The sequence below is a fragment of the Salmo salar genome, chromosome 09 (genome assembly GCF_965601325.2).
Source record: "Salmo salar chromosome 09, fSalSal1, whole genome shotgun sequence".
NCBI classification, from domain to species: domain Eukaryota; kingdom Metazoa; phylum Chordata; class Actinopteri; order Salmoniformes; family Salmonidae; genus Salmo; species Salmo salar.
This window is the reverse complement of record NC_138299.1, coordinates 16,552,962-16,787,232: the sequence shown is the minus strand read 5'-3', so window position 1 is coordinate 16,787,232 and position 234,271 is coordinate 16,552,962. Positions and strand designations below refer to the sequence as shown.

At 43.6% G+C, this 234,271-nt stretch overlaps 6 protein-coding genes across 14 annotated transcripts; 2 read left to right on the top strand and 4 right to left on the bottom strand.

The window, feature by feature from the left end:
* Window positions 1-4,126: 4,126 nt before the first annotated feature.
* On the top strand, window positions 4,127-105,637 carry LOC106610784 (palmitoyltransferase ZDHHC14). Of its 7 annotated transcripts, XM_014210347.3 has the most exons (11): window positions 4,127-4,600; window positions 4,717-4,764; window positions 8,438-8,747; window positions 50,692-50,852; window positions 72,427-72,582; window positions 81,784-81,921; window positions 83,127-83,175; window positions 84,525-84,627; window positions 88,987-89,096; window positions 93,906-94,008; window positions 104,308-105,637. In XM_014210347.3, exons 3-11 carry the CDS (start codon window positions 8,503-8,505, stop codon window positions 104,740-104,742), a joined length of 1,500 nt encoding a protein of 499 aa, XP_014065822.1. In that variant the 5' UTR covers window positions 4,127-4,600; window positions 4,717-4,764; window positions 8,438-8,502; the 3' UTR covers window positions 104,743-105,637. The 7 variants fall into 7 exon arrangements, with proteins under 7 accessions (XP_014065822.1, XP_014065825.1, XP_014065821.1 ...); XM_014210350.3 differs by lacking the exon at window positions 4,717-4,764 and having other exon boundaries at window positions 104,353-105,637; XM_014210346.3 differs by lacking the exon at window positions 4,717-4,764.
* A 558-nt stretch (window positions 105,638-106,195) lies between these two features.
* On the bottom strand, window positions 106,196-112,107 carry lgals8b (galectin 8b). The gene is made up of 8 exons (XM_014210345.3): window positions 110,672-112,107; window positions 110,198-110,286; window positions 108,843-109,053; window positions 108,465-108,584; window positions 108,312-108,347; window positions 108,112-108,200; window positions 107,782-107,947; window positions 106,196-107,623 (listed from the first exon to the last, which is right to left on the bottom strand). The coding sequence occupies exons 1-8, from the start codon at window positions 110,708-110,710 to the stop codon at window positions 107,474-107,476; spliced, it is 900 nt and encodes a 299-aa protein (XP_014065820.1). The 5' UTR covers window positions 110,711-112,107; the 3' UTR covers window positions 106,196-107,473.
* LOC106610782 (monocarboxylate transporter 10) lies at window positions 111,663-116,680 on the top strand. Its single transcript, XM_014210343.3, has 8 exons — window positions 111,663-111,900; window positions 112,260-112,475; window positions 113,104-113,316; window positions 113,553-113,704; window positions 115,302-115,464; window positions 115,654-115,857; window positions 116,107-116,312; window positions 116,543-116,680. Exons 1-8 carry the CDS (start codon window positions 111,663-111,665, stop codon window positions 116,678-116,680), a joined length of 1,530 nt encoding a protein of 509 aa, XP_014065818.3.
* A 301-nt stretch (window positions 116,681-116,981) lies between these two features.
* Window positions 116,982-125,182, bottom strand: LOC106610781 (kelch repeat and BTB domain-containing protein 11). The gene is made up of 2 exons (XM_014210342.3): window positions 122,326-125,182; window positions 116,982-121,367 (listed from the first exon to the last, which is right to left on the bottom strand). The coding sequence occupies exon 2, from the start codon at window positions 121,251-121,253 to the stop codon at window positions 119,100-119,102; it is 2,154 nt and encodes a 717-aa protein (XP_014065817.3). The 5' UTR covers window positions 121,254-121,367; window positions 122,326-125,182; the 3' UTR covers window positions 116,982-119,099.
* A 4,257-nt stretch (window positions 125,183-129,439) lies between these two features.
* Window positions 129,440-223,424, bottom strand: LOC106610779 (rho guanine nucleotide exchange factor 10). 2 transcript variants are annotated; one of them, XM_014210340.3, is made up of 29 exons: window positions 223,267-223,424; window positions 202,879-203,000; window positions 196,267-196,683; window positions 194,513-194,845; window positions 193,603-193,639; window positions 193,373-193,461; window positions 192,909-192,965; window positions 192,379-192,566; window positions 191,513-191,629; window positions 190,666-190,777; window positions 190,298-190,488; window positions 190,021-190,200; window positions 189,440-189,556; window positions 189,137-189,229; window positions 188,635-188,805; window positions 184,629-184,774; window positions 183,985-184,169; window positions 177,793-177,908; window positions 177,135-177,262; window positions 172,287-172,387; window positions 171,663-171,784; window positions 171,388-171,474; window positions 167,072-167,301; window positions 166,768-166,925; window positions 145,661-145,803; window positions 143,104-143,278; window positions 131,672-131,794; window positions 130,675-131,215; window positions 129,440-130,540 (listed from the first exon to the last, which is right to left on the bottom strand). In XM_014210340.3, exons 2-28 carry the CDS (start codon window positions 202,916-202,918, stop codon window positions 130,701-130,703), a joined length of 4,371 nt encoding a protein of 1,456 aa, XP_014065815.2. In that variant the 5' UTR covers window positions 202,919-203,000; window positions 223,267-223,424; the 3' UTR covers window positions 129,440-130,540; window positions 130,675-130,700. The 2 variants fall into 2 exon arrangements, with proteins under 2 accessions (XP_014065815.2, XP_045579377.1); XM_045723421.2 differs by lacking the exon at window positions 191,513-191,629.
* Window positions 223,425-224,213: 789 nt separating this feature from the next.
* On the bottom strand, window positions 224,214-229,839 carry LOC106610778 (protein CLN8). 2 transcript variants are annotated; one of them, XM_045723419.2, is made up of 3 exons: window positions 229,725-229,839; window positions 227,315-227,988; window positions 224,214-226,890 (listed from the first exon to the last, which is right to left on the bottom strand). In XM_045723419.2, exons 2-3 carry the CDS (start codon window positions 227,867-227,869, stop codon window positions 226,576-226,578), a joined length of 870 nt encoding a protein of 289 aa, XP_045579375.1. In that variant the 5' UTR covers window positions 227,870-227,988; window positions 229,725-229,839; the 3' UTR covers window positions 224,214-226,575. The 2 variants fall into 2 exon arrangements, with proteins under 2 accessions (XP_045579375.1, XP_045579376.1); XM_045723420.2 differs by lacking the exon at window positions 229,725-229,839 and adding an exon at window positions 228,432-229,682.
* Between the last annotated feature and the right edge of the window lie 4,432 nt (window positions 229,840-234,271).

Below are 234,271 nucleotides of genomic sequence, written 5' to 3'. Positions count from 1 at the left end.
ACTCAGACTTGCCTGTCTTGACTTGGGACTTGAGTGCTAAGACTTGAGACTTACTTGTGACTTGTAAAACAATGACTTGGTCCCACCTCTGGTCAATAGCGAGTGAAGATCCCAGGAAAATGACATCACCATGACCAAAGCAGGACCTCAGGATCTTGCGTCATCACGTGACGAGGCTAGCATTAGGGGACATGTCTCACCCTGGGTGCGTATCATAGACTTAAGATAGCTCAGTTGGTACAGCATTGCGCTTGTAACGCCAGGGCAGTGGATTCGATACCCAGGACCACCCATTTGTAAAATGCATGCATGGATAAAAGCATTTGCTAAATGGCATATACAGTGCCTTCAGAATGTATTCACACCCCTTGACTTTTTCCACATTTTCTTGTGTTACAACCTGAATTTAAAATGGATTAAATTTAGATGATGTGTCACTGGCCCACACACAATACCCCATAATGTGAAAGTGGAATTATGTTTTTGGAAATGTTTACAAATTAATAAAAAATGAAAAACTGAAATGTCTTGAGTCAATAAGTCAATAAATATCCAACCCCTTTTATGTAAAGCCTAAATAAGTTCAGGAGTACAAATTTGCTGAACAAGTCACATAATAAGTTGCATGGACTCTGTGTGCAGTAAGTCTTTAACATGATTTTTATTTTTATTATGATTACCTCATCTCTGCACCCCACACACACAATTATCTGTAAGGTTGAGCAGTGAGTTTCAAACACAGATTCAACCACAAAGACCAGTGATGTTTTTCAATGCCTTGCAAAGAAGTGCAACTATTGGTAGATAGGTAAATAAAATAAAAACAGACATTGAATATCCCTTTGAGCATGGTGAAGTTATTAATTACACTTTGGATGGTATCAATACACCCAGTCACTAAAAAAATACAGGCATCCTTCTGAACTCAGTTGTCGGAGAGGAAGGAAACCGCTCAGGGATTTCACCATGAGGCCACAGTTACAGAGTTTAATTGTTGTGATAGGAGAAACGTGAGGAAGAATCAACAACATGGTAGTTACTCCACAACACTAACCTAAATGACAAAGTGAAAAAAAGGAAGCCTGTACAGAATACAAATATTCCAAAACATGCATCCTGTTTGCAATAACGCACAAAAGTAAAAATAAATGAACTTTATGTCCTGAATACAAAGTGTTATGTTTGGGGCAAATCCAACACAACATATCACTGAGTACCACTCTCCATATTTTCAAACATGGTGGTGGCTTCATCAATAGCCTAAAACACAAGGCCAAATATACACTGGTGTTGCTTACCAAGATGACATTAAATGTTCCTGATTGGCCTAGTTACAGTTTTGACTTAAATCGTCTTGAAAATCTATGGCAAGACTTTAAAATGGCTGTCAAGCAATGATCAACACCAACTGGACAGAGCTTGAAGAATAAAAAAATAAAATAATTTGCAAATATTGTACAATCCAGATGTGCAACGCTCTTAGAGAATCACAGCTGTAATCGCTGCCAAAGGTGACTCAGGGGTGTGAATACTTCTGCATATTATATTTCTGTATTTCATTTTCAATAAATTCGTAAACATTTCTAAAAACATGTTTTTCCACTCGGTCATTATAGGGTATTGTGTGTACGTGGGCAAGATTTTTTTTAAATGTAGAATTCAGGCTTTAACACAAAAAAATGTTGAGTAAGTCAAGGGGTATCAATACTTTGAGGGCACTGTATACAGTGGGGGAAAAAAGTATTTGATCCCCTGCTGATTTTGTACGTTTGCCCACTGATAAAGAAAGGATCAGTCTATAATTTTAATGGTAGGTTTATTTGAACAGTGAGAGACAGAATAACAACAAAAAAATCCAGAAAAACGCATGGCAAAAATGTTATAAAATGATTTGCATTTTAATGAGGGAAATAAGTATTTGACCCCTCTGCAAAACATGACTTAGTACTTGGTGGCAAAACCCTTGTTGGCAATCACAGAGGTCAGACGTTTCTTGTAGTTGGCCACCAGGTTTGCACACATCTCAGGAGGGATCTTCTCCAAGTCATTGAGGTTTCGAGGCGGACTTTTGGCAACTCGAACCTTCAGCTCCCTCCACAGATTTTCTATGGGATTAAGGTCTGGAGACTGGCTAGGCCACTCCAGGACCTTAATGTGCTTCTTCTTGAGCCACTCCTTTGTTGCCTTGGCCGTGTGTTTTTGGTCATTGTCATGCTGGAATACCCATCCACGACCCATTTTCAATGCCCTGGCTGAGGGAAGGATGTTCTCACCCAAGATTTGGCGCCGTCCATCGTCCCTTTGATGCGGTGAAGTTGTCCTGTCCCCTTAGCAGAAAAACACCCCCAAAGCATAATGTTTCCACCTCCATGTTTGACGGTGGAGATGGTGTTCTTGGGGTCATAGGCTGCATTCCTCCTCCAAACACGGCGAGTTGAGTTGATGCCAAAGAGCTCCATTTTGGTCTCATCTGACCACAACACTTTCACCAGTTGTCCTCTGAATCATTCAGATGTTCATTGGCGAACTTCAGACAGGCATGTATATGTATTCTTGAGCAGGGGGACCTTGCGGGCGCTGCAGGATTTCAGTCCTTCACGGCGTAGTGTGTTACCAATTGTTTTCTTGGTGACTATGGTCCCAGCTGCCTTGAGATCATTGACAAGATCCTCCCGTGTAGTTCTGGGCTGATTCCTCACCGTTCTCATGATCAACCCCACGAGGTGAGATCTTGCATGGAGCCCCAGGCCGAGGGACATTGACAGTTCTTTTGTGTTTCTTCCATTTGCGAATAATCGCACCAAATGTCACCTTCTCACCAAGCTGCTTGGCGATGGTCTTGTAGCCCATTCCAGCCTTGTGTAGGTCTACAATCTTGTCCCTGACATCCTTGGAGATCTATTTGGTCTTGGCCATGGTGGAGAGTTTGGAAACTGATTGATTGATTGCTTCTGTGGACAGGTGTCTTTTTTACAGGTAACAAGCTGTGGTTAGGAGCACTCCCTTTAAGAATGTGCTCCTAACCTCAGCTCGTTACCTGTATAAAAGACACCTGGGAGCCAGAAATCTTGCTGATTGAGAGGGGGTCAAATACTTATTTCCCTTATTAAAATACAAATCAATTTATAACATTTTTGACATGCATTTTTCTGGATTTTTTTGTTGTTATTCTGTCTCTCACTGTTCAAATAAACCTACCATTAAAATTATAGACTGATCCTTTCTTTATCTGTGGGCAAACGTACAAAATCAGCAGGGGATCAAATACTTTTCCCCCCCACTGTATGTCCACATCGTATAATTTCATCTGTCCCATTATGGCGTCTGTGAGAGAACAGGCAGCGCCATTGAGACCCTCTCCATTTTGAAGTAGTCAATTTTCTTCTTCTACTCCTTCTATGAGTTGGCAAACAAACTGAAAGGTGCATACTGCCACCTGGAATGTGTTGTTTGAACAGGTATAAAGACAATGTTGGCGATTTACAGTTAGGGAGTGTTTGCTCACGAGTATAATTCATTGGCTGACCCCTCCTGGTGACCTGGATGGAATAATGTGATCCTTCCTTAACCAGAGGAAGAGGCGAAGCGAGAGGGAATCAGCTCCAGTCAAAATCTGTCCAAGGCGGAATACAGCAATAAGCAGACCAATAAATAGACAGCCTGCCTTCCCTCCTTTGGGAGAATGACTCCCATTGTTAGGGCGGAGACAAGAACATCTCGTCAGTATATACAGTATCTCTGCATTAACCCATAGGAAGTCCCACCCAATTGACTACTTCAAAATGGTGAAAGTCCTCAATTGCACTGCCCATGCTAAAACGGGCTTTTGGGCACTACAGTCCCCCATCTATCTATATGGTGCTATTATGTGACAAGTATTCATTCCCCTGCTGGTGCCAACATAGTAGTAGACTTGAATTCAGGATCTAAAAATGCCTAATTTTCATCATCTATTGATCATATTGTTCTATTATTGAAGACATTGTACATTTGTTTTCATTTTCTATCCCAATGTGCAATCAATTATATAATGGTTCACTAGCTACATCCCCATAATTCCTGTTGCACAGCTACCCACTGACCAAAAAAAGAGGAGGAGCTGTGGTACGTATGTGGTAACAACGTTTTCTTGTTGCAATGAGCAGCGCAACGTGAGGGTGGCAGCAGTGGGAATACTTTCCCAACAATATAGCAAACACAGTGTGTGATATCGATGTTTCAGCAGCCTGTCTGGGAATAGTGTATCGCGCAAGCGAAGGAGTACGTGGCAGAATTATCGGCATATCCTCAGATTTGGCATGTCTGTAGCTAGCTGAGCGATCTTTCGTACTACGCGCGACGACTAGACAGAGAGCCAGGATGGAGCATCTTTTCTAAACAGCCCTCGCGCTATCTGCTGCGGTTGAAGTGGTGTGGGACCGATGAACGTGTCTATACGCTGACTTTCTATGAATGAAGCGTTTGGTGTTTTCAGACCAGGCATAAACGTTTTGTAATTCAGAGAGAAAGGATGATATTGGTTTCGACTGCAGTTCGCAACAAACCCGGATACAAGAGCGGAAAAAAAGTGCCGTACCACAAGCAGTGTCGACTTACTTTGGTGAGCTGTCAGAGGGGTAGAAACACTAACGTTAGAGGGATTCGGTTTCTGTGATGGTATGCCGCAGGTGATGTGACCGTAATGTTTGCTGAATTAAAACGGGTATTGATTTACAGGAAACGACAGAACACTCAGAAGTCCCCCCTCCCCGAGTTTCATTACAAGTATGTTACAATGTCGTTAACTTAGCTAGCTGCATTTTCTTTTTTGTTGGTAGTTTGCTACTAGCTAACGTTAGCTGTCTATACCTAGACGTAAAGTACATTTGCCGAATTATTTTCACGTAACATTAGTTAACGTTTGATTATTTGGTAATGTTTGTTCCGTTAGCTAACTACACATTGTTACAGCGGTGATATGAACGCTTCCGTACATCCCGTTACATTAACTAACTAGTGTAAAATATAGCAGGCAAACTTTCAAATAACCTGTTCTTGGCGATACTTTAAGTTCTCAATTCGGGAGAAAAGTATATCTTATACATATCCGTGTCCAGTTGCAGGTGGTCCTCCCAAAACCAGATAATATTCAGAAAAGTATCAAATCCACGTTTTGTAGAGTTAGAAATGCCTCTTGCATGTGTGTAGATCTTTGTTTTGGTCGCACTGTGAAGCGCTGCCATTTAGTTCCGCACGTGGCCCCGACTAGTTCCTGAAAAGATGTTGGGAAATGCAAGAACTCTGGCAACTAAAATGTCATGGGAACTCCTCACTCGGCGCCAAACGTGGATTTAATATATTTCAGAATATTCTGTTTTTTGGAGAACCACCTGCAACTGGGCACGACATGTATAAGATACACTTTTTGCCGGAGTCGAGAGAATTAAAGTATTGCCAAGAAGAGGTTAGTTAAATGTGCCTACTATGCTTTACACTAGCTAATGTATAAAGGTCTAAAGGAAAGGTTCACCCATTTTGAATGTTATATTGTTTTTGTGCATCTCTGAGTGATGTTCTATTGATTCCCTGGATCATTTAATGTTTTCATGTGTTTCTGAGTTATTGGCGTTCAAGCAGGGATAAATCCAGCAGGTATGACGTAGCACTGTGATAAAACCGCTCTCACTGCACTGGAAGTTAATATGAATACGACTTTTAGATCGCAAAAACGTCTATCATACATGTCAGATTTCAATACTGTCTGATGTCATAACTCGGGAGAATGTCTTCTCTCAAATGAGCCATTGGTCATATTTTTTGCGATATTCCTACCTCGAGAAATTTGTCATTTAACGGAGGGCCTAGGGTGTATTGCATGGTGCTGTTGCCAGAGATATTATAGAAAGGAGATAAGAATCCAATGAATGAAGGAGCGTGTAACGCCCCACCCAGCAAGACTGCGGACCAATCGTGTTCACGTTGTCATGCTGCGTCACGCGTTTGCTAAGCTAATCCTTTTCAAATTTACTGTATATGTCAAGAAATGTGCCTATTAAGTATGTAATGTCACGATTCCAAAGCTATTCGATACTACAGATGGCAAGTTAATTATCTCCCATTTTGGAAAAGATTTGTAATGTTGAACTTCTGGTTTATGAATTTGGTGCTAATGTTAGGTTTTTGAGCGATTTCCCAATAGACTCCCATTCAGTCCTTGTCCCAGAATCGCACAGAATGCACCGTGCGGCCCATTTACGTTGCATGGGCAACTTTTCCCATCTCCTTAAAAGTATTTCCGCCATTGCGAATGTTAGACTCCACTCTGATGGACATCGATCAGCAGGTTGAACATGGTGAGATTGTAGACTCCTAAATTGATAGTGCAGTTTGTTTAGGCGATTTTTACAGCTAACTAGCTACGTTACATGCTGATATTGTCTTTGGTATTGTTGTGTTTAGCTACGTTTGCTAGCCAGCCAGCCCATTGCATTGCGGATTTTTGTAGTCGACTTGAGCTGCAACAGATTTCCACAAAGATTTTCAATGGTGCTACCAACCTTATTATGACGCCATATAACACAAAAATTAAACATTCGTTCACAAAAAATATTGTGCTCATTTAACACTGTAAATTAAAGGAATAAGTGGTTTTGGGTGGATTGTTAGCTGCTTTTAGCAACTCTAGTATTTACACTAGGGTTGCTGGGAATTAGCTTGCAATAAAAAGGAATAGTCCACCGAAAACTAGAAGTTAAATAAAATTACATTTCAACTTCCTGTGTCGATTGTCTGTAGCCTTGGTCCTTATGCGGGGAGGAATTTGATAAAAAAAACATGATGGGACATATAATTAAACAGAATGTCCACAGGTGGGTCTGTTGTAGACCCATGCAGTTCCACAGTAAGGTCAGTTCCTCTGCTTACTTACATCATGTTAAAAATATAAGTCCCCCACAAGTTCTTGCTTTTTGTGCAAGTGTGGTGCATATTTAGGACTTTTATTTTGATGTGAGGTAAGTGGACAAGAAGTGGGTCTACAAAAGACCCATGTTTGGAAAGCCTGTTTAATTTACGTTCTATTAGATGTTTTTCTCCATTTCCCCCCCTGCATAAGGACCAACCCTATGGACAATCAGCAGAGTAAGCTGAAATTGAATTGTATATAACTTTTGGCTTCCGGTGGACTATTCTGTTTTTTTTTTGTAAGATAATTCCGAGCAACGTTAGTTTCAAGTTTTAATGGCACATGCTTAAGTACAGTAAAATGCCTTTCTTGCAAGCTCTAACCCCAACAATGCACTAATCAATAACAATGTAATGCTACAAATAATAAGGTATAACAAAAACACACAAGATATAAGAAGAACACAGTAAAGTAAGTAAGCATACTATATACAGGGTCAGTTCCAGTACCATATTTACAATGTGCAGGAGTACTGGATCAATAGAGGTAGTTATGTATAGGGGTAAGGTGACTAGGCCTCAGGATATATGATAAACAGAGTAGCAGCAGCGTATGTGAGTGAGTGGGTGTGTGTAGTCAGTATAAATGTATGTGCATATTATGTGTGTGTGAGCAAATGATGGAGTGAGTGTTTGTGTGTGTTGGAGTATCAGTGTACGTAGTTTAGGGCTCTGAGTATGCATAGAGAAAGTGCAAAAATAATAAAATAGTCCGTGCTGCCATTTTGTTAGCTATTTAGCAGTATTATGGCAAAGGGATAGAAGCTGTTCGTGAGCCTGTTGGTGTCAGACTTGATGCACTGGTACCGCCTGACGTGTGGAAGCAGAGAGAACGGTCTATGGCTTCGGTTGTTGGAGTCTTTAACGATTTCCCGGGCCTTCCTTTCACACCGCCTGAGAGTGATCCTGGATGGCAGGGAGCTGTCCGCACCACTGGGCCGTCCACACCGCGCTGGTGTGTAAATACTAGCGTTGCTAAAAGCAGCTAGGGCATGGAAGCATTCACCTTTCACCGCCATAACAATGTGTGGCTAGGGCCAAGGAACGCTAGCTAGTGAAAAGTTTCAAGCATGTGAGAAGCTGTCACTTGTAGCTAGCTAGTTATCTTAGTGGTAAAATGGGTAGCCAAGTAGGTCTGGCTGTCATGCTAGAGAAATGTGTGTGCTTAGATTTAGCTACATAAACTCCCCATAGTCCATTATGAACTCATAAAACATTAGCTGTCTGATAAAACATGACTTCTTAAATGGTAGCTAGCTAACCTTCTAAATCCATACAACATCATCAGCAATAATACAACAAAAATTAAAAGTGATCCTAAAGTCAGACTGGTCCCAGATCTGTTTGTTTTTTTTGCCAACTGTTGTTCATTGTCTTTTTGGCATGACAGCAACCATAGGAGTTGGCTCGGCTGTATACACCACCCACAGAACTGGGACCAGGCTATAATCAGACCACTTTCTTTCCAGTAACATAATAGTTGCTTTCATTACAGCGGCGCTTGTACCCCCTGGCCCTGGACTGCTTCAACTGTTGGGGGATCTCACTGAGTGACCATTGATGCTGCATCTCAGGGTTGCTGAGCCTATGCGAGAGTGCGAGTACAGCCAGATCAGCACTCGCAGCTCGACCCCGATGGAGACTCCATACAAGAAGAGGACCCCAAAGAGGAGGAAGTGGCAAGCCTTCCCTGGGCGGAATAAATTTTACTGCAATGGGAGGATCATGATGGCCAGGCAGACAGGGGTCTTCTACCTTACCCTTGTCCTAATTCTCATCACAAGTGGACTCTTCTTCGCTTTTGAGTAAGTAGCTAAAGGTTTTGCCCTTTGATTTTGCCATCGTTTCTTTGGCCATGGCCACTTTGCCTATGAACTGGGCATTGGGGCTGTCTGGAGTTTTGGTGTGCTGTAGCTAACAAAGAGCCAGGGTTTATGGGCCAACCTGTCACTGTGTATTAGCCAGGGGTGGCCTGTATGTGGATGAGACTGTGGCTCTCTCACTCACTGTTCCTCAAGGTGCTCTTTCACCTTGAGCTGTCACATTGAGCAGCGTCTTGGAGTTGGCAGAGGGTTTAAAGCCTTTTCATTCCGTTAGCTCAGCTCTAATGTTTAATCTTAGACATTTTTCTGGAACTGTCATGGCAATTAATTAGAGGGTAGATACTGTAGCGTAGGTGGGCTACTTGTCTTAACTCTCATTCATCACTCTTACTGACAGCCAGGACAGCCTACTTGATGTCCATTTGCCTCTCGGGTTAGTAATCATGGTAACGCTTGTCTAGTTTCTTTTGAAAAGGTGTCTGCTCTTGTTTGTCTGTCATAGTCACTGGTTGAGTGACTGCACTATACGATACTTGTCCATGTATGTAGATTGGGGCGGCAGGTAGCCTAGTGGTTAGAGCGTTGGGCTAGTAACCGAAAGGTTGCTGGATCGAATCCCCGAGCTAACAAGGAAAAATCTGTCATTCTGCCCATGAGCAAGGTAGTTAACCCACTGTTCCCCGGGTGCCGATGACGTAGATGTTGATTTAAGGCAGCCACCCAAGGGGTGGCCAAGACACATTTCAGTTGTACAACTGACTAGGTATCCCACTTTCCCTAGACTCCATAAGCCTTAAATGGTCCTTTCCAAATAAATGAATTTCAGTTTCATTAGCATTTTTGTTCTAGACAACTCCTCCTCTCTCATTCTTCCTCTCTTGTGTGATTCAGGACCGGCAGCTTTTCTCTCTAGGGGTTCCTTATGCATGATCAAGACCTGGGTATATTCTTTATGTCATATCAATGTAAAAACCTTTTCCATGTTGTCATTTCTGCTAATCCTGACCTGCTGCCAGTTCCATTCCATTAGTAGTGCTCTGCATTATGTGAGAGATATTGACCTCCTGCCTTCCACCAACTTTATCAGCTAGACTTGTGTAAACTCACCTCAGTGCCGTCACTGTCATAACCCCAGTCGCCAAGAGCAATTCTGGTTGTGAGCATTCATCACTGTAAAAAAAAACTGCACCACCAACCAATAGGCTACAAGTTATATTTTGGCCAGTGGAGAGCTCTCTGTATATAGATGAAAATCGCCGAGACTGGTAACCATCCAATCCTCACACAAGGACCTCCATCCACCCACCTGGAGAATACCAGCTGCTTCCTAGTGAAACACCCCTTTGGGCTTAATTTCCTGCCTGCCTGACCTGCCCAGTTGAACCAGCACTCTCGCCCGGTGCTGCCTTTGGTTGTTATCACTACAGTGTTCTGTTCACAGGAACAGCAGAGGACAACGGAGAGCTCAGTACCGTAGGCTCAGTAATGTCGCATCTCCTCTCTCCAGACCTGCAGGCCATCCGAGTCCTCCTGACTATTCTCTCTGTCACCCCCCCGTTCAGCTGAGAGGAGCCAGCTATCTATCGGACAGGGTGCTAGTCAGGACAGTGAACCTGCTCGCTGTGGTTTGCTGTCCTCAACTTTAATGCGTCTAGATTTGCTGTGTATTTCCTACCTTTCACACGCCGGTACCAGCCCAGGGCATTGTCGTGAACGTCAAGCCTAATCCCTATTGGTGCCTGCCTGGCTGCCATAACGCAAAACCCTCATTCCTCTTTCTCCTTCAGTTGCATATCATGATAAGGTTGAAGGTGTGTTGTAACCAAACGGCAGAGGCTTGGTTGTCTGCCTGTCGCTAGCCTTAAACTCACATCAGAGGTCCAGTCTGGTGAGGTCATCCATTGTTCCTCTGCGTTCTCCAGACTTCCTTCCAGTTGGTGGAGAGAAAGCGGAGATGTATGAAGCAGTAAAGCTTGGGAGGCAGCAGGAAAAGCAGATATTGTCTTCATCCCTCTTATTGTCCCCAATCTCAGAAACAGATACTCGGCTATTTATGTATGGTAAGCCCTCTTGGTGAAAGCCAGACTCTGGTCTGTTTATTATTCTGTTCTGTTGCTCCCGCCTAGACGCCCATGTGCGCTGTTGCAACTTGCACATGTTCCCCCTTGTCTTGTAAAAGCTTTACCCAGACAAATGTTTTGAAGTAGTTATTTTGAGGCACTGTAGTTAATTCCTTTAGAAAGTACTGTAGGCCTTGTTCTACAGGACTTCCTGTTGTCCAAGGAGATGGTCTGAACTCTTATGTTTGTCTGTCTATGAAAAACTCTATTCTGGACTGAACATAGGCTTAGTTATTGAAAGCAGCTAGCTTGTGACACGGCACAAATGAGGTGTGTGTGTGTGTGTGTGTGTGACGTGTAGCAAATCATAATAGATGGCAGGCAAGATCCAGTGACCCGCTCTCACTCTCTCTCACAAGCTTGCTCTCGCTCGCACGCCCGCTCTCGCCCTCTCTCACTCGTGTCCTCTCTCCTCAAGTATGGTTGCTATTAGACCCGCTGCTTTGTCTCGCTCTGAAATTTGTGCAAGACCGAGAGACCCAGATCCCCCTTTGTTTGTTTGCCACGTTGTCTCAAGATTAAAATACACATCTACCACATGTGGCGTGCAAGTCTCTGTGTGTGTGTGTGCAGGGATGGAATTATTTCTTGAATTTAAGGGGCATTTCTGCACCCTTTGACTTGTATAATCGGGTGGGTAGGTGAGTGTACATTTGAGTGATTTCTATGTGTGGTTGCGTGGGTTTGTGTGTTATGGTTGCCCACTGTGTGTGACCTCATTCTGAATGTCATCTCTCTGTGTGACAGTCTGAATGTTTTACTTCAATAATAAGGAAGGCCAGTTCCTTCCTGCCACATAGCAGCAAAAACACGCAACGCAACAGTTAAACTACTGCCAGGGGTCGCATGATGATGTAGTGACCTAACGCTAATCTCAGTTAACACATGATGACTTGGCATTTGGCAAAATGTAAAGGTAATGGACATGTTTAACCAGGTGTGTTATGGTGAGTATGTTTTAGTGTGGTTTTTGAGTGGGTGTTGGCAAGCAGGATCTTGTTTTACATACACACACACACACACACACACACAAGGGATGTGACAAATGGAAAAATGTTCTTAACGTTTAAACTGACCTTAAAAAATCCATTAAAATAAATTAAAAGTCATAATTCTGTGTGAACAATGGAGAATATGGTCCTATTGTGTATGGTGTTCCTATTACATGACTGTTAAGGGTAATTACATTTCTTCCACCACAGTCAGGCTGAATATCAAACTCAACACTTGGCCCCTAAGCCCTTTTAACTCAACGCTTGGCCACTCGCTTTTGTGTTCGATAGTGATCACTCGAGTCTGCAAGTGTTTTGGCCAAAATGAGCATTGAGACGATGCACACTCAATGTCCCAACTGCCACTTATCAACATTCCAACATTCTGAATCATTCACAAGCATTGTCACCCACGACCTGTCTTGTGAGTGACTCGCTCACTATGAAACACGAGCACTTGGGCCGACGGACGCGCAATATTTCTTCCATGGCAAAAATGAAAACACAAAGCAGAACTCCTTGGCCCTTTAAAAAAAAATGCTGTATGTAAAATATTGTGTGCTATAGCTTAGAAATTAAATAAATGTTGCTCTGGATGACAAAATGTTTGTTTCTAACATTAGGGCTGTTTTTTTCTCAAGAATTTAAATCCGTTTTGTGTTTTGTTTCCTTGCTACGATACTAACGAGGGTCGCGGTACTGGTGTCGTCCCAGCTCTATATGGCAACCGGGGAGTATGTGCAAAGTAGTGTTTCAAAAGGAGTGGATGTATGGAAAGCTAACGATGAAATTTGACTGACTGGTGCACGGTATAGCAAACATATTTTTTTCTGTAGAACATAAACTGTTTGGTACTAGAATTTGACACTTTCGGTACTTTTGTCAAATGTGTCTTCCGTCGTAAACTGAGAGGATCAAGTCTGTCTCAGCGCAGCCGATGTCCCCACACGAGCACACTGTGCATGCCTCTTGCCTGCTCAGCGTACTTGTTGCTAGAGCTGCCACCGCACTGGGAATCTGGTCTGCATCATGTTCGCTTCCCACTCATGCTGCACAGAAGTTAACACACTTGAATAATTCAACATGCCATGTAGAAATGTTGAAACTGTAGTGTTAATTACTGTTCGCAAAACAATGTCCATAGAGGCTAGAACACTTTATAATGCAAGAAGATACCGGTAGCTTCCAGCTTTGTAGGCTAATTTCCTTGCTAGCTTACAGCTGAAGCTAACATCAATTCACATCCATGGTACTTTGTTTGTGATAATATGCAAACTATTTTCTTTGTAATTTACTGGAAAGCTAACAATGAAAGTCATGGGACCGATTTATTAGCATTTTTCACACCATGTCCAAATCATACAAAAGTATCTCAAATGTATTGTGAAGCTCAACAAAGTTACTTATAGATGATTTAAACATCATACAAGGAAAATGCTAATATCGGTCCCATGACTTAAATGGGATTTGTGCAACCAGGGCATGTGGAAACAGTGCCAGTGAAACCAAACCTTGATTTCCTGTCTTAACTTGTCCATTGACTGCTTACAGGGTAACGATTTGTATTTTTTTTTTTGTAATTTGAGTGAATTGTCCCTTAATGTCAATCCCTGTTCATCATAGCTTCCTCTTTCTTGACAAGCATATTTCAATGGCAGGCAGTGCCACTAGGAGTGTGGTTTAAGTTGCCATCAACTATTGAGAGAGCTTTATCTTCTTGTACCACATCTACAACTAACCATAACAGTCTGGAGCTCAGAGCTGTACAAAACAGGTGGGCCTAGATCCGTCCCCATCAAAGCAGGGCATTAGAAACTAGCACCAAGAATGTCTATATGATCACAATACCAGTGGAGCTGCTAATCCTAACGCTACTCTCCTTCCCTACATCAGGATTAATGCCAGTGTATGCTATTTTGTTTATGTTCTGTTTGCTCGTCAGGCTGAAGTGCTCTGTCATTATGCACATGATCCCGTAGACCATCGGCTGCAGCTATCCAACCCAGTGGTGAATCATACCCTCTCATTTTCAGGGCATGCCTGTGACTGAGCAGGCAGCAGCCAGGTAGCTCTGACGGGATGGCTTGGTTACACAGTGGAGTATGGCATAGGATTAACCTCAACTTTCATTTGTTATAGCCTGAGAATTATTGAGTTTGACAACGTTTGCTGCATTTCTGTAACATCTCTTTGTCCATCTCCTTTTCAGAGATGTCAGGATGCCTTTTGGTTACAGACAGTATATTCTGAGGATGTATGTTCCCAAGATGAGACTAGAGACTGAAATACAGCTAGGCCTGTATCTTATTGAACACCCCAGGCAAAGCATTAATAGCAAATTATTGTAACTGCGTCCATCAGAGAATACAGCAGGTAACAATTCCCTCAGCCAAGGATGTTGGGAATAGTTTAACATTTTTATTACAAAGGTACATCCTCTTTTATGTAGCTTAGTTCTGCCCAGTGTTCAGAGAGAAGGTAATATGTTTTGGAGGACTATGCAAAGGCAGAACTCCTGCAACTGGTAAGTCAATCCCTCCAGGGGCAGCCAAATGTGAAAGAGTTCAGTATGCTTCTGAGGGCAACTTTTTGGCACAGCCACACCCGCAACGCACACCGTTTCCTGAGAATAAAGCACACACTTTCCTGAGAGGGGGAGTTTGTTCTATGCCTACATAAAGTCTCTCAATGAGTCAGCAAGAAACCACTTACAAGTGTCACCTGCCCTTTTGAAAAACATCCTGATGGAACTTACACAATAGCCTGCCTTTCACTGCATCCCCGACCACAGACGAGTTCAAACTGCTTTTCAATAATCTACATTTCATAAACTCGATTTAATTGACACACTTACCATTTGAGTTGCGTAACTGGTCAGTGAACAATGAGGTAGAATACTAAACTATGCTAAAGGTCATCCAGCCTCATCTGTGTGTTTAGCAAACATTTCCCTGTTTGGACAAGTCGTTCCTAACAGGTCACTCCTTGTCATGTACTTTCCTGTTTCTGTCTCTTTCCTGCGAAGCCGAGAGAGGCTAATCATCTGGGTCAGATGGTTTAGACCCTTTAAGGTTGCTGCCCCGATCCTCGCCAAGCCTATCTCCAACCTTTTTAACCTGTGTCTCCTTTCCTTTCTGAGGAGGTTCCCATTGTTTGGAAGGCAGCCACGATTCGTCCTTTATTTAAACTGTTATAGGCCTATTTCTATTTTGCCCTGTTTATCAAAAGTGTTGGAAAAATAATCAACTGACTGGCTTTCTTGATGTCTGTAGTATTCTCTCTGGTATACAATCTGGTTTCCGCTCAGGTTGTGGATGTGTCACTGCAACCTTAAAGGTCCTCAATGATGTCACCATTGCCCTTGATTCTGAACAATATTGTGCTGCTATTTTGATACCGGTAGACCATTCCATTCTTGTTGGTCGACTAAGGAGTATTGGTGTCTCTGAGGGGTCTTTGGCCTGGTTTGCTAATTACCTCAGAGTGCAGTGTATAAAGTCAGAAAATCTGCTGTCTCAGCCACTGCCTGTCACCAAGGGTGTACCCCAAGGTGAGATCCTAGGCCCCACGCTCTTCTCAATTTACATCAACAACATACAGTTATAGTCAGAAGTTTACATACACCTTAGCCAAATACATTTAAACTCAGTTTTTCATAATTTCGGACATTTAATCCTAGTAAAAATTTGCTGTCTTGGGTCAGTTAGGATCACCACTTTATTTTAAGAATGTGAAATGTCAGAATAATATTAGAATGATTTATTTCAGCTTTTATTTCTTTCATCACATTCCCAGTGGGTCAGAAGTTTACATACACTCAATTAGTATTTGGTAGCATTGCCTTTAAATTGTTTAACTTGGGTCAAAAGATTCGGGTAGCCTTCCACAAGCTTCCCACAATAAGTTGGGTGAATTTTGGCCCATTCCTCCTGACAGAGCTGGTGTAACTGAGTCAGGTTTGTAGGCCTCCTTGCTCGCACACACTTTTTCATTTCTGCCCACACATTTTCTATGTGATTGAGGTCAGGGCTTAGTGATGGCCACTCCAATACCTTGACTTTGTTGTCCTTAAGCCATTTTGCCACAACTTTGGAAGTATGCTTGGGGTCATTGTCCATTTGGAAGACCCATTTGCGGTCAAGCTTTAACTTCCTGACTGATGTCTTGAGATGTTACTTCATAATTTTCCATCCTCTTGATGCCATCTATTTTGTGAAGTGCACCAGTCCCCCCTGCAGCAAAGCACCCCCACAACATGATGCTGCCACCACCATGCTTCACGGTTGGGATGGTGTTCTTTAGCTTGCAAGCCTCCCCCTTTTTCCTCCAAACATAACAATGGTCATTATGGCCAAACGGTTCCATTGTTGTTTCATCAGACCAGAGGACATTTCTCCAAAAAGTACGATCTTTGTCCCCATGTGCAGTTGCAAACCGAAGTCTGGCTGTTTTATGGCGGTTTTGGAGCAGTGGCTTCTTCCTTGCTGAGCGGCCTTTCAGGTTATATTGATATAGGACTTGTTTTACTGTGGATATAGATACTTTTGTAACTGTTTCCTCCAGCATCTTCACAAGGTCCTTTTGCTGTTGTTCTGGGATTGATTTGCACTTTTCCCACCAAAGTACGTTCATCTCTGGGAGACAGAACGCGTCTCCTTCCTGAGCGGTGTGACGGCTACGTGGTTCTGTGGTGTTAACACTTGCGTACAATTGTTTGTACAGATGAATGTGGTACCTTCAGGTGTTTGGAAATTGCTCCCAAGGATGAACCAGACTTGTGGCGGTCTACAATTTCTTTTCTGAGGTCTTTTCTGATTTCTTTTGATTTTCCCATGATGTCAAGCAAAGAAGCACTGAGTTTGAAGGTAGGCCTTGAAATACATCCACAGGTACACCTCCAATTGACTCAAATGATGTCAATTAGCCTATCAGAAGCTTTTAAATCCATGACATTATTTTCTGGAATTTTCCAAGCTGTTTAAAGGCACAGTCAACTTAGTGTATGTAAACTTCTGACCCACCGGAATTGTGATACAGTGAATTATAAGATAAATATTCTGTCTGTCAACAATTGTTGGAAAAATTACTTGTGTCATGCACAAAGTAGATGTCCTAACCGACTTGCCAAAACTATAGTTTGTTAACAAGAAATTTCTGTAGTGGTTGAAAAATGAGTTTTAATGACTCCAACCTAAGTGTATGTAAACCGACTTCAACTGTAGCTCAGGCTGTAGGAAGCTCTCTCATCCATGTATATGCAGATGATACAGTCATACTCACCTGGCCCCTCCCCGGATTTTGTGTTAAATGCTCTACAACAAAGTTTTTTTTTTAGTGTCCAACAAGCTTTCTCTACCCTTAACCCTGTTCTGAACACCTCCAAAACAAAGATCATGTGGTTTGGTAAGAAGAATGCCCCTCTTCCCACAGGTGTTATTACTACCTCTGAGGGTTTAGAGCTTGAGGTTGTCACCTCATACAAGTACTTGGGAGTATGGCTAGATGGTGCACTGTCCTTCTCTCAGCACATATCAAAGCTGCAGACTAAAGTTAAATCCAGGCTTGGTTTTCTCTATCGTAATCGCTCCTCTTTCACCCCAGCTGCCAAACTAACCCTGATTCAGATGACCGTTCTAGATCGGCAGGTAAGGGTACTCTCGAGCGGCTAGATGCTTTTTTTACCATTCGGCCACCAATGCTCCTTATAGGACACATCACTGCACTCTATACTCCTCTGTAAACTGGCCATCTCTGTATACCCGTCGCAAGACTCACTGGTTGATGCTTATTTATTCAACCGTCTTCGGCCTCACTCCCCCTATCAGAGAGATCTACTGCAGACCTCATCCTCCACATACAACACCCGTTCTGCCAGTCACATTCTGTTAAAGGTCCCCAAAGCGCACACGTCCCTGGGTCGCTCCTCTTTTCAGTTCGCTGCAGCTAGCGACTGGAACGAGCTGCAACAAACTCAAACTGGACAGTTTTATGTCAATCTCTTCCTTCAAAGACTCAATCATGGACAGTCTTATTGACAGTTGTGGCTGCTTTGTGTGATGTATTGTTGCCCTTTGCTGTTGTCTGTCCCCAATAATGTTTGTACCATTTTGTGTTGCTGCCTTGCTATGCTGTTGTCTTAGCTCTCTTATGTAGTGTTGTGATGTGTTTTTGTCCTCCTATCTATCGATCTATCTATGTTTTTTTATGCCAGGCTCTGTCCCCGGAGGAGGCCTTCTGGTAGGCTGTCATTGTAAATAAGAATTTTGCTCTTAACTGACTTGCCTAGTTAAATAAAGATTCAATAAAAAAAATCTGTCAGCCAGGCTCAGTCCAACCAGGCAGGAATCAAGTTGTGTTCACTCTCTCTCCGTCTGTTCTCCCCTCTCATCGCCGACCTTCTCATGCTACCCGTGTCTATTCACTTGGATGGGGGTAATTGAGTGTATTGCATGTGTCGGCGGATTATTACTACTAACACATTTTGAAGGATTTCACGCCCACATGCACAAATGCTCTGCAAGGCTTTGATTTTATTCCACTGGGAGCACATCTTGCCCAAATAATGTGAGAAACAACTTAAGAACATGACAACAAATACTTAAAAGCTTTCGCTGTGTTTAACAGACAAATTATATCAGTCAGGGTAAGTTCAAGCCTTGCCTTTTGTGCTATGCAATTAAGTGCAATGAGAATGCGGTCAAACATAATGTTGACAAAGCTCAGAATCCATAGGCTATAGATTAAAAAGTAATTAATATCTTCTGCTTAAGGTCACTAAGGCTGCTGCTTTAATGAGCTAAGCGCAGAGTAATTAATGGACCATTTTCAGTAATGTTTGATAATAACTTGCTTATTGGCTAACTAGCCTGCTTAATCATTTTCATTCTGTTCTGCAAATGCAGCGTTCAGTGCTTTCTTTTACATATCAGCTGGGCAATTCCATGGTAACGGAGACTCAAGATTTTTCACTTAAAATGTCTGCCAAACAAAAACCACGATTTCAAAGTTTAACAAACCATACAACTCTCTGCACAAGGACTACTTTTTAACAATTTACACTAACAATTTACATATACACATTTACTGGATGAACTATGCAGATGCAAGTTTAGTAACATAATTTCGGTAAAATTATTTGTCCACGTTTTCCAAAAACTCTTAAATATCTGCTCCAAATTAAGATTCAACGATATCTGCAGAAAGAATGGGGTGTCAGCTATGACATGTCATGTTTACTTTGAAAAACCTATTTTGGTTATTGAACTACAGTAAGTGAAGTGGATTTACACCTGGTAACGGAATTTTATCATGGGTCCCTGATCTGTAACTGCATAATTATGGATATGAATGTCATTCTTTTCTTGGTGGTGTATCCTGAATAGGTACACAAAGGTATAAATATTCAATATCCTCCTTTGCATATTTGGGTATTAATCTACACACTGGCTATTAGTTTAATGAGCTCTGCCTCCAAACAAGACAAAATTTGTTTGGACCCAGACCAAATCTGAAAGAATCAAAGTCTATGTTTAACAAGTTTGTACAGCGCAGTAGAGTACAATAGAGTACAGCACAAAGCAGTAGATTGTTGTGTACTCAACTCTGTGCTCTACTCTGTACTGAACTCTACTACTGTGATTAACTATACTCTTCTTTTCTTTACTTTTGTGCTGTACTGAACTATACTCTTCTTTACTGTACCCTACTATGCTCTACTGTGCTGTCCAAACTTGTGAACCCAACTGTGGTTTGTGACGACTATGATTTCCCATTGTAGTCAATTCAATTGCAGAAATTGCATTACAGATTTGGTAACGGAAATTTGAGTTTTAATCACTTGCTAATGAATTATCAGAAACACAAATGAATTGTTAGGTCTACCTTTTACTTGTTACTTCTAAGAACTTTCATTACTCTCCCTCTTAAAGATATTTGGGTTTTTGGTAATGTAATGTCAAGGCATGTTTCATAAACTGACAGAAGGCGGAAATGTATAAGAAAGCTACTGTAAATATGGGTTATTAGTTGGCTCTTCAACATCGATGTATTTCTTAATACCTTCAGACTTTTTTTCCCCTGATGGATGTTTTCTAAGAACCCTTTTCCATCTGTTTGAACAGGAATCAAAGCATTTGCTTATTCCTAATTTTTTAGTTTTTAAAGTGATGTATGTACAGTCGTGGCCAAAGTTTTGAGAATGACACAAATATTAATTTTCACAAAGTTTGCTGCCTCAGTTTGTATGATGGCAATTTGCAGATACTCCAGAATGTTATGAAGGGTGATCAGATGAATTGCAATTAATTGCAAAGTCCCTCTTTGCCATGCAAATGAACTGCTTATTGAAATTCTCAATTATCGTTTATTTATCGGCGGCGACAGTGTTTCCTAGCCTCAGTGCAGTGGGCAGCTGGGAGAAGGTGCACTTATTCTCCATGGACTTTACAGTGTCCCAGAACTATATTGAAGCAACATCTCAAGACATCAGTCAGGAAGTTAAAGCTTTGTCGAAAATGGTCTTCCAAATGGACAGTGACCCCAAGCATACTTCCAAAGTTGTGGCAAAATGGCTTAAGGACAACAAAGTCAAGGTATTGGAGTGGCCATAACAAAGCCCTGACCTCAATCCTATAGAAAACTGAAAAGCTTGTGCGAGCAAGGAGGCCTACAAACCTGACTCAGTTACACCAGCTCTGTCAGGAGGAATGGTCCAAAATTCACCCAACTTAATGTGGGAAGCTTGTGGAAAGCTACCCGATGTGTTTGACCCATGTTAAATAATTTAAAGGCCATACTACCAATACTAATATAGTGTATGTAAACTTCTGACCCACTGGGAATTTGATGAAAGGAATAAAAGCTGCAATAAAGTATTCTCTCGACTATTATTCTGACATTTCACAGTCTTAAAATAAAGTGGTGATCCTAACTGACCTAAAACAGGGGAATTTTTACTCGTTTTTAAATGTCAGGAATTGTGAAAAACTGAGTTTACATGTATTTGGCTAAGGTGTATGTAAACTTCCGACTTCAACTGTATGTACAGTGCCTTCGGAAAGTATTCATACCCCTTGTCTTTTTCCACATCGTGTTAGGTTACAGCCTTATTTTCTAAAATGTATTAAATCGTTTTTTCCCTCATCAACCTACACACAATACCCCGTAATGACAAAGCATAGACGGTTGTTTTTTTGGGCGAATTTATAAGACAAACTCTTATGACATTTACATAAGTATTCAGACCCTTTACTCAGTACTTTGTTGAAGCACTTTTGTCAGCAATTACAGCCTCGAGTCTTCTTAGGTATGACTCTACAAACTTGGCCCACATGTGTTTGGGGGTGTTTCTCCCATTCTCCTCTGCAGATCCTCTCAAGCTTTGTGAGGTTAGATAGGGAGCATTACTTCACAGCTATTTTCAGGTCTCTCCAGAGATGTTCGATTGGGTTCAGTTCCGGGCTCTGGCTGGGCCACTCAAGGACATTGAGACTTGTCCCAAAGCCACTCCTGCGTTGTCTTGGCAATTGGCTTAGGGTCGTTGTCCTGTTGGAAGGTGAACCTTGGCCCCAGTCTGAAGTCCTGAGAGCTATGGAGCAGGTTTTCTTCAAGGATCTCTCTATTCTTGGCTCCGTTCATCTTTCCCTTGATCCTGACTAGTCTCCCATTCTCTGCTCCTGAAAAACACCCCCACAGCACAATTCTGCCACCACCTTGCATCACTGTAGGGATGTTGCAAGATTTCCTCCAGATGTGATGCTTGGCATTCAGTCCAAAGAGTTCAATCTTGGTTTCATCAGACCAGAGAATCTTGTTAGGTGCCTTTTCGCAATCTCCAATCGGGCTTTCATGTGCCTTTTTTTTTTTTTTTTTTTACTGAGTTGCTTCCATCTGGCCACACCATAAAGGCCTGATTTTCTGGAGTGCTGCAGAGATGATTGTCCTTCTGGAAGGGTCTCCCGTCTCCACAGAGGAACTCTGGAGCTCTGTCAGTGACCATCACGTTCTTGGTCACCTCCTGACCAAAGCCCTTCTCCCCCGATTGCTCAGTTTGGCCTGGCAGCCAGCTCTAGGAATAGTCTTGGTGGTTCCAAACTTCTTCCATTTAATATTGATGGAGGCCATTGTGTTCTTGGGGACCTCAATGCTGCAGAATGTTTTTAGTACCCTTCCAATCAAATGAATTTACCGCAATTAAGTTGTAGAAACATCCTAAGGATGATCAATGGAAACAGGATGCACCTGAGCTTAATATCGGGATTCATAGCTAAGGGTCTGAATACTTATGTAAATACGTTTTTTCTCGTTTATAAAAAATAAAAATTAGTAAACATTTCTAAAAACTAGTTTTTGCTTTGTCATTATGGGCTATTGTGTGTAGATTACATTTACGTCATTTAGCAGACGCTCTTATCCAGAGCGACTTACAAATTGGTGCATTCACCTTATGATATCCAGTGGAACAACCACTTTACAATAGTACATCTAGCTTTTTTTTGGGGGGGGGGGGGGAGGGGTTAGAAGGATTACTCTATCCTATCCCAGAAAGAGGTGGGATTTCGGGTGTCTCCGGAAGGTGGTGATTGACTCCGCTGTCCTGGCGTCGTGAGGGAGCTTGTTCCACCATTGGGGTGCCAGAGCAGCGAACAGTTTTGACTGGGCTGAGCGGGAACTGTGCTTCCGCAGAGGTAGGGAGGCGAAGCAGGCCAGAGGTGGATGAACGCAGTGCCCTTCTTTGGGTGTAGGGACTGATCAGAGCCTGACGGTACGGAGGTGCCGTTCCCCTCACAGCTCCGTAGGCAAGCACCATGGTCTTGTAGCAGATGCGAGCTTCAACTGGAAGCCAGTGGAGTGTGCGGAGGAGCGGGGTGACGTGAGAGAACTTGGGAAGGTTGAACACCAGACGGGCTGCGGCGTTCTGGATGAGTTGTAGGGGTTTAATGGCACAGGCGGGGGAGCCCCGCCAGCAGCGAGTTGCAGTAATCCAGACGGGAGATGACAAGTGCCTGGATTAGGACCTGCGCCGCTTCCTGTGTAAGGCAGGGTCGTACTCTGCGAATGTTGTAGAGCATGAACCTACAGGATCGGGTCACCGCCTTGATGTTAGTGGAGAACGACAGGGTGTTGTCCAGGGTCACGCCAAGGCTCTTAGCACTCTGGGAGGAGGACACAATGGAGTTGTCAACCGTGATGGCGAGATCATGGAATGGGCAGTCCTTCCCCGGGAGGAAGAGCAGCTCCGTCTTGCCGAGGTTCAGCTTGAGGTGGTGATCCGTCATCCACACTGATATGTCTGCCAGACATGCAGAGATGCGATTCGCCACCTGGTTATCAGAAGGGGGAAAGGAGAAGAGTGTGTGTCGTCTGCGTAGCAATGATAGGAGAGACCATGTGAGGATATGCCAGAGCCAAGTGACTTGGTGTATAGCGAGAATAGGAGAGGGCCTAGAACTGAGCCCTGGGGGACACCAGTGGTGAGAGCACGTGGTGCGGAGACGGATTCTCACCACGCCACCTGGTAGGAGCGACCTGTCAGGTAGGACGCAATCCAAGAGTGAGCCGCGCCGGAGATGCCCAACTCGGAGAGGGTGGAGAGGAGGATCTGATGGTTCATAGTATCAAAGGCAGCAGATAGGTCTAGAAGGATGAGAGCAGAGGAGAGAGAGTTAGCTTTAGCAGTGCGGAGAGCCTCCGTGACACAGAGAAGAGCAGTCTCAGTTGAATGACCAGTCTTGAAACCTGACTGATTTGGATCAAGAAGGTAATTCTGAGAGAGAGAGCTGGCCAAGGACGGCACGCTCAAGAGTTTTGGAGAGAAAAGAAAGAAGGGATACTGGTCTGTAGTTGTTGACATCAGAGGGATCGAGTGTAGGTTTTTTGAGAAGGGGTGCAACTCTCGCTCTCTTGAAGACGGAAGGGACGTAGCCAGCGGTCAAGGATGAGTTGATGAGCGAGGTGAGGTAGGGGAGAAGGTCTCCGGAAATGGTCTGGAGAAGAGAGGAGGGGATAGGGTCAAGCGGGCAGGTTGTTGGGCGGCCGGCCATCACAAGTCGCAAGATTTCATCTGGAGAGAGAGGGGAGAAAGAGGTCAAAGCATAGGGTATGGCAACGTGAGCAGGACCGTGACTTAACAAACGAGGATCGAATGTCGTCAACCTTCTTTTCAAAATGGTTGACAAAGTCATCCGCAGAGAGCGGGGGGGGATTCAGGAGGGAGGAGAAGGTGGCAAAGAGCTTCCTAGGGTTAGAGGCAGATGCTTGGAATTTAGAGTGGTAGAAAGTGGCTTTAGCAGCAGAAGCAGAGGAAGAAAATGTAGAGAGGAGGGAGTGAAAAGATGCCAGGTCCGCAGGGAGGCTAGTTTTCCTCCATTTCCGCTCGGCTGCCCGGAGCCCTGTTCTGTGAGCTCGCAATGAGTCGTCAAGCCACGGAGCAGGAGGGGAGGACCGAGCCGGCCGGGAGGATAGGGGACATAGAGAGTCAAAGGATGCAGAAAGGGAGGCGAGGAGGGTTGAGGAAGCAGAATCAGGAGATTGGTTGGAGACGGATTGAGCAGAGGGAAGAGAGTAGCAGGAGAGAGAGAGAGAGCGAAGGTTGCGACGGCGCAATACCATCTGAGTAGGGGCAGAGTGAGTAGTGTTGGAGGCGAGCGAGAGGGAAAAGGATAAAAGGTAGTGGTCGGAGACTTGGAGGGGAGTTGCAGTGAGATTAGTAGAAGAACAGCATCTAGTAAAGATGAGGTCAAGCGTATTACCTTCCTTGTGAGTAGGGGGGGACGGTGAGAGGGTGAGGTCAAAAGAGGAGAGAAGTGGAAAGGAGGAGGCAGAGAGAAATGAGTCAAAGCTAGACGTAGGGAGGTTAAAGTCACCCAGAACAAGAACAAGTGTTTTCTGTGGTAATCCATGTTTCCGTCAGCGCCAAGAAGTCGAGGGACTGGAGGGTAGCATAGGCTGAGATGAACTCTGCCTTGTTGGCCGCAGACCGGCAGTTCCAGAGGCTACCGGAGACCTGGAACTCCACGTGGGTTGTGCGCGCTGGGAGCACCACGTTAGAGTGGCAGCGGCCACGCGGTGTGAGGCGTTTGTGTGGCCTGTGCAGAGAGGAGAGAACAGGGATAGACAGACACATAGTTGACAGGCTACAGGAGAGGCTACGCTAATGCAAAGGAGATTGGAATGAAAATTAACTAAACAACTGGGGAAGCGAGAGCGCATAGATGGATGAGGAAAATAAAATAGCCTTATTCTAGAATAGATTGTTTAATGTAACAAAGTGGAAAAAGGTAAGGGGTCTGAATACTTTCCCGAATGCACTGTACAACTCAAAGTTGACAGTGCCACTAATCATACTACCACTCGACACCGTCTGCTTGTGCAGTGTGTTCACGTGGGTGCAAAGGAGCGGGGGAGGGGTACAATTCCAAGATTAAAAAATAAGAAATTAGCTAGTTTCATTGGAATTCTTCACTATTAAAATAACAGGATCGAAAAAGTTACATAAGTATGTAATAGTCTGAAAGGGCAACTTGGACCCCAGTCTGTGCATGTGCCTGACTAGGGATCAAAAGATTGACAGGTCTCTAAATAACTTTCCACCATAGATTTTACCCTAGCTTTAAAATCATTTGTGACGATCTCCTGTAGTTTCAAGTCCTTTTGTAGCTCGTTCCATGTAGAGGGGCAGAGTACTGCAACGCTTTCTTTTTACCTAGCTCTGTATGGACCTAAGGCACCGTCACAGAGATGCAGTCCTGTGTGCATAGACTATAATTGTCATTTATTCTGCTGGACAATGAAGGTACACGGGTAAAAACGGAGCTTTCCATTTTGAGCGGTGAGAAAGTGGTAGATATTGGGAAGGGGGTGTGTGGGAAGGACCTGATGACCATAACCTGGGTTGTGTTATTAGTGCAATCTTTTAATAAAAAAAAATAATAATGATTCTCTCTGTGGGAGCTGAAAGGAGGGGTAAGATCTATTGAGGTAGAATATATTACGTGATATGCCCTGGCCTGCAGTGATAATGAACTTACTCTCCCGGCTCTATTGCTGTTGAACCTGGATCCACAGGAAATTTAGTCCATAGTTGTTCTGACACTCCTGACTCAAGTTCAGAGTATTTCCAAGAGACGGTGCTGTAACAGAACCCTGATAAACTGGTAATTGGCTTCCTCCTCTTCCTGTTTCAGAACAGTATCGCTTCCTACTGATAACCACATTGATGAATGTTTAATGTCCGTAGACTGTAGTGCAGGTTGGAAAAATAGAAGTGGACCTGGCTCAGATTTAAGCATCTTTGGTGTTTTGTTGGCCTTAGACCTCTTGGCTTAAACAGCCAAGCTCAAAGCACTGTGTTCAATTCGGCTGTTTTTAGTAATGAGAATAAAATGAATTCCTTTATTATGAGCGAGATATTAAATAGTGATCCATTCTGACTACTATATTTGTCGTCACACAGGACCACGTGCTGACGCAGACCAATCACGGGCCGGCATGCTACGAGGAGGCTCTTTCAGGCAGGATGAAAATGACTACATTGACTATGATCCTTTGCTAGTTACGGCCACTTTCATCATGATCCTTAGCAAATTTTCACATTTTAGGGGGCTCCCAAGTGGCGCAGTGGTCTAAGGCACTGCATCTCAGTGCTAGAAGCGTAACTACAGACCCTGGTTCGATTCCAAGCTGTATCACAACCGGCCATGATTGGGAGTCCCATCGGACGGCGCACAATTGGCCCAGCATCGTCCGGGTTAGGATTTGGCTAGATACATTTTTAAAAAATCATATGGAGTTTTCCATAAGAATACATGAATGACATCAGCGACATCGTTATCTACTGGTTTTAATGTCTATGGTCCCTATAGTATGATCTGTGTTATGTTGACAGTCAGTTTAAAACTGGAAGATTGAGTTGAGACTACCATTAGCCTAGACAAGGAGTGTTGAACTGTCTTCTAGGGCATAGGCTGGTCTAAAGCAGTGTCTGGGTTTTTGACTGATGGGCTGATGTCAGTGCTGATGAAGAGCTTCAACATGATGGCACCAGACATGGAGCTTTCTCTGTTTCCCACCTTTCACTAGTCTGCTCGCGGTAAACATACGATGGAGCCAAGATGTCAAACATGGAACTGTTTATGTCTGGGAGAAGCAATTCAAGCTCCGAAACCCAAATAAACTCTCTCCCCATATGGTACGCAGCAGTGGACAATACTGAATCACATCATCCTCCATCCCGTTCAAGCTTGTGAGCTCTGCTCAACCATGGAGCTGTAAGATTTAATGAGCAGTGGGCTAACTTGCATTAATTAGGCTATAGTGTAACATATGGTTTTGTACAGTTTACTTTAAGACTGCACATATTTATCTTTCTCACTAATGCATCAGTGTAATATTCTTAGGCTAATTGCCATCCTTATGGGCAGAGGTATCTAATTAATATACAGTATTTTGAGTTTCAGCTCATTAGTTTGGGGTAATTGATTACCCTGAAGTTCAATTATCTTTAATTAGGACTTTTTTGGGGACGATAAGAAAAAGATTTCATCAAGTCTGCCAGTGAAGTTCTATTACAGCTATTTTGAGCTAATGTAGTTGCATAGACTTTTTTGTTGTAATTTGTCATCTATCATGTTAGACAGTCACATGTCAAGCCTTTGAAAATGTGAAAAAAATGTGGTCCCTTCCTGTATTCCTACAGTGAAGAAGAAGCAGAACTGTCAGACTTGGAATTCCAAAGGTCACTCTCTGATTGGTTGGTTCTACTTGTTGACAACTACGCCAGTAGAAATGTACTGACAGCTACTTCTCACCACTTATGCCTTCGCTTCCCCTGAACAAAGGGTAAGGTGACTCAGTCAGAAGCTAGGCAATGCCCTGAAATGTCATGTCTTAGTTCTTCACCCCATTCTGTCTAGTGGTTAACATTCAATAGTCAGGCAGGTTCGTGAACTTCAAATCTTCTACTTCATGATTTTTTTTCCCTATTCTCTGTCTTTGCTATTCATAACCAGGGACTATGAACTGGCCAATTTCCTCTGTACAAAGGTAAGGTGAAATTGTGTGTTTTTTTTTTTTTTTTATATATATTTTTTTGGGGACCCCTCAGTTGCTTTGTGATACATATACAGATTTAAATGTTATTGTTTGTCATGGATTACAAATTCCTCAAAAGCCAGTGTATTACCACACTAATCTTAGCCTGTTAAAACCTACTGCTTTTTACTAATTTGACAGCCTACAGCTATAAGTCAAGCCACATTCTCAGAGAACAAATCCTCTGCACTAACTAGTTTATTCTGGTTAGCTTCTTTGGTTGTCTATCTCAGAATTATGTGGATTAACCCCACAGTAGTGGGCTTTCCGGCATTTAAAAGAGAAAGGAAAAACCTCCATAACAATTTGGCTAAACCTCCAGATTGAGCATTGGTTCGCCTCACTAATTACCAGCCCTTTCAGTGGGCTCTGAGAAAGAGCTGGAGAATGTGCAAGCTGAGAGGGCTCTGTGGGTGTACCTTTTTCTTTCTGGCACGCTGTTCATTTGAGACCAACAAAAAAACATTTTTACGGATGGAATATTTCCCTCCCTATAAAGTAGGTCAGTGCAATAATACCCAGGTGTGTGTGTGTGTGTGTGTGAGAGAGAGAAAGCAGCTTGACCCTAAAACCAAGAGCAGTGGAAACCAGTAATAAAACAATGAAAAAAGAGCTTCCAATACATAGTTGAGGCTTGGTGCCTCATGCTTGGCGGGAGATGTGGAATATCATACCCTGGAACTGTAGTCCAGTTAATAACTCGTTCAAAGACTGTCAGGAAGCACCATGTCTGACCCTGACAGTTTGCCATCAGATCTCATGACACCAGATTTAATGATGCCTGAAATCAATGTTTTATTTGCTTTTGTGAGGTCTCTCTTAAGCACTTGAAAGGGTTGGCAAAGGATTCAGTGACACTGCCTTGAGCTACTCTGGGCAATGTGATTTCTGGTTTGGACTGGACTCTTTTGTGTTATTTTGGGTGATGGGGTGGCCTAGCTACAGTATGTGGAAATTCCTTGAATCTGGTTTTTACAACTGCAGTGCTGGACTGGGTCCTCGGCATGTTCATAGGAAATGTGAAGATGGACTAATCTTCTGAGTCACCATAGTTGCAGACGCAATGCTATTGTACCATAGATGTGTTCTAGTTGGAGACATGCTGGTGAGGGGGTGGACAGCACTACACAATGCAGTAACAAGACTGAGACTGAAATGTCAAGACAGTCATTGTGTCCGCAAATGCCAGTGGGGCCATCGTCTCTTTATGACCTCAGCATGTTTATGACCAGCTTATTTGTCTGACCCCACACCCTCACCCCCGTGCTGATCACTACTTTCTGTAATAAGGGACTGTTACCTCAACAACGGTGCCATTCTCCAATTGACTAAAGTTCCATAGTCCATAATGCTCCATTTATTCAGTGATATTGTGTCCTGAGGTCATGACTGTCAATTCGTCAATAATTGTGCTGTAAAACAGTCATTAAAGTTTGAATAATATGTCAGAAGTGTGTACACAAACATGTCAAAGGGGACTGTTATCCCACATGCACAATTGCATGTAGGCGACTACATACTGTACACGACTAGTGAGTGTCCTTCTTGACCCGGTGTCTCAGCTGGAATGAGCTCTTTCCCTGCCAATGTCTACCCTGCCATTTTTCATCCCAGTTGGACAGCTATTGTGTCACCCACCCCTGTCTTACCCTATAGTAGGCTCCTATTGACGATTTCACACTGCTGGGATGTGATGTGAACACCCGAGCCCTGCAAGAGGAACGGGTTTTGTTGCTCTGGTCAAAATGGACCAAACTGCTTCAGTAAGTCTTTGCTATCACTGACCTCTGCACACACTGATCACGTAGGCCAAGAAACAGGTTAACCCTTTCCTGCACAGAATTTGATATGTGACCCAGTTTATTTTTGTATTCTCTGTTTCGATTTGTCAGTCATAACTTCATGCAGGGCAGAACATTGTCCCACGGTTGGAAATGTTTTATTTCCGTTCCCAGAGCGCTCATGTAAAGAAATACAGGAACTTTGGGCTAATTGGACATTCTTTTCTGGTTTCTTGGTATGGGAAACCAAATTCGGTAGGCCTAATCTGCATGAGACAGTGGACCTTTATGGGGATCATTGTTGTTCTTGGGTTTGAAATATCCTACACCACTGCAGACCCAGAACCAATATTAGAAGCAACTCAATAAGAGTTGTAGAGCCATGTTTAGAAGGGAAAGGGGGATACCTAGTCAATTGTACAACTGATTGCATTCAACTGAAATGTGTCTTCCGCATTTAACCCCTCAGAATCAGAGAGGTGCGGTTGGGGGGGCGGCCATAAATCGACATGCACGTTTTCGTTGCCCGGGGAACAGTAGGTTTTAACTGCCTTGCTCACGTACGGAACGACTGATTTTTACCTTATCAGCTCGGGGATTCGATCCAGCAACCTTTGGGTTACTGACCCATCGCTCTAACCACTAGGCTACCTGCCGCCCCCATAGCGTATCACTGTAAGGAACGTAAGCTGGTTGGGGTGCTGGCATATCACCCTTAGGCTACATCATATAGTAAGTAAAGCACAAAACAACTGTCGGTCGTCAGACTGCAGTGATGTTTACCAGATTTCTGTGTACTGGGTAATAACGTGACAGGGAAACAGTAACTCAATTCCCTTCGTGTTAACCCACATAAAAAAGCATGTTTTGGATATTTTTAAACTGAAAAGGGTAAAGATGTATGCCAAGATATAATAGAATTAATAAAAAGACATCCCCCACTCAAGCTGCAAGCCAAATTCTCTCCTTACACTGTAATGACTTCATATTGTTTGCTGCCACAATTTCAGTATAAAAGCTAAACCTGAATTCAAGGACTCTGCCCCTTCAACAGGATGGTTTGTTGGAATGAAAAGGATTTGTACAATCTCCATCGTAAGGCTTTTCACCCATCCCTTTCTTTGACGTTGCTGTCAGTTCACTTCAATCGTGTGGTTGTTTCCACGGTAACCACTTTTCCACTGGATATTGTCAGTCTCCATGGCAACAATATGCTAAACCTAAGTTCTGGTTTAATAGAGAGAAACAGTAATGGCGTCTTTTTGTAGGCACTAACTCCGCCATGGTTCTTTGGACATAGCCTATGGGGAAATTAGTGGGGGGTTTTGTATAAATGCAGAAAATAAGGTCTATGGTAAACACAGGCTTAGGAGATCTTATATGTTTTGCTCTATGGGATAATCTTCACTTTTTGTGATGTTAAGTATGTAATGTTAACTTACTGATACAGTATTCTCATAGAAAAAAATATATAAGATCTCCTAAGCCTGTTTTAACGTCAAACCTTATTCCAAAACCCTATTCTTTCCCCATAGGGATGGCTGAACGAACCAGAGGTAACTCATTTCCGGGTTTTAGTACTACATGCTCTATTCAGAGTTTGGCACTGAACTGATAGGTGAGGAATGGTGCAGAAATGTCCCATTACAAAAAATAGCCCATTATAAAGGTCATGGGCTTCATCAGTCACCCCTGTATCATTTAGATTAGCCAATTCTCCAGGCTTGTAGATGAGGCAGTTTGGATTGGAAAGGTAGAATAGCTTTAGCAGAGGGGGCTTCGATGCTACAGCCAGAGAAACAAAGACTGTCTGCCAAAACAGGCACGGCGTGCTTCATCAGTGCACCACATCTGCTTCTCCGGTGGTCAGTTCCTCCATAGGACCCACTCCTCCGTAGGTACTGGTCCTCCATTGCCCAACATGTAGCACCCACCTGGGGGATGACATGGCTGCTGAAAAGCGCACAAAATTCACCACATCTAGGCAGTGGTTAAAAACAGTCCCTGAGCCTCTAATGCCGTCTCTAGACACAGCATGCAGTGCTTCTTGTCATTCTTACCGACAGATTAAACAATAAAGCCGGGGATGCATTACTTGAATCCAAACAGCTAGCTAGCTAGCTGTAAGCCAAAGACATGCCTTTTCATCCCAATTCTGCAACTCTGAGAGTCAAGACCACTCATTCAAGGGTTTTTCTGTATTTATTCTTTCTACTTTGTAGAATAATAGTGAAGGCATCAAAACTATGAAATGGCACATAAGGAATCATGTAGTAAACAAACAATTTGAGATTCTTCAAAGTAGCCACCTTTTGCCTTGATGACAGCTTTGCACACTCTTGGCATTCTCTCAACCAGCTTCACCTGGAATGATTTTGAAGGAGTTTCCACATATACTGAGCACTTGTTGGTTGCTCATCCCAAACCATCTCAATCGGGTTGAAGTAGGGTGATTGTGGAGGCCAGGTCATCTGATGCAGCACTTCATCACTCTCCATCTTGGTCAAATAGTCCTTAGACAGCCTGGAGGTGTATTGGGTCATTGTCCAGTTGAAAACCAAATGAACCACACATGCGGATATCATCCGTTCACCTACTCTGCGTCTCACAAAGACATGGCGGTTTGGGGGGAAAAAGGACAGATTTCCACCCGTCTAATGTCCATTGCTCGTGTTTCTTGGCCAAAGCGAGTCTCTTCTTCTTATTGGTGTCCTTTTAGTAGTGGTTTCTTTGCAGCAATTCGATCATGAAGGCCTGATTCACGCTGTCTTTTCTGAACAGTTGATGTTGAGATGTCGTCTGTTACTTGCAAAATAAAAATTGATTTGATTTGAACTCTGAAGCATTAATTTGGGCTGCAATTTCTGAGGCTGGTAACTCTAATGAACTTATCCTCTGCAGCAGAGGTAACTCGGTCTTCTTTTCCTGTGGTGGTCCTCCATGAGCCAGTTTCATCATTGCGCTTGATGGTTTTTGTGACTGCACTTTTTAAGAAGCTTTAAAAGTTCTTGACATTTTCCACATTGACTGACCTTCATGTCTTAAAGTAATGATGGACTGTCGTATCTCTTTGCTTATTTGAGCTGTTCTTGCCATAATATGGACTTGGTCTTTTACCAAATAGGGCTATCTTCTGTATACCACCCCTACCTTGTCACAACTGATTGGCTCAAACGCATTAAGAAGGAAAGAAATTCCACAAATTAACTTAACAAGGCACACGGGTTAATTTAAATGCATTCCAGGTGACTACCTCATGAAGCTGGTTGAGAGAATGCCAAGAGTGCAAAGCGTGTCATCAAGGCAAAGAATCTCAAATATATATTTTGATTTAACACTTTTTGGTTACTACATGATTCCATGTGTGTTATTTCATCGTTTCGATGTTTTCACTATTATTCTACAATGTAGAAAATAGTTAAAATAAAGAAAAAACCTGGAATGTGTAGGTGTGTCCAAACCTTTGACTGGTACTGTAAGTGATCAACCCCCACAGCAGTCAAACCCCACATTTGTATGAAAATTCAACAAAAATAACAGTCCCCCCTGCAATATTTACAGGGCTCTCTGCCTTGGTGACCTCACGGAGAAGATGACCCCCTCAGTATGTCCGAGGCTGACGCAGGCTACAATTAAACATTTATGTCTTATGACTCTTAAGAGTGATTTCACACTTGGTCCCTTTTCAGCCAGTTTTTTGTGAACTCAGTGCGGTTCGCTCAACCCCATCAAACACCTTTGGGATGAATTGGAACACCGATTGCGAGCCAGGCCTAATCACCCAACATCAGTGCCCGACCTCACTAATGCTCTTGTGGCTGAATGGAAGCAAATCCCCGCAGCAATTGGAGGCTGTTATAGCAGAAAAGGGGGGGACCAACTCCATATTAATGCTTATGATTTTGGAATGAGATGTTTGTCATGCAGGTGTTCACATACCTTTGGTCATATAGTGTTCTGATTACAATTTTTTACAAACTAAATGCTATCAATTAACTTCCAAAATGTAAGTAGGTATATCTAGCTGTCTGATAACACATTCTGATTAAATGGCTTGTCCTGACCTTTGTAAAAACCCAGAGTGCATGTTGGAGAAAGATCTTGGTTTCTTTCTAAACATAGCAATGTGAAAGCAAAGAGGACTCGGTCCACAAAATAGGCGAACTGGCTAAAGGGTTGAGTCCTCATTCAAAGGCAAGGGCAATGTGAATACAAAGACAACTTTTTTTTCTTCTCTTTTTTTTTTACCCCAGAGTTCACTTTAAAGAGGACTATACGTGAAAACACCCTAAATTGGTGTTAACAGACCTGCAGTAGCCTAAACGAAGTTCCATGTCTGTGGGGAAATTGAAGGCCTGATGTAGAATGTTCTTCCCTCCTTAATGGCCTCAGTTTGGAACCTCTGTCCGTCTCCATGACCTCGTCAACTCTCAACACACCTGACTGACCATTTATATTTGGCTTGTCACCCAGCGCCAGAGTATATTAGATGCGTTAGGGGTGCACATTGCTTCACTGGCTGTCAGTAAACTCTGCATTTAAGGAGAAAACGCATTGCACTGAATTACGTTCTGCCGTTCGTTCGCAGTTCATTCGCTTGCTGACAGCGCAGTGTGTTTAAAGCCCCACCATGCAGTCTTTAATTGTATTTTGAAATCATCACTGAATGTCTAATAAATCGCTGTGTGAAAAGAATGCCTCCTTTTGGGCATTTTAAAGGTTCTGCATGGTCAATCTGTCATCTGCAGTGGCTGTACAGCGTTTACTGGGATACGGCCTCTGTAAAATATCAGGGCATTCATACAACTTGCGCTTCGCGGTGCAGAGCTGTTGTGAAGGAAGTTGTCAAGGAAGTGAGCTTGTGTTTATACAGGACCTCCCACCCCCACCTACCGTTAACCAACCATGTCAATGTGGAGCTATACGGAGCCCTCCGCATTGTTACAACATTTTGGAGGCGCTCAGTGATGCGGTACAGAGCTCGATTTGGCCTCCGGAGGCGCTGCAATTGCATCACACACTCTGTACAGAGTCTCCAGATCCCAATCCGGAGAAAGCATAAATTGGCTTTTTGGAAGCAAATTTGAAGATATTTACATACACAGATCTGATTGGCTGATAGGATGTTCTAGAGCCAAACCCCTTACCCAGACGAACAGTCATTGGTCTATCATAATCAGATCCCATTGTGATGTGGGCAAAAAGTTCCATCCCACCTGAACGGACTGAAATTCCAGGATTTCTTTTTCAAACCACTCTTACACAAAAAGGGCATTATCATAATTTTCAAAATGTTATTTGGAACTCATTGTGGAAATATACTTTTTTTTTTAAGCAGGAGACTCACATTTTAAACTGCACTGCCCCTTTAAAGGACTAGAATCGGTTTACACTTGGTTTGCAAATGACTGCTGGCTAAGTACTCTCGGCTGGCAAACTACCGGTGTGTCCATGCTTTTAATCTAAACAGTCAGGAGAGAGTTCATGGTTTGAGATGGTGTGTTTTTTTGTTGTTGCAACTAATCTTGCATACATATTGAATTACGCAGTCTCCTAGATTAGGAAAAGTCGATATTTTGATTGTATCTAGGCCTAAGTGGATCCTGAAATTACTTTGATCCAACATTGACTTTTATGAATCTACCCACAAATGATTAAAACACCTAACCAGCGTATAGGCTAGGTTAAAGAAGAGACATTTCTTGTCAAGCATTTGGCATCAATTCTCACCTCGACATGCTAAGCACTCGAGCCGAGGCCTTAACCATGCTTTCATATTAATTATATTTCGCGATACTTGGCCTTAAGTGGTTGAAATTCAATACAAGTCAAAGAAAGAACAAACTGTCCAAGGTTGGTTGTTTGTGGTGGTTTGGCCAACACAGCCTACAGTCTGTAAAAGCTTGACTAATACCCTGTCCTTTTGGTCAGAAAACTATGAACACTTTTGACATGAAAAGCAGAGTAGAAATGCTTTCAAATTCCCAAGAAAGTCTTAGGATGAGACATGGACTACTTGAAAGCTACGCCCACCTTGCTTGCAGCAATGGGCCGTGGGAGATATTTCCTCACATGAGCCTTGTAAAGCGCTTCACATCTCTAGCGATTTGTCATTAGCTCTGGTAATTGCTGGATTCATCAATGTGGTATGTATGACCAATCAGACTGAATGGAAGCCAGATTGAATGGGTAGATAGAAAGAGTTCCAGTAATGACATTGGACATTGATTTTTGTTTTCCTAGAGATTTGTACTTTGTCTGCTTATTCTGGTTAAATGGACTCGCAGGGCTTGAGTGACTGGCCTTAAATCCTTCCCACATTTGGATGGGGGAGGGGGGGTCTGTGTCAAAACACTTTGGTCTATGTAGAGCTTTTAAATAAATGAGGCCTACCTGGTTTTACTCCTCGCCGTGATTCCCTTAACTCATGTCTTACATTTCCAGGCACCTGTCTCTTTCTAAGGCGTTGAACCGTTAAACCTTGTCCATTCCCTACAGATGAGACCAGTTCACCCTGAATGGATTTCATGTCAGGGAGATGTCCTGAGGGTTCCCTTCACATTAGCTGGAGCGGAACAGGCAGGGATTAGTCTTGTCCAGCTTGCTGCTCAAACTACCAAGGGGTGGGTGGGTGTGTGTGTGTGTGTGTTGAAGCAACCAAGCCTTGCACCTGGCCTGCATTGTCAGGGCTAAACACACAGGTGCTTAGGGCTCATAATGCTTAATGACTCTCCATTAGTGTGTGAGCGGTAGGAACCAGAGATTCAGGTCATCTGTGAGCTGTATTAATTGCCCCACCTCTTCTTACTCACTGGTGTACTACTGGTGATGGTAGCCTATCCCAAACAATAACAGCATAAGCTTAGCAGCCTCTCCGGTTTTCTTTTAAGTTTTTTTTCTTTCTGCTCTGAGAACTAAAGTTTTTCGTTTGTATCGACTTAGTTTGTTTGATGCACTTATCTGTTCAGCTATGTGAAAAGCGGAGTGCCTTGCTATAGTTGTCAAAATGATTGGAGTCTTTAAGTGTTTTGTATGGGCTGTCTGTTGGCCACTGAATAAGTGGGCTGAATCGGTTTGATCTCTTGTTGCTTGCCCTCCGGCATTAAAGCCAAACAAGCCGCTTATAAACAATACATTGTTTCTTTTTTTGGAGCTCCACCATGACAAAACAACAGGAACTTGCCCTTTGTTTCCTTCCCAGAGCCTCGCAGGGTGGATCATTTGGGCTGTGGACCTTAGCTCTCTGAAACAGTATAGATCTCTGCACTAACAAGCCCTGGATGCATCCAGAGCAGAAAGGAACAATCACTCTGCTCATCCTAGCCTGGGTTAACCCTCCCACAGAGGGAGCACAGGTACTGTACCGTCCATATAACAGCAAAGAGACATTCATTCATTCATTCATTCATTCATTCATTCATTCATTCATTCATTCCAACTTGCTTAGTGATTTGCATCATTAAAAGCAGGCGACACTGGATTGATGGAAACACTATCGATGGACTACTATGGTCAGAGTGAATGACCCTTAGTTCCACTCTGGCCTGCTATACTGCAGGGTCGGGATCATGGTGGTGATGGTTTATAGATGTAAAGTCCCAGCATGACTCGGCGGGGGGGGGGGAATTTGGCCTGGTAATGGATTAGACCGTCAGGCAGGAGCAAGCCTCTGGAATACATCTCCCTTCCTGTAATCTCTCCCCACAGGGACAGCTGTGTTCAAAACGACATGATCTCTCTTCAGACATACAGTGGTGGAGCGGGATCCGCTGGGTCTGTATTAATTCATTGGGACGAGAGATTCATTATGTAATGGGTTGTCTGCATTCGTTAACCTAGTGTAGCAGGCGTAAAAGAAACACTTTAGTGGCGTTTCTGGTCATGATGAGAAACAAACTACTGTCAGTGGAGGATCTCTTCCGCCCTCTTCAACCAATCCTGTAAATGTGGAGGAGGAGTTAAGATGGAGTGTCTCCTTGTTAACGTCCAAAAGCGGAAGTCTTGTCACAGGCTCTTTCCATTTCCCCTGGAAACCAGATGCATCTGGTTGATGCCGAACCACTGAGGGTGGCATTCATAGTCAGTGGGAGAATCTCAATTGCGTACTCCTCAAGCCCTCTCTCCTCGCCTCCTCCTCAAAACCCATTGGAGGAGAAGGTCAGAGGGGAGGGTTTTGAGAAGGATGCAAAGAGAGAGGTCGCGAGGTGTATGCAATTGAGATTCTCCCATTGTCTCTCTTACTCCATTGCTGCACCATTTCAAGTGCACTTAATCGTGTGTGTGTGTGTGTGTGTGTGTGAGAGAGACCCTGGTTGTGTCAGAGATGTGAGTGAGTTGGTATGCTTACCCTTGGTTGGAAGGGTCAGACTATGACCTGATACTGGTCTGTAACCTTGCTCTACCTTCTGATCTACCCTGCTCTTCCAACACGTGGCTGAGGAAGAGAGAGTGCTCAGACACAGAGGTTTTCCAGGCACACAGCAGAGCACATTCAATGTAGTCCATCTCTGGTGGAACGTGAACTGCAGGATATTAGACCAACCAGCCCTGCTATTATCCCATCAGTATGTGTCTAGAGTAGACCCCTGCTGTCAGAGGTCGGACCAAGTCACTATTATTCGAGTCACAAGCAGGGCTGTGGCGGTCATGAAATTTTGTCAGCCGGTGATTGTCAACCAAATAACTGCCGGTCTCAATGTAATTGACCGTTAATTAGCATAAACATGTTTAGCATCTCCTGGTTTCCACACATAGGCTACAAGCCACTGATGTAGACCTTTAGAACATCTACATTTTAAAAATAAATCCATTATTTATTTTAGACAGGTCTAAAGAAACATAAAATAGGATATTTTCTCAAAGATTTCAAAGGAAGTGTGCACATGCGGCTATTCTGTGTTGAGCGGTTAACAAAGAAACTGGTCCTCTGTGCTTCATTTAGAGTTACTTATGCAACTTGAGTTGTGATACAAACGTTGGGCCATATGTTTTGATTTTTAATACATTCTAAGGCTGCATGATGGGACTAATGATGATCTGAAAAAAGTCACAAGCTGCACACACTTCATCATTCTCTCATTCACAATTTGACAAGCACTTGATAATATTCTCATCAGGCCTCGAATTTCCCGGCGGCATCCCCCTTGTGTGGCCGAAAGCCCCCTAAAAAATCCATGCCTTTTGTGGCCAAAGGTGCCGTTGTGCCCTTGGGCTGAATATAATATGCTAATTATAATTCCTTTCTCCCGGCTGCTGTGCTCCAAAACACTTCTCATTCACATGGCTCTCTCAGATATGCCCGTCACATGATCAGGTCCTTCTCCCATGCATTTCAGCTAAGAAGTAGGCTACAAGTGAATGAAGACAGACACATTGGGGACGCAACTGTGAGCGTTCCTCTTATCGAATTCCGAGGCGCATATTGAAGATGTTAGAACTGTCCATGTTTACTTTTCTTCAGCCAATAAGATGAGTAGGCCTAACGAACAGCAAAAGCACTAGCCTATGTCAATATACTGCCCCCCATAGTAGAAAAGTTGACCTATTCGAGATAAATAAATATTCCAAAGTTGTGGGATGTGATAGATCCCAAATTAATACAACCACACGCATTAAAAAACTTTAAAAAGCAATGAAGCTGATCGTTTAGCTTAAAATGTTGATAAACTATTTGGGTATTTTTTTTCTCACATTATAAGCGCAGCCTATGTATGCCAGTGAGGCTCTACACCGGTTATAAAGCAGATTCATTTGCTTAATTTTAAGAAGTTATTTGGCCACTTTAGTTGTGATACAAACCTTATCAAAACATGTTGGCCTATGGGCTAGGATTCATGAGGTGTGTGACTTTGAAAAAGTGCTGTTTCTTGCCTTAATGCACAATCTTGCCTTAATGCACAAGCTGGGCATCATTCACAAGTGATTAATACATAATTCACAAGTGATAGGCTAATATTGTCACCCATCAGACTATTCTTAATTTAATGTTGTCTTTACATATACAAAATAATACATGTGTGAAATTAGTTTTGATTTAGAATTGACCGTTATCTCGGAACAGGGGCTTGGGGAAGAAAATATATGTAATCTATGCACTTAATTAGCGAATGGAGGACGCTTTTCCCGTGGTTAATTTTCATGCCAGCCAGGTAGGCTATACTCCTGTTGTAAAGTGAAGCAATGTGCTTAATATTAGGAAAGTTGATGGTAAATAAATATAGTAGGCCTATCCTTTAGAAAGCTGATGGGATCTTCCTCTTTTTAATATAGCCATCAAAACTGTGATTTCTCACGCAATTGCATAGCCTATAGAAATGTTGCGCAAATCATGGGCCCTCGTTAAGTGTTTTGATTTGATTTTCGAATACATTTGCGTTGTCAGAGTGATTTAGGGGGACAATAGAGTGCTGAGTACCAGGCAGTTAGTACGTTTGGTAGGCTACTAATGACCAGCAGCATCAGAGATTGGAGAAGCCTAATTACCATGACTAAACAGTCACATGGAATTTGACTGCCTTCATGACTCGTGACCGCCGGCATGGCGGTAATACGGTCACTTTAACAGCCTTAGTCTCAACTCACAAGGTCCAAGTCTCAAGTCAAGTCCCCAGTAGAATGGGTCGAGACTCGAGTCAAGTCCAAAGTCCAACTAAGAGCAAGTCAATCATTTTTTTCAAGTTTAAGTCTGAAGTAAAATAAAAATCTATTCAGGCAATGGCTTTTTCAGCTACACATTTTTGCATATTTATTGAGGCTACCAGACAGCCCTTTTCATTATTTTGTCAACAACAAATCCCAAAATATAAGATTCATAAGTAAATTATAAATTTCAAGCAATTTTGACATACCAAAAGACCAGTAGGCCTATGCTTGTAATTGTTGCTTGATGCCTCTTTGCTGGTGAGCTTGCAAGGTAAACTGTTCATATTCTTGATCACATATTATTTTTGGTGCATGTTCATTTATGGCAATCCTCTCTCGATTGACCTGCACCCGATCCTATAGCTGTTCAACAAATCACCAATCTGTTCGCTAGCTTGGTGGTTTTCAAACCTTTTTGACCTGCGACCCCCAAAAAGGAGTGGTTCAAAGCACGCGACCCCGGCACACGCGCACAGGATGAACACGCGCACAAGATGCAAGAGCCAGAAATAAACATGCATTTTGAGCTGAAAATCATTCATGTTAGTAGTTAATATAAACTAGGGATATCATGTCCCATTGTCACTTCTCTGGAGTCCAGACCAAGAAGGATCATACCGTCTACCTGTATGCAGCGGTGGCTGCAGGATCGGATGGAAAGCATGATCTGTCTGTGGACTTTTTCCTCAGAAATATTGTAACATATTCTGGCAAATAAATTACATCTTCATCCCATAAGTATTGAAGGTAGTGCGATGATACAGCTATCTTTAGACATATAGCCAATACCACCACTGAGGAATATAATTATAACCCACCTATCGGAAATATGGAAAATGATCAATGAAATCATCAGGTAGCCAGACTATTGTTTAGGCAAAGATGCATCTGTAGCCAATTGCTAAATGGTATTTCATATGGATAATGTTAATTTACAGTAGGTATGTATAGGCTTTTCTGTTTTAATTACTTTTTTTTTTAACAAGCACTTTCTGGTCACTAATCTGAGTGCGTTTTTTTTTGCGCACCAATGCTGATGACTGGTCAACAGTCAAGACGAGCAACTTTTTGCTTCTGAAGCACAGATTAGATGTTTTTTTTTATACAAGAATTTGGTGCAATGCCATAGGCCTATGTTAGTGACCAGATTGAATAAGCAAAGGTAGAAATATAAAATACAAATGGTTGTAAATATTTATGCAAATAATATATTTTCTTGATTTCAGTTTCACACTTGCAACCTCCCAGAACCTTCTTACTGCTCTAGCTTACCCGACCTGTGTTGATTGCTAGTTTGCTAGTCCAGTCAGAGGGTTGAGTGTGCATTTCACTAGCCAATCTGGGTTTTTTTGCGTTTTTTTTTTGCAAGTGCGATACTCTCTCTGGCTGCGTGGAGAGTAATCCACAGACACTGTGCCACAAAATGAGTGACAAAACATTACAAAACCTGGCCAGATCATTTCAAGTCATCAGTCAAGTCTTAGTTATTTTATTTTCTATCAGTTGAGTTGCAAGTCATCAAAAAACACTACCACACTGTTTCATCCACACACCTCTACTATTCACCTCATTCTCTGTGCGAGCTAACTTTTCTCTGCAGCTCTGGGAACTTAGTGAAGCGGGAGCTACTCTCACCTTGTCTCTATTACTTAGTCACTTTCTATAGAAGGTCCAGGTTTGGCATGTTAGCCAGCTGCAGGCAGCAACTGCTGCCCGGTTGTGGTATTAATAAAGCCTTCATGATGTAGTGTCCCCTGGACCCTGGCAGCAGCCCCACTGAGGGATGGGAGCGTTTGGAATGGGATTGGCAAGGACCAGGGTGTACCCTAGGGGCAGGCCAGCAGTCCAGGCACGCAGACACCTGATACACAGAACCGGAAAAGACAGTGGCTCGGAAGACTGTCACACCCGCAGTCTGGCCGTCAATACACTCCTCTCACCTCCTGGCCAAGGTTCCTTTAGTTATGGCTGCGTTCAGTTTGGCTAGTCGACGAAACACAATCTGAAACCTGAGATGGTTACATTTTTACCAGCCATTGTGAGAACATTGATGGATCCTTAGCTCTACTGAGCTTCAGCTTTGGACTCCCATCCTCCACTTAAGCACCAAAGCCCAGAATGACATACTTATTAATAGTGTGGCCAGGTTGGTGGGAGTGCTGGCTCCAGTCCTGGCTCTGGCTCTGCACAGTGGGTATGGCCAGGCTTCCAAGGTGTTGCCATCTGGAGGGAGGTGATGGTGATACATTCAGGATGACTTATATCCGCTTGGAAGTTACAGGCCTCTGCCATAACTCTGCTGGATAGTCAAGCACCACAGCTCCCTGCTTCACAGTATCTTTGCCTAGTATGCTATGCTTCCTGGTTCTCACACAGTGCCGTAACTAACAGATGGCAAACATGACTAAAGATAGCCTGCTCTGTCCTCCTCTTTTCACATCTCTAAATCCACATGCGTGAAAGGATGTATGTCACCTCTCTACCACTTGTCACTCTCATCAACCTATCACTGCCTTTTCAAGGCCCTAGCCAGGCCTTTATGATCAAGTGTGTTTTTGCTTGGAATTGATTTTCACACAACAATCAATGAATGAAAGTAGCTTCAGTGCTCTGAACGGCAGTAATGCTTGTCCTCTCGTCGCAGGCATTTTCCCCTCCTGCTGTTGAGTATCATACTAATGGAATAATGGAGCCCTCTCGCCTCACTGGACCCTATCGCATGTCATCTAGCCTCCTCACAACCTGCTCTCTGAGAGACAATAATGCATGTTTAGGATCACTTCTTCTGTGTGGTGAATGGAACAATTTGGGCACAGTTCAATGTTAAGTGATATGTTATTTGTGAAGGACATTTGTTGACGTGTGTGTGTGTGTGACTTACTAACCGTTTTAACAAGTCTGATCAGGTGAAGTCCTTCCTCCTTATATCTTTCAGTGATCATAGCAATATCATAGCACTATCTCTGCTACATCCCTGGTTATAAATGATGTGGTTAACTTTATGGATAAAAGGTAACATTGTGCTGCCCGCTTCATTGATCCGTCAAAGGCTTTCAATACTGTTGATCACTCACTGCTGATTCAGAAGCTTTCCTCAATTGACCTAGACCTGGCCGCATTCAACAGTTTTCAAAATTACATGACAGAACTCAATGTTTATATACTGATGGTGTTAAATCAGGATTTCTGGACATAACAAAAAGTGTCCCGCACTTGTCTATTTGTGGAAAAATCCCCCTGATTTAATTATTTTGTCTTATCACTTATTCACTTATGGCCCTACCTACTAAAAAATGACTTTTTAACAATATTATATGAGCAAATATTATTTATTTGGAACGGCAAGCCAGACAAAATGAAATAGGCCTATTTCTATAATGAATATGAATTCTGAGGGCAGAAATGATTAAATATTAAAGCATTGGACCTCTCGCTAAAGGCTTTATTCATACAAAAACTACATTTACATTTACATTTAAGTCATTTAGCAGACGCTCTTATCCAGAGCGACTTACAAATTGGTGCATTCACCTTATGATATCCAGTGGAACAACCACTTTACAATAGTGCATCTGAATCTTTTAAGGGGGGGGGGATTAGAAGGATTACTTTATCCTATCCCAGGTATTCCTTAAAGAGGTGGGGTTTCAGGTGTCTCCGGAAGGTGGTGATTGACTCCGCTGTCCTGGCGTCGTGAGGGAGCTTGTTCCACCATTGGGTGCCAGAGCGGCGAACAGTTTTGACTGGGCTGAGCGGGAACTGTGCTTCCTCAGAGGTAGGGAGGCGAGCAGGCCAGAGATGGATGAACGCAGTGCCCTTGTTTGGGTGTAGGGCCTGATCAGAGCCTGAAGGTACGGAGGTGCCGTTCCCCTCACAGCTCCGTAGGCAAGCACCATGGTCTTGTAGCGGATGCGAGCTTCGACTGGAAGCCAGTGGAGAGAGCGGAGGAGCGGGGTGACGTGAGAGAACTTGGGAAGGTTGAACACCAGACGGGCTGCGGCGTTCTGGATGAGTTGTAGGGGTTTAATGGCACAGGCAGGGAGCCCAGCCAACAACGAGTTGCAGTAATCCAGACGGGAGATGACAAGTGCCTGGATTAGGACCTGCGCCGCTTCCTGTGTGAGGCAGGGTCGTACTCTGCGAATGTTGTAGAGCATGAACCTACAGGATCGGGTCACCGCCATGATGTTAGTGGAGAACGACAGGGTGTTGTCCAGGGTCACGCCGAGGCTCTTAGCACTCTGGGAGGAGGACACAAGGGAGTTGTCAACCGTGATGGCGAGATCATGGAACGGGCAGTCCTTCCCCGGGAGGAAGAGCAGCTCCGTCTTGCCGAGGTTCAGCTTGAGGTGGTGATCCGTCATCCACACTGATATGTCTGCCAGACATGCAGAGATGCAATTCGCCACCTGGTTGTCAGAAGGGGGAAAGGAGAAGATTAATTGTGTGTCATCTGCATAGCAATGATATGAGAGACATGTGAGGATATGACAGAGCCAAGTGACTTGGTGTATAGCGAGAATAGGAGAGGGCCTAGAATAGAGCCCTGGGGGACACCAGTGGTGAGAGCACGTGGTGCGGAGACAGATTCTCGCCACGCCACCTGGTAGGAGCGACCTGTCAGGTAGGACGCAATCCAGGCGTGGGCCGCGCCGGAGATGCCCAGCTCGGAGAGGGTGGAGAGGAGGATCTGATGGTTCACAGTATCAAAGGCAGCAGATAGGTCTAGAAGGATGAGAGCAGAGGAGAGAGAGTTAGCTTAAGCAGTGCGGAGAGCCTCCGTGACACAGAGAAGAGCAGTCTCAGTTGAATGCCCAGTCTTGAAACCTGACTGATTAGGATCAAGAAGGTCATTCTGAGAGAGATAGCAAGAGAGCTGGCCAAGGACGGCACGTTCAAGAGTTTTGGAGAGAAATGAAAGAAGGGATACTGGTCTGTAGTTGTTGACATCGGAGGGATCGAGTGTAGGTTTTTTCAGAAGGGGTGCAACTCTCGCTCTCTTGAAGACGGAAGGGACGTAGCCAGCGGTCAAGGATGAGTTGATGAGCGAGGTGAGGTAGGGGAGAAGGTCTCCGGAAATGGTCTGGAGAAGAGAGGAGGGGATAGGGTCAAGCGGGCAGGTTGTTGGGTGGCCGGCCGTCACAAGACGCAAGATTTCATCTGGAGAGAGAGGGGAGAAAGAGGTCAAAGCACAGGGTAGGGCAGTGTGAGCAGGACCAGCGGTGTCGTTTGACTTAGCAAACGAGGATCGGATGTCGTCACCCTTCTTTTCAAAATGGTTGACGAAGTCATCCGCAGAGAGGGAGGAGGGGGGGGGGAGGGGGAGGAGGATTCAGGAGGGAGGAGAAGGTAGCAAAGAGCTTCCTAGGGTTAGAGGCAGATGCTTGGAGTTTAGAGTGGTAGAAAGTGGCTTTAGCAGCAGAGGCAGAAGAGGAAAATGTAGAGAGGAGGGAGTGAAAGGATGCCAGGTCCGCAGGGAGGCGAGTTTTCCTCCATTTCCGCTCGGCTGCCCGGAGCCCTGTTCTGTGAGCTCGCAGTGAGTTGTCGAGCCACGGAGCAGGAGGGGAGGACCGAGCCGGCCTGGAGGATAGGGGACAGAGGAAATCAAAGGATGCAGAGAGGGAAGAGAGGAGGGTTGAGGAGGCAGAATCAGGAGATAGGTTGGAGAAGGTTTGAGCAGAGGGAAGAGATGATAGGATGGAAGAGGAGAGAGTAGCGGGAGAGAGAGAGCAAAGGTTGGGACGGCGCAATACCATCTGAGTAGGGGCAGAGTGAGTAGTGTTGGATGAGAGCGAGAGGGAAAAGGATACAAGGTAGTGGTCGGAGACTTGGAGGGGAGTTGCAATGAGATTAGTGGAAGAACAGCATCTAGTAAAGATGAGGTCAAGCGTATTGCCTGCCTTGTGAGTAGGGGGGGAGGGTGAGAGGGTGAGGTCAAAAGAGGAGAGGAGTGGAAAGAAGGAGGCAGAGAGGAATGAGTCAAAGGTAGACGTGGGGAGGTTAATGTCACCCAGAACTGTGAGAGGTGAGCCATCCGAACTGGTTCTCTAGCAGATTAGTTAGAATGGCTCACCCCGTGTTTGATACTGTATATACAGTGCATTCGGAAAGAACTCAGACCCCTTGACTTTTTCCACATTTTTTTACGTTACAGTTTTTCTTCATCAGTCTACACACACTACCCCATAAAGACAAAGCAAAAACGTTTTTATTTTTTATTTTGCAAATGTATAAAAATAAAACCTAATAAACCAAATGTACATAAGTATTCAGACCCTTTGCTATGATCCTCCAAATTGAGCTCAGCTGCATCCTGTTTCCATTGAACATACTTGAGATGTTTCTACAACTTGATTGGAGTCCACCTGTGGTCAATTTAATTGATTGGACATGATTTGGAAAAGCACACACCTGTCTATATAAGGTCCAACAGTTGACATGACTTGGTTTTTGCTCTGACATGCAATGAGGTTGAAGGAATTGTCCGTAGAGCTCCAAGACAGGATTGTGTCAAGGCACAGATCTGTGGAAGGGTACCAAACAATTTCTGCAGCATTGAAGGTCCCCAAGAACACAGTGGTCTCCATCATTCTTAAATGGAAGAAGTTTGTAACCACCAAGAATCTTCCTGGAGCTGGCCGCCTAGCCAAACTGAGCAATCGGGAGAAGGGCCTTGGTCAGGGAGTTGACCAAGAAACCGATGGTCACTCTGACAGAGTTCCGCTGTGGAGATGGAAGAACCTTCCAGAAGGACAACCATCAACCTTCAAAATAGCTGCGCAGCGATGCTCCCCATCCAACCTGACAGAGCTTGAGAGTTTCTGCAGAGAAGAATGGGAGAAACTCCCCCAAAAAGCTGTGCCTAGTTTGTAGCGTCATACCTAAAGAAGACTTGAGGCTGTAATCGCTGCCAAAGGTGCTTAAACAAAGTACTGAGTACTTATGTAATAGTGATTATTTCCGTTTTTTTATTTGTGAAACCCTGTTTTGTCTTGTCATTATGGAGATTTATGAGGGGGGGGGGGGGGGGAAGAATGGAATCACTTTTGGACTAAGGCTGTAACGTAACAAAATGTGGAAAAAGTCAAGGGTCTGAATACTTTCTGAATGCACTGTATATACAGTACCAGTCAAAAGTTTGGACACACTCATTCAAGGGTTTTTCTTAATTTTTTTACTATTTTCTACATTGTAGAATAATAGTGAAGACATCCACACTATGAAATAACACGTATGGAAACATGAAGTAACCAAAAAATTGTTAAACAAATCAAACTATTTTTATATTTGAGATTCTTCAAAGTAGCCACCCTTTGCCTTTATGACAGCTTTGCACACGTTTGGCATTCTCAAGTTTCACCTGGAATACTTTTCCAACAATCTTGGAGTTCCCACATATACTGAGCACTTGTTGGCTTGTTTGTCCTTCACTCTACGGTCCAACTCATCCCAAACATTGCCTCTATGGCAATTCAGAAAACTGATTGCGGACCATATTACTGATGAATGTGTTTTTTTTTTATGTCTGTTTTCTGTAATTCAGGGCTCATCTGTAAAAGAGACCTTTGTTTCAGTATGACTCCCTGATTAAAAATAATACAAAAAATTAACTTCTCAAAGTATTGTCATACAAGACGTGCTCTCCTTTGCCTTTCATTTTTTCCTTTTTGTATTTTACCCCCATTTGTCTCCCCAATTTCGATCTTGTCTCATTTCTGCACCTCCCCAACGGGCTCGGGAGAAGTGAAGGTGGAGTCATGCGTCCTCCGAAACATGACACGCCTAACCACGCTCCTTAACCTCTCTAGGGTATGTGGGAAATCGTCCCACCTAGTCAACAGCCAGTGGAATCGAGTGGCGCGATATTGAAATACCTTAGAAATGCTATTACTTCAATTTCTCAAACATGACTATTTTACACCATTTTAAAGACAAGACTCTCGTTAATCTAACCACATTGTCCGATTTCAAAAAGGCTTTACAACGAAAGCAAAACATTAGATTATGTCAGGAGAGTACCCAGACAGAAATAATTACACATCCATTTTTCAAGCTAGCATATAATGTCACAAAAACCCAAACCACAGCTAAATGCAGCACTAACCTTTGATGATCTTCATCAGATGACACTCCTAGGACATTATGTTATACAATACATGCATGTTTTGTTCAATCAAGTTCATATTTATATCAAAAACCAGCTTTTTACATTAGCATGTGACGTTCAGAACTAGCAAACATACCGAAAACTTCCGGTGAATTTACTAAATTACTCACGATAAACGTTCACAAAAAACATAATTATTTAAAGAATTATAGATACAGAACTCCTTTATGCAATCGCGGTGTCAGATTTTAGCTTTTCGGTGAAAGCACATTTTGCAATATTCTGAGTAGATAGCTCGCCATCACGGGCTAGCTAATTTGACACCCACCAAGTTTTGCGTTCACTAAACTCAGAATTACTATAAGAAAAATTGGATTACCTTTGCTGTTCTTCGTCAGAATGCACTCCCAGGACTTCTACTTCATCCACAAATGTTGTTTTGGTTCAAAATAATCCATAGTTATGTTCAAATATCCTCTGTTTTGTTCTTGCGTTCAAGACACTATCCGAACGGTGACGCGCGGACGCGTATCGTGACAAAAAAATTCTAAATATTCCAGTACTTCCAAGCATGTCAAACGCTGAAAATGTAAAATGGCCTCTTCACGTGCACACGCTGTTTTTCAGGCAGGGGCTGCAAAGTCATCATTCAACGTTCTGGCGCCTTCTGAGAGCCTATGGGAGCCTTAGAAAGTGTCACGTTACAACAGAGATCCTCTGTTTTCGATAAAGAGAGTATAGAAGGTCAGAGAGGGCACTTCCTGACTTCCTGTACAGAATCTTCTCAGGTTTTGGCCTGCCATATGAGTTCTGTTATACTCACAGACACCATTCAAACAGTTTTAGAAACTTTAGGGTGTTTTCTATCCAAATCAAACAATTATATGCATATTCTAGTTTCTGGGCAGTAGTAATAACCAGATTAAATCGGGTACGTTTTTATCCGGATGTGAAAATACTGCCCCCTACCCTAGAGAGGTTAACACAAGCCAGTTTAACCCAGAAGCCAGCCGCACCAATGTGTCGGAGGAAACACCGTTCAACTGGTGACCGGGGTCAGCCTGCTGGTATCCAGCCTGCTCAAGGAGTGGCTAGAGCTCGCGATGAGTCAAGTAAAGCTCCCCCCCCCCCGGCCAAACCCTACCCCGGGACATTGCTGGGCAAATTGTGCGCTGTCCTATGGGACTCCCGGCCACGGCTGGTTGTGGCACAGCCCGGGAATGAACCCGGGTCTGTAGTAACCCCTCTAGCTCTGTGATGCAGTGCCTTAGATCGCTGCGCCACTCGGGAGCCCCGTCGTTTTTCCTGTTAAAGACAATGACGTAGTGGTGGAGAGTCAACTCTTGAAGAATTTATTCCTCAACAGGGACAGAGAGAGAGGGGAGTGTCACAGTATAGGCAGGTCGGCCACCAGGCAGACAGTCAGAACCGTGCGCTAGGCCTATCTATCGGCAATCAAAAGCTGTATCTCACAATGGAATGCTGTATCTCACAATTTCTTGGGTTGCAATGTCTCGCAACTTCAGTAAAGCAGGGCCTATCATCAATGAATTGGCTTGGATATTCTACACACAACAGACTGAAGACTGAACACACACTCGCGTCATTAGCGAAGAGAAAGGGCAGGGGTATAATCATTAGGCCAAACAAAAAACAAGAGATTCTATTGGACAAATTCAGATGCTTCGTTCCGTTTGCTTCCGTTTTAAGAAATGTTTTGCAACGTAATAGGAGTAATGAATACGCCTGAGGCAAGCCAGCAGTAGGGAGAGAGAGGTGTCAGGCGTTAAAAAAAACTGGGGTGCGCATATGTCTTGTTATTCTGTCTTGCATTCAAATTCCCCAGAGTAGCCTCAAGTTTGCCTCTTCCTCTCTGGTTTTATTTAAATTACACAACTTTCCCCAGTACTTTATAGCCTATCGTCTAGTTAGGCTATAAGATGAAAAATGGAACGTTTTTAGATAAGAGGTGATGAGTCTCCGTGTCTAATATCTACGCACTGCTTTGAAATGGGGCTTGGTGTGGAGGATAATTCGACCCACTTCCGACCCAACACTTTTTCCTGTCCTGCGAACATACGCCACTGTTTCTTGTGATGGTCATGTGTTTGGCTTAGTGCATCCTGCTCTGAATACTACAGTATACTGAAGATCTGTATGAGTCTGACTCTGGCCCTTTCTCGTGTTCTACCCTAGCTGTCCGTTCCTGTCGATGCAGATCACGCCAGCCATCCCAGTGATAGGGGGGGTGCTGTTTGTCTTTGTGCTGGGGACTCTCTTCAGGACCAGCTTCAGTGACCCAGGGGTCCTGCCCCGAGCAACGCCCGATGAAGCTGCTGACCTGGAGAGACAGATCGGTAAGGAGACCTCTCTCTATTCGCTCTTTGTCACATTTCCTCTTTCTCCCTTCTTCTTAATCCTCCCTCTCACACTACCTCCTCCTTTTCCTCCCTCCCTCCTTCTTTCATGTTTCCTCCTCTGTACATCCACCCCTCCCTCTCTCCTTGACCTCCACCTGCTAGGCCAAGACCAGTGGTCTTGTTGTTAGTTGTCTGACTGATGCCTCTCCCTCAGGGGCTGCTGTGTTCCATTTTTCCCCTGGCAGGTCACATACAGTGCATTCGGAAGCTATTTAGACCCTTTGACTTTTTCCACATTTTGTTACGTTACCGCTTTATTCTAAAATCGATTAAATATATGTTTTTCCTCATCAATCTACAAACAATATCCCATAATGAAAAAGCGAAAACAGGTTTACTTTTTTTTTTTGCAAATGTATTACAAATAAAAAACAAATACCTTATTTACAAAATGTTCAGACTCTTTGCTGTGAGACTCGAAATTGAGCTCAGGTGCGTCCTGTTGCCATTGATCATCCTTGAGATGTTTTTACAGCTTGATTGGAGTCCACCTGTGGTAAATTCAATTTATTGGACATGATTTGGAAAGGCACACACCTGTCTATATAAGGTCCCACAGTTGACAGTGCATGTCAGAGCAAAAACCAAGCCATGAGGTTGAAGGAATTGTCCGTAGAGCTCTGAGACAGGATTGTGTCGAGGCACAGGTCTGGGGAAGTGTACCAAAAAATTTCTGCAGCATTGAAGGTCCCAAGAACACAGTGGCCTCCATCATTCTTAAATGGAAGAAGTTTGAAACCACCAAGACGGCCAAACTGAGCAATCGGGGGAGAAGAGTCTTGGTCAGGGAGGTGACCAAGAACCTGAAGGTCACTCTGACAGCCCGCTTGGAGTTTGCCAAAAGGCACCTAGAAACTCTCAGACCGTGAGAAACAAGATTGTCTGGTCTGATGAAACCAAGATTGAACGCTTTGGCCTGAATGCCAAGTGTCACGTCTGAAGGAAACCTGGCACCATCCCTACGGTGAAGCATGGTGGTGGCAGCATCATGCTGTGGGCATGTTTTTCAGCAGCAGGGACTGGGAGACTATTCAGGGTCGAGGCAAAGATGAACGGAGCAAAGTACAGCAAGATCCTTGATGAAAACCTGCTCCAGAGCGCTCAGGACCTCAGACGGGGCGAAGGTTCACCTTCCAACAGGACAATGACCCAAAGTACACAGGGGTGGCACTGTACTGTACTGGCGCACTGGCTATGAACAACAGCACTCCTCATTTGGACAAATTATAAAATTATTGTTTTTAGAGAATAAACAAACTGAAGGCTGTGGGAACTTGTGAGCCCATTACATCTTCAAAACTACATCTCCCATGATCCCACAGCACAGTCCCTCTATCAGCTCTGTAGTTCATCCCAGGATCACCTACCATGCCCATGTCTGTCATTGGCAGCATCCATACAAACGGCCTCATGCCCAGATCCAAGGGTGTATCTGTAGTGGTGTGCCAAGCAGTGATTAGCTGCTGTCTACATCAACAGATCTTTCTATTTATCTGTTCTTAATATAAACCTCTGAATCCAGCTATCCCACAATGGTGATTTTAGGACCATGTTAGGGACTACCCATCCACCCCCAAGCACAGACTGAGCACCCCTCCAGTTTATGAAATCTACGGTCCTGATTAATGTTGCCCATACATTAACCTGGCTAGAATACTGGCTAGAGGTCCTTTGTCAGAAATGCCAGATTTAACCCACTGAGAGAAAGGTCACTGGCTTTTCCCATAGTGAGGAGAGAGAGGGAAAAAGCCCTTAAATGTAATGTGGATGACATACTCTGACTGTCAGGTTCTTCCTCTCTCTCACTCCCTTAATCCCTCCACTCCTTCCACCTCTCCCTCATTCCCGCTCTCTCTCTGGTTCCCACTGTTGCCCAGTACTCCAGCCATGCCGTGGCTGGATGACATGCAGACACATTAAAATCTGGTAGCTCTTATACTGATCCAGCTCCCACAATGAGTAGGCATCTTTCTCTGCTTCAGACTCACTCTTTGTGTTTTATCTCTGTCTTCACCTTTATATTCCTTGACCCCCCCTCCCCTCCCCCATCTTTCTCTCAGGCCAAGTCACAATCTCACATGAATCTTTCTGGCCTCTTCCACCATCTCTACCATCTCCCTTTCCATCTCTCTCTGTCACACGCACGCACACCCACGTCAGGGCTCAGGCTGTATTTCTTAGGCTGTATTTCTTAGGCTGTGTGTGTAAATGGCTGGCTGCTCCCATCCATCCTCAGCCCAGACAGCCATGCTCTTTTCCAGCAGTGCACCCTTATATGACTTGACACACACACACAAGCGCACGAACACACACACACAGACACTGACTGCACGTCCCTGAGAAGACGAGCCTCGTCTTCAGAGGGGGCTCTCATTAGTGGAGCTGAAGCTCTCCCGCTCGCTGTGCTTCACGGCGTTAGGAGACGTGAGTATGCGGCGTTGTCATAGCATGGTATGTTATGTATTCTCTATTTCACTGGATGAATGAGCATTCTACAGCCCGCTCTGCTACTGGTGTTAGAGGTGCTTCCTTTACGACGCACGCTGTTATTACCAAGCCTTTTTTACTGTCAGTGTTTACAGGGTTGGAACCGTGCAGACAGACTAGAAACTCTCTGGAAACTCGCTCATGTCATCAACTCCCTCCCTGCCTGGGTTGATATTGTGGGAAAATACCAAAGTCTGCTAGTCAGTCTGTAAAAAGGCTGATACAGACAACTCAGATTTGTGTGGGTTTTTATTTTTACAAGCCTAGCCGTGTTGATTTTTGAAATGTACTACCTGGCCTATGATGGACAACGATAAAACACAGTATCTCACCTATCCGATGTATGTGACAATAAAATACAATAAGTCATTGTTTATTTGTCAGTTTGAGTCCATTTTCCTGGTAGTGTTGTTGAAGGTAACGAGCAGTGGGTTCCAAGGACCAGAGCTGGTGTTGCTGTGTGAGAGTGACTAAATATAGGCGTATTAACTCATGGGACTGGTTCCTGGACAGGGAGTGAGGCGGAGAGGGAGTGAGGCGGAGAGGGAGTGAGGCGGAGAGGGAGTGAGGCGGAGAGGGAGCGAGGCGGAGAGAGAGAGGCAGAGAGAGGGAGCGAGCGAGATCTCTCTGCTTCAGCGGCCTTCACAGTGTGAGGGAAGGAAGAAATTTAGATTGTTTCTGCCTGCTGTGGTCAGTCGCATTTTGCAGAAAGAAACACAGTCAGAGTGTATTAGTGGTCCTTAAAATGATACCTACTGATGCTTGGCGTGACATGACGTGCACACTGTCCAATTTGTCTATGGCCTAAGTGCTTGTTAGATTGCCTAGCTTATAGTGTTATGACAGTGTGGCGTGAGCTCTCCCTAACTCCTTGGAAAGATGACACAGTCAGTCAGTCAGTCAGTCAGGTTAAATTAGAATAGATCACATAGTGAAGTAATGTTTGACCTCAACTTGAACTGGTTCTTCCTTAATTGCCAGCAGCCTTCTGAATAATTAATGCTCTTGTCTTCCATTCAAAGAAGTAAAGGACCTCAGTTCACCTCTGGTATTGATCTGTTGTGAAACTACAGACAGAATGGGACGGAACAAGGTGCCTATTCATCGGTGCCCGATGTCTGGGATACAATGTGTGTCCTATAACAGGAAGTGCGGTGTTGTGTCCTGTGTTGTTGTAGATGTTTGCTGGATGGACACATCTGTATATCGTTAGGGGAACCACAGAGGGGAACTGTGGTTTGCTGAGAGCAGCAACTTTCTCACTTTCACTCACTCACTCTTTCTCTCCCTCAATAACTCTCCACCTCACCACTCTCCATCTCACTCCCATCTCCGCTGGGCTCAGTGGCTAAAGCCTGCTGTGTAAATCAATGGGCCCCTGTCCTGACTCCTGTCCTGTCCCTGCTACACTACATTACCAAAACTATGTAAACACCTGCTTGTTGAACATCTCATTCCAAAATCATGGGCATTAATATGGAGTTGTTCCCCCTTTTGCTGCTATAACAGCCTCCACTCTTTTCGGAAGGCTTTCCACCAGATGTTGGAACATTGCTGCTGGGACTTGCTTCCATTCAGCCACGAGCATTAGTGAGGTCGGGCACTGATGTTGGGCGATTAGGACTGGCTCGGAGTCACCTTTACAATTCATCCCAAAGGTGTTCGATGGGGTTGAGGTCAGGGCTCTGTGCAAGCCAGTCATGTTCTTCCACATCGATCTATACAAACCATTTCTGTATGGACCTCGCTTTGTGCATTTGGGCATTGTCATGCTGAAACATGAAAGGGCCTTCCCCAAACTTTTGCCACGAAGTTGGAAGCACAGAATCATCTAGAATGTCATTGTATGCTGTAGCGTTAAGATTTCCCTTCACTGGAACTAAGGGTCCTAGCCGTAACCATGAAAAATAGCCTCAGACCATTTTTCCTCCTCCACCAAACTTTACAGTTGGCACTATGCATTCGGGAAGGTAGCGTTCCCCTGGCAACCGCTAAACACAGATGTGTCCGTCAGACTGCCAGATAGTGAAGTGTGATTCATCACTCCAGAGAACGCGTTTCCACTGCTCCAGAGTCCAATGGCTGTGAGCTTTACACCACTCCAGCTGATGCTTAGCATTGTGCATGGTGATCTTAGGCTTGTATGCGGCTGCTCGGCCATGGAAACCCATTTCATGAAGCTCCCGACGAACAGCTCTTGTGCTGACTTTGCTTCCAGAGGCATTTTGGAACTCGGTAGTGAGTGTTGCAACCGAGGGCCGACAATTTTTACGTGCTTCAGCACTCAGCGGTCCCGTTCTGTGAGCTTGTGTGGCCTACCACTTTGCGGCTGAGCCCTTGTTGCTCCTAGACGTTTCCACTTCACAATAACAGCACTTACAGTTGAACGGGGCAGCTCTAGCAGGGCAGACATTTAACGAAATGACTTGCATCCTATGACGGTGTCACGTTGAAAGTCACTGAGCTCTTCAGTAAGGCCATTCTACTGCCAATGTTTGTCTATGGAGATTGCATGGCTGCGCGCTTGATTTTTATACTCCTGTCAGCTACGGTTGTGGCTGAAATAGCTGAATCCACTAATTTGAATGGGTGTCCACATACTTTTGTATATATAGTGTATGTGTGTACTGGATATGATAGTAGGGGAACTCTCCAGCACAGTCAGCCTAGTAGATCAATCTCCACTTGTTAGTGCAACTCCTTTTTCCAGGCATCCTGTTTGTCTGCCCGTCTGCCATGTTTAGCAATGCAGGCCCTGGGCAGAAGTGGCATCACTGCAGAGACTGAGAATCTGGCATCCTTCAGGTGGGTGCATGCCAACTCCAAAAGCTCTCAGAAAGACATTACCAGAACGACGGTGGAGATGTCTCTTCCCTCTGGTCTCTTCTGCTGTGCGTGCCAGAGACCGAGTGTAGACGAGCCAGTAAAGGTCAGGTGGATGTTTCTAAAGCCTGTGGCCACGCTAAACTCCTGCTCCTCTCCCTGCAGAGGAAGTAGGTGGTGTGCGATCGGCTGAGGAGGATGCACTGACATTTAGGGTTCGTTGGTCGCAGCCAGACCCGATATGATTATTAGGGTTTCCCACAAGGCTCGTGAGAAGTTAGAACAATTCAAGTGTTTGTGTGAGTGCATGCTGTGTGTGGTCGAGAAATGCATCAGCAGCAGGGCCTTCCTTTTATATTTCACAGCTCTTTCATCCATCTTCTATCCTCCCACCCTTCTATCCTCCCTTTCTTCTCCTTCCTCTATCCCGCTTCTCCCGCTGCCCACGCTGGCAGACAGACAGTCTTGTTACAGGGGAGAGGAGAAGAGAGGCAGAGCAGTGGAACCAGGGTTATAGTCTCAATGCTGCTCTCTGTCTGCCTGTCATGCATGTCTTTAGCCCTCAGAGGATGTGCTCCAAACAGTTTCCTCCACAGGGTCACACAGTGTGACTGGCTGGGTATGCATGACTGTCTTAAAGGACATCCCAAAATAGATTGATTTCTACAGTGCTCTTTGTGTTTGACTGCCACCCAGTCTCTATCAAGATAAACAATCTACTAGAATATGGAATACAGATGGCGGTGGCAACCCAATAGAACACCCTGGATGATGAACCTCTTACTCCTGCATATTATTGGCAACATTTTGAGTTGAGTATTTCTGTGTTTTGATGTCTTCTCTAGGTTTATAGAACAAGCCATGGAAGAGCCAGTACCCTGGCATACATATTATCTTCCCACTCACTGTAAGAAGTATCATATGTTATTCCCCCGAGATGCCAGGACAGCGAGAGAATACATCAAGCACTGATGAGTCTGAGCAGCGTGCCACCCACCACCAGACCTGGGCCTGACTGACTGATGGCTGCTCTGGTAGTATTACCACAGAGAGGAGGAGGAGGAGGAGGAGGAGGAGGAGGAGAGAGAGTTTAAAAAACGCCAATACTGCCTCAGTAACAGAGAATGTACACTGAGTGTACAAAACATGAATCCAGTTGAAAGCTTTGATCCCTTATTAATGTCACTTGTTAAATCAGTGTAGATAAAGGGGAGGTGACAGGTTAAATAATGATTTTTAAGCCTTGAGACAATTGTGAAATGGATTGTGTGTGCCATTCAGAGGGTGAATTGGCAAGACAAAAGGTTTAAGTGCCTTTGAACAGGGTATGGTAGTAGGTGCCAGGCCCACCGGTTTGTGTCAAGAACTGCAACGCTGCTGGGTTTTTCACTCAACGGTTTTCCGTGTGTATCAAGAATGGTCCACCATCCAAAGGACATCCAGCCAACTTGTCACAACTGTGGGAAGCATTGGATTCAACATTGGCCAGCATCCCTGTGGAACGTTTTCGACACCTTGTAAAGTCCATGCCCTGACGAATTGAGGCTCTTCTGAGGGCAAAAAGAACTCAATATTCTTATAATTTTTTTTTACGTTTCGTACACTCCGTGTAGAACCTGTCCAGGGTTTCTACAGCCCCGCTGTAAGTCCTAATGTCTCTGCCCTGCCTTCAGGCACTTTTCACACACACTGACTTAACACATACTTTCTCAACAGAGAGACTTTACCTAATGAGTGGTAATCTCATTAACATTGGTTAAAACATCTGATCACCAAGCCTCTACGTTACTGTATTACACCATACTACTTCTATAGAACCACCTTCTACCCTGTCTCACTAGAACCTGAACAATGGCAGCTTGGAGCAGAGTTTGGGGAGTGTGAGCATATAGTGGGTTCTAAAGCTCTCCACTTGATCTGGGCCCGGTTTTATGGAGCGATTTCAGTGCCAACAGAAATTGTATTTGTATTCCATAATTTTGAATTTGTGTTGGGATTTTGAATTTGATCTTTTTGAATTTATAATGCACAAATTTGATCATATAATTCATTATTTTAACTTTTCATGATTTGAAATACAAGTAAAAAAATATATATTTCAAAGTAATTGAGTATTCTAATTGAATATTTAAATACTCAGTTTCAACACAGTAGATAATGCATTCATTTCCTGTGTATGAAGTTCAAAAACTTTTATTTAGAGTTTATCAGTTTCATATATTCAACTTCTCAGATGCATTCATATTCAGTTCTCTAAATTTAAATTCAAAACCAGAGACAACATTTGTAGCAGCATTTGTACTTTGCCAGCCATGTGAGGTAGAGGAGGACAGATGGAATCAAATGCTCTCTGTGGTAAAACAGAAGATCCTGGTGGTTTCTGAAGCCTTTGTGGCATGTTGAATTTATGTTCTTCTTAGGAATTTGTCTCTAGCGTTTGAACTGTTTTGGCTATAAGCTATTATGACCCCATTCCTGAAAGCTTAGACTCTGGAACATGGACATGCCTTCTGTCCTCTCTATGATGATCACAGGCCACACGGGTCATGTTACTGTAGGAGTGTCACAAAAAAACGCAATTTGGCGCACATAATAATATAGTTCAATAGCCTTGTCATAGCCCTTCTAAGGACAGCCTTTCCACTACCAATGTTATCTTGCACTTGTGACTGACCGGGTTCGAACTAGAGGTCGACCGATTATGATTTTTCAATACCGATACCAATTATTGGAGGACCAAAAAAAGTCAATACCAACATTTTTTTTTAATGTATTTATTTTATTATTTATTTATTTGAAATTATAATAATTATATATATTTGTAATAAATGCTAATTGTAACAATACTGAATGAACAATGAACACTTTTTATTTTAACTTAATACATAAATCAAATAAATTTAGTCTCAAATAATGAAACATGTTCAATTTGGTTTAAATAATGCATAAACACAGTCTTGGAGATGAAAGTAAAAGTGCAATATGTGCCATGTAAGAAAGCTAACGTTTAAGTTCCTTGCTCAGAACATGAGAACACATGAAAGCTGGTGGTTCCTTTTAACATGTTTTAGGTTGTAGTAATTATCGGAATTATAGGACTATTTCTCTATACCATTTGTATTTCATATACCCTTGACTATTGGATGTTCTTATAGGCACTTTAGTATTGCCAGCCTAATCTCGGGAGTTAATAGGCTTGAAGTCATAAACAGCGCTGTGAATCCCAGCATTGCAAAGAGCTGCTCTTTTGAATGAACGCTTATGAGCCTGCTGCTGCCTACCACCGCTCAGTCAGACTGCTCTATCAAATCATAGACTTAATTATAATATAATAACACACAGAAATACGAGCCGTAGGTCATTAATATGGTCAAATCCGGAAACTATCATTTCGAAAACAAAACAATTATTCTTTCAGTGAAATACCCGTTCCGTATTTTATCGAACGGGTGGCAACCCTAAGTCTAAATATTACTGTTAAATTGCACAACCTTTAACGTTATGTCATAATTATGTAAAATTCTGGCAAATTAATTACGTTCTTTGTTAGGAATAAATGCCCTTTCAACAGTTCAACGAGCCAGGCGGCCCAAACTGCTGCATATACCCTGACTCAGCTTACACTGAAAGCAAGAGAAGTGACACAATTTCCCTAGTTAATTTTGCCTGCTAACATGAATCTTTCTTTTAACTACATATGCAGGTTTTAAAAAATATACTTCTGTATTGATTTTAAGAAAGTCATTGATGTTTATGGTTAGGTACATTATTGCAACGATTGTGCTTTATTCATGAATGCTCTTTTGTTAAATCATCAAGTTGAAGTAGGCTGTGATTTGATGATAAATGAACAGGGACCGCATTGATTATATGCAACGCGGAACAAGCTAGTGGACCAAGTAATATCATCAACCATGTGTAGTTAACTAGTGATTATGTGAAGGTTGATTTGTTTTTTTATAAGATAAGTTTAATGCTAGCTAGCACCTTGTCTCCTTGCAGGCACAAGGTCCTTTTGATGCTGCACTCGCGTAACTGGTGGTCAGCCTGCCACGCAGTCTCCTCGTGGATTGCAATGTAATCGGCCATAATCGGCGTCCAAAAGGCAGATTACCGACTGTTAGCCTGTAAAGCCTAGGCATTGGTCCAGTGACTTGGATGGGTCTCTTCAAGGAGGAGGTCAAAGTGGGGTGAATTGTAACACAGATGGTTCGGTGACCACGCTCAAACGGTAAACTGAATCTTCAGAAGCTTCTGGCGTTATAATTCAATTCGAAAGTTTTATTTTCAGTGTTATGTTGAACTCAGGCCTTTTCGTTAGGGGAGCAATGTTAAAAAAAAATGATTTGAAATTGATTTGTTTATTACTTCTTTTTACTTTGAAAAGTGTTGCATTAATGACAATTTTGTGGAAATTGTGGTCAAATATCTGATAAAAAAAACACAACATAATAATTATGAAATAGATGAGTACAGATCCTAATCTCAGTGATCCAAGAGGAAATTTCTTGCGGGAAAATGATGTTGCATCCCTCCAATAGAGTTCGACACTTGTAGAATCTATGCCAAGGTGCATTGAAACTGTTCTGGCAGCTCGTGGTGGCCCAACACCCTACTAAGAGACTTTATGTTGGCGTTTCCTTTATTTTGGCAGTTACCTGTACTCTGAGTATACCAAACATTAGGAACACCTTTCTAATGCTGATTGGCTGACAGCTGTGGTATATCAGACCGAATACCACGGGTATGACAAAATATTTATTTTTACTGCTCTACTTACATTGGTAGCCAGTTTATAATAGCAATAAGGCACCTCTGGTGTTTGTGGTATATGGCAAATATACCACGGCTACGGGCTGTATCCAGGCATTATATTGGCCGTATACCACACCTCGTGCCTTATTTCTTAAATGTAGCCTATACTGTATTTATCTTTTAATTCAGTCATCTCGGTTCTCATTTGAATACTTTTTTTAAAACCTTTGCTCGTTTATTACAATTGCAAAGACATTGAAAAATTGTATTTAGTGAACTTCGTTCTGAAGATATCGGCGGTCACAGAGAGACAGATAAACATTTTGATTCAATGTTTAGCTGAGATTTTCTGTGTATTAAGTGACATTGAAGGGGGGGGAAGCATCTAACGACGCACTTAGCTGTTCTACGAGTGGTCTGAGGCAGTTGGTAAATAACGAGCATTTTCAAGTGCAACTTTAGCTGGTTTTGGGAAACGGTTCAGAGATTTAAACTATGCTCCTACGAAGGTTCTAATGATGAAATTAGCCTTAAGATGCTTTCGGGAAATCGGGCCCTGATCTGTTAGTGCAAGTGAGTTTGTGGAGCTCTTTACACTCGCGCTCGATCAATCCATTGTAGCTCCTCTCTCCCTCCCTCTACGACACTCTGAGGGAGGGATGCGCACTTAGGGAGATCGGACTCACTAGGATCTCTGTCATCCACAACCGTCTCTTTCCTCTCAGCCTCAGTGCATTATGCAGGTAGGATTACAGTCCACTGACTGACATCCACCCCCCCCCATGGTGGAATGTGGATTCAGAGGAATTCAACAAAGATATCTTCTATCACTGTCAGAGTTCTCCAGGGTTCCGTTGCCATGGGTTACCATGTGTACACTGTGTTGCTTCACACTTGATGTCTTTACATGTTGCCTGCACATCTCTATGTGCTAACATCAAACTGTTTGTTCATGATGTCCTTGAAATGGGAGGAGATCATGTTCTCTTGCAGAATGTCAGTGGACCTACGGGACTCCTCATCCAGTGTGAAGGTGTTCTTTAATTGAACATTCATCATTCCACAGTAGATAGATAGATAGATCTGAAGGGACTTCCCTGGTATGCCACAGGCTCCAAACCCACCTGGGCATGTTGCTGATTGACAGAACTCTTTGTGTCCTTGTGTTACTGTTGGTATCCAGGCTGCTTGCGTATCATATCAAAATGCAGATCTGCAAGTGCAATGGTAACTATTTTTAGCTTTTTTCGCTCACACAAACACACCCACTTGTAGCATCTTTGTTTAGGGAATGTATAGTTTATTATTTAGCTTATGTTTTGTAAATCATTTTAATTAGTTGAACACCCAATTTGATTTGGTTGTTGCGATCTATGTCTCTCTCCCCCCTCCCTGTTAGTCGATGAACTCTACTCGCCGGATGTTTCTGAAAAGTTCACATGACGGCTATTAACTCTGACCCCATTCCCACTCCATTACCCAATTAACTACAGTCAGCTGGCACTGTTTCCCCACCTGCACCAGCGTTTTGGGCCACATTTGAGTGCTTTTCTATTGAGACTTACCCTTACACCAGTGGGCCGCCGGTGTGTTATGGTAATGAAAGCTCTGGTGTTGTGCTTCCATCAGGAGTGTGACACTGACTTGTGGCGAGCAAAATCAACAGCCTCTGCATCATTCAAGACCGTTGCTTTGTGAGAAGGTGGTAAAGTTCACAGTTAGCCATTGTTATGTAAATGAAAGCTTTAAAAAAAAAAGTACCCAGGGCCTTGCCTCTAAGTCAGAGCAGGTCCACCGGAGCTGTGGCTCAGTGAGTCACGGGTGCTGGCCCGTGTAGATGGGTGGAGAGTCTGAACCTTTTGGGTTAAACACTGGGGTAAATCTTAATTGGAAATGCCCCAACATTCATTACTCACACACCACACAATGTGAATACTTTAACTGTGCACTTTCTGTAATTCCTACTTAACGATTTCTTGGATCTGACAGACTTGGGCAGGTTTCCATCATAATGCTTCCACCAGTCCTATCACTTGAGATCAGTTAGGCTGTAAGCCTACAATGTCGAGAAATGGGGGGGAAAGGAGGAATATAGGCCTGCAGGGATTGACATGGGTGCCCTATTGCCTGGGGCAAGTGAATTTATAATTGTTTTACTGCTAACCAAAATTCTAATAATTCCAGTACTGATCTTCCTGGTTCCTCACCAATGTGTAGGTGAAAGGCAGGCAACATATGACACTTGTGCGTGTAAATGGCTCATTTACGTTTTCGGACAAGTGTTCACAATCTTCAGGCAACCAAAAAGTACTCCCGTCTTGCCCGATCGGTAAGTGCCTTCGAGACTTTAACGTCAGTCTCTGGCTATGCATTATGGCCACATCAAAGCCAGTTCCCCAGAAATGGACTGAACTGAAACATCCCTTAATTTTTCACTAGTAACTAACGAAGCTAGCGAGGGTGGAAATGAATATCAGGATGTGTTCATCATAGTCAGCCGGGAGCAGAGAGATCAGTGAACCCTTAGGGCTGAGTAATGATTTCAAAACAGTCCAGAGAAAAAGCCTTTTGCTCAGTAACTCAGACCTACTTTACAGAGCTTCAGGAAAATTCATCTCATTTAATTGTAGTACTTTTCCCTGTGTAATCTAGTCATGGAAAACATGAACTGTAATCTCTCAAATCCTTTTTTATCCATTTAATTTTACAATGGCAGTTGGATATAAGAGTGAGGTTGACACACACACACACACACACACACACACACACACACACACACCCTGCAATTTGTGTCCCAGTGCCCTAGGGCTGGGCGGTATACCGTATTTTATGATACACCAGTATTGATGCAGGGACCGGTTTGGGTTTTTACTTGACCTTCTATAACGGTATTTCAATGTTTGGTTTGTTAAATGTGATACGCCGTGTGTAACGTCCATTTAATTTTTTTTTTAATATATATAGTTTACTCCGCTACTTGAGTCATCCCTCTCCGCTCTCTCTCTCCATGCCGCTTTCCACACAGACCTGGTCCCACCTCCTGTCACTCAAGGAGCGCATTTGTTGTTCCTCGACCACGACACACTTGCGTTCAGTCTGCATGGTTAATGCAGCACATGCAACAATGTTGATGACAACGATGCGGTTTTCACTTTGCTTCCAGTAGCGTTCTATAATCACAATATTACTTTGTTTCACATCTGCAAACGGCTAGTTTGTCTTTTGTTAGCAACTTGGGCCAAAATTGTGTTAGCCGCTAATACTAATCGCTAGTTAGCTAGCAAATAAATGTACTGAGTCAGAACAAACGTAACTAGCTATGCAGCATGATAATACCAGTGATGGTATGTTTGTGCATCAGTATCTTCTAAATAAAAGAGGAATAGCTAAGAGAGAACATTATTATAGGGTCCCCTAGGAAACACTTATCAACACTTTGGTTCCTACCCTGTCACAATAACTCCTCTGTGGCATTTTAATTTGTTGTCTTGTCAAACAACACTGTATTCAAAGTGCCCACTATTATATTCTAACTATAGAATTAGAATAATAATTATATGTCCATGATTCCAACAGTTCACCCAAGTGTTGCTCTAAATCGCAAGTCTAATCGCAGTTGCAACATTTGGTTAGAAATAAGGCCTGGATTGTTAACCTAGGGTGTGTGCCTGCAGCCTGGGGCAATAGGAAGTATAGGTGTGTGTCATAGTAGATGCTCAGTGTTATCACCATTTGGAAACCCACTTTTGTTACCCACTGAAGAGAAAGTGCCCCACAACTAACAGTTAATCTGTCTGTGGGAAGACTCGACATCCAGGACAGGAGTTATGTAATCAGCATTCACGCACGCACGTATGCACACACATACTCAGACAGTACCCCCCCAACACACACACACACACACACACACACACACACACACACACACACACACACACACACACACACACACACACTCAAACAACATTTTATTAAAACCTACCCTACCTGATGTTTCTCCAATGCATTTCAATCCCTTTTTGTCCCGCCAGCGTTGGTTTCCTCTGGGAGATGGTTTCCGGTCTCTCAGGTCTTTTGTTGGCTTGTCTTGAGGATTATGACGGGGAGATAAAAGGGCTGTGTGATGAGGCCTTGTAGATGGAGCCGCATGGTACATGAATAGAGCTGCTGCTGCTGGGACAGTAATTGCAGCCAGTTGAATTTACCAAATGGGTCCAGACAAAGAGAGAAAGAAAAGCATAACTTGTCGAGCAATTAGTGGCCTGGGTTGGCCTCTGCTGTTACTGATGGCCACCTGCCTTCTGTATGCCTCTGCATACTGGACACACACACACGGATCACTGTACAGTATGCCTCTGCATGTGTCTGAGAGGCAGAGAGAGTGCTAACTCAGGGAAAGTGTCTGTCTGTGTTGTCTTGGTCTCCCTGTGGGGCCCATCGGCCTCATTACCTCTCATCATGCAGACAGACGTACAGGAACCAACAGCAGCTGCTGGGACATCCTGTCCTGTACAGAGAATGCTCATACATAGTCACAAATAGCAGGGTGTCTTCTCCTTGTCCCTCATCTGCACTGATGTGAAAGGCACAGTCACAGAAGGCATCCACCATATAGCTAGATATTCTCCTTTTAAAGCAGTCTCCCTGAGGATTTAAGTTGCCACCAACTGCTTAGGGCACACAACTCCAGACTGTCAAACTTATCCAGATTGACAGTCTTACGGGGACTCGTTGGGACCGTTGCCTGAGTGGTACCAAGCCCTGGAGCCTCCTGAAGAGAGAACAGTCTGACCTGAGTGTGGCTGACACACACACACACACAGTCTGAAATATGGAGGGATGGCCTGTCAAGATGAGATGGGGTGTTTGGCTTGCTTCCCAGGGGTGTGAAAATAATGGACCTAATAATAGCCAATTGTGATGTTGACTTGACTTTCAGAAGTAAGCACTTGTATGTAGGCTACCCTTCTCTTTGTGTCTTTTACAGTCCAAAATCTTAAGTCCGGTGTCTCAGGTCATGGTCTTATTAAGCCTGAGGTAAGTGTTCTGTTGTGTTGTCAGTGAGTGAAGGTCCATCTGCTCATGCCCTGTTCTCATCCTCTACCTATCACGTCCCTATCCCTGCAGGATAGCAATTACATTCTCTTATACCCCGTCGAGATGGGCCTGTGCCGGGCAGACGCTTTGGCCGACATTGAATCCTCCTTTAGTCTCTCCTACTGTATGCCTCTCTGTGTGCTGGTTAGCTGTACCACTGCCCTCATCAACCCCTCTTATCACTACCGTCCTCCTTCCAGCTCCATCCTAGATCCAAACTGGCCTAGATCCAAACTGTGAAATCTGGAATATTCTGCTAGTTTCCTGGGGGAGGTTGCATATAATCCTGCGTTGCATATAATCAATGCGGTGCCGGTTAATTTATCATCGAATCACAGCCTACTTCAACTTCGCCAAACAGGTGATGATTTAACAAAAGTGCATTCTCGAAAAATTTACCTAACCTAAACATCAATGCCTTTCTTAAAATCAATACACAGAATTATATATTTTTTAAATCTGCATATTTAGTTAATATTGCCTGATAACATTAATTTATTTTAACTAGGGAAATTGTGTCACTTCTCTTGCGTTCAGTGTAAGCAGAGTCAGGGTATATGCAACAGTTTGGGCCTCCTGGCTCGTTGCGAACTGTGAACTAATATGCCAGAATTTTACATAATTAGGACATAACATTGACGGTTGTGCAATGTAACAACAATATTTAGACTTAGGGATGCCACCCGTTAGATAAAATACGGAACGGTTCACTGAAAGAATAATTGTTTTGTTTTCGAAATGATAGTTTCCGGATTTGACCATATTAATGACCAAAGGCTTGTATTTCTGTGTGTTTATTATATTATAATTAAGTCGATGATTTGATAGAGCAGTTTGACTGAGTGGTGGTAGGCAGCAGCAGGCTCGTAAGCATTCATTCAAACAGCACTTATTGCGTTTTGCCAGCAGCTCTTAGCAATGCTTGAAGCACAGCGCTGTTTATGACTTCAAGCCTATTAACTCCCGAGATTAGGCTGGCAATACTAAAGTGACTAAGAACATCCACCAGTCAAAGGTATATGAAATACAAATGGTATAGAGAGAGTCAACGTGTCATCATTTCTATAATAACTACAACTTAAAACCTATTTTTTACATGGCACATATTGCACTTTTACTTTCTTCTCCAACACTGTTTTTGCATTATTTAAACCAAATTGAACATATTTCATTATTTATTTGAATTCTAAATAGATTTTATTTATGTCTTATATTAAGTTAAAATAAGTGTTCATTGTTCATTCAGTATTGTTGTAATTGTCCTTGTAATTGTCCTTATATATATATATATATATATATATATATATATATATATATATATATATATATATATGCAGATTAACTTCTATGGGCTACGTGGGACGCTAGCGTCAGTGAAATATCAGGGCGGCAAATTCAAAAACAACAAAATGTCATAATTCAACTTTCTCAAACATACAACTATTTTACACCATTTTAAAGATACACTTCTCCTTGATGTAACCACATTGTACGATTTCAAAAAGGCTTTACAGCGAAAGCAAAACATTAGATTATGTTAGGAGAGTACATAGACAAAAATAATCACACAGCCATTTTCCAAGCAAGGACATGTCAATAAAACCCAAAACACAGCTAAATGAAGCACTAACCTTTGACGATCTTCATCAGATGACACTCCTAGGACATTATGTTACACAATACATGTATGTTTCATTCGATAAAGTTCATATTTATATCCAAAAACAGCATTTTACATTGGCGCGTGATGTTCAGAAAATGTATTCCCACCAAAACTTTCGGTCAATGTGCACATCAATTTACAAAAATACTCATAAACGTTGACAAAATATACAACAATTATTTAAAGAATTATAGATATACTACTCCTGGATGCAACCGCTGTGTCAGATTTTAAAATAGCTTTACAGAGAAAGCACATTTTTCAATATTCTGAGTACATAGCTCAGCCATCACAGCAACCTATATAGACACCCGCCAAGTTCGGGGCCACCTAAACTCAGAAATAATATTAGAAATATTCTCTTACCTTTGCTGATCTTTGTCAGAATGCACTCCCAGGACTGCTACTTCCACAAGAAATGTTGTTTTTGTTCAAAATAATCCATATTTATGTCCAAATACCTCTGTTTTGTTCGTGCGTTCAGAGCACTATCCAAAGGCATAACGCACGAGCGCGGTACCAGAGACGAAAAGTAAAAATGTTCCATTACCGTACTTAGAAGCATGTCAAACGCTGTTTAAAATCAATCTTTATGGTGTTTTTAACGTAAAATTGTGATAATATTCCAATCGGACAATAGCGTATTCATTCAAGGGGAAAAAGAAGGAACAGTGCGCTCGCGGGACTGCGCATATCCAATCCCTTTGTTGCCAGGCAGTCCACTTAGTAACTGAGCTCCTATTATCTGCCCAGTGACAGGAGAATGCTCAAACAACTTTCTGAAGGCTTTTGACAGCCAATGGAAGCCTTAGGAAGTGCAACGTAACCCCACAGATACTGTAGTTTCGAAAGGGACTAGAAAGATGAACTACAATTCTCAGATCCTCCGCTTCCTGGTTGACTTTTTCTCAGGTTTTTGCCTGCCATATGAGTTCTGTTATACTCACAGACACCATTCAAACAGTTTTAGAAACTTCAGAGTGTTTTCTATCCAAATCTACTAATAATATGCATATTCTAGTTTCTGGGCCAGAGTAGTAACCTGTTTAAATTGGGTACGTTTTTCATCCGGCCGTGAAAATTATGCCCTTAGCCCAGACAGGTTAAATAAAAATTGGCTTTTTATTTATATATATATATATATATAAAGCAGCTAAAAGCCTATATATATATTGGCCGATTTAATAATCGGCACCAGCGTTGAAAAATCATAATCGGTCGACCTCCAGTGTGAACATACAGTCAACTAGAAGTTGTGTCTGAGAGCGGAGTGGAAGTGAGCACCTCAGACGGGTAACGGGTTAACAGGCAATTATTGAGCCTGGGTTTTCTTATGAGTTGATTAGAGTTGATTATTTGTTTTTGTAAATACTTGTACAGTCGCCGGCTTAGTATCTTCATGTTTGTTAATAAAAACCTCACTCTGGGCAAGATAAAACACATCTTCCTCGTATGCCTCCTCACTGTTAAAATCCTACCTCATGGTCAACCTCACAGCTATACTTACTGTTAGCTGTCCTTGTTTGTAGGTTCATTTTTCATCTTACAGTACATGTTGATACAGTGATAGCTGGCCAGTGGTTTTCCAGTTGATGCTGGTGGTCTAGTTGACTGAAAGGAAAGAGTAATGAATGTGAGAAGTGGTACCAGTAGTCTGGGCTCCATGCCCAGTCATTCCATGAACATTTCATTAGTTGTTCTTCACAGGCGATGGTGTTTTAATGTTTGTGAGGCTAGATGTGATTTTCATAATCATTATGCTGCAATGCTTTTCTCATTTTAGAGGCGACTTGATTGCCTCAAACGGACGCGGTTGGCTTAGACTGTTGACAACATGTAAACTACACTGAGTATACCAAACATTAAGAACACTTTCCTAATATTGAGTTGCACCCCCCGCCCCCCCCCTTTTGCCCTCAGATCAGCTTCAATTCCTCGGGACATGGCCTCTTCAAGGTGTCTAAAGCATTCCAGCATTCTTCCCACAGTTGTGTCAAGTTGGCTAGATGTCCATTGGGTGGTGAATTGTTCTTGATACACACAGGAAACTGATGATAATGAAAAACCCAGCAGCGTTGCAGTTCTTGACACAAATTGTTGCGCCTGGCACCTACCACCATACCTCGTTCAAAGGCACTTAAATATTTTGTCTTGCCCATTCATCCTCTGAATGGCACACACACTATCCATGTCTCAAGGCTTAAAAATCATTTTTTAACCTGTCTCCTCCCCTTTATTTACATTGACTGAAGTGGATCAATAAGTGATCATAGCTTTCACCTGGATCGACCTGGTCAGTCTGTCATGGAAAGAGTAGGTGTTCTTAATGTTTTGTACACTCAGTGTATATTTTTGTCTCCATCTTTATTTAAAACATAAATACATTTGCACAATAAGCACTTGTCTCTCAAATACATCATTACAGTTGTTGGTTATACGATCACGTATATCCTACCAACGGGACATTAAAAACTGTAATATCTTATGTTTCACCGAGTCGTGGCTGAACGACGACATGAATAACATACAGCTGGTGGGTTTTAAGCTTTTTCGGCAGGATAGAATAGCGGCCTCTGGTAAGACGAGGGTTGTCGGTCTATGTATATTTGTAAAGAACTGGTACATGAAATCTAAGGAAGTCTTGCGGTTTTGCTCGCCTGAGGTAGAGTATCTCATGATAAGCTGTAGACCACACTATTTACTAAGAGTTTTTATCTGTATTTTTCGTAGCTGTCTACATACCACTACAAACCGATGCTGGCACAAAGACCACACTCAATGAGCTGTATACCGCCATAAGTAAACAGGAAAACTCTCACCCAGAGGCGGCGCTCCTAGTGGCCGGGGACTTTAATGCAGGAAAACTCATCCGTTTTACCTAATTTCTATCAGCATGTTCAATGTTCAACCAGAGTGGAAAAAACTCTAGACCACCTTTACTCCACACACAGAGACGCGTACAAAGCTCGCCCTCCATTTGGCAAATCTGATCATAATTCTATCCTCCTGATTCCTGCTTACAAGCAAAAACTAAAGGAGGAAGCACCAGTGACTCGGTTAATAAGAAAGTGGTCAGATGAAGCAGATGCTAAGCTACAGGACTGTTTAGCTAGCACATACTGGAACATGTTCCGGGATTCTTCCGATGGCATTGAGGAGTACACTACATCAGTCACTGGCTTCATCAATAAGTGCATCGATGACGTCGTCCCCACAGTGACTGTACGTACATAACCCAACCAGAAGCCATGGATTACAGGAAACATCCGCACTGAGCTAAAGGGTAGATCTGCCGCTTTCAAGGAGCGGGACTCTAACCCGGAAGCTTACAAGAAATCCCGCTATGCCATCCGACGAACCATCAAACAGGAAAAGTGTCAATACAGGACTAAGATTGAATCGTACTACACCGGCTCCAACGGTCAAACTGAAACGAGCCACCTATGATTCCCCACATGGCAGCTTGTCATTGTTGCTAGCTATCTGACCGTTCAGAATCCTAATAAAGCACGCCTTCCGGCCACCGATGCGTGCGCATCATTTAAAATTTTCGTGACGTTGTCAGCCATCCCGTCTATAGACGTCAACACAATAACCCTACTGAAGAATGACAGGAGTTCTTTAGAATATTATCAGCCTGTGTTTCAATAGAATAATGATGAGCGGGCTCTCTTTATTGAGCTCAGTACATTAGTGTGTGTGATTGTACCACACGGAGTATGAATGGTATGCAGTTCAGCTCAGCAACTTCTTCTGGGCTTTCTACTCTCTCTGTTGGAAGCGCTCTTTGATAGATGTTGAGATACTAATTCTCCTCCTGCTCATTCACTCACTCCGTGTTTGACTCTATCCCTCGTTCTGTACAGAGGAGGAGAGGATGATGAGGCTGCGTTGATCGCACTGAACATGGGCTGAAAAGAGACCCATGTGCTTTTGCCTGTTGAGTTGCGTACATACACACCACTCCAGCTCTGCCACTGGGCTCAGAGGCACACCATGATCTACACACACACATACACACACAAAAGAGAGCTACAGAAACGAGCATGGCAGTAATGGGGAATTGGTTATACCTTTTGTGCTTTTCAAATTACCATAATCATCTGCCCAACAACATCTCCCCTCATCATGTCAATCATCCTCTCTGTTAGAAAGCTGTTTGACACCACTCTGAGGGGAAAAGCATGAGTTTCTGCGGAGAAAACAACCAGTTTGCTTGCCAAATTGGGTTTCCTCCAGCTGAGACATTCATTGCGACCAGAGAGCAGAGAGAAGGGCATGTTGCTCTGAGCAGGTTAGGACAGTCACAGTGTGACGTCATGAGAGAAGGTGCTGAGCAGTTAGACTTCTCTGGCTCTTTCTGCTTTCAGAGCCAGACATGAATGAACCAACATATTTTAAAAGGCTTTTCACTTCTGCTTTTATCATGACCAGTACTATACGAACCAATAGGTCTACTTGACAGTCACAGTTCCATTTTGACTTAACTTTGGTTCCTGTACCGCTCTACAGTGCCAGCTCTGTGCTGGATAGTACTACCCTCCTCCCATACTGTGTAACTAGCCAACTCTTCAATAGCATAATTTGGCATGACAATGAATGAGGCTAGGATTGCAGTGTATTGTATGCCAAATTTAATATCCATGTGATTTGAGGCTAATGATACCCACTTCTTCTCCCTGACAGATGTAGCCAACGGTTCCAGTTCGGGTTACCGGTCGCCCCCCAGGACGAGAGAGGTGGTCATCAATGGGCAGACTGTCAAGCTCAAGTACTGCTTCACCTGTAAGATCTTCAGACCACCGCGTGCCTCTCACTGCAGCCTTTGTGACAACTGTGTCGGTAAGTCATCTTGTTAGGACCGCACACATGCTGGGACGGTGTGCGGACTGAAGGAGAAGTGGGTGTTTGCTTATGTGTGCATATATTTATTATTTATTTCACCTTTATTTAACCAGGTAGGCCAGTTGAGATCAAGTTCTCATTTACAACTGCGACCTGGCCAAGATAAAGCAACGACAAAACAACAACACAGAGTTACACATAAACGTACAGTCAATAACACAATAGAAAAGAAAAATCGAAAAATCAATCAACAGTGTGTGCAAATGTAAAAGAGTAGGGAGGTAGGCAATAAATAGGTCATTACAATTTAGCATTAATACTGGAGTGATAGATGTGCAGATGATGATGTGCAAGTAGAGATACTGGGGTGCAAGAGGCTAAGTAATAATATGGGGATGAGGTAGTTGGGTGTGCTATTGACAGATTGGCTGTGTACAGGTACAGTGATCGGTAAGCTGCTCTGACAGCTGATGCAAACCTGTTACTTTCCGCTAGCGGAACGCCTCACCAATATCCAATGGTATAGAGTGGCGCGAATTACAAATACCTCAAAAATGCAAAAACTTCAATTTTTCAAACATGACTATTTTACACCATTTTAAAGACAAGACTCTCCTTTATCTTACCACATTGTCCGATTTCAAAAAGGCTTTACAACGAAAGCAAAACATTAGATTATGTCAGGAGATTACCCTCCCAAAAATAATCACACAGCCATTTTCAAAGCAAGCATATATGTCACAAAAACCAAAACCACAGCTAAATGCAGCACTAACCTTTGATCTTCATCAGATGACACTCCTAGGACATTATGTTATATAATACATGCATGTTTTGTTCAATCAAGTTCATATTTATATCAAAAACCAGCTTTTTACATTAGCATGTGATGCTCAGAACTAGCATACCCACCGCAAACTTCCGGTGAATTTACTAAATTACTCACGATTAACGTTCACAAAATACATAACAATTATTTTAAGAATTATAGATACAGAACTCCTTTATGCAATCGTGGTGTCCGATTTTAAAATAGCTTTTCGGTGAAAGCACATTTTGCAATATTCTGAGTACATAGCCCGGCCATCACGGCTAGCTATTTTGACACCCACCAAGTTTGGCCCTCACCAAACTCAGATTTACTATAAGAAAAATTGGATTACCTTTGCTGTTCTTCGTCAGAATGCACTCCCAGGACTTCTACTTCAACAACAAATGTTGTTTTGGTTCGAAATAATCCATAGTTATATTTAAATAGCTCCGTTTTGTTCATGCGTTCAGGTAACTATCCGAAGGGTGACGTGCCGGCGCATTTCGTGACAAAAAATGTCAAAATATTCCATTACCATACTTCGAAGCATGTCAAACGCTGTTTAAAATAAATTTTTATGAGATTTTTCTCGTAAAATAGCGATAATATTCCAACCGGGCGACGTTGTATTCGTTCAAACACTGAAAGTAAAACATGGAGTCGTCTCGTGCACGCGCGCTCCAGTGTCATTGTTCTTAGAAGGACCACTCACAAAAACCCATGCTGTTTTTCGCCCAGAGACTGGAGAGCTCTCATTCCACTTTCTGGCGCCTTTTGAGAGCCAATGAAAGCCTTAGAAAATGTCACGTTACAGCAAAGATGCTGTATTTTTGATAGAGATGCCCTAGAAGGAGAACAAATTGTCAGACAGGGCACTTCCTGTATAGAATCTTCTCAGGTTTTGGCCTGCCATATGAGTTCTGTTATACTCACAGACACCATTCAAACAGTTTTAGAAACTTTAGAGTGTTTTCTATCCAAATCTACAAATTGTATGCATATTCTAGTTTCTGGGCAGGAGTAGTAACCAGATTAAATCGGGTACGTTTTTTTTATCCGGCCGTGAAAATACTGCCCCCTATCCCTAACAGGTTAAAGTTAGAGAGGGAGATATAAGACTCCAGCTTCAGTGATTTTTGCAGTTCGTTCCAGTCATTGGCAGCAGAGAACTGGAAGGAAAGGCGGCCAAAGGAGGTGTTGGTTTCGGGGATGACCAGTGCAATATACCTGCTGGGGTGGGTGTTGCTATGGGGACCAGTGAGCTGAGATAAGGCGGCGCTTTACCTAGCAAAGACTTATAGAGGACCTGGAGCCAGTGGGTTTGGCGACGGATATGCAGTGAGGGCCAGCCAACGAGAGCATACAGGTCGCAGTGGTGGGTAGTATATGGGGCTTTGGTGACAAAACGGCACTGTGATAGACTACATCCAGTTTGCTGAGTAGAGTGTTGGAGGCTATTTTGTAAATGACATCGCCGAAGTCAAGGATCGGTAGGATAGTCTGTTTTACGAGGGTATGTTTGGCAGCATGAGTGAAGGAGGCTTTGTTGCGAAATAGGAAGCCGATTCTAGATTTAATTTTGGATTGGAGATGCTTAGTGTGAGTCTGGAAGGAGACTTTACAGTCTAGCCAGACACCTAGGTATTTGTAGTTGTCCACATATTCTAAGTCAGAACCGTCCAGAGACGTGATGCTAGTCGGGTGGGAGGGTGCGGGCAGCAATCGGTTGAAGAAAATGCACTTAGTTTTACTAGCATTTGAGAGCAGTTGGAGGCCATGGAAGTGTTGTATGGCATTGAAGCTCGTTTGAAGGTTTGTTAGCACAGTGTCCAAAGAAGGGCTAGATGTATGCAGAAGGGTGTCGTCTGCGTAGAGGTGGATCAGAGAATCACCGGGAGCAAGAGCGACATCATTGATATATACAGAGAAAAGAGTCGGCCCGAGAATTGAACCCTGTGGCACCCCAATAGACTGCCAGAGGCCTGGACAACATGCCCTCCGATTTGACACACTGAACTCTATCTGAGAAGTAGTTGGTGAACCAGGCGAGGCAGTCATTTGAGAAACCAAGGCTATTTAGTTTGCCGATTTAAGAATGCGGTGATTGACAGAGTCGAAAGCCTTGGCCAGGTCGATGAAGACGGCTACACAGTACTGTCTTTTATCAATGTCGGTTATGATATCGTATAGGACCTTGAGCGTGGCTGAGGTGCACCCATGACCAGCTCGGAAACCAGATTGCATAGTGGAGAAGGTACGGTGGGTTTCGAAATGGTCGGTGATCTATTTATTAACTTGGCTTTTGAAGATTTTAGAAAGGCATGGCAGGATGGATATAGGTCTATAACAGATGTTGGCCGGGGTAGGGGTAGCCAGGTGGAAAGCGTGGACAGCCGTAGAAAAATTCTTATTGAAATGATTGATTATCGTAGATTTATCGGTGGTGACAGTGTTTCCTATCCTCAGTGCAGTGGGCAGCTGGGAGGAGGTGCTTTTATTCTCCATGGACTTTAGTGTCCCAAAACCTTTTGGAATTAGTGCTACAGGAACCACATTTCTGGCCTTAGCTTTTCTAACTGACTGTGTGTATTGGTTCCTGACTTCCCTGAAAAGTTGCATATCGCGGGGCCTATTCAATGCTAATGCAGAATACCACAGGATGTTTTTATGCTGGTCAAAGGCAGTCAAGTCTGGAGTGAACCAAGGGCTATATCTGTTATTAGTTCTACATTTTTTGAATGGGGCATGCTTATTTAAGATGGAGAGGAAAGCACTGTTTAAGAGTAACCAGGCGTCCTTTACTGACAGGATGAGGTCAATATCCTTCCAGGATTCCCGGGCCAGGTCGATTAGAAAGGCCTGCTCGCTGAAGTGTTTTAGGGAGCGTTTGACAGTAATGAGGGGTGGTCGTTTGACCGCGGACCCATAGCGCATGCAGGCAGTGATCGCTGAGATCCTTGTTGAAGACAGCAGAGGTGTATTTAGAGGGCAAGTTTGTCAGGATGATATCTTAGAGGTTGCCCATGGTTACGGATTTAGGGTTGTTCCTGGTAGGTTCCTTGATAATTTGGGGGAGATTGAGGGCATCTAGCTTAGATTGTAGGACGGCTGGGGTGTTAAGCATGTCCCAGTTTAGGTCACCTAACAGTACGAACTCTGAAGATAGATGGGGGGCGATCAATTCACATATGGTGTCTAGGGCACAGCTGGGTGTTGAAGGCGGTATATAACAAGCGGCAATGGTGAGAGACTTGTTTCTGGAAAGGTGAATTTTTAGAAGTAGAATCTCGAGTTGTTTGGGCACAGACCTGGATAGTTTGACAGAACTCTGCAGGCTATCTCTGCAGTAGATTGCAACTCCGCCCCCTTTGGCAGTTCTATCTTGTCGGGAAATGTTATAGTTAGGGATGGTATTTTCAGGATTTTTGGTGGCCTTCCTAAGCAAGGATTCAGACACGGCTAGGACATCAGGGTTTGCGGAGTGTGAATAAAACAAACTTAGGGAGGAGGCTTCTAATGTTAACATGCATGAAACCAATGCTTTTACGGTTACAGAACAAATGAGAGCGCCTGGGGAATAGGAGTGATGCTTGGGGCTGCAGGGCCTGGGTTAACCTCTACATCACCAGAGGAACAGAGGAGGAGTAGGATAAGAGTATAGCTAAATACTAAAAGAACTGGTAAAAGGAGCAGATTTCTGGGCGTGAAAGAATAGGTTCAAGGCATAATGTAATGACAAGGGTATGGTAGGATGTGAGTACAGTGGAGGTTAGCCTAGGCATTGAGTGACGATGAGAGAGGTTTTGTCTCTGGAGGCACAATTTAAGCCAGGTGAGGTCACCGCATGTGTGGGGAGTGGAACAAAAGGGCTAGCTAAGGCATATATATATATATATAAATGTAAATGTAAATGTAAATATTGAGCAGGGCTGGAGGCTCTACAGTGAAATAAGACAAAAATCACTAACCAAAACAGCAATAGACCAGGCATATTGACATTAGGTAGAGGCATGTGTAGCCGAGTGATCATAGGGTCCAGTGAGTAGCTAGGCGAGCTGGAGGCACGGCGATTCAGACAGTTAGCAGACGGCTGCCTCTGTGTCGGCAACAAAGTGTCCAGTCCAATTGGCAAAAGAGGTAATGAAGCCCAGGAATTGTCTGATGGTTCTCTTCGGCTAGCCGGGAGATGGGCCTAGCTCCAGGCTAACTGGTGCTTACTTCAGGACAGAAACACCCCTCGGACGGTTACGTCGGCAGACCAGTCGTGATGGATCGACGGGGCTCCGTGTCGGCAGCAAAGGGTCCAGGCCACTTGGCAAAAGAGGTAATTGAAGCCCAAGAATTTTCTGATGGATCTCTTCGGCTAGCCGGGCGATGGGCCTAGCACGAGGCTAGCTCCAGGCTAACTGGTGCTTGCTTCGGGACAGAGACGTTAGCCAGGAGTAGCCACTCGGATAGCAGCTAGCTAGCTGCGATGATCCGGAGTAAAGGTTCAGAGCTTGCGGTAGGAATCCGGAGATGTGGTAGAGAAAAAGCAGTCCGATACGCTCTGGGTTGATATCGCGCTGTGCAGACTGGCAGGAATTGACCGGGCTGAGGCTGGCAGATGTCCGAGTTAACGGTAATGACCGCTAGCAGTGGCTAACTGACTACTAGCTAGTAGCAAGTTAGCTGGCTAGCTTCTGACGGGGGTTCCGTTCTAATGTATTAAAATAGCAGATCCACACCACATTGATTGAGGCGGGTTGCAGGAGAGTATGTTCAGTCCGTATATGGACTGAACGTACACTACTGAGCCTCATTTTGACTTGTTTTAAGAACATTACATCAAAGTTGGATCAGCCTGTAGTGTGGTTTTCCACTTTAATTTTGAGTGTGACTCCAAATCCAGACCTCCATGGGTTGATAAATTGGATTTCCATTTATTATTTTGTGTGATTTTGTTGTCAGCACATTCAACTATGTAAAGAAAAAAGTATTTAATAAGATTATTTATTTCATTCAGATCTAGGATGTGTTGTTTAAGTGTTCCCTTTATTTTTTTTGAGCAGTATATATACATGGGACGGGACAAGACAATCAAAACAGACATCCCACTGTTACGCCATCTTGGATACATATTGGACATATATTTCTATGTCCCTTTGTGTTTGTGTGGTCTGCATGTACACGTAGCTAAAAGCTGTGTCATGTCACAGGGACATCCCTCCATAAGAATGTTTAATAGAGCTATCTACTGCTATGGTGTTCCACCAATCAACCATGGGTCTCCCAGCCTCCCCTCCAGGCCCGCCTGAGACTCAGTAATCACTGCTCAGCCTCCACAGAGCCACTGCCTCCCTCCTGTTGTGTTCTCCTGTCCTGTACCCAGAGACGGTTCCCATATGGCCAGGGATTTATGGGCTCATTAACGCCTAGCAGAGCCGAGGAAGATGGATGATAGAACATGAGAACAGAACCCCCCCCGTTTCAAAACTCACTGTGTGAATCACCCACCGTGGCATGTTCTGTTGTGGGGAGGACCGAGCTGCATGTACCCACTGAACAACAACTTTCTCTGATTCCTTCTCTAGCTCCCTCTATCCATCCTTCTCCATCCACCTGCAGAGCAGTCTGTCTCTCCTATCCCCTCTGTCTGTCATTCTGACTGTGGCAGAAAAAAACAGGCCACTCCCCAAGGCAGTGGAGGAAGAAGCAGGAGGATTTGCGTCTCTCTTCCATGCGAGCAGTGAGCCTGCTCTCTCTAGGCTTCTTCTCTTTCTGTCTGGCCTGCCTGAGATTCTGTGACTTGCCTAGGGGTCTTCTCAACCTCCTCGACAAAGAACACATGGCTGTGAGGAGAGGCCCTGCCAACTCGTGTCTTCCTCTCCTACTCTACCCAGCTCCCTTCCTCCACTAATACGTCCTCTTAACGTTCTGTTTTTTTCTCTTCCAGAAGCTTCTCTCCCAGTTCCCTGATACAGCATGCAAATTCTCGATCATCTTGACATAGCTTGTAGCATGGAGATTTAAACGGCAGGTATCGCAGAGATGTGTATTTGATTCGTGTTCCAAATATAGAGTATTTACACAAGTTTAAAGCTCTGAACAGTCAGCCTGGTAACACTACTGAGTGGTGTCTGAACAGTCAGCCTGGTAACACTACTGAGTGGTGTCTGAACAGTCAGCCTGGTAACACTACTGAGTGGTGTCTGAACAGTCAGCCTGGTAACACTACTGAGTGGTGTCTGAACAGTCAGCCTGGTAACACTACTGAGTGGTGTCTGAACAGTCAGCCTGGTAACACTACTGAGTGGTGTCTGAACAGTCAGCCTGGTAACACTACTGAGTGGTGTCTGAACAGTCAGCCTGGTAACACTACTGAGTGGTGTCTGAACAGTCAGCCTGGTAACACTACTGAGTGGTGTCTGAAGCAGCCAGCCTGGTAACACTACTGAGTGGTGTCTGAAGCAGCCAGCCTGGTAACACTACTGAGTGGTGTCTGAACAGTCAGCCTGGTAACACTACTGAGTGGTGTCTGAAGCAGCCAGCCTGGTAACACTACTGAGTGGTGTCTGAAGCAGCCAGCCTGGTAACACTACTGAGTGGTGTCTGAACAGTCAGCCTGGTAACACTACTGAGTGGTGTCTGAACAGTCAGCCTGGTAACACTACTGAGTGGTGTCTGAAGCAGTCAGCCTGGTAACACTACTGAGTGGTGTCTGAAGCAGTCAGCCTGGTAACACTACTGAGTGGTGTCTGAAGCAGTCAGCCTGGTAACACTACTGAGTGGTGTCTGAAGCAGTCAGCCTGGTAACACTACTGAGTGGTGTCTGAAGCAGTCAGCCTGGTAACACTACTGAGTGGTGTCTGAAGCAGTCAGCCTGGTAACACTACTGAGTGGTGTCTGAAGCAGTCAGCCTGGTAACACTACTGAGTGGTGTCTGAAGCAGTCAGCCTGGTAACACTACTGAGTGGTGTCTGAAGCAGTCAGCCTGGTAACACTACTGAGTGGTGTCTGAAGCAGTCAGCCTGGTAACACTACTGAGTGGTGTCTGAAGCAGTCAGCCTGGTAACACTACTGAGTGGTGTCTGAAGCAGTCAGCCTGGTAACACTACTGAGTGGTGTCTGAAGCAGCCAGCCTGGTAACACTACTGAGTGGTGTCTGAAGCAGCCAGCCTGGTAACAGTGAAGAGGGGTGTCTGAAGCAGCCAGCCTGGTAACAGTGAAGAGTGGTGTCTGAAGCAGCCAGCCTGGTAACAGTGAAGAGTGGTGTCTGAAGCAGCCAGCCTGGTAACAGTGAAGAGGGGTGTCTGAAGCAGCCAGCCTGGTAACAGTGAAGAGGGGTGTCTGAAGCAGCCAGCCTGGTAACAGTGAAGAGGGGTGTCTGAAGCAGCCAGCCTGGTAACAGTGAAGAGGGGTGTCTGAAGCAGCCAGCCTGGTAACAGTGAAGAGGGGTGTCTGAAGCAGCCAGCCTGGTAACAGTGAAGAGTGGTGTCTGAAGCAGCCAGCCTGGTAACAGTGAAGAGTGGTGTCTGAAGCAGCCAGCCTGGTAACAGTGAAGAGTGGTGTCTGAAGCAGCCAGCCTGGTAACAGTGAGGAGGGGTGTCTGAAGCAGCCAGCCTGGTAACAGTGAAGAGGGGTGTCTGAAGCAGCCAGCCTGGTAACAGTGAAGAGTGGTGTCTGAAGCAGCCAGCCTGGTAACAGCACCGACACATTGGACTCCATTATAATGGTCCTCTCCATCTTGTCAGCTCCAAGTCCTCACACAGTCACTCAAGTCCGTAATGGAGGTTTCATAGGATGCTGTTATCCATGTGCCCACAGTGTCACTCATTCACAGACCAACTCAACCAACTCAGCAGCAGAGTTTGGATATGAGCAGCCTCCCTCCCTCTCCTCTGTGTAATAGGTCGTGTTTGAGTAGGCAGCAGAAGCAGTCTGAAAGAGTAGCTAATCATGCCAGGGCTCAAAGGGAATTATTACTTCCTGAAATGTAGATGCAATGTGGATCACTTCCATTATAATCACAGTTCACATTCTGCCTGGGAGGTTTAGGTAGGAGTTTGATTGAGTCAGGAAGGCACGGTGCTGTCTGTGTGTGACAGGCACTTGTAACTCAAAATAACAACTGGTTAATTTGCCGTCAGTAAACTGTGTGTGGGCATGGTTTAAACTTGACATACTGTGTGTCTGTGGTGCTTTGAAATGGACTGCTGTTTTCAGAGGCATGCCTTTGTACCTGCAAGCCAGCTTCCTCTCAATGGCAGGTTGGCAGTGACTCAAAGCTCTAGTAAACTGTGTGTGTGTGTGTGCGCGCACTTTTCCCGCTGTTTATTTCTTTCCCAATTGTTGTTGCACTTGCTTAATGTGTCTTTTAATGCAAGTCTTTCTCTCTCTCCCCGCAGAGCGTTTCGACCACCACTGTCCGTGGGTGGGGAACTGTGTTGGGAAGAGGAACTACCGTTTCTTCTACATGTTCATCCTCTCCCTCTCCTTCCTCACCATCTTTATCTTCGCCTTTGTCATCACACACGTCATCCTGCGTAAGTAGTGACCAATAAAGAGCACACTCCTCTTCATCCGGTCCTGGTTGTGTTGGACGAGTCAACCAGCAGGCTGTAAGTGGGCGTTGTGAAGCCCAGCAGTATTCTGGCTCCTTACCATCTCCCCCAAGTGTGAGATGATGTGTGGGTGGGAGAGTTGGTGGGTGGATGTGTGCTGGGCTGGGGAAAACGAACAGAAGAAAAGACGGACGCGTTAATCAACAGAGAATAGTCTCTGCGCTTCATGTTTCTTTTGTATCCTTCTCCAGATTGTGAAATATTGACTTTGTGGGCATGGGTGAAATAGAAATAAAACTCTCCTTCTTTCAGAGACGTCTGCTCTGTTAGATTGTGTCAGCCCCCATCTCGACAACCAGGTTAACAAGCCTCTCTCCTGTACAGCCCAAATACTTAGTCGTCTTCTCAGAGGAGCTGTGGAGGGTACCTAGCTAGAAACACCTGTCACTGTTATGGATGAGATGAGAAACACTGGGATCAATATGTCTCTGGTGACTGAATTGGGCTAGACGGCCATATTGGATTGTGCTCCCTCTCCTCCCCTCTCTAGCCTCCCTTGCCCCAGATGGCAGTTAAAATGTAATGGCAATTAAAGTGGGTGTGATCTGTCTTGCTCAGCCTCGTCATACTTGCTGACGTCGCCCATTTGGTTTGAAGAGAGACGCTACCGAGTGTTTATGGCGTATGATATCCACCCTGCGCTGTTCGAACAGAAACCTAGACACACAGCACACTCTGAAGGTTTATCACTCTGTTAGGTGCCAATACAGGCAGCTGCCCTCCTCTCCGCTGCTCTCGGCACATTCATAGACCTAGCCTAACTGTCGAAGCGTTTCACTGTAGACTAACGGTGTTGTCTCTTTTTGAGAGAGGCTCTCACTCCCTAGGATTGTGCGAGATTCAGATAGTGTAGGTGTTTAGTGGTTTGACCTTCATACTGGTCTGTTGTATGGAGTTAGCTTTGAGGGTATTAGGCAATATCCCCTACAAGCCTACAGTACATCTGATTCGCTCCGTTCAAAGCCGAGCTCTGTGGCTGACCTAATTGCCAGCCGTGATTCACCAGCTAATTTGCCAGCGATTTGAATGCGAGGAATCGGATTAAAGACGATTTAAAGTTTCTTTTGAGTTGTATTTTTTGAAAGATGAACTGTCATTAAACTCTCTCCTCTTGTCTCTCTCTGCAGGTTCCCATCGATATGGGTTCCTCAACACACTCAAAGACAGTCCTGCCAGATATCCTTTCTTGCAATAGTGATATATATGCAAATTGTGTGTGTATCATGTTACCCTTGACCTCAGGCCTGTGCCATTCCCTGGCAATTGCGTTTTACAGTTGCTAAGTGCGAGTGGCAACTTCCACTCCCTGTCTCTGCCATGCTGTGACCTGTTCTGTTCCTCAGCTCGGCATGACAGTTGTCCCCGATGACTCCTACTCTGATAGGCTTACATAGCCTCTGTCTCCCTCCCTCCCTCCCTCTTCATCTACAGTATTTGTCTCCCTCCATCCTCCCTCAGCGTTGCTGCGTTCCAAACAGCCGGATTTGTCGTGTCGTGTCCTCCCCAGAGGTTGACAGCTGCCTGGGGTGGAGAGGACGAGGAGGGTGACTCTAGCTGACCCTGTGGCTGACCCTGTTGTCATTACTGTCCGAAAGGCTGCAGAAGCTAGCTAACCCATAGTCTCTGCACAACAGTACTGGGAACAATTTGGTCACGTCACATAGATGTATTTTTAGAACGCTTTTTAGTTCCGAATCGTCTTATGGAAAGCCTCGTTATTGAGCTGTTCTAGAACTCTTCTGTAACCTCTATTAACGCAAGGTCATAATCACCCCTCCATGCCGCTTATCTATCAGACGCTTGTAGACTGTATTCTCCATTTCTGCGTCGCCAATAAGCTGCCGGCCGGGCTGCTTGGTTTGCGAGTGTCTGTCCCTCTTGTCTGCAGGGCGTCATTTGTCTGTGCGGGCGTGCTGCTACGCTCTCTCGGCGAGATACGGCGCACGCCGTGCCTGCTGGAGAGGATCCGCGTGGCGGGCTCAGCTGATAACACGGCGGCCTCGTCTCCTACGGCAGCACAGAGCTTTCAAGATGAGGCCCGATAACATCTCGCCAATCTCCCGTGTGTGAATGGTGACCTCTCTGCTTGTCCTTGAGACGGAGAGGGAGAGGTGGCGGCATGAGAAAGTAATCCTGGAGTAGACAGTCATTTGATTAACTCCGTCTTGCCCGATGTCAGTAAGCCTCTGGCTGCATGTGCATGCAGAATGACATCGGCAGGGGAACCACCGTTACATAACTCCTCTCGTCCTGATCGACCACCGCTCCTTGTTCTGATCGTACTATTTGATGCTACTGTTTCGCTGTGCTACCACTGCTGTTTCCAGTCAAATGGACATAGGGCCAGGACGGCGTTGGCAGCAGGTCTATCCATAGCTGTTGGTACTATATGTAGGCTTGTGTCCTTTCTTCTACTCTGCGTTTGTTTGACGTGTGTCTGTGAGGGAGAGAGAGCGGATGCGTTTTTGACTCTCAGCTGTAGCATATTGACTGTGTGTGTGTTGATTCCTTAACCCTTTGGTCACTGTTCTGGAGGTGGTGGTGTGTTTCTTCTCTGTCTGGTCCATAGTGGGGCTGTCTGGATTCCACACGTACCTGATCAGCTCCAACCAGACCACAAACGAAGATGTGAGTACATGTACACAACACACACACACACACACACACTACGTCACAAATTAAGTAGGTGTTTAAGTGGATTTCTCTTAAATTTGCTGAAGTTCTTGTCTGTAAAACAACAAGTACCTACAAGGTTCCTCCATTCCCCCAGCCTTCTCCTGTCTGCCTCCAGGTTACACATAGACACTACTAGACCCCCAGCCTTCTCCTGTCTGCTACCAGGTTACACATAGACACTACTAGACCCCCAGCCTTCTCCTGTCTGCTACCAGGTTACACATAGACACTACTAGACCCCCAGCCTTCTCCTGTCTGCCTCCAGGTTACACATAGACACTACTAGACCCCCAGCCTTCTCCTGTCTGCCTCCAGGTTACACATAGACACTACTAGACCCCCAGCCTTCTCCTGTCTGCTACCAGGTTACACATAGACACTACTAGACCCCCAGCCTTCTCCTGTCTGCTACCAGGTTACACATAGACACTACTAGACCCCCAGCCTTCTCCTGTCTCCTACCAGGTTACACATAGACACTACTAGACCCCCAGCCTTCTCCTGTCTGCTACCAGGTTACACATAGACACTACTAGACCCCCAGCCTTCTCCTGTCTCCTACCAGGTTACACATAGACACTACTAGACCCCCAGCCTTCTCCTGTCTGCTACCAGGTTACACATAGACACTACTAGACCCCCAGCCTTCTCCTGTCTGCTACCAGATTACACATAGACACTACTAGACCCCCAGCCTTCTCCTGTCTGCTACCAGGTTACACATAGACACTACTAGACCCCCAGCCTTCTCCTGTCTGCTACCAGATTACACATAGACACTACTAGACCCCCAGCCTTCTCCTGTCTCCTACCAGGTTACACATAGACACTACTAGACCCCCAGCCTTCTCCTGTCTGCTACCAGGTTACACATAGACACTACTAGACCCCCAGCCTTCTCCTGTCTGCCTCCAGGTTACACATAGACACTACTAGACCCCCAGCCTTCTCCTGTCTGCTACCAGGTTACACATAGACACTACTAGACCCCCAGCCTTCTCCTGTCTGCTACCAGGTTACACATAGACACTACTAGACCCCCAGCCTTCTCCTGTCTGCTACCAGGTTACACATAGACACTACTAGACCCCCAGCCTTCTCCTGTCTGCTACCAGGTTACACATAGACACTACTAGACCCCCAGCCTTCTCCTGTCTCCTACCAGGTTACACATAGACACTACTAGACCCCCAGCCTTCTCCTGTCTGCTACCAGGTTACACATAGACACTACTAGACCCCCAGCCTTCTCCTGTCTGCCTCCAGGTTACACATAGACACTACTAGACCCCCAGCCTTCTCCTGTCTGCTACCAGGTTACACATAGACACTACTAGACCCCCAGCCTTCTCCTGTCTCCTACCAGGTTACACATAGACACTACTAGACCCCCAGCCTTCTCCTGTCTGCCTCCAGATTACACATAGACACTACTAGACCCCCAGCCTTCTCCTGTCTGCTACCAGGTTACACATAGACACTACTAGACCCCCAGCCTTCTCCTGTCTGCTACCAGGTTACACATAGACACTACTAGACCCCCAGCCTTCTCCTGTCTGCTACCAGGTTACACATAGACACTACTAGACCCCCAGCCTTCTCCTGTCTGCCTCCAGGTTACACATAGACATTACTAGACCCCCAGCCTTCTCCTGTCTGCTACCAGGTTACACATAGACACTACTAGACCCCCAGCCTTCTCCTGTCTGCTACCAGGTTACACATAGACATTACTAGACCCCCAGCCTTCTCCTGTCTGCTACCAGGTTACACATAGACACTACTAGACCCCCAGCCTTCTCCTGTCTGCTACCAGGTTACACATAGACACTACTAGACCCCCAGCCTTCTCCTGTCTGCTACCAGGTTACACATAGACACTACTAGACCCCCAGCCTTCTCCTGTCTGCTACCAGATTACACATAGACACTACTAGACCCCCAGCCTTCTCCTGTCTGCTACCAGGTTACACATAGACACTACTAGACCCCCAGCCTTCTCCTGTCTGCTACCAGGTTACACATAGACACTACTAGACCCCCAGCCTTCTCCTGTCTGCTACCAGGTTACACATAGACACTACTAGACCCCCAGCCTTCTCCTGTCTGCTACCAGGTTACACATAGACACTACTAGACCCCCAGCCTTCTCCTGTCTGCTACCAGGTTACACATAGACACTACTAGACCCCCAGCCTTCTCCTGTCTGCCACCAGGTTACACATAGACACTACTAGACCCCCAGCCTTCTCCTGTCTGCTACCAGGTTACACATAGACACTACTAGACCCCCAGCCTTCTCCTGTCTGCTACCAGGTTACACATAGACACTACTAGACCCCCAGCCTTCTCCTGTCTGCTACCAGGTTACACATAGACACTACTAGACCCCCAGCCTTCTCCTGTCTGCTACCAGGTTACACATAGACACTACTAGACCCCCAGCCTTCTCCTGTCTGCTACCAGGTTACACATAGACACTACTAGACCCCCAGCCTTCTCCTGTCTGCTACCAGGTTACACATAGACACTACTAGACCCCCAGCCTTCTCCTGTCTGCTACCAGGTTACACATAGACACTACTAGACCCCCAGCCTTCTCCTGTCTGCTACCAGGTTACACATAGACACTACTAGACCCCCAGCCTTCTCCTGTCTGCTACCAGGTTACACATAGACACTACTAGACCCCCAGCCTTCTCCTGTCTGCTACCAGGTTACACATAGACACTGCTAGACCCCCAGCCTTCTCCTGTCTGCTACCAGGTTACACATAGACACTACTAGACCCCCAGCCTTTTCCTGTCTGCTACCAGGTTACACATAGACACTACTAGACCCCCAGCCTTCTCCTGTCTGCTACCTTATTACACATAGACACTACTAGACCCCCAGCCTTCTCCTGTCTCCTACCAGGTTACACATAGACACTACTAGACCCCCAGCCTTCTCCTGTCTGCTACCAGGTTACACATAGACACTACTAGACCCCCAGCCTTCTCCTGTCTGCTACCAGGTTACACATAGACACTACTAGACCCCCAGCCTTCTCCTGTCTGCTACCAGGTTACACATAGACACTACTAGACCCCCAGCCTTCTCCTGTCTGCTACCAGGTTACACATAGACACTACTAGACCCCCAGCCTTCTCCTGTCTGCTACCAGGTTACACATAGACACTACTAGACCCCCAGCCTTCTCCTGTCTGCTACCAGATTACACATAGACACTACTAGACCCCCAGCCTTCTCCTGTCTGCTACCAGATTACACATAGACACTACTAGACCCCCAGCCTTCTCCTGTCTGCTACCAGATTACACATAGACACTACTAGACCCCCAGCCTTCTCCTGTCTGCTACCAGATTACACATAGACACTGCTAGACCCCCAGCCTTCTCCTGTCTGCTACCAGGTTACACATAGACACTACTAGACCCCCAGCCTTCTCCTGTCTGCTACCAGGTTACACATAGACACTACTAGACCCCCAGCCTTCTCCTGTCTGCTACCAGGTTACACATAGACACTACTAGACCCCCAGCCTTCTCCTGTCTGCTACCAGGTTACACATAGACACTACTAGACCCCCAGCCTTCTCCTGTCTGCTACCAGGTTACACATAGACACTACTAGACCCCCAGCCTTCTCCTGTCTGCTACCAGGTTACACATAGACACTACTAGACCCCCAGCCTTCTCCTGTCTGCTACCAGGTTACACATAGACACTACTAGACCCCCAGCCTTCTCCTGTCTGCTACCAGGTTACACATAGACACTACTAGACCCCCAGCCTTCTCCTGTCTGCTACCAGGTTACACATAGACACTACTAGACCCCCAGCCTTCTCCTGTCTCCTACCAGGTTACACATAGACACTACTAGACCCCCAGCCTTCTCCTGTCTGCTACCAGGTTACACATAGACACTACTAGACCCCCAGCCTTCTCCTGTCTGCTACCAGATTACACATAGACACTACTAGACCCCCAGCCTTCTCCTGTCTGCTACCAGATTACACATAGACACTGCTAGACCCCCAGCCTTCTCCTGTCTGCTACCAGGTTACACATAGACATTACTAGACCCCCAGCCTTCTCCTGTCTGCTACCAGATTACACATAGACACTGCTAGACCCAGGCAGCAAGTTGAGTTTTTCTCTAGAGGATCGATGGGTGAGGGGAAGACAGCCAGATCTCTTAGCTTTGACCTCGTTTATTTCAAAGCAGTTTGCCTCATCACTCACCCCTTGTTTAAAGTTTTAAGCGCTCTATCACCGCTCTCTGTGACGGTTGTGTTTCTGTTTCAGATCAAGGGCTCGTGGTCGTCTAAAAGAGGGAAAGGCAATTATAACCCTTACAGTTACGGAAACATATTCACCAACTGCTGTGCAGCGCTGTGTGGACCCCTACCACCCAGGTAAGGACGGGCCTGTGTTCTCTTCTTTTTACTTACTAAAAATGTAACATATGGCCAGGGTTTGGTAGGTTACTTTCTAAATGTAATCAGTTACTATTTACCTGTCCAAAATTGTAATCAGTAATGTAACTTTTGGATTACACAAACTCGGTAATGTAATCTGATTGCTTTTGATTACTTTCCTATTAAAGCCCCTATGCAGTCTTTGTAATTGTATTTTTACATCACTGTATGTCTAATAAATCACTGTGTTTATTTAATGAAAATAGCTCCCAAATACAATTTTTTTAAAGAATTGATTTCCCTGAGCCTTTAGCCTGTCTGATCGTGTGGGCGTTAGGAAACGCATCTGAAGATGTTTACATACACAGCCCTGATTGGCTTGTAGGATGGTCTAGAGCCCACCCCCTTACCCAGATGAACAGCCAATGGTCTATTATGATCTGATCATTGTGATGTCATGATGGGGGCCAAAAGTTCCATCCTGAGCAGGCTGAAATTCCAGGCATTTTTTTTCCCCCCAAACAGCTCTTACACAAAAAGGCACTGTCATAATGTCATAATCATAGTGGTCTCTGTCTTGTGGTCAGACTCACTCGGGTGGAGAAAAAAAAGAAAGTAATTTCCTGCATTGACAGAAAGCTAAAATAGGCCCATCACACAGAGTTTATCTTGATGTCGCAGGACTAGAGAGCTGTTGCCTGCTGTGAAATCATCTAGCCTCCAGCGTCTCTCATTCAGACCTCTGACAGTACCGAGGGTTTCAGCACCTCCCAGTGAGATCAAACTATACAGATGGATAACAGATGTAGTAATCATTGTATCTATAGAATCTTTGCCAATCATGGATTGATTGCTTATTAACTGGCATCATTCAACACTTCATAGCTGAAACCCTATTCCATGACCATTCAGAACTGTGGTCTGCTTCCCACTCCCAACACCCTACGTGCCTCCCCTCACGTTCTACACTCTCTCTGTGGTGGAGGCTGTGGTTCTACACACACTCTCTGTGGTGGAGGCTCTGGTTCTACACACACTCTCTGTGGTGGAGGCTCTGGTTCTACACACACTCTCTGTGGTGAAGGCTCTGGTTCTACACATTCTCTCTGTGGTGGAGGCTGTGGTTCTACACTCTCTCTCTGTGGTGAAGGCTCTGGTTCTACACACTCTCTCTGTGGTGGAGGCTCTGGTTCTACACACTCTCTCTGTGGTGAATGCTCTGGTTCTACACACACTCTCTGTGGTGAAGGCTCTGGTTCTACACATTCTCTCTGTGGTGGAGGCTTTGGTTCTACACATTCTCTCTGTGGTGGAGGCTCTGGTTCTACACACTCTCTGTGGTGAAGGCTTGGTTCTACACACTCTCTGTGGTGAAGGCTCTGGTTCTACACACACTCTCTGTGGTGGAGGCTCTGGTTCTACACATTCTCTCTGTGGTGAAGGCTCTGGTTCTACACACTCTCTCTGTGGTGGAGGCTCTGGTTCTACACTCTCTCTCTGTGGTGAAGGCTCTGGTTCTACACAGTCTCTCTGTGGTGAAGGCTCTGGTTCTACACTCTCTCTCTGTGGTGGAGGCTCTGGTTCTACACAGTCTCTCTGTGGTGAAGGCTTTGGTTCTACACACTCTCTGTGGTGGAGGCTCTGGTTCTACACTCTCCCTCTGTGGTGAAGGCTCTGGTTCTACACTCTCTCTCTGTGGTGAAGGCTCTGGTTCTACACAGTCTCTCTGTGGTGAAGGCTCTGGTTCTACACTCTCTCTCTGTGGTGGAGGCTCCGGTTCTACACTCTCTCTCTGTGGTGAAGGCTCTGGTTATACACTCTCTCTGTGGTGAAGGCTCTGGTTCTACACTCTCTCTCTAGTGGAGGCTTTGATTATACACACTCTCTCTGTGGTGGAGGCTTTGGTTCTACACTCTCTCTCTGTGGTGAAGGCTCTGGTTATACACTCTCTCTGTGGTGAAGGCTCTGGTTCTACACTCTCTCTCTAGTGGAGGCTTTGATTATACACACTCTCTCTGTGGTGGAGGCTTTGGTTCTACACTCTCTCTGTGGTGAAGGCTCTATCTCCCCTTGTCTTTACAGTCCAGTTTTCCCCTCTCTGACGAGACAACACAACCCGCAGCAGCTCCTCTGTGGCTTGACTGTGTGGTTAACTCGAAGGCTCCATTTCAAAAGGCACCCTATTTCCTATGTAGTGTGCTACTTTGACCAGGGCTTAGGCATAGGGTTCCGGTCAAAAGTAGGGACTTATATAGGGAATTAGGGTGCCATTTTGGACACGCATAAAGGCATGGTACAGTGCGTCAGTAGCAGGTCATTAACAGTGTGACGAGAAAGTCTCTCCTTGGTTAAACACATGTACAGACAAGGGGGAAACGGAATGAACAGGACAGAGTGGTTAAGGAGGCTTTTAGCCCAGGGCTTGTCAGTGTGTTTTACTGCACTCTGTGTGAGAGTCCCAACCCAGCCTCCACTGCCCACAGCATTACTCGCTGGTAATGAGTCTACTGGTTGGCAGGGGGAGATCCTCTATGGGCAGGTGGTGGACAAGGGGGGGGTGGTGTGTGTGTGTGTGTGTGTGTGTGTGTGTGTGTGTGTGTGTGTGTGTGTGTGTGTGTGTGTGTGTGTGTGTGTGTGTGTGTGTGTCTCTTCTTCAGTTCACCTCCATTGAATTCCTGTAAGAGACTGGATTTCTTAGTCAACAGGCTCTCTGTTACTGATTTTACACACACACACACCTCCCTCAGAGCTGTGTTTCCACTGGAAGAGTTGTTTGTATTCGGTTAGAGCTGAGCTGTGCCACTGTTTCATATCATCACACGGCCCCTCCATGGTGATGAAGGGATGTCATCACACACGGTTAGCTCATGACTTCTCTATGTGCTTACACATAACCACACACACACACACACACACACACACACACACACACACACACACACACACACACACATACTTTTTTTTCACCATAATTTGCAAATAAATTCATAAAAAATCCTACAATGTGATTTTCTGGAGAAAAAAAATTCTTCTCATTTTGTCTGTCATAGTTGACGTGTACCTATGATGAAAATTACAGGCCTCTCTCATCTTTTTAAGTGGGAGGACTTGCACAATTGGTGGCTGACTAAATACTTTTTCCCCCCCACTGTATGTATATATATATATATATATATATACACACACACACACACACACACACACACACACACACACTATAAGACAATCCTGTTGCTTAACCTCAGTAGGTTCCTGCCTAACCAGCCATGTCTCAGCCCAGCAACGGTAGTGATCGAACAGAAATAATGATTCACTCCACTGATCTTTGCATGACCTCAATGATTGACTACCAAGAGGAGCGCCTGCATACAGAGTGAAACATTAGGCAGAGCACAACTCTCCCCTTCTGGGGTTCTCTGGTGTCTGTCTGTGGCAGCTGTGTAGATTAGGCCCTCCTATTCTTTCACAATATTTGACTCTCCGAAAGTCATTTCATGTGTATTCTGCATCCTCTTAACGTCGAGTTACATTGTGTAAGGATATCTGCCAAGGATTTGAAATGAGAGTATTCAAGGAAATCAAAGCATTTCATTCACAAAATCTGTGTTTCTAAGAATCATGGACACTCTTACTGACAGTTGTGGCTGCTTTGCGTGATGTATAGTTGTCTCTACCTTCTTGCCATTTGTGCTGTTGTCTGTGCACATTAATGTTTGTACCCTGTTTTGTTCAGCTACCATGTTGTGCTGCTACCATGTTGTTGTCATATGGTGTTTTGCTGCCATGCTATGTTGTTGTCTTAGGTCTCTCTTTGTGTAGTGTTGTCTCGTCTGTCCTATATTTTTATTTAATTTATTTTTAATCCCAGCCCCCATCCCCTTCTGCTTTTTGGTAGGCTGTCATTGTAAATAAGAATTTGTTCTTAACTGACTAACCTAGTTAAAAAAAATACAAATAAATGTAGTTTCGGCAGGATCACTGCAAAATAAATATACAGTTTCAGCCTTGCTTCAAAGTACAGTATTGAAATAGACTTGGACCTAAGCCTGATTCATTTGTCGAGGAGGTAGGACCCTATAAAATCAGTTAGAATTTTTTGCCTGATTCCGTTTTAGTTTTTTCACAAATTCTGTTTTCTCCGTTCAGTTGATCCAGTTTCCTGTTTATCCCAGCTTTTTCACGCTTTCACTCTCAAAATCACACTTTTTAAATAGGAAAACATCTAAATTCGAAGTCCACAACAATGCTTAAACCACATCACAATACCATTTTTGAGGTCTGGGAAAAATTTAAGAAATTTAGATTTTTGCATGTAGTTACCCTTTTAAAACAAATAGCCACTGGATTGATGCAATCAATTATGATATCATTCTGTCAGGTAGGCTACTTTGTAGTTAACATTTCATTGAGAAGATTTTTGGGAAAACCTTTCCATCTCTACCAGAAGAAGGTATTAGCGTCATCGCTAACGGCTACACAAAGTGTAGACAAGCGCACACACACACAGATAGGCATTCCTGTGCCGTTTCAGAAATAGTTGCAGGAAAATCCGATACACTGATGCATTTTGTTCATGTCTTCTGATTTAACTTTGGCAAATGAATACATTTTCTAATAAGTTCAATACATTTAGTTGATATCCTACTAAGTTCAATAAAACATTTTAATATCCTGTTTTAATGTCTGGATTCCTTGATTGCATCCGCGTTCTCCGAAACACAGATATTATATAAGGCGTTAAGGAAGGGATCTACAATATTATAATATCATTGAATGGTTTCCTCAGATATTTCTCTCTCTCTTCAGTCTCATCGACAGAAGAGGCTTTGTCCAATCAGACACGCCGCAGCCCCTCCCGCCAACCAATGGCATCACCATGTACGGATCCACCCAATCACAGAGCCACATGGTAAGCCATTCTCCACTCAATCATTTCCAAACCTACTTACGGCCATCATGTCAGTGCAAACCGTCAAACTCAGACCCTGGTCATCTTAATATGGCTTATGTATTGCCTTCATTACCACATATACTGAACAGAAATATAAAATGCAACATGTAAAATGTTGGTTTCATGAGCTGAAATAAAATATCCCAGACATTTTCCAGATGCGAGAAAAGCTTATTTCTCTCAAAGTTTGTGTACAAATTTGTGTACATCCCTTTAGTGAGCATTTCTCCTTTGCCAAGATAATCCATCCGCCTGACAGGTGTGGCATATCAAGAAGCTGATTAAACAGGATGATCATTACACAGGTGCACCTTGTGCTGGGGACAATAAAAGGCCACTCTAAAATGTGCCGTTTTGTCTCACAACACAGTGCCACAGATGCCTCAAGTTTTGAGGGAGCATGCAATTGGGGTGTTGACTGCAAGAATGTCCACCAGAGCTGTTGCCAGAGAACTGAATGTTCATTTCTCTACCAAAAACCACGTATTTTTTGAGAATTTGGCAGTACGTCCAACCGGCCTCACAACCGCAGACCACGTGTAACCATGCCAGCCCAGGACCTCCACATCCGGCTTCTTCACCTGCGGGGATCGTCTGAGACCAGCCACCCAGACAGCTGATGAAACTGAGGAGTGTTTCTGTCTGTAATAAAGCCCTATGGTGGGGAAAACCCATTCTGATTGGCTGAGCTTGGCTCCCCAGTGAGTGGGCCTGGCTCCCAAGTGGGTGGGCCAATGCCCACCCAGACCCACCAATTGCTGCACCCCTTCCCAGTCATGTGAAATCCATAGATCAGGGCCTAATAAATTTATTTCAATTGTCTGATTTCCTTACATGAACTGTAACTCAGTAAAATCATTGAAATTGTTGCATTTATATTTTTGTTCTGAGTATATAGTGCATTCGGAAAGTATTTAGACCCCTTGACTTTTTCCATATTTTGTTACGTTACAGCCTTATTCTAAAATTGATTAAATAATTGTTTTCCTCATTCAACCTACACACAATACATCATGATGACAAAGCAATAACTGTTTTTTAGAAATATCACATTTCCGGAAATATCACATTTACATAAGTATTCAGACTCTTTACTCAGTACTTTGTTGAAACACCTTTGGCAGCGATGACAGCCTCGAGTCTTCTTGGGTATGACGCTACAAGCTTGGCACACCTGTATTTGGGGAGTTTCTCCCATTCTTCTCTGCAGATCCTGTCAGGTTGGATGGGGAGCGTCGCTGCACAGCTATATTCAGGTCTCCAGAGATGTTCAATCGGGTTGAAGTCCGGGCTCTGACTGGGCCACTCAAGGACATTCAGGGACTTGTCCCGAAGCCACTCCTGCATTGTCTTGGCTGTGTGCTTTGGGTCATTGTCCTGTTGGAAGGTGAACCTTCGCCCCAGTCTGAGGTCCTTAGTGCTCTGGAGCAGATTTTCAGCAAGGATTTCTGTACTTTGCTCCGTTCATCTTTCTCTCAATCCTGATTATTCTCCCAGTCCCTGCCACTGAAAAACATCCCCACTGAATGATGCTCCCACCACAATGCTTCACCATAAGGATGGTGCCAGGTTTCTTCCAGATGTGGCGCATGGCATTCAGGCCAAAGAGTTCAATCTTTTCATCAGATCAGAGAATGTTGTTTCTCATGGTCTGAGAGTCCTTTAGTTGTCTTTTGGCAAACTCCAGGCGGGCTGTCGTGCCTTTTACTGAGGAGTGGCTTCCGTCTGACCACTCTACCATAAAGGCTTGATTGGTGAAGTACTGCAGAGATGGTTGTCCTTCTGGAAGGTTCTCCCATCTCCACAGAGGATGGCCGAACAGTGACCCATCTTTGGCTGACTCTCCCTGGGAAACCCAGGACACGGTATTGCAGCTGCTGCTGTGCACGGCCCTGATTGCGTGGCAGTGCCAGCCTCTCCCGCTCTCCACTCATAGTAGCCTGGTGTTTCAGCTGTTGTCTTATATCCTGCAACTTATTTCATCTGTAAACAACGGCTCAACCGTGAGCCTTGCAAACTAGATGGATAAACTATCCCAGTCAATCTCTGGGGAATTATGATGACCAGCGGCATCATGGTGTTTTATTGCAATCATCAACATTGGTACTTGGTTTATGCAAGGGCAGGGTAGGGTCAGAGCGTCTTTCTCTCTCTCTCTCTCTAGAGGTGTTCCGGAGAAGAAGCTGTGCAAGATCTCAGTTAGGATAGACAAACATTGCTCCTCCCCTCATCATCCCACGCTAGAAAGCCCACAAACAAGGCTGTTTATCTCTCATCTTTATCCCTCTCAATCCAAATCTATTTAGCCAATCTCATTTCCATCTCTGGTTCACAGATTGGAGCAAATCAACTGTTGGGATTCCAAATAGGGGGTTGTTTATGTTATTATACTCACAGATTCTACCCATGATGCTCTGTGATCTGGCATTATGGCTGGGAAATAGGTCAGCAGGGGGAGGAGGGGCTTGTGTGTGCACTGTGACAAGCAATGTCATTGTGGACTGTGGTGTGTATGACTCCTTGGCTTTTCCCACTGTCACAGTCCCTGTCCCCCTCTCGCAAATAAAATGACATGTCGGAGATTTGGGAACCCCAGGGAGGAATTTCTGTGCGTGTGTGTATGTTGTGCTCATGTGCAGTGCATTCTCTTTCCCCCTCTGATTCCTACAAGCTATCAGGCAGACTGACTGGACATGCTGACAATCTAACTCATGTTCTCGGAGGCTTTGGCATGGCAGAAAGAGACTGATGGATAGAAAGCAAGAAATGGATGATAGGAGAGAGAGACAGAAACAGAGATAGGGAGAGGGAAGGAGAATACATGCTCTTTTAGAGAGAAGGCTCTTACAGTAAAATCATGGAGAGAGTCTGACTTAAACAAGGCCCTGTCAGCTGACAGTGTAATTGGTGTCGGAGTATCAGATCAAAGGGAGTGAAGCTACAAATATCACTAGATGACTGACAGAGGGCACTGTTTTGAAGCCACCGCGCCTCCATCTTGGCAGTCCCCCACTAATGTAAGAAATGTTCTGGAAACTATAGATATGCAATTGTTTTTGCGACATTTATTATATTACAGACACCTTAATGCATGTAGTTATGTGAGTTAAACATGTTTAAAAATCCTTAAAGTATCATTTTTTTGAACGTTCTAATGTTACTGTCCACACTACAGCAACAAAAATACTCACATGTTATTTTGTCCTTGAAACATTTTAATTGTAATACTTGTAGAATTCCATTAATTCCTATAGCAAACTGCTTCTTTGGGGAGTGCAAATATGGCCGACCGGTGGCTTCAAAGTCTCTCATTGGCCAATACATAGCAACAGCAATCCAGGGTTTTATATACATTATTGACCGCACCCCACAATCTGGCAGAGAATGGAAGAAAGAGTCTGTCTGGGAGTCTGGTGGCCCCTTAAGTGAACAAGCCATCGTTTCCCTCCTCGTACATTCTAATGAACAGTCACTACTCGCTACAGTCCTCTGAACTTGAATCCAATGGGCTCTTAGAATAATACAGACCACTTAAAATAAGCCCTTGTTAGCTGTGTTCCTGTCCCGCTAACTCGGGTCTTATTGAATTGTTCTAAAGATGTGTCATGGCCATCTGGAATACTTGAGCTGGTTGTTCTGGCTGGGAGACAGGTTTGACATTCCATAACTTTATCATGTGTAGAAATAGAGCCCATCTGTTAAACAGTTGTTATTATCAGTAATATACTGCAGTAATGACTTCCCACGGGGGAACCATTGAAATGCCGCCACTAACATCCATCTATCTTTAGTCACCAACTTAGAGAATGTGGTGTGTGTGTTTGACAAGACAAGAGAGAGAATTTACATTGCGAACAGCGCCGTTGACTCGTACCTGGTCGTCATGTAAATAGTGAAAGGCAGTCTGTCAATGTACGTAGGCAAATTGGGGAATAATATTCAAGTGCAGAGAATCCAGTCCATTTACGTACATTTTTATGTATATTTTCTAAAGACATGGTAGGCTGAACAACAGAAGCCTCGACACCATGGCAACGGTGACATCATGTCATATCACACCATCCGTCACAGGCCCCAGTCAGGAAGTGACAGAGAGAAACAGTGGGAGAACAGTATGTGCGAGCGAGGTGACATCTAGAAGTGGCCATGACCTCTAGTTAAAATACCATCCGCTTTGTTCTTCCTCTCGCTCTGTCCATGTTCTGTAATACTTACCAGCACATCTTTATCTCATTTCCCCCCCCCGCCTTTTCTGTGGTAGCTGGCAGCTATTTTTACACAGCAGAGGGTTTACAGATATAGATTCTGACTTTGGACTGTTTCAACTTGCCAGCTTCTTTTTGAGTAATGGATGACGACACACACAACTCATTTTAGACTCTCCCTTTCTCTTCAGTATCTCAGCGGTGTCTACTTGACGTGTGATTGCTAATTCATTAGACGGATGTCCAATACTGCTCACCTATGTGTCAAACTCATCTAGCTTGAACCGCCCTAAAATGAATCAATGTTTACACAGCCGTCATCATTTTATTGCCTGAATCACTTCAGATAAACGCTGAAAATTCAATCAGCACATGCCACAGTCAGCCGTGATGAAGATACAGATTAGACGTGCAGGGTTTCGTTCAGGCTACGTCAGGGTTGGTTGGTTTCCTCTCTCCCCGGCGAGGTGAGAGCTGCTCTTCCTGTAGCCTGCTGAGCTGATGAAAGGTTTCCGACCAGGGCTACACTTATCAGAGCTGAACTTCACTACCTCACAGGCTCATAGCACAGTGAAGCATGCCATTATGGGTAATGACAGCTGACTCATCTGCCCGGTTCCTTCACCCACACCTGGGCAGAACAGTGGGCAGCAGTCCCAGACCCAACCTTGTCCAGCAACTCAACCTCTAAAGTAATTTCAGCCAAGGAGATGGTCCAAGCTCATTAGTAAATAATACCATGCTTCTTCTTCCAAAGGGCAGCATGGAGCTGACACATGAAATGCTTTTAGAAAGTCACTTTTGGAGTGCAGCTTTGACAAAGCAGGCCCCGTGGTGGCTGGTAGCCTAGCGGGGAGGAGTGTTGGGCTACACCGAAAGGTTGCTAGTTTGAATCCCCGAGCTGACTAGGTGAAAAATCTGTCTGTGCACTTGCATCTGCTAACTAACTAAAATGTAAATGTAAAAATGATTGGATTAGGAGCAGTGTTTGGATTGTGGGGCTTTTGGATGTGCATTTGTCAAAGAGAAGCTTTCGACTCGCTGACATTGGGATCAGGCTAAAGCTAAACTAATCACGATGCAGGTTTGCCCGTGTTAGAGGATCTCTCCAGATTGACTTTGCTTCACTTGTTTCATTATTATAGGTTGATGTAAATACAGTGTGCTGCTTTCTTAATAGGTCCAATTTATGTAGATACCAGCATCTCTCTTCTCTCCCAACGTCTTTCTGTCTGTTCTGGTGGGGTCTGACTAGGGTTGCACATTTTGGGGAATATTCAGAGGTGGAAACTTAACGTGGGAATTAACAGGAATATATGCAAATTAATATTAATACCATAGATGTTTTTTGCATTGGATATATTTACCATATCATATGGAGACAAACAAACCTTTTACCAAGTAGACATAATTGCAAATGATTAAATCCTTCCAATGGGGGGGGAGCTATTTAGTTACGAATTGAACTTTAATTAAATGAGTTGACTCTTCACATGGGATGATTTCACTGAACAACAAAAGAAAGGGAGTATTGAATGATCCCCAATGATCCATCGCATCTCCGTAAAATGATAGTCTAGAAACTAAAGCTTTGGTTGTCTTCCTCTCAGGCTTCCATGTCTTCTCCCTGGACCTCCTCAATGTCCACCTCTTGAACATCAGATTCTGAGGCCTCATCTTCACTGTCACTTTCCAACCTTGTTGAGGATGGCTCGTTGTCAGGCTCAAAAAGCCTCAAATTTGTCCGAATGGCGACCCTTGTATTGGTCAGCCCTTGTATTGGTCAGCCTGTTGCGTGCTTTGGTGTGTGTGTTCCCAAACAAGGACCAGTTGCACTTTGAGGCGGCTGATGTTGGTGGGATTTGGAGGATGATGGAGGCAACAGGGGAAAGAGCCTCAGATCCACAAAGTCCCTTCCACCAGTTGGCTGATGAGATATGTTGGCATGACTGCCATATTGCATCTCCATCCCAAAGCCCTTGCTTGGAAGTGTACTTCGCCAGACTGTCAAGAACCTGTCCCTCATCCAGGCCAAGGTGGCGAGACACAGTAGTGATGACACCATAGGGCTTGTTGATCTCTGCACCAGACAGCATGCTCTTGCCAGCTTACTTGGGATCCAACATGTACGCTGCGGTGTTTATGGGCTTCAGGCAGAAGTCTTCAAGCTTTTTGATGTATTTCAGAATTGCAGTTTCCTCTGCTTGGAGCAACAGTGAAGTGGGCAGGGCAGTACGGATTTCTTCTCTTAGAGTCTGAACATCAGACTGGCATTGTCTCCCTCAATCTGTACAATGGCTACTGCTATAGGTTTCAGGAGTTTCAGGCTGCTTACCACTCTCTCCCAAAATACATCATCCAGGAGGATCCTCTTGATGGTCCTGTCCATATCGGCAGACTGTGATATGGACATTTCTTGGAGTGACTCCTTCCCCACCAGGAGACTGTCAAACATGATGACAACTCCACCCCAACAGGTGTTGCTGAGCAGCTTCAATGTGGTGCTCTTATTCGTCTCACTTTGCTTGGTGAGGTAGATTGCTGCTATAACTTGATGATCCGTCACACACCTAACCATTTCCTTGGCTCTCTTGCAGAGTGTATCCATTGTTTTCAGTGCCATGATGTCCTTGAGGAGCAGATTCAATGCATGAGCAGCACAGCCAATGGGTGTGATGTGAGGGTAGGACTCCTCCACTTTAGACCAAGCAGCCTTCATGTTTGCAGCATTGTCTGTCACCAGTGCAAATACCTTCTGTGGTCCAAGGTCATTGATGACTGCCTTCATCTCATCTGCAATGTAGAGAACGGTGTGTCTGTTGTCCCTTGTTTCTGTGCCCTTGTAGAATACTGGTTGAGGGGTGGAGAGGATGTAGTTAACTTGTTATGGATAGGGGGCAGTATTTTCACGGCCGGATAAAAAACGTACCCGATTTAATCTGGTTATTACTCCTGCCCAGAAACTAGAATATGCATATAATTAGTAGCTTTGGATAGAAAACACTCAAGTTTCTAAAACTGTTTGAATGGTGTCTGTGAGTATAACAGAACTCAAATGGCAGGCCAAAACCTGAGAAGATTCTGTACAGGAAGTACCCTGTCTGACCATTTCTTGGCCTTCTTTGTCATCTCTATCCAAAACAGAGGATCTCTGCTGTAACGTGACACTTTCTAAGGCTCCCATAGGCTCTCAGAAGGCGCCAGAACGTTGAATGATGACTGCAGTTACTGGCTGAAAAACAGTAGCACATTTGGTAAGTGGTCGATCTGAGAACAAAGAGACGGGTGCGCGCGTGCACGTGAAGAGTCCATTTTACTTTTTCAGTCTTTGAACGAAAACCTCAACTCCCGGTCGGAATATTATCGCTATTTTACGAGAAAAATCGCATAAAAATTGATTTTAAACAGCGTTTGACATGCTTCGAAGTACGGTAATGGAATATTTTGAATTTTTTTGTCACGATGCGCGTCACCCTTCGTTACCCTTCGGATAGTGTCTTGAACGCACAAACAAAACGCCGCTATTTGGATATAACTATGGATTATTTGGAACCAAACCAACATTTGTTGTTGAAGTAGAAGTCCTGGGAGTGCATTCTGACGAAGAACAGCAAAGGTAATCCAATTTTTCTTATAGTAAATCTGAGTTTGGTGAGTACCAAACTTGGTGGGTGTCAAATTAGCTAGCCCGTGATGGCGAGCTATCTACTCAGAATATTGCAAAATGTGCTTTCACCGAAAAGCTATTTTAAAATCGGACACCGCGATTGCATAAAGGAGTTCTGTATCTATAATTCTTAAAATAATTATGTATTTTTGTGAACGTTGATCGTGAGTAATTTAGTAAATTCACCGGAAGTGTTCGGTGGGAATGCTAGTTCTGAACGTCACATGCTAATGTAAAAAGCTGGTTTTTGATATAAATATGTACTTGATTGAACAAAACATGCATGTATTGTATAACATAATGTCCTAGGAGTGTCATCTGATGAAGATCATCAAAGGTTAGTGCTGCATTTAGCTGTGGTTTTGGTTTTTGTGACATTATATGCTAGCTTGAAAAATGGGTGTCTGATTATTTCTGGCTGGGTACTCTGCTGACATAATCTAATGTTTTGCTTTCGTTGTAAAGCCTTTTTGAAATCGGACAGTGTGGTTAGATAAAGGAGAGTCTTGTCTTTAAAATGGTGTAAAATAGTCATATGTTTGAAAAATTGAAGTTTTCGGATTTTCGAGGAGTTTGTATTTCGCGCCACGCCCTATCATTGGATATTGGACTGGTGTTCCGCTAGCGGAACGTCTAGATGTAAGAGGTTAATTATTTCTTGCCCACAACATTCGACCACCCATCAGAGATGATTGCAATACCGTCTGCTTTCTCTATGATTTGCTTGACCTTCACTTGAACTCTGTTGAACTCTGCATCCAGCAAATGAGTAGATAAAGCATGTCTGGTTGGAGGGGTGTATGCTGGGCGAAGAACATTCAGAAATCTCTTCCAATACACATTGCCTGTGAGCATCAGAGGTGAACCAGTTGTATACACAGCTCGAGCAAGACATTCATTAGCATTTCTCTTACTACGTTCCTCCATTGAGTCAAAACAACTTCTGATTCTAGGAGGACCATGAGCTGTTGCTATCGATAAGGTGTCTGATTCATCATTTTCTAGAAGTAGAGGGACTTTTAGAGGTTGCTTGTTGTGAGCGCTGAGGGAACTTTATGCACTTGGCCAGATGATTCTGCATCTTTGTTGCATTCTTCACATGATTTGGCACAGTATTTGCAAATGTACACAGATTTTCCTTCTACATTAGCTGCAGTGAAATGTCTCCACACATCAGATAGTGCCCGTGGCATTTTCCTGTAAAGATTAGAAAAAATTTTGTAAAAAAACCCCCATACAATTCCATGTACAGATAAGCAGTTAGATTAAACAACTTATTTTGTAAGATAAATGTTTTAAAATGAAACATATATGGAATATATTAACACTCCTCAGTTAGCAGGCTCAAGCAAGCTAAAACCCACATGGTAGCAAAAACTAACTAGCAGAAATGGTTAACAAGTTAGAAATGATTTAAACACACTTTGCTGTAGGCTACTATTTACTAATTAACAAAAAATCATGTATGTCATATAAAATATATTCACCCCACCCAGTATTGTGATCAAAACTTACCAGAAAGCATGTAGTCCTTGGCTCAGACAGTGTAGTAGTCTGGGCTCAATAGCATCTCATTAGTGTGCAAGATCTTGAGAATCAGCTGTACATGTGATGGAAGAATGCACTGTGCATGCAGAGGGTTGCAACTCCATTGAATTGGGGATAGTTTAAACAAAATATGCCACAATACCTAGAATTGCCTTAGGTGTATCCCACAAAAAAAGGTTCACTGTTATAAGCTAACTTATTTGATGATTTTAAGCAAAATTCCCGGGCTTAACATCCCATGGAAAATTTCCAGAAATATTCCGGAAATTTCCCGAAAAGTTTCCGTGTGTGTGTGTGTGTGTGTGTGTGTGTGTGTGTGTGTGTGTGTGTGTGTGTGTGTGTGTGTGAGAGAGAGTGCACTCTGCCTGCCTTCAGTTTTGCCCTTTGCCACTACATCTGATAATTATTAGATAGGCTATAGAAGTGCTCATCTAGTTCAATGGCTCAAACAGTGCACTGCTGGCTCATTCCATTTAGATGTTTGATTTACATGTAAACAATGTAGGTTCCAGAGACACAGAGAGAAATCAATAGCTGACTTAATGGCCCGCTGTCTCAACTTCATGTATTGAATTCACTATGCATTTGGGTCACTTTGAATACTGTTTTTTTCTCTCTCTGGTGTCGGTTTACTCTAACAAAGTTACTAACAACACATTTTCTCTTCTTAATTCATTCAATACACTCGTCATGCTAACCTCTTGCTCCTCCTTTCTGTCATCTGTTTACCTTCCTCTATCACCCTCACATTCCCCTCCAATCCCTCCCCCTTAACATGTCTCATTACTCTCCCTACACTCATTCCTTTACTCCCACTCTCCATCTCTCCCATCTCAGTGTGATCAAGCCCAGTGCATTCAGAGCACCAAATTGGTTTTGCAGGCTGCTGCCACCCCCCTGCTGCAGAGTGAGCCGGTCATCCTCACAGACGAGGCGTTTCTACCGGGCAGAACATCATTAGGGGGTCCCTGCTCTGGAGCCCTGCCGCTGGGGGGTCATCCCACACCCCCTACCTCCACCCCCAAACTCAGCTGTGACAACGACATGCTGCCTTTCCGGAACGAGCAAAGCAACGGGCTACGACACCACCACACGGACGGGGGCCACCACCACTTCCTCACGCCCGAGGAAGCTCCCTCGCCACCGGGCATGCTCCCCTGCGGCAGTCCCCTGGGACACAGCCACACCATACAGGGCTTCTACAACCCAGCCAGCCAGGACTCTCTACACGAGGACTCTGTCAGAGGCCTGGTCAAACTCAGCTCTGTCTGACATGGGGTTCACTCAAACATCCCTCCGTCCCCTAAAACGCTCCTCCCTTCCATCCACACCCGTGCCAAACAGTGGGTCGCCCCAACCCTGAATGCCTGTAACCAATATCGTCTCCGTCCACTAAAATCACAGGACTTGAGCCTCTAAAAGACTGGTACTATTTGGGAGCAGAACTGACCTGAACTGGGACCTTCCCTCCCCAGCCAACAACTTGCCAAACCTCTGCATCATAATGGGGGTTGTTGCTGGTGAAGGGCCCAGGGGACTTATTATTCTAAACAGTCACAAACGTACTGTTTTCTACTGAAGCATAGTCCGCTCTCCTGGGAGGGGGACAGAGGAGGAAAAACAGAAGTGGTAGGTGTATGGCTGTCTGTCAGCTATTTTAAAGTAAAGAAAGTGTTGTGACAGCTGTTCCTAAATATATTAAAGAAAAGCTGCTTTATTTCTGTCAGGAATCACGATTCTGGCATTTTCTTTTCTTTTTTTGTACAACGGACTGTGGCCTACTCGTTGATCACTAATGAACAGTGTCAGCCTTTCTGAGGAGATTCCGGTTGATAGTCGACAGTGCAATCAGTAAACAAGAGTTAGTGTCATCGTGTTGCTAGCCTTAGTGGAGTTGCCAACGACCGGATGTATCCGGTTTTCAGGGATCCAGCTAATTCACCCTAGCTTCCTTTTCCGCTGAAAACCAGATGTGGAAACTCCACTCAGGCGTTTTCTTTTATCCCTGCTGCGTTAGGTTATCATGTTGCATATCATACAATTCATTATTTTTAAATTCCATGTTAAAAAGATTTGGTATTGTGTTGTGCCATACTAAGGTAAAAAATGTTCTCCTCACATTATACTTCCTGTGGATATATTAATAAAATCACATATTTTTAAGGTACTAGATTCTCTCTGTTGAAGCCAAGCCCCAAGGTGACCAGTTGAAAGTCATGTGTTATCATCTCTGACGTCACACATCCTTTGGTAGGTCTTAAAAAAGGTAGCCTTGTGACGATTCAACAGTATAAAATCATTGTACATGATGTGTTGAGGGTGAGTCCTGCTGTAGGCTGGTCAGATGCCTCTGGATCATAGAGACTGGGGAAAACAAGGGCTCTCTGTCACCAGACATACTCACCTCATTGTGTGCACCGGTCAAACGAAAGTGACTATAGGCTTTACTTCAGAAGGAACTGCATTTCCCTAAGCCACGTGGATTTGCTATTTTTAATGTGACAAAGCAAACTCCATTGGAAAACATCACCTTATAGAAGAGCCTTTGCCTCTGCATGGTTTGAGTGTGAAAAAAGGGCCAGTCAACGTCTGTACCTCTTAACTTGTAGCGCCATCTGGTGGTTGAAGAGGATAAATGTGCCTATGTTGGAGAGGTGATAAATGTGCATACTGTAGATATCACAGGTAATTGAGGACCTGGTGGACAAAAGACCCCAGAGGAATATTCCAATCATCATACATTTATTTAAAAGCACTTGAACTATTTATAATACATTACATACAGTAGATTCTTTATTATGTACATCAGGAGGAAACCGACAGCAGGAAGGTCTCTTTGCTTTGCAAATATACCAGTGGCCCTGTCACACTTGGTGCAGGGCCACTGCTGGAAGATGACATCTCAGCAGTGTAACAGTAAGAAGTTACTGTTAAAAACAAAATGGGTGAAATGCATGACTGAAAAAGAATTTGCATAGAGGTGGCAGAAATGACCAGCTCAAATGGTTGAGTGACTGTGGTCAAGCAAGAAAGGAAAATGGCCATACAGTCATAACACGAATTGATTAACACACATTATTTTCATTGGAATCCTCATCAACCAGTATTTGGTTTGACCCTGTAGTGTGCTTTGACTGAAGTACACTAGACTAGATCATACGGTGGGTGAGCTTAGACAACTAGATTTGGCATTTCTGTGATTGCACATAGAGTATTTGACCTTGTAATGCAGCCTTTTAGGCCACATTGCCTTTCTAAGGTATGCTCTTTGAAGCACGTATTACTCTAGAGGCTACGTTTTGACAGGCAGCCCAATTGTGATGTTTGTTTCACTAATTGGTCTTTTGACCAATCTGATGCGATTGTTCAAAAGACCAATTCATGGAAAAAGGTCAGAATTGGGCTGCCTTTCTAAACGAAGCCTATGGGTCATAAATAGCCACACATGTTCCCTCAGGTACAGGAACGTTAAATAGGGTCAGGGTTTTCATATTCCTGATAAATATATTCTGTGGGTTGCTAAGCAACACCTGTAACCATCCTATCATTTGTTTCACCCATCTCAGGTGTTGAATGGGAATATTTTAGTGATTTAGTATTTCAGCTCCAAGAAATGTTTTAGTTAACCCCTCCCAAATCACGGTCCCTGTAGATGTAAATTGAAATTTAGCGGCCTTCCACCAATAAGTTAATTTATCGCCCTCTTAATACCTGGTGCTAACGCATCCTTTGTCCTGATTTTGTCCACATTTTTTGACAGTTGTAGCCAATTAAAAGACGCATTGTGGTCCGATCTTCCTGACCACCTCCGGAAGTAGTCAGACACCCTTTGTATCTGAAAATCAATCAAGTGTAAACAGATCTGGATGGTCAAACCATTTTAAATCATCATTATACCGGCCTCTAAATCATTGATATAAAATAAATACATGAATATTCATTGGTGGTGGAGGGTGTAACCTGGCCTGTTGTCCAGAATGGGGCTTAGCGTCTATGTCCTCGGTCACCACAGCTTCACATCCATCAGCTCCAGGTCTCCCATGATCTCCAGCTGGTTGATGGTGCTCAGGTCCTGCACCCGATGCCTGTAGTCCAGCAGGTGAGAGCCGTTCACCGCCAGCTTGAACTGGTGGGGCTGGCAGAGGATAAGCATCTGGGGCAGAGAGAGTACTTGTAGTGAAAAAGACAAGCGAGAGTTCCAATAATACAGGTAACGTGCAGGTGATGTGAGAACTGATGAAAGGGGCTTATTTGTTTTTTAAGTAAGAAATACACAAACAAAACTCTTCTGTATATTAAGAGGCAGCATACCTCAAAGTACTCCCCAGGTGAGAATGGGAAGAGGGGAAGCTCCCTCTCCTCTGGTCCCCAGGACTCACTCAGGTAGGAGTTCCTGATGACCATGGCCGACTTCATCCGGGGGTTCAGGTGCAGAGCGATGTTCTCACTGCTGCTGTTGCGGAGGTTCACAGTGAAGCTGCCAGACAGGAGGTTCATCAGACAACAACGATGCAGGTTATTCTACAGTATGTTATGGATAGTGGGCACTGGGCAGTCCTGGCCTTACACACCACCTCAAAAGGTACACGGTCCATTTTCTTGAAAGATGGTTTAAATACTGAGATGTGTCCCATTGCTTACCTGTGTGGGTACATGCTGACCTGTCCCTTGATTGTGATGTGCTGTCCTGGGCTCACCCCTTTCAGTAGACTGCCTTTATAAGGGAGACTCTGGAAATGTATAAGATTTAGGCCATGTCTGTAAACTGTTCAACATATTGATGCAATTGGTAATGTTGCCTTAAACTATAAATAATAGATGTATGGGAAATATTAACTCACCAGGTCACCTGATTCGCCTGATATTGAATATATTGCCTATAGGAGAAAATAATAATAAAGACAGTCATTACAGAGCGAGCTGAAAAAAACGTTTTATAATTCTAGTATGGACATATAGTAGAGTGTGTGTGTGTGGGGGGGGGGTGTACTTACTGAGTTTGGTATAAAGCCAAGGGCGTGCACCTTAACTTTCCCACATATAGAAAGTGTGTCAATCCTATCCAGTGGGATTCTGTGCTTGTATTCTAACAAATGAGAACCATTTACTGCCACCTGCAGGTACGAAGGAAAACAGCATTCACACGACATATACTAAATCCATTATACTGTGTTTGCTTGACTTTTGCATGATACTACTAGATTCTTGTGACTCAACAGAAGTGAATGTGCAAGCAAATGTAGGATAGGGAGTTTTTCTTGTACGTGGCCTAATCGAAGAAAGACTTTGCTCTCAGTTTTTTTCTGCTTAAGTCACCTTAAACATGTCTATGTATGGTAAACCAGTTAACTCCCAGACATTGGTCCACTTGCCTTAAAGACATCATCATGGACCAGGATGATCGTCTCGAAGGCTGCTCCCTGTCTGTAGGGCAGCTGCTGAAGGGTCTCCTCCCTGCCCCAACTCTCTTGCACCAGGGAGTTACACACCACGCACGGGGAGCCCTTAAAACGGGGGTTGAAGTGGAAGGCGATGTCCGCACGAGGTTTAGTACTGCTGCCACAGGACAGGTCCACCTGGAACCTGCAGTTAGCATATTGGTGCCTATTAAGAGTTTCAACATTTCTAAAAGCAAAGGTGGGGACTCGAGTCACTCTAAATGTATCATTTTTTGGTTGAACGGGGTTGGGTAAACATTTTTTTGCAAGCTTAACATATTTTTTGTGAGTTGGGTGAACTTATTTTTTCAAGTTGGGTAAGCATATTATTTCTCAGTTGAGCCTGGGTGTGGACGTGAAGCTACAATTCAAATTGAAATCAAATGTTATTTGTCACATGCTTTGTAAACAACAGGTGTAGACTAAGGTGTAGACTAAGGTGTAGACTAAGGTGTAGACTAAGGTGTAGACTAAGGTGTAGACTAAGAGGGAAATGCTTACTGACAGCTCTTCCCAACAATGCAGAGAAAAATAGCACAAGGAATAAATACACAATGAGTAACGATAATTTGGTTATATACACGGGGTACAACTACTGAGTCGATGTGCAGGGGTACGAGGTAAGTATATACAGTATGTACATATGTATATGTCTAGGCAAAAGGATAGATAATAAACAGTAGCAGCAGCGTATGTGATGAGTCAAAAGAGTGCAAAGAGTTTTAATGCAGTTAGACCGGGTAGCTATTTACTTAAGTATTTAGTAGTCTTATGACTTGGACCCCCAAGATGTTCAGGGTTCTGCTGGTTCCAGACTTGGTGCATCAGTACCATTTTCCATGCAGTAGCAGAGAGAACAGTGATTTGGGTGGCTGGAGTCTGACAATTTTTAGCGCCTTCCTCTGACACCGCCTGGTATAGAGGTCCTAAGCCATATGCACGACCCTCTGTAGCGCCTTTCCAATTGATTCCACCCATAACCACAAAGTTCAAATTGTCTATCATACAAATTAATAAAAACAACAATGTGCATTTTGGCCATGATAAACACAGGTGAAATAGGCGGAAGGGAGGGGTTTGGTCGAGAGTTTGCGAGCGAGGAGACTTCGCTGCCTTCCTTTGCACAATGATAATCACAATTGTTAACGGCTTCCCCCTCCAGAAGTCAAACATGAAATTACAAACTTTAGTGAGAGAATTTTACTTCTGGGTAACCAAAATTAGTGTTAGGTTGAACCGGGATGTGGACATGAAATTAGGGTTAGGGAAAACAACATAACATCACATACCTGTCAGCGTCATTGTGAACAGTGCCCTGGATAATGACTATCTCCCCAGGGTGTAGGCCCCCAGGTACGGCCCCGGTGAACGGAATCACCTGAATGGAGAAGTAAGAGAGGCGTAATAAAGGCAACACATATAGGCAAACATAATCAAATCATATTTAGTGTGTGTGTGTCCTACGCCATTAATGTATCAATACATTCCATAACCTCTATCCCATTGCTGATACACAAGATCGTATAAAATCGTTAAACATGATTTCGGCCCGACAATTGTAGGCTACAATGAAATGACTGCAAAACGATGGACGATATAGCTGCACATATAAGCTACCTATTGATAACAAAAAAAAAATACATGCGGTAGCCTAATATGCAGGGTAGGCTATTCAATGTGTCAGAATTATTTTATTCTCATTGTTGAGAAAGGGAGAGTCTCGCTGTGAGTAGTAAAGGTTGGCTAGTGAACAAGTCTCTTACCGGATTTAGGACCGTTTGTTTCGCGTTTGCCACAGCCATTGGGCCCGTTATGCAACACTACCATACAGCGGTTACCGGTACCGCTAAATGATTGCAAAGAATGTAGAACGAATTGGGTCGATGTTTTTATTTTCTGCTATATTCAGAAGGCAGTAGGCATTTTCTCTCCATCTTCTATTCAACGTCCTACTACGTCACACACGCACTATGCGCAACCATGTGATCCAGGTTATGTGCTGTGACAGGCTGCTGCCACTGTATCTAAAAAAAAAAGCTGGAGACGAGACCAAATAAATTGAAAAACGCACATCTGTAGCGTATATAGCAATAGACGTAAAGAAAGGTAGCCTACAATAAAAATACAGTTCTCAAAAATAAGGCCATAGAATAAAATACAATCTTAAAAGCTTTCTCTAAAGTATAGGCTAGTAAACCAATAAAGAAAATGGGCCCCTAATGCCTAAAGAATAGCTAAAAAAAATAGCTAAAAAGCTTTGGAATAATTCCAAAGCGCGTAACGTTTTACACGCACGCACGCGCACGCACACACACACACACACACACACTTTTGAGTTGGCTCAATTTCGTTGCAATTATTGACAAATTATTAAATAATTAATTTGTATTACGATCAAAATGTGGGTTATTACAACTCAGTCTAAATGTAATGTATGGGTACCGTCTGTAGCTATCATTCCACTATTTGCCAATCCTGTCACGCTAAACCTTGGGCATGTGACGCGAAGTAGCCTAAAAGAGGTGAATGTTAACAGATTGGTACGTAGTCTAGAATAGGACTACTGAAGGTGGCCAAAGCTCGCCAGTTTCGTGGGCGATACCTTTATGGCAATTATGATGTCAGACAGATCTGGGTTAATCATGGTCGGCGCTATGGCAACATTCCTCTTTGATTCTATCCACCTTTATTTTGCGCGCCAGAAGTCTCGAACCGGTCTAGGTGGATAGCACCCTGTTTTTTTTGTGCAACAAGATGCACATCTTCTGGACTGCCATTCCCTTCAGGAGGTTTTACTCCGAGGAACCCGAGCTAATTCCTCGGGAGCTTCGCAGACCCTCACCTATCAAGCCTCCCCCGGACGGAGGATGGGGGTGGGTGATTGTCTTATCATCGTTCCTCTATAATGTCCTGGTACTGGGATACCACAACTCCTTCGGCGTGTACCTCATCAGTCTCCTCAAAGAGTTTGGGGAGACAAGTTCTAAAACAGGCAAGTTACCCTAAAACATAATCAAGTAGCGTTAGGCCCGTTTATCCAACCTGCTCTCAGAGCATTTCGTATTCTACCCAACATCATAGTGAAATGTAGTATTAGGCTACACACTGTAAACTCTACTGCTGTAACTAGACATTTCAACAACTATTTTGTATTAGCTGCAAAGTGATTTTGTGATCATGACACGAGATGTGTAAACGTTAATAAACCTGTAATAAACATGTTATAAACAAGTAGTTCCCTAAACTGCACTGTATCACATCAATCAGAAGATTGCTTACAGACGCTATAGAATAGATTCATTGAAATCTGCTAGCTATCTAACCTATGACCTACTCTCTGCTGTCCTATAGCATGGGTTGGCTCCATCAGCTATGGTTTCATCATGGTCTGTGGGCCCCTGTCTGGGAAGCTGACAGTCAGGTACGGAGCCAGAGAGATCTCCATCCTAGGATCCCTCATCATCATGATCTCCACGGTGTGCTCGTCCTACGCACCCAATCTAGGAACACTGTTCTTCACACACGGCTTCCTCACTGGAGTGGGCTCCAGCTTTGCCTTCACCCCAGGTTGGTACAAGGGCAGGTAGCCTAGTGGTTAGAGCGTTGGGCCAGTAACCGAAAGGTTGCTAGTTTGAATCCCTGAGCTGACTAAGTAAACATCTGTCGTTCTGCCCCTGAACAAGGCAGTTAACCAACTGTTCCTAGGCCGTCATTGTAAATAAGAATTTGTTCTTAACTGACTTGCCTAGTTAAATAAAGGTTAAATAAAAAGGGAGGGATAAAATTAGCTAATGGTTAGTTATACTACTGCAGGGGTCGGCAACAGGCGACCGCAGTTCTAAATGTTTTATCTTATTTAAGTTAAACCTTTCAGGAATTCAGCAAAACATTAGTTTAATTTAGGAAATCTGTTCCCAAGTATTCCCACAAACCAAAAAGATGTGATCATGTCTCAATGTATGTAATGATTTTTCTAATTTATTTCAGATACGGTCTCTTTCTGGGCTTAGTTGTGGTCAATTTGCGGTGACCAAAATCATCCCGCGGCTGAATCTAGTTGCCTACCCCTGCACTATGAATTCACTAAAACTTCCAATCGATCCACAGCTTTTCTAGTTTATATTGTGTTATCAAGACCAGGACAGCTAACACATTATCTCACCTCCATCTCCCTCCTCTTCCTCCCGTGGGGCAGGTATGATCATGGTTAGCCAGTACTTCACCACCAAGCGTTCCCTGGCCACGGGGATAGTGATGTCAGGGGGAGCAGCAGGGGCCCTGGTCCAGACTCGGCTCCACCTGTTCCTCATAGATGTCCTGGGTTGGAGGCAGAGTCTCCGAGTTTTCTCAGGTCTCCTGATTATCTGTGTCATCACCGGCTTCACCTACCTGCCTCTCAACCCCAAAGGTACTGCAGAACGTTCAGACCCACAATGGTTTTTATTTCTTTAGTACGTTGCAGGTTACCATGTTAAATGATGAGCATACGGAGATGGGACCTTCTATCACATCATCATGACTGAGTGCCCAATTTATTTAACTACCTCAACTGATTTTATGTTTACGCTTTCAAAAGGAAACGTAATATTAATCAAAAAATATGTGTTACTGATGAGGTTTGAGTGATTTATGTGTATTTGAAAGGTTACACCAGAAGTGTGGTGGATAATTTGAAGAACTCTCCCTTGAAGAAGTTTGTTGTGGACCTTGGCCTGTGGAAAGACAAAATCTTTCTGATATGGGTTGCAGCCAATGGACTGTGTAAATTTGGATTCTTCATTCCATATGTCCACTTGGTAAGTTACACATTGGTATTAACAACTGAAGGCTCAGGTGAAATGGTACAACATTATAGTTTGGAACCATTCTGTAATTTTACTCATATACAGTACATTTGGAAAGTACTCAGACCCCTTGACTTTTCGCTTGGTCATTATGGGGTATTGTGTGTAGATTGATTAAATAAAATAAAACATTAAGCAATTTTAGAATAAGGCTGAAAGTAAAAAAAAAAAATGGGAAACAGTTTTTTAGAAATTTTAGCAAATTTATAAAAGAAAAAAAACATACCTTATTTACATGTGTATTCAGACCCTTTGCTATGATACTCGAAATTGAGCTCTTCTGCATCCTGTTTCCATTGATCATCCTTGAGATGTTTCTACAACTTGATTGGACTCCACCTGTGGTAAATTCAATTGATTGGGCATGATTTGGAAAGGTACACACCTGTCTATATAATGTCCCACAGTTGACAGCGGATGTCAGAGCAAAAAAAATAAGCAAGGAGGTTGAAGGAATTGTCCGTAGAGCTCCGAGACAGGATTGTGTCGAGAGACAGATCTGGGGAAGTGTACCAAAACATGTCTGCAGCATTGAAGGTCCCCAAGAACACAGTGGCCTCCATCATTCTTAAATGGAAAAAAGTTTGTAACCAGCACGACTCTTCCTAGAGCTGGCTTCCCGGCCAAACTGAGCAATCGGGTAGAAGGGCCTTGGTCAGGGAGGTGGCCAAGAATCCAATGGTCACTCTGACAGAGCTTCAGAATTCCTCTGTGGAGATGGGACAACCATCTCTCCACCAATCAGGCCTTTATGGTAGAGTGGCCAGACGGAAGCACTCCTCAGTAAAAGGCACTTGACCGCCTGCTTGGAGTTTGCCAAAAGGCACCTAAATATTCTCAAACCATGAGAAACAAGATTCTCTGGGCTGATGAAACCAAGATTGAACTCTTCGGCCAGAATGCCAAGCATCACACCTGGAGGAAACCTGGCAACATCCCTACGGTGAAGCATGGTGGTGGCAGCATCATGCTGTGGGCATGTTTTTCAGCGGTAGGGACTGGGAGACTAGTCAGGATCGAGGCAAAGATGAATGGAGAAAAGTACAGAGAGACCCTTGATGAAAACCTGCTCCGGAGTGCTCAGGAACTCAGACTGGGGTGAAGGTTCACCTTCCAACAAGACAACGACCCTAAGCATACAGCCAAGACAACTCAGTAGTGGCATCGGGACAAGTCTCTGAATGTCATTGAGTGGCCCAACCAGAGCCCGGACTTGAACCCAATCGAACATCTCTGGAGAGACCTGAAAATAGCTTTGCAGCAATGCTTCCATGCTTCAACAAAGTACTGAGTAAAGGGTCTAAATGCTTAGGTAAATGTGATACTTACAGGTTTTTTTATATACATTTACAAACATTTCTAAAAACCTGTTTTTGCTGTCATTATTGGGTATTGTGTGCAGATTGATCAGGGGGGAAATAAGAATAAGGCTGTAACGTTACAAAATGTGAAAAAAGTCAAGGGGTCTGAATACTTCCCGAATGCACTGTATCTCAAAGATGAGTGAATGTAGTTCAGGTACAAAATGTGTGCGTGTGTCCTGCTCTAGGTGAAGCATGCGGTTCAGCTGGGCATCCCCGTCCACAGTGCAACTAACATCATGCTGTTCCTAGGCTTGACTAGCATGATCAGCCGGATCATCTTCGGCAGGATCTGTGACTCAGAGAGAATCAACAGGCTCTACATCAACCAGGCCTCTGTCTTCGGTGTGGGTGGGTTGGCCTTATGCCTATACCTCCTCACGGTCATTGTGACCGTTAGTGAAGCAATACGACACGAGAGAGTGTATGTTATGGCGGTTATTATCACGGCTGTGCTGCAGTCAAATGTACAAGGTGAATTCTGGAGACCGTACACAACCTAACACCTGTCCCCTACTGTCTTTCCTCCTGTGTTGCCAGGTCTGCTGTACATGTTGATCCCACTGCTCCAATCCTACGGCTCTCTGGTGGCCTTCGGCCTGTTCCTGGGGATCGCTGATGCTGGCAACTACATCCTGCTCCCTGTCCTGACCTTTGACCTGATGGGGGCCGAGAAGATGCCCATGGCCTGGGGGTTCATGCTCACGGTCAACGCGGTCAGCTGCTTGGGGCCGCCCTTTGCTGGTAGGTTCACCGCAGCTGACGTTATTGTTGTAACAGTACTTATTCTTAAGTTGGAGGAGTGTAAGCCATGTCAGTACAGCCCAACAATGACTGAATCCGCTCAAAATGTTGTTTTTTTTGGCAGATGTGCAGAGTTTGCATCACTGTCTTTGCATGAAGGAACATCATACAAGTAGTATGATGATAAAAGTCATAGTCATCATACCTTTGTTGTTTGAAGTCTCAGTCATGAGTTGTTGTCCCGGTCAGGTTGGGTGAATGACATGACAGGAAGCTACAACTTGGGCTTTGTGGTTGCCGGGGCGTTGAACGTGGCAGCCTGTTTTGTCTTGGCCTTGATCCCCATAGCCAAGAGTTCAACCAGGCAGACACGCAAGAGCATCATGAACGTCACCATCGACCGCTCCACACAGGAAATCACGCAGTGGGCCGACAACCTGCCTCCTATCGCTGAGGTAATACACCGGTACCTCTCTCTACTCACCAGATGATGACACTGTTGTTCTTTTCTAAAATGGTTGGCAAAACAAAATATTTGGTTTCATTGTCAATTATAATTGACGGTGCAAGTTTTTCCTGACCACGTGGCTTGACCAGTAAAAAAAGTTATGGTCAGGAAAAACTACTAGCCCTAATTATAAAATGTATGTTTACTCAAAATATTTACATTTCAATTGTCAAATAGGAGCCACCAGTGTCCAAATATGTGAACTACTTCTCTACGACTACGTTCCGTAGTCCAGAGATTACTGAGAGTAGACCTGAGGTGTACAGAGGAGATGATGCCGAAACCGCAGGACCTGCTGAAGTCACCCGGCTATAGAAACAACACACCTTCTGCCTCATCAGGAGAGAATAAATGTTGTATCTTTTCACTTAGGGGAGCAAATACAATAATGTATCGATACAGTGTTGGCTGGTATTCTTATAGTGAATTAATCCATTTTCATTTAATTAAGAGAGAAATGACGAGCGCAGGACTTGTTAGTCATTGTCCAGTAGGTGGCGCTTCTGTACCAAGTGAAAATAAAAGTCTGTGTCGGAGCACTGCTCGTCAGCAGTGATAATTAAGGACCTCTCCATCCATACTGCAAGACACATTCTATAGTGAATGACAGTGACACTTTTCTCAGACACAAAATATTTTATTTGCAGCACTTAGTTTTGACTGAAATACATAATTAAAACAGTTAGTTTTTTTAGCTGTTACTTATTAAATGCCATTAAACAGCAAGAAAGCCTTCAACCAACACTGTACTTTCAAGCCATTCATCATTGCAATATTATATCCAAAGCCGACAGGCCATAAGAGCTTCACTACACACTGACGCCAGCCAGTAAAACAACAAACTAAAACATCCACTCTGTCACAACGGTTTCAACTGCCTCTGGGAGATACTGTTCAAATGTGATAGTTGCATCTTGCTTACCAAATAAACTCCACTGAATAAAATCCCACAGATTAACAAAAACTCCCATTGATGTATTGTTGCAAAAACTAAACAAATAGGTCTCATTTCTAAGAAAGAGCAATGAGATGGAGTGCCATTTGACCAGCTCCAATATTGTATTAAAGTGCAATAGGGATTTGGCATACCTTAGCAGAACAGATGAACATTGAGCTAAAGTTGATGAAAAGTATGCATCCTGCTAAATGCTGTGTGGGTGAGATGATTATGCATTATAAAATGGATGGAATAAAATTGACAGGCCATGGCTAGCATAAATTATACTGAAATAGTCAAGTTCTTGTGAGGCGGTTCAACAGTATTCGAAAGTGCATACTATGTATCACAGTCTTTCTGGCTGGCTCATCAAATACTTGTGGGAGATGACAACATAATAGCGTTTTCATTAATCAGCAGGACAAGGGCAAATTCTCCTGTCCTGCATAGGAGAAATGACTCCTCGCTTCTCTGAAGAATGTTAAAGAATATTGTTGCAGCAAGTGTGGTGCCCTTGTATCACGGCAACATTGATACATTGCTGCGAATACTATTGCTTAGTGTTGTAGAGGTCACATACATTTTTGGGGATTTAGGATATTAAAATCACCCAAATATATTTACTATAGATTTATTTACTGAAACGTCTGAAAGGGTTTGATGTGTTGTTATCAGACTATATGAGACAATACCAGACTATTTTGTCTTTGGCAAATGTGATAGTCAAGGACCAGGCCCCTAAGAGTGAACAGTGTGCAGTAAGAATTGTCCCTCATATCTACACTGACTCAATCCTGTATTCTGTAAACATCTTTGCACACCTAAGACCCGTTTCAAATCAAACCCAGTAACTTAACACGATCCCAAAGATCAGTCAAAAACACCACTCTCCTTGTGCTGCAAGAATTCACCTTAGGATTCATGTTCACCACAAAACAATGTTTGTAGTGTATCAACTGTATGTAGAGTGTTGTCTTTGACGAAATTTGCAAGGCTGGTTATTGGTTCTGAATGAACAGGTGGGTACTGGTTTTGAACCTAATTCACTAATAAGTGCATTGTGCTCTTCAACATGATTCCTTGATTATATATAATGGTAGAATAGCATTATTGTAGAATTATATGCAGTATGTGGCTAATTTCCTCCTTCTGTTCAATGGCCTTGTGAAGTAATGTCATAGGCAGTTTTGATATCAGGCCTTGGTGTGAATGTTATTTCCCCTCCCCACCATTTCTTCATAGAGCCATGTTACAGAGCATACATCACCACCGTAGCAGGCCTTGTACTGGACCAGATGAAGCTGCTTATGCGTTTGCTTGTTTCATTTAGATAGGACTTGTGTGTGCCAGCTATGTCAGTCAGAACATACTTTAACTGCCCCCTGCACTCAGACAATTCCACCTCTGATGTGAGATTTTTGTCTAAAAGCGACCAGCCAGCCAACATAATTAAAAACAATATATATTCTAACTATCTGCTAAAACAAAAATGCACAATACAAACTGAACACAGGGAAATACACCAAAAAAACAAAAAACATCTGCACATGTCATCTCATTATGTAGAGTCAGATGCATTTCTGGTTGCACTCATTCAACATGTAAAAGTCATCCTTGTTAAGGCTTGTCCTGTAGATACTGTAACTGACCATGCAAAGACAACACATTCCATTACGAGCAGGTAAACTGGACAGGGGGGGGAAATAAAGCTGACATTGAAAAATGTTCCTTATATTTTAAAAACGTCCACTATATTCTATTGACGGGCTTCTGTAATGTAGCATCATTGGTACACGGTCATATCACATGAGTCTTGTCAGGCAGACTGAGGATGAAAGGGAAGAGTATGCCCTTAGCTTCCAGTGGTGGCCTCAGAGGTTCCTCTACAAAGTAAGAGCCGTCTTCCTCCACTACAAACTGCAGAATCTGAGTCTTGTTCACACAATAGATGCAACTTCCGATGACGGCACACCGGAACGGCAAAGGGGTGCCCTGTCGCTGTGACACACAGTCGTGCCACATTTTCACTATAGTGTTGTACTTGAACACATTGACCCCCTGGTCGCGGTTCACGTCAAACCTGTAGATGAAACTTTTCAGGGCCACCATGTCAGTTGACTTCTTCCTGCTGTTGTTGTAGGGGCACTCCTGCCACTCGTCCCTCTTGGGGTCGTATTTTAGGAGACGGTAGAACAGAGACCCTCCAGAAACATAGAGCTCTCCGTTACAGGTGGTGGCTTCATGGGCCACAGCGAACGCCCCTTTGGGTAAGGGAGCCACTGTGGTCCATCTGTCAGTCCGAGGATCATACTTTTCCACTGTGAACAAACACTCCCCTCCTATGGCGTACAGGTTACCTTCCATAGACACTAGCTTGAGCTGCGAGCGCGCCTGGTTGAGCGGCCGAACCTCGCTCCAGCGGTTAGTGATGGGGTTGTAACAGAACACCTTGTCTGAGACCTTGCCCTTATCCCCATATCCCTTTATCCCACCGGCCACAAACAGGTAGTTGTACATGGTGCAGATCCCACAGCCCTTAGTGTTAATGTCCTCCGGCATCAGAGTCAGAGGTCTCCAGTCATTGGCTGCCTCGTTGAAGCTGTAAATCACGTGGTTCTCCTCGAAGGACGCCGCGGACAGAGGGCTCTGCGGTCGACTGTTACAGCGACTCTGAGGTCGGCTCCCGACGCGGTCGAACACATCGTTGATCTCAGCGACCATCAGGGACCTTTTCCCCTCCATTCTCTTCTTCAGGACCAGATCCCTCTCCGACCCAGTCAGATGCCCGTACACCGTTTGGTCCCGCAGGATCTGGAGGAAATTGTCACTCATGAAGCGATAGGCCGTCTCCTTCAGTTCGTTGAGTCGTTGCTTCTTGGCGATAGTTAGAATCTCGTAGCAGTTCTCTGCTGTGACCTGCTCTGAGATGGTATCCATAGCAGCCTGGAGGGCACATGGGATCTGTAAGATCTTAGCTCCTGTGATCACCTCTACCACATTGTCCTTGTGTACATTCATCTGAGAGGTGTAGATATAGTCTATCAGGATGGTCAGGGTCTTGTACTTCAGCCCTTTCACTTTCAGGATGTCTCTCGACTGACGAGCCTTGAAATAGTCACTCTTCTCTGCCAGAACAGACTTGTGAACACTGATTTTCTGGCCACCGACTTCAATCTCTAAATCCGGCTCCTCTTTAGGCGTTGTGTTACTGACCCCACCATGGCCACTACTGTCCTTGTGTCCTTGGTTCGACTCAAGCCCTGACTGTCCATACAATGTGTCATATTCGGTGGCAGAGCTGTGGCTGAACAAGCGCTCCAGCTCTTGTATGGTTGGCTGGTTGTCCGCGGTGATACAATGAGTGTCAGGCGCGGAGGTCCCCTGCTCCGGGGAGGCGGAGACGTTTGTGATGCGACACCGACTCCCCACTACGCTTTCTCTGTAGAGGGACAGAGACCCTTCCGCTTCCTCTCTGGCCTCTCCCTTGAAGTATAGAGAGGGACCCACACTGCAGGGAACTTTGGCCCTCGCCCCATTCATATCCTCACCGATACCGTTTCTGCCATGAGCACAGTTCTGGTCTCTACCAGCTTCAAGCTTGGGTTTGTGAGATGTATTTGCTTGATGAGAAAGATCAGTAATGTGAAGCTGATCTTTATTTGAGATGTATGAGCCATCACCTTGTGGCTGGTCAAAGTGATGATTCCCGATCACCGTACCACCATCCAGCAAGTACTCCTTTGTAACTGGTGTGCTCTGTCGACAGAATCCCTGGTCGTCCAGTATGAATCCCAGGTCTGGAGCATTGGTGTTCCCCTCCTGCTTCCGTGGAAGGGGACAGACATCCTCATCCGAGGGGGAAGAGAGGAGGTCCGAGCAGACGGGATGGTGGAAGATTACGTCTGCCTCCACCGTGTGCACGCCTCCTCCCGGTCTCTGTCTGTCATTCATCCTGTCTGATCAGAGCAAGTGGTAGTCCAGATCCTCAGTGATCATAGCGAGGAGAATCCAACAGAATCTTCTAGAATCACTCCTCCAGATCTTGGCAGGTCTCGTCCCTTGAACCTATTTGACACGTTAGGGGAGAAGAGAAATATATCAAAAGTTGAAAATCCATCCTGCATGTTTCAAATAACTAAAACCTAAATTGTTGCCAGTGCTAGTAGGAAGAGGAGGAAGGGAAGCGCTACTGAGGTACACAATAGTACATTTTGGTAGACAGAAGGTGCTCTTTGGTAAAAGGGGTGAATTGGTCATCAAAAAGAAACGAGGACCAAGGCACTCTTCATAGAATTAATTAAAATGCCTTTATTTGTATGGCATGTTCAATAGAAACAAGGTTTTAGCCAGTGCTACTTAAACTCTAAGGGGCGCCCTTACTCCACAAGCAACACATGGAGCCAACTTTGGCATATCTTCAGAGATTTATAGAGTAACTTTGATGTTTTCACAAAATTGACTGAACTCTATTGAAAAACATAACATTATTAAAGTCTACAGATATTATTATGCGGGTCTAATTGCACATTTGGCACTTGTGCAGAAAAAGTTGAATTCAAGTGCTATTATTAAGATAGACATAGTGAATGGAATAACAAATGAATTATTGTTGCTATTAACTGCTAACACACATGACCTCCCTATTGAATGATCATTCTAATCTGTGTTAATCGCGACCCCGTGGGAGACGGACACATAGTGCGCATGCTCAGTGGCCACTGCTGACTGCTAAATCCTGAATATGATGGGAGAGGAAAGCCGTTCACGCGCACATTTCGCTGTCAAATTGTGTAATAGAAACCAAATTCTAGTACAATAATTTATAGAAATGGATTCATATATATTCATTCATCACAATGTGAAGAAATATAAATTGGCAAATTTGTGCGCAATATAATTGTAAGGCAAGCAATTATTCAAGGCTAAATTTACCATTAAGGTATCATCCAAGATGGAAATGAATCGACTCAGTGTCCTAAATAGCATGATGATTATCATTATTATAGTATAGCCTACTACTTACGTCTTTATGTGGTGAAGTAGCAGCGCAGTTCAACAGACCGTTTTCATCAGTCTCACACACACACACACACAAAGCCCAGTTATGTAAGGTAGCCCCAATCCTGAAAATTGGAGAACCTCAAAAATGCAAAACAGCTCTTTTCCCTCATACATAGAGGTAATTTCGTAAATGTGAAGAAGTCCTTCATTACATGTCCTTTAGATATATAGGCTATCACTTGGACAAATAATCTCCGGATAAACGGATCTTTGTTATTCCTTAAAAAATCATAAGAGAAAATCCACTGTAACTACATCGACGTCTTGGCTAAAACAAAACGCAAACTGTCATTCCAGGACTCTGTCTTTCAGATGATCTATCCACGACCAATATGTTGCCAAGTAAATTCCTCCTGCAGCTCTCCAGTGCGTCCGAGCTGAGCCGTGAGCATCAAATGTCGTATTTCACCCCCACAGTTTAAAATCAGTCCAGCATAGATCAATGTTCTCCCTCTCCACTACCCCGAATGTGTTTAGATTTTTACTGTTGGCTACAGTCCGACAGTTATTGATCTAGACCACACACCCTATACACGGATATTCCCTCAGCGCATGCACCACGCACGCGCTGGAGGTAAACCACCGGAAAAATGCGACATTCCTTCACACGCTTTTGTGTCCGAGATGTCATGGGGGAAGCTCAGCGATCTGCGCCCATGCGTGGATTATAAGACCCTGTCATTGTAAGACCCTACTACAGCCTCTTATAGGAAAGGCCCTACTTCAAAAGCAAAGCCAAATGACAACAAATATGTTGTTCAGTAGACAACATACACATGTGTTTCCATAGTGGGGTATTGCAATTATAAAGACATGTGTCCACATTAAAATGTACTACAGTTACCGCCTTCTGCTTGGTACGCTACAGCATCCGTTTACAGGTTTACAGCATCATATTTTAGTCTGAAAGGAAGAACATTGCTCCAACCTGCTCTTTAAACCATGGGTTACAGTGCATTTGGAAAGTATTCAGACACCTTGACTTTTTCCACATTTTGTTACGTTAGACTTATTTTAAAATTGATTACATATTTTTTTCATCAATCTACACACACACACTACCTCATAATGACAAAGCGAAAACAGGTTTTTAGAAATATTTGCAAATGCATAAAAACCAAAACAGATACCTTATTTACATAAGTATTCAGAACCTTCGCTATGAAACTCAAATGGAGCTCGGGTCCATCCTGTTTCCTTTGATAATCCTTGAGATGTTTATACAACTTGGAGTCCACCTGGGGTAAATTATATTTATTGGACATGATTTGGAAAGGCACACACACACGCACACACACACACACCCCTACCTGTCTATATAAGGTCCCACAACTGACAGTGCATGTCAGAACAAAAACCAAGTAGTGAGGTCGGTCGAGCTCTGAGACAGAATTGTGTCATAGATCTGGGGAAGGGCACCAAAACATTTTTGCAGCATTGAAGGTCCCCAAGAACAGTGGCCTCCATCATTCTTAAACGGAAGAAGTTCGTAACCACCCAAGACTCTTCCTAGAGCTGGACGCCCGGCCAAACAGAGACATCGGGGGAGAATGGCCTTGGTCAAGGAGGTGACCAAGAACTCAATGATCACTCTGACAGAGCTCCAGAGTTCCTCTGTTGAGATGGGAGAAAGTTCCAGAAGGACAACCATCTCTGCAGCACTCCACCAATCAGGCCATTATGGTAGAGTGGCCAGACAAAAGCCACTCACTAAGTCACGACAGCACGCTTGGAGTTTGGCAAAAGGCACCTAAAGACTCTCAAACCATGAGAAACAAGATTCTCTGGTCTGATGAAACAAAGATTGAACTCTTTGGCCTGAATGGCAAGCTTCACGTCTGGAGGAAAACTGGCACCATCCCTACCGTGAAGCATGGTGGTGGCAGCATCATGCTGTGGGGATGTTTTTCAGCGGCAGGGACTGGGAGACTAGTCAGGATTGAGGCAAAGATGAACAGAGAAAAGTACAGAGAGATCCTTGATGAAAACCTGCTCCAGAGCACTCAGGACCTCAGACTGTGGCGAAGGTTCACCTTCCAACAAGACAATGACCCTAAGAGCACAGCCAAGACAATGCAGGAGTGGCTTCGGGACAAGACTCTGAATGATCTTGAGTGGCCCAGCCAGAGACCAAACATGAACCCGATTGAACATCTCAGAGACCTGAAAATAAATGTGCAGCGACGCTCCCCATCCAACCTGACAGAGCTTGAGAGGATCTGCAGAGAAGAATGGGAGAAACTCCCCAAATACAAGTGTGCCAAGCTTGTAGCGTCATACCCAAGAAGACTCAAGGCTGTAATCGTTTCCAAAGTTGCTTCAGTAAAGTACTGAGTAAAGGGTCTGAATACTTATGTAAATGTCATATTTCAGTTTTTTATTTATAATTAATTTGCAAAAATGTCCAAAAAACTGTTTTTGCTTTGTCATTATAGGGTATTGTGTGAACATTGATGAGGGGAAAAAAACGATTTAAGCCTCATGGTGAAATTCCTGAGTGGTTTCCTTCCTCTCCGGCAACGAGTTAGGATGGCCGTCTATCTTTGTAGTGACTGGGTGTATTGATACACCATCCAAAGTGTAATTAATAAAAACATGTTTTACCCATCTACCAATAGGTGCCATTTGCGAGGCATTGGAAAACTTCCCTGGTCTTTGTGGTTGAATCTGTGTTTGAAATTCACTGACCTTAGAGATAATTGTATATGTGGGGTACAGAGATTAAGTAGTTATTCAAAAATCATATTATAACACCATTGAGTCCATACAACTTGTGACTTAAGCACATTTTTACTCCTGAACTTACAGTTGAAGTCAGAAGTTTACATACACCTTAGCCGAATACATTTAAACCCAGTTTTTCACAATTCCTGACATTTAATCCTAGTAAAAATTCCCTGTTTTAGGTCACTTAGGATCACCACTTTATTTTAAGAATGTGAAATGTCAGAATAATAGTAGCGAGAATGATTTATTTCAGCTTTTATTTATTTTATCACATTCCCAGTGGGTCAGAAGTTTACATGCACTCAATTAGTATTTGGTGGCATTGCCTTTAAATGGTTTAACTTGGGTCAAACGTTTTGGGAAGCCTTCCACAAACTTCCCACAATAAATTGGGTGAATTTTGGCCCATTCCTCCTGACAGAGCTGGTGTAACCGAGTCAGGTTTGTAGGCCTCCTTGCTCGCACACACTTTTTCAGTTCTGCCCACAAATTTTCTATGGGATTGAGGACAGGGCTTTGTGATTGCCACTCCAACACCTTGACTTTGTTGTCTTTAAGCCATTTTGCCACAACTTTGGAAGTATGCTTGGGGGTCATTGTCCATTTGGAAGACCCATTTGCGACCAAGCTTTCACTTCCTGACTGATGTCTTGAGAGGTTGCTTCAATATATCCACATCATTTTCCTTCCTCGTGATGCCATCTATTTTGTGAAGTGCACCAGTCCCTCCTGCAGCAAAGTACTCCCACAACATGCTGCCACCCCCGTGCTTCACCGTTGGGATGGTGTTCTTCGGGTTGCAAGCCTCCCCCTTTTTCCTCCAAACATAACAATGGTCATTATGGCCAAACAGTTCTATTTTTGTTTCATCAGACCAGAGGACATTTCTCCAAAAACTACAATCTTTGTCCCCATGTGCAGTTGCAAACCGTAGTGTTTTTTTTTAATGGTGGTTTTGGAGCAGTGGCTTCTTCCTCGCTGAGCGGCCTTTCAGGTTATGTCGATATAGGACTCGTTTTACTGTGGATATAGATACTTTTGTACCTGTTTCCTCCAGAATCTTCACAAGGTCCTTTGCTATTGTTCTGGGATTGATTTGCACTTTTCACACCAAAGTACGTTAATCTCTAGGAGACAGAACGCGTCTCCTTCCTGAGCGGTATGACGGCTGCGTGGTCCCATGGAGTTTATACTTGCGTACTATTGTTTGTACAGATGAACGTGGTATCTTCATGTGTTTGGAAATTTCTCCCAAGGATGAACCAGACATGTGGAGGTCTACAATATTTTTTCTGATGTCTTGGTTGATTTCTTTTGATTTTCCCATGATGTCAAGCAAAGAGGCACGGCATTTAAAGGTAGGCCTTGAAATACATCCACAGGTACACCTCCGATTGACTCAAATGATGTCAATTAGCCTATCAGAAGCTTCTAAAGCCATGACATTTTCGGGAATTTTTCAAGCTGTTTAAAGACAGTCAACTTAGTGTATGTAAACTTCTGACCCACTGGAATTGTGATACAGTGAATTGTGATAAAGTTCAATAATCTGTCTGTAAACAATAGTTGGAAAAATTACTTGTGTCATGCAAAAAGTAGATGTCCTAACCGACTTGCCAAAACTATAGTTTGTTAACAAAAAATTTGTGGAGTGGTTGAAAAACGAGTTTTAATGACTTCAACCTAAGTGTTTGTAAACTTCAACTGTATTTAGGCTTGCCATAACAGGGGTTGAGAATACTTATTGACTCAAGACATTTCCACTTTTCATTTTTTATTAAGTTGTAAAGATTTCTAAGAACAATTCCTCTTTGACATTGTGGGGTATTGTGTGTGGGCCAGTGACATCTCAATTTAATCCATTTGAATTCATAAATTCAGGCTGTAACACAACAAAATGTGGAAAAAGTAAAAAGGGGTGTGAACACTTTCTGAAGGCACTGCAAATAAGCCTCCCTCTCCTTCAGTCCAGTCTCTCAAATGATTACAAATCTGGCATTTTTTTTAATAATAATAATATATAATCACATACACACACATTAAATATGACCCAAATAGAAAGAACTATGCCCAAACGAGTGCTTCCCTTAAATTTGTGATAATAAAACAAGGTTAAGAACCAGCAAAACAACCACTACCGTCGCGGAGTTAAAATAGCATAACATGTCAGTGTGTCTCATATCAGTATCCCAGTTATAGACGGAGACAGTTTTATCCAGCACCCTTATCTTCCCATTCTCTGGAGGTTGCATAGCATAACCACTGGCCTTTTAGATATAAAAATAGCTGAGCCACTCTGGGCCAACACAAGGGCACCAGAGTACAATCAACACCATGGATTACACTGCAGCATTCCTGCCTGGGACAGATGAACACAGAGAAAAAGCAAGCAATAGCCACAACAAATCTTCCATGTTCAGAATATAATGCATGATTGTCCCGCAGTATTATCTTGAGGAGCAGACATGCCACACACACACACACACACACAACACATCCACACGCTGTGAGGAGAGAAATTACACACACACAGCCATGCGGTCACAGACCATTGACAGTTCTCCATGGTAACCATGCAGGATCCAAGAAAACAAACCGTGTGCTTGCGAGTCAAGGCTGTTTCCCAGTGTGATGAATGACAACAGTCAAATTGGGCACGAGCCTGGGATTGCTCTGTGGTGATGGGGTCCTGGTTTTTGCGCAATTATGTGACATTGCAAGATTTTATCCTGTATTATAATCAAGAAATTAGAATTCCATCAAAAATTAAAGCAATGGTCTGAGGATGGTCCTGGACCATGTGACATAAAAAGAAAAAAAGGGGACAGTTTGACGGAAAAAAAATAAATCCAGGAATGCCACAATTGTCCAAAAGCAGGGCTCTAGATAAAGTATTTGTTATTGAGGTGCTGCTGGTCTGTATACCTTCACTGGTTAATAAATACAGTCTGTAGCCTACTTAAATAAATGTGGTTGAACTTTACCCTCAAGACAGAATAGTCATCAGGACATTAGCTAAATGAGACATCCTGTGGGAAATGTTTGGGTTCATGATACAGCACATTAGATTACTGGAATCATTTGGGTAATCATTTGGATAAGGCAGGGACACTGAACTTCAAGTTCTAGAATATATTTGCGTTAACACAGATAATACAGTAATACATTTCAACATGATTGTGTAACACTATGTGGGCGGCATGAAACAAATTAGATCCTGACCAGCTGAGAGTATATGTTGAAATCCTCAGGAACTGCATCACCCTCAGTTCTTACTACACTCCGGGCAAAATATTGTCCTTACATGAATTGATAGCAGCACATCATCCAGAAGATTAGGTTAACAAAGCTTTTGCTGCAGCACATATGTCAAGGTTGGATAGGTTACTTTCAAAATGTAATCCACTACAGTTCCTAGTTACCTGTCCAAAACTGCAATCTGTAACGTAACATTTGGATTAGGCAAACTCGGTAACAATCTGATTACTTTGTTGCTTTTGGATTACTTTCCCCTTAAAGGAAAACTCCACCCAAAAACTGCATCATATGGGGATGATTTCTGTATTTTGAAAGTTAGTTACATATTTTGAAAACTTGATTGCTAACAAGCAAAACATTGGGATTTTATCAACAATGGAATAATGAAACAAATACCAATAGATTGTTTTGGGGTGGAATTTTCCTTTAAGAGGCATTATAAGAAGACAAAAAGATCCATCAAAGACATTTTGTGTGTCATCATAGTGGTCAGACTCGCTCAGGTGGAACAAATTTAAACATGCACCATTTTTCAACGCTGAATTGCATGTCATTGAGAAAACAGAAAGGTGTCAATGTATTTTTCCACAAATGTCTTTTTTTTTTTTTTTTTAAGTAATCCAAGAAGTAATCTACTTTTTCAAAAGAATATGTAATCTGATGAGTTTTTTTTTCTGTCATCAGATTACATGTAACTGATTACCAGTTACTCCCCAACCTTGTATACCATTGCCTTGCAGTCTTTCTCCTTCATTTCTCAAAATACAAACCATACAGGTGTTTTGTTTGGTGTTGCTTTGATTGTATGGTATAGTTAGTACCTGTGTTCATCTGAAGGTCTAAACTAGTGCCGCAACATGTAGTTATGCAAACAATACAGAAAGACCCTTGATGTTCAGTGTGGAGAGGTGAACTTAGAGATTGGCATTGAACCAAACACCCAAGGCTATACATACTGGCAGCATATGTGAACTAGTGCACCTCCAGTATTTCCTTTTTGTTGATATAAGGTGAGCAAACTGAGCGTGCATACATTAAAACTAGATTAAATCAAACCTAGACATAGTATGTAAAGAAAACATCCATAAAAAAACTGTTGAATAAAACATTGTTTATAGATTTGTTAATATACGCAACAGAAGTACATACAAAATGTGACAAGTATAAAGCTTTTTATCTTTTTTTTTTTTTAAATACCCTTTAGTGACAAAACATTTGGGCAAGTAACAACCCCTACTTCTTTTCATCTGGTAACAGTTAGCGACTCTCCCTCCATTTAGGATCTACAGGAAACCTGGCCAGCCAGGAAGTCCCATCATACCTTTCAGAAACACTCACCCTCCATAGCCCCCTGATGGCAACTATAAAGGAAACATTTAGCTTTAGTGTTCCAGTGAAATAAAGACACCATTGCAAAGGACTTCTCTCTGACCCAATAACAAACAAGTAAGCATATCTATAAAACAGACCCAATTCACAGAACAGACTGGCACAATGAGATTATCATAATATCAGGGCCTTGGCCCCAAAGAATATGCCTTTACCTAACAGTGGAAGTGTCAGAGTAGACATTGTTCAAAGCCACAGAGATGAAAAGTCAACTTGTCTCTCAACTTCGGTCCACATAGGAAAATGGGAATGTCTGATGTCTACGTGTCCATTTTCATACTGCACCCGCATCTGCCCCGATACAATTATTGTACAATTATCGACACTGATGATCTGGCCCAACGTCTCAGTAACATAGAATATATTAGCCATGCTATAAAAACTGAAGAAGACATGTAACATTTCATCGGTCCTCTATGAAAATGACATCAAGGGCATTTCAGTGGTTTTTCTACATATTCATGTTCTCTTCACTGGATTCATCTTCCACCATGGTGTTAATGGTTCAGGTATTGGATGCTGTAAGCAAAGTCACGTGCCATGAAAAAGTGGTTATAGTGTATTGATCCCTTGGCATTGACCCAATGGGAATGCCTCACATGTATATAAGGCTATAGGTTTTTGGGTGGGAGATACCATAAGAAACTCTTCAAACTGGTTATGGAATGCCCTCAAGTATTTTTCATTCTAAGACACATGGTTGAGTTGACTGAGCCCAAAGTCCAGACAACTATGGCAATGGACATCCTTTGGAGTTGGGTCACTGACTTCAAATAAGAACTGCAGCACCCTCAGTCTTCACCCTGAAGAGAAAGAGAGACAATAAAAGCATGAGGAGGAGTATGGGGAGACTTGAAAGGATTATTACTATTGTCTTATGAGTGGTAATTAAACCATTAACACTAGTGACTACTGCAGTGACTATGGTCCCACTCACCTTGCTGCACTGTGGTCTTTAGTCTCTTACATGTTGAGAAGAGGGATCTGCCACACCATAATGGTGGACACCGTCTCCTCTTGACGGGACTGTTTGCTCTTCCTGTTGACCCTGCGGTGACCCAGCCCCCCCGACACCACAAGCAGAGAGCTGACGTCCACCTTCTTGACCCTCCTGCCCCTCTGGTGATTGGCTGGGTCATTGACCAGGTCATAGATGGCCCCGTCCTCAGGCCCATGCTCCAGAGAGCCCTGGGACAGAGCCAGGGAGCCACAGGAGGACGACAGGGAGTCCTGGAGGGCCATGGAGGTGCAGCCTGCCTCCCCCAGCCACACTCCCCGGCCCTGAGTAGCAGCAGGATTGGGTGTGGAGCCTGGGGGTGGAGGTGGGGAGGCCTCCCCGTCCTGGGTGTCCCCTGGCTGGCTGGGTGGGCTGCTGCCTGGGCTGTCTGAGTTGCCGGAGGGCCGGTTGCACACGGCGGCTGCCATGGTGAGGAACTTCACTGGGCCGTGGTGGGCATGGAAAGATACCATGCCCCGTCCTACATCCAAATATCCAGACACACATTACTCCATACACACATACAAATGCACTAATCAACAGCTAACGTTACTGGATAATACTGGTATTAACTACATATGTTTGAAATTGCCTGCTTTTGGCAGAAGCCTCCAGAGACTAAATTCTGTAGACCGGAGGCACACGGAAATTGGCTTTGAGTCATTATATCAATTAAGAGACAGTATCATTGTGAGAAAGGCTACACTAAACTAACCAGGCAGGGCTGGGACCTGAAGGATAATGACTGAGGCCCATTAACCCATGTTGTGCTCCATTTACAATGACATACTATTGGTTATCAAAGTCCTTAAAGCACCCCTTCCCAAATCCCCTCTTTAACCCCAAAACTATGACACCAAATGGATGGATTGCCATAGAAATCCTCATTGGGATGTTTTGATAATCTGGAATAACCTTCAGATGAAAATGCACCCACCTGTGACCTTGGGGATGCCCTGTAGTCTGGGGACAGAGAGGGCCACGGTCACTCCCAGGTTGGTCCCCACCAGCAGCAGACCATGACATACCAGCAGACTGCTCACGGACACCCTCTGGTTCCCTATGGCCAGAAAATACACATCTTCATAACCTGAATCTGCAGAATATTAATTACATTCTGGAAGAAGTTGTAGAGAGCAGTAATCCAGTGGGCTGTAGTATTGCACAAAATGTTCTGACCATATGGTTATTTCAAATGATGAAGAAAAAAAAAGTTGATATTTAATAGGTAATAGTTGACCTTCAACAACGATTTCTGGAGTCAAGCAGCTTGACCTCACACCATAACACAGTAGGAGATTCAGAAGTAGAATCATGTCTCATAGAAATGAAAAGAACACTTGATTGGCCACTTCCTGTGAGCTGAGGTAGAGTACAGTTGAAAGGAGGAAGGTATTTCTGCTTAGTGTGTGGGGAGGTTACTAGGGTAATAACGCTTAACAGCCAATGGTCTCCAGGGCAACCAAAAGAGAAGCAGGAATAAAAATTTTAAAACGTTTCACTATTCAATTATAGTCCGCTTTGAGTCACACAAATAAAACAAAAAAGTATAAGAGAATGAGTGAACCGTAATGTAATAAAACAAGCAACTGTGGTTCTATTGAGAAAGCCTGGAGCACGCTGGGACAGAAAGGACTGTGTGTCCTGTCCTCCCCCCTCAGTCACAAATCAATTCAGTATGAAATGTCACTTTGTACTGTAAACAGTAATTGTTAAGCTAAATGCACCTTTCAGAGGACGGTGATAAATTGTGTCTTCTGACGAACAATGTTTAGTGACTTATTATGTGGAACTTGGCACTCATTTGCATTTAACTTTACCATGGGAACAAGCAGCACTACAAAGAGTGAACAGACAAATGTGCAAATGCATTTTGACAAAACAATCAATACGGACAGGTAGGACTGTTTGAGAGAGCCTGTCAAGGCTCCAGTTGTGAGTGGCACTACCCATTATACAGTGCAGCTCGAGTCACCTCCCTCCCATAACCCCCCCAGGGCCTTGAGCAAATCATCTGCTGATCCCTCTGCCCGACCCCCAGAGTTCACTCCTCGGAAGAACATCAGTCCTGAGTCTACAGTACCAGCCGGTCAGCCCGTCAGTCAGTCAGTCTCAGTCACTATACTACCCACCAGGCACAGAACAGCAAAACCCATCGCTGCACATGTGCTTACAATGAGGGTCCACGGTTACCAGAAACACACACAGGGGTGCATTTCTTTACTTCCTCCTTTCATAATATTTGAAGTTCCCCACCCATAGGCCAAACCAAAATAAACCAGGACCAGCATCAACCCAGACCGGGCTGTGTTCCTGATCCCACACCAGACGTCTACTTTGATCTGCACTTATCCCCCACAACTAGCACGCTGGATTACAGTAGGGGGTGCAGATAGAAAACATTAGGCCTACAGGCAGTCCACACTGATATTCCACTAGCAAGGCAGGGGGTGCAGATAGAAAACATTAGGCCTATAGTACAGTCGTGGCCAAAAGTTTTGAGAATGACAAATATTAAATTTCCACAAAGTTTGCTGCTTCAGTGTCTTTAGATATTTTTGTCAGATGTTACTATGGAATACTGAAGCATTTCATAAGTGTCAAAGGCTTTTATTGACAATTACATGAAGTTGATGCAAAGAGTCAATATTTACAGTGTTGACCCTTCTTTTTCAAGACCTCTGCAATCCGCCCTGGCATGCAGTCAATTAACTTCTGGGCCACATCCTGACTGATGGCAGCCCATTCTTGCATAATCAATGCTTGGAGTTTTGGGGTTTTTGTTTGTCCACCCGCCTCTTGATGATTGACCACAAGTTCAATGGGATTAAGGTCTGGGGAGTTTCCTGGCCATGGACCTTAAATATCGATTGTTGTTGTTTTGTTCCCCGAGCCACTTAGTTATCACTTTTGCCTTATGGCAAGGTGCTCCATCATGCTGGAAAAGGCATTGTTTGTCACCAAACTGTTCCTGGATGGTTGGGAGAAGTTGCTCCCGGAGGATGTATTGGTACCATTCTTTATTCATGGCTGTGTTCTTAGGCAAAATTGTGAGTGAGCCCACTCCCTTGGCTGAGAAGCAACCCCACACATGAATGGTCTCAGGATGCTTTACTGTTGGCATGACACAGGACTGATGGTAGCGCTCACCTTGTCTTCTCCGGACAAGCTTATTTCCGGATTCCCCAAACAATCGGAAAAGGGAATTCAGAGAAAAATTACTTTACCCCAGTCCTCAGCAGTCCAATCCCTGTACCTTTTGCAGAATACCAGTCTGTCCCTGATGTTTTTTTTGGCTTCTTTGCTGCCCTTCTTGACACCAGGCCATCCTCCAAAAGTCTTCGCCTCACTGTGCGTGAGCTCTGTACTGGTGGTGCCCCGATCCCGCAGCTGAATCAACTTTAGGAGACGGTCCTGGCGCTTGCTGGACTTTCTTGGACGCCCTGAAGCCTTCATCACAACAATTGAACCGCCCTTCTTGAAGATCCGATAAATGGTTGATTTATGTGCAATCTTACTGGCAGCAATATCCTTGCCTGTGAAGCACTTTTGTGCAAAGCAATGATGACGGATCATGTTTCCTTGCAGGTAACCATGGTTGACAGAGGAAGAACAATGATTCCAAGCACCACCCTCCTTTTGAAGCTTCCAGTCTGTTATTCGAACTCAATCAGTATGACAGAGTGATCTCCAGCCTTGACCTCGTCAACACTCACACCTGTGTTAATGAGAGAATCACTGACATGATGTCAGCTGGTCCTTTTGTGGCAAGGCTGAAATGCACTGGAAATGTTTTGGGGGGATTCAGTTCATTTGCATGGCAAAGAGGGACTTCGCAATTAATTGCAATTCATCTGATCACTCTTCATAACACTCTGGAGTATATGCAAATTGCCATCATACAAACTGAGGCAGCATACTTTGAAAATGTAGATTTGTGTCATTCTCAAACCTTTTGGCCACGACTGTACGCTACACTAGCAGGGGGGATAGGGGGTAAGGCTGTGGCGGGCATGACATTTTGTAAGCCGGTTATTGTCAAGCAAATAATTGTCGGCCTCCTGGTAATTGACCGTTATTTTACATAAACACATTTGCATCCCCTAGCTTCCACACATAGCCCACAAGCCACTGATGTTGACCTTTGGAACATCTTTTAAAAAGTCAAATAAATCCATGTAATATAGCCTACACCTTCACAATAAATCAATTTTACATTTTAGACAGGTCTAAGGAAACATGATAGGGAAAAAATGTATATTTCAGAAGAACAGAATAGCATACTCTGGGTTGTCTTTATGTTAGGCCTTGATCTGGCAATGCCATGTGGGCTACACTAGTTCATTTAGCAGACAAGATTTGCATCATTGTATATTATTTTATAGTATGAAGAATACAATTGAACATAGCTGAATAAAATAGAAAGGATGTTTTCTACAAATGATTTCTGGAGGGAGTGCACACATGCAGCTTTTCTGTGTTGAGCAGTTAACCAGGAAACAGGCACTCCTATATGCTTCATTTAGAGTTATTTATACAACTTTAGTTGTTCTACAAAACGGTAGGCTATATGTTTGATTTTTAACACACACTAAGGCTAAATGATGCAACTAATGATGATTTGAAAAAAGTTGCATGAAAGGCATGAGCTCTGCTTTGTTTCTTGCACAGGCTGTACACACTTCATCAGTCTCTCATTCAGAATTGGACAAGCACTTGATAATGCCTTGATAATGCCCCCTAAAAACATCCATGCCTTTTGCGGCCAGTGGCCATTGTGTCCTTGGGCTGAGTATATCCATTATAATTCCGTTCTGCCCGCAGCGTGTTCCGAAGCACCTCACTCACATGGCTCTCTCAAGATATCTCATTTTTTATTAGCCAATGCCCGTTATGTGATCGGGTTCTTCTCACAGGCATCCATCTCAGCTAAGAAGTAGGCTACAAATGAAGACAGACACGTCAGGGACGCAACTGTGCGTATCCTTCATATTATAACTGTCCACATTTACTTTCGTCAGCCAACAAGTTGAGTAGGCCTAATGAACAGCAGAAGCACTAGCTTTATGATTATGTCAATCTACTATAACCCCATACTACAAAAAAGTTGACCTATTCTATTGGTGAACTTGTCCTGTGCGATAAATAAATATTCCAAACAGTCTGGGACAATTGTCGGATGCGATAGATCTCAAATGAACTGGACCACTCGCATCAAAGAACCTTTTAAAAGCAATGAGGCTGATGCAGCAGATCAGAACTTTTAGCTTAAAACGTTGATAAATGAATAGGCTATTTCTTCACATTATAAGCACAGCAATGCGCACATGGCAGTAAGTTCCAAAATGCAATCAATTAGTGGGAAAACACCTCAAAAGTTACCACAAATGCTATTATACATGTAATGCTTTATTATAAAAGGTGCATTTTTAATGGTGAAAATTATCTTCCCCAAACTTGAAACTCATGCGCCGCCTATGTATGCCAGTTAGGCTCTACATTAGTTGTAAAGCGTATTAATGTGCTTAATTTTGAGAGGTTATTTGGCCACTTTAGTTGTGATACAAACCTTATAGGGCCTATGGGGGACGCAACTAATATTGTTTTTACATATACTAAATAAGTGTGAAATGAGTTTTGATTTAGAATGGACCATTATCATGCACCTGTCTCAGAACAGGGGGAAAATACATGTCATCTAATGCACTTAAATAGCGAATGGAGGACACTTCCCCCGTGGTTTATTTTCATGCCAGCCAGGTAGGCTATACTCCTGTTGTAAAGCAAAGCAATGTGCTTAATATTAAGAAAGTTGATGAATAAATATAGTAGACCTAGCCTATAGAAAGCTGATGGGATCCTCCTATTTTTAAAAGGCCATCAAAAGTCTAGTTTCTCACGCAATTACATAGCCAGTAGAAATGTTGTGCAACATGAGCTCATGGGCTCTCATGACATGTTTGATTTGATTGGAGTACATTTGCATTGATGGCAAAGTGATTAGAGAGACAATAAGAGTGCTGAGGCAGTTAGCAAGTTCGGTAGGCTACTGATGACCATCAGCATTAGAGCTTGGAAAAGCCTAATTGCTTGTGACTTCCGGTGTGGCAGTAATATGGTCACCATAACAGCCCTAGTAGGGGGTGGGTTAGATATTAAACACTGATCCCATCTCATTAGAGAGATGGTTCATATCAGGCCAAAATCTGGGACCAGAGACAGAGAGGCTACAACCCTACAATCTCTTCCTGTCTCCAGGCCGTGTCCAGGCCGCTGGGTGACCATGCTGAGAGGTGAACGACAGTCCCAGAGCGGTAATGAAGGGTCTGGAAAGACAGTCCCAGAGCGGTAATGAAGGGTCTGGAAAGACAGTCCCAGAGCGGTAATGAAGGGTCTGGAAAGACAGTCCCAGAGCGGTAATGTAGGGTCTGGAAAGACAGTCCCAGAGCTAGTGAGGTAATGAAGGGTCTGGAAAGACAGTCCCAGAGCGAGTGAGGTAATGAAGGGTCTGGAAAGACAGTCCCAGAGCGGTAATGAAGGGTCTGGAAAGACAGTCCCAGAGCGAGTGAGGTAATGAAGGGTCTGGAAAGACAGTCCCAGAGCGAGTGAGGTAATGAAGGGTCTGGAAAGACAGTCCCAGAGCGAGTGAGGTAATGAAGGGTCTGGAAAGACAGTCCCAGAGCGGTAATGAAGGGTCTGGAGGTGTTGTTTCCTGGCCTCCACATGTTTGTCCCCATTAGTGTCCGCATGGCTGTGTATTTAGGTCAGGCCGAACAAAGCCAGTGATACAGAACCTCATCTCCTGCACTCACGACAGACTTGTCTTCTAGGGAACATCAAATACACAATGAAGAAACAAACCATATCGAGGGTGGTTTCTGGGAGATTTTCCCAAATCGAAATTGACCAAACCAAACCCTGTAAAGGGTTAAGGAAGGACAGAGGAGGTATTGTAAAAGAATCACCAAAGCATGGGCGTTTGAGCAATTCAAATGAAAACAGCTATAACCCAATTACACTCAGAGACCACAGTTCTCTGAAATACCGGTTATCTGGAATTCCTCAGTGCAATCAAAGGATTTACGAGGGATCGTTCCAACATGAGCGAGCATGAGAAGGACAACCCCACCTGGAGCATGGAGGACATTTAACACTCCATTCTATGCCAGCAACCGTGAAATCCCTCCAGATATTTGGTGACGTCACCATCAACTAAAAACCCGTCTGAACCTGTGTCTCCTAAAACAAGCCACACTGCAGGAGGAGGTGTGCAACATCTCTAAACTGCTGAGAAAACTAGTTCACATGACACACGGTCTTACCGCTCTCTGCTAGACTTGTGAAACTCTGTAAATACACAAACAGTGTGTAGTTAGTCTGTCTTGGTTCCTGTTTGTTCACACAGTATGTACGGGTGCATCTGGAGTTCCATCTTTAGTCTGAAATAAAACGCTCCAGTTCTACGTCAACAAGCATCCATCACCCTTCACTCTCAACGGGTATTGATCGTCTGGTCCCCTACCACGCCCATCATGGCCCAGTGAAGTTCCAAACAGCTTGAATGACACTACGGTCTGAGTCAGCAGGCTCTGCAGATCCAAAACGTTCTCAAGCCTAGTCAATCAATCAATCTAGGAGCAGCTGCCAACAACTGAAGAATAAGTACCTGGGTGGAACATTGTGGAAAAGCCCGGACCAGGAGCCAAATCCAGGCTTGTAGGGGCATACAATACAACTCCCTCCACGGAGAGAAATCTGAACTTGCCCTGACAAATCACATTCAGATGTTTAGCCAGTGCAGGCCGCCAGTTCAAACCATGGTTGAAGAGAACTGGCAAAACGGTACAGTGGGGGTTGGTTCAGTTGGCTGTTCCACTTTAAGGAAGGAAAACAAACAGAGTCCCATGACAGAGAGATACTGTAGATAAGGCATTAACCCAGTGCTGTTATCAGAGGAAGTCAGCTCTTTGGTGGTACACACAGACCGTAAGAGACCCTGCTTGGCCTAGAGGAGGAAGTCTTTCAAGTCACTGGTCTGAGGTCTCTCCTTCAGAGAAACTCTGTGGTTGATGTATCTTATTAGTTAATGGGACCAAGGAGTCTTCAATTATTCCAGACTGGCTTTATCATTCACATCTGTGTTGAAAACCCTTGCTCAACCTCAAGATTGGTGTTGAGCTGAGTTTCCCAGAAGGGTAGGTGTAGGGTAGGGTTAGTTACTGACTGGATATTCAAAGCATGCTGTACTGAATGAAAGTGAACTCTTGCTTTTCCACAAAGTGATCCCTAAGAGACCCTTAGGTTTATGCAAGCCTTGATTCGATTGCATAATCAAATACTGGAGCACTCTATGCAAGTAAACCATGCACGATGGGACGTATGCCAAGATTTAACACAAGGTTTGCTGTGCAACTTGAAGCCATGATATTGTCCCTTACTCGAATGCGATATATTACATGAAACTTCTTAAATTGGTTATCAAATATTATCTAACTCCCATATGGTGTACTTCTTTGTGTCTAATCTCTCTTTGAAAGTAATATTTAATAGGGTACACAAAACCTTACGGTAATAATGGACGAGGCCAGTAAAATACTCAACTATGTACACAGTCTAGGGCTTATAAACAATGGGCAGGACTCAGCTAACGATAACAATGTTTATTATGCTTTTAAAAGAAGACCGATATGTTACTGTAGGTTAGTCATTACTGGTGACACACACACACACACACACACACACAATACAAATAAAACACTCCACAGCAGAGTCAAGTTTAAAATAATGAATTCAAACTTGAGCTCAAACAGTCGACATCTTCAAAACACTGTGCAACTTCAGGAGGTGAGGAACTAACTAGCTGGACAATAAACACGTCATGACAACATCACAAAAGGAACATCTCAAAACGCAGAGCAACCCTCACGATACGGCTGACGTTAGTACAGTACAGCTGATGACAGAGGACTAGCAGCTGAAACTGACAATCTACAGGATCAAGCCCCGAAAACTCACATCAAACCAACACAGCTGTTGTAGCAATATTAAAGAGCAGCCACAGATGGGAGAGAGAGAGATTATGACTAGTCCTCTGGACTGATGTAGGGCACAGAGCTCTGACAACAGATTACTATTCACAACACAGCTGGCTCCGATGGAGATCCTCACTCTGGTCTGCTGCTTGTCTTTCTGACTGCCATCTGGCCGTCGCTAAGACGTTTGAGGCGAGCTTCACTACCATAAAAAGGACAAATCAAACTTGTCATACTGAAACAACAAACGCCGTATGAGTTCACCAAGTTACGGGACTCTGTAGCAATAAGTGTGTTACTATGGTAACAGCAATTGATGGAGCAACAGAGAAGGTAACTACATACACTATATATATATATATATATATATATATATATATATATATATATATATTCAGTGGAAGTTGAAATTATTGACACCCCTGATAAAGATGAGCAATAATGACTGTATAAAATAAATAATTAAAATACTGAGCTATTAGATAGATAGATAGATAGATAGATATCTATCTATCTATCTATCTATCTATCTATCTCAGACTGTTCCACACGGGAAAAAAATCTCTCTCTCCTGATCAATTATATATATATAATACAATTGATCAGGAGAGAGAGATTTTGTTAAAAGTAATACTATTTCTTTTCTCAAAAAAGGTAGGGGTCAAAATGATTGACACCCCTAAAGATTCTAATAAAATAGTAAAAAGTTTTGTATTCGGTCCCATATTCCTAGCACACAAGGACTACATCAAGCTTGTGACTGTACAAACTTGTTGGATGCATTTGCAATTAATTTTGGTTGTGTTTCAGATTATTTTGTGCCCTATAGAAATAAATGGTAAATAATGTATTGTGTCATTTTGGAGTCACTTTTATTGTAAATAATAATATAATATGTTCCTAAACACATCTACATTAATGTGTATGCTAACATGATTAAGGATAATCCTGAATAAATGATGAATAATGAGTGAGAAAGTCGCAGAGGGTATAACAAAGATCATAATTTGACCCTGACCTTTTTGAGAAAAAAGTATTACTTGTTAAACAAAACCTCTTTCTCTGAGCAATATTGTATTAGTATAAAACATACAATTTACATAAAATATAGCTTGTATTTGAATTGTCTTATTTTCTACAGTTATTATTGAAAGTAGAGGGTGCGGAATCAATCGAGGTGCAACCAATGAAGGCCATTGTAGCCAGAAACATCTTTCTTTTAACTTTTAACTTAAAACACATTGTTAATGGTGAGCGAGTGATAAGCTTTTTCCTTTGCAGTTATTATGCTCATTTTTATCATGGGTGTCAATCATTTTGGTCCCCACTGTACATACATCATAGCACTTGTATGGGATTATGACACACAATGTAATATCGTGTGTCAATCACCACCTTCCGGAGACACCTGAAACCCCACCTCTTCAAGGAATACCTGGGTTAGGATAAGGTAATCCTTCTAACCCCCCCCTTAAAAGATTTAGATGCACTATTGTAAAGTGGTTGTTCCACTGGATATTATAGGTGAATGCACCAATTTGTAAGTCGCTCTGGATAAGAGCGTCTGCTAAATGACTAAAATGTAAATGTAATATTAATTCCTACTGTACACAGAGTACATACTGTTATTATAGTATGTCGACAACTCCTAATGGCTGTCTCCATGCCCCCCCCCCCCCCCCCCCCAGAAGCTTGAGCTAAATCAGATTCTGGATCAAAAGGGTATTACCCAAACTCAGATCAAGCCCTGGGGAAATAACAGATTACTGTGTACTGGGAACCTTTATCCAACCCAAGTGAGCTTTACACAGTCTGACTGGTCTGTACTCGCCATTCATGACTAAACAGTCTTGCAAAATGTACCACGAACTGAGCTAACTTGATCTATGACTATCCTACTCCTCTCTGTGTGACCGGATACGAAGACATCTCTACCTACTGATAAGCATATAGTCTGGCCTACATCTGTAACAGCTTTTAACTAGTTGTAAAAACTTCAAGTTTAAAGGCCCACTGCAGTCAAAATGATGTTTTCCTGTGTTTTATATCATATTGTACAACAGTTGATGAAACTAACATTGTAAAAGTGTTATTTCCTGGTAGTTGCTGGTTGAACATACTATCTACACAGGACCTTCTAATCAGCAGGTTTGCATGGACGGGAGTTTTGGCTTTCCATGGTGACATCACCATGCAGTAAATTGGTTAATAGACCAATAACAAAAAGAGTTCCAAAACGCTCTGCCAATAACAGCTAGTTTTCAATTTTCCCCTCTCCACTCCAACCACTCCCAGACAGTCCTCTTCTCAAGCAAGATTTCTGCAAGATTGGGACTTGAAACTTGTATGCTACCCTCACCCACACCCCAAACAAAACCTAGTAGAGAATGGGATGATGTTGTGTTAAGGATGAATGGTAAATGTTTGATGGTTCAATAAAGGACCAGAATGAGAGGTTCAGGTTTTTGTCTACCCCAGGACTCTTTGAAGAGGACCGAAACAACCAACCTGTCACAACACAACCACAGAGGACACACCTGACTGTGATGTCATCTAATTACAGACAGGCACTGTGTGAGGCAGCCCTTTGAAACTGCGTTTATCATGACAAAGTCCTGCACCATCGGATAAAAGCGGAGGGTATATTTGGGGGGAAAACCCACAAAGTACATGACGACCTGACGACTGATTGTCAAAAGCGATCCACTTCTACTTTGAGAGGACTACTCTGCTCTGTCTTGCTGAGAAATAAACGGTTAATTCCCAGGATCCAGTCATTGAGTGACTTGGTTTAGAGGACACACAGAGAGAACAAAGACATGGGTGTTGGTGGTTTGTGCAAACAAACAGAGTTGATAAGACCACAGTATTACCCATAAATCACAGTACTGCAGGCTGAGGGTTGGCACAGCAATGTAACTGTATACTGATATCCTAAAGGTAAGGTTCACCTTAGAGTGGGTGGTTAAGATGTGGAGAGTGGCTTTGCTATGTGGAAAGTATCTTCTACTGCACAGGAGGTTGGTGGCACCTTAACTGGGGAGGACAGGCTCATAGTAATGGCTGGAACGCAATGAATGGAATTGAACTCATCAAATACATGGTTTCTATGCGTTTGATACCATTCCATTCACTCCATTCCAGCCATTATTATGAGCCGTCCTCCCCTCAGCCGCCTCCTGTGTTCTACTGTATTAGAGAAAATGAGTTTGCAGGACCTATATTATACTAGTGTGTCTTGTATCAGCAGCAAAGATGTTCATACCATGTGTTGAATACCATGCCAGAAAGTGCTGTTGTTGCATACAAGTGACAATTGTGACAACGATATCGTTACCAGCCAGTATGTTGTGTACAGGCGTAGCGACGTTGATGTCCTGTAGAGGCTCCAGGGTCTCCGTGTGGAACAGTCTGAGGGTGGACCCAGAGCTGAAGGCTATCCAGATACCCACTCCAGCCACCACCATGTGGGATACAACCATGCCTTCCTCCTGGTGGGCCTCCAGCTGCCTCTGACAGAGGAAGACGGGAAGAAAGGATATTATACTGCACAGCTCAATGACTCATTGCTTCAAATGTGTTGTCTGTTTTTAGAGTAGTGGGAGAAAACCCTACTAACTTAGCCACCAATCAGGAAGAATCATGTCTCTTCAACAGCCTCACACAGGAAATGCCTTTTACATGATTGTATTTAGCATGACATTATATTTACACATCACCGAGTCACTGAGGAGTAGTCTTAAGGTACAATACAGCTGTCCAAGTGATTTCAGAGGGTGGAGACAGACAGATCATCTGCACTACACTGTCTAAGCTGTGACAAAACACTGACACACTGACAGTAAGCCTGCTAAGAGGGTGAGCCCTGTCCACATCCTAGTAATGGTAGAGTTTACACAGTGGAGATAATATTACTGTTACTGACTTATGGCTAGGGATTATTTTGAGAAACCATACATAAATAATACAAGATCGACGATGTTACTCCAATTGACGTAATAGTAAAATTAGAGAGGTGGTAATTGTGTTTTGATTTGCATGATTGTTGTAGGTAGTGCTGAGCACAATAGCGACATCAGCTTTACTCGAAATATGAGCTATGAGGAAAGTCCTGTCTGCTTCTCATAGATCCACAATTTGATATAAACTTGCCTTGATTTTATTTCCCTAATTACAAAGCCAAATATGACTGAGGGCATTTCAGTTTACCCAATATGCAGTTTACCCTACTCTGTGCCTCAGTTCTACTGCTATCAGTCAGAAAGAATATCAATTGTGGATTTAGTGGTTTTTAAGTAATTTCCCTGCGATTTTCTCAGCCTAGTACCTGGGAGGCACTACTGTACAGCCATCAGCTGAGTGGCATGGAATCTCCCCATCCCTGTTAACGAAGGGAAACTCTACTTGGCCAAGGACAGTCTCACAGGCCTCACAGCAGGGTTCCAGTATTAACAACAAGGACAGTCTCACAGGCCTCACAGCAGGGTTCCAGTATTAACAACAAGATCAGGTATTGTGTCACTGAACCTACATACATTTGAACTTCCCAGATGACCCCTCTATCCTCCTCCTCCTCTCCCTTTCCCCTCCTTTAGTCTCTCCGTCCCCATTTCTCTACCAGTCTCTCTCCTTCCTCTTCACCTCAGTCTCTCCCACTCGTTCCATTTTTGCCTGCCGCTCTTTCTCCCCATTTCTCTACCTCCATCACCATTCCCCCATGTAGGTGCCAGGGTGTAAGCCTTCGGGGAGAAAGGCAGGTGGTCCTGTAATGAGCCTAATTACACTAACTGGATTATGAGTCACTGTGTGTCAGAGGAGGAGGGGAGGAGGGATATTGCTATTCCAGGACGGACAGCAGGTGCTTGTGACCCGGACTGACTCCAGGACGGACAGAGAACACAAACGCCACAGGCCTGGAGAGAGGGAGCGAGAGACCCCTCCCAGGTTCCTCTATACCTCTCTAACGCAATTAAGCCAGAGCCAACCCAAGTGCAGGTGATATCCCAGACATTGGGCCAGAATTAGTAACCTAGAAATACATAACTGGACGTGACATGCCCTCCGGCCACATTCTACATTCTAATGTCTAAGGCTCTAATCCAACCACACTTCATCTAGTCGTTTCACAGTTAATAGCAGGGAGCAACATATCCACATCAACAGTAGCTAGCACTGTATCTTTAAGAGTAAAGCTACCAGAACCAGCGATGCCCTAGAGAGACTGAGCAGAGCAGATGCATGGTGTGGGATGGTAGAATATCAGAACAGAAATGTGAAGTATTCCCAGAAAATGTGATGAATGCACCAACACCCACATCTATGCAACCGCAGAAGGAAACGCCAATGAGTTATGGACAAAATCATTTCCATTTCAGTTAAACTCTGATTGACCTCTTGATCCGTTCGTTTATCGCAATTTATCATCTTCAAATCCTTCATATTTGTACAACGCCATGAGAAGACCTCTTAATATATATTTTTTTATAGAGGCCTTGAAATATAATATTTGAATAGTAGATTGGAGCTGCAAGTCGGACCACCCAACTTTGTAGCAGGTGAACTGTAATAAAAAGGTGTTCTCTACACCACCATGAGCTTGTCCTACATTCCTTTTTCATAAACCTGGGAAGCGGCTAAGATATTGAATTTGTGCTTCCTCTCTCTCTCTCTCTCTCTCTCTCTCTCTCCACACGAGCCTCAGCATCCTGAACTACACAGAGACATGGGAGACTTGGTCAGGTACAGATAAGAGTTATGAGAAAGGAAAGACAAGTACCTCCATGACAGTGTGAATGTGTGTGTGACACCCTCTGGGTGACATAAAAGTTATGAGACAGAGAGAGAGAGGGGCAGGGATCCATAGAGGAAGTGAGATAAAGAGATGGTGTCGTTACCTCCACGGTGTGCGTGGTAGTGCTAATGATGAAGACTTGTCCTCCAGAGGAAGCCCAGACGTGGCCCTCCACAGCTAGCATGGCCTTCACTGGTAGAACCCCAAGCTTCAGCACCTTAGGAGAGTCTGGATTCCACAAGCCATCTGAAACACAAGCAAACACATGCACGTCATAAAAATCCCTTACAATACAGTGGCAAATCACTACAAATCTGGAAGAACCAACAACTGAAGTGGAGAAAATATCACTAAGCAAGAATATTAATGTGTTTGTTAGATATGGTTGATCAGATTATGCATACATTAGTGACAGAGAACCCCTCTTAATGACATCTGCATAATAACACTGGAGACGCCATTGATGGTTTAACAGGATTCACAATGAATATAGATGTACCGAGAGGCATTAGTCATCTGTAGAGCCAACCCACACACTTCCTACATACTGCCGTCTGCCTACTGCTATACAGAGCCCAGGTCTCCACTGTGAACACCCAACACACCACTCTAAAACCCAACACTGGTTACATTACAAATATAGCTAAAACGTTTCTCTGCAGGATTCATCTTTCTCCCTCAGATTATAACCCAACTGCAACAGCTCAAGAACACATATTAGTGTAGGCAGGAGTTGTAGGATTACATCCTTAGGAAAATTCAAGAAGCTTCGAAGTAGTGTAAAATAAGAAGTTAAATTCCTCCAGACACCCAGCTACAGGAAATAGAGGCCTTACCAATTGTGTTTGTTTAAAGGGAACTCACACAGGCAGCTATTGAAAGGTGCGGTGCCATACAGGGAGGAATGGGGGGACTTTGAGGTATAGTAATTACTAAGGAAGTAAGGGGCTCGGGTGGATTAAAAATACTGCTTTGTGTTTATTGTTATAATAACCACAGGGTGTGTGTGTGTGTGTGTGTGTGTGTGTGTGTGTGTGTGTGTGTGTGTGTGTGTGTGTGTGTGTGTGGGAGAGATAAGAACAGAGAGGGATTGAGAGTGAAATTTCAACAAGCTGAAGTGTGCAGGACAAAAAAAAAACTGTGCATGTGTTTAAAACATCATTCTCCATTCCAGCCAGTCTTATGTAACCTGCCTCTCCTCTGTTGCAGCGTGTCTACAGACCCAGTTCTTTCCCTTCTGCACACTAACATTCTATCATGTCAATGTTACTTCTTAGGAACAGCCAATCAGACTGCAGAGAGTGTGGTGTTACAATAGTAGATAGATATACATCTAGATATAAATCTCATACTGAAAGATAAAAGGACAACAAAGAGATCAAGACATAAAACCTGGCACTGATGATGAGGACACTCCCATTCAGGAATTGTACAAGGAAATATCAGGCTACTTCACCACATTACATAATATAGCGGAGACAGCAATGGCATGCTGTCTCCGCTGAGCCATTCACACACACATAAACAAAGAGAAGAACTAGTGTGGCAGAATGGGGCTGGCTGGGGGTTCAGACAGGGCTGTGCCTACGGCATTGTGACATGATCACGCACAATCACTCAGCCACAGGCAGGCAGGGCATAGCCACAGCACAGCTAAACACATGCAATTCAACCTGTGGTGCTCTGGCGATACAGATAGCGACAAACAAACAGTTTGGGGTCACTTAGAAATGTCCTTGTTTTTGAAAGAAAAGCAAATTTTTTGTCCATTAAAATAACATCAAATTGATCAGAAATACAGTGTAGACATTGTTAATGCTGTAAATTACTATTGTAGCTGGACCCTATTCCAACTAAACTACTGAAAGAGCTGCTTCCTATGTTGAACATAATAAACGGCTCTCTATCCACCGGATGTGTACCAAGCTCACTAAAAGTGGCAGTAATAAAGCCTCTCTTGAAAAAGCCGAATCTTGATCCAGAAATTATAAAAAACTATCGGCCTATATCGAATCTTCCATTCCTCTCAAAAATGTTAGAAAAAGCTGTTGCACAGCAACTCACTGCCTTCCTGAAGTCAAACAATGTATACGAAAAGTTTCAGTCTGGTTTTAGACCCCTTAATAGCACTGAGACTGCACTTGTGAAGGTGGTTATTGACCTTTTAATGACGTCAGACCGAGGCTCTGCATCTGTCCTCGTGCTCCTAGATCTTAGTGCCGCTTTTGATACCATCGATCACCACATTCTTTTGGAGAGATTGGAAACCCAAATTGGTCTACATGGACAAGTTCTGGCCTGGTTTAGATCTTATCTGTCGGAAAGATATCAGTTTGTCTCTGTGAATGGTTTGTCCTCTGACAAATCAATTGCAAATTTCGGTGTTCCTCAAAGTTCCGTTTTAGGACCACTATTGTTTTCACTATATATTTTACCTCTTGGGGATGTCATTCGAAAACAATGTTAAATTTCACTGCTATGCGGACGACACACAGCTGTACATTTCAATGAAACATGGTGAAGCCCCAAAATTGCCCTCGCTAGAAGCCTGTGTTTCAGACATAAAGAAGTGGATGGCTGCAAACTTTCTACTTTTAAACTCGGACAAAACAGAGATGCTTGTTCTAGGTCCCAAGAAACAAAGAGATCTTCTGTTGAATCTGACAATTAATCTGGATGGTTGTACAGTCGTCTCAAATAAAAAACTGTGAAGGACCTCGGCGTTACTCTGGACCCTGATCTCTCTTTTGAAGAACATATCAAGACTGTTTCAAGGACAGCTTTTTTCCATCTACGTAACATTGCAAAAATCTGAAACTTTGTCCAAAAATGACACAGAAAAATTAATCCATGCTTTTGTTACTTCTAGGCTGGACTACTGCAATGCTCTACTTTCCGGCTACCCGGATAAAGCACTAAATAAACTTCAGTTAGTGCTAAATACGGCTGCTAGAATCCTGACTAGAACCAAAAAATTTGATCATATTACTCCAGTGCTAGCCTCCTACACTGGCTTCCTGTTAAGGCAAGGGCTGATTTCAAGGTTTTACTGCTAACCTACAAAGCATTACATGGGCTTGCTCCTACCCATCTTTCCGATTTGGTCCTGCCGTACATACCTACACGTACGCTACGGTCACAAGACGCAGGCCTCCTAATTGTCCCTAGAATTTCTAAGCAAACGGCTGGAGGTAGGGCTTTCTCCTATAGAGCTCCATTTTTATGGAATGGTCTGCCTACCAATGTGAGAGACGCAGACTCAGTCTCAACCTTTAAGTCTTTACTGAAGACTTATCTCTTCAGTAGGTCCTATGATTAAGTATAGTCTGGCCCAGGAGTGTGAAGATGAACGGAAAGGCTGGAGCAACGAACCGCCCTTGCTGTCTCTGCCTTGCCGGTTCCCCTCTTTCCACTGGGATTCTCTGCCTCTAACCCTTTTACAGGGGCTGAGTCACTGGCTTACTGGTGTTCTTCCATGCCGTCCATGGGAGGAGTGCGTCACTTGAGTGGGTTGAGTCACTGACGTGGTCTTCCTGTCTGGGTTGGCGCCCCCCCCTTGGGTTGTGCCATGGCGGAGATCGTTGTGGGCTATACTCGGCCTTGTCTTAGGACGGTAAGTTGGTGGTTGGAGACATCCCTCTAGTGGTGTGGGGGCTGTGCTTTGGCAAAGTGGGTGGGGTTATATCCTGCCTGTTTGGCCCTGTCCGGGGATATCATCGGATGGGGCCACAGTGTCTTCTGATCCCTCCTGTCTCAGCCTCCAGTATTTATGCTGCAGTAGTTTATGTGTCGGGGGGCTAGGGTCAGTCTGTTACATCTGGAGTATTTCTCTTGTCTTATCCGGTGTCCTGTGTGAATTTAAATATGCTCTCTCTAATTCTCTCTTTCTGTCTTTCTCTCGGAGGACCTGAGCCCTAGGACCATGCCTCAGGACTACCTGGTATGATGACTCCTCGCTGTCCCCAGTCCACCTGGCCGTGCTGCTGCTCCAGTTTCAACTGTTCTGCCTGCGGCTATGGAACCCTGACCTGTTCACCGGACGTGCTTGTTGCACCCTCGACAACTACTATGATTATTATTATTTGACCATGCTGGTCATTTATGAACATTTTAACATTTTAACATCTTGACCATGTTCTGTTATAATATCCACCCTGCACAGCCAGAAGAGGACTGGCCACCCCTCATAGCCTGGTTCCTCTCTAGGTTTCTTCCTAGGTTTTTGGCCTTTCTAGGGAGTTTTTCCTAGGGAGTTTTTCCTAGCCACCGTGCTTCTTTCACATGCTTTGCTTGCCGTTTGGGGTTTTAGGCTGGGTTTCTGTACAGCACTTTGAGATATCAGCTGATGTACGAAGGGCTATATAAAAATACATTTGATTCATTGATTGATAGCTGGAAACGGAAGATTTTTTTCGGTGAAGATCTACATTGGAATACAGAGGCCCATTATCAGCAACCATCACTCCTGTGCTTAATGGCATGTTGTGTTAGCTAATCCAAGTTTATCATTTTAAAAGGCTAATTGATCATTAGAAAACCCTTTTGCAATTATGTTAGCACAGCTTTAAACTGTTGTTCTGATTAAAGAAGCAATAAAACTGGCCTTCTTTAGACTAGTTGAGTACCTGGAGCATCAGCATTTGTGGGTTCGATTACCTTTCTTCTGAAACTCGTCAGTCTATTCTTGTTCTGAGAAATGAAGGCTATTCCATGCGAGAAATTGCCAAGAAACTGAAGGTCTCGTGCAACGCTGTGTACTACTCCCTTCACAGAACAGCGCAAACTGTCTCTAACCAGAATATAAAGAGGAGTGGGAGGCCCTGGTGCACAACTGAGCAAGAGGACAAGTACATTAGAGTGCCTAGTTTGAGAAACAGACGCCTCAAGTCCTCAACTGGCAGCTTCATTAAATAGTACCCGCAAAACACCAGTCTCAACGTCAACAGCGAAGAGGCGAGTCCGGAATGCTGGCCTTCTAGGCAGAATTACAAAGAAAAAGCCATATCTCAAACTGGCCAATAAAAAGGAAAGATTAAGACGGCCAAAAGAACACACACTGGACAGAGGAACTCGGCCTAGAAGGCCAAAAACAAGGGCATTTGTAGGTGACGGCAAACATTTGAACAGTAGCGTATATATAAAAGTCTGCAGCTTTGCAACTCTGGAATGCAGTGCCATATTGCTGCATTAGTATTTGTTACCTAATCGTATAGCGTTACTTAATGCGTGTGAATGGATTTCGTTTCATAACTGAAATGAGTTTTATATTTAGGCTTATATGGGGGGCGTTTATTTCTTATGGTTCCTTCTTTACCATAGTTCCTTTTAAAATGTAAATGGGACTAATATAAATGCTAATAGCGTCTGTGAGCCCACGCAATGTGACAAGGCACTGGAAGAGCTTTAGCTAGGACACAGATGCACAAGTTTCACCACTGAAGCTAGGATGACTCATCATTCGAAGTCCAAGCTTGAGCTGACACTTTTCTGTCACTCATGTAGAAGAACAAGTATGCAAATGAAAGGAAACCACTTTAAAATTGTCATTCATAACTACCCGTGCATCTCCATCTCTTCTCTCAGTGAAAACATTGAGGGAGCCAAAGGATAGCAGAGAACAACTGACATTTGACAGGGCTGTCAACTCAGCTTTTCCATTCAGTCAAACCAAAAGGGAACGTTCACGAAGTACACTGACAAGTCCATTGAATTGAACAATCATCTGCTGCATGGAGAACAAAGGAACCATCATCTGATGTTTATTGGAAAGAAATATAAACAGTGACATTCTGTTCAACAGAGATGGAACAAAAGTGGGCGTTCTTTCAGCGTTGTAACATTGCCTTCCAGGCTTTACTGAGCTGGTTGAGGATCAGGAAAATGCTTTCCCTTCTTACTTTCCCTCCAGCAGATACCAGTATATCCTCTATCCCCCTCTCCTCTATCCCTCTCTCACACACAACACAAAGTGCCCTGTTGGAGGGAAGGCAGCTTTACTCAACCTGGATTTGGATCAGGGATTTACCACGTTTCCTTCTCACCACCTCTGGATATGTAACTACATATCTGAGAATGCAGTTGGAGCAACTGAACCCCCAGTTGCTGACTCGATTTAGTTTTTCTATTGATTGGCAGGGTAGCATTTTCACCTTGGTTCACCGAGCAAAACAAGTAGCTGACTGAAGCATCCCTGAACCTCAGAGCTGGAAATTAGTTAAAGGTTAAGTCAGAGGCTAGTGGACTAAACTCAACTCCATGATAAACATCTCAATGGAGATAAGTTGATGAGTTTTTGGCAGAGTATACCTCCAGCTACAGTGCATTCAGGAAGAATTCAGACCCCTTGACTTTTCCCACTTTGTTACGTTACAGCCTCATTTTAAAATGGATTAAAATTGTTTGTCCACAATCTACACACAATACCCCATAATGACAAAGCAAAAACTGTTTTTTAGAAATGTATGCACATTTATATATAAAAAAAGAAATTACATTTACATAAGTATTCAGACCCTTTACTCAGTACTTTGTTGAAGCACCTTTGGCAGCGATTACAGCCTTGAATCTTCTTGGGTATGACACTGCAAGCTTGGCACACCTGTATTTGGGGAGTTTGTCCTATTCTTCTCTGCAGATCCTCTCAAGCTCCATCAGGTTGGATGGGGAGCGTTGCTGCACAGCTATTTTCAGGTCTCTCCAGATATGTTTGATCGGGTTCAAGTCCGGACTCTGGCTGGGCCACTAAAGGACATTCAGAGACTTGTCCCGAAGCAACTCCTATGTTGTATTGGCTGTGGGCTTAGGCTCGTTGTCCTGTTGGAAGGTGAACCTTCGTCCCAGTCTGAGGTCCTGTGTGCTCGAGCAGGTTTTCATCAAGGATCTCTATGCTCCGTTCATCTTTCCCTCGATCCTGACTAGTCTCCCAGACCCTGCCGCTGAAAAACATCCCCACAGCATAATGCTGCCACCACCATGCTTCACTGTAGGGATGGTGCCAGGTTTCCTCCAGATGTGACGCTTGGCATTCAGGCCAAAGAGTTCAATCCTCCCTAACCAAGGCCCTTTTCCCCCGATTGCTCAGTTTGGCTGGGTGGCCAGCTCTTGGTGGTTCCAAACTTCTTCCATTTAAGAATGGAGGCCACTGTGTCCTTGGGGACCTTTAAGGCTGCAGAAATGTTTTGGTACCCTTTCCCAGATCTGTGCAGAGTTGCAAAGAAAAAGCCATCTCAGACTCGCCAATAACAAGGAAAGATTAAGATGGGCAAAAGAACAGACACTGGACAGAGGAGCTCTGCCTAGAAGGCCAGCATCCCGGAGTCGCCTCTTCACCGTTGACATTGAGACTGGTGTTTTGCGGGTACTATTTAATGAAGCTGCCAGTTGAGGACATGTGAGGCATCTGTTTCTCAAACTAGGCACTAATGTAATTGTCCTCTTGCTCAGTTGTGCACTGGGGCCTCCCACTCTTTCTATTCTGGTTAGAGACAGTTTGCGCTGTTCCATGAAGGGAGTAGTACACAGTATTGTACGAGATCTTCAGTTTCTTGGCAATTTCTCGCATGGAATAGCCTTCATTTCTCAGAACAAGAATAGACTGACGAGTATCAGAAGAAAGGTTTTTGTTTCTGGCCATTTTGAGCCTGTAATTGAACCCACAAATGCTGATGTGCCAGATACTCAACTAGTCTAAAGAAGACCAGTTCTGATGCTTCTTTAATAAATCAGAACAGTTTTCAGCTTTGCTAACATAATTGCAAAAGGGTTTTCTAATAATCAATTAGCCTTTTAAAATTATAAACTTGGATTAGCTAACAACGTGCCATTGGAACACAGGAGTGACGGTTGCTGATAATGGATCTCTGTATGCCTATGTAGATATTCCATTAAAAAAAAAAAAATATATATATATATATATATATATATATATATTATATATATATAATATATATATATATTAATATATATATATTAATATATATATATTATATATATATAATATATATATATATTAATATATATATATATATATATATATATATATATATATATATATATATATATATATATATATATATATATATATATATATATATATATATATATATATATATATATATTCCGTTTCCAGCTACAATAGTGATTTACAACATTAACAATGTCTACATTGTATTTCTGATCAATTTGATGTTATTTTAAGATGGACAAAAATGTTTTGCTTTTCTTTCAAAAACAAGGACATTTCTAAGTGACCCCAAACTTTTGAACCGTAGTGTATATACATCGGATTTTAGTTTAGCCAGCTAGTCAGGGGCCAACCAGGACCACAGAGAAAGAAAGTGTCATGCAGAGTGGGCACCAATACCAACAGACAGATCTGCAAGGCACAGACATTTCAGTCATGGAAAAAGACCTCAAGGACTTTCCTAGAGAGCCTAAGCTACAGTTCTGAGTCATAAGACTCAGCGAGCTGCATGTCATGCCGATGCAGATGGTGTAATTAAATGTCTGGATGAGATAAACATAGTAAGCCCTTGACAATGGTAGTGTCTCACCAGCCTGTCTTAATGTGCTCATGTTGCTGTCACTAAACTCACTATAATCATTCAACAACAACAAGCAAAGTGTTTTCATACTATGAGAGAGAAAAATACATTCAGACAAAGATACAAGTACAGGCAGATAAACAGATAAAGAGCAGGAGAGAGAGCTAGCACGTTGTCTGACAGTGTGCTAGCGCTGCAGGATATTAAATGGGTCAGCGCTAGCTAGCAGATTAGCGACTTCGCCCAGGCAACCAGGCCAGGCTCCATGGAGACAGACCGCTGTGAGACCTAGTACAGCCAGCCAGCCAGCCAGAGGGAGGCCTTGGTCCCTGGAGCACAGTTAATTCATACTGGTGATTCACCCTGTATGCCACAGGGACTGGGTCAACACACACACACACACACACACACACACACACACACACACCTAACAACTTCTCTGTGAGTCTGCAACCCAGCATCACCCAATTTCCTCTCAACTGTCTAGTTGGGAAAAGGTCAGGTCTTCCTCCAAGAGAGGCTGAATCTGTTCCTCTATTCATGTTTCTAGGTTGGACTGAATGCACAGTAGCAACAACAGCTTACCTTTCCTTGGCCAGATCTGACCTGGCACATCATTTTAAATATAGCAGTCATGCGTAAATACATTAACCTCTCTAGGGGGGGTGGGACGCTACCGTCCCACCTGGCCAACATCCAGTGAAATTGCAGAGCGCCAAATTCAAAAACAGAAATACTCATTATGAAAATTCATGAAACATACAAGTGTTATACATCGGTTTAAAGATGAACTTCTTGTTAATCCAACCACGGTGTCAGATTTCAAAAATACTTTACGGCGAAAGCAAACCATGCGATTATCTGAGAACAGCGCCCAGCAGACAAATCATTACAAACAGTTAACAGCCAAGAAGAGGAGTAACAAAAGTCAGAAATAGCGATAACATTTATCCCTTACCTTTGATGATCTTCATATGGTTGCACTCCGAAGACTCCATGTTACACAATAAATGTTCGTTTTGTTCGATAATGTCCCTCTTTATGTCCAAAAACCTCCGTTTTGTTGGTGCGTTTTGTTCAGTATTCCATTGGAACAAAGCGCTGTCACAAAAGACAGACGAAAAATCTAAAAAGTACCATAAAGGTTCGTAAAAACATGTCAAACGATGTTTATAATCAATCCTCAAGTTGTTTTTGTCATAAATAATCGATCATATTTCAACCAGACAATATCTTCGTCAATAGAAAAGGAGAAAGAAGAAAGGTGCGCTCCCGATCACGCGCCGGCTTCATGTCTGGAAATTTCCACTGTCCACTCATTGAAAGTCCTGTTTCTCCCTCATTTTTCAGAGTAAAAGCCTGAAACAATGCCCAAAGACTGGCCACATGTTGTGGGAGGCATAGAGATTGTGAACTGCGTCATAAGTCTTTGTATGGTGGATAGGCTTTCAATGGAAAAACAGGCCTTTCAAAATAAAGTCTCTTCTTGGATGGATTTTCCTCAGGTTTTCGAGCCATGTGAGTGAAAGGTGCCACAAAGGGGATGCAGCTGGGAAATTCTTGTCTAATTGTGATTGAGAGACTGATGAAGTGTGTACAGCCTGCGCAAGAAACAAAGCAGAGCTCATGCCTTTAATGCAACTCAAATCATCATTAGAGTTGCATCATTTAGCCTTAGTATGTATTAAAAATCGAAACATACAGCTCAACATTTGTATAACAACTAAAGTTAAATAAATAACTACATTTAGAATATAGGAGTACCTGTTTCTTTGCTAACCGCTCAACACAGAATAGCCGCATGTGGGCACTCCCTCAAATCGTTTGGAGAAAATATACTTTATTCAGCTATGTTCGATTGTATTCTTCGTACTATAAAATAATGGGATGGAATTCTAAGCAAATCTTGTCTGCTAAATGAACTAGTGTAGCCCACAGCCATATGGCATAGTCAGATAAAGGGCCTAACATAAAGACAATGCAGAGTATGCTATTCTGTTCTTCTGAAATAGACAACATTTTCTTCATATCTTGTTTCTTTAGACCTGTCTAAAATATATAATGGATTTATTGTGATGTGTAGGCCAGTGGTTCTCAAGCTTTTTAATAGTCCCATACCCCTTAAAACATTCAATCTCCAGGTGCGTACCCCCTCTAGCAGCAGGGTCAGCGCACTCTCAAATGTAGTTTTTTGGCATTATTGTAAGCTTGCCACACACTACATTTATTAAACATAAGAAAGAGTGTGAGTTTATCACAACCCGGCTAGTGGGAAGTGTGCTCAATACTTTTGCTCATTATTGAGCCATCTTACATATAAAACTTTATTTGTTCATCAAAAATTATGAATAACTCACCACAGGTTAATGAGAAGGGTCTGCTTGAAAGGATGCACATAACTCTGCAATGTTGGGTTGTATTGGGGAGAGTCTTAAATCATTTTCCACACAGTCTGTGCCTCTATTTAGTTCTCATGCTAGTGAGGGCTGAGAATATACTCTCACATACAGTTGAAGTCGGAAGTTCACTTACACTTAGGTTGGAGTCATTAAAACTCATTTTTCAACCACTCCACAAATTTCTTGTTAACAAACTATAGTTTTGGCAAGTCGGTTTGGACATCTACTTTGTACATGACAAGTAATTTTTCCAAAAATTGTTTACCGACGGATTATTTCACTGTATCACAATTCCAGTGGGTCAGAAGTTTACATACACTACGTTGACTGTGCCTTTAAACAGCTTGGAACATTCCAGAAAATGATGTCATGGCTTTAGAAGCTTCTGATAGGCTAATTGACATCATTTGAGTCAATTGGAGGTGTACCTGTGGATGTATTTCAAGGCCTACCTTCAAACTCAGTGCCTCTTTGCTTGACATCATGGGAAAAGCAAAAGAAAATCAGCTCCACAAGTCTGGTTCATCCTTGGAAGCAATTTCCAAATGCCTGAAGGTACCACGTTCATCTGTACAAACAATAGTACGCAAGTATAAACACCATGGGACCACGCAGCCGCCATACCGCTCAGGAAGGAGACGTGTTCTGTCTCCTAGAGATGAACGTACTTTGGTGTGAAAAGTGCAAATCAATCCCAGAACAACAGCAAAGGACCTTGTGAAGATGCTGAAGGAAACAGGTACAAAAGTATCTATATCCACAGTAAAACGAGTCCTATATCGACATAACCTGAAAGGCCACTCAGCAAAGAAGAAGCCACTGCTCCAAAACCGCCATAAAAAAGCCAGACTACGGTTTGCAACTGCACATGGGGACAAAGATCGTACTTTTTGGAGAAATGTCCTCTGGTCTGATGAAACAAAAATAGAACTGTTTGGTCATAATGACCATCGTTATGTTTGGAGGAAAAAGGGGGAAGCTTGCAAGCCGAAGAACACCATCCCAACCGTGAAGCACGGGTGTGGCAGCATCATGTTGTGAGGGTGCTTTGCTGCAGGAGGGACTGGTGCGCTTCACAAAATAGATGGCATCATGAGGTGGGAAAATTATGTGGATATATTGAAGCAACATCTCAAGACATCAGTCAGGAAGTTAAAGCTTGATTGCAAATGGGTCTTCCAACTGGACAATGACCCCAAGCATACTTCCAAAGTTGTGTCAAAATGGCTTAAGGACAACAAAGTCAAGGTACTCGAGTGGCCATCAAAGCTCTGACCTCAATCCTATAGATCATTTGTGGGCATAACTGAAAAAAGCGTGTGCGAGCAAGGAGGCCTACAAACCTGACTCAGTTACACCAGCTCTGTCAGGAGGAATAGGCCAAAATTCACCCAACTTATTGTGGGAAACTTGTGGAAGTGTCCCCAAAACATTTGACCCAACAATTTAAAGGCAATGCTACCAAATACTAATTGAGTGTATGTAAACTTCTGACCCACTGGGAATGTGATTAAAGGAATGAAAGCTTTAATAAATAATTCTCTACTATTATTCTGACATTTCACATTATTAAAATAAAGTGGTGATCCTACTGACCTAAGACAGGGAATTTTCACTAAGATTAAAATGTCAGGAATTGTGAAAATGTTTGTTTAAATGTACTTGGCTAAGGTGTATGTAAACTTCTGATTTCTTTCGTTGCAAAGAGCAGTGTCTTAAAAGTTCTTAAGGCTAGGGGGCAGTATTTTGACATCCGGATGAAAAGCATGCCCAAAGTAAAATGCCTGTTACTCAGGCCCAGAAGCTAGGATATGCATATAATTGGTAGAAAACACTAAAGTATCTAAAATTGTTAAAATAATGTCTGAGTATAACAGAACTGATTTGGCAGGTGAAACACCGAGGACAATCCATCCAGGGATTTTGTTTTTTTTAGGTCATTGGATCTTCCAATGCTTTCTATGGGAAACCCGATTTATTAGGACCCAAATTACAGTTCCTATGGCTTCCATTAGATGTCAACAGTCTTTAGAAATTGTTCAATGTTTTTATTTTGAGAAATGAAGAAGTAGTCCGATTCTTTCCATTGTCACTCAGAAGGACTAGTCTTTTGGTGCACGTAACAGGATCACGCTCCGTGTTGTTTTTCTCCGGTATTGGAAACAGATTATTCTGTCTTAAATTCTATCGATTATTTACATTTTAGGGTACCTGAGGTTGGATTAGGAATGTTGTTTGAAATATTTTGACTAAGTTTACAGGTAACTTATTAGATACTTTGTAGGCATGTTGGGCGAGTTGGAACTGGTGTATTTCTCAATCAAACGCGCCAAATAAATGGACATTTTTGGGACATAAAGGGCTTTATCGAACAAAAACGACCATTCATTGTGTAACAGACATTTGGGATTGCAAAAAGATGATCTTCAAAACGTATGCGATTTATTTTACAGCTATTTCTGACTTTCGTTATGCATCTGTTTGGTTGGAAAATGTTTTTTCATGGTTTTGTATGGGGGCGCTGTCCTCAGATAATCATATGGTATGCTTTCGCCATAAAGCCTTTTTGAAATCTGACAAAGCGGCTGCATTAACAAGAAGTTTATTTTTTGAAATGATGTAAGACACTTGTATCATCATGAATGTTTAATATTACTTAGTATTTTTGAATTTCGCGCTCTGTAATTTACCAGATGTTGTCAAATCTAAATCTATCCCGTTAACAGGATTTGAGCGTTAAGTGGTCTCTAAGAGGTTTTAACAGCACGATTTGCCGAGGCAGAATACTCTGAGCGCAGCCCAATCCAGAATTCTGAGAGTGGCTTCTGATTAAATTAAATTTACACAGAACCGCTTGCTGCAATTTCGATGAGGCTCTTGTTCAAATATCGGTATGTGAACTGGAGGCAGGGCATGAAAGGGATAACGAATCCAGTTGTTTGTGTCGTCCGTTTCGGGAAAGTACCTGCGTAATTGCGCATCCAACTCACTCAGGTGCTTCGCTATATCACATTTGACATTGTTCGTAAGCTTGAGTTCATTTGCAAAAAAAATAAAATCACCCAAATAGACCAGTCGTGTGAGAAACTCGTCATTATGCAAGCAGTCAGACAAGTGAAAATTATGGTCAGTAAAAGAAAACTTCAAGCTTGTCTCTCAATTAAAAAAAAAAAAATGTGTCAATACCTTGCCCTTTGATAACCAGCGCACTTCTGTAAGTTGTAAAAGCGTTACATGGTCACTGCCCATATCACTGCAAAGTGCAGAAAATACACTAGAGTTCAGGGGCCTTGCTTTAACAAAGTTAACCATTTTCATTGTAGTGTCCAAAACATCTTTCAAGCCGGCAGGCATTCCCTTGGCAGCAAGAGCCTCTCGGTGGATGCTGCAGCGTACCCAAGTGGCGTCGGGAGCAACTGCTTGCACGCACGTTACCACTCCACTATGTCTCCCTGTCATGACATTTGCGCCATCTGTACAGATTCCAACATCTTGACCACCAAAGTCCATTTGATGTCACAAACCTGTCCAGTACTTAAAAAATATTCTCTCCTGTTATCCTCTTCTGCAAACCAGGACGTCTCCCTTAATGTCCACGCACTGAGCACATGTCCACCCCCCCATAAACATAACAGACATATACCAGGAGCTGTGCCAGACCTGCCACGTCTGTTGACTCATCAAGCTGTGACGCATAGAATTCACTGGCTTGGAAGCGAAGCAGTAATTGTTTCAAAACATCTCCTGCCATGACACTGATGCGTTGTGAAACAGTGTTGTTTGATGAAGGCATTGTCTGTATAGTTTTTTGGGCCTTTTCCCCCAGCATTGTCCCAGCCATATCCACCGCAGCAGGAAGAATGAAGTCCCACAATAGTATGGGGCTACCCTGTCATAGCCACTCAAAATATAAACACACTTCTAGCCCCTTCTTATTAAATGGCATCTGTTGCTTTTTCTTTCAAATTGGTATGTTTTGTTTCTAAATGTCTGCTCAAAATATAAAACACACTGTGGGTGAGGAAAGGCACTCTTCCAATATAAGTGAACCCCAAATCAATGTAGTTCTCATCATATTTGCGCCTCTTCGATGGTCCAACATCCCTGTCTGTTGTTCGTGCCTTCCCAGATAAGGGGGCAGTAGCTCTTCGGCTGCATCAGATTCACAACTGTCAGTGTCCAGGCTAGCTGGGCTAACAACAAATGTAGAATTACTGACGCTAGCATTGAATGTGCTCGTGGAAGCAGAACAACTTGTTTTGTCGACAGGTGCAGGTGTAGTACTGCTGGTATGTGTCTCTATGGATGCGGGCCTTACTTTTTTTTTAACCATTTATCAATTTTCCAGCAAACGGAATGAGCAGCAGCTACGTTTGGCAACATACGGACCGTTAGTGGAATTCCCGCAAGAGAGTAACAGTTAATGTGATTGGATGTTAACTATTGTGTTGTTATTTCGCTGAACACTAGGATGGTTTAATTTTTTTGCATCAGTGGCTTGTAGGCTGTGTGGAAACCAGGAGATACTAAATGTGTTTATGTTCATTAACGGTCAATTACCGTGAAACCTACAGTTATTTGCTTGACAATCACCGGCTGACGAAATGTAATGACCGCCCATCCCCATCTACTGCATTACTAACCCAATGCATTGTAAGGGAATCTAAAACATGCTACATGTTTTTCATTATTCTTAAGGCCTACTGCAACATCTCCTTGACTCTATCAAGCGAAGCAAACGATGCCAACCCACTGAATGAATGACAAATGGATAGAATTGTGCAAGTTACTTCAAATTAGGGCAAACTGAATGACGAGGGTGAAGAGGTTGATTTAATTTACAACAGTGTAATGGTGAGTTTGTGTTATGCCTATTTATCAGGCGTTGGCGCTCAGTTAGTAATTTGACCGCGCCTTGCGGGTTTATACCATTTCTCTTTTATGTTTTACTTTGTAAAAATTTGCTGTTACCAGGACTGTTTTATTTACTGTAACTCTATTACTACTCGAATATATTGTAAAAGGAAACAAAAACATGGTGTGTGTTGCAGTAGACCTTAAGAATAATGCAAAAGATATCCTTGACTATCCAACTTGAGCGGGAAACAAACGATGCCAGCCGGCCCATTGCAACTAAACCTAAACTATACCGAAACTAATTTCACACATACGAGTTAGCCTATTAAATTGACAATAATTTGATGACTGACAACATTAGGCCTATCAGTTATCAAAATTGTACATGGAGATGGGCGCATCTGGTAATTTACAGATGCAGGGAAAGGATCATCACTTTATCAAATCTTCCTGCAGAGTCACATGCAGGTACAACATTTCGATTTCTATATATAGTATCAGAAAATATTCTGTCATTTCTATTACACTTACCTTTGTCAAATAACTCTCATAACTCAAGAGGTATAGCTCCATTTCTAAATGTCACTTTTTCTAAGCACATGTCCACGCACTGAGCACATGTCCACGCACTGAGCACATGTCCACGCACTGAGCACATGTCCACGCACTGAGCACATGTCCACTCATGCGGCAGCATTGTTCTGGCTGGCTACTAAGCAAAAGCTAGTAACATAATAAACTTAAAATATGCTATTTATTTATGCAATTCATCCTTTAAAATTCTTCATGCACTGGTCCTTTTTGTTTAAGAATACAGCAAATGATTTCACCTGGTAGGAGATATAGATATATATGTCTCCAAAAAAAAGAATAAATAAATAAATATATATATATATATATATTTCTTTTTTCTTTTTTTTCACTTCTACTTTGTCAAAAGAAGCTGTACTGGACTTTATTTATTACTATAAATCCATTAATAAATGAAATCTACAAATAAAGTTGATCAAATGGACTACACTAATGTTTTATTGTAAGGGAAACTAAAATAGGCTATAGGCCAATTTTTTTTCTAGGATTTTGCAGAATTTTACAACACATATCCTTGACGCTATCTAAACAAATAACTATTGTTGTTATTAATTTAAACTTGATACATTTCTATGAATATTTCTTCATGCAATTAATCCTTTATAGTACACTGTATGACCAAACGTATGTGGACACCTGCTCGTAGAACATCTCATTCCAAAATCACAGACACTAATATGGAGTAGGTCCCCCCTTTGCTGCTATAACAGCCTCCACTCTTCTGGGAAGGCTTTCCACCACGTGTTGGAACATTGCTGAGGTCAGGCGCTGATGTGGGGCGATTAGGCCTGGCTTGCAGTCGGGGTTTCAATTCATCCCAAAGGTGTTCGATGGTGATGAGGTCAGGGCTCTGTGCAGGCCAGTCAAGTTCTTCCTCACCGATCTCGACAAACCATTTCTGTATGGACCTTGCTTTGTGCACGGGGGCATTGTCATGCTGAAAAAGGAAAGGGCCTTCCCCAAACGGTCCCAGAAATCAAACCCACTATCCTGGCATAGCAAATGCCATGCTCTACCAACTGAGCTAAATAAACACAGAACACCTAACTTGGACATAAAACAAAAGCTTTTTCATTTAAATATATTTGTATTTTGTGTTTGGTTAAGCTGATTTAGCTAGTACCATGGCTGTAAGTATTCCCATTTCAATTAAAAGTAACAAAATGCTCTACAACAAAGCTTTCTTAGTGTCCAACAATCTTTCTCTACCCTTAACCTTGTTCTGAACACCTCCAAAACAAAGGGCATGTGGTTTGGTAAGAAGAACGCCCCTCTTCCCACAGGTGTGATTACTACCTCTGAGGGTTTAGAGCTTGAGGTTGTCACCTCATAAGTACTTGGGCGTATGGCTAGATGGTGCACTGTCCTTCTCTCAGCACATATCAAAGCTGCAGGCTAAAGTTAAATCTAGACTTGGTTTCCTCTATCGTAGTCGCTCCTTTCACCCCAGCTGCCAAACTAATCCTGATTCAGATGACCATCCTACCCATGCTAGATTATGGAGACATCATTTATAGATCAGCAGGTAAGGGTTCTCTCGAGCAGCTAGATGTTCTTTACCGTTCGGCCATCAGATTTGCCACCAATGCTCCTTATAGGACACATCACTGCACTCTATACTCCTCTGTAAACTGATCATCTCTGTATGCCCGTCGCAAGACCCACTGGTTGATGCTTATTTATTAAACCGTCTTAGGCCTCACTCCCCCTATCAGAGAGATCTACTGCAGACCTCATCCTCCACATACAACACCCGTTCTGCCAGTCACATTCTGTTAAAGGTCCCCAAAGCACACACATCCCTGGGTCGCTCCTCTTTTCAGTTCGCTGCAGCTAGCGACTGGAACGAGCTGCAACAAACACTCAAACTGGACAGTTTTATCTCCATCTCTTCATTCAAAGACTCAATCATGGACAATCTTACTGACAGTTGTGGCTGCTTTGTGTGATGCATTGTTGTCTCTACCTTCTTGACCTTTGTGCTGTTGACTGTGCCCAATAATGTTTGTACCATATTTTGTGCTGCTACCATGTTGTTATGTTGTGCTGCTACCATGCCGTGTTGTCATGTGTTGCTGCCTCGCTATGTTGTCATCTTAGGTCTCTCTTTATGTAGTGTTGTCTCTCGTTGTGATGTGTGTTTTGTCCATTATTTATATTGTATTTTATTTATTTATTTTAATCCCAGGCCCCCGTGCCCGCAGGAGGCCTTTTGGTAGGCCGACATTGTAAATAAGAATTTGTTCTTAACTGACTTGCCTAGTTAAATAAAGGTTAAATAAAAAAACAGCATAGACCAACGGCCACTGACGTTTGATTTTGTAAATTTAAAAAAAGCAGCATCCAAAAAAAGATGTCCTGCTCCTTCCCTGACTTTTGTATTTTGTTTGTATTTTACACTGCTCATGTGTCCATAAATTTAATTTTAAAAAATCAAACAGAAAAGTATTTAAAGCTTTTTTACCAGTTTCTTTCACACCTAGTCCTAACTTAACCCACCAAGTCAATGTGCTGTAGGATGTTGGTACCTAGCCAGGTACTAATGAGTCTGTCTCTCCTCACTGAATGAATGACAAATGGATGAAATGGGTGATAATTGTGCACCTTACTTAACAATTGAATTTTAATTAGGCCGAACTGAATGATAAAGCGGGTGAAGAGGTAGATTTCATTTAGAAAGACAATAGTGTAATGAGTGTGTATTGCCTATTTATCAGCAGCAAATCATTTGACCATGTGCCTTGGGTGTTGATACCATTCTCTTTTACATTTTACTTTATAAAAAATAAGCTGTTACAGGACTGTTTATTATAACTATTACTAATCCAATTTATTGTAAGGGAAACTAACAGGAAAGGGTCTTCCCTAAACTGTTGCCACAAAGGTTGGAAGCACAGAATCATCTAGAATGTCATCCTATGCTGTAGCATTAAGATTTCCCTTCACTGGAACTAAGGGGCCTGGCCTGAATCATGAAAACAGCCATAGACCATTATTCCTCCTCCTCCAAACTTTACAGTTGGCACTGCGCATTGGGGCAGTTAGCGTTCTCCTGGCATCCGCCAACCCAGATTTGTCTGTCGGACTACTAGATAGTGAAGTGCGATTCATCACTCCAGAGAACGTGTTTTCACTGCTCCAGAGTCCAATGGCAGTGAGCTTTACACCACTCCAGCTGACGCTTGGCACTGCACAAGGTGATCTTAGGTTTGTGTGCGGCTCCTCTGAATTGTAAACCCATTTCATGAAGCTGCCGACGAACAGTTATTGTGCTGACGTTGCGTCTAGAGGCAGTTTGCATCTCGGTAGTGAGTGTTGCAACCGAGGACAGAATTTTCTTTATGCGCTACGTGCTTCAGCACTCGACTGTCAGGTTCTGTTAGCTTGTGTGGCCTACCACTGTGGCTGAGCTGTTGTTGCTCCTAGACGTTTCCACTTCACAATAACAGCACTTACAGTTGACCAGGGCAGCTCTAGTAGGGCAGAAATTTGATGGAACTGACTTGTTGGAAAGGTGGCGTCCTATGACGGTGCCACGTTGATGATCTTGGAGCTCTTCAGTAAGGCTATTCTCCTGCCAATGTTTGTGTATGGCAGTGTGCTCAAATTTTATACACCTGTCAGCAACGGGTTTATGTATTGCCTGAAAGCTCTTTTTTATATCACATAAGTATTCAGACCCTTTACTCAGTACTTTGTTGAAGCACCTTTGGCAGTGATTACAGCATCAAGTCTTCTTGGGTATGACGCTACAAGCTTGGCACACCTGTATTTGGGGAGTTTCTCCCATTCTTCTCTGCAGATTCTCTCAAGCTCCGTCAAGTTGGATGGGGAGCGTTGCTGCACAGATATTTTCAGGTCTCTCCAGAGATGTTCGATCAGGTTCAAGTCCGGGCTCTGGCTGGGCCACTAAAGTACATTCAGAGACTTGTCCCAAGCCACTCCTGCGTTGTCTTGGCTGTGTGTGTGCTTAGGGTCGTTGTCTTGTTGGAAGATGAACCTTCGCCCCAGTCTGAGGTCCTGAGCGCTCTGGAGCAGATTTTCATCAAGGATCTCTTTGTATTGTGCTCCGTTCATCTTTCCCTCGATCCTGACTAGTCTCCCAGTCTCTGCCTCTGAAAAACATCCCCACAGCATGATGCTTCACCGTAGGGATGGTGCCAGGTTTCCTCGAGATGTGAAGCTTGGCAATCAGGCCAAAGAGTTCAATCTTGGTTTCATCAGACCAGAGAATCTTGTTTCTCATAGCCTGAGAGTCTTTAGGTGCCTTTTGCCAAACTCAAAGCGTGCTGTCATGTGCCTTTTACTGACTTTTCTTGGCTTCTGTCTGGACAGTCTACCATAAAGGCCTGATTAGTGGAGTGCTGCAGAGATGGTTGTCCTTCTGGAAGATACTCCCATCTCCACAGAGGAACTCTAGAGCTCTGTCAGAGTGACCATTGGGTTCTTGGTCACCTCCCTGAGCAAGGCCCTTCTTTGTTTTTATTTTTATTTTTTACCTGTTTCCGCTTTGTCATTATGGGGTATTGTGTGTTGAATGCTGAGGATTTGTATTTATTTAATCCATTTTAGAATAAGGCTGTAATGTAACAATGTGAAAAAAGTCAAGGTGTCTGAATACTTTCCAAAGGCACTGTAAAGTGTAGTTTATGCACTATTTATCAAGCATCGGTGCTGATGTTTGCTGCACCTTGCGGGTTGATATGCATCTGATGCATATGCTAAAAGGTAACAACCCGGCAACGTTCTGTAGCAGGTATTTATATGCTGAAAAGCAGTTCTAGTGTTAAGAGACAGACAGCCTTCAGAACAAGCCTCACCTTGTGCTCTGGAGTAGATGGCAACTGAGCCACTCACTAGGCCAGCGTATAAACACTGCTTCTTGTGCACCAGGCTGGTCACGGTGGACTTGTCTAGGATGAAGAAGTGTTGGAGACGCACCTTCTTGGACTGCTGGCTGCTCTTATAGACTATGATACTGCAGAGAGGCAGAGAAAGGTTGTGAGGCGATATCATGAGCTGCGTTACTAAATCAAATACAATAAAAATCAATGAGTAGATTTATTTAGCTGACAGCAGAACCCAGAGTAGGCTATGACTACATAATCTGTTGACATCACATACCTGCCCTCCTCCATGCCCAGGCAGACAGTAGGGTTGTCACTGGCCTTCCCCACTAAGGAGAGGTTATTTTCCGGGTCCCCCACCCTATTCTCCTGGGTACTCTGCTCCATGGGTACATAGGCCATGCACAGGATCCGAGACTCCACATTGAAACACTCCGTCACCTTGGGGCTGGAGTTCTGCAGGGCCACGATGGCTATCTGACCCATCTGGTTGGTGCAGCTCGCCACCTGAACAGGGATAGGAGTAGTAACAGTTAGGAGTAGGGCAACAAGTTTTTCATGACCACATGACCTGACCAGGAAAGACTCCATGCCCCAGCTAGAAAATACAATCCTTTCTAATTCTGACCTCATCAGGGGTTGTGATACAATAGATAAAGTGGGAAAACAACAACCATGACAACAAAACATTTACAACGCTTTTAACCACTCCAGCAGAAAGCTGTACAGCAGACTGACCAATAGGAGCGTTGAGTGGGAGAGAACAGCCCTCTCAAGTGGGAGCCGTCATTGTAATGAGAACAGTCCATCACTGGAGGACATTTGGAGTCACAGAACTGTGGATGTGTTATCCCTGCCGCTGAAGTAAATACACACAGCTAAGAGGCTCTCAAACTGATAAATACAGTAAACATGCCACTGGTTCAGAGTTATAGCTCATGAATGAAAGGGCCTCTGTTCAATATTTAATTCCGATCTCACTGGGAGTGGAAGAAAGTTATTTTTTTTTAATAGGGATTTAAAGCTGATGAGTAAAATGGCTACTCGCAATATTTGGCACTGGTTACAAATCAAATCAACGTTTGTCACGTGCGCCGAATACAAATGCTTACTTACAGCCTCTAACCAACAGTGCAAAAAAGGAATTAGGTGAACAATAGGTAAGTAAAGAAACAGTGGAAAAAAATTGTAGCGAGGCTACATACAGACAGCGGTTAGTCAGGCTGATTGAGGTAGTATGTAGATGTGGTTAAAGTGACTATGCATATATGATGAACAGAGAGTAGCAGTAGCGTAAAAGAGGGGCTGGCGGGTGGCAGGACACAATGCAGATAGCCTGGTTAGCCAATGTGTGGGGGGCACTGGTTGGTCGGGCCAATTGAGGTAGTATGTACATGAATGTACAGATAAAGTGAATATGCATGATAAACAGAGAGTAGCAGCAGCATAAAAGAGGGATTGGGGGTAAAATAGTCCGGGTAGCCATTTGAGTACTTGTTCAGGAGTCTTATGGCTTGGGGGTAAAAACTGTTGAGAAGCATTTTTGTCCTAGACTTGGAACTCCGGTACCGCTTGCCATGCGGTAGTAGAGAGAACAGTCTATCACTGGGGTGGCTGGGGTCTTTGACAATTTTTAGGGTCTTCCTCTGACACCGCCTGGTGTAGAAATCCTGGATGGCAGGCAGCTTAGCCCCAGTGATGTACTGGGCCGTACACACTACCCTCTGTAGTGCCTTGTGGTCAGAGGCCGAGCAATTGCCGTACCAGGCAGTGATGCAACCCGTCAGGACGCTCTCGATGTTGCAGCTGTAGAACCTTTTGAGGATCTGAGGACCCATGCCAAATCTTTTTAGTTTCCTGAGGGGGAATAGGCTTTATTGTTCCCTCTTCACAACTGTCTTGGTGTGTTTGGACCATTCTAGTTTGATGTGGACCCCAAGGAACTTGAAGCTCTCAAACTGCTCCACTACAGCCCCGTCGATGAGAATGAGGGCGTGCTCGGTCCTCCTTTTCCTGTAGTCCACAATCATCTCCTTAGTCGTGGTTACGTTGAGGGATAGGTTGTTATTCTGGTACCACCCGGCCAAGTCTGACCTCCTCCCTATAGGCGGTCTCGTCGTTGATCAGGCCTACCGCTGTTGTGTCGTCAGCAAACTTGATGGTGTTGGAGTCGTGCCTGGCCATGCAGTCGTGGGTGAACAGGGAGTACAGGAGGGGACTGAGCACGCACCCCTGGGGGGCTCCAGTGTTGAGGATCAGCATGGCAGATGTGTTGCTACCTAACCTCCTGGGGGCGGCCTACCCACCTGGGGGCGGCCCGTCAGGAAGTCCAGGATCCAGTTGCAGAGGGAGGTGTTTAGTCCCAGGATCCTTAGCTTAGTGATGAGCTTTGAGGGTACTATGGTGTTGAACGCTGAGCTGTAGTCAATGAATAGCATTCTCACATAAGTGTTCCTTTTGTCCGGGTGGGAAAAGGCAGTGTAGAGTGCAGTAGAGATTGCATCATCTGTGGATCTGTTTGGGCGGTATGAAAATTGGAGTGGGTCTAGGGTTTCTGGGATAATGGTGTTGATGTGAGCCATTACCAGCCTTTCAAAGCACTTCATGGCTACGGACGTGAGTGCTACGAGTCTGTAGTCATTTAGGCAGGTTGCCTTGGTGTACTTGGGCACAGGGACTATGGTGGTCTGCTTGAAACATGTTGGTATTACAGACTCAAATCAGGGACATGTTGAAAATGTCAGTGAAGACTGCCAGTTGGTCAGCACATGCCCGGAGTACACGTCCTGGTAATCCGTCTGGCCCCGCAGCTTTGTGAATGTTGACCTGTTTAAAGGTCTTACTCACGTCGACTATGGAGAGCGTGATCACACAGTCTTCCAGAACAGCTGATGCTCTCATGCATGCCTCAGTGTTGCTTGCCTCGAAGCGAACATAGAAGTGATTTAACTCGTCTGGTAGACTCGTGTCACTGGGCAGCTCGCGGCTGTGCTTCCCTTTGAAGTCTAATAGTTTGCAAGCCTTGCCACATAAGACGAGCGTCGGAGCCGGTGTTGTACGATTCAATCTTAGCCCTGTATTGATGCTTTGCCTGTTTGATGGTTCGTCGCAGGGCATAGCAGGATTTCTTCTAAGCTTCCGGGTTAGAGTCCCGCACCTTGAAAGCGGCAGCTCTACCCTGTAGCTCAGTGCAAATGTTTCCTGTAATCCGTGGCTTCTGGTTGGGATATGTACGTACAGTCACTGTGGGGACAACATCCTTGATGCACTTATTGATAAAGCCAGTGACTGATGTGGTGTACTCTTCAATGCCATCGGAAGAATCTCGGGACATGTTCCTGTCTGTGATAGCACAACAGTCCTGTAGTTTAGCATCTGCTTCATCTGACCACTTTTTTTATAGACCGAGTCACTGGTGCTTCCTGCTTTAACTTTTGCTTGTAAGCTGGAATCAGGAGGATAGAGTTGTGGTCGGATTTACCAAATGGAGGGCGAGGGAGAGCTTTGTACGCGTCTGTGTGTGGAGTACAGGTGATCTAGAACTTTTTTCCCCTCTGGTTGCACATTTAACATGTTGATAGAAATTAGGTAGAACTGATTAAAGTCTCTGGCCACTAGGAGCACCGCCTCTGGGTGAGTGTTTCCTGTTTGCTTATTTCCTTATACAGCTGACTGAGTGCGGTCTTAGTGCCAGCATCTGTCTGTGGTGGTAAATAAACAGCCACGAAAAGTGTAGCTGAAAACTCTAGGCAAGTAGTGTGGCCTGCAATTTATCACAAGATACTCTACCTCAGGCGAGCAAAATCTTCCTTAGATTGTGCACCAGCTGTTGTTTACATGCACAGACCCCCCCCCCCCCCCGCCCGTCTACCAGAGTGTGCTGTTCTATCTTGCCGGTGCAGCGTATATCCTGCTTGCGGAATATCCATGTTATCATTCAGCCACGATTCCGTAAAACATAGGATATTACAGTTTTTGATGTTCCGTTGGTAGGATATTCGTGATCGTACCTCGTCTAATTTATTGTCCAATGATTGCACGTTGGCGAGTAATATTGACGGTAACTGCAGCTTTCCCACTCGCCTTCTGCGGATCCTCACGAGGCATCCTGCTCTGTGTCCCTGCGTCTCCTCCTCTTGCAAATAACTGGGATGTTGGCCCTGTCGGGTGTTCGGAGAACTTCCTGTGCGTCCTGCTTGTTGAAGAAAAAAAATCTTAATCTAATCCGAGGTGAGTGATCGCTGTCCTGATATCCAGAAGCTCTTTTCTGCCGTAAGATACGGTGGCAGAAACATTATGTACAAAATAATTTACAAATAACGCGGGGGGGGGGAAGAAAAAAAACCACATAATAGCACAATTGGTTGGGCGCCCGTAAAACTGCTGCCATTTCTTCCGGCGCCATTTTAGTCAAAAAAAAGCACAACAGAACTAAGTTGGCATCATTTGTAATGCAATGATGTACATGATGTCCATGCTGTCCATTGACAATTTCTTTTATAACATCTATGACTTCAATTGGTGTTTAGGCCTCATTAATAAGGGTTCAAGTAAAGTGCCATCAAATGACAAAAAGCCAGGTGTCCTACTCACCCACACACAGCCGTGTCCGAGTGCAGGTGTGTCTGCTGTGCTCCCTATGTTGATGTGGGGCTCGGGGTTATGGACCGCACACTCCACCTGACAGAGATAAAGAGAAACAGACTTACACATGTAAAGTGAAGAGTGGTGTATGTAAATTGTACTAGTTTCCTACATGGCATTGTAACAAATGATTGATGCGGTCAAGGGATAGGTCATCTTTAGATGGAGCCATTGACCCTGCCCATGGCTGACAGAGGAGGTGGTATGGGAGAGGTGATGCCCACCTTGAACTCCTGTAGTTTGGACATGACCACAGGCATCTGCCTGAGCAGGAGAGGATGTTTCTGCTTCTTGATCTGGTTACCATCATCCTCCGCAAAGAACCAGCCCTGCAGGTTGTCCTCCTCTGTTAACACACACACACACAATTTCATTTCTAAGAGGAACACCATCTCCAGTGTGGAGCAGTGATCCTAAATTCAAACCGTGAAATATTACATTTCCAAATATGTTACATAACACCTAATTCCATAATCTGAACACCAGATTCAGACGTTATAACTTTACAATCCATTTTACAGTCCAATGAGCCAGAGCTGGGAAAAAGGGAATTTCAACTTATGATATTTGCTTGGTAAACAGTGATTTTTAAATACCCATTGCTATGCAACTAAACCTTGAGTTTGGAAATGAGCCACAAAGCCAGTGGCAGTTTAAAATAATCACAAGTGGAAAAGGGCAGTGAGGCAGAGAGAGGCTGTCCCGCTGCATACACTCACTACAGTCCTCTATGGAACTACAAAGTGACAAAAGGCAGTAGGGAGAAGCAATAGGGAACACAAAATATCCAACACAGACAGACAGAGCATTGGGTCTGTGATTGTGACTGAGGCCAGACTAAGACATACCCAGAGCCAGCTTGGCCATCTGCAGGTTACTGATCCAGGACTGTTTGATGGCTGGAGAGAAGGTATTGAACACAGCAGAAAAGTATGTGGGCCTGCCAGACCTGCCAAGAAAGAGAAAAGAGATAAATGACAGACAGCAGTGTTGAGACAGTGACAGTATCCACGACAGAGTCTGTTGCAGAGATTGAATCCTGGAGTGTATTAACGGTTCTGCATCACGACATTCACTTCAATTTTTTTTTAAATAAATCACCTAATAGCAGGAACAGCACAATCTAGTGGTCAGAACCTCGTAATATCAGGATGTAAGACGTGACATAAACCCAACAACTTTAATGACTAATACATTACATAGGATGAAGATACAATACCCTAAGCCGCAGCACCATACTACTTGACAAATATAGAGAACTGATGCTATATAGACACACACACACACACACACGTTGTTGGGGGGGAGGGGCTGGCGTGGGGATCCGTGGATCGCTTTTGAGCACTTCTTTGGATTCCTCATGTCTTACACATTGTTAGATAAAAAGTTCGGTCCCAATCGGATTTTAGGTACTATAATTATAGAATATTATATAAATGAAAAATGTCCAATCAGGGCGCAATCAATTTGCTTAATTTCTCAAAGATCAAATTATATATTTCAACAAAATAATGTTTCCGGAATGCTCATCTTATTCGTTTCTAACTACAGAACAAATCGGAGATGGTGGGTGACATGGCTTGCTGTCGGGGGAGGGGAATCTGTGTGACCCTAACAGCTGAAAGGACATGTGATCCTGCTCTCGTTAAGGGCCTTTCTCATTGACAAAAGTTGGAGGCAGCACAGTGACATTTCAATTGACACAATATGTACATTAACTTTTCAATTCACATCCACAACGGAACGTCATGTGGGTTTGGCGCTAGGCAATGGACATTTACCGTAACTATCCCTATAAAATATCCCAGTACAGGCACTAGCCAGCATGCCTCAACTATGCACGCGACTTTATCTTAACCATATTACACGATTGAAAAATGGAACCAAACCACATCACACTCTTGAATAATGCAACAATACACAAGGACGTGCAGAAAAAAAGGGTTTATTTTCTCATCTGAAGGCAATACTCATTACATTTTAGCTTCAAGACAAAACAGAGTTGCTAACAGCCTGTCTTCAAGTAACGTTAGCCTATGAACAATTTGCCCTACTAACCCTCTCATACATTACTTCATCAGGCTTCATTTAAAAAAATATCAAATAATTTGGCCTACATATGGTAAAAGCTAATTGCGTCTGAAAAGGTGGGTATAATATACAGTTAAAGTCGGAAGTTTACATACACCTTAGCCAAATACATTTAAACCCAGTTTCACAATTCCTGACATTTAATCATAGTAAAAATTCCCTGTCTTAGGATCACCACTTTATTTTAAGAATGTGAAATGTCAGAATAATAGTAGAGAGAATGATTTATTTCAGCTTTTATTACGTTCATCACATTCCCAGTGGGTCAGAAGTTTACATACACTCAATTAGTATTTCGTAGCCTTCCCACAATAAGTTGGGTGAATTTTGGCCCATTCCTCCTGACAGAGCTGGTGTAACCGAGTCAGGTTTGTAGGCCTCCTTGCTCGCACACGCTTTTTCAGTTCTGCCCACAAATTTTCTGTAGGATTGAGGTCAGGGCTTTGTGATGGCCACTCCAATACCTTGACTTTGTTGCCCATTTTGCCACATCTTTGGAAGTATGCTTGGGGTCATTGTCCATTTGGAAGACCCATTTGCGACCAAGCTTTCACTTCCTGACTGATGTCTTGAGATGTTGCTTCAATATATCCACATAATTTTCCTGCCTCATGATGCCATCTATTTTGTGACGTGCACCTGTCCCACCTGCAGCAAAGCACCCCCACAACATGATGCTGCCACCCACGTGCTTCACGGTTGGGATGGTGTTCTTCGGCTTGCAAATGTCCCCCTTTTTCCACCAAACATAACGATGGTCATTATGGCCAAACAGCTCTATTTTTGTTTCATCAGACCAGAGGACATTTCTCCAAAAAGTACGATCTTTGTCCCCATGTGCAGTTGCAAACCGTAGTCTGGCTTTTTTAATGGCGGTTTTGGAGCAGTGGCTTCTTCCTTGCTGAACGGCCTTTCAGGTTATGTTGATATAGGCCTCGTTTTACTGTGGATATAGATACTTATGTACCCGTTTCCCCCAGCATCTTCACAAGGTCCTTTGCTGTTGTTCTGGGATTGATTTGCACTTTTCGCATCAAAGTACAGAACGCGTCTCCTTCCTGAGCGGTATGATGGCTGCGTGGTCCCATGGTGTTTATACTTGCGTACTATTGTTTGTACAGATGAACGTGGTACCTTCACGTTTGGAAATTTCTCCCAAGGGTGAACCAGACTCGTGGAGGGCTACAATTTTTTTTCCTGAGGTCTTGGCTGATTTCTTTAGATTTTCCCATGATGTCAAGCAAAGAGGCACTGAGTTTGAAGGTAGGCCTTGAAATACATCCACAGGTACACCTCCAATTGACTCAAATGATGTCAATTAGCCTATCAGAAGCTTCTAAAGCCATGACATCATTTTCTGGAATTTTCCAAGCTGTTTAAAGGCACAGTGTAAGTGTATGTAAACTTCTGACCCACTGGAATTGTGATACAGTGAATTATAAGAGAAATAATCTGTCTAAACAATTGTTGGAAAAATTACTCATGTCATGCACAAAGTAGATGTCCTAACCGACTTGCCAAAACCATAGTTTGTTAACAAGAAATCTGTGGCGTGGCTGAAAAATTAGTTTTAATGACTCCAACCTAAGTGCATGTAAACTTCCCACTTTGCCTGTATGGGGAGTTGCGACAAGCGACGAGCTGTTTTATAGGAAGCCCATACACGCCACCCCAAAAAATGTATACATTGAATTGCCTCGTGATTTGTCAACTCGTGCACAATGAATCTGTGCTTCAGTCTGATTAACTGCAGCCTATAACAACCACAGCTGCAGGTAGCTTAGATCCTTTCTGATCCCATCTGTGCCTGGTCAGGGGAAATGAAGCGGTAACGTCATGTATTTATAGCCTTATATAGGCCCCTTTATTTGTGTTCTGAGAAAATATGAATGTGATCAAATTTGGTTTATATTCAATTTTTGGGGGGCTACCTAGGCCTATTTAATCTGAAATTATTGACTGGAATTAATCAAATCAACACAAGTGATGACATACTGTGTGAATAACTTCTTAATTACAGATGTAAAAGGCCAACACGATACAACTCTGCATAAAGCAAGCTCAACCCTGTTATTAGTTATATTGTCCAATCATAGTTGCTGTCTCTTTTTCTGTATAAAGGACCCTCCCCCCGTTCCACTGTTCTGACCAGCAAACTAAAATCCTGAGCCGGTTCGAACCCCAGAAAAGTAACTGTATAGATCGTTCCTTTTTAAAACTTCTGAAATACATTTTATTGTACATTTAGCTTGACATGAAATTACTTGACCAATGGATAGAGCAGCTTGCTATGGAACGGGCAAGCTATGTACATGCATTGGACAAAAAAGGCAAAGGGGATACCTAGTTAGCTGCACAACTGAACACATTCAACTGGTTACTGGTCCAACGCTCCTAACCGCTAGGCTACCTGCCGCCCCTATAGTTTAGTGTTGGGTGCGACTGAAATTTAGCGGGTGAGAAGAGTGCTGGGCATGAAGCACTGGGCATCTTGTTGTTATGACATACATTATCTTAATTAGGCCCACAGAGTGTTGGGCTGGACGAGACAATTCTGTTCACATTGCCCTGCTCAGAGGGGGGCAACTGTCAGGCGAGCGTCGTGCGCTACCTCCAGAGACAGCGCTGGAGACGTAGCAAGTTCACATTATTAAAAAGAGGTATAGTCGAGAGGGTATTCTCTCAAAACCTCTAGAGAGTCTGTCGTAGTGTGAAAAGGGTCTTAGAGACAGCAGACAGACAGGGCTGTGAGGTAATGGAAGCCAACGGTGTTTATAACAGCTAATATCAGCTAACGTAAATAACATCTCTCTGGCATGCATCTTGCCTTACACTCTCTCACTCCATCTCTCTCGCTCTCTCCCTGGAATGCGGTGTTTTTAGATGGAGGGATCAGAGAGGAATGACAGTAGCACAGCTGCGTCTCAAAACGGGATGCCCAGGAGTAAGAGGTAATTTGACCAGTTAAAAACGGCAAGCAGAGTAAGAGTCAACAAGTTCAAGGTGCCAGTGGGCCAGGGAGTACTCTCCTATAGTAATGAGTGGATGAAACAGCTGCATTGTCTTCTCTGAGGTGAGAGACACACTGCTCCACAGCAGAGAGCATAGAGCTCTAACAGACTCAAATCATACCCCCGAGATCATATTAGGACAAAGCTCAAGTTGTTTATCCACCGTGACAGTAAGTCTGTGCCCATTCCTGGATGGTGAGAGAGGACAGTGACGGAGTGAGGACATAGGGGCCTGACCTAGTGTGAGAGAGAGTGCGAGAGACAGCGACGTGGGTGAGGGGTCTATAAGAGAGAGACAGCGACGTGGGTGAGAGGTCTATAAGAGAGAGACAGCGACGTGGGTGAGGGGTCTATAAGAGAGAGAGAGCGACGTGGGTGAGGGGTCTATAAGAGAGAGAGAGAGCGACGTGGGTGAGGGGTCTATAAGAGAGAGACAGCGACGTGGGTGAGGGGTCTATAAGAGAGAGACAGCGACGTGGGTGAGGGGTCTATAAGAGAGAGACAGCGACGTGGGTGAGGGGTCTATAAGAGAGAGACAGCGACGTGGGTGAGGGGTCTATAAGAGAGAGACAGTGATGTGGGTGAGACACTGACTTGTCCTGTTTGCCAGGCAGCTGCAGCTGGATCCTACAGCGATCTGCAGCCCGGATCTCCTCCTCCTTCTTCAGAATGAGACGCTGCAGACCCGACACCCAGTCATGGGCCACCGTAGGGTTAACGTTCTACAAGAGAGAGGGATGGAGGGAGAGAAGAGAGAGAGTCAGATAAAGTATTAACACAAGACACTGCTTATAACGTCGTCCATGTCGGATGAAAACTAGATCCATTACGGTTTTCAAGTCATGCCATTGGGCGAGCAGAGATTGACTCCACACACCAGCTCGTACAAATTGACCACAAAAGCCCCCCCCCCCCCCTCTGTGTTGTGTGAGAGACACATGTTTCTCTGTGTGCCTCTGGCCTGTTCTCTGCTCCCCCACCACTATGCCCTCCATCTCTGACAGGACTCACACATAAACAAACACTGGCTAGTTGGGTCTCACAGTCCAGCACCACACAGCGCTGTCTGGGCAAATTACTGTACACCAGACTACAGTGTTTGTCAGGGCCCTCTCTCTGTCTGCTGCGGCCACAGCTCGACATGACACATCAAAACCTCAGGGACATATTTACACACAGGCAAATAATATAGTTGTATTTTCACTCGACGAAAACAAGCCTTAAAATGAATGCAGCGATAAATGCTGCTCACCTGGTAGTTTCCCTTGAGGCTACCGATCATTCTGGAGATCTGGTTGACCAGGCTGAGGTCATGGATGAGGTTCTGCAGATCCTGGTACAGCTGGCCTGGACCCATGTACAGCTTATCTGGAAAGAGAGACAATGAGAAGTTGAATAAACTAATCAGCTGCCCTGGGCCCATGTACACCTTACCTAGGACTATCCCTGTCAACAGAAAATAAAATGTTGTTATTACCAAGTGAAGTAAGTTGTGATTCACAAATCTGAACCCATAGCCCATCTGCAACCATTTACCCAAGAATAGGAGCCATAAATATCTCAAAAGGCAATTCCTGGGCATTGAAAGCAGGAGGCCAAATAAGACCTGCCAGACAAAGATCAATAACAGTCAGATCCGTTTCCCACAGAGATCTGCGACATGTGTGCAAACTCACTTGGAATGGCACTGAACCACAGGACCACAGTGACGGAGTATGTGTGTGTGTGTGTGCTTTGTGAATGTTTTCACTTGAGTACCGTTACCTAACAGCAGTTGCCTGAGGCCAAGCTATTCTCTGCTGGTGTGTGTGTGTGTGTGTGTGTGTGTGTGTGTGTGTGTGTGTGTGTGTGTGTGTGTGTGTGTGTATATATATAAATAAATAAATAAATAAAATGTGTGCGCGCGTAGATGTGCCTTGCCTAACCAAGAAGCCAGTGAAGTGAGTGATTACTGTGTTTCTGTGGGTCCAGCTCAGGACAACGGACTGCTTTGTTTGTCAGCGCTCAGCCTGTAAATGACAGAGACACAGACAAAGAGTCTGACTCATCAGAGTGAGAAAGAGAGCGATGGGCCTCTTGTAGGCTCTGCCAGCACATAGCCTTCTCTCTAGGCTGTAGCTCACATTAAAACCTCCAGCATAGAGAGGATGACCCTCCTCGTCTTTCAGACAAGCCTGCCAACAAGTCATCATACGATACAATTTACACTGCAGCATATGGGACTATTAGCTAACAAGTAAGCAGGGAAGCTCTTAAAGATCATTTCACCATATGACTTTTCAACTTCTATTTTGTCACTCTCATAAGGCAGCAGATTGGAACTCGGAGGGGAAGGGTTCATGTGAATGGGAATTTCTGGCGCCAGGATTCCTGGAGTTCCCTCTGGTTTTGACAGTCTACTTTGTGGGCTCTATATGGCCCTTCACACTGCCCTAGTGTTCCAGCTCCATGGCAACTGCTCCAGTCTTCCCCAGGACTGGCCCAGAGAGGACCCTCAGAGAAACTGCCACCATGTTTGCACTTCACTAAAATGTACATACAGGAAGCTAATTCAGGGACTCGCTCTTCATCATGTACCAAAACATCATTCCACGTATATTTCCATTTTTCAGACAATATTTTGTTTGGTTGAAAGCATAGACAAGTATGATTAAAAATAATTTCTCTTTAATTCTGAAGCACGTAAAAATGTGATGGCGTTTCTGCTCTATTGGGCTAATTGCCTTGTCTAATGGTGTTCAAATATTCATGCCTCATCTGTCTTAATGAAGTCTGAGTGTTTGGAACCAGGTCAGGACAGAAACGCTGAAAAAGCTTCAGAGTCATGCTCTTTGGCTTGTCATCCATGGGAATTCCACAGGCCACGATTCATCTCCATGCTGATAAAAAGGTTGTTATTATAGGCTCTGACAAACACTGATGGAGGATATAATAAGCCATAATGAGAGTGAGTGCAATGGACAAGTACCCTGGACTGGTGCCGCCCACCCACCTCAACCATTACTGTGCTACAGGTACACCGACCTACACAGCATCATGGCTGGTCATAAAGTAATGCAGAAATGCAGAAGAGACTGGCTAAGCCATTACAGCGAGGGCACAAACTCCTCAATTAGGCCTTTGTGTGAAGGTCCTGGCACACTCACAAAGCTTGGAAGAGACTGTGACATCTTCAAGTAACCGGGTCTTTGGATGATCCCTCAACCTGCTATAAATCGCATATTCCTCAAGACTCTCAACTTCTTACCATGTGGAACTATGACAGGCTCAGCCAGAGGAACAAAGGGCCATGGTTTATTGTTTGAAAGTCTTTGTCAATTTAACTGACCCATCTCTTTTGGTGGTCCCAATTAGCTAAGCGGAGCACAACAGACGTGAGGTAGGCACACAGACATCCAGAGCAGAGCACAGGGAACTGTGACATTATACACTGGACCGTGTTTTCATTGCCTCTTTAGTAGGCAGGTCACCAGTGGCTTTGGCAGAACATATTGGAATATGGGGGGAGAGAGAGAGTCAGAGGCTGAGAGAGGCTGAGAGTAAGGGTTTTTCCACGTAGCCAGTTCAGAGACACAGAGGACTGATTAGGGAAAATCTAATCAGTATTGAAGAAATCAGGGGGGTGACATGGCCTGACCCATTTCTGTCAGGTGAAAATTACCATACTCTAATGTCTTCAATTCTAGTTCCATGTCAAGTTCAATTAGCAAACATTACTGAGGTGAACCAGACTGCTATTCAGTACATGTGGATCATCTCAGGGCAATTGGTTACTGGGGGTCTAACCTAGGTCAGGACTAGACAGCTGGACATGCCTGCCTGCCTGTCTGTCGGTCCAGATGCTGCTGTTGACCGTGCAGTTTTCAGCCCCCCATCAGGCCGTCTGTGGCAGATTAGAGGGCAGATGGAGGTATAACAGGTGGGTGAGTGGGTAAAGCCTTCCGCTTGGTTCAGCTGGCAGTGTTTGCGTACTGCCTTAAAAAGACCTTCACTTGAAAACTGAGAAAAAGCAGCAATAGTATTTTTTGTCCATCTTGAAATGCCGTAGCCAGTATACACTTATTCAAAATAGTCAACATTAAGCTAAGATAGATTTTTGAGTTGTCATTAATTGTGACATCTTAGTCACGCAATCTAAGATGTTTTGTTGAATGACAAAAACTACATTGAAGAATCCCTACTGTTGTCACGTCCTGACCAGCAGAGGGCGTAATTGTATTAGTTTTGGTCAGGACGTGGCAGAAGTTTTGTGTTGTGTGTTAGTTAATTGGGATTGGACTCCCAATTGAAGGCAGGTGTGTTGAGTTGCCTTTGATTGGGAGTCCTATATAGTAGTGTGTGTTTTTCCTTGGGGTTGTGGGTAATTGTTTCTGTTTAGTGTGTTTGCACCTGATAGGACTGTTGGCTGTCGGTTTTCTCAGTTTGTTTTGTATAGTGTTCTCTTTTGCTTTATTAAAGATGATGAACACTAACTCTGCTGCATTTTGGTCCTCAGACAGCCCTTACAACTGTTGACCAATCAACAAAGGTGTGTAGACTTCAGCTTGCCTCGAGAAAAAAATGTTGCGTGGATGAACAGCCCCCCCCCAAAAAAAAATTTTAATAAAAACTTGCCAAGGACTAAAACGAGCCAAATAATTTCACAAAATTACATAATATATGCACAAACTGTTCCAAACTGTTTTGGATAGGAAACATGCCCACACCTTAAGAGGCTTGGGAGAGGAAAGGAGACATGGTGGCAGTTGGGCAGTCAACGAGAGAGAGGAGAGGAAAGCTTGCTTATCCCCTGGCATTTCAGTGAGTAAGAGGATGAGCAAAAAAAAAAGGAATGGCCCATATGGTCAACTTCAGCCGGGGACCTGTGCTTTAAGAATATTGATGGAGAGCAGAACAGTCGATAACTAATGGACTCCTAAATAACACAGGCTTATGCACAATTACATCCATTTACAACCTCTCACTCGACGTCAACAAAACAAAAAGGAGATGATCATGGACTTCAGGAAACAGCAGAGGGAGCAGCCCCCTATCCACATCGAAGGGACAGTAGTGGAGAAGGTGGAACGTTTTAAGTTCCTCGGCATACACATCACTGACAAACGGAAATGGTGTGGTGAAAAAGGCACAACAACACCTCTTCAACCTCAGGAGGCTGAAGAAATTTGTCTTGTCACCTAAAACCCTGACAAACTTTTATAGATACACAAATCGAGAGCATCCTTTCGGGCTGCATCACCGCCTGGTATGGGAACTGCACCGTCCTCAACAGCAAGGCTCTCCAGATGGTGGTGTGGTCTGCACAACGTATCACCGTGGGCAAATTACCTGCCCTCCAAGACACCTACAGCACTCGATGTCACAGCAAGGCCAAAAAGATCATCAAGGACAACAACCACCAGAGCCACTGCCTGTTCACCCCGCTACCATCCAGAAGGCGAGGTCAGTACAGGTGCATTAAAGCTGGGACAGAGAAACAGCTTCGATCTCAAGGCCATCAGACTGCTAAACAGCAATCACTAACTCAGAGGCTGCTGCCTACATAGAGACTCATATCACTAGCCACTTTAATAAAATGGATCACTAGTCACTTTATACAATGCACTCTAAATAATGCCACTTTAATGTTAAACATATTTTACATTACTCATCTCATATGTATATACTGTACCTTGTACCATCTATTGCATCTTGCCTATGCCGCTCGGCCATCACTCGTACATATTCTTATTCCATCCCTTTAGATGTGTGTATTATGTTAGATTACTTGTTAGATATTACTGCACTGTCAGAACTACAAGCACAAGCATTTTGCTACACTCGCATTAACATCTGCTAACCATGGGTATGTGACCAATAGAATGTGATCTGATGTAGCCTCCAGGCATGTGGGTCAAAATTGCATGGCTACTAACAAACTATAAAGTCATCTAACATCACAGTGGCTAAACGGCATTGTACAGTAGAACATAACCCTGGTAATACAACTAAGAGTCAATATATCAAAGGGATGTGGCAGGGGATGCGAATAAGTTGCAACGGCTTTATACACATGTAGTGGACTAGATCATACTAGCACCACAGATGAGACGGACAGAGGGCAGCAGGCATCGGAGAGCTAGGTGGAATAAGACCGTGGTAATGTCTGCTCAGCCACATCCTGCCACGCACAGAAAACCACACCTATGACGAGCATACGATAAAGTAGTTACGCCACAGCATCAGTGGAGGCTAACGGAGGGGAGGACCGCTCATCATAATGGCTGGAACGGCATAAATGGAATGGAAACCTTGGTTTTGATATATATATGATACCATGCCACCCTCTTCCGGTCCAACCATTACCACAAGCCCGTCCTCACCAATTAAGGTGCCACCAACCTCCTGTGCATAACATCCTCCCTGCCTTCCTTCCCCAGTGGGTGTAGCGGCCGTCACCACCTGAACACAACACTAGCTAAATGAAAAGCACACTAACGTACCATTACATTACACATTAGCCATATCTGGTTGGTAGTCAGGAGTCCGGGTGAATGTTCTGGACTAAAAACAGCAACGGCATGGCTATGACCACAAATCATACAGTCTGGTTATGATGGTTTCCAATAAGGAGTTTAAAGAAACGGCCGGGCAGCTGCCAGAGCAGACCGGGGGGGGGGGGGGGGGGGACCCAGTGGAAAGAGTGAAGTCACTGACCCTGCAGACGGTGCAGAGTGGAGTTGGCTTCTTATAGACTCAAAACACCATGCAGTCGCTCCAAGGAAGCGCGCCATTTTAAAACGTCGCTCATTGGTTCCAGAGGGAAAGCCTGGCACATAGAAGATGATGGATTTGTCGATGATGTCTGAAATGAATCTATTATTATAAGGAAGTTGGCTCTGTTTTATTGAGTAGGTTGCTGCAATGCTGTAATCCGAGATAGAAAGCCCCCCCATGATTGGTTAGTAACATAAGTGGGTCATGTAGAGCCTGTTGTGTTGATCTGAGCCCACTGAGAGCTGGCCAAGCAGGCTGCTAGATAATTACAGTAATCATCTAGAACACATCAATATTTCAAAAGGGGGTGTTGAAGTATCATTTGCAGTAAGAGGAAATGGTATTGATTTTACACACAACAGAAAACAAGTTATTGCTCCCTGTACTGTATATGCAATGTACAGCCACTGTACACAGTAATGGCATGGTATTTCAATATAAGACCTCATATTCCCCTCTTTATGATTAGTTATGGGGTCATAAAGGAATGATTGCATCATGCAATGGAAAAGCCAGAGTTTCAGACCTCCAGTCCAGACCGCCAAGCTAATTGCTAATCAAATATCAGGGTTCTGGGCCTTTGGGGCGCTCTGTACACCCCCAAACCACATACACATCATATCTTATTTAATTTCACCCATTCCGATAGAAATCAAGACCCAGAAAGACCCCTGTGACTGGGACGTACTTGGCTTGGCGTTGACGACCACCTTCTCTCCAGAGTGGGGTTGGGGGGTGAAGCGGCTGTTGTCGCCCATGTCCTCACTGGAACCAAACTCTACCACGTCCACAAAGCTCAGAGGGACACTCCACTTCAGCAGGAACTTCTGGCCCAGGGGGACGTTGCCACTACCACTGCCATCCACACTGCACCTGGATAGAGGAAGAGGACACGGTGAAGTAGGCTGACATACAATAGGCTGAGCATTGCTGCTTTTCTTCAGTGATCAATAAAAGTTACCTTAATCAAGATTCAACTTGATCAAGAGGGTCTTCATCACTCCCGTATGAGTTGGTGTAAATACAATCAGGGTAAACTAAAGTTTAGAATAAATAGACAATTCAATCAAAAAGGTAGGCTAAATGATTTAACATTGCCAGGCATATGGTATGCTGTATTAAAGCTATGACTATTTCATATAGCTCAAATATCTTCCTGCCAGAGCCAGTGTGCTGAAGTGTTCTATGGACATACAGTAGTCACTAGTGTAATTACAGGGCACTCACGCCACCATAGGGAGCTGATCAGAATCATACCCAGAAAGGGTGCTCTGTCTGTGGAATATAAATCCTGCCCAAGGTGGTTACCGTGTTTGGTGCGTTGGGTCTTACCGGACGTTGGGCGTGGCACACATGAGCACGTCGTTGAGAAGAAAAAGGCGTCGCTCCTTGGTTTTGATGACCTCACCGCGGTCGTTGTAGACTGTCTCCACCATGTCGTCCGAGCGAATCAGGTAACGGCTGTCGTTGCTCAGGAGCTGGTGGGTAACCAAGGGAGACGCAGCGGTTAGAGGTCAGCTACAATGGATTTGACAATCCTCCCCAAGGTGAATTTAGGATTTATTGTAAATGCATGGTAATCCCCATGATTTCTAAATACATTCTCTAGATATTGCAGGGAAGACATTTGTTAGATCTCATTAGAACTTTTAAGTGTGGTCCTTGTCAAGGGTGACATGTATATTTAGTTAAAGTAGAATATACACATACTATTTTAAGCACATCCAGTTTACAGACAAGTGTGCATTTAGACACAGTAAATGCACTTCGCAGCATACACACCTCCATAAATATAGATGCCATGCGGTGGCTGTTAGCTCTTGTGGGCAGACAAATAATTAGACAGTAGGGAATACTGATTTTAAACCTTCCTCCGTATCAGGCACTGAGCCACACACACACACACACACACACACACACACACACACACACACACACACACACACACACACACACAGCTCAAAAAATAAAGGGAACACTTAAACAACACAATGTAACTCCAAGTCAATCACACTTCTGTGAAATCAAACTGTCCACTTAGGAAGCAACACTGATTGACAATAAATTTCGCATGCTGTTGTGCAAATGGAATAGACAACAGGTGGAAATTATAGGCAATTAGCAAGACACCCCCAATAAAGGAGTGGTTCTGCAGGTGGGGACCACAGACCACTTCTCAGTTCCTATGCTTCCTGGCTGATGTTTTGGTCACTTTTGAATGCTGGTGGTGCTTTCACTCTAGTGGTAGCATGAGACCGAGTCTACAACCCACACAAGTGGCTCAGGTAGTGCAGCTCATCCAGGATGGCACATCAATGCGAGCTGTGGCAAGAAGGTTTGCTGTGTCTGTCAGCGTAGTGTCCAGAGCATGGAGGCGCTACCAGGAGACAGGCCAGTACATCAGGAGATGTGGAGGAGGCTGTAGGAGGGCAACAACCCAGCAGCAGGACCGCTACCTCCGCCTTTGTGCAAGGAGGAGCAGGAGAAGCACTGCCAGAGCCCTGCAAAATGACCTCCAGCAGGCCACAAATGTGCATGTGTCTGCTCAAACGGTCAGAAACAGACTCCATGAGGGTGGTATGAGGGCCCGACGTCCACAGGTGGGGGTTGTGCTTACAGCCCAACACCGTGCAGGACGTTTGGCATTTGCCAGAGAACACCAAGATTGGCAAATTCGCCACTGGCGTCCTGTGCTCTTCACAGATTAAAGCAGGTTCACACTGAGCACGTGACAGAGTCTGGAGACGCCGTGGAGAACGTTCTGCTGCCTGCAACATCCTCCAGCATGACCGGTTTGGCGGTGGGTCAGTCATGGTGTGGGGTGGCATTTCTTTGGGGGGGGCCGCACAGCCCTCCATGCGCTCGCCAGAGGTAGCCTGACTGCCATTAGGTACCGAGATGAGATCCTCAGACCCCTTGTGAGACCATATGCTGGTGCGGTTGGCCCTGGGTTCCTCCTAATGCAAGACAATGCTAGACCTCGTGTGGCTGGAGTGTGTCAGCAGTTCCTGCAAGAGGAAGGCATTGATGCTATGGACTGGTCCGCCCGTTCCCCAGACCAGAATCCAATTGAGCACATCTGGGACATCATGTCTCGCTCCATCCACCAACGCCACGTTGCACCACAGACTGTCCAGGAGTTGGCGGATGCTTTAGTCCAGGTCTGGGAGGAGATCCCTCAGGAGACCATCCGCCACCTCATCAGGAGCATGCCCAGGCGTTGTAGGGAGGTCATACAGGCCACACACACTACTGAGCCTCATTTTGACTCGTTTTAAGGACATTACATCAAAGTTGGATCAGCCTGTAGTGTGGTTTTCCACTTTAGTTTTGAGTGTGACTCCAAATCCAGACCTCCATGGGTTGATAAATTGGATTTCCATTGATTATTTTTGTATGATTTTGTTGTCAGCACATTCAACTTTGTAAAGAAAAAAGTATTTAATAAGATTATTTATTTCATTCAGATCTAGGATGTGTTGTTTAAGTGTTCCCTTTATTTTTCTGAGCAGCACACACACACACACACACACACACACACACACACACACACACACACACACACACACACACACACACACACACACACACACACACACACAGTTGAAGTTGGAAGTTTACATACACTTAGGTTGGAGTCATTAAAACTCGTTTTTCAACCACTCCACAAATTTCTTGTTAACAAACTATAGTTTTGGCAAGTCGGTTAGGACATCTACTTCGTGCATGACACAAGTAATTTTTCCAACAATTGTTTACAAACAGATTATTTCACTTATAATTCACTGTATCACAATTCCAGTGGGTCAGAAGTTTACATACACTAAGTTGACTGTGCCTTTAAACAGCTTGGAAAATTCCAGAAAATGATGTCATGGCTTTAGAAGCTTCTGATAGGCTAATTGACGTCATTTGAGTCAATTGGAGGTGTATGTATTTCAAGGCCTACCTTCAAACTCAGTGCCTATCATGGGATATTCTAAAGCCAAGACCTCAGAAAAAATAATTGTAGAACTCCACAAGTCTGGTTCATCCTTGGGAGCAATTTCCAAACACCTGAAGGTACCACATTCATCTGTACAAATAATAGTACGCAAGTATAAACACCATGGGACCACGCAGCTGTCATACCGCTCAGGAAGGAGACGTGTTCTGTCTCCTAGAGATGAACGTACTTTGGTGTGAAAAGTGCAAATCAATCCCAGAACAACAGCAAAGGACCTTATGAAGATGCTGGAGGAAACAGGTACAAAAGTATCTATATCCACAGTAAAACGAGTCCTATATCAAAATAACCTGAAAGGCTGCTCAGCAAGGAAAAAGCCACTGCTCCAAAACCACCATAAAAAGCCAGACTACGGTTTGCAATTGCACATGGGGACAAAGATCGTACTTTTTGGAGAAATGTCCTCTGGTCTGATGAAACAAAAGTAGAACTCTTTGGCCATAATGACCATCGTTATGTTTGGAAGAAAAAGGGGGAGGCTTGCAAGCCAAAGAACACCATCCCAACCGTGAAGCACAGGGGTGGCAGCATCATGTGGGGTTGCTTTTCTGCAGGAGGGACTGGTGCACTTCACAAAATAGATGGCATCATGAGGCAGGAAAATTATGTGGATATATTGAAGCAACATCAAGACATCAGTCAGGAAGTGAAAGCTTGGTCGCAAATGGGTCTTCCAAATGGACAATGACCCCAAGCTTACTTCCAAAGTTGTGGCAAAATGGCATAAAGACAACAAAGTCAAGGTATTGGAGTGGCCATCACAAAGCCCTGACCTCAATCCTATAGAAAATTTGTGGGCAGAACTGAAAAGGTGTGCGAGCAAGGAGGCCTACAAACCTGACTCAGCTCTGTCAGGAGGAATGGGCCGAAATTCACCCAACTTATTGTGGGAAGCTTGTGGAAGGCTACCTGAAACGTTTGTTAAACAATTTAAAGGCAATGCTACAAAATACTACTTGAGTGCATGTAAACTTCTGACCCACTGGGAATGTGATGAAAGAAACAAAAGCTGAAATAAATCATTCTCTACTATTTATGAAATGTCACATTCTTAAAATAAAGTGGTGATCCTAACAGGGAATTTTTACTTGGATTAAATGTCAGGAATTGTGAAAAATGGAGTTTACATTTATTTGGCTAAGGTGTATGTAAACTTCCGACTTCAACTGTATATCAGACTTGTGGATAGATGGATTCTTAGATCGAGGCCTTGACTTTACTAACACCCACACATTGTAATAAACAAAATCTGTTTAAAACACAAATCATCAAGCTATCGAGGACATACACTGAGCCTCTATGGTCTGAACAAGATCAATGGTGTGTGTTTACCTTGTTGAGGTAGCGTTCGTTCATGGCCTTGGCTATGTGTCTGATCTCGCAGCGCTGGTCAGCATCCCTCTTCTTCTCGTTGAGCTTCTCAGCCAGGGTTTCCAGCTCTGTCAGGGCCATCTGTAGGTGTAGCCTGTCACTGTGGCCTACTGGGGTGTTTTTCAACATGTCCTGCCATAAAGCGTGGAGAGATGACACATTCAGAGCATTACATAGCACAGATCACAACCAGAGCTTCTCAACAGTGACATAGCATCGGTTGAAAACGATTCAGATTCCTTCAGACAACCATTGGGCTCATAACAATTATGAGTGAGGATAAAAATGTGAAGTGCCCGGAGACCAGAAGCAGAAATACTTTCCCCAAGAGTATGCACACCACACAGTGTAGTGCATTTTTAACACCACCGCTCTTTGGTTAGTGAGTATGTGGCTCCCTCTGCTGGTGAATCTATGCAATATTTTTCGGAGGGCAGTGTGGACGCTTGAGGGAAATCGTTACCTGCAGCAGCAGAATGAACTGAGGGAACCTCTGGATGGGCTTCATCATGAGCCCGTAGAGAGTGACCCGGTCACTGCTGGTATCCTGACGATGCTGTGGAGAAAAAAGGAGGACAATCAACGATTACTGATTGATGCACTGCAGGACAATCCAGTACACAACCACAAACTATTTTAGTTCAGTGTGAAATCGACCCCCCTGGTCCTATGTTAAGGGTAGAGCCAGAGATGCATATTCTGCACAGCTGTATTGTCACAGGAGCATACTTGTTATTTATTTGAACAGCAGCGCTCTCTGACTGACCTTGAGGAAGTCCAGGAAGCTGGGTTTGGAGGCACACGTCTTCCTGACCACCGCCATGGCCGTGCTGAAGTTGTTCACAAACTCACAGTAGGCGTCCAGCACCATGGACTTGGAGAACTGGGAACCAGATATGTAAAGAGAGACAGAGAGAACAAGCCATCAATACCTCATAGTCCAACACAATCATAATCAGGAATGGAATCATCCTGGATCCTGGGCCCAAAATAAACTGTTAGCTGGAGACATCAGGATGGAGCACTTCCTCCAAGAACCCAGCGCAGCTGTGTGTGTGTGTGTGTGTGTGTGCTCAGTGTCTGTAGGCATGGGACTAATTCCTTTACAATGAGGCAATTTGTAAAAACACTGAGTCATGGGAAACTTGCATTATAGCTTCAGTCAGTGTTGTGCTAAATGGTGAAGCCCAGTGCAGGACATGGCGTGAGGATCTTTTCAGTCCCACTAGTTTTGACCAATTGACCACTGTTAAATACTCTTCCAGCCTTTCATTTTAAAAGTAGAATATTAGGAATTTAATCCTTCCAATGTACCGCAGCACAGGATTCACTTGCTCACCAACCCACCGAGGCAACAAAGACGTCCCCAATCATTTCCAGACTGTCCCACTCGGCCACGCGGCATGCCAGGGCGATCTGGAACAGGGCGTGGCACTGGAGAATCTCCCGAATACGATAGAACGTCATCTTGAGCTTCCTGTCGCTTAGCAACCTGGGCTCAATCTCTGAAAGTGGCTTTTCATATTGCTAATAAGAGAGGATAAGGATGTGGGTGGTGGGAACTCTTTTCCTTGAAGAAATCACTATAAAGTTATATGAAATGTATCAAGTGAAATTAACTTGCCTCTAAAATCCGCTTCAGTGCATCCAGATAGGTCTTCTCACTCTCTAATATGGAGCCCAGTATACACCTCCTCACCACCTGTTGTTGTGAGAGCCCCTCAGGGACGGGACTGAGCACTGGCTCCATGTTGAAGCATTCCACCTCGATGAAAAGCTCTGACTCCTCATCCTCAAAACAGGTCGACTTCCTCTCTGAGACACACAGGAGAGACGTGGTCAACTCAAAATCAGAGCAGCATAACCCAGAAGGTTACTACACATTGTTAGTGGATGAATTCCCCTTAACAATTTTAAGTGCTTGCAATTCATCACAGATAATTAACTGACTAATGTGCACAAAAAGGAAAAAAGTCCATGTTCTGCTCTTACCATGACCGTGGGTTTTGGTCTTGATGAACGACCGTCCCCTTTTCACCGCTGCTTTGGTCTTCTCCAGGCCGTCTTTGGTCCCGTCTCTCGCTGCCTTCACCAGCTTTTGCATCTTCAGGTACATCAACAACAGTAAATAGCCCACCATCACAGTCAATATGATACTGAAGCTTTAAGGGAGGAGCCGTGTTAGGAGAAAAAGGGAAGATGGCAGATCATGTAAATACAGGAACAGGATAACCGGGTGGACCAGAGCAAGACAGCAACTGTGACAGCAGCTGAACTGAGTCAATCTGAACGAAAGGATTCTCACAAATGCATAAGGGCACGAAGAGACAAGTACTTAACTGTAAATAGGGAATGCGAGTAGTTTCGAGGCACTTTGATTATCTAGGGTAGGGTCAAAGAAGATCTATCTAGACTGCCACGGTCTGCTGAAAAGTATACATTTGGAGTAAAACTATATTTTTTTCATAGATTTCTTTGAAAGTGTTCTGTATTATCATTGGCCAATGCGTGGACGGAGATGACCAAGTACCCACCTCCTGTCTAGGCCTACACACAACTCAGCTGCACTGGTGTCTCAGTCTGCTGTAGAACTAAAGGAAATGTCACTAAAGGGGATGCATAGTTGCCACAACATTCCACACAGTTAGTGGCACAGGGCGATGCAGTAGACAAACCCACCACCAGACATAAGAGCAGGATGAAGAGAAACCAGTTCGGAGTCAGTCGGTGAGAGACACAGTGAGGGAGGTCGGGGTTAAGGATGCCGAGGAGGCTTGAACCCTAACCCCGTCTAGAGGGCAGGGTGACGACACACACCGACCAGTACGATGGCATTTACCTTCTGCTCGTGTTTCTGTTTAATCTGCTGCAGCTCTACCGTTCCCACTGTATTTGCCATAAGAGCTTTCATCTTTTTCTCATAGTGTTCTTTCAAGCGTGTCAGATCTTGAGAAAGCTAAACGAAAGCAGAACAATTTGAAGCGTTACCAGGCCGTTCATTTGAAGGTGCTCAGCCAGAGAAGATCATGCCCTCACACCAACCCACCCACTCTCACCTCAGCTAAGGCCTTGCCTCCTTACTCCTATTTTGTCTACCACCCCAGATAGTCATCTTAACAGGGCCTATTTCTCCTAAAGAAGCCAAGCAGTCACTTTGTGCAGCCAGCTGAGTAATAACCGTGGGATTTCCCTGGAAAGACCTCTGGGCTGAAAAAAACAAGCGGGCCATTCACTTCAAACCAAATACACAAATGAACTGTATATTATATCAGGAACATAGTAATAACGTGGCAAGAATAAGCCTATGGTGTATTTACATTAGCTCAAGTAGTGATCATTTGAAATATGCTTAAATCTCCTGTTTAACTGGATATGATCTTTCATTAGATATTCATTGTGTCCCACTGATTCTACTTCCTCATCTGTTCAAGATGCCGATATAAACTACCCTTCTTTAGCTTCTCTTTCTGTGGTGTCCATCTGCACCTTGTACATCTCCTGGTGAATCAAGATAATACACAGAACCTTCCTATTCTCTCTCAATCTTCTACTCCCTATAGAATATAGCCCTTTCTTTAGTATATTACTGTATATTCCCCCTCCTGTATCCAAATGCCAACTCTTCTCACCCCCTCCCCAGCCTTCTCCCTCCACAGACGGACAGGTCTGTAGACAGCGGGAGGGTAAGGTGCTTAGTTTACATACATGGGTGGTCTTCCTCTGCGGTGGCTTCCCTCTCATGAAGGCATCAGGCAGGCCGTTCTCCCCGTGGCCCTCTTCGTCACTCTGCTCGTCGTAGCTCTCAAACTCGCTGGAGCTCCAACCGTTGTCCAGGGAGCTGCCACAGCCCTCCTCCCCAAACTCCACATCGTCATAGATCATCTCATCTGGCTCTGGGGGGGGGGGGGGGCAAAGTGAAATATATTATTCAACTGCAATATTAAACTTTGTGTTCATGTACAGTAAGTTAGCATGATCATAATCAGATCAAAAGTCCTTGGCACGAATAACAAATTCTATATGGCAGTTCTAGGGCATCAACTGAACATATCAAACTGTGTTAGGCTTAGGGGCACATGACATTAATCTGATGAATAATTCCAGCACATTATGTTTTAGAAATGCAAAAGAGTTCAAAAAGACTATGCAGAAGTACTCAGACACTGTGGCAAAAGGGAAATGACAGGACACTGAAAAAAAGGATAAAAGGAGCACAGAAGGAATGCTGCACTAACCTGTAGTTGAATCGGAGTTCTCTCTGGGCACGTCATCATAAATTACTTCATCTGGATCTAAAATGACAAAGCAACCATGTTCGAATTAATTAAAAAGGTCTCAACGTGCAACAAATCTTCCCACAATGGACAAAATACAGTTTCAGGGAACTGAGGAGAAGCAAGACCACAAGGGCCCGGTTCCTCAAAAGGAGCTAGAGGAAGGAAGGAAGTGTCTGGCGTTTCATTTGAGAGAAGAAAAAAAAAGAGAAACCTGAAAACTGCATTGTGCATGGGACTTTGTGGTAGACTCAGGATGCACTGAAAACCTTAATGCCTGTCCTGCGGTGTTCTAAGCTGGCCAAAAAGTATGCATCATTGCTACCACAATTCTGTAGTAAATACTAGGTAAACAAACAGGACAGAAAATGGCAGGAAATGACATTTCTCATTGGTAGCTAAATGAGAAGAGAATGAGTACTTACTTTCCATCCAGGCTGTGTTTGCAGGGTCCGACACCCATTTGGACAAAGCATCCTCCTCTCTGATGGCAGGATACTCTTCACTGAAGACACTTGAATGAAAAGAGAAATTATAACCATCTGCTATTCCAATGCAAATAACCAAGATGCCACATAATCTCAAATTCTGTCAGATCAACTAGATGACATAAAGCAGTTCAGTAAAGAAAGAGCCTGACAGGAGAGTCACTCACCTGTCTACAGAAGTGTTGCATGTCCCCACCACAGTAACTGAAGGTAGAGAGCGAGAGAGACAACAGTAATGAACTTGGACTACTCCTTCAATAAATAAAAACATGACCTAAAATGTGCAGTTTGCAATAAACCTCATTTACCACCAGGGGGCAGCCACCACTGAAACTAACCTTGTATCAAAGAGCTAAAAAAAGATACTTCAGATTACATTGCTCATTCTAAAAACTGCAATGATAAACTGCTACATTATATTAACGATAGGCCTACGTTTCAGAATACTTCTTACAGAACAACCTTACAGTATATTGGAACAATCAATCAATGTATTGGCATTTTAACTCCAGAATATACCCTTTAAAATACTTTTTAAAAACACTCCAAATGTCTTAGCATTTTTCACAGGAGTGACTCTGTGATATGTTGGCTAGCTTAAATTACACTGCAATTTTCCCCCAGACTGGCCAAGCCACGAATTTGAAAAGTGCTACTGTAACATTGAGAGAAAACAGGAAAATCCTCAAACGCCAACACAGAATTTAGTGGGTGGCTAAATTTAGCCCCCACTTCCTTGTGGCAAGGCTTTAGGAAAAAAGGAATGCGACGGAGAAAGCAGAGGGAAAATGAGTTGGGAGTACAGAGCATGCAGGTGCCATAGACTCTCATCCCAAAGTCAGTAGGGGAGAGGACGGGGAATTCCTCCATAGGAAAAGGAAGTCAAAGTTTGTCAAACAGTCATGCCCACCACATTTTTCAGTGCTCGGTTCATTGTAGAAACAATCTATAAAATACATTACATCATGATATTCTGAAGTTTGCGACATGAATGCAGAACAGAGTAGAAAGAATAGAAGAGGAACGTCTGTTCAAATCCTTCTACAGGTTTCCACTCTGGCTGGGTTCTTCCTTTACCGTCCTCGTCCACAGAGAAGTGTCGGATGATGATGGGCGTGGTGTAGGCTGGCGTGATGAGGGGCACGCCAGAGGGGGTGGCGTATCCACAGGGCACAGGCACAGAGTAACCCGGGGGGACACAGGGGGGGCTGGTGGGGGAAACATCCTGTCCCTCCCCCTCTCCTCCCACCCTCTCAACCGGTGAGGAAGAGGAAGGGGAAAGCCCATGCTGCTGCTCCAGCTGCTGTAGTTGGACGGGGGTGATGTCAATCACAGAGTAGGGGTCGACTTTCTTCTGGGAGGTGGTCCTGGGGTTGGCTGGGGGAGGGTCGTCGCTGGACACTTCCTTATCTACAATGGAAATGTAATAGTCTGTTAGCCCCAAATGAGCCCCATCAATACAACACAGCTACAGTTACAGGATGCTCGGAATGTGCTGGAACTAGTTTGGTACTGGATTACTTTGCAGTTCCGAAATACTTAAAAAGGTAGTGCCATAACATTTCAAAAGAGCAATTTGGTTAAGTGAATAAGCACTCCAACTTTCGATCATTGGCGAACAGTGAAGAAGAATACGGACTGTGATTTACAGCAAATTTTCTTAATACTCCAATCTGCTTGGCTCAGAGAGACCGCTGTGTGTTTACGGTCCAGCAGCGAGCGAGCGGCCTCGTCTCAGGCCCTGGAGTCAGAAGAGATAAATAACCTTCTAGAACACACTACAGCTAGATAGTCTAGCGGTTAAGAGTGTTGGGCCAGTAACCAAGCGGTTACTGGTTTGAATCCCCGAGCCGGCAAGGTGGCGAAATCTGCTGTTCTGCCCCTGAGCAAGGTAGTTAACCTCCAACAACTGCTCCCTGGGTGCCGATGATGTTGATTAAGGCAGCCCCCCGCACCTCTGATTCAGAGGGGTTGACTTAAATGCAGAAGACACATTTCAGTTGAATGTATTCAGTTGTACAACTAAGTTTCCCCTTTTTGATTCCAAGTATAACCCTATTGGGTTACATGTAGAACTTTTCCCCCCAGAAACTTCTACATGGAACCCAAACGGGTTGACCAATCGGGACAGCCGAATAACCTTTTGGAACCCTTTTTTCCCTAAGAGTGTACAGATAGATATGCTGAAGGGCAAACACTACAGAACAGCCAATGGAGAGGGGCCTGGACTATGAATTGGACTGGGCTGTAAGTGTCAGAGGGGGAGAGACATAGGAACTTGGGCTATGACTGCTAGAGAGAGGCAAGAGCATGGAATGTATGCGTTAGCAAGAGGATGAGCTAGAGAGAGCAGTAGTATCCTGCTGGTGTCAAACTGTGTGTGGCTCCTTTGTAACTCAGTTGGTAGAGAGCATGGCGCTTGTAACACCAGCGTAGTGGGTTCGATTCCCGGGACCACCCATACGTAAAAATGAATGACTAAGTCGCTTTAGATAAAAGAGTCTAAATGGCATATATTATTTGAATGAATTCCAGGAGTCACCCTGCACCATGCAGCCAGCGATACCAGGCGTCAGGAGAGAGACGGGCGGTGCTATGCTATCGTCTATCCCTGCCTGACATGGTGCATGTGCCAGAATGAGGTTATATAACATGTGGAGGCAATAGTCACAACGTGCGCTGATGGATTGCATGACACCCTCTACTGTACAGCAATGATATGCTTGTGGAGGTACATTATGTGTATATCAGGACTACGGCGAGACAAAAGAGAGCCCATCTTCAGATCTCCAGGTGCTAAAGAGGAACACTGAACGGTTGTTTCCACTAACCAGAGTCTGTTCCTACAGGAGAGGAGTCCTCTGAAGACGGAGGAGGGGGTAGGTCACTGTCTGTGTCAGCTGGGACTGGGACTGCTGAAGCCTTTTCCCCTTCTGCTGCAGCCACAGCTGCTGTGTCTGTTGTGGTCACGGTAGCTGGAACTGATGCGGCAACTGTAGCAGTAGTTGTGTCCACAGTCGCGGTCGCTGTTGGGGGGTCTGGGTTTGAGGGCTGCCCCTCTAGGTGGGGTTCGGGGTCTGCTCCTTCTGGCTCTGGGTGGGGGGCCACACTATTGGCCTGGGCCCCGTAGTCAGGGGCCAGAGGGGCGGGGGGCGGCCGGTCTGCCTCAGGGACCTCATCCCCACTGTCGTCAAATTCAAACTGCTCCCCCTCTTCTTCATCCGCATAGGGCACATCGTCCACCAACACTAAGCACAGAGAGGAGAGAGGGAGAGAGTCAGATAAATACAGCTAACGTATAAAGTGCCTTCGGAAAGTATTCATACCCCTGGACTTTTTCCACATTTTGTTGTGTAACAAAGTGGGATTAAAAAAAGAATTACAATCTACACAAAATACTCTGTACTATTAATACAAAATTAAAACACTAATATAATCTTGATTAGATAAATATTCAACCCCTTGAGTCAATACATGTTAGAATCACCGTCGGCAGCGATTACAGCTGTGAGTCTTTCTGCGTAAATCTAAGAGCTTTGCACACCTGGATTGTGCAGCATTTGCCCATTTATTATTTTAAACATTTTTCAAGCTCTGTCAAAATTGGCTGTTGATCATTGCTAGACAACCATTCCAGGCCTTGCCATAGATTTTCAAGCAGATTTATGTAAAAACTAACTCGGCCACTCAAGAGCATTCACTGTCTTCTTGGTAAGCAACTCCTGTATAGATTTAGCCTTATGTTTTATGTCATTGTCCTGCTGAAAGGTGAATTGAATCTCCCAGTGCCTGTCTGGTGGAAAGCAGACAACCAGGTTTTCCTCTAGGATTTTGCCTGTGGTTAGTTCCATTCCGTTTTTGTATCCTGAAAAAAAAAAAAAAAAAAAAAAAAAGAAACTCTCCAGTCCGATTACAAGCATACCCATAACATGATGCAGCCACCACGTCGCTTGAAAATATGGAGAGTGGTACTCAGTAATGTGTTGTATTGAATTTGCCCCAAACATAACACTTTGTATTCAGGACAAAACATGTTTTGCAGTATTACTTTAGCACCTTGTTGAAAACAGAATGCATGTTCTGGAATTCTGTACAGGCTTCCTTCTTTTCATTCTGTCAGTTAGGTTAGTATTGTGGAGTAACTACAATGTTGTTGACACAGCCTCAGTTCTCCTATCACAGCCATTAAACTAACTGTTTTAAAGTCACCATTGTCCTCAAGGTGAAATCCCTGAGCGGTATCCTTCCTCTCCGGCAACCGGGTTAGGAAGGACTCCTGTATCTTTGTAGTGACTGGGTGTATTGACACCATCCAAATTGTAATTTATAACTTCACCATGCTCAAAGGATTATTTAATGTCTGCTCGTTTTATTTTTAGCCATCTACCAATAGATGCCGTTCTTTGCCATGCATTGGAAAACCTCCCTGGTCTGTGGTTGAATCTGTTTTTGAAATTCACTTCGACTGAGGGACATTACAGATAATTGTGTGTGTGTGGGGTACAGAGATGAGGTAGTCATTCAAAAATCATGTTAAAATGATTATTTCACACAGAGTGAGGATACGCAATTTATTATGTGACCTGTTAAGCACATTTTTACTCCTGGACTTGTTAAGGCTTGCCATTAAAAAAAAACCTAAAAAAAACAGGGGTTTAGTGCTTAATTAATGACTCGAGACATTTTAGATTTTTTATTAATTTGTAAGCATTTTTAAAATTTCAGGCTGTAACAACAAAATGTGGAAAAGGAGTGAGAGAACATAACACATGGAAGTAGAACAATTTAAGTTTAATAATTACGCTGAAAGAGCATCACAAGCTCAAAACAGTAACCAAGTTAAATATAAATCACTCCACCAAATGCAGGGTCTGTTTTCAATATAACTCTGGCTAAATTATATACTAAAATCAAACTCATTCAAAAAATTTAAAACAGGAAGTTTAATATAATTGCTCCAATTCAATACAAACATAATGTAAGACAACTAGTACTTGCATTACAATGTTGACAGCAAATTATTAATTTATTCAATGAACTAACATTTGGGTATTGATCCAAGAGAACATAATATATCAGCCTAAAAACAAGCCATGCAAGTTAAAGTTGAACATTATGGGAACATTAGAGGTCTTGCACAATACTTAAAAAGGTCTTGCTAAAACAAACTAATGACAGGTACATTTTATTTTACTCTGCTACTTTCTGTTCAAAGAAACCAATGACTAACTTTGTGACACACAGGAGGGAAATAACACATTTTTCCCACAATGCAATTAGGAGAACAGGAAACAGTTGTCACACCCCCAGTGACCAGGAAAACCACAGTCTTTCCCATTCTTGCTAGGCTGTATCTCAACAGTCCAAAACAGCTTCCTCTCCTTTCAGATCGGTGTGGATAAAGAAATGGAAATGAGGAACGGAAGACACTTTATACTATTGAGATGTAGCACTTGTGTTCCAGAACAGGCCTAGGCATCCCTGTATGAATAGGGCCTGACTCAGCTACAATAGTATGAGGGTGAACTCTAGGCCGTCATTGTAAATAAAAAAATGTGTTCTTAACCGACTTGCCTAGTTAAATAAAACTGAAGGAATGCAGTCTATAAAAAAAAACACTATGGAGATGTGGCTTTCTCTCTCTCTGACGTAAACTGCTGAGGGTGTATATGGAATGTTAATGTCATTGTAGACCTCATTCAGAGGAATACTCTTAAAGTGACATGGTGTTTTGGGTTAGGGGCAACCTGCTCTCTATACAGTTTATTGTTCTTTTCACTGCTAAGGTATAGGAGGTTCCATTGTGTGTTGGGTTAGTCACAGGAGGTTTGTTCAACTGAACATGTGACAGATTGAGGACACTGACTGACACCATTGTAAGGCGTAGAAGAAGAAAAAAAATTGCTCAAATGAAATCTCGACAGGCATTGTGATAGCACATCTCTGGTACTTCTGGCAGAGGACGGGAGAGGACCTGACATACTGAACAAAGAAGGTGAAGTAGGACAGATAGAGGAAGGGGTGTAAAGGGTTGATGAAAAGGTGGTAACATGTGAAGAGAAAAAGGCAACATCAAAATGCCTGCAGGAATGCTGGCAAAGGATTCACAGGTGACATAACTCATCTGGTGGAATAGATGAAAGGAATGCTCTGTATTCAGCCCATTCAAACTTCCCTTTCTCTCCACAAGAGTCTAAGTCCATGGACTTCCTATACCACAGTTCCCTTATGGGAGGCAGTAGCTCCAGTTGAGGTCACAACCCCATCTGTAACTGCTACCTTACCTCCCTGGTCTGGGCTGAGTTTCTAACAGAAACCTGGCATGCCTCTGCTCTTAAAACATACCACAGATTCCTCATGTGACTCAGTCCCAGTACAAACACTACTGTCCTATCAGGATTCAGGCTTCCTCATGACTAGGTTAACCTACAAGGTGAACTCTCATATCCTGACTGTTCCTGCTAAGTGTGAAAAATGTCTGGTCCAATTTCCTGAATGACCAAATCAGGAGGTTACAACTCTTAATTTACCACTTTACATTTTTATATGAGAAGATTTCCTACTCAGCTTTCTCAGTATAGGCCTATACCTTTTTCCTCTTGACCCTCATTTATATCAGTTAAGTTTCCCGTCCTGGCTAAGTACTTCCTGTTTGACTCTGAGCTGACATTTACAAGCTGTTACAACGAACACTGGTTAATATAAACTGAGCCTGAGTAAGTAAGGCTAGAGGTTAGGCCCACTAACCGTCAACCGCATCACTTACACAACTCATTAGGTTACTAACCCCGCAGGACTAAACTACCCGTTAAATAAGTCCTTCCCCAAAGTGGTTCTGATATATACTACCCAGACCAACGGCTCAGAGACAGGTAGTGTCAAAGACCTCAGGTCGGTGTTATGACAATGGCCCACGACTAACGCTACGGGCTCTAACTGTGACCCCTGACCTTTATGCACACCGCGAAACTAAAACTTCAGTGAAAGCGCTAGAACAGAACATTAGGAGAGAAAAGCTGGAAAGAGATGTTATCAGCCATTTCCAGCCGTGGTAATGAACAGCTGTGTTGGACCAGTTAGACAGATAAGGAAAAAAACTAGCTTCTGCTGAAGTCTGTATCACTGCTAAGCCATGGGATGAATATTCATTCTAACATTCTTAATGTCTACTCTCTGAAGCACAGGCAGGGCCAAGTAAAGCAGAGCTGGATGTGATGTAAGAGGGATTGTATAAAAACTTGAACAGATGATTCACATCAATTGCCCATTCAATAATTTGGTCGCAATCGAGTGTGGATGATGAAGCTATAGACAGTTGGCTCTGTGAGAATGTGCATGCCTGCAGTCTTCTCAATGGTCTCTAGTCAGCACACACACACAGACTAGGCCTGTCCCCAGCACCCATTGTCAATTCATAACCACAATATGGATTCTGTTCCTGTGCCTCCCCTCCTCTTCCGTCTGCCACACTGCTCAGCTCAATGAGTCATTGGCTTACGATGTGCTCCAGCATCGCCACGGCAACAAGGCAACTGGCTGCCCAGAGGGATTTATCTGGCCTGTTCCTTTCCGAGGTGTGTGTGTGTGATGCTGCAGTATTCAGCCCGGGCTAGGATACTGACGCACATTGTCTGCTCTTCGCAGTCGTGGCACATTTCTTCTCCTCCTCACTCCTTCGTTCCGTGGCCCACGAGCTCCAGAGCAGCGGAGGAGGAGAGGAATGTGTTGTTTGCACACTCTGCTATGTCCATCCTGAAAGGCACTCTGGGAGCTGAGCTGACCATCAGTGTGTCCGCCAAAACAGACATTTCAAACCTATTGCTTCATCAACATGACCAGAATAAATCCATAGAATACCTAGATGACCATCACCATGAGCTGAAACACCCTTTGAGGACCTGTTAGTTAATGTTGCTAAAACATTACAATACAGACTGCACTTGCTGTTACAATTTTAAATTTTTTTAATAAAAAGATACCATCTCAGGACAATGAGCTACATCCACCACTACGTGATCTAAAGCATGTGGACACCTGCTCATCGAACATCTCATCCCAAAATGAATATGGAGTTGGTCCCCCTTTGCTGCTATAGGCTTTCCACTACATGTTGGGACATTGCTGCGGGGACTTGCTTCCATACAGCCACAAGAGCATTAGTGAGGTGTCGGGCACTGATGTTGGGTGATTAGGCCTGGTTGGCTGTCGGCATTCAATTGTCATCGGAAGGTGTTCGAAGTGGTTGAGGTCAGGGCTGGCCAGTCAAGTTCTTCCATACCAATCTCGACAAACCATTTCTGTATGAATCTCGCTTTGTGCACGGGGGCATTGTCATGCTGAAACAAGGAAAGGGCCTTCCCCAAACTGTTGCCACAAAGTTGGATGTACAGAATCATTTAGAATGTCATTGTCTGCAGTAGTGTTAAGATTTCCCTTCACTGGAACTGAGGGGCCCAGGCCGAACGTGAAAAACAGCAAGACCATTATTCCTCCTCCACTAAACTTTACAGTTGGCACTACGCATTGGGGCATGTAGCGTTCTCCTGGCATCTGCCAAACCCAGATTGGTCTGTCGGACTGCCAGATGGTGGTGAAGCGTGATTCATCACTCCAGAGAACGCGTTTCCACTGCTCCAGAGTCCAATGGTGGCGAGCTTTACACCACTCCAGCTGACACTTGGCAATCTTAGACTAGTGTGCGGATGCTCGGCCATGGAAACCCATTTCATGAAGCTCCCAACGAACAGTTCTTGTGCTGAAGTTGCTTCCAGGGGCAGTGAGTGTTGCAACCGAGGACAGACGATTTTTCAGCAATCGGCGGTCCCATTCTGTGAGCTTGTGTGGCCTACCACTTCACGGCTGAGCCTTAAATTGCTCCTAGGTGTTTCCACTTCACAATAACAGCCTTCCCTGTAGCTCAGTTGGTAGAGCATGGTGTTTGCAACGCCAGGGTTGTGGGTTCGATTCCCACGGGGGGCCAGCACAGAAAAAATAAATTTAAAAAAAGTATGAAATTTATGCATTCACTACTGTAAGTCGCTCTGGATAAGAGCGTCTGCTAAATGACTAAAATGTAAAATGTACTTACAGTTGATCGGGGCAGCAGGGCCAAAATTTAACGGACTGACTAGTTGGGAAGGTGGCATCCCATGAAGTCAGAGCTCATCAGTAAGGCCATTCTACTGCCAATGTTTGTCTATGGAGACTGCATGGCTGTGTGCGAGATTTTATACACCGGTCAGCAATGGGTGTTGCTGAAATAGCCGAATTCACTAATTTGAAGGAGTGTCCACATACTTTTGTGTGCATGCATATATACAAGTAGCTGTCGACAGGTCTGGGTAGCAGCATGTGTTCTCATTGGCTACGGTGGGGGGGGGGGGGGGGGTTTAGATGTGCTGGGAGAGATTGAGTCAGAGGAGGAGGATGTTGGCATTACTTACTTTCAGGAGGTGGGGGAGGGAAGTCTTCCACGATGTCCATACTGAGTGCTGTTGTTTTCTGGGCATACAGGTTCACTCAGCAGCCTGGTGGTAGTGGTAGTCCTCTACACCAACACATTTCCCTGGAGCAAACCGACATATGGAATGTTAAGTGGACAGTACCATAGCGTGCGATCTTATTCAATTAGCTAAGCATAGACAAAAATGTTTCCACGCATCATCTGCAGCAGTTTTTCCCCGAGCTATATGGCCAAGTTATAGCCTAACTAGACTTTTGCCTGGTAAGGTCACATGGGATACATGAACATGAGTATTAAAAATGTCAAAAGATGGCATGTAATATGAGACACACTTATGAAAGTAGCTTAGCACTGATAAATCATTACTGTGGCATTTGGCACTGCATTACCCACAGCCGATGGTAAACCAACCACACTCTGTTTATTCCATGTTAGTCACACCAGGAGGGTAGGGGAGCAGTGGAGCATTGTGGTCTTGGCTCTTTTGTCTGAGCATCTAATGCAGACAAAAAAAACATCAAGATACAAAACGTCCTCTCGCCCCATGTGTTAATGTGTAAACAAACTGTTAATATGGTGTGTGTGTGTGTGTGTGTGTGTGTGTGTGAGAGAGAGTCAGAGCAGGGTTATTGTATCCAGACACCATTACGGTCAGTGACTAAGTAAACATGGTGGAGCTGGAAGCTACACACCATGGGAATGGAGAAGGGAAACCCTGGGAGTTAATCATTAGTAATGATTGGTGATAGTTTTCCTTCAGTGTGTGTGTGTGTGTTCAATATCGCTTCACTCAGGCGTCAACGCTGCTCAAGCACTTTGTAACCTGTTGATTGATTTAGAGCGAGTCAGTAATCTCCTACTGTAGCTTTAACTCCCCCTGATCACTCATGCATGTCCTTATTTTCCAAATAACCAGGAAGAAGGGGTTAACAGCTACGAGGTTCAACTCTACTGAACATCTGATAACAGCTGTCCAAATTGGGATGTCTAAATTTAGCAGTTGTTTTCATTGTTTGAAAGCCACATTTCACCAAGAAAAACTAGGCCAATTTAGTCTACAAATAAGTTCCTTTTTTGTTGATGGGAGTAAAGCTGGAAATGATTTATTGTGGACAGCTGTTGTCAAATCAAGATGTTCAGAATTTAAGTCAATATAGTTCACTAACTCTAGCTCAAAATTATTTCCTAATAAACTTCTGCATGTACAGTACTGTAAGCCGATCACTTTTACACATTACAGCATTTCTGATCTCAATACCTTATAACAAATGCATGCTAAAACAGGAAACACAGACCTGCACAGACATGAGACCAGAGAGAGAGCGCATTCTTCCACTAACATTTTGTTAAATAGATGATTGGACACATGGATGACTCCAACAAAATGAGCTTCAAGTTTAGGTTGGAAAGTAGGTAAAGTCCTTATGTCATTGCCTACTTCCTTCAAAAGAGACTAAAAATGTCAGTCTATCCTCAAGGGTGGATGATATAGCAATGATGTCATTCCATAGAGTAAGAGGACCCTTGCAGAGTTCTAGTGTGTTACATACTATTCAGACATTCTGCTCTCCAATTAAATTCACACCATAATAAGACAAGCTTACAATACAAGCATCTGTGAATAAGACTGCTCTATTCCAATGCTGCCAACAAGAGCCAAAACATATACCACTTAGAGACTCAAAGCTTGTTTTGTCTAGCTCCCCTGCCTCTTTGTCCCCACCCAGACAGCAGAGGGTGTGAACAAAACACACAGGACCAGTGTTTTCTTCTGTATTGTATGTCTAAGAGACAGTTAGGTAGAAAATGTTTGTCCTGGAGACAAAATACTTCATAACTGGTCAAAGTTAAAGCTAGACATGCGACTAACCGGACAGATCTAGACAAGGATAAAAAAGTCCTAAAAGGATGGGATACACCCTTAACATGACTGATAAAATGATTCATCATCGCTATCCTCAGGACTACCGTACGAGTTGTGATTGTGACAAGGGAGGGAGAGATGGGGGAGGGGGGTGAAGAGGAAATACAGCAATCAGGTGCGTTCATCCTCTGGGCTTCCTAAAGAGGAAAGAGAGACATCCATTTGTCAGATATTAAAGGTATTTAATTTAGGAAATATGGTTATTCTCATGGGCCATGTCCTATATTTGATTCACGTGACACTTAAATGTAACCCATTGTCTCACTTTTACAGAAGACCTTAAACTCAGGTTACTGTATACAGTCTTGAGTCCAGACAGACGGCCTTTCCGGAGATTCCTCCATTTACCTCCTGTTGACTCCTACATATTCTAACCAGCTCTTTTACTCGCTCGGTGGGGTAACAAGACGCACCTCGGCTAAATTACATCCTGCGTGGCCTGTGGCATCTAGGCCGTAATCCCTGGGACCACCATAGATTTGGGGGGGGGGGGGGCTCTCACATACATAATGACCTTCTTGATCCTAATCAGTCAGGTTTCAAGACTGGGCATTCAACTGAGACTGCTCTTCTCTGTCACGGAGGCTCTCCGCACTGCTAAAGCTAACTCTCCTCTGCTCTCATCCTTCTAGACCTATCTGCTGCCTTTGATACTGTGAACCATCAGATCCTCCTCTCCACCCTCTCCGAGTTGGGCATCTCCGGCGCGGCCCACGCTTGGATTGCGTCCTACCTGACAGGTCGCTCCTACCAGGTGGCGTGGCGAGAATCTGTCTCCGCACCATGCGCTCTCACCACTGGTGTCCCCCAGGGCTCTGTTCTAGGCCCTCTCCTATTCTCGCTATACACCAAGTCACTTGGCTCTGTCATATCCTCACATGGTCTCTCCTATCATTGCTATGCAGACGACACACAATTAATCTTCTCCTTTCCCCCTTCTGATAACCAGGCGGCGAATCGCATCTCTGCATGTCTGTCAGACATATCAGTGTGGATGACGGATCATCACCTCAAGCTGAACCTCGGCAAGACGGAGCTGCTCTTCCTCCCGGGGAAGGACTGCCCGTTCCATGATCTCGCCATCACGGTTGACAACTCCCTTGTGTCCTCCTCCCAGAGTGCTAAGAACCTTGGCGTGATCCTGGACAACACCCTGTCGTTCTCCACTAACATCAAGGCGGTGACCCGATCCTGTAGGTTCATGCTCTACAACATTCGCAGAGTACGACCCTGCCTCACACAGGAAGCGGCGCAGGTCCTAATCCAGGCACTTGTCATCTCCCGTCTGGATTACTGCAACTCGCTGTTGGCTGGGCTCCCTGCCTGTGCCATTAAACCCCTACAACTCATCCAGAACGCCGCAGCCCGTCTGGTGTTCAACCTTCCCAAGTTCTCTCACGTCATCCCGCTCCTCCGCTCTCTCCACTGGCTTCCAGTTGAAGCTCGCATCCGCTACAAGACCATGGTGATTGCCTACGGAGCTGTGAAGGGAACGGCACCTCCATACCTTCAGGCTCTGATCAGGCCCTACACCCAAACAAGGGCACTGCGTTCATCCACCTCTGGCCTGCTGGCCCCCCTACCTCTGAGGAAGCACAGTTCCCGCTCAGCCCAGTCAAAACTGTTCGCTGCTCTGGCACCCCAATGGTGGAACAAGCTCCCTCACGACGCCAGGACAGCGGACTCAATCACCACCTTCCGGAGACACCTGAAACCCCACCTCTTTAAGGAATACCTAGGATAGGATAAAGTAATCCTTCTAACCCCCCCCCCCCCCCTTAAAAGATTTAGATGCACTATTGTAAAGTGGTTGTTCCACTGGATATCATAAGGTGAATGCACCAATTTGTAAGTCGCTCTGGATAAGAGCGTCTGCTAAATGACTTAAATGTAAATGTAATACAGTACCAGTCAAAAGTTGACACCTCAATCGAGGGTCTTTATTTTTACTATTTGCTACATTGTAGAATAATAGTGAAGACCTCAAACTATGAAAAACATATGTAATCATGTAGTAACAAAAAAATAAGTGTTAAAATCTAAACATATGAGATTCTTTAAAGTAGCCACCATTTGCCTTGATGACAGCTTTCTTGGCATTCTCTCAACCAGTTGCATGAGGTAGTCACCTGGAATGCATTTCAATTAACAAGTGTGCCTTGTTAATTTGTGGAATTTACTTCCTTCGTTTAAGCCAATGGCAAGAACAGCTCAAATAAGAAAAGAGAAACAGTCCGTCATTACATTAAGATATGAAGGTCAGTCAATCCGGAAAATGAAGAAACGTTCAAAGTTCTTGACAAGTGCAGTCGCAAAAACCATCAAGCGCTATGATGAAACTGGCTCGCATGAGGTCCGCCACAGGAAAGGAAGACCCAGAGTTACCTCTGCTGCAGAAGATACATTCATTAGAGTTACCAGCCTCAGAAATTGCAGCCCAAATAAATGCTTCAGAGTTCAAGTAACACACATCAACTGTTCAGAAGAGACTGTAAAATCAGGCCTTCATGGTTGTGGAAAAGAAGCCACTACTAAAGGACACCAATAAAGAAGAGACTTGCTTGGGCCAAGAAACACGAGCAATGGACAGACTGGTGGAAATCTGTTCTTTGGTCTGATGAGTCCAAATTGGAGATTTTTGGTTCCAACCGACGTGTTTTTGTGAGACAGAGTAGGTGAACGGATGATCTCCACGTGTGTGGTTCCCGCCGTGAAGCATAGACGAGGAGGTGTGATGGTGTGGGGGTGCTTTACTGGTGGCAAAGTCTGATTTATTTAGAATTCAAGGCACACTTAACCAGCGTGGCTACCGCAGCATTCTGCAGTGATACGCCATCCCATCTGGTTGCACTTGGTGGGACTATCTTTTGTTTTTCAACAGGACAATGACCAAAAACACACCTCCAGGCTGTGTAAGGGCTATTTGACCAAGAAGGAGAGTGATGAGTGCTACATCAGATGACCTGGCCTCCACAATCACCCGACCTCAACCCAATTGAGATGGGATGGACAGCATAGTGAAGGAAAAGCAGCCAACATGTGGGAACTCCTTCAAGACTGTTGAAAAAGCATTCCTCATTAAGCTGGTTGAGAGAATGCCAAGAGTGTGCAAAGCTATCAAGGCAAAGGGTGGCTCAAATATATTTTGATTTGTTTAACTTTTTTTGGTTATTACATGTGTTATTTCATAGTTGTCTTCACTACTAATATATATATATATATATATATATTAGATTAAAAAAAAAAAAATTGAATGAGTAGGTGTCCAAACTTTTGACTGGTACTGTACATATGAAACTCGCTGTTGGTCTGTCAGCAACCTATACTTACTACACCACGCCTATTGGAGGCTTCCAAACATTCCTTTAAAGTAGGTCTAGGTGGCAGGCAGGGTGGCGGCCAGGCAGCTGAGCCAAAAAGGGTGAAAAAAAAAAAAAGTCTGATGACAGACTTGACCAAGCATATCATTACAAGTCAGTAACACACAAGCAAACCTCTGGTTAGCCATGCACAGACAGGAAAATAGTAATCTAGGGCCTGCAGTTAATGCTGCTGATTTGTTTCCAGTGTGTTCACAACAAACGTCACTAAAACGAGTCACAACTAGGGCTGTCGCTGTGACCGTATTACCGCCACACAGGTGGTCACGAGTCATGAAGGCAGTCAAATTCCACATGATCGTTTAGTCATGTTAATTAGGCTTCTCCAATCGCTGATGCTGCTGGTCATTAGTAGCCTACCAAACATACTAACTGCCTGGTACTCAGCACTCTATTGTCCCTCTAATCACTGACATCAATGCAAGTATCCGAAAATCTAAACAAACACTTCATGAGAGCCCATGTTGTGCAACATGTCTATAGGCCATGTAATTGTGTGAGAAAAGTGTGATGGCTGCTAATAAAAAGAGGATCCCATCAGCTTTCTATAGGCTAGGCCTACTATATTTATTTCTAAACTCTCCTAATATTAAGCACATTGCTTCTCTTTACAACAGGAGTATAGCCTACCTGGCTGGCATGAAAATTAACCACGGGGAAAAGTGTCCTCCATTCGCTATTTAAGTGCATAGATGACATGCATTTTTCCCCTGCCCCAATACAGGTCCATTTTAAATCATAACAAATGTCCCACATTTATTCAGATGGGTGACAATATTAGGCTATCACTTGTGAATTATATATTAACACTTGTGAATGATGCCCATCATAAGAAACAATGCCTTTTTTTTCTACTTGTTCGAATCATAGCCGCACACCTCATCAAAACATATAGCCCTATGGGCTAGGCTACATAAGGTTTGTTATCACAACTAAAGTGGCCAAATACTTTTAAGAAGTTAAGTACACTAATCTGCTTTACAAGGGGTGTAGAGCCTAACTGCCATACATAAGCAGCGCGACAGTTTCAAGTTTGGGGAAGATCATTTTCACCATAAAAATGCACATTTATAATAAAAGCATTACATACATAATTGCGTTTGCGGTCACTTCTGATAATGGGGTTTTCAGCAAATGGAACATTCACGCTTATAGCCTACTACCATGTGCACATTGCTGCGCTTGTAATGTGAAGAAATAGCCTAACAAACTTAAGCTAAAAGTTCTGATATGTTGCGTCAGCCATATAGCATAAAAAATAAAAAGGTATGCTAGTGGTTGTATTAATTTGGGATCCATCAAATCACAACTGTCCCAGACTGTTTGGAATATTTATTTCTAACACAGAATGGGTTGGCTTTTGTACTATGGAGGATAATAAATTCACATAGGCTAGTGCTTTTGCTGTTCGTTAGGCCTACTCATCTTGTTGGCTGACGAAAAGTAAATGTGGACAGTTCTTCCAATATCTTTTATATGCACCTCGGCATTGGATAAGGACGCGCACAGTTGCGTGCGTCCCTGAAGTGTCGGTCTTAACTGAAAAAGACCAGATCATGTGACAGAGAGCCGTGTGAGTGAGAGACGCTTCGGATTGCGCAGCACACTCAGGGAGAAGGGCACAACGCAGCACTCCGGGCCACAAAAGGGATGCCGCTGTGAAATTCGAGACATTACCAAGTGCTTGTCAAATTGTGAATGAGAGACTGTTGGAGTGTACAGACTGCTCAAAAACAAAGCAGAGCTCATTCCTTTCAACTGATTTTTTCAAAATCATTAGTCTCATCATGCAGCCTTAAAATGTATTAAAAATCAAAAACGTATAGCTCAACGTTTGTAGAACAACTGAAGTTACATTAATAACTAACCTATTTCTTTGTTAACCGCATGTGCGCACTCCCTCAAATCGTTGGGAGAAAATATTTATATTTCATTCAGCTTTGTTCAATTCTTCATACTATAAAATAATGCAGTGGAATTATAAGCAAATCTTGTCTGCTAAATGAACTAGTGTAGCCCACAGTCATTTGGCATAGCCACATTAGGACAACTCAGAGTACGCTCTTTTCTGAAATAGACTACATTTTCTTCATATCATGCTTCTTTAGATCTGTCTAAAATAAAATTATGGATTTATTGCAAAGGTCTAGGCTACATTACATGGATTTGTTAGACTTTTTAAAATGTCTTGTAGGCCATGTGTGGAAGCCAGGAGATGCTGAATGTGTTTGTTAATTAACGGTCAAACATCGTGAGACCGACAGTTAATTTGGTTGACAGTCACCGGCTGGTGAAACTTCGTGACCGCCACAGCCCTAGTCACAACAGTAATAATAAACATGTTCACAAAAGGGTGAGGAGTTGTCACATACATTGACTGCTGCATAATGAAAATCACAATCTACTCTGTAGACTACTTCAAACCAAGACTGCAGCCAGGCGACCAAATTGTGTGTCACTGACAGCTTCTTGTTGTTTGAAGAGTTTGACGCCTCTATAAAGCCAAAAACATCTCAAGCACTTTTAATAACAAGTGGCATTCCACAAATGGTTTGACAGAGTCACAAACAAAACCCAGAGCCAGCTATGGAGCTCACAGCTGCACCAGTAGAGAGCAGAGAGAATCCTCTTTACGCACACACTCTTTTTGCTTCTTGGGCTGGAGCGGTGTGTCATTGTCTCCCATCACCAGCATTACTGTAATCAGTGGTCCATTATACACAAACAGTCCTCTCTGTGAATAGATGGACTGGGGTGACAAAGATACTTGCGCTGGGGAGGACAGTGCCCTGTAGCCTACTAAAATGGCCAGGCACTCTGTCCCGCTCCCCTTTCTGTATTTCAAATCAATTTCAATTGAAGGGGCTTTATTGGCATGGGAAACATATATGCTTACATTTCCAAAGCAAGTGAAATGGATAATAAACAATACAAAATGAAACAATACTCAAAAGATCCAAAAGAATAAAAGACATTTCAAAATGTCATGTGTTGTAATGATGTGCAAATAGTTAAAGTACAAAAGGGAAAATAAATAAACATACAGGTTGTATTTGCAATGGTGTTTGTTCTTCACTGTTTGCCCTTTTCTTGTGGCAACAGGTCACATATCTTGCTGCTGTGATTGCTCACCCAATAGATATGGGAGTTTATCAAAATTGGATTTGTTTTCAAATTCTTTGTGGGTCTGTGTAATCTAAGGGAAATGTGTCTCTAATATGGGCATACATTTGGCAGGAGGTGAGGAAGTGCAGCTCAGTTTCCACCTAATTTTGTGGGCAGTGTGCACATAGCTGGTCTTCAGAGCCAGGTTTGCCTACGGCGGCCTTTCTCAACAGCAAGGCTATGCTCACGGAGTCTGTACATAGTCAAAGCTTTCCTTAAGTTTGGGTCAGTACTCTCTGTTTAGGGCCAAATAGCATTCTAGTTTGCTCTGTTTTTTTGTTAATTACTTGACACATTGGAAAGAATTATCTTTTTGTTTTCTCTGGATTTGGTTGGGTCTAATTGTGTTGCTGTCTTGGGGCTCTGTTTGTAAACAGAGCCCCAGGACCAGCTTGCTTAGGGGACTCTTCTCCAGGTTAATCTCGCTGTAGTTAATGGCTTTGTTATGGAAGGTTTGGGAATTGCTTACTTTTAGGTGGTTGTAGAATTTAACAAATCTTTTCTGGATTTTGATAATTTGCAGAATTCTGCATGCAGGTCTCAATTTGGTGTTTGTCCCATTTTGTGAATTCTTGGTTGGCGAGCGGACCCCAGACCTCACAACCATAAAGGGCAATGGGTTCTATAACTGATTCAAGTATTTTTAGCCAGAGCCTAAATTGGTATGTCAAATTTTATGTTCCTTTTGCCTTGTCTCTCAGATCGTTCACAGCTTTGTGGAAGTTACCTGTGGCGCTGATGTTTAGTCCGAGGTATGTATCGTTTTTTGATTGCTCTAGGGCAACGGTGTCTAGATGGAATTCTTTCTCTCCGTGTGTGTGTGGTGTGTGTGTTGACAGGGGGCCAGGCAGAACCAGTTTTATGACATGCAGAGGAGGAGCCCTGAAAACCACAGTGAGATAATAGATGAGAGAGCAGCATGCAGTCAGTAAGCCTCCAAGGAGTGGAACTTAAAGTATAGCGGATATTTCTCTCATTAGAAATCTAACACTTTCGGAATGTCCACGTCAGCAATAACTAATGCTATATCCTTGTGTATGCAAACTGCTCGGCTATAAGAGCCCATGAAGAGAAACGAAAACAGATCTACAGAGCGTGTTAGTATGCAGTAACTCAATGTATACCATTGCATAGCTGAGTATTATGTTCATAGCTGCTTTCTAAAGCCTCTGACAGACCTGAAATGTTATCTGACCTAGACACAGGGATCAATATAGCCAGAGGAGCAGTAATTACACAGGTGTCGGGTGTGGGAAATACACTTCAATAGCATGTCCTAGGGTTAAGGCTGCACTGGCTTTATTTGGGTAGGTCGCCCATACAGAAAAGTTATAGATTGGAATACATTTCAATAAAATATATTGGAGAAAATGTATTTAACAAATATGTTTAAAAACACACCTCACAACCTTCTCTACCCTGATGATAATGTTGAGTCTCTATTGACTTCTTGTACCTTAGTATTAGGTTCCCAGAGTGGCATTTTGCATGCAAAAGTTTGATCATTGAGTTGTAGTTCAAAACACATTCTGCAGCTATTGAGGTACCACTTAGTATGAAACATAAAAAAAATTGTGGTTTTGAAAACTCAGACAAGTTCTGTAAATATATATTTCCTGAGCTGTCAATCACAATTTGAAATGCCTGCCTCAAGCCCCGCCTCCAACTGACAATTTTTCTTCAGAAAGAGAAGAGCACCACTAAAAAAGCTCCCGTGGATAATGGCATTTTATTTTACATTCATAACATTTAATTAAAACGTTTTTAACCTGGTGGGTGACAGAGGAAGAAGAACCTTGCTTGCAGTTGAATACATTTATCAAGCTTGCAAACACAGCTAGCTACCTAGCGTGACACCAATGTGCAGTGTGACTGACCAAGGTAAGAATTATTATGAAAATTAAAGTTAATTCCAGTAGAGTTAATGTCATGCATGTATTAGATATCGTGTAATTACCAAAGCTATTGGTAAATGTTCTTGGCTAACCAACCAATGTGTTGCTTGCTAGCTAACTACCTTAGCTAGATTTAGTGAGGGTTGGCGGTCTTTGATAGAACTGGCTAGCCCCTTATTTATTATTGAGTGGAATTGTTTCACTGATCTGAAATAGACACTGGAGGTGAAGGAATTTGCATTGTAAGTATCAATTTCATGTTCAAAGACTCAAAAAAAAAATACAGATGTTAAGTGCACAGTGGTAATTTGTGTTTCAGATGCTACAGTGGGGGAAAAAAAGTGTTAGATCACCTGCTGATTTTGTACGTTTGCCCACTTACAAAGAAATGATCAGTCTAATTTTTATGGTAGGTTTATTTGAACAGTGAGAGACAGAATAACAACAAAAGAATCCAGAAAAGAGCATGTCAAATGTTATAAATTGATTTGCATTTTAATGAGGGAAATAAGTATTTGACCCCTCTGCAAAAAAATGACTTAGTACTTGGTGGCAAAACCCTTGTTGGCAATCAGAGGTCAGACGTTTCTTGTAGTTGGCCACCAGGTTTGCACACATCTCAGGAGGGATTTTGTCCCACTCCTCTTTGCAGATCTTCTCCAAGTCATTAAAGTTGAGGCTGACGTTTGGCAACTCGAACCTTCAGCTCCCTCCACAGATTTTCTGTGGGATTAAGGTCTGGAGACTGGCTAGGCCACTCCAGGACCTTACTGTGCTTCTTCTTGAGCCACTCCTTTGTTGCCTTGGCCGTGTGTTTTGGGTCATTGTCATGCTGGAATACACATCCACAACCCATTTTCAATGCCGTGGCTGAGGGAAGGAGGTTCTCACCCAAGATTTGACAGTACATGGCCCTGTCCATCGTCCCTTTGATGCGGTGAAGTTGTCATGTCCCCTTAGCAGAAAAACACCCCCAAAGCATAATGTTTCCACCTCCATGTTTGACGGTGGAGATGGTGTTCTTGGGGTCATAGGCAGCATTCCTCCTCCTCCAAACACGGCGAGTTGAGTTGATGTCAAAGAGCTCCATTTTGGTCTCATCTGACCACAACACTTTTACCCAGTTGTCCTCTGATTCATTCAGATGTTCATTGGCAAACTTCAGACAGGCATGTATATGTGCTTTCTTGAGCAGGGAGACCTTGCGGGCGCTGCAGGATTTCAGTCCTTCACGGTGTAGTGTGTTACCAATTGTTTTCTTGGTGACTATGGTCCCAGCTGCCTTGAGATCATTGACAAGATCCTCCCGTGTAGTTCTGGGCTGATTCCTCACCGTTCATGATCATTGCAACTCCACGAGGTGAGATCTTGCATGGAGCCCCAGGCCGAGGGATATTGACAGTTCTTTCGTGTTTCTTCCATTTGCAAATAATCGCACCAACTGTTGTCACCTTCTCACCAAGCTGCTTGGCGATGGTCTTGTAGCCCATTCCAGCCTTGTGTAGGTCTACAATCTTGTCCCTGACATCCTTGGAGAGCTCTTTGGTCTTGGTGGAGAGTTTGGAATCTGATTGATGGATTGCTTCTGTGGACAGGTGTCTTTAAAAAAAAAAACATTTTAACAGGTAACAAGTTGCGGTTAGGAGCACTCCCTTTAAGAGTGTGCTCCTAATCTCAGCTCGTTACCTGTATAAGACAGCTGGGAGCCAGAAATCTTTCTGATTGAGAGGGGGTCAAATACTTATTTCCCTCATTAAAATGCAAATCAATTTATAACATTTTTGACATGCATTTCTGGATTTTTTGTTGTTGATTCTGCCTCTCACTGTTGAAATAAACCTACCATTAAAATTATAGACTGATCCTTTGTCAATGGGCAAACGTACAAAATCAGCAGGGGATGAAATACTTTCCCCCCCCCCCACTGTACCTTCCAGTAAGCGTTTCACTGTCACACAAAGCATGTGACAAACAATTTTATCCAAGTGACTCCCATGCCACCTTTTGCCATTCTCTCAACCAGATTCATGAGGTAGTCACCTGGAATGCATTTCAATTAACAGTAGGGATGGACTATGACGATATTAGCTAAAAATGCCAACATCGGCCCAATGTCTAGTTTAACACTGATGTGCATACCTATATAACGTAATGATGCCACGAAAAATACAGCGCTACACAGAACAAAGCAGAAAAATACTAAGCGCACACTTCCAACAACGAAACAAGTTCAAGTCGAGCAGTCATTTGAAAGAGTAAGAACATTTCAGCGAGACAACTCAAAAGGCAAAATCCATTAACGCCAAGATATAGGAATTAATTTCCCTTGACAATCAACCGTTCTCTGTTGTGGATGATGTTGGCTTTCGCTGACACCTCGAGCCCTGGTACACACTACCAAGTAGGCGCCATTTTTCAGATGTTACACTACCGGAGTTACACAGCATTGCTGAAACGCACATCCATGAGATACTTGCGTCACTGCTATTAGCTTCACAACTGACATTTGGACCAGCGATGTCAGCCCCATGAGCATGCGGAGTCAGAGCATAGTGGGTCGACAAGGATTTCGTATTGAGGAAAGCCGTATTGCATGCTCAAGAATGTGCTGGTTCTCATACCGCTGCTGCCATTTGAGAACATGTTTGAAACATGAACACTCCTAGCACCATTCGAACAACTGACTGGAGAAATAAGCTCATCAACTGCGTCTGCAGCAGACGTGACACCCTCTGTCATGGCATTGAAACGCCTGCTCAACAAAACTGCCCACACAGACCGTGGGGTTAAAACTTACAAAAGTACTTGAGGCTGTGAACAAGCGAGTTGGTGGCATTCTTTCTGAGCCCCTTTACTGTGTCACCACCATGCTCGATGCTAGGTACAAGGACCGCTACTTCGATGCAGACAAGAAACAGGGTTGACGTGAAATGGTAGACACAGCCGGACAAGATGGAAAACGGACACAGTGACAGTACGCGCCGAGGAAGAGAGGCCACAGGCAGACCTGAAACGTCATTGCTTGACATGTATGATGCAATACGGCTTTCCTCAATACGAAATCCTTGTCGACCCACTATGCTCAAATCCTGGTTTAGAATGAACAATGAAACAGCACAGCAAGTAAGTGAAATAAATAGGTTTTGATTATGTTTTACTGGTAATGGGGTCATACGTAAATGCCAACAAAGTAACTTTTGGCCGCAATTTTTTTTTTTTTATATCGTAAATATTGGATATCGGTCAAAAATGTCATATCGGTGCATCCCTAATTAAACAGGTGTGCCTTGTTAAAAGTTAATTTGTGCAATTTCTTTCCTTCTTAATGCATTTGAGCCAATCAGTTGTGTTGACAAGGTAGGGGTGGTATACAGAAGATAGCCCTATTTGGTAAAAGACCAAGTCCATATTATGGCAAGGACAGCTCAAATAAGCAAAGAGAAACAGTCCATCATTACCTTAAGACATGAAGGTCAGTCAATAGGACACATTAAGAACATTTCTTCATGTGCAGTCACAAAAACCATCAAGTGCTATGATGAAACTGGCTCTCATGAGTACCGCCAAAAGGAAGTAGGGCTGGGCGATATGGCCAAAATATAATATCATGGTATTTTTCAAATTTGATAGAATTTTATGTTTTTGATTAATAAAAGTTCTAAATTTGCTTTGAGTAGTTCGTGACCCTAGGGTGGCAACACATTCTAAATTATTTCAATGGGTCTTTCTCCATTCTGATTGTTTTATACTGTTCAATTCAACCTAAAATAATTTCCTGCACTCAAGAGATCATTTCCACACTGTCACTATATGGGCAAAAATACTAGGCCTTATTTTTAATAAAATGTTGCGATTTAGATAACCACTTGGATGAACTTTTGGAATCATGGAAATAGAATTGCAATATATAGTTAGAGACATAAATAATAGTGGGCACTTTGAATACAGTGTTTGACATGACAACGAATGAAAATGCCATGGACGAGTTATTGTGACAGGGTAGGAACCAAAGTGATGTTCAGTGTTTCCTAGCGGACCCTATAGTCTTTGGCTACATTAAATCTCTATTGATATAGCCAACATATTCATGCTTCACCTATTCCTCTTTGATTTAGAAGATACTGTTGCACAAACATGCTGATTTAAGCCTCCACCAGTACTGGTATCAGGCTGTATTAACTAGCTACGTTTGCGCTGACTCAGTAATTTTATTAGCATTAGTGGCGAACACAATTTAGCTTAAATTGTTAAGAAAACACAAACTAGCTGTTTGCAGATGTAAGAAACACAAACTAATATTGTAATTATAGAACGCTTGTGAATTTATATTAAGGTGAAAGTGGAAACGACATAGACAAATGCGCTCCTTGAGTGACAGGAGGTGGGACCAGGTCTGTGTGGAAAGCGGCATGGAGAGAGAGAGCGGAGAGGGATGACTCAAGTAGCGGAGTAAACTATAAAAATGGATGTTACACACGGCGTATCACATTTAACAAACCAAACATTCAAATACCATTATAGAAGGTAAAGTAAAAACCCAAACCGGTCCGTGCATAAATACCGGTATATAGTAAAATACGGTATACCGCCCAGCCCTAAAAGAAAGACCCAGAGTTACCTCTGCAGCAGAGGATAAGTTCATTAGAGTTACTAGCCTCAGAAATTGCAGCTCAAATAAAAGCTTTACAGAGTTCAAGTAAGACATCAACTGTTCAGAGGAGACTGCATGAATCAGGCCTTCATGGTCAAATTTCTGCAAAGAAACCATTACTATAGGACACCAATAAGAAGAAGAGATTTGCTTGGGCCAAGAAACACAATCAATGGACATTAGACCAGTGGAAATTTGTCCAAATTTGAGATTTTTGGTTCCAACAGCAGTGTCTTTGTGAGACACTGTGTGGGTGAACAGATGATCTCTGCATGTGTATTTCCCACTGTAAAGCATGGAGGAGGAGGTGTTATGGTGTGGGGGTGCTTTGCTTGTGACACTGTCTGGGATTTATTTAGAATTCAAGGCACACTTAACCAGCATGGCTACCACAGCATTCTGCAGCAATACGCCATCCCATCTGGTTTGGGCTTAGTGGGACTGTCATTTGTTTTTCAGCAGGACAATGACAACGCACATCTAGGCTGTGTAAGAGCTATTTTACCAAGAAGGAGAGTACTGCATCAGATGACTTGGCCTCCATCCCAACCAAATTGAGATTGTTTGGGATGAGTCGGACCGCAGAGTGAAGGAAAAGCAGTACTCAGCATGTGGGAACTCCTTGAAGACTGTAGGAAAACCATTCCAGGTGAAGCTGGTTGAGATAATGCAAAGCTGTCATCAAGGCAATGGGTGGCAATTTGAAGTATCTCTATATTTTGATTTGTTTAACACTTTTGGTTACTACATGATTCCATGTGTTATTTCATAGTTAATGTCATCACTATTATTCTACAATGTAGAAAATAGTAAAAATAAAGAAAATCCCTTGAATGAGTAGGTGTTCTGAAACTTTTGACCGGTAGTGTATATGGGCTCCTGAGTGGCGCAGCGGTCTAAGGCACTGCATCTCAGTGCAAGAGGCGTCACTACAGTCCCTGGTTCGAATCCAGTAATTCGACCAACCGTCACAGAAGGGTGAATGAAATCATTCCCTTCTAACCATCTCAGTCCAGGCCTTTGAACACAGAAGTTGCTGGGAAAAATAAGTGTGGGGCCACAGATATTTCACAGGATGTATAAGTTTGAAGCATCTGTTGGCGTTTCCACTGACTATCAAATATGGTGATGAGAGGGAGCCCACTGGCCAGCAGTGGGGGAAGATGGAGCCAGTTCGATTTTGGACGACATTATGCTGACATTTGATCAATACAGTTCTGTTCCCAAAACTAAAATCTGTTAAGAACATTGTGGACTAAGTTACCCTTCGTCAAAGTTTTTACAAATGTCATTGTTTAAAAGGAATGCAAGTGAAAATTGAGTTTTTGCACACACTCACTTCAGAGTAGGCGTTCCCTAGCAGAAATATGCAAATGCATGCTAGAATGCACCAATAGGATGTCACTAACTCATGCTTGGCTCTGCCCCCCCCTATTTGTTCTGCCCACTATGACTAATTTGTTCCCATTGGAAACGACAGGCTGTGGTGTAGCACTTGAATTGCTATGTAACGTCCCATTAAAGATGGAGGCCATCACCATAGTCACAGTCACTCAGAAAGAGGGTCCCCACCCATCCAGTGCAGACTGGGGCCTTGAGAGTCCGGCATGTCGTCATAAAAACAGAACACTATGTCAGTGTGTGAGGCAATGGGAGAGAGAGGGAGAGCCCAAATAGGTCTTTCTTTGTTAGTTGCCCAGCTAATAGCTCTGGAGGCATTTCAATATCAATAGAATAAACAGCACAAAATTGCCTCCCAACCTCAAACTACGGCAAATGACAATAGGCCAGTTAAACGCTTCCAATTTTTACAGTAATATGCGGACTTCAAAGTGGGTACTGGAGATAATGTGTTCAGGACTTTTGTTAGGGCACCCAAATAAAAAGACATAGGAGGTCACAGATCCTTCATATGGAAAAAGTGTCCAAAAATATTGAAAACAATAGAACTAGAAGCTACACAGCTCGAGTCATACCCAATTCTGAACATAGATGTTCACAGCTGGTAAATACTTATTTTGGTACATGACAAATTTTCCATGTCCACCTGCAGAAGGAAGGAAGGCCCAGTCAGTCAGTTTCACAGCTGTGCTATATACTGATCCGTTCCACATTACATATCAGTGACTCCTCAGTGGTGGATGGGAGGATTTAAAGTGCATGATCGATCAGTCCTCTGAAAAATGGGAAGTATGCTCCTCTCTGCAGACTGCTATGTACTCTGGTCTGGCTCTCACCCTCTGCCAGACACTCAGAAGCTTTCCCATAAGCCTCTACCCACTGGATGGACTTACAGACCCGACACACACACTTTGGGAAATTAGCAATTCTATCCAGCTGCATCTGTGAGAGACAATAACAACCAAGAAAAAAACAGCATCAGAGCCTCCAATCTGAAAGTAACCCTCTATTATGAAGCCGACAACAAAACAGGGCGGGATGCTGAAGGAAAGTAATAGCATTATCCTCAGCATGTAAGCCTAAACCAGGAGCCAGAGCTAAATGAGCCAAGTCAAAGATGATGTTTATGGTGAGATGGAGATGTACGTGTGATGTTTGCTCTGCAGGAGGAAGTGTCGCGCATGGCGGAGTGTGCCGTCTACAGGCCCAGGGCTTACCTGACTGCTCAGCAATAGAACCTCTGTATGCAGTAGACCGGGTCACAGCCAAGAGTCCTCCAGTCCCTAAATGTTACCCGTTTCAAGAAACTAGGCATATGTCGCACATTACTACTTCCAGGAGAGTCTTTTTTTTTTTTTACAAAAATACTTTGACAGAAATGCCTTCTGGAACATGTGAAATTTCATGTGCCTTAATAACAAATTTGTATGCCATCTGTAAATATGAATAAAATTGTTAGATGACGAGCCTAGTTGGTTTAGCAACGGAAAAAAATACAGGAACCTTCCCTCTAGCCATGATTGGCTGAGATAAGATGGGCTGAACATGCCGAGAGATTAATTCAGATTGGTCTGCCATGTAGCATGCTTCTGTCTATAACGTGAGCTGCTAAGTATGTGCAGGTAATCCTGTCTACCGCTAATTTGTTTTAAAGATATCATGAAGAACTGAAAAAAGTTTTGCTACTGTTCTCAACATTGCTGCCCTGAAGTTAATAGCACTATCGACAAAGCTCAGTGGGAAAACGTTGCGATGGACTACTTTCTGGAGGTGGTGGGGTTGAAACGGTGTCCTTGTCACGGAAGAAGTTGACTGAGTTTTGAAGTCAGTGGACTGCCCAGTGGAAGCAGAGAGATGATTGCCAGATGCAGAGAGTCCAAAAAGAGGGCTGTTGTATAAAACACCCGTCTATTGATTACATCTTCATACTTAGTGCAACCATGACAGAGGGAGAAGCGTTAATCCATGTATATGGGTAAGAGTCTAGCGGCATTTTCAGATATTATCCGTTTCTAGTTGTCATCAAGTCATTTTCATTGCAAGTTAAAGCGTACTGTTAGCTAGCTAGCTAACGTTAGCTGGCTCGCTAGCTAACATTACGTGTATGATCTGTGTAGAAGCTCTAGAAAGAGGCCAGAGTTGGAATTCCGAGTTGGATGACCGTTCAAATAAATTTCCCAGTCCGAGTTTATATTTTTCCAGAGTTCCCAGTTGTTTTGAACGCAGCATTAGAGTTGGAATTATGGTTAATTGTTTAACTAGCGCAGATGTCTAAACAAGACTCCACTATGCAAGTAACCCTTTCACTGTCCCGTTTACACCTTCTGTATCCTGTGCATGTGACAAACTAAGATTTTATTTTTATAAAGTGCGTGTTTACCAGAGACGTTAATGTGAAGAACAACTTGGCCTGCACCAAAGTCAGATTAGGATATAGGCTAGATAAAGATAAAGTAAATCTATACTACTACGTTTGCTTTTACTTACACCAGTTTTGGTCTTAATCTTAGGTTGTTCACTACACTGTGAATCCTTAAAGAGATGGATGGGGCCAAGGCTTAAGAGGGTGTGAGCGATGCTGAATGGGGGTAGACAGAGCTCTCCAGTAGGAATACCAAAACATTCACACCCAATTTCTCAAAAGTGGGGTTCCAAGTTTATCAACTTTCAAAGCAGAATTACTTTCTCATTGTTCTTCAACTGCATTGTATAATATAATATTTTCAAGCTCGGAGTCTCTACTTTTAGTCAATGTAGAAACACAATTTTGCTACATGTGATCCCTCACCTGGATTTGGTCCTAAATACCAGAGACCCTTTTTTTTTTATGAGTCATTATCGGGGGTGGAGGCATCTGTACTCACACCAGCCAAGTGACGTGGCTATTTGCAAAGAAAATGACCATGTAGTGTGTGCAACTCTCACAGGCTCCCAACTCTGATGAAAAGTGAACTGGACAAGCATGGAGCCAGACAATACAAGAGAAGATCAAAGTGATCACCGTATCAAAACCATCTTTTAGCAGCCTGGCCCGAGGCACATAGATTCCTGAAATACTCTTTGATCGGATGGGGTTGCAGGCTACTCTAACAACTTGGACCAACAGTTTGATTAAATTCAACTTTTCTGATTAATACAAGTGTTACCAAAGAAAGTTCCAGATCATTAGAGTCATGCACTTGCTTTGAGGAATGCTATGCATGGCATGACTAAGTTAATTTGTTAGAGTGGAGTTTGGGGTGAGTGCTCTGGAACCCTTTCTAAAGACTCACTGTTTGAATCAAACTTTGATACACTGTACAAAGTTTGAAGAGAGATATGTACATGTCTGGAGTGGACAAAAATCATACAAGTCAGGTTGCACTTGTTGGTACGCAATCCAAGTTATGACTTTAAGGACATCTTGATATCATGCACCTGCACCCTTGAAAAAGAACATGGGCACCACACATTTCAGCCATTGAGTTTGTAGAGAACATCTAGCAATTCATCACAAGATTGTCATTTGCATGACAGCCATGTCCCTTCCCTCCCTGGCCCTGCCAACTTCTTACACTAAAAATCAGTGATGAAAGGCTGTGCATAATACATATTAGAAAATGTTCTCTTTGCCTTGCTTGGAAATATGAAGGGACAAAGGTTTACAGGAGCCGAACTAAAAAGAACCAACCAGGACGATACAATGTAAGTCAATACACTGCATCTCGTCTGACAATACATGTTAGCAAAGACAACTCACCACGTTATAGCAGCGCAGCAGGGATCGACCACTCACTTTTTGTTTGCAGAGAAAAAAACTAATTGTGTAATGAAAGTAGGATCTGGTCTATTCGCTGATACCTTCCACCTCCAAATACAGCTAAACATAATGTGGTTACTACTGTATTGAAAAGTCTCAAAATTACATATAAACCACTTTCAAACACTCTTGAAGTCCCATAACATAACTCACCATATTTAAACTCCTGATGAACAACGTCCTTCTAGTCCCACAGTAAAGATGTGTAAACAAATCACTGTCAAAACACTTGAGTATGAACTTCTGCTCCGCCAAGTGAATTTTCTGTTTTTCCATTTTCCTAAGCTTTTGCAAACGCAATTTGACTCAATCCAAGAGACTGCCTCCTCCTCAGTCATTGGTGGAGACTTCGGGGGGCGAAGCCTTAATTGGCCTAAGGGGCACTCAATCACATTCCTGAGGTCCCGCCTAGGATGAAGTATGTGTGTGACAATGTGTACCACGTGATCAGTGAGGTGGCTCCCTTGGAACAGCTGTGCATGCATTAGCAGTCATCAGTGAACGTATTACCATATGTGAGCTATTTGATGTATCTATATATTTGCTCTATGTTCCCACTTTATAAACTCATCATAATCTGACTTTGCCACGTCAAATTTGAAGTTGAAGTAACTAGCCTACTACACACACTCCGTTTGTTAATTTCGGCACATATGAGTGAGTTCCATAGGTCTGTGGTGAGTTGGGTCAATATTGCGTTGAAGTGAATAGTATTTATTCTGGCTGTAAATAAATCAACAGTAGACAATTCCCAAAACGTTATTAACTCCAGGCAGATGTCCATCTATTCTAGACAAAAATGTGATTTCCCACAGTATCTTTCCAAATCTGTAATATATGAGTTCATAGACTCAAAGTTTCCCCACACATCTGAAAAGCACCAGAAAGTAAGTGCGGCAGTTCCCATTGTCCGTCCAGCATTGAGAAAATTGAGCGTCCAGACAGGTATTACATCCAATCCTATCATGCCATCTAGTGGATAAATAATATATTGCTTTGAATTTATGGCGCACACAGCAGTAACTCATTCCTCATAAAAAAATGTTTCTAATAAACAACAAACATGCATTTCCCCCAAAATATAGACTAGACAATACAAAGAGGATGTTAAAGGTTTTATTGACAGCTCATGTTAAGTGAACAGATTTGAGTGGTAGTCTGAGAAAATGGCACTATCAATGTGTGAGCATCCATCACACAACTTCATACTGACAGACAATAGTAGAAATCAATGGCAAATCCAACACTGTTAATATACAAGCTCAGAACTAATTAGACTGTATCGTAGTAGAAAACCTTTAAAGAAAGAACAACAAAAATCCCACTGGAAAAACAAATAATCAAGTTTGGAACCCATAAATACCTCCATTGTATTTGGTTAAAGCTGGCATCAACCAATTAAAATAAAGCTACTGTGTACATTTTCTTTATTGTATTGCTATATTCTGAATGCCAGGAAAACATGTCAAATTTTAGGACCCCTGTAGGTATAAATACTGTATATATAAATTATTGAATTAAACATTGAATTTGGCCTTTACCGCTATAGCCCATAAAAAACACATTGAATAACATTTGTACATGGCAAAACACAGTCAAAAGGACTACGGTTTTGAAGTGTTTTTCCTATATCTGAGAGACATAAAAAATTTGACCCATGTTTGGTCACTTTATTCATGGAAATTTTAACCCAAAGCACGTTGGGCCATTTTTACAGGCCGGTCCAGAGTTACCTTCAGACGACTCTCCTGAAGCGTGTGTCAAAGAGCAAAACATATGACACCGTCGTGTTCATGAAAGTCTCATCTTTCCATGGGGGTGACTTTTTAGTTTGTAGCTCAAACAGTTCAGGTTTTACAGATGATTTCGTGACTATTTTCTTGTCTGGATCCTTTGTGTAGAAAAATACCACTTTCACAAGCCCCATTTTATGGAATATGCGCAAGCTTTATAAATCAGAAGGAGGGGATTGAGCTGCAGCCACCGCAAGAAACGGTAAGTCTCTAGCATAAACACATGGGGAGCTATTCGATATTTATAATGACATCACCATGATGCGCACCAGTGTAATGCCTTGGTGTCATAAGTTGTTTGTACCATTGATATTCTTATTCTATTTTCCACACCTCTCAAGTCAAGAGAGGATTTGTGAAGTACAGTATAGCAGTCTGGATGTAGTTCAATGTGGGTGGGTAGTTTCCAAAAGCTCCATGCTAGACTACAGGACTGAAATTCATCTTTATCCACAAACAACCAGGTTAAGGGTTCAAACTCACACACTCCATCTCACGTGAATCTTGAATGAACTGGATTTAAATTGTCAACTTAAGACTAATTTGCAGGTTTATAGAAGGTCCTAGGAGACAGCAAACAAAGGAGAGATTACTCAAAGAATTAACCCCCAACTTCATTTTCCGACAGATCAGCGGTAGAGAAAGTTGGTAAGTAACAAAAGGAAGACATCACCATCCATTTGGCCTGCACCGTGGTGCTTGTTATTAGTCTATCCACTCCCTTTGGTGACCCCCGCTGAAAACAGCACTGCTTCTCACAGCATCCAGAGTCTATACTATTAAGTCAACCCCACTATCAAAGATACAACTCAGACATCCACAGAATACAGGAACCATTTTCTCAAGATTAAATTATATGAATTGATAAAGATTAAACTAGAGCACACAACACTACCGGTACACATTACAGTCTACTCTGAAGCAAGTCAGAAAGCATTTTTTATGATACAGAAAGAAGTTGCTTTCCTTCCAATGACGTTCGAAAGCTGTGAGACTTTCCTCATCTGCCAGATCGTGACCCAGTCTCCAATCTCCAGTCTCAGTCTGTCACTGAGTTTGTTCTCAGCGAGTAAATCTGCTGCCTCATGGACTGGTCTGTGCTCAGCACATAGTGTTTGAGTGACCACACACTCTTTACCCGTAAGTGCAAAGACCACTGGCGTATCAGGGAACTTCAAACAAGCCAACACCCCATTCCAGAGAGGTTAACTAGCACATTCACACCTTTCTGCTGGAAGCTGAACTGAGTAGACAGAACAATAACATGCCTTTCTCTCTGTTCATCTGCACTCCCACTCAATACTATCAAAAACAGCGAATAATCAACGGCATACGGGTCAGGCCAACACTTTTCTACTATAAAACTAAGTTCACCTATGACATTTCTTGTCGTCAAAGGCCCTTTCACCCACGTTTTGTAGAGACAACAGACCTATACGGAGAACCTTAAACACAGTAGTTCAGTTAAACTTGAAATCCTCAAAATACTTCAAACACTAAAAGCCAGAGTTAGTAAGAAAATAGTATTTTAAAATGGCCTTTCCTCTCCGTTACAAACCTAAAAGCCAGAGTTGGACTATTTCTCACTTTGAATCACACTTCCTCTCCTTTACAAGCATAGTAAAAGAAACATAACTGTACAAAACAGGTTCACAGTCCTTGGCTCCGTTTAGCTCTCATGAGGTTTCTCTTCCCGTTCCCCACTGGGGCCGTTGGGCAATGGCTTGTTGCTGAAGTTCCAGTCGACAGGGTTGAGGAGCTGCATGGTCTTCTTGTGTGTCCAGATGGGGTTGATGAGCCCTGTGAGCAGGGCCAGGCCAGTGTAGAAGAGGACTCGCTGGGGCAGAGCCATGTACATGTTCATCTCCCCCCAGTGGCTCCAGCTCACCCACCACATGTAGTAGGTAAGCACCATGCGGCAGTGGAACATGTGGACCATCACCCACTGGTTGGCCTTCCAGAAGAGGGTCCTCGCCCAGCCCGCCTAGACAGGAGAGAAGAGAGGGATACTTAGAGAAGGACATTTACTGATTAGGTAGGGGATAAAGACTGCCATTGGTTGTGGATATTTATAACAATGTATGGATTGCATATAACATCTTGGACAATAAAACAAAAGTGGCATGTGAATTCTCATGTGATTTGGGTCCATTTCTGCCTAGAAGTTCCCCTTTCTCAAAATGGCCACCTTCATTTATCACTGCTGCCTATCATGGTAAGGTTTCAGTGTTGAGTATGTAAACAGAAAAGAGGAATTGAAATCTCTGTGCTTTCTATATCTAGCTCACCAGCAAAACAACTGAACTATATATTTTTTTTAAAAGCTTACAGTACAGCTTCACAAATGGAGTCAAACAACAACATTCTGCTGTATATGATGAAAGGCACCAGACAGACATAAACACTACCTTTAGTAACATCCAGGAGATGCAGGTGAAAGGCGTGCTCATCTCCAGCAGCAGAGTGACCATGGGCAGGTAATGCCCTAGTGAGTCCCAGACCACGGCCCCAGTGAACCCCGACAGGGCAAAGAAATGGTGGGTAGCCAGAGCGAGGTCGAAGGACCTGAACACCACACTGGAGAGATGCAGCACCACATTCTCAAACAGGAAGAAGCCCGTGGCGATGAGCACGGTGAACCACGACCAGTCCTCCTGACCTCTTATCCTGTCCCTTGACAAGTCCGAGTCTTCGGTCAGCGCTCGTAAGCCTGCCACCGTGCCTTGGAGGCCGAATACGGCCCGTGTGACAGCCAGGTTCCAGAACACCTTCTCCTTGGCCAGCAGAGAGTGGTAGGTCTGGGAGAGGGCTGTGGACACCAGGTGGGAGAGGAGGAAGATGGCAGTGTAGAAGGCAAAGCCCAGGCTGATGATCTGGAGGCGAAGGACCCAGGAGAAGTAGTCTGGACTGGGGTCAGCGGGGCTCTTGAATGCCGGCAAAGGGTTGGCCTGCTGGGAGGTCATGTTGATTTGTGTGGGTGGGATGGTGGATGATGTCTGTTGCTCTTACATCCGTGGAGTTATCAACAGAGTTGAGTAACCAGTAATCACTGAAGTGTCCCATGGGTTAATTATAAACCACCCTGTAAAATATAAATTAAAGCCAACACACAATGGTCAATGTTCATAACATAGTTACGACATGTCAAAATGTGCTAGATGACCCAAAGACCGTTGAACAGTACTTTCTATACCTAACCAAAAACATGATCAGTTATTGACCCAAGGTAAGGTGATTTTTGTATGTTAACTTCTGGCTGTGCTCGAAATGACAGAGGCACAAGAATGGAGAAGTGAGTGATTTCACATCTTTCGTTTGACAGACGATAACATAAGATATCAGGCGCCTGTTGATCTGAGGCAGTTCGTCTGACCATGTGTCAACTGAATTTCCAACAGCGTAGTCTGATTAATCAGGCTGAAAAACACAATTCATTGGTATATACAGCCTGAAACTAATGCCTGCAAAATTGTGTAAATGTTCCTTACAAGCCAGAATGTTTAATAAAATTACATTTAAACTTACTCGAGCGGTTTGTCCTTCAGCTGCTGGAAATTTGAGACAAAATATCCACAGGAAAGTATTGTTAACCAAACTTTTTTAGAGAGCCAGTAGGTGTATGGTCATATTAGTTTTATACTGGATATTCAGTTATCTCTCCTCAAAAGCTATTGAACCAAGCATGCCATGATAATGAAAATGGTATATTCTGAATTAGGGGAGGATGAGCAGCTGAAGGACAAACCGCACAGACAACCGGTAGTGTACGTTCAAATGACATTTTATTCAACATTCTGGCTTGTAAGGAACATCACCACGATTCTGCAGGAATTCGTTTCTGGCACTACCAATTAATTGTGTAGTACAACCTGATTAATCAGACTAGCAACAACTTAGCTCAATCAGTTAGATACGTTGTTACAGAGTAAAGAAAAACACAGGCCACTTTGCTAAAATCTGTAACATTGTTAATGTTGTTGACTAACATTATTTAGTCAAATTTCACAATTGCGATCAGACTGGTCTCATAAATGTAACTTTTATTTAACTAGGCAAGTCGGTTAAGCATTTGTTCTTATTTACAATGACGGCCAACACCAGCCAAACCCGGACGATGCTGGGCCAATTGTGCACCGCCCTATGGGACTCCCAATCACAGCCAGTTGTGATACAGCCTGGATTCGAACCAGGGTGTCTGTAGTGACGCCTCTTGCACCGAGATGCTGTGCCTTAGACCGCTGCACTACTCGGGAGCCCCTTGAACGTAACATAGTCAAATGTAAATGTAAGATAGAAGGTTACTTAAGGCAAAAATTATAGGAGGATGGTAGGTCGGGCATGTAAGACAAACGTCGAGCAACCCAAAGGATGGTTGGTCAGGGTGGATGGGAACATCTCGCAACCCAAAGGTGTTGTGTGTTTGAATCCCATCACAGGCAACTTTAGCATTTCAGATAATAAGCAACTTTAACTACATACTACTTAGTATGTTAGCTCACCCTTCCCCTAACCATTTTACCTACCTAACTCCAACCCCTAGAGTTAGCTAACGTTAGCCACAACAAATTGGAATCTGTAACATATCATACTAAACAGTCTCTCGCATTTACGTACAGAATCATACGAAATACTCAGACCACGTTTTTACAATACCTCAGTTGCAACATTGTTGCACGTTATATTCTCAAATGTAACCGAACATAATGTAACGTTACTAAAACAAAATGCTTTTGCTAACAAACCAACAGTATATACCGAGTCATCGCCATTGTAGCAAAACGTCTTTTTTTGTGCTTAGAAATCTTAATAATAACTTACCTTATTCGTCCATTATTGGCAAACAGAGCTGTTTGTGAATTTAGCAGCGGGTTTGTTATCATATGAATTCAATTTGACAAGAAAGAGAAAATCCCGCCCTGTAATATTTACCCTGCTCTCCTATTGGCCAACCCTACTCAGGCAAGCATTTTGCCGTGTTTCTATTGGCCCAAATGTACGTGGCGGTATCTCATCTGTATGTCTTGAGGCTCTTTGAAATGATTAATTAGGTATTGTCCTCTCTATATGCAGTATGATAAGCAGCAGGATCATATCATATAGTTCAGTAATTAGTTAATTACATTGCATGCAGTACCTACTTGTTTAAATGGAGGGAGGAAAAGAAAATAACGAGACACTACCCAGTCTCTCAAACTTTTAAATGTTTTTCATAAAAAAATTTAATTGCAGAAGTATTTACATCAGATGATATCAGCAATGATTGAACTACTTTTAAGAGGCAAAATCTTCAAAGAGTTCATTCTGAAAAATGTGTAAAATACAGAAATACAGTGGTGATGTGTTTAAAATAACAGAAAAAAATAGTGAGAAAATCAGTAAACACTATAATATATAAAACATATATAAATGCATCTTTGATAAACAGGTGAATAATTAATTTATAAATGTAACAGTGTTAACTAAAAGACAATGAATAAACAAATTATACATTCCGTATCAGTATTTTGCATGCCATCATAACAGCTTATCAAAATAACCAGAACAAAGGAACAAATTGATAACAAAACATTAATAAAAGCAGAAAATTAATAAAAGCAGTTTCAATGAGGCATATATTATATATTAATATATTTATATATATTTATTTACAAATAATGAATATTTGGCATTATATTCATCCTCACTATAGATATGATATACAAGAGATGAAAATAGTTTTAGCTAAACAACTACCTTTTTAATTTGTCTAGTAATTTGAGTCATTTCACATTCCGAGACCAAGGAAGTGGTGTAAAAGTCTATCTTGATGGTTCTCTACAATGTCAATATATTCAAGAAAAAGTCCCTTCAAAATATTTCATAAATACTAAAAGCAGATAAGACAAACAAACATGTAGTGTGGCCATCGATGAAGAGGAACTGTCATAGACCCCAATCCATCATTTTTGGGAGAAACAGGGACATGTGATTGTTGCCAATGAACAATAAACATCACAGCGTGTGATAGAAGAGTGGCGAACTACAGAAGTTGGGAGTTCTACATTTGCCTAATCAAAGAATATGGCATTGTTTTTCTGCTGCCTTCGTTAGAATGAAGCTAAACTAAATACTATGTTTAGCTGTTGTACCAGTTTCAGTCGGCTTTATGTGAAGACGATAAAACAATATAAAAACTACATCTACCAGTGACTTTGTTTTCCAGACAATTCATGCCCAATTAGTTGGCCTTTTACACCCAGCACAAAACCCCTATAACCCCAAAAGCTGACACAATATCCCATAGATATTATAGCCTGGTTTTAAATTCCTGGTTTTAAATGACACACAAACACCCTCTGGGGTCCGTGTGTATTCTGCAAGAGTTACTGTCATGACACATTAGGACATACAGAAACAATATGTGGGCATGGAAAAGACCATGGGTAACAAATCAAGTGGAAACAATATTAGAAATCGCCATGTCATTATATATTTTTTTTACACATAAAAAAATAAGTTGAGCGCCATCTAAAGGACTCAAATGGCACTGTGAGTTGTACTAACAAGCGAAGAACAGCAAAAGCAGGCAGATAAACAGCAATACAACCCTTTGATGACAGTTATGTAATGGTGAGCTCAGAAAGGGCAGCGTATCCTGAAAGTAACTAGTTTTACCAACAGGGGAGAACTGATGGTTGTCTGTGGCAGGACAGATACTATTTTTTTATGGCACAATTTGTTATTCTATAAATGGCACTGGTATGTATAAAATGGAACATTATAGTGAGTAATTCAAATGCAGAGTACAGAATTACTCTCATAAATGGAATGGTAGTAAAAAAAAAAGCAGCCTGCTTTTCAATACTGAACATCCACTATAAACTCCTCTGATCCTCCATGTAAAATTGTGTATTCCACTTTTTAATTTCCCCTCGACCTTTCAAATATTCATCGCACAGACATAAAAGCATTGAAAAAAAGAAGCTAAGCTATGCATGAATATGCTGCTAAAGCCATGGTGTATAGATTGAATCTGAGCTTTCAATCAGAGTTGCTGGCTCTCTACCTGGGCTACTTGCCATTCCTTAGGCCATCATGTCACCATTCATAATGCTGCTATGAGCATTGAGGGTTAGCTGGATGGAATCCAATTGGAAATGGTACTGTAGAGGAGAAAATACGTCTGAAATATGAGCCAAAGTAGTGGACAGCTGTCTCACTAAGGCAAACAAGAGAGGAAGAGAAGGGAATTTAAAATACTTGGCACACACTCATAGACGCAAACTCACATGCTTGCTTGCACGCACACACGCAAGCCCACCAACCCTGATGAATTTGCATATAAACACACACACACACACACACACACACACACACACACACACACACACACACACACACACACCCTCTGTCATTTCAATGACACACAGTAAAAGATGTCAGAGTGTATCCTCCAGGGATGCCAGGGTTGATATAGAGACAAACCAGATCTATGTAACCCACATACTGCTGTGATCACCATGTACTTTACCCTGTTATCCTCAACAGTAGAGGCAGTACAGTACAACCATCAGCACTTTTGCTTTCAAGGGCCTTTGAGGCAGTCTGGTAGATCTTTCCAAGGACCTTTAAGGGATGCCACTTAAGTAAGCCCCCTATCTGTAACCAGCACACTGGGGCATATGAGAAAACCCCATCACAACCTCCATCAAATCTACCATCTCTATCCACCTACAGAACTACCGCAGCATGGAACAACACCAGCTACACCTCAAAGCAGAGATCCCAGCCTCCCCTAAGTCAGCATGTGTCAGTGTGAGTCTTTCTCTGCCACTGCTGCATGTCTGTCTGTGTAAAACTGTAGGAAGTAGGAACAGCAGGGGAACATCGCTAACCTGCCAACACAGATCCTGGCTTCCTGCACGACAGATAACGGTGCACTACAGCTACTATACCGTGTCATTTTGGCTAGGTTGGTTCCCTCCCTCCAACAAAATGACATCACTGAGATAGATGTGTGCAGACAGATCTTCACTCCCCTGGGAAGGGAATGTTTCTACACTCACACTCATTTCATCCACACTAACTAGTCATGATACAAAATAAAGCCATGGAAGACATAAATAATTTAATAAAATATGAGGTAAAGATAAAATGATCAAAAGAAAATGAAACTATTTTCTGTATCCTGCAAGCAACTGTAATATCCTGCAAAACATTTCAAAATGTCCTCTAAAATGTGCCTTGTTTATGTTGTTTCCAAACATCTATAATTGAACTGACCCCCAGGACAAGGCTATCAAAACAGTATCTTCTAGCAATGTAAGGATGACATACAGATGACACATAGTGACTGTTGGGCCACTGAGAAGGTGACGGTGGGGTTATGTCTCTGCGGCACGATAGGCGAGTGGACTCGGAGACACGGTGACCTTCCAGTCACCCTGTTCCTGAAGCTGTCAACAAAGTGCCACAACAAGACTGTTCCTCCAACACAAACAGGACACAAAGTGACTCCAGACCGCTGAAAGGTACAGTGCTCTGACTGCAGCAAGACAAGTCTTTCTCTCTGCACCAGTTACAATAGAAGCCAGGCGTAGGCAGCCTACTAGCAAAAATAAACAATCATAATTTTCTCAGTCCCAAAAATAGATAGTTTAGCCGTATCAATTAGATGAGAGTGCTACTGTAAGAGTTGCATTGATTGTTTACCCAGTACTGGATCGATTGAGCAAAAAGTAGCACCAGTGACTTGGCTCATTACCCCAAAATATAACCTATAAAATCCATTCCAGTCTATTAGTAAAAATAGACACCATTCTGCAGCAGAAACAGCCTGTCCTGATGTATGCAGTCTTAGATAACATTAGATAACTCAGCGACAATAGGATTGGCAATGCTGACGCCGACTAGCCTCGTGGCTATCAGTGTAATATGACCTTTTAACATATCCTACAGCAGCAGAGGGGTTTTCAAGGTTTGTCAAGAATGTGATAGCCTGTCATCACGAGGAGTAATCGAGTTTACACTCCACTACAGTGCACAGTATTAGTCAGAATCAGCAGAGAAGAGAAGTGCCCCTCAAATAAACACACCTCATCCCTCACCCCAACAACTCTAGTCCCAGGCCTTTTCAGGCCTCCTCTAGCCTGTTACGGGAACTGATCCAAACCCTGGTCACTACCATTCACTGTGTTACTGTGACCCAGGCACTATACAGTCCCCTCCACTTCTACATCACAGTAGGCCTCCGGAGTGCATGTCTGAGCTGTGTGAGGGGAAAATAACCCCAGTGTTCCAATGACTCATATTCCCTGCAGTACCAACCACACACAAGAGAACAAGTCAATCTCTACAACGTCACAATTTTTATGTCTTTGTTATCA

Excerpts from the sequence above, each read along its gene's own strand:
- LOC106610778 (XM_045723419.2), bottom strand. The coding sequence starts at position 227,869 with ATGACCTCCCAGCAGGCCAACCCTTTGCCGGCATTCAAGAGCCCCGCT. Across the intron at positions 226,891-227,314 it reads TCTCCTGGATGTTACTAAAG|GCGGGCTGGGCGAGGACCCT; the intron begins GTAGTGTTTATG and ends TCTCCTGTCTAG.
- LOC106610782 (XM_014210343.3), top strand. The coding sequence starts at position 111,663 with ATGCACATCTTCTGGACTGCCATTCCCTTCAGGAGGTTTTACTCCGAG. Across the intron at positions 113,705-115,301 it reads TCATTCCATATGTCCACTTG|GTGAAGCATGCGGTTCAGCT; the intron begins GTAAGTTACACA and ends GTCCTGCTCTAG. Across the intron at positions 115,858-116,106 it reads CTTGGGGCCGCCCTTTGCTG|GTTGGGTGAATGACATGACA; the intron begins GTAGGTTCACCG and ends TGTCCCGGTCAG.
- LOC106610779 (XM_014210340.3), bottom strand. The coding sequence starts at position 202,918 with ATGGACATCGTGGAAGACTTCCCTCCCCCACCTCCTGAAA. Across the intron at positions 196,684-202,878 it reads CCCTCCCCCACCTCCTGAAA|TGTTGGTGGACGATGTGCCC; the intron begins GTAAGTAATGCC and ends CTCTGTGCTTAG. Across the intron at positions 189,230-189,439 it reads GCTTCCTGGACTTCCTCAAG|CATCGTCAGGATACCAGCAG; the intron begins GTCAGTCAGAGA and ends TTTTCTCCACAG.
- LOC106610784 (XM_014210346.3), top strand. The coding sequence starts at position 8,503 with ATGCTGCATCTCAGGGTTGCTGAGCCTATGCGAGAGTGCGAGTACAGC. Across the intron at positions 50,853-72,426 it reads TGACCTGGAGAGACAGATCG|ATGTAGCCAACGGTTCCAGT; the intron begins GTAAGGAGACCT and ends TCTCCCTGACAG. Across the intron at positions 83,176-84,524 it reads CTCAAAGACAGTCCTGCCAG|TGTTCTGGAGGTGGTGGTGT; the intron begins ATATCCTTTCTT and ends CCCTTTGGTCAC.
- LOC106610781 (XM_014210342.3), bottom strand. The coding sequence starts at position 121,253 with ATGAATGACAGACAGAGACCGGGAGGAGGCGTGCACACGGTGGAGGCA.
- lgals8b (XM_014210345.3), bottom strand. The coding sequence starts at position 110,710 with ATGGCTGTGGCAAACGCGAAACAAACGGTCCTAAATCCG. Across the intron at positions 108,348-108,464 it reads TTGGCTTTATACCAAACTCA|GCAATATATTCAATATCAGG; the intron begins GTAAGTACACCC and ends TTTCTCCTATAG. Across the intron at positions 107,624-107,781 it reads CACCTGGGGAGTACTTTGAG|ATGCTTATCCTCTGCCAGCC; the intron begins GTATGCTGCCTC and ends TCTCTGCCCCAG.